This window comes from Corvus cornix, chromosome 12 (assembly GCF_000738735.6).
Source record: "Corvus cornix cornix isolate S_Up_H32 chromosome 12, ASM73873v5, whole genome shotgun sequence".
Taxonomy (NCBI): Eukaryota; Metazoa; Chordata; class Aves; order Passeriformes; family Corvidae; genus Corvus; species Corvus cornix.
Window position 1 is genome coordinate 1740406 of NC_046342.1, and position 203562 is coordinate 1943967.

The window sequence follows — 203562 nt, forward strand, 5'->3', positions numbered from 1 at the left end:
ATCTCGGGCTTTTCTGTAAACTCGAGCTTTCGGAAGCCAGCTCACACAGATCTGTTGCGGGACAGACCTTTCGGCATCTTCGATTTCTATTTGCTTACCCCTAACCCTTCCCAGCTCTTCTTTCCATTCCGAGGAGCTCCCCGTGCCTCCTTTCCCAAGCCCTGGGATCCGGGCAGGGTTCGGGCTCCCTGCTTGTGCCCAGTGCCGGGGTTTGTGCTCTCGCAGCGTGCTGATCGTGGCTGCGATTCCTGGCTCGCAGGAACTCGGGATCCAGTTACATTTGCTGGCGTCAAGCAGGCTCTGCAGACCACTGTGAAATACTGCAGCTAAAAATAAAAGAATCAAAAAGTACAAACCCGAAGAGAGCGGGATATTAAAATTCCAGGAAAGCTGTAGGAAAGGCTGGAAGAGCAGCCCCGGGGGAAAACACCAGCATTATGGGGCAGTTTAAATTAAACCTCTGGGGTTGCCTTTTTTAGCCCTGTCACCCGTGTGACCCTGCCGGGCTCAGCCTGTGGGGCCAGGTATTTGTGCCCGCACAAAGAACGCGTTGGAGCCTTTTGGGAAGCAGAACCATTCCCGGTGCCTCGGCTCTCCCCGAGAACTGCTAACCCCGGGTGCATCTGCTTCAGCAGTCCCAGCCGGGTCCCTGTGGATTTTCCGTGGATCCAGAGCTCCCCGGATGGTGCCCGTGGGCTGGCTGGGTGTGGGAACACGGTTCTGGTGAGTGCCAGGGGGGCCGGGTGGGGGCGATGGGGTTTTCACAGCTTTTGCAGCGCTTTCAATTGTCTGGAAGATTAATAATGGATCTGTGACTCCAGGCTAAAGGGTCAGGATTAAATACTTGCCGAACCTGCTTCCAAAGGTTAAATTAATTAGTCTGCAATCAGATGGAAAAGCCCCAGTGCTATTTCTAAGGGGAGGTTTATGAATTTTGTATGAACGATTTGGTGGAAATTTCCACATTTTCTAAGGAAAATTCGTAATCTAATAATCTTTGAAATTGTCGTTTTCTACTTAAATATTAAAGCAGCACAGGGATTCATGTTCACAAGGTACAAAGTTGTATTTTGAGGTGTGACTGCCCTTTCCTGGAACAGCACCGTTCCATTTCAGGCTTTCAGGCTGCGTGCCTTTGACTTGTTTGCAAAAATCCTTTCTAGATTTAATCGAAGCCTCTTTGCAGGAGACTTTATTTCTGCCTCCCTTTCTGATGCTTTGAGACGAAACCCGCGAGGAGTGTGAAAGTGAGGTTGAAAAGTAGCTGCGTGTTTGCATAACAGTGAATTATATCCGCACAGTCCCGGCGCTCCGATAGCCCATCTGCACCGGGAGCTCCCTGCATGTAGGTCAGGAGTTTCCAAACCATGGCTGAGATTAGTGTGCATTAAGGCCTGCGTTTTCCAAGTGTGCCACAGTTTAATCCTGGCCCTCATTAGCATTTGGTGAGCGCTGGGGAGTTCTGCTGCTCCACGGGAGCAGCCTGTGCTCAGCCTGGAGCAGCCTGTGCTGCTCAGGGATTGCAAAGTCCCGTCTGCAGCTCGGGCTCCTGCAGGGGATGGAGCAATGGGGCCCAGCACCTTGCCCTGTTAGGCAATTTTGAGATTTGCTTTGGTTCTTCATCTGCAGAGCAGCAGCTCACACTGTGCTTTCTGGAGGAAGCTGGAGGGGATCTCAAACTGCACAGGTGTTTTTGATGGAATCACAGAACATCCCGAGTCAGGAGGGACCCACAGGAACATCAGTCCGGCCCCTGTCCCTGCACAGACGCCCCAAATCCGCCGTGTGCATCCCTGGGGGCGCCGGGCGTGGCCATCCCCAGCACTTGGGTGTACAGTGTATGATGTGTGTCACGCTCTCGGGCAGCTTCCAAACCTGCCTTGCTGTCTTTATGAGCTTCGTGCAGCTCCAGCTGTTATTGAGGAGCTTTCCTTTCGGCTGAAGCTCTGTTTCACAGCAATCAGCTCCGTTTTTGTTAAAAGAGTTGCCTGGTGCAACCCCGGTGTCTCCACATTCATTTTCCAGCAGCAGGTGCTGGGAACAGCTTCAAGGTGTGCCCAGGGTGCAGCCAGAGCTACCAACATCCTCTGGGAATTGGGTAGAAAACCCCCATTATTAACTGAAAATCTCCAATGTTTACTGACCTCCTATTAGCCCTGTACTGATTTATTTTAGGCTCACCTCTCCTCTCCAGCAGAATTAGAATTGCCCCTCCAAAGACCTGGGCCAGACTCACCTTTACTGCTTCCTGAAGTCATTAATTAAGGTAGCAGCTAATTTTGTGTAGGATCCTTTGGGTTTTTTTGCTGTATTTTACAGAATGATTGCTGGAGCAAGTTGGATGTGTTGCATCTTGAGTGTTACTGGGGCTGGACAGCAGCCAGAACAACCAAGGAGCAAAACTTCCAGGCAGTTTTCTGTATCTGCAGTAAAAGTCAAGTCTGCAGCAAAGTTATCTGAGGAATTCAGGCTGTGAACAACAAATGGAAAGGGAATGACACAGATATAAGGAAAGAAAAAAAAAGAACCCACCAAAGTGAGGCATTTGATGATTTTGGACAGTTTCCTGCAGTTATATCACTGCATTGCTATTATTCCTCAGCAGAATCAGAGCCAACAGATTGCACTTGAGCAGCAGCCCCAGTCCCGTTCCCATTCTCTGGCAGCCTGGGGAAATCCAAGTGGGCTGAGAGAGGTGGATCAGAGGTGATTCCCCACCCTTGCCCATTCACACCATGGTCAAGGACCAGAATGTTGTGGATACTTCCCAGGATTTTAATTGCGTTGTGCCTCATCTTTGGTACAGTTTGTTGAGTATTCCATGGCTTTTGTAAAGAATGAGGGGACTGAGCTTACTGTGTTCTGAATGTCAGAGCACATTTCAAGGGGATAAAAACCCCCATTGCTCCATGAGCAGCAAGACTAAAGCAGTTTCACCACAGATTTGTGTGGTCTCGTCCCTAAAGCACCTCGGCTCCCCAGTATGATAAATAAAGATATCTGAACTGTGGTCCTCATTTCAGGGGGCAAACCCCTCTCATCGTGGGGCTAATTCAGCCTCAGGTGCATGGGCGCTGGCCAGCCTGCTGCATAAACAGGATATTTGGTGCCTGAGTTCTGTCTTTCCTTCAGCTGAGGAATGAACATGGTTCCGTTTTCTGTCTTCAGTTGCTGACTTCCAAGAAACTTTAGAAAATTAATTATTTTTGAGGCCTTGACTCATGTGTCAAATATGTATGAAATTTGGAGCAAGAGATAGACTGAACCATTACATAAGCTTCCTCTCCTTAGGAAAGCAACCTAATCAAGCTTGTTCCATAAAAACTCCCCACCCAAATGAGTGGAAATGGAGGTTTTTTACAGACACAGACCTGTGCCAAACAATAGCCATCAGAACCCCTTTGCCCAGTGTCCTTTTTCTTGGCAGAGACACCTGCTTGTGTTGGACAATGGAGCACACTTTGTCCTCAGTTTTGAAAGAGGAGTTTACAAGTTAAGTATAATGTCAAGTTATATTCCCAATCCAAATCCTTGATAAACTACCATTAATCAGGCTGGGGGAGAAGGAATAACAAAATGGGAGTGTATTAAGTTTTTTCCCCAAATGTTTTGTTGCTGTGTTTTCCCCTCTAAGCTCCAAAGCCACCCTGTGTTTCTCTCCACTGACAGGTAGCCCATGCAGCCTCAAAATCTGAAGCAAAAAGGTTGGGATGAGTGTTTTGGGCACTGCATGTTGGATTAACGTCGTTGGCTCCCTGCCCTGCATCCCCTGGTGAAGTCAGCACTCCCTCAGCTCCTGCTGAGTGTGGGCCCTGTTGTAGTTGATGTGGTCGCTGCCTCCTTCATTTCTGACATTTCACACAAAATCTGACATTTTTCCCATTTTTTTTTGCATGTTCCTCTGGTTTGGATTGTGCCACATGCTGGGGTGCTCTGTGCTCCTTCCTCTGTCTGGGAGAACATGAGAGTAGTGGTGTGCTTTTTCCCCTTAGCACATCCCTCCTGGGAATGCCCAGCGGGGTGGTGGTGCCAGAGAAAGCCCCAGAGAGGAGCAGAGCTGCCAGCAAAGCCCAAGGATGGAGCAGCATTCACTCCAAAAGGAGCTGTGGCACTGCACTGATCCTTGCACAAACCCCTTGCTCACACAGTTCTCCCCCAAAAGATGGGTTGGGCTTATTCATTTTGAATCATAGTGCCCTGAAAATTTAATGAAATACTTCTTCATTTTGATACTCAGGATGATATTAACTTTTAAAATCAGTTGAATAGCAGCAGATTCAGTTTGACACTCAGGTTTAAGACTTGCTCATTTTGATCCCACGAGGTGTCCAGAAGTCCCTGCTTGAAGAACCTCATGTCTGAGGGTCCTTTGCTTGTCCCCTCCTTTGGATATTCTCAACCAGGAGTCACTCTTTCTCCTTGCCTCAAGTATTTTGTTACCCTGGAGTGTATCAGGTAGCAGGAAGCGTATCAGGCGGTCAGGAGAGAAACCTTTTAACTTTGGAGGCTGCAGAGAAAGATTCCAGAATTCTGTCACAAGGTTTTTTTCTATTCTATCTTGTCCCCTGTTCACTTGCAGTGCAAGAAGGAAGTATAACAGTTCCATAAAGAATGTGGACTTTTATACAGAATACATCCCCCTGGTGCCCAAACGCTCTGGTATGTGAAATGACTGTTTGCTTAAGAAAAGGAAAACAAAAAATGCAAAGTTTTGGCAAGCCCTGGCTTTGCATGCCCCAAACCCCAGGTAGGCACCTGCACAAATATTGTTTGCATACAAATAAAACCGTGAACACAGAGGTAGAGAAAATAAATCTAAAAGCTGAAGCACTCTGTAGGAGCCAAGCCCCTGCTCTCCAACTCTTTCAGGGTGTAATTATTGAAATAATTACTGCAGGGACTGTATTAAAGGAAAAAAGAGAATAAACATTTTTGCTGAATGCTGGCAGGTTCACACTCTGGGGCTTCACTGGCATTTTTAACTCAGTGACTGAATTTGAAGCAGAGTATTTTTGGCTGCACTTGCAGGTTGTTTTTGCTTTTGTAAGATGTCTCCACACCCCCTCCAACCTCTCCACCCACTGTCTCCAGTGCTGCTGGAAGCACCACACACACAGAGACACCCCACAGACTGGATTATCTTTTCTTACTTTCACTTCTTAGCACGGACATGGGAATAATTTCACTGGTTTCACTTGAATTTATAATCTGCCTGCCCACCAATTCACCAATACCTAAACCATCTGGCTGAAACTTGACTTTCCTCCCATAACTTCCATACAGAAAATGATTTCAGACTTTTTGTTAGGAAATCTGTGGTGGATTTGAAATGAACTTTGTAGTTATGAGTACTAAAAAACACAGAACAGTTTTGGGTACAGAGGCTTGAATGCTGAGGCAGGGAAAGCAGTGCTGCTGTCTGGAGTAAAGGCTATCCCAGACTTTGTTATAAATCCTGGCCTTCCTGTGCATTCCAAAAGCCAAACTCCAGGTGCTTGGGATTGAATATTTTCCTGGTGTCTTGTCTACTTCCCCACATGTGCAACAAGACCGAGGCCACAATGAAAGCAGGGGCTTGATGCCAGCAGGAAGAAGAATGTTTCTCAGAGTGAGTAAAAGGAGAGGAGTTGGTGTTCTCATATTTCAGCCCTTTTTCTGGTTGCCACAGACCCACTGTCACTCCATGCTCCTCTGCATTTAATCCTGCAGCCTCCTCCCCACTTTCACACGGCTTTGGCCTTGACCAGCTGCTCATTAACAGCAGAATCTTTTCAAGCTGAGACAGTGGAGGATTCCTTGTAATGCCTTTGCCTGAGTGCAAAGTGCCCAATGCAAGAACAACCCTGATTTTGCAAAAGGGGGAAGACAAAGTGTGTCAGGCTGAATTGCTCAGCACCTGGAGCCAGTGGGGAGCAGCAGCAACTGCGATTGCTCACTGGGGCTCTTCTTGCCTTATTAAATCAAGTCAATACTTGCTCAATGATCAGAATCTCTCCCAGTTTTGGTCTTGTGCTGGAGCTCAGAGGAGGAGGCTTCACAAAGGCTTTGCTGTTCTCCTCCTAAGAGGTAACAAACGGTGTAAAGATGGAAGCAGGAGCGATGCCTCCTGCCCAGGGATGTTACTGAAACCTGGGTACATGGAAATTCATTCTTCCTTGGTGATGGCAACTCCCAAGCTGAAGTCACCTGTAGCAGATGAGGAATTCCTTGGGTGTACCAGATACCTCACTTACCTTTGGGGAGATAGCAGGAGAAATTACAGGTTAGTGAGCCAGTTCAAAAGGGAAAAAACCCAGGGCAATTAGAGAGCCCTTTATAGGCAGGAGATGAATACCTGCCAAGCTGCATTCTGGGGTGCTGGGATCAGCTCCCAGTGCCAGCAGATGACATCCAGAAGTGCAAGGCTTTGATTTTGAAATGATACACATAAATATATACACACACACACATATATTTTATCTGAGGGAAGATTGTAATCGCTGTTTAATCAAAGGTAGAGTTTCCAAGGTGCAGAAGGAACTCTGCTCTTCAGATTATAAAGTTGCATATACATTTATAAATCTTGTTTTGTTGTTTCAAAACGTGGATATGGTTTTACTTTTACTCACAGTATGTGATATATTGGTGAGTACAAAAATATAAGGTTCCTGTCCTGAGAAAGCCATTTAATGTATGATAAATTGGGGCTATTTTATTTATTTAAATTTTTTTTTTTTTGATTTATAAATTTTAGCTGTGAAAAGCATTTAAACGCCACAGTTAATTTTACACATGGGCTGGAGACAGCTCTGGTTCTTTGTGTGGAAACACAAGGTGTGCAAGAGACCCTTGGGACAGTTTTGTGTCCCTTTTGAAGGTATTCAGCTCACAGAGTAAATAAACAGTGCTTGGAACTAGGCAGGCAGATATTGAAGCCTATGTTGAGCAGCCAGAACTGGGGAATTTACCCAGTCCCTGCAGTTAATTTACACACCAGGGGATGTGCAGTCTTGCTGGCTATGTCAGCTCTTCCTCTGCCCAAATTAACTCCTTCCATCAAAGTTTTCACCCCATACTGTGAGGGGTGGGTGATGCTGTGGGAGGGTATGGGCACGTGGAAGAGGGGATTCTTGCAGTAATTTTTATTCTTGAGAAAATATCACTAGATTGCATTACAGAAGCTGATGTTCCTATGTACTGAGATTAAAAAACCCCAACAGGTTTGATAGTCATTTCTTTCTCCTAATTCAGTTGAAGGAACCTGTGTCTGAAAGGCTTCTAAAAAAGCTCAAATTCATTATATGCTACTTTTTTATTCATTTATTATTCTTGGAGTTACCCAAGATACAGTTCTCTCAGAGGAGCTCAAATCAGTCTAGAACCAGCTCAGTGCAGTTTTGCGTATGTGAGTGAATTAAGGAAAATCGTTTATTCCATCCACACAAGCCTTTCTCTGAGGACACTCTGAGGTCCCATCAGGGCACTTAAAGGTGTCCTGCTGCTGGGTTGTTTCCACAAGGCTGCTCCTTTCTCCTGGACACCAGGAGCTGCACTGAGGGATGTAGGAGTGCAGCCAAACCAGCGGCCACCTGAGCACCTGCTGGGGAAAGTGGCTGCAATGCGAAGGAAGTGTTTGCCCTGGCTGATAATAAAGCCAGGCTGATAACAGCTACCTCTGCAGATAGGCAGCTCTCAATTTCAAAATCGAGTTTAGAGTATCCTGCCTTGCCGACTCCTGCTGTGCCCACTTGCCAGGATGAAGCTGTAAGAACCAGCTCGGTGTGGAGCAGTGAAAAACAACCCCAAACCTGGCTGAATTGCCCCCAAGCCTCCCACCTCAGCCTCCCTGCCAGCTTCCTGGGGTTAATCACTCTCCCATCTTGCCAGCCAGTGCCTCCCACTGTTTGCCAGCACCTTTGTGAATCTGGTTTCTCTCACAGGCTTTGCATTTGGATTCCTTCACATGCTGCCAAAATCCCGCAGTCCTTTCCTCAAAGCCTCAAAATCCCAGAAGAATGCTTTGTTACCTTTTCCTGGTTCCTTCTTTGGCCCCATTCTCCCTACAGACACAGAGCTGAAAGAATGCAGTGGCAGCCTCAGCTCTTCCAGGAGAATCCCACCAATTGATATTGGTTCAGGAGCTGATGAAACTGTGAATGAGCAGATGCCACATCAATTCAGAATTGATTTGCTAACAAGGGCTTGGGGGAAATGTATTATTTCACCAAAGAATTTCTCGAATTCTTGAGTGCAGGCTAATGAGGAACTACTGGTACACAAAGTTTTACACATTTAGGCCTTAATCAGAAGCTTGTGCAATGTTGTTTATAGAATTGTCCAGATTCAAATACGGCTGTCACGCCACTTTTGTAAAGACTAAATAGATGCCATGGCACAGAATAAACACTGATGCCTGATCAGGATGCCTGGAAATGGAAGTGATTACTGACTAAAGTGTTTATGTGTGGACAAAGGTAGCAGAGATGAACCATGGCGTCAGCAGGACCATCATTCTTTGATACAGCTGAAATGAATCCCTGGTGTGAAATGAATCCTTCCCACTAATACTTCTTATCCAGTGCTTGCCTCTCTTCCTATTTTCCACACCCACCACACCTTTATATTATTAACTATCAATTTATATGAAAAAAGGCCCTTAATGCTATTGCTCTGTGCCCCTTTGCTTGTGATAAACTGCTCTAAGTCCCACCTTTCTGCATCCTGCACCTCCAAATGTGAGTATTTGCAGCAGAGACATTCTGTCTTCAAGAGGCAGTTTTTTATTCTCCTGGTTTCAATTACACTCTAAATACTGAGATTATAAAAAGGTATGATCTCACTGCTGAAGTGTCTCCAACCACCAGTGTACTAGAACTGTTTTTCTTATTCAACAAACAAAATGCAGCATTTCACAGCTCTTTTTAACACGGTTGTGGAACTCTTAATTCAATATTGGTAGCTTGTACACCCATATTGTGCTGGATTTTAAAAAGGCCAGAGGGGAAATGAAAATATGCTGGCCATGTTAGCAGAGGTGTGGTGGTCCCTGCTCTCTGCTCTAGAAACAAGACACAGGATGTTCAAGTCAGGAGGGAAAATTATTGAGAAGCTGGGAATTTAGGGTGCTTGTCCTGTCCGCAGGCACTTTTGTGCACGTGGTGACAAGAGAGCATCCAAGAAAAATGTATTTCCCAAATCGTAGGGCCAGTACCTGTGGCCAGAGACTGAACTATGCAGTCAATTCCATTAGCAGGAATTCCTGAACTGTTCCTACATCACCAGCATCAAACCTCTTCAGATGCTGCCCTGGGGTTACACATGGAGGGTGCAGCAACACTGTGTGGAGGCACCTCTGCTTTAGTCTTGTTACATCTAGAGGTCAGTAAAACTCACTGGGGTCATGCCAAGCAGAAAAACGTGGAGTATTAGGGAATACATGTATGTTATATACATTAAAGCTGCTTCCTAGGTTGCCATTCACAATCACTGTTGCTTTAACTCCATCTCCCTGTACGAAACCTGACAGGGCCCTTCTGTGATCACATCTTCCCTTGCAATGGAGCATAAATTGTCAGCACTCAACTGCAAAAAGACTCTTTGTGTGTCTGGTTTGGAGTAAGCACAAAGATAATACAAAACATTCAGATTCTCTTGTGTTCCCATAATTTCGCTGCTCAGAGTCCCGTAAATTATCACTTGATGGGCCTTTAAGATTCTGCTTCAGTGGAATTTATTGGGCAATATCAAAAGCAAGCAAACAAGTTAAGAATGAAACCCAGCTTCCAATCTAAGGGTAGTGTTCAATGCTGAATTGTCCACAGAAATTGTAATTGCTTTCTAGCAGGAAGCAGAAGATGTTAAATCTCTTTCAGAAGTAGAAATTAGTCCTGCACAGATCAAACTCTATTCATATGCAAAGACCACTCATCAATAAATTGCAGCTGCCTGAAAATAACTGCAAACCAGTAGAGAATGCTTATGTGGATTTGTCAAGTTAATTGCTTATGTAAAATTGCATCTGTGGGATGACACTGATGAAACTCATGATTTTCAAATATCTCCTTGGCCTGTAGAGTGATTACTCAAAACGTATTTCTTCAGAAAAGGAACTCATCAAGGATCTTTTGACAAAATGCTTTTTCATTGGGAAATGAGATTCACACCCAAAAGTTTTGCATGGAAACCAATTTATTTTGGTGCAGCTTATGTCAGGGAAGGTCTCAGAGTTCTAACACAAAGTTTCTGGTTTACATGAGGCATCCCTTCATTCCAAATTGTCACAAAGTCTAGGCCAATCACTTGGAACAAAGAAGTTCCAGGATTTTGCTCCTATTTTTGTGTATTTATACAAAGTAAACCAGTTCCATCAGGAGAGACTGAAAGACAAAAAGAAAAAGCGGAAAACCAGCCACCAGAGCTGGGTTTGGGTTATCCCACCTGGGTCTGGCAGAACCTGAGGACTTGGCACATACAAAAGAGACTTTACCCCTAATTTTTGTGGTGTTTTGTTGACAAGTTTCAAAAATGGTCTTGGCTGTATCCTCTAAAACTGCTCAGCCTCTCCCAGCACCGTCCCCTTTCATACTGGGTAGAGTCTAAAAGGCCATTTTCCTCCCTCTCTAGTTATCTTCCCCTCATGGTCTCTTGGAGACATCACTGAAAAGGAGAGATTAAACCTTTTTCTGTTGTTTTGGTGGCTAGCACTCTGCTGTGTGTAGGCCCTCGGTGACGAACAGCTGGAGAATACCTTCAGCTATAAATTTGGTGCTGGGATTACAGAACTAACCTCAAAAAGCACAGGCTGGACCCCAAAATGACCTGCGGAAGAAAACTTCTACCACAGAAAAGAAAAACACACGGAGTTGGGTGTGTATCTATTTATTTGATTATCTGGAGTCTCCTAAATTCATGGAATGCTGTTTGCCTTGGGGAGCAGGCACTTCTAAAGCTGCCTGGCAAAACAAGGCTGCCAGTGCCACCTCAGCTGCAGCTCCACTACCTTCCCTCAGCCAGTGACCCACTGGAGACATCCCTGAGCAATCCTTGTGGGATCCAGCTCTCGTTTGCTGTCCTTATTTATGAATTACATTCCTGTTCCTTGGGGAGAAGGGATAAGGACTGGCCTGGACTCTGGGATACTTTCTGCTTCTTTTTTCCTGTGAGGGCTGGATTCCTGATTCTGCTTCCCATTTAACCTCAGCTGAAAAAAAACCACATTGGGTCTTGAAGGAGAGAAAGAAGGGTCCATCTGCCTTGTGAAGTAATGACCTGGATGCTGCATCCCAGGAGATGGAGGAGCAGATGGTGAAAGGACTGGGAGTGATGAGAGAGCTGGAGCTGCTGGATTTCCGAAAGAATGGCTGGATCACAGGACAGAATCATTCTCTGCCTGGTAAAATCATGAGAAATAACCACACTGCTCTGCCAGAGTTCAAAAGGATTGGTCAGGGACCATCGTCTGTTCTTCAAGCCAGGCCACGATGGTATCACGGATGGGCCACACTCCTGAGGATCCAGGGAAGAATTTCCCTGTGCAGGATCAAACAGCAAGTTATTGATGACTGCCTTCAGGAGATGAGAGCTTAATGCAAACACAAACTTGTATGTGGCCAGAGAATTCAAGATGAATTCCATGTAACTTCTTATTTTCAACTTTCCAGTGGAAGTCTTCATTTTCAAAAATAGCTTTGGAAGGAAAACTACTTGGTATTCTTCAGATCTCCCAGAATGTTAGATGTCAGTGGTGTTTAATTGTGTTTCCCATTAAAGATCAGATGAGCCCAAGCTAAAGAAAACTTCGGACAGCTTGGAACTGAAGTGGCCATCACCTTTATTCTCTAGGAACTTGCTGCTTTGGGATGGCACTTTCAGACATTTACCATTTGGAATCAAATAGTCTCCATAAAAAAATGTCAGGGGGCAGCTGTAACTCCTGCAACATCACCTGATTTTTGTTCCTTCTTTTAAAGGCCGTGGGAAAAACAGGGCTGCTAGGCAGGGAAGGGCAAAGTTCATATCATTTTAATGCCACTCAGTCTGCTGAGCAGTGAGTAACTCTTAATTTGGGTTCTGTTTATGTTTTGGACAGCAAGAGCAGACTGTTTATGCTGCAAGCATGTTGGTGAGACTCTTCCTAGGCAGACATGTGAGATTTTACAGATATTTGGAACAAATGGTAAGTGGTAAGAATGGAAAAAGAAAATCAAACTTAAACCAGAAGCAGTTTTTCCTGAGAGGACAGACATGCAAGTAGATGCTCTTGGAGAGCCTGCCCTTCTGTGAGGAGTTTCTCTACAGGTTGCTGAGAGATTTTTCCCTCTTCATTCCCCACACCCAATGGAAAAGAAGGGAGGCAGATGCCTCAGATGAAGGAGCATGGTTTTGCAGCTGGGATGTTCTCCTACAGGGTGGAGTTTCTTGTGCAGGGACACCTCCACCTGCCTGGCCCAGGGACATCAGTGAGGTTCACTCCTGCTTAACTCCCATGGCTCACTTTGCCTCTCATCCCCCAGAAGTGGGATAACACTTCTCCAGCTGACTCATGGCTGAAGGGAGAATTTTATGTAGGAAATAGCCGTGTGCAGTAAATATCTCTGTTTTCTGTTCTATGCTCTACAATCCTTCTCCCTGATCCAGGTGGGCTTTTTGTTGTTTTCCAATGTCTCCCTCTTCATGAACACAGTTTCCAGTGTTAGTAAACATTGGAGATCTTTTCCTTGGCAATATTACAGTTATGTCCAGTGCTGGCAGGATTTGGAATGATGAATTTGTCCCTCATATAACCACTGTCAATGCCTCATAAACAGTTGTGGAAGTGTTGAAAGACCTGTTTCCACTGCAAGGATAGGAAATTGAGGCCTGGGGAGGCTGTGGACCCTTCCTGAACAAAGCATCTCCCAAATATGTTCCAGAATGTCAGAACTGCATGCTCATTGCAGTAACACCCAGGAGTCTTGTGATGTTTAGCTTATCTTTTCTTCCTCTTTTCTCACTGAGGGATGGAAGTGTAAAAAGCAAAGAGAAGGAGTGAAGATTGGAGATTTAACTCTCTCTAATGTCTCACAAAACACCTCTGGGATGGCCTTTGCAGCATGATTGATGTCCCAGAGGCTCTGAACCTCTGGGTGCTGCTTTGGGCACAGCTGGGGCATGTTCTGGTGCCCACGAGTGCGTGAGGAGCCCAGAAGGGCAGCGGGTCCGTGTGCTCAGGTGTAGAAGCTGCACTGAGTGGCTCTTCCAGAGCCCCTCACACAAAGCCCAAATCCAGGGACACGTGGAAAACTCACAGCAGAACTGGCAGCTCCACCTCAGCCTTTCTCGTTCGGTGTCACCAAGTCCTGTGAGTTCCTTGGGTCATGTGAGGATGGGAATTGGTCTTGTGAGGATTTGAGAAGTTCCAGCTCCTCTGTGGATTTCAGCCCAGGACAGGACAGGACCCCTGTGAAATGCTGGTTTCCTCCTGGCTGTACACTGCAAGCAGCAGCAGCAGCAAGGCTGGGACAGAACAGAATAACCCAGAGTGAAACGCAGGGCACTGAAAGAGCTCTTGAATTGAGAGTGGTGGTAATAATCTGAGAAACCTCCTTATCTTCTGGGAACAGAGGGAGAACAAAAACAGGACTAAACAGGATTATCTATTTTTACTTTAGTGTGGTCTCACAGTTTTGATGCTTTGGAAGCTCCAGGTGTACAGTACAATAGATATTCCCTGTTACTGCCTTGTTGTTCACACTTTTCCCCAACTGATTCCCACTATCACTAACAAAGTCATTTTGCCATTCTTGGAAATCTCTTTATTGCATTTAACTTAATCTCAGAGCCAGTAAAACATTTAAGATCTGCTAATTTCAGTTACTCCCTTGAGTGACTTGACTAAGTACTTTCTGGTAGAGCCACAATTTGAGCCCTTCACTGCTTCAAATCCAAAGCCTTTGTGGTTGTTGCTCATTACCATCTGAAATTTGCCATGATATTGTTGTATATATTTTTATTGTGCATTCTATCTTAAACCCACAATATTTCCTTGTTAACACATAGCTCTATGAAGAGAATTAATCACACTTGAATATTCAGGTATTCCAGAAAAGAAAGCTGGAGTTAATGGAGCTGGATAATGAGAGTAACTTTAACCAGCAGGAGCTGTGACAGGCTCCACAGCCAAATGGGGCTGTTGCTGAACTCCTCACTGGTGTCCTGATGTGGGAGAAATGTAGAATCAATTTATGGGCTAATTAAAATTCAAGACCAGTTCTAAAAGATGGACCTGGCAAGTTATGTGCAGCTCATGGCAGAGCCACTTTTTAAGTTTGTTTTGTCATGAAGGACATTCTAAAACTTTTTTTTGTTTCTCTTTCTGGCTGCATTCCATGCTGGAAGGAGCAATAGTTCTTCCATGTGGTTAGCAATACCCACTTGGCCAATGATCTCATGCACCAGGGCTATGGAATGATGCTCTTTGCTGCCATCAGTGATGAACACACTGCATCAACCATTAATTATCTTTAACCTGTCACAGCTCAGCACTCTGGTCTTTTCCAGTATATTCCAATGGAAGTCTCAAGAGTTATTGTATCTTTTTTCCTTTCTTCCTTAGAAATGTTTTAGGATTATGTTTTTAATAAGGGCTCTTTGAAATACTTCAGATTTTGGAGAACCTTATCCTGGAGCATGTTACTGTGGGAGTGCAGGCTGCCCAAACTGAAATGCCAGCACTGCATCTCTGATTTCCTGGGTGTCTTTATTTCCAAGGACATGTGATAGAAAAGCAAAAGCCCTTTGTATTTGAGAAGCCATGAACTGCCTTCCTGAGGGCAGAACCTCCAGGTGGGGTTGCTGGACACTCCATATCTATTCCCTCCTCCAACAGAGGGAATTAAGAGGCTTTGTGATGATGTGTTTAATCAGAAATAAAGGTGTTACCCATCGTTTCCGTGCAGTGATTTCTCTGCTCTGCCACGGGACACTGCTGGAGCACCAGGAGAGCTGAACTGCCCCTGACCTGGGCCACTGCCCTTTGTGGTGCTTTGTGCTTTTCCCAGAGTTTCGCTGAATATAAATTTTTCAGTTTAAAAAAAGCAAGGATTTCTTCCATGTTCACATTACATCACTCCATGTGACTCCTTGGGTGGCTATTTTTGTAGCCTGTGGTGATATCACTGAGTTCCTAGAATCACGATGATAAATTTTAGCACTGAACATTTATTTAGTTGAGGAACTTCTGTATTTTTTTTTTTTTTGACTGCAGAGTTCCTCATTGTACTTCTCTTTTCAGCCTGGCTTTCTGCAAACTGTCTGTTTACCACGTTGGGTGGAGTCTGCTCTACTCCCCAGAATACCTGCATGGGAAAATGTTATTTCTCTTTCCCATCCTCTTTTTTTTTCCCCCCTTAATTTTATGTATTTGTGAGAAATCTGGCATGACAATCCCATGTGTTTTAAACCTGCTTTTTAAAAACACATTGCACACTTTCATGGGGCTTTGTGTTGCCAGGCTCTGTATAAACAAAAACCCTGAGTTCAACATCTTTTTATATTCTTCATGCACCTTTATTCCAGAAATTGACACTCCAGATGTTTCTCTGGGATTCACCTCTCATTTTCAAGGATTTTCAAGTTATTTTTAGAATTTTTGTAAACACAGCACAGCTTTTTAACCCTTTAATTTAAACCATGTGGGTTTTCTGCTTTACTGTCAAAACTGTTCTAAGTGTTTTTATGTCATATTGGTATTTTTTCTGTGTTGGAGAAGCAACTCTGTGTTTATCCTACTTAATGAAACAAAGGCCAAGCATGGCAAAATGTGCTCTCCAGGATTTTGTGAGGGAACAAGAGCATCACTAAAGCTGAGCCATAATTATTCTGAAAAGCCTAGGCTGTCCTGGCTTAGCAGATCCAGATTCCAACAACTATGGAACAGATGGAGAACAGATCTGCACCTAAATCTTGTGTCCTAAATACTTTTCAAATTAGGAGATGCACAAGTAATTTATATTAATAATAGATTGCTTATTTTTCAATAATATTGATTTTATCAATCTATGCATTTTGAAGTAACAGCTGAAGGGATAAAATGCTTGCAGGTTGTTTAGCTCAAAGATGCTATTCTAGAGACTCAATGTAATCTAGAAATTTTAATTCAAAAAACCCAAAAACAACTAAAGGGATCTTACCCTCCAAATCTGAACAGGATGAACAAGGAGCAATATTAGCTGCCAAGAAGTCATTGTGTAAGTCATAGTGTAAGTTGCTTCTAAATGGCAATTTAAAAGCCCTTGGCTCTGGTATTTCAAATATAAAATCATAGCAAGCTGAACACAAATCCCAAAAGGCAACTCAGAGAAAGCATAAAAGACTTTCAAATGCCCAGCAATAGAAAATCAGCCTCCAATTCAGGAAAACCTTTCATTGATTGCTACATCACTGGAAGTCAGAGTGGGAGAAAACCCTTTTCTGTTCACACACAGCACCCTTCCTGATCACCTCTCACTGGATTTGTCGTGGTTTGATAGAGAATATCTGCAAATACCCAGCACAGTGCTGACTTTCTGAGTTTCTCTAATTCTCACTCAAATCTTTTCAGTCCCTACAAGATGACTATAGAGGCATGTGAGTGGTGCTTGTCCTATGGAAATAACTGTATTTTTTCTCTCATCCTTTTCTCTCCCAGCTGAAGACTCCTAATGCAGTTAGGTGCTTATCATGTAGGAGCTGGTTTCTATCTCTCCAAATCCCTGGTGCTCTTTTCTCTTCCTCTTAATTTTGTTACACATAAATTGCAGGGCACAAACAGACCTTCCTGCTGTGTTCAAAATGTGGTACAGCCTTAAATCCTACAATTTAAGTAAATACTCTCTTCTGTTCTGTTGTCATCTCTCCCCCATCCTAAACTCCTGATGTTGTTTCTTGTTTTAACCATTGCTGAGCACTGAGCTGGCATTTTTAGGGAGCTCTGCCCAGTAAATCCCACCTGTCTTTATCTGGTTGACAAGAGCCAAAGCAGAACCCCTGGCTGCTAACACACAATGCAGGCTGTCTTTTCCTAGACCGTTGCTTTGCATCCACTTGCATAAGGTGGAATCTACTATTTCATCATCTAATATTGCACTTTTTCAGTGGCTGCGTTTTAGCTTCAAGCATCTTGAAAATTTTGTTTATCAGCAAATTCTCTTGCCTTCCAGTTTACTCCTGCTGTTATTTTTTATGACCTTTTGAAGAAGTCACATGGGCTTTCTTCGAACAGGCTAATACCTGTGGCAGGTAAATTAATTATAATGTATATGGGATTTTGAACAATGGATTAAAAAAGAATTAACAGCTTGAGCTCTGACTGTACATCATGATACTGCTGCTCATGTGAGCGCGATAAACAGCTGAGTAAGCAGGGCTGGCCCTTGAGATCTACTTTACATATGCAAAAGCTGCTCTTTGTGGGATCAGTTTCCAGCTGCTCAGGCTGCAGTTTCCCAGCCAATAACTCGGCTCCGTGGGCTGCTGCCAGATGGGGAGATTCCAGTCCCTGCACACCTCAGCCTTCCCTGGCCGTGCTCACGGAGCGCTGCGATGGAGTTAGTCAGGAAAACATCAAATCTGACTCACGGTGCGGTGCCCTGAGCGCCGATCCAGGGTGCGAGAGGCAGAGGCTGCAGCTGGGGCTGCAAGGGGAAAAGGGGCTGTCCCTCTGGCACCCTTTGGATTTTAGCTCCTCGTCGAGTCTTGTTTTACAAAATATTAACTTATTTGAAAGACTGTCCAGGTTTCTGCTGCAGCAGAACAATCCCATTTACTCAGGATACAATTGTACTGTTAAACTGCACCTCAGCCCTAAAGCATAGCACTGCTCCTACTTTTTATTCACGGAAGGAAAGATGAGGCTCAGAGAACTTAACCAAACCCTGGTTTTCTCCATGTTGTCTTAACCAAATCCTGGTTTTCACACTGCTGCAGAGGGAAACTTGAGCCCTTGACAGAGCCATGGACTGCTTGTCTGCACTGTCAGACCTGTGAGAGCATCACTCGGGAGGAGGTTACACTCACACCGCTGCTGCTGGAAGGGAAAGCTTGTGCCTGGAAATTAAGCCAAAAATTGAAATGTTCTCTGAGGAAATACGAAGCCTGACTCAGTTAATCCGTCTGATAGCGTGAGTCTAGTAAGAATAACTCGCCAAGCTTTTTTAGCTTAATTCTGTGAGTTCTCTGAATGGAAAGGCACCCCCCTCAATCCCGAATGCTGAATACAGAATACCAAGCCCAGGGGAAGCTTAAAAATCCAGCAGTTGAGGCTGTTTGAAGGTTGATGTTGGTGGAACTGAAGGAACTGCATGGCACATCAACAGCTGCTTCCCTGGGACACACTGCCTTTCCTAATGACATTCATTAATTTGAGAATGCTAATGAAGACCAGGGCTGTTATGCCTTGTAGTAAATAGTTGTGGCAAGAACAGTATTTATAGGGCCTGCTGCTTTGAAAGTTTTCTACTGCATTCAGTCACTGTGGAAGGATAATTCTGTACTCTTGCCTTCTGTGATAAAAGTTTTCTTGGAACTGCTGTTCTTTCAGTGAGGAACGCAGTATTGAATGGAAAACTACCAATTTTCATAAGAAAATAATTGTTAATTTTAACAGCCTGCATAAAGGATTCTTTACAGTACTGTTCAACTTCAGCTACCTAGGATTTTATATCTTTGTCAAGTCTTTTACAAAATAATATTTTCAATATGTTGTTATTCTTTGAAAGCCCGCCCAGGTTTCTGCTGCAGCAGAACAATCCCATTTACTCAGGATTAGTAAATTCTACAATACCAGCTCCTTCCAAGTAGTGCTTTCAGACCAAAAACTGCAAAGTAAAGGTGATTAGGACATCTTGGCTGCTTGCCAAATTCCACAGCAGGCTTCCTTGGCAATTATCATCCCAACTGTTTCATGTGAGTTGTTCTGCAGCAGTCGCACCTTCCTCTAGGAAAAGAGATTTTACAGAAAGGGAGTCTGAGCAGTTCCTACCTCTCGCCTATTTCATTATTTATTGTTCCATATCACTACACAGCAGTGGCATATTTTGTGTAAATTCTTTCCATTACTCACAAAGCCACACAAACAGCTCGGAGCTTTCCTCAGAGAATTCTCAACTTCCTGCAAAAACAAGCAACAAAAAGCTACCAGGAAAAGTAACCAAAGACTTTTATTCACTTGAGTCTATTTCCTATCCCTAAGAGAAACTAGGATTTTCCACGTGCTTAAGTTAAATACTCAAGTGAACTACATTACATTAAACTAAATAAATCCATGCTATTTTGTTGTGTCAAATATGAGAATGGATCCTATTTCTTATCTTTACCCAAAGACTTCCTAAGGTTGCTCCAGAAATGGGAATTCCTCTTGAGTAGCTCTGTTTTATACAATCGCAATAATACACTTTACTCTGATAGACCTAAAAATCTGAATTTAGGCATTTGGTTGTAATGGAAATATCCTGAACTATCCTAGGTATAAGAAAAGCAGGAGTGACAATTTATTTCATTTTATAATATATTTAATTTATAATAATACATATACTGCATATTATAGTTAAAATATTATTAAATTTGCTTATAAAGCATGCAATTTTTATTTTGAACAAAACTATGTCTACAACCATCAATACTTCTTTAAGAATAAGTGCAGTTGACTGCTTTCAAAAGGTAAGTGAAGAGGAAGAGGGGGAAAAAAGAAGGCAAATAATTTTGCTTGCATTCTTGTCAGCCAAAAGCGTGATCCTACTTGAAAACTTGATATATCAAAATCCATTTCTTGAGGAAATAATTTATTGCTTTGTACTGAATGTTTCACCCAAATATTTAGTAAAAATAGCCAATCTTGAAGTCTGAAAGCTACAAGAAGTTAGATAATTTCCCCAGAGAGTGCTGGGGCGAAGCATCAGAAGATTGCCTGCACCAACATATCTCTGGTCACACTGTTCCTCATCCACAAGAATAAGGTTTTCACAAGAGGAGGAGAAAATCCACTGGGATTTATTCTCAAAAGACAGCCTTGAAAGAGGTGTATCTGTCAGGTGTGTCCTGGGGAGATGTCTCAGCCCTGAAGCTCCCCAGATGGCAACAACGCCTCGGAGTTTCACCCTCCTTCCCTCAGCAGAGCCTTGGCTTTCCTGCAATTCCAGAGCCACCAGAGAGCCCCCGTGCCTGTGCCACTGCAGCGACACTGCTCAGAATGAAGGTGATAGCATGGGATCTGTGTAAGAACTGAAATGGGGGGATGCTGAAGCCATCAAACCCCAAGTTGGAATTATCAGTAAATGCATTATTACACACTGGCAACAAAACATTGCTATTCCTTTCCATCCATTCAGCGTTGTATGTGATAAGAGGGAAAAAGAACCTTTTATTCTAGAAGTTAGCGTGTGAACATAGAATCAGTTATTCTAAGTTACAAATACTTACTTTATGAAAAGCAAAGGCTTCAGCTTGGCTTAGATTTTGCTTTTTTGGGTATTTTTTGGCCTCACTATCAAATTAAATGGATGTCTCAGCAATAATGTTCCAGCAGTTACTCAAGTCCTTATGTCACAGTTCCATTTATAGGGAGGGCAGAAGAAAGCCTTGCATAATTTGTTGCTAATGCAAAGCTTCTGTCTCCACCAGAAATAGGTTTGAGGGTGAGGAATGTCTGAATAAATGAATGTGAATACCTGTGAGTATTAGATGTGTATCTCCAAAGTATTAAAAGTACTCAGGTACAAGCAGACATGTCCACACTCATTTCTCTGCAGTTGCTGAGATTGAACAAATCTCCTAACGCAGCACACTGGGCTCCTGCACTGAGCTCCAGCAGGAGACTTGTATGTTTGCATTCCTTTGGCCTGATGTCTTTGCTAATTACTGCTCAAGTAATTTACTTGTTTTGCTCATAGCATTGTTTTGGGTTTTTATTATCTTGCAAAAAGAAATTAAAAAAGAAGTTCTTTCAAAAATAAGACCAAAGTGAACATCTTGTATTGGAGGCTTTAATCATAGTTCAGTAGACTTTTGTGTTGTAGCAGAAGCACGTCCTGATGTACATAATCAACCTGATTACCGCTGTCCAGTCTGAGAAATGAATGTGCAACAGCAAAAAAGGCCTCAGCAAATGAAACATCTGACAAAAACATCCCTCACCTTTATAATCAGACACCAAACGAGCCATATCCATGTGCAAGTTTTTAAAACATAGCACAGCTACACTGGTGTACCATGTTAGAGCTTCCCAGGGGGAATCTCCCGATGCCTTGTGCTGGGACAGAACAGTGCTGGCCCCTGTGAGGGATGTGTCCATCAGCCCAGAGGGAAATGTCCCCCTGTGCAGCTCAGTGGAGCTCTGCCTGCTCCGTGCTCTGGACAGGGCTGGGAGGAACCTACCCTTGTGCAGCCACCAAGCCTCATCAGCTGCATGACCAAAATCCTGCCCTGCTGGCACATTTTCCTGAGTGAGCTGCTGCTGAAGGCAGGTGCTTGCAACATGAGTTTTAATTGTCCTAGCCCTCAAAGCACAAATTGCTCTATAGGACACGGAGGACAAGAATCAAAGGCCGGCTACAGCAGGGGTGTATTGCCAAAAGTAACGCAGCCCTTTGATCACCTATCTTTGTTTATCTGAATGTTTGAGATGAACTTGAAAGACAATGGATAAATAGGCTGCAGCTGAAAGCAAGATAGCTTTTTTTTTCTTATTTTGCATTGCTTTTTTGTACCAGAATCCAGTTAATGAGAGTTGCATTTCTCTCAGCGCATGAATGCAGGCACATGGCTAAAATGGACTTTTGTCTTCTTGCTGCCTACATGAACCTTTGAGTGGTGCAGGTATTTATGACCTTATAGCCACATGCTAATTCGTGTGTGTTATCTGGGAACAGCAGAGCTGCAGAGCAGTTGGATGGATTCACTGGCTGCTTTGGGTTTCCTTGTCTCTGGAATCTGCCTTTGATAAAAGCCGAGAGTGACGGCGGCAGGGCAGCAGTGAGGGTTTCTGTGCACAACACAAACACATCACAGGGAGAGCAGAAAAAACCACTTGGGCTTTTTGATGAAGAGACAGAACAAATATGATTCGTGAAGAGATAAAGGAAGGTTTGTGTGTTTTTCAGCTACAGTCTGATACATGTGTGCACAGCCTCCTATCTTACCCTGTCACTACTCATTCCACGCTCATGATTCCTCACAGAAAAATGAAATTTTGTTGTCATCCTGTACATTATTAAAATGAACAACTGCAATTCTTCTGCTTGTAGAGAAACTAAATATTGAATGGAGTTCATTTACCATGAGAAATTGTCAATGCACAGCTTAATGCCACACTAAATAAGATGATAAATCCTTTATGTAGCTCTCTATCAGGTGTAATTGCTCTGCTGCAGAAGAGGTTTTTAGGGTATGTTCAGGCTGGGTTCTAAAAATGTTTGTCAGGAAAGAGCTATTTATGCTTTGTTATTTTTAAACTGCAGTACCTAGCTCTGAAGAGATTTTGTTGTGGTTAGACTTTTTCAGAAAGTCAAAATAAACCAAATAAACCAGTTTGGTTAGGTTTCAAAAATAGAATACATGTGTAAATCAAAGTGCTTTATTTATTGTCTCTGCAGTAGGAATGACTGTTTAAAAAGACACAAATTATAGCCTAGATTTTAAATTTTTTAAAATATTTTCCTCTTTTTGGATCTCAAAGAATGCTTATTCAGACTGACTTTTTATTCACTGTGCAGGTGGCACTCATCAGTTCAGCATCTCCACATGAAATTTATAAAACATTATTCTAAAATTATTTCCATGCTTTGATATTCTCAGTACCCAGTGCTATCCCAATTAACCTGGTGCATTTGTCTTGTGCTCTTTGAAACTTCCTATGTTCTGAAAGGAGATTTACCCAGACTCTCAATCCTTTCCAAAATTATTTGGAATTTAACTGCTATTCCTCCAACACTTTCCCAGCTATGGGGAAAAACCAGTTATGGTTATAACTGATAAAATACATCTGTACCTGTCAGCCACAGCTTCACAGAGAGCACTTTGAAGCCATGTGGCTTCGGGGATATTTTCTATTTGATTTTTCTCAGCTGGTCTGTACAAACAAATGGGGGCACCAAGGTGTGGGACAGCAGAGGACTCAGAGGACAGGGGCTGGGTCATGAGGGAAAATGGTTTGTGAGCAGGACCTGCACTTGACATCTCAGGTTTCAAAGCTCTGAGCAGCATTCTTGCATGTCACAGCTTCTTGTCACACCAGGAGAAAGTTAAATCTTGGTCATAAGTGCTGCAAATGACTATCTAAAATTCAGGAAAGCCGCTTAGCTCAGCCTGTCTGGAGAGGAGCCTGAGAGAACTGGCTGGGGGAGAGCAGTGCCTCTGAATTTTCCTAGAAGCAAATTGCATTTCACTGAAATTGGAGAGCCAGCAATGCTCTGCTGCACTGCACAGAACAAGGCCAGAGACACTGGATATCTGCAATACCATAAATGACAGCAGCAGCTAATGCAGGACTGGAAACTGCTGGAGAGTTTGTTGAAAATTCTAAGAATCTTTCATGTAAGATTATCAGTGAGGAAGGGCTAATATAACTTTATTTTTTTCAGCAGGAGGTTGCTGTTTACTGTTTATAGAGCTGCACTCAGAATAATTTAATTACTGCAAGGCGTAATGAAAAGCTGTTTCAATTTTATTCTGAAGTGTTCCCACACCAACTGGTATTGAAAAGCTACATAATTGATGTTTTCATCCAACATATTTAATCTTAATTTTATAGAAAGACACCATATAAGTATGAACACCTAATAGATATAGTAAAGAGATGGAATTAATTCTAAAAGAATATACAATAGAGGACAATAGTCCTCTATGGAATAGTGATTTTTAGATAAACGTGTTTCTTAAATGAAAGCATTAAAGCAGTGAAAAGAAAGGGAAAAAATGAAGATACTAACTTCAATTTCTATACAGAATAAAGCAGTGAACAGATGAGGCAAAACTTGTTGGCAGCATTGTGAAGGCAACCATGGCCCAGTGACTTCAGCTGGGGGTGTAAAATGTAACAGAAGAACTTTGCAGGACAGCTCTTGGTAACTTAAAGTACTCAAACTGAATTTCCCCTGGAAGTAAATAAAGTGAATTGAAGCCATCTGTGCTGTCATTCCTTCCCACTTCAGTACGTGTGAGGTGTATCAGCCTGTCCTGTGTGCATGGCTCCACCTTACACCGGCATGAAGATTCATTGGGCAAGTCCTGGGGGTTGGGGATACACAGACCTGCACAGAGCCTGGCTGGCTTCAGTGGATCTGCTTCCAGAATCCAGCCTGTCAGGGAAGTAACAAAGTCACTGCAAGCTTCATTTATCACCAATTAGATAAAAAGTGAAGCTTCTGGAAGGAGCTGACTGTTGTGTGGTACCTATGGGAAGTCAGGTGTTATTTTCATGTGGAATAGAGAGACTCCCAAGATTTGGCTGAAGAGCTGCTGGACAGGGTGAGAAAGGCAAGCACTGTAACCAGCCCAACAGCAACCACCTTTAGCTGGATATGGATAAAGTAAAAAGTTGACAATTCGTGCAGGACAAAGCAACAAAAATAATGGTTTTCACTCCAGCAAAACAAATGTACTGCACTGTTAACAGCTTCATATATAAGATGTCCTGTTGTTGTAAGGCAATTTATGCAATTTAAATTCTCAATGCATGAAAAACCCAAACTAAAAATTATATTCCACTCCCTTGAACACTTCAGTGACACGGGAAAATAATAAAGTCTTTCAGCTGGATGATAAAATATAAATAGTTTATGCATCATCATACAAATAAGGGATGCCTTATTTGGCTTCTCTTTTAGGTTGCTAATGCTTGATTTGTTCAAGGCCACTTTCTTCATGGTCTCTGTATGCTGGACTTCTTTTGTATCTAACTTGACTTAAATTTTTTCCTAAGCAGTGTTCTCTTAGTTAAAAAAAAAATTTATGCAGGAGTAAGAGAATAATTTGCAGCATAACCAAACCTTGCAGAAGGACAATGCTTTGACTGTGGCTCAGAGGGAAGCACCCTGGATAAAATGGCAAAGTTTGTCTATAGCAGTCCTTGGTTTGAGGAGGAAGGAAGTAAGATTTGATACCCAAAATTCCATAATAAAGTGAGTATATGCATTTCTTCTTTTTTCCAGCCAGCATTCCACTCCTAATTTTTGCTGCTCATTCTTCTGAGGCTTATAGGTATTAAGGGTACAATTAAGGTTATGTGGTGCCACTTCAAACATTTGATATTTTTTGGAGAATCCCCAAGTAATGACAGCCAAGTAGACTGGGAACACAGGAATATTGCAAATGGAAACACCACAAATAAGGAAAGGTTTCACTTTTCCATGCTCCTTTCCAGCAGGCAATGTGAAAACTCTTCTCAAAGATGGGGATCATCCCTCCCATTTTGGACTGGGAGGAAGCTGAGGTCCATGAGGCTGGGATGGCTTTGCCTGTGTGACAAACCCACTGGAGGAAAGGGAATTAATCCCCAGGGCTACAACCACCAGGCAGACTGGCCTCACACCTCCAAAGAATGGTTCTCATTTTCCTCCTAATCACGCCTCAGGCTGCTTTTTGTGCAGGTAGAAGACACCCCAGAGAGTGAAAATGTAAGATCTGATTATATGCCTGGACAAATGAAAGTCTAATACCTGGACATTCACACTTTAGACATCTAATCCCAAACATAAACCAGATCAACCTCGGGAAGAATGCTGGTAATTTTCAGTTTATTTTGGACAGTCTGTTCAGTTTTCATTTCCCTTCTACTTCAGTGCTGTAATGTTTCAGTTTCCTTGTTTGCTTTTCTGTTTCTTTCTTGCAATTATTGTCTTTCTTTGCATGTGCTGCATTGTTTAACTCGAAATTTGGCTTGCTTTCCTACAGATCTGTGTTTATTTGCTCCATGACTACAGCCCTGTTCTAGTCTTTTAAAAGAAGTTTAAAACTTTATGAAAGGTCTTTGTCGAAACCTCCTTTTCTTGAGGTGGTTTTTCCTGTCTTCTTTCCCTCTTTCTTTTCAAGCTCCTCATTGTACTTATATTTTATATTACAGTATTTTAAGATCCTTTTGCATATTTTGCTAGAATCTGTACTACTCGACCATATTACATGGACATGCTTAGTCTAAAACCATGTGAATATTTATTGTTCACACTGCTTTGAGTGTAGTTCTGTATTTTTTTCTCCTGGGCCGAGTTTTGCAGTCAGACATATGGATATGACTCCTGTTAAAGTTGCATAAATGAACTGGATCTGTGCATCACGGGACTTGTTCAGTTTAAATGTGACATTGAAAAGTTACTCTATAAGAATTCGAAAAGAAAGATTCAGATTTTAAATTTTGCCGTTGGTGGATACCACCTTGGTCTGGATTTGGCATTTTGGTAGGTCTGAGCCCATGGCAACGGGGAAGAGGAAAATAAGAGAATAAGATCTTTTAATAGCTGGCATCTCCATGTGGTTTGTCTCGTAAAAGAGTGCTACAAAAGCTTAAGTATTTCTTTTAGCAATGTCCTCTAAATTGAAGGCATTATTAGACTGGAATCAGTGGTCACTTTCAGAGTATGTGGGAATCATGGTATTCTAGAGACATGGAAACTTCTGTTCCAGCCTTCCAGAGCTCCTGGTTGCCATCCCCATTTCAATCCCCTATGACTTAGCAACCCCACCTCTTCCTGGAGGTCACCAGTGCCTAAGGACTCTCTGTGTTTTGGGGTTATTTTCTTATTTGGTGCTTAGGAGAGGCAAACCCAACAGTGCTGCTTTTTCCTTGTCCTTGCTATGCCTCTCTGAGGTTAACGTGACTTCAGCTGAACTCGGGTTTTGGTTTCTATCAGAACCTTCTTCCGCAGAGAAATCCAAAATAAGGCTGAGAATTTTGCTGGAGGCTCTTTTTTAGAGTAACGCTAATTTAATTAACTTACTTAATGTAACTTACGTGACTGTAAATGCAAACGTGTAATGCTCTGTAAAAACAGTCCTAGGAGAAATGTTTTCCTCTGCAATGGCTATCCCGAGAAGCTGTATTTTGGGGTGATAATTTGTTTACTATTTTGATGTGCCATTCTGTATGTTTTCAAAGCTAAAATAAGCGAGCTAACAGCGAGCAGAGCCCTTTGGTATCCCTACTTTTCCATGGACGCTGTGCTGAGTAACACAGGGATTGCTGCCTGACAGCTGGTCGCTGTCTCCTCCAGGAAAAGAGCTTGCACGCTATTTTTTTTTATTTATTTTTTTATTTCTCCCCAGATACCTTTCCCAGCAGCTCACACCCCACCCCTCAGCACGTACCGCCCCTTGGGAATTGCTGCCTGCTCCCTTCAGAGCCAGGGTTTGCTTTGCACAGGTAGGACAGGGCTTGCTTTGCCCAGGTAAGGCAGGGCTGGGCTGGCAGAGGTAGGGCAGGGTTTGCTCAGCTCAGCTCAGGGCTCAGGGGCTCTGCTCCGGCAGCGCGGCCGATGCGGGTGTCGGACCCAGCCGGTGCCGGTGCCCACACATCGGGGCTGACGCGCTGCCGATGCGCCCCGCTTAATTAATTAGCTAATTAATTATCAAACTACTGAGGGACTCAGCCGAGGCAGGGCTGGTGCGGATGCAGGGAGGCGGCCGGCTCTGGGAGCGGAGGGCGGGGGGTTGCTGTGAGGCGGTAGCGCTGCGGTTGCCTGAGGGGAGCCGGCTCTGCCGCCCCATCAGCGCCCGCTCCAGCCCCCGGCGCAGCGGCTACGCTCATCCCGCACTCCCAGGCCGGGTCGCGGGCAGGGCTGGAGGCGCAGCGCGGCGGGATCCCATTGGGATCCCATCGGGATCTCCTCCTTCCCTCCCTCCTCCCTCAGCCGAGCCCGCGGCGTCTCAGCCGCTCCCAAATGGCGGCGGGGCGGAGCGGCCGATCGGCAGCTCGGCGCTCCCCCCGCCAGGCGGGGAGGCGGGAGCGGCCGGGCAGACGGGCGCAGGGACGGCGTCGAGCGCCGAGCGGGCGATGGGCGGGGATAAATGTCTGCCTGGGCGCGGGGCCGCCATTTTCTCTGAGGCGCGGAACGAGCGGCGCCGGGCGGGACCGGGGCGCGGGGGACCCGCCAGGGGCCCGGCACACAGGTACGGGTGGCCGGGGAGTGCTGGGGGCGAGCGGGAGAATCGCTCCCCGTATTTCCGCTCTTTGCAGTGCTCCGTTCCGCGCTGGCGCCGCTCCGGGCTCGGCCCCGGGCGCGCTGACCCGGCCGCCGCCTTGGCCGTAAGGGCCGGTGGCCGCTCGGCTCCGGCAGACACTGGGGAAGGAGGAGGAGAACCGGGCGGCTTCGGGCCCGCGGAGCTTCGCGGCCGGATCGCCCGGGCCGGGCCGGGGCTCCCGCCGCGGGGACGGTGCCGGGAGGGCCGGGGCGGGGCGAGGGTGCCCGAGGGTCGGGGGGAGCGGGACTGGGTTGTGGCCGCCGCCTGTCAGCGCCAGCGCGGAGCCGCGCGGGTGGGCCCGCACCGCCCGGGGAGAGCATCCCGCAGCCCTGGAGCCGTGCCCTGTGCAGGGAGAGTGAGAGCGGGCATCCCGCACAGCTGGAACTGTGCCCTGTGCAGGGAGACTGAGAGCGGGCATCCCGCACAGCTGGAACTGTGCCCTGTGCAGGGAGAGTGAGAGCGGGCATCCCGCACAGCTGGAACTGTGCCCTGTGCAGGGAGAGTGAGAGCGGGCATCCTGCAGCCCTGGAGCCGTGTCCTGTGCAGGGAGAGTGAGAGCGGGCATCCCGCACAGCTGGAGCCGTGCACTGTCCAGGGGAGGATGAGCAGTGGGATGAGCATCCCGCACAGCTGGAACTGTGCCCTTCCCACAGCCGTGGCTGTGCTGGCCCGGTCTCCTCGGGTCCCTGCTGTGATGCTGTAGCTTTGTCACTCCTGCGCTTCCAGCGGGGCTCCCTGACCCTCCTGTTACTGTGATCCATAGTCTGCTGAACTGGGAGTAGAAAAAGCCTTTAGGTGTATCAGCACAACTGGATTCTTTCTGCTCGGGCATTCTTGGGTTTGAATTGCTTGCTTGATTATTTTTTGTAACTGAAATTCAGTTAGAATTTGATAGCAGGAGATTGTTTTGTGTCGGGATTTCTTGTAAGCTGTTCAGCCTTGCCAGGTAGCAGTGGTGTTCCTGCAGAGCCCGGGCTCCAGCCCTGTGCTCTGTCCTGCCTCTCTTTATCTCCAGCCTGACTGCACACACCAATAACCTGCCTGTCCCACTGCTGTCCCTTCTTCATCTTGCCTGTGACAGGCCAAATGACTTGTGTAGAATTGTTTTTCTTCCTAGCCTTGAAGTGACATCCATAAATGCAGGGACCTTAGCTGGCCAGTGAGACTGCAGAACCAGTTGCAGTGGGATTGCTGCAGCACAGTGTGTGTTCCAGCTGCAGCTGGAGGTTGTAGGTGTGCAAAACAGGAGGCTCTGTAGTGGTGTAAAACTCAGAATCTTTCCAAAACTGAAGCCAAGTTAAAATATCTGAAAATGTCTTTTATTTTAATGTTTCTGAAAAACCCAGCTCCAGATATTGCCTAAAGGATCACTGCATTGTGCTGAACTAGGATATCATTGGAATGGGCATGCTTATTCTTCATGACATGTCTGCAGTGTTGGTGCAGAAGGAGAGATTGAGTTGATGAATGTGAGAGTTAATTCCAGGCAATTCTCTTAAATCTCTTCTGGGGACACCCACTCAGAATGGAAGTGGCTTTAGTTTGGTTTGTCTTAATGAGAATTTTCTGCAGGCAAACCCTAAGGCTGCAATTAATCATGAAAGAGGTAGGGATCTCTGTGTATGCTCATGAAATGAATATGGTGACTGATTAATGTACTAAGCAATTTAATCTTAGATTATTAAATCAGAAGTGAAGTAGCATCATTGGGTTGGAGCATTGATGCTTTCAGAGACCTGGAATATGTTTTTCATATGGTTTGTTGCTATTCTTATTATCTTCAGGACTGAACAACTTATTGTGCAACACTGCTGATTAACCTGCTTTGAAAGAAAAGCTGGAAGTGGAAGAAAAAATGCCTGTTTTTTCTTTTTTCCAAAGAAGATCTGAACATTTTTTTTCAGTTGAATTCCTTTTCCATTTTTTATTCTTAACCAACAGTGCATTCTGTTCAAATTACATATGAAGTCACTGCTGTCTCAAGGGCCTGAACTTACTACGTCTTATTAAAATAACTCATTTTCTAAACCACAAACATGACCCACGGAAATCATTGGTCAGCACTTCTTGGTACGCTAAATCAGCAGTAATTTCTTCTGGGACATGTACTCCCCTCCTCCCCCCAGATTATTTATGTGGCTCTTTGCACTGTTGGAAAACCAGGAGTTGAGAAGAAAACCGAGTTTTCCTTGCTGGAAAACATTAAATTCAGAGCTGTTGGTTTCCAAGCTCCTGTAGGAGATGGGAACCAAAAGCTGTTAGGTTGAATTGTTTTATGTAAAGGAGCCTTCAGTCAAGATTCAGTGCAGGAGTTGAGTTGATGCACTCACTTCTGTGTTCTGGATACAGGATGTTTAAATTGTTTTTATATTGCTAATTAAGTTAGTAGAGCAAATGAACTTGCACAGTCGAATTCAGTGCAGGGTGGTATTTGGGTCTCTGCTGCACACTCTGTCCTTTTCTGTGCTGCCAGAGTCGTTCCCTTTGCCACACCTCTGTCACACCTCCAGCACCCCTCTGCTCTTGCTTTAAACACTCCCCGGTTGTTTTCCTCCTTCCCTTCCCATGTTGTCACGTTCTTGTCCTGCCTCCCTGGGCTGCCAGCTGGGCAGGAGGGAGGGATTTCCGTGGATTTAGGCTCCTTATGTGGTGATGTGCTCCTGCTGTGATGCCCTGGCTGATGGAGAGCAAGGAATTCCTTCATACTTTGCCTTCCTATTTCAATATCCTGTGGGAATGTCCTATTCTTTGTGCCTCTGCTTAACTTTAGTTGAAATGAGAGATACCCCAGAGTTCTGGAGGAGGGGCAGGGCAGTTGGCTGCCACAATCACCTAACACCAGATGCCCAGGGAATGAAGATAATGGGGTTTGTGCGGCTGCGTTTCCAAAACTTTCATGGCAATTCAGGTAGAAACGAATGATTGAAAAGGATGATTGTGTTGTAAGAAATAAGTTCCTGGATCATCTTCTAAATTAGAAGCACTGAAATCTAAAGAGTGTGTAACGAAAAACAGTATTTAGAGTTCTATTTATAATAAAGCCATCAAATTGTGTAAGTCAAAATTATCTTTATTTGGGGAAGCAACAAAAGTCATCAAAACAAGATGAAAACTTGTGATTTCCCAGATTTCAAGCATGGTGATTGAAGCATGATTTCAGTAAGTTTCACTTAAGTTTAATTTGTAAACAGATATTTACATCTACATTGTACCAGGTTTGATTGATTTTGTGTAGTTGCTTATACAAAACTCTTTGCTATTTTCTGGTATGAAATAATATCCACTGTGTATTGAATAAGGTTGTGGAAACATTTGGTCAGCTCTACAAATTAATTGAGAGAGGAGTTGATGTAGCAGTAGGGACTTGGCTAAAAAGTCTAACTTTTAAATTAACATGGTATGTTAGCAGTGACTGTGAATTAGCTCACGGCTTTTGAGACAGCATGAAGTAGATACAATTTATTCTGTATGGGTAACCCATGTTTAGTGATGTTCTTACTTTTTCTGAAAAGAAAGTCTACTTTGGCCCAAGTTCTGTGAATAATTCTCCGAGCTCTGCTGGCTCTTGCTGCGTGTGCTGTTTTTTTGTAAACAACGCTTTTGCTTTGAAAAGCAGCTGGCGCACGTTTATTCCTTTAGTGACTTGAATATTGTGTTTGTACTATAAATGTCATCTGTTTTACACAAAGTTGATTTTATTGCAGCAGTGTGTACTGACCTTTTACAGTTTAATAGAATATGGTCATCTTGTGTACTGAAATGCTGCAGTGCACATAGCTGATGAGGGTAAACAAAGTGCTGGTCTTGAGTCACTTGTAAATGAGAAAAGCGTTTTCTTGGTAGAGTTCAGAGCTAGGAGTTAGAACTGATAATTAATAAACAGTATGTTTACATAAGTATTCTTTATTCATTCAGGCTTTTAAGTGATGTAGTCCACGTGATCGAATTGTGTATTTTCCAGTGGGTTTTGCTTGCTTCTGGGAGTAAGGTTTTAACAGCAAGACTCGATTTGTGTAGAACAGCAGGGTGGCAAGTGCTGGTCGCTGCGTTTATTTGCAGTTGCAGGTGTGGCAGCTCTGCCGTTTCTGCTGTGGTGCTCCAAACGCATCCTGGATGCAGCAACGGAGCAAAGCGAGAGCACAGCTTAAATCAGAACTGTTTAACTTCGGGCAAAAGAGCTGGAAAACTGCCTTGCGAATAATCTGTGCATGTGGTGAGCGTGAAAGTGACTGTGCCGTGTTTTCTGGGCACTATCTGGAGATCTGCAATGAGACCTGTATCTCCAGCTCCTGTGACCTGAGCCCCCTTTTATGTTGCTCGCAGTTTCGTTGCTCCGTGCAGTCTCTCCCTCGCTGTGTTGTGGCTCTGCAGATGCTTCGTTGATTACGGGGTGCTGCTGTTTTCCCTCGCTGCTGTGCCAGTGCTTCCTCGCAGATTTCACTCCCGTTGCGTACCTGCCATTGGTTCGCCCCTCAGATGCTTCAGTTCTGACAAGCAGCTGACAAAAGGGCGTTAATTAATGGGGCATTCCGATGCAAAGACGTAGTATCGGTAGGAGCAGTTGAGCCATTGGTGTATTTTTAGTTCACAAGCAGAGGGAGGTTGCTTCACTAACTCGCAGCTGGGTGTGGCGTGGGGTTAACCAGATTAATTAAAGCTGGCTCAGAGGTTCAGGCTTTTAAAAATGGCTCTGAGCCCCCATTATAGTCTTCTGTTATATAAATTTTTTCACTGTAGAACAAGCTGGAGTTCTGAAAGTGAGGATTTTAGGAACACTGAGCTGAGAGATTAACAAGAGGAAGATGCAGGATGGTGCACAACTAGAAGAAAGATGTGTCTGATGCTGTTGTAGGGGAAAACATTTAAGGTATATATTGAAATACTTTAACATATGACCAGTTTTCCTTTTTCTGTAGTGTCTTTTAGTTTGCTTCCAGTGTATGTCCCTGTCAGCTGTATCAGTAATATGTTCTAGCTTTTGGATATTCCACTTTCTTGTTCTCAGGCATTTAAGAGTGTTTGCTCAAAGTCTAGTCATACTTTCAGTATTTTATGGTGGTGTTTCAGTCTATTAGCACACCACAAAAGGCACTGCTGTCTCTCTACTCACTTGCTGCCTGTGGTGGAGATGACTAAATTACCATGCTATTTTCTTTATTCAAATTTTCTTCGTGTATAAGAAACGTGTGAGATTTTACATAAGAGTTTTTTGGTGAAACTAAAGGAGCATGGTGAGGCAGGTGAAGATGCCATGTCCTCCCTTTTGTTTGCTTGGAATTGTTGCAGAAATGCAGGAACACAGAAGGAGAATCCTGCAAAGAACAGATAGAGGGGACCATTAGACTGGAAGCTTCAATGGTGGAAGTGTTGCTGGGAAGAAAAAATACTGGTTAATCGTATTTTAATTTTTTTTTTTCCAATTCCTAATTTATTGCTACCCAAAAAAAAATGCTATTTATGTTGTTTCCAAGTCATTATCGTAGAAGGTACACTATTGAAAGTTTCTCGTAAAGGGGAAAGTAAAGTGGAGTTTAATTCCACTTAATGTGGAGGTAAGAGTGCCTGTATGACCTCTCCAGCTTTCACTTGAAAAGGTGTATTTTGATACATGGTAACTTGGAGTTGTGTAAACTTGGCTGTAGAAACTTTGTTCTAAAGTTTCTCTGAAAGGTGCTCAAAAAAATGGCATGGGATGTGACTCTACCTTCACAGTCCTTTTTTTTCCAATTCCTGAAGTTCAGAATTTACCTAGCAATTGTTAATTCCAAGACTACTGTTGGGTTAATATTTTCCTTATTTTGATGATTTCTGATAGTAATTGAATTCCTTCAGATCTAATCTATTGGATAACCCCATTACAATATTTTTTCAGCTCTTTATTTGTGCATTTTCTGTTGTAATTTGATGTGTTTGGTTTTTTTTTTTTTTTGGTGAAACCTGTGTTGTAAAATTCATGTATTAAAAGTATGGCAAAAGTGTCCAAACTCTACTCTTGAATTTGCATGAGACTGATGTTTAGTTCTTAAAATAAACACACAGCACTGGGGCCACTGTGTGCAAATAACAAACATGTCTGATATTCCAGGACTTTCAGGTTTAAGGTGGGGTAAATTTGTTGATGATCAGTCAGTTTTTCTCAGATTGAAGCAGAAAAGTGTGAGAGTACCTGTGCAAGCTCAGTGACTCCCTGCTTTTCCCAAGCTTTCTTTTCCCTCCCCATCTGCCTCCAATAACTTTGGAAAGCTGTGTCCAATCAATCCCAATCTGTAGGGTGAGCAGGCAGGAACCTGTTTGTGGTGTTGAAGCTGGGAGGGTGCACGTTTCCCTGGTGCCTAATTAGAAAGCTAAGCAGTTTTGGTCACCTGGAAGTCAAGCTGCTGGCTGTGGAGCAGAGTCTCTTCTGGTAAAACAACATTTCTGGCTTTGTCTGATCACTGGGCTCACAGTTTAACTGTTCAGGTTGTGATGGTTGTTATCTTTATGTGGGGAAAAAAAACCATTTAGGGTTCAGTGCTGGGGAGGGGTTGTTCCAGGCTGGCTGGTCTGCAGAAATGGGATGAAGGGAGCTCTTTAGAGGATGGGTCGTGTGGCTGGCAGAGAATGGAGTAAACGAAGGAGCTGCCAGTGTGCTGCAGCCAGAAGGAGCAACAAAGTGTGCAAGCCTCTAATTTTATGCTGACATTTGACAAGAAATCCGCTGTATTCTGAATGACATTGTCCCTCTGTGCTGAAGGCTGTGGAGCAGCTAGAAGGCTTACACAGGCAATAACAGTGTGCTGCAGCAGGGGGTTGGGGTCAGTGATACAGTGGATTGATTTCAGCTCAGAGACTCAGAGCTTTCTCTTAGATTTCGCCAACCTTTTAAGTTGACTGTGTAACTCGCTCACTGGCAATCAAGAGGTTATAAAAAGAGAGCCAGCTGATGTTGCAATGTAAGCACTGCCCCTGTAGTGGAAAGACTGTCCTTTGGCATGTTCACTGGTGCTATTTTTACCTATTCCAGTAAGATCTGCCCTTGTGATGTTGAATTACAGGACAGTACCTGGAATAATTTTCTGTTACAGAAGTGCTGTATGCTCTGAAGAAAATTTTCAATAAAATTGGGCAGATTGACACTAAAACTGTCTTACACTGAAAAATATTTTTTGTTCTGTCAGCACAGATAATACTGTAGCTGTGACTACAAGAGATTCTCTCACTTTTGTTTGCATATTTTGTGTCTGGCAGAGGGGTTTTTTTTAATGTTGGGTACCTTTGTATATTGATTGTTTTGTCTTTCTTGGTTTCTCATGTGGACTTCAAATAGGCAATGTGAAATTTAAAGATGGGGATTAACAGTGTAGCCCAGGAATAAGTGGAGTAGGAGGTTTTGTCCTAATTTCTAAAAGGCCAGGTTGATGTTGGATAAATTTTAATTTGGTGATTCCTTCACACTATAGGAAATTAATATTTTTTCTGGGAATAAGTTATCAGCACTGCCAGTGACAAAATGCTGTATCTACCCAAATACTTGTCACTGGGGTTCAGTGGCACAAGTATCACATAGAGATGTATGGCTGCCTGAATTACAGTGCTGAAATGTCTGACATTTGTGGTTACTTCATCTCAAATACAAGGTGTATTTTCTGAAACCATCAATATCTATAGTTCAGAAGTGACTGACAACACTGAACACCCCAAACCTCAAGCTTTTGTCCTGGCTATTTGTGCATTTAGAAGTTTATTTGGGGCAGAATTTTTCCAAAGCAATGGTTTGACACCAAAGTGTGATGAGTGATTAACTTGTATGAGTTCAGCATTCCCCTTAGAGGCCCTTGCTGGCCTTGCTCCTTCTCCTACTCCTCAGTGCATCTCAGGTGGAAATCCTGCAAGCAGGCAAACTTCCACCAGGACACAGTGATTTTCTTCTCCCTTGGCTTTGCCATTGTCTTAGATGAACAATTCTGGTCAGGTTTAATTGAATCTCACATCTGCAGTAACAGCTGGGCTTTTTGGCAGCTCTTTTACTTCTTAAACCCTTGTTGTTGCCAGTTCTATTAGCAAATGTTCTTACCTTTTTTTTTTTTTGTCATGTGTCTCTTATCTGTCAAGAAAAATAAGTAATTTTTCCTGCCTTACAACTATTGCTTTGGTGGCAGATGGAAATACTGCACCTGCTTCTTCTTCAGCCCATCGCATGTATTTTATGCTGTGCTGTCTCTTCTTGATTTATGCATGAGATTTCTTTTTCTTCCTGCTGATTTTACAGTAAAAATGCTTTAGGTTTTCATTCTGTAAAGTCTCTACCCTTCCCCATCAGTTTTCCCTCCTCTTTTTCATGTAACATCATCCATCTTACTGACTCATTGTCTTCTTTTGTATTTGGTTGTAACTAAAGATCTCACCTTTTCCTCTGGTGTGAGAAAAACAGAATTCCTTCCTTCTCCCCAGTCTCCCTGCTTATCTTTTTCCATGTTTGAAGGCATATTTACACTATTTTATGTGCCACATTCCTTAATGTTTGTTGGAGACAGGTGTGCTAGGTAGTAAGCAGGGTAAGCTCACAGCTCATATTGTAAGTAGACTTTACTTTAAAAATGGCTCAAGGTGGAGGTCCCTTTCATCTGATTTCTTGTTAATCTTTGGGAGTTTGCTGTCTTGGTGAAATCATTGCAGCTTCTTTTTGTTTATTTATTTTAATTTTTTCCCTACTTGCTCTGTCCAGAAGAGAAGATACTTCTAACCAAAAGTGAGCTGGCAGTATAAGATCTCGTCTTGATTTTTTTTCTTGTATTTCTTATAAAGACATGAGGAAGCTGGGACTTCTGGTCTGGAGAAGAAAAAGCTTTTTGGGGGAGGATCCCATCAAGATTTCTTCAGCTTCCCTAGGAATTCTTCCTCTTACAGTTGGTGCTTTTATGCAAGATACAGAGAGCCTTCAGAGGCTTGGCTGCTTGTTACTGTTTTGTATGCAAGATTTGTCAACATTTGTGAGTCAGCAAGGTGTTTGGCTAAGTGAGGAACTGACGTGTGAGTAGGGAGTATTCATCTATTTAATTTCTACTTCGGTGAGTTTTTAGCAATAAAAGACTTTCATGATGTTCTGGAATAAGAATGAGATGCTGTTGTGCTGGTAGCATTTGGTTGTCCTGCAGTCTGGCCTTGCACTCTGTGTCTCATTACACTGAAATGCTGCATAAAATAATGAAAGGCTGGAAGACCCTGAAAACTCTGAAAGTAGAAGGATGATAATTTATCACTGATGTGACTCACAAAGTAATTTTGTTGTTATTTATTTGGTATGTAGTGCATGTATATGTTTGTCTGTTAAAATGTAAATAACTTCTGTTTTTGTTGTCTTCCACAGATGATGTGCTTCATCCTTTTGTCATAGGACTTCATTTGCTGAAAGGAAAGCTAAAGGTATAAATAACTTTCTTTTATCTTGCCCTTCCTCCTTATCCTGGCCCATTCTTTCTTCTGAGGTGCCTGGACCTTTCCTGGGGGAAGGGAAACTTGGCTCAGCCAAGCTCAGTGCTTGTATTCCTGCACTGCTGCTAAAATTCACTTTTTGTTTTTTGAAAAATACCACAAAATTGATATGGAACATACAGTTGTTCCAGGGCTTGCATTATCAGAAATGTGTATTTAACTTAAGCTCTTACTTCAGTCAGTCTCCTTGGGTATTTGCTTTGCAGGGGAAAAGCCCTTCCTCACCTTCCTCAGTTTAGAACTTCAGCTCTTGATGTTTGCCTGTCTTCTCCAAATGGCATTTGCCTTTCCACACAACTGCAGATCTGTTGGGAATAATCCAGACCTAATGTAAATTGTGTCTGTGACTTTATCTGAAAGCTCTATGTCTGAAACATAATGGCTGGTATGGCGCTTTGTTAAATAAATAGAAACCCACCCAAACCAGAACTGTAATTTCATGGGTGTATTTAATAAGATAATGTTAAAATGGAGCATAATTTCTTTTTGGAGGCTCTCAGGACAGTAAATGTTTGACATAGTCTTAAGTAATGTTTGTAATATGTGATCTCTAATATTTAAGTACATTCTGTTTTTATTTGCCATTTTATTCAAGTTTCTTTGCAAATACAGGTGCATACAAACCCAGAAAATAAAGTTGTTAGAGCTGTCCAGGCATTATGTTGTGGAAAGATATATCCAACTATGCCCAGGTGCATTTTGTTATAAAATACAAGGGAGAATCCTTCATTTTATCTCCTCCAGAAGCTCTCTCAAGGCCCTTTCCAAGAGTGGCTAGGTGCTTGTCCCTGTGCCCTGCCCTCTGCCCGTCTGGGTATTTCCATGTCCCAGCTCTTGGAATCACATTATTGACCTCCACGTGGCACTGCAGGCCTGGCACAGAGCCCACATTTAATTAAATCGATTTATTGGCTGAGAGCTGCCCTGAGTGAAAGCAGGGAGCACCTGGCTCTTGGACAGGCTGGGGCAGATCATCCTGTTGGGATGCACAGGTAATTCAGCATTGCCTGGTGCTTTGCAGTGCTGTTTAACAGCACCATGCAGGCTCTCTGTACAGTGTGATGTGAGCACAGCTCCCAGCAGCTTCTTTAATAATCCTCAGGCTGTTCCTTCTCTCCAAGCTGAGCTTGCTGTAGATCTGGGGTATTCTCAGTGCTGGTGTCCTCAATGCTGCTGCGTTTCCTACACGCGACCGAGGGAGGACAGAGCCAGGAATTCTTTGTGCTGAGGTTCTCAGTCACTTTTTTGTTTAATCCTTGAGAACTTGTGTGGGAAGGGCATTTGGTGGATTGCTGACATTTGAGTAACTTTTTTCATCCTTGCTGTAAAGTGGATGAGTTCCAGGCAACTGCAAACACAGTTTGGGGCTTTCAGACTGGAAACAATTGGAGAATGAGCAAGTGCAGAATGCAGATAGGCACATGGCTGGGAAGGTATGTGCACTTGATTGAGAGACTTGGGGTGAAAAAAAAGGCTTGTCCAGAGTGTTTTGACCATGTAAAGACAAAACACTTGTAGTCCCACTTCTGTCTGCAGTGCAAGCCCCATTTTAAAGAGATGTCTCTGTAAATCTCTCTTTGGAGAATTCTCCTGGGAAGAATTTAACATAATGGCACAGAAGCAAGAAGTCTGAATGACAGGACTGTCATATGATGTGATTCTGATACAATCAGCTATAAGAAAGCAGTGTTCAGTCCTTTTTGTTTCTAGTAATGAGTTTGAATTTGCTGAATTAAAAAAGGAGAACGTCTTAAATATCACTTCAGCCTTAGTAGTCTTCATAATGTTAAGAGCACGTTAGAGGAAAAAAATTACAAAATATTGTACTAAAAAAAAGTGGAAGTTTTATTCCATGGCAGAGTTCTGGTGCTTTGATAGCAAAACTTGTATAAAACATATGTGCACTTTCCTTGCTTGCTTTTTCCTTTCCTACTGTTTCAATAGTAATTTCATAAACTTCTTTGTGAATCTATATAAACTCAGCAGCTGTACTTAAATCCAATTTAAAAACATTCTGACTGCTTAGAAACACCTGCTGCATTTTTCTTTTTACTTGGGATTGGTTTTTTGCTTTGCCAAAGGGAAAGCTTTGGATTCTGGGTGTTCGGTGCTCCTGTTTCTCTAATGTAGGAATTGTGGTTTCATAGGGAAGCTTAGAGCTCCATATTTAAATTTCATAGAAATATCACGTGGAAAGAAATGGGTGACTGACATGGGAATGATCTGTTTGGATAGGACAAACCAAACAGATCTTCCTGAGAATTGGCTGGGAAAAGTATTCTGGAGCTGTTACAACCAACAGAGAGCAGGCACAGAGTGGCCAAAGGTGCAGATTGTTTTGGTGACAAATTCCTGTTAAGCAGAGCCCAAAGTACAGCCTGCTGCAGCCAGGTAGTCTGACTGGGTTTGTGCTTACTAGCCAGAGTTTCACTCTGAAAGTAGCTTTTCGCTAAAAAGGCATTAATCTTACCAATTAATAAGTCTAAAAGCAGGTTGAGGGTTGTATTGCTTATGTCCTCCTTACTGTAGGGCCTACTTGTTGGAAAACCAGTGTTATTTTTTTCCTGAAGGCTGAAGTAGTGACTAAGAACGGAATAGTTTTGATAAATTAAGAAAAAAGAGAAAATATAACTTCCAAGATCTGAACATCAGAGGCAGAAATTGTATGTGTTTCAGTACTGGTTGTTCTTTGTTCGGTTTGGTTTTTTTTTTTGTCCTGAACACTGACTTTCCTTCTGTTAATTTTTAATTTTTGTCAGTTGTGTTAGGCAGGAGTTTGCTTTTTGGCATTGATCTCTTGAAATGAAGGACACATGAAGGAAAAGCACCAACCTTGTAGATGTTAGAGGGATCTGCCTGGGTTGTTACACTGATCCTAATTCATGCCCTGCATTTATATTTCCATGGATCACAACTTTATTTATTGATATAGGAATGGGTCCCTATTTATCCTCTACTGCTCTGAAAAGCTACTTTTAAAAAATACTGGTATGGATCATAACAGAGATTTGTCTGGTTTGAATGTCCGGTTTTCCCCCAGATAATTAGTCACCCAAGCAATATTAAATCAATTGATAATTACTGTATGGGAGGAGAAAAGGCCACAGTTAAATGGATCATTGATCTTTTTGTGTCGGAGATGAAAACTTTTCTTCTAAGCAGCTTTTCAAGCTTATATTTACTGACAAAAGTTTGTATTTTGAAATAGATTCTGGACTTTGTTCTGTGCTGTTTTGCCTTTGTAGATCTACTCCATGAAACGTGACTGTGTGTGGATAAAAATGGCAGCACGTGTGTGTTGGCAGGGGGGACTGTTTCAACATATTTCTAAGGGCTTTTTGGTGTTTGTTTCAGAAAAAAGAAAGCACAAAGTACCTAAACTCTGTAGTGAGAGTTTAGCTTTGTAACATGTGAACTTGCAGCCTAATTCGGTCCCAGTTCTGGCATTTCTGAGGGAGGGAGACTGAAATTTTTAACAGTCCAGACCAGCAATTTGTCCTGGTCATGGAAAAAGTCAGAGTAACTTGCAGTACCTTTTGAATTGGAATGAATGACATGAATGTATTGATTGTGTATGAGTGACTGATCTCCAGGAATTTGTTCCTGTCAGATGTGCACATTCCAGAGCCAATCCGTGCTTTTGGTTTGATACATGTTCCAATGATTCATTAGCAGGATCTGCAATGTATGCAAAAAGCACTGATGAAAAGTGCAGTCTTGGTCACAGTGTGCAGTATTGCTGGGGACTTGCAGGCGTAAATGATGGTTTTTTTCTGCTTAGGCTGAACATTTAATGTGAAACCAATCTGTATCAGTTTCCCAGCAGTTGTGGATCTGCAAGAGGACCGATCTACTTCCATATCTTAAAATATTCTTTGAATGCTGCTCTTGCAGTTTCAGTTGTAGGAAGGCTGTTTGAAGGCATTTTCATGGAAGTGATGAGCTGCAGGAAGAAAAGATTTGAAGATGATTTTTAGAAAGATGCATGAAAATATCCAGCTGGCAGTGGATTATTTGAGCATGGCATAAACATAAATCCAGTATCTGATAATGATTATGTTTCAGAAACATGCTTGTAATTAATTTTAAGAGAGAAAAGCTAGTTTTTCTGGAATAGACAAACCTAAGAAGAATATAATTATGAAGGCATCATCGTAAAATCTTTCCTCCTTTATTTTAAATTAAATTTCTCCTTAGAACATAGTTTCAAATATCTTTTCAGTGGAGTGGATTGGTGTGGATCTTGGGGGAGCTGGAGTAAATGAGCATAGTGAGTAAAAATGCCTCTAATCAATTACTGCTTGGAGCAAAATACCCAAAGGGAATAAACAAATCAATGCCAGGGCCCAGGTTACAGGACACTGCAGGGTGGGCTGTGCTCTGCACGTGAATTACCTGCTGAGGTGGACTCAAACCTGTGTCCAGAGATGGTCTGCCTGCTTTGTTCTGCTGTTGTGCCTGTTCAGTGCTCCCTGAATGAGCTAGAAATTGTGTGTGGCTGTGCAATATTAGGTTGTGTCATTAAATGTTATGTTCTGTCAGCTCAAAGCTGGTCAGTTAGGTTCCATATTAATTCTCTTCCCTCATACCTGTGCATGCAGTGAGCTGCTGGAGTTCCAAGGGGATAGTTTTGTATGTATTAATATAAATTTTAAGCCAGCTTTCTATGCACTGGAGGGCAGAGGAAAGGTGTAAGTCATTTGAAAATCACTTCCTAGGCAGCAGCTTTTCTGGCTGTCTATTCTTCCATGATAATAATTTGGAATAAGGCTTGAGAAGTGAGCATGGCTGCCCATGCACTACCAGAATTTGAGTGTTCTCAACCAGACTGTTGCTGGCCCGAGTGAAGAGGTGTTTGTGAGGCCCTGGAACCTCTTGTCAGCCACAAAGGGTTGTCTGGGAATAGCTGCAAGAGTCAGCAGCAGGACAATTAGGGTTTCTTCAACAAGCTCCACCTTTCCAGCTGCAAGCCCTTGTACAGTGGATGCCAGAGCAGGTTTAGCAACTTTCCATCAGGGATTCCCTGTCTCTCCCCAGGAGACTGTGAATATCTGTTAAACTTCCCCTTCTTCTCCTGTGCCCCTCCACCCTCAGGCCACTTGGCAGGTTTTTGTCAGCTCCAGGCCAGGTCTGACCTCTGTTCTCATCTGTTCCCTTCAGTGCTGGCTCCTCCTTGAGTGCACAAGTAGAACCTAGAGCCCTCAGTTTAGGAAGGAAGGAGAGCTAAGGATGGCGTGTGTGTGGCACATCCACTTTCTAGGAAAAGAACTCTCGACATCTGTGAGCAAACCCAGACTGCCAGGAACTCAATCCTCAGCCAAAAAAGATGGCAAAACCCCACTGATAAAGGACAGTGGCAAGAGAGAGCAGGGTGTTGCTGGAGGGGAGGATTGTGCCAGATGTGCACAGTCTTGAGACTGTCCAGCACTTACTGAGGCAAAGATCCTGGGAGAGAAGGATGCAAATGCCTAATTAAAGATAGAACTGACATGTGGATATACAGAAGGCTGATAGCAGTTGCTGTCTATGTTTTTCTGTGTGTGCAACAACCTTAAAATACATTGCTGTGATCTTCCCTGGCAGTCTGTGCTTCAGTGTGCAGTGTTTGGGAGAGAGAATACCCTGAGAGCAGGGAAGTAACTTTTTTGGTATGAAGCTTATCTTTTGTCAAAATGCAAGTTTGAATTCTTTGTCATTTCCTGCTTTCTCTGGAGTTTTTCAGGAAATGTTGGCAGCATATCAAAATATTAAATATAAAGGCTGTAATGTTGGGCTGTTGTCAGCTTCTATCAGCAAGGACAACAAGGGGGTTTTGATGGCTGCCCTGCCATTCCTTATCTTGCCTTCTCAGCAGAGAAATCAAGTTGAGCTCCTTTTCTTGTTTTGTCTCATCTGTTACCTGGAAGGGTGAAACAAAGGAGTTTCCCATAGGGGGTAAGTTAAGGGAAGCTCTCTGGGTTTCATCTTTCCCCTCTTATCTAACATTTTATCTCAGTTTTTATTGCTGCCATCTAAGTAGTTACTCCTTCAGCTGCCATGTGCATTATATGGGTGTTGCAACTGAACATAACTTGTTTTTCACCTTCCTGATGCCTAGGAATTGTAAGATGTTGTAGGTGCCTATGTGTGGTGAACTTGGTTGTATTCCTCAATTTTATCTCCCTTCCATTTTTCACAGTATCTCAGTGTCTTCCTATTCCTTATTCCCTTTTTACATCAAATATAAAACTCTTTTAAAAATTTATATGCCATAGATTTAAAAATAAAAAAAAAATCCAAATATGGCAGTCCTGTTAGATTTTGACTGGGCATTGAGTTTTAAATCTTACTGGCATTTAAATATTTGGCACCTTTGGACAACTGGACCTGCACAGCTGATGGATTCAGGAATGACAGGGATTGGCAGGAGGGAAGGTGAGGATATGTTGTCACTGTGTACCGTGTCAGTGAAGGAGATATTTAGGAACTGGCTGAAAGCTCTCTTTGAGGCTGAGAGTTCTGCTGCTCTGGGGTTTGCATGCAGTGGTGATGACTTCACCTAAACCAAACCTTTCTCTGGAACTTTGTTACATTTCCTTTCTGGCTGCTGGTCAGAGCTGGGTTTAGGTCTGGAGCAAATTTACTTGCAAATGCAGCTATGGCTTTTCAGAGCTGTGCTGTGAAGGAAAACACTCTGAAATTCAGCTTATCCTTCTGGGCACCCCAGAATGGACACTTAACATTAGTAGAGATCTTTTTTATCCAAGAATTCCATTGTTTTAACTTTTTCAGTGAAACAAACACCGTTGGCTTTTCTCTGACATAAACATAAGGAAATGTATTGGAGGGTTCAAATAATTTACAACAAAGGAGGTGCAGGACCACACATGAAATGAGACTTGAGCAGCTGATGACAGGTGTTCAGTAATGTAGTGTTGGCTGCTCTGAATTAGGTTGTTTGATTTCAGTACAGACTTTGGTTTTGCTTAGTTTTGAATACGATGTTTGAATATAATTTGGAGTTCAAGCTGCATTGCAGTTGGGATAGCTGGGGAAAACATACAATGATACCTTTGTCCCTGCATGTGCAAAAACGTGTGCTGGTTTGGAAGTGTGCAGGGGAGGGGGTTGTTTGTGTCCTTGCACTGGAAGATGTTTTTAAAATCATAAAAGTATTTGGGTTGAAAGGGACCTCAAAGCCCATCCAGTGCCGCCCCTGCCATGGGCAGGGACACCTTGCACTACTCCATAGTTCTCCAAGCCCCAGTGTCCAGCCTGGCCTTGGACACTTCCAGGGATCCAGGGGCAGCCACAGCTTCTCTTGGTACCCTGTGCCAGGGCCTGCCCACCCTCACAGCCAAGAGTTTCTCCCCAGTATCCCATCTAAACCTAATCCTTGTCTGTTTGAAGCCATTCCCCCTTGTCCTTTTAATTGTAAATAATCCCTCTCCATTTTTCTTGTTGGCTCTTTTCAGGTGCTGGAGGGCTGCAATTAGGTCAGCCTGGAGCCTTCTCTTCTCCAGGCTGAACAATCCCAGTTCTCCCAGGCTTTATTGATGCTGAAATGTAACAGAGCATAGTGCGTGTGAGGGTTGAGAGATTTTTTTGCTGTTTTCATACTATGTAAATTGTGATAGTATTAAATAAAAACCCAAATAACCAAACCCCCAAAATCAGTGACAAAACCAGTTTCCTTAATTAATTCTTTATATTATAATTCCTGTTAAGCCTCTTTTCTTTAACAGTCTGGGCTAATGCTTGTGTGGCATATCTGGTTTATAGGACTGTTGTTCTGGCCTGCAGCTACAGATCCCTTCTCTCTGTGAGCCAGGACAGGACCCAGGGAACGACTGGAGCTGTGTCAGGGGAGATTTGGGTTGGAGAGCAGGGAAAGGTTCTTCCCCCAGAGGCTGCTGGGCACTGCCCAGGCTCCCCAGGAAATGGGCACAGCCCCGAGGCTGCCAGAGCTCCAGGAGTGTTGGGACAGCGCTGCCAGGGATGCCCAGGGTGGGGTTGTTGGGGGGGTCTGTGCAGGGCCAGGAGCTGGACTGATGGTCCTTGTGAGTCCCTTCCAGCTGAGGATATTCTGTGATTCTGTGATCTGGCTGCCTTCCTGAAGGCCCCTCAGACACTGATTATGTAGATTAACGTGGTGAAGTGCTCCTGTGACCCCGAGGTGCAGTGGGAGGAGGTACACATCTATTCCTCGTGCTCTGTTTGTGTGTAGAAAGTCAAATGCCTTCAAGAGTCAGGCTGATTGTGCAGCTGTGGCTGAGCTGTACCCTGCATGTGTAGGTTGATCACATCACGAGGCAGTGCAGCTCCAGATGCTTCCAGCAAAGGCTGAGGTTCGTTGTGTCAGGAGGAGAAAGCACCACTTCGAGTGACGGACATGGCCATCTTCCTGACTCTCTCTCCGTAGGCCGCATCAATGGAGCACATCCAGGGAGCTTGGAAGACCATCAGCAATGGGTTTGGGCTCAAGGATTCTGTCTTTGATGGCCCCAACTGTATTTCACCAACCATTGTCCAGCAGTTTGGTTACCAGCGCCGGGCGTCCGATGATGGCAAAATCTCGGATACTTCCAAAACCAGCAATACCATCCGTGTTTTCCTGCCCAACAAGCAGCGCACCGTGGTGAGTCTGTGCTGCCTTTGTCTCAGAATCCCACTGCTGCCACTGGGACGTGGATCTGGCATGAGAAATGCCCAGCTTCAGAAGGGTCTTACTGTGATCAAGTGATGGTCAGCAGTTGGTTGGTTTTAGAGGATGTATTTTAAACATGCGCTGTATCTGTATTCTGAGAAGCTGTGGATTCGCTGCCTCAGTGCTGTGAATTTTCTGATGTACATGAGCATGTTTCATATTAAAAGACAGTTGTTGGCTGACCTAAACAATGATGCCTGTATGACAGTTCTGTCACCATTTTCCTCACTTGGATGCCCACAGTGAAGTGTGGGGGTTAAAGCTGAAGTGAAACTTCTTGAGGGAACACTTCTGTTCAGCTTCTTGGAGCTCAGTGTACCTAATAATAGTCTTACCCAAAGTTCCCTGAAATCTAAATTAAGCCTTTTTCTGTACTTGAGGTAACTTTATTTGCCTGCATTTCTATTCCTTCTATGGGCTACTTGTATAAAATCCTGTTTCATAGAAATTTAGTAATTGTAAGAAATGGAGAAGTTATAAAAGGGCTTCAGAACTTCCTTTGCAGGAGTGCACAAAAGTGCACTTTGTGCAGCTTTCCTGGAGTTTCTAAGGAAAATGAAAAAATGGTCTTCCGTTCCCGGAAAAGCTTAAAGAAATTGTGCAGTCAGTGCCTAAATGTTTTGTTGCCTTTTTTTTTCCTTTGGCCACAGGTGAATGTGCGAAATGGGATGACCTTGCATGACTGTCTCATGAAGGCACTGAAAGTAAGAGGTCTGCAGCCAGAGTGCTGCGCAGTTTTTCGACTTCTTGCTGAACCAAAAGGGTAAGAGTGAAACTTCCACCCAGAGAATGTAAAGATCTTGGGTTTGGAATAGCAGCAGTCATGCTTTCTTCCCCTCTGGCTAATTTCTTTAAAAGCAGTTTGGTTGTGAACACTTCCATTATGCTTTCTTTGCCCTCTTCTAGGGTAACTCTGTCAGCTTCCTGAGTATTAACAATTTTATTTTTGTTTCAAAGCTAAATATTGAAAATACTTAAAATGGAGGGGTTCACTGAAGTGCTTGCAGCCCCTTGGTGAGGGTTGTGCTGTGCTCTAGATGAACTGATGCCTTCCTTCATATTTGAGGTGCATTTCTCTGCTGCATTTGTAGTTGGTAAATTCAGTGTTAGTGATTCTTAGCCCACTTCCCTGAACAGTTCTGTGTGCTCAGTTTTAAGGCTCTATATTCCTCTACAACTTCCCAATGTTTGGATTTCAATCTCACTTCAGATATTCCTTATATTTTTGTAGGACCGGGGATGCTGCTATTAAATACCAAATGATTGTTTTAGAAGCTGAGGGAGTGAAGGTGTCTCATGGAGTTAATGCACTTAACTTCACGCCTCCTAAGGCTTGGGTTTAAAGCTCCCTGTAGCCTCAGGCATTTGTGGGGTTACATCTTTGTGCAACTGAGGCCATTCTGGGGTCACCAGTCATGTCAGTACCCAAGCACCTGATAATGGCTTTTGTGTCACTGAGTCACTCATAATTCCTGTTACATTTATAAGGGTATTTCTGTGACTCCATTAAACCTTCTAGGTGCTCTATGTCAAATATTATGTATAAATAACATGTTAAAAAATGAGCAGAAAAACAGGTGGCTTGCAATGTGTTCCAGGTTGCTTCTGACTTTTTGAGTGAAAGACACTGAGATCTGTCTAGCTCACTGTAAGAAGTTAGCCATGCTTTTCTGGGTATTTGTTTTCAGCTTACTCAAGAAAACTCACAAAACATAATTGTTGATGAGGCCAGGCTTATCTCCAAAGTGATTTTGTTGTCCCCATTTTCTCTTTCAGAAAAAAAGTGCGTTTGGATTGGAACACAGATGCTGCCTCCCTGATTGGAGAGGAGCTGCGAGTGGACTTCCTTGATCACGTCCCCCTCACCACACACAATTTTGTAAGCTTTTCCTGCTCTGTATTCTGGTGTCAGTTGCATCCATTGAACCACATATTTGGCCAAAGAATGCTTTGGGCATTAGATAACTTCTGGCTTTCTGGACACAGGGATTTTCAGAAGTTGTGGTTGATTCCTTCACCCCCGCTCCCCACCAATTGAATTGGCTAAGTATCAGTTTGCAGTGAAATGCCAGAATTGTATTTATTACCCTGGTGATCCCCAGGTGTCAGAGACTGTCAAAGCTCACAACATGCATATTCTTCACAGGTCTGATGATTGCCATTTTCATTTTATATAAATGCCTATGTCTGTAACTGTTGTGTTAAGATAACGACATCTTTAGAGTCCAGTAAAGGGAGAAAATTTGCATTTTCAATCTCTGTCTCGTCAGTCAAAAAGGCTGGATAAGTTCAGCAGCTTTATTGGACTGGTGGTATTTGTACTGCATATTCGGGGTGCTGTTAATTCTGCAGGCCATGACATTGTTTTGTGAGTTAATGCTGCCTTGTGATTTGACAGTGTGTCCTTTGGGGAATGAAAGGTTTTAGTTTGTAGTTCCTTCTCAGAAATGGATTATTTATTCCATACAGAACAAATAAGTAGAAGGTGGTTTTGTGCTTTGTGGGTTTTTTAATTAAATTTTTTTTTAAATTCTTTTTTGTTTACAAAGAGATAATGCCCATCTCTTAACAGTTGTACCTTGCAATATGTTCTCCTTCCTGGGAAGGAACTCTGTTTCTATATTTCAGCCTTTGTATTGTTTTGTTCTAGAAATACATTGTGCCAACTGGCAAACCTAAAGGATTGTCACTGACATCCATATGAAAGGTTAGGATTGATTTACAAAACCTGAAAGTCACTTTACGTCTACATTACATTTTAAAAAAAAACTACAGAAAATGCCATCTGCAGTTGGTCACCAGAAAATGAGTATTTTTCTCCAGATCTGGAAGAAGCTGAAATTTGGAGCCTTCCTCCTCCCCAGTGTGTTCTGGAAGAAGAAACCCCTTGGTTCATTTGAATCTTTTTTCATACTTCAGAAGCTTTTAAAAAAGCAAAGTAGGCTGCCATTTTAAAAAAGTAGAAGTTCCTTAGACTGTTTTAATTACTAAGGAATTTATTTCTCATGCAAGGGATATTGGTTAATCATAAACACCAAGAGTTTTGGCTAATAAAAAAAATGAGGTGGGCCTTCTGATCTGATCCTCTTCTACCTCTTCAGTGTTACTGGAAACAAACAAAAACCCCAGCTCCTGGCTCACACAGCTCTGTCACCTTGCTGAGCAAGAACATTGCTTTTGCATTTGACAGAACACTTGTCCTTTTTCTTTTCCTTGATTGGTTTTTTTTTGTAAATAAAACCCTCAGTGTTTCTAAACTTTCCAGGTTTCCAACCAAACTGGAAATCCATGCCAGAATATTCAAGTGTGGTTTTAAACTCAGTAGCAGTCTGGGGGCTCTGATAGCATTTTAGCATGGTTGTTTATTTCTTCTGTTTGAAGATCTAGATCTCGGTTAATGAAGAGCTAATGAGCTTGGGTTAATCACTTGCTGTGTTTTCCAGGCTCGGAAGACATTTCTGAAGCTAGCCTTCTGTGACATCTGCCAGAAGTTCCTGCTCAATGGCTTTCGGTGTCAGACATGTGGCTACAAATTCCACGAGCACTGCAGCACCAAGGTGCCAACCATGTGTGTGGACTGGAGCAACATCAGGCAGCTCTTGTAAGGACTGTTCCTTTCTAATGGCAGCAGCAATTCTGCGTGGCAGTTGGTTTTGTGTCTCTTACCACAGAGATCCTTTTGGATTGTTGGGAAGTGCAGTCCCCGTGGTTGGTGTGCAGAGTTGGGTATTGATTTCATGAAACACCCAGCAATGAGTGTCTGTTTCCAGGGGAGAAGGCCATTCATGTTGACTGCATTTTGTTCTTGCTCTGAATTTTAGTATTCTGGGACAAGCAAACAAATACCTGGAATGACCAGGCAGTTGCTCTAATGCCCTCTGTTTGAACAGGGGGACAGCAATTCCTCTCACACAACACTTTTGGTAGGAATAAACCAGGCCATGATTCAGTTGGATTTTAGCTGTTGGAAGCGTTGGTGTTCACTGTTGAAAATGGTGAATGGTGAGAAAACAGATGAAGGATAATACTTTCCTAATACCAGTTACAAAAAGTTGAAAATTGTTACGTTAGAAGAAGTCCTTTTATGCAAAAGTGTTAAAGCCTGTAATTGTTTTTATGTGTCTTAGTGATTGAATTTTTTTATAACTAAACTTGGTCATGTAGTTACACTTTTTCTCCTACTAAGAGAGTGCAGGATGACTTGTGCCACTTGGTGTTACCTGGCTTTAATAGAACTTAATTGTGTCAAGTACCCTTTCAGGAAAATCCGAAGTCTGATATAAAAAGATTTTGTCTCTCAAGTTTAGAAAGAACACGTGGAACTTTTCTTTGGGAGTCTAAAGGCAGAGGTTTTAGTTGTACACAGAGGACAAACATGATGTAAAGATAGGAATGTGTTCATGAAGTTAATCATGCTGCAAAGAAACAGCCCTGTAAATTTTCAGCTTTCAAGAGCATTGTACAGGAGGTAGTGTAGCAGTTGAAACTGTAATTGTTTTTGTTGATATTTCAGATTGTTCCCAAATTCAAATATCAGTGACAGTGGTGTCCCTGCACTACCTCCCTTGACAATGAGACGGATGCGGGAGTCTGTCTCCCGGATACCTGTTAGGTAAGCTTGTATTTCCTGTCATTTCTCTTTTGGGAAATACACTTGTTTCAAAACAATCAATCCAAAGCAACAAAAGACCCCCAGCTCCTCCAAAGCAGAGCGATCTGATAGAAGGTTGGGATGAATGTGCAAGGCAGCAACACCACTTCATCACAGACAGTTCTTTCTTGTTCTTAGATCCACCAAAACATTGAGTTGAGATTTTATAGTTTAATTTTTAGCCTTAAAATCTTAAGGTAGGGTATTAAAGGCTTTTTGGAGACCTTTGTTTTCCTGCCTAAGAAAATCCAAGGCTCCCTTTTGGTATTTTTGTGAACAAATTTCATTTATCTGATCAGGTAGTGTGCATCCAAGGGTTTGTGTCTCATGGTGGATGATTCACATCCATGAACTAAAATAATGCTCTGATATTTATGATGACAGATAGGAGTTTAAAGAGAGAACAGTGGGAACTGAAAATATGTTCCTCTTAAGGAAAATTCTGAATACCTAAAGAGAACATTCCTGTAGTTTTAAGTGCTGAAATGTGTCCCTTTGCAAGGGGCCTGTCCCCTGATCCTAACGTGTGCCTGTATTCTTTTCCTTGAAATTCTAGAGGCTGAAGAGAGCAGGCCAGCTTTTGTTTTTTCTACACCCATTTGAAAAATCTGTTCAGGAATGAGGCACAGAGCACGTAGCTGACTTGTAAATGGTTCTATGTATTTATTTCTTTACTTTAATGGGAACTTCATCAGGAATTGATCTTTGCCATCTTACTCGTATTTCCAGTGTTGTTGAACGGTGACTTATTAACTTAATAGATGTTTTGAAGGGTTTTGTGAAGGCTGACCCATTTCAGTTAAGATACATATGTGTTTTGGGATCCTTATGGTCTGAGTGGCCTTAGCTGTGATTTATAACTCTTGGTTGAGCTGGATTTTAGTCTTGGCCTCCTTTTAACTGGTGTTGGGTTTCATGACTTCCTTGCTGGCTGTTCTGTGCAAACCATTGAACAGTCTTGCAAAGCTTTACAAATTCAGGGCTTAGCTCTTAAGCTGTGCATTTAACAGGCTTGAAATGAGCAGTTTGTTTAATTTCACAGTCCTGAATTCATCTTTCAGAGCTAGTATTTTGTCAGAGTATTAAACATGATTTGATGGGGATTGAGGTGAACTGTGGCAAAATTTGTAACAGCAGAAACAGACCTCAGCTAAACACACTCATGAAGTATGTGAGCTGACAAGATCTTCAAGTTTTTAAAATTTATTTCTTAAATTAAACTGGGAATGATTCAGCTGACCAAATAGTTTAGTTGATGTGTAAGTCCCAGCTTTTTCTCTGCTTGGAATTATGTGTATATTGCTTTTGGACAGGTTACATTGAACAGTGTTTTTCACTTGCTGGAGGGGAAAAAAATAACCACAACTTTCCCTTTCTCTCTCTTTCCTTCTCAGCTCCCAGCACAGGTATTCTACACCTCATGCCTTTACTTTCAACCCATCTAACCCTTCCTCTGAGGGCTCTCTGTCCCAAAGACAGCGCTCCACATCCACACCAAACGTGCACATGGTCAGCACCACAATGCCTGTAGACAGCCGGATAATCGAGGTAACGCTGCTGGGGGCAAGGAGCACAGAGTTAAACTAAAACTGCCACTGCCCATTAATAGTCACTGGATGGTTTTCCTTCTTGCCTTTCTGTCATTTGCTTACTGTTTGCTTCAGTTGGCTGAGTGGTGAAGAGTTTAGAAGACATATTTGCATAAGAAGTCAATAATTAATTCTTGCAGTCTATCAACTTTGCTGGAGTAATAGGCAAATTTTAGGGGTGTGCAAAGATGGGGTGGAGCTTAACTATTAAGCTCAGTTTCATGAAGAAATGCTTTTTAGCCATGTCTAAAAATGTTCTTTCAAATTTAAAAGTCTGGGTTTTTTTGGGGGGCTGGTGTTTATTTTAAGTCAGACTAAAGGTGCTCTTAAGTCTGGGTGTAGTTCTTGGACTTGGAATGCTCAGGTAGAAGCTTCCTGGTGATCTGTTTTGTCTTATACCTGTATGGAATTAACAGCAGTTCTGGGCCTGTGGGCTAAAGCCAGCTCTGTCTGAGACACTTTCTGCTGTTCCTTGCCTTCAAGCATCTTTTTCTTGGATTTTCCTTAGACTGGCAGTGAGAGACAGCCCTTGGAAATCAGGCCTAAAGTGTGGTTGGCTTTTTTAAATTTCGTTTTGTGATAACCTTAACAAAATGGTGTGGAGGAAGGGCTGGCAGGAGAAAGTGCAGAGCTGCAGGACTCGAGAGAGTGAGCACTGTTTGTTGCTTTTGCCTCTGGAATAGTTTAAAAACTCTTGAGGCCAAGCAAAAGCCTTTGACTGCTGGAGTTCCCCTGCATCTTCAGCTGGTGATTTATGGGCTTCTGTGAAATGTGAAGATACTCTGAAGTGAGAATTCCTCTGGACCTTGGGAACAGTACAAAAGTGCCCTGCAGCCCCAGGAAGCATTTTTGGCCAGAGGCTTTTTGTCAGCTGGGATTTATGGGGAAAGGTGTCCTCCCTTTCTCTTTGGGTTTCTTTGGCTCACAGCCCTTTTTGCTGCTTCAGAGGCCTGGCTGACCATCTTGAAATGGTCACAATGCACAATGAAAGTGCTCTAGAAAATCTGAATTACTGTCCTTGGTAGAGTGATGAGTCTTTAAGGAGCCATTGCTTGCTTTATTCTTTATGCAGAGCAGTAAAGACAGAAAAGCTTTCTATTCTGGCTCTTCACGTTATCATAAAGATAGATAGTTGTTAGGTCCTAAAGGCTTTTAGAAGGCCTCAAAGCAATGCAAAAAGAAAGTAGCAGAGACTTCCTAGTATACCAGGAGAAAAACCATCATTAAAAAGTGGTTTACCCAAGGATAGATCCTAGTGAACCTCTGGGTTTGAGCAGGAACACTTAAAAATTTTACTGCACTTAATTGTCATTTATCAAGCAAATTAGGTTACTTTTTCTTTCGTTTAGCCTAACATTTAATTAAATTTTTTTTTTTTTATACTTCCTCTGTTCTTTTCTTTTATCTCTTACTGTGTGGCCTAGAATAACAGCCTGAATGCTTCTCCCAGCTCCTGGTGCAGACGGTTTTGTTTGAGGGGAAGAGTAGGTATTTCCTTGATGCCTTTTGTTTTCTTGTGATTAACAGGATTGCTGTAACTTGTAAGCCATGGCAGTGTCCACGTGAAGTGTTTAATCTGGAGCTGATTTGATGAGAATCTTTCCAGCATGTTTATACTCAAAATATTGAGGCTGTAAATGGGAAGAGGCAAATTGATGAAGAGCTTCATGTTTAGTTTAGCTGGCTGAATTCATCCTCCTCTGGATTTGAATAGACTTGGATTAGAATGCATTAGGTCACACAGTCTTTAAAGCAAAACCTTCTCAAAACACATCCATTGTGTGGCTTTTTTCCTCTGGAAACTATTTTTATTGACTGTACCCATACAAAGCCCTGAGATTAAGAACAAGTTGTACTGTTTTTATTTCCCATCAAAGTAAAGTTGACAGACTACAGCATTGGGGATGGTGTTACTTGTGTTGTAAGAGCAGCTCTAAAGAACAGGGGATTGGTTTGTTTGCTGTTGAATTCATAAGCCAATAAGAAAATATTCACATCAGGGTTGAAGCTCAAAAATACTTTTTCAAAGTAAGAACTCCATATCATGAGTACGAGAAACATTTTAAATTCTTTAGTTGTCCTTTGCCAGCTTCCTTGAAAGCAGTTACATTCTCTGGCTGATGTACAAAACCAAGCATTTGTTACTCATTCAGGTTCTGAAAGGTTTGTTATCCTTAAAATGAACAAAAATAGTAGATTGGAGAGTTCTTCATTGACAGTTCTTGCAGATTTTAGTCCACTCAGGTGTTGAGCAGTGGCAATCTGCAAGAATGCTGTACATAGTCCAGCCTGGGTGAATGCAACTAATGAGCTAAAACAATGTATTTCATAACTGAATCTTTGCTAAGGATAATCTTAATTTGAAACTGGGTAGTGGAATGTGGGCTTGTTCTGTCCTCCTATGAAATCTGACATTTATTATTCTACTAATTAGTTAGAGAGTTTGAATTGACTTCTGTTAACTTTGACGGTGTTTAACCTCTCTGTAGTGCATGTTCTTGCTTTGTACTTACACAGTCCCTGGATATTTTCCCTTTCCTGTTTGTACTTTGGGATAATACAAGTGGCAGGTGAGAAATGCTGTGGAGTGCTGTTTGTCAGAGCTTAGTTCTCTCTTGTGCATGGCTGTAGAGTTGTGTTGTGCCCGTGGCATGAGGTGAGACTTGTGGCACTGTCCTGGTGACCTGTGGGAAAACACTGCTCAAATGCCCAATTCCCTGTGGGAGTGTGCTTGGAGAAGGAGAGGGGTTTGAGTAGAGGCACTCGATGTAGCCTTTTTGGGGGTTGAAGTAGTGTGGTAGAGTTATTTCACAATGGATATTGAGTTGGAATATTTGGGGGGTTTTTAAAAGCCCTGCTTTGAACCCAAAAGCTGTTTGGGAGTTGTCCCCTGGGGACAGAGGCTGTCCCAGGAGCTCTGTCCACACCTGGAACACGAGCATGAAGTGCAGGGGGAATGCAGACAGTATTGCTGCTGTTTCTTCTTGTTTTGTGTCCTCCTTTTTCCTCTTTCCTTTCTGGTAGCAGTACTTTTAATATGCTGTGAGTCTTTTCCCTGTTTTGTAAGAATTCACAAATTGCATGGGTTTCCTGCAGGATTGGTGTGATGAGCAAATCCCCAATCCTGGAGGTCTTGGCCAGTACTGTATTGCACTTGACCAAAACTGGCACAGCAATTTCCACACCATCCCTGCTTGTTCCTTTGTGTGCTCTCACATATTTATTAACTTTATTATCCATCTTCTCTGTTGCAGGATGCAATTCGAAGCCATGGTGAATCAGGTATGGTTTCAAAAATCAAACATATTCTAATTTGATTTGTTTGTTTTCTTGTTCATAAACTGTTTTCTTGTATTTCTATCTTAAAGCCTCACCCTCTGCTCTGTCTGGAAGTCCTAACAATATGAGCCCAACTGGCTGGTCTCAGCCTAAAACCCCAGTCCCAGCCCAAAGAGAGAGAGCCCCTGGATCTAACACACAAGAAAAAAACAAAATTGTAAGTACGGTTTAAAAAATAGTTAAACTGTGCTGGGAGGAGTGGTGTGTTGGGATAAATTTCTGCACTTCCAGGTGCAGGTAATCTTGGATTGCTCTGTACTGTGTATACATTTCAATTTTAATTAATTTGGGAATGATGGCACTACTGCCTTGGGTTATACATGCCCAGAACAAAGTGTTCTGGGTTGCAAATGAATTTCAGGCAGTGGTGTGACATTGTTTGTCAGTGCAGGTCCAAGGATTACCTTTTAAATCTTTAGAGGTTGCATCTTTTTGATTCTGTTTTAATATATTTAAAATTGGCTTTATTAGCACTGTTTGAACTGTTGCTTCCATAAAAGGTGGTTATTGATAATGCCTTCATTTTCATTGGAGAGTCAAATGGCTCAGGGATAAACAGATTTAACAAAATGCAACTTTTGCCTCAAAGGTTTGATTTTTAACTTAGGGATGGGGGGAAAGAAAGAAAGAAAGAGAGAAAAGTTAGAATAATAATTAATAATATCTTCAATGTTTTGAAGGCTTCTAAGCTTAGTGGGATTCACAATTTTTTCTCACTAAGACATTCTAGAATTTTGCTCTTATCTGTTTGGCTTCTTCCATTTAAATATGTAAAAGAGTTAGAGAGTTTTAGCATTGTACTTTTGAAGTTTCTTAAATATTTCAGATGTTTTTAAATAATTGATTGTAAAATATTTGTTCCTCTTAGGATCTAGGATTAGGGTTTAATTTTCTAGTGCAGAACTTCATGATAAGCAGTTCAAGACATCCAAGAAAATGTGGTGGTTTGTTGTTAGGGTTTTTTGCTAAAAACCCCACCACCCCTCACAAACTGAGGAAAACAGAAATCCAAACTGCAAGACAAACCCCTCAAGGTTTCAGGTCATCTTGAACTTGTATGAACGAAGTTATTTAATTTTTTGTGTGTCTGTATAATATAAGTGGTTAAACATTAAAGCCTGTGAATTGTTGTTGCAGAGGCCTCGTGGACAGAGAGACTCCAGTTATTACTGGGAAATAGAAGCCAGTGAAGTCATGCTCTCCACCAGGATAGGCTCAGGCTCTTTTGGGACAGTTTACAAGGGCAAGTGGCACGGTGAGTCTTGATCTGGTGGGACAGCAGTCCAGGGAAGATGGATTTGGTGGTGCTGGGAGCTCATCTGCCACCAAAGGCACGGGGGAGAAACAGGAGCTGCCTTACAGAGCAGCACTGAAATGAAAGCAAAGCACAGGCACCAAAACCTGAATCTCCCAGCTGTATCTCCATTTCCACTACACTGATCTCCTCATTGCTGTGTTCTACACCAGCTTGCTTTTTGAAAAGGGTTTATTTTCTATTAGCAGGGGATTTCCACAGCCTGATGTTAAATTATATTTACCTTCTTTTAATACCTTTGTGGTTTAATTAGCATGCTTCATTTCAATGTGGGAGGGAAAGGAAATCAGCATAAATTGCTTCTACTGTGGGGTTTTTTCAGTGAAAAAATGCTGAATGTGAGAGTTTGATACGTAGTTAGTGGGAATGTTTTGAAAACAGGTACCCTGCAGAGCTGCAGAATGTTTCCAAATTCATGGCTTGTGATTTTGAAAAGAAACACAGAAACCCTTTCAGGCTCTAATTTAAATAGCAGTATTGTCATTAGAAAAGGTGACAAAACAAATTTCAGAAGCTTATCTGCTGCCCTTTATTTTTAATGAGTAAATACTTGCATGTCTCAAAGCCCAAGTATTGTCAGCAGCAAGGGAAGCAGTATTGTTACACTAAAAGTAATGAACATCCTGGTTTTCATTATGGAACTGAAATGGAGCACAGAAATCAAGAGGAAAAATAACTTCAGTAATATTTCCCTGAACAAGGTAATGAAAAATAATTTCATATTAAGATGTATTTTAATAGAACATGTGCACCTCTACAAGTATCAATAATTAAATTCTTAATTAAAGCCATTTAATGAAGGAGAGGTGTTAGGTTTTCTGATGTGCTCAGCTGAAGGGCTGTACTTTCATAAATAGTTTATAAACACATCAATGTTTAAATTTGATAATAAAAACAGGTGTGTGTGTATGTCCTGCAAAGATCATTTTAGCCAGCTGTAGCCCTTAAAAAATAGAAGGGAGGTGTGTGAATAATTAATTAATGACTTCTCCGTTAGACTGAAATTCAGGTAAATTAACTGCTTGATACCACAGAAATTTGTCTGCAGGGAAATCTTGACCTTTGTACAAATTAGTAAAGGTGTGCTATGCACAAATTAGGAATTAAAACTACAATATATATTAATGTTATTTTGGAGAGGAAAAGAAAGCTGCATTTTTAGCAACTTTGGTGGTAATTGTATTTCCAGGGGATGTAGCAGTGAAGATCCTAAAGGTTGTGGACCCAACCCCAGAACAGTTCCAGGCTTTCAGAAATGAAGTGGCTGTCCTGAGGTGAGTTGGTGTTTCCCTGCTAAATCCTGGCAGTCCAGATGCTGCATCCCAGCCCTCCCTGGAGCCTTCAGGCCCAATGTTGTGTGTGTGATAGGCACAAAAAGCAGATTTCCAGAGAAGAATAAAAAGTGTGTAGTGATAATTCTGCATATTCTGTGGAGAGACTGAGTTGTAGTTCAGGTGTTTCTGTGGTATGTTAACACCCACAATTGTTCAGGTCACACTGGGCAGTAAAAGGTGAGGATCAATAAATTCTGCCCTAATTCTCACCACCAGGCAAAGTACTTGAACTGCTCCTCTTCAAATTGCAGCATCATAATTTTTTTTCCTTAAACATACACACTGATCAGTGTAACTGTTTTCTGCTTTCAAATACTGGGGTGTTTTTAGTGTCCAGTGAAGTATCTGTGATGTTACTCCTGAAAAAGAGCAAATTAGATACATAAAAACCATCTCCTCATATGATAATTCCTTTAGGGTTTATAGTTATGCTTTGGTTTTCTCTTGGGATTCAGTCTTCTACCTAAAGCTGTCACTTTTTCCCAGCTTTCAGGGTGATTTCTGTCATTCCAATAGCTTCTAATACCACTTGCAAGTGTGAATGTTGGTTATTGATATAAAACCATTTGCATTTTCAGACATCCTTTTCTTAATTGTTGATTTAAAATAACTAAAAGGAAGTGTTGTAACTAAAAAGCAAAAGCCCAGCTGATTTTATTAAAAAAAAATCTATAAAAATTTGCAACTGTGGTATATTTTTATTATTTGTAAACCCAAACTTCACTCACACATTGGCCTAGGATTCCAAAGATGAGATTCATTCAGCCAGGAGTGCATTTTGAAAAACCTTTGAAAGCATTTTCGATGCAGCCACTGATTTCTCCTCATGCTCCTCTGTTAGGAAGACCCGGCACGTGAACATCCTGCTCTTCATGGGCTACATGACCAAGGACAACCTGGCCATTGTCACCCAGTGGTGTGAGGGCAGCAGCCTCTACAAACACCTGCACGTGCAGGAGACCAAGTTCCAGATGTTCCAGCTCATCGACATCGCCCGGCAGACAGCGCAGGGCATGGAGTGAGTGGGGCTGCTCTGGCCCTGCTCTGGGGCTTCCTTCCCTCCCCAAACCCGAAACACGGAGGGCTAAAATAGCCACAGGGGTGTACCAAGGAGAGATTCTTCACTCGGCACTGTTGGGTGCAGTTGTGCTTTGATTTAGTCATTTTTTCCCATGGATTCTTGCCTTGGCTCATGTAATTTATCAGTTAGATTTTCTCTGTTTTACCTGCTTTTATAGCTTGAAGTCTTGCTGTAGTGTGCTAGATGCAATCCTGTTCTAAATACAGAATGAAGGGGTTTTCCTCCCCTGTGTTACTGTAGCACTGCAGTGTTTGACACACACTGATTTATACTCTGAGGTGGGGGGTGGCTGCTCTGTTCCACAGGACTCACACAGATGTATTTGGAAACATTTTCCAGCTGTCTGAGTTGCTCCAGGCCCCACCTCTCTGCTCTTCCAGCCCTTGTTCTGATGTTGGGAGCACAGAAAAGCAGCTGCTGCTGCCAAAGCTCGTTCATTTTGTAGATCAGCACCCAGGTTTCCAGTCAGACACCAGAAAACTGGGGACATTTAAATGAGGAGAGCTAGGAACAGTAAACTTCAGCACAGGATACAGATCTCATGGATATGAGGACAGTCCCAGTTTTCCAGGGTTAATGGAATTGATGCCACTCCTCCTTCCTGACATTTCTTTACTGCACTGAGCACAGCTACATTTCTCTGTTCCCAAAGTAGACTCATCCTAAACAGTCAGAGGTGTGTGAAGGGGTTGGGTGTGTAATAAACTGAATAAACTCTCTGTGGGGAATGAAAATGCTGTTTGTGAGCAGCCTTGCTAATGGCTCTCTTCTGCTTTTCCCTTCACAGCTATTTACATGCAAAGAACATCATCCACAGAGACATGAAATCCAATAGTATCCTTCCTGAACCTTCTTTTCTGCAGTGAGGCACTGATTTATTGCTAATATGGAACTTTCTGTGGGGGTTGCAATAGCTATTTCAAATATATTTTTATATATAACTGCTGATGAGCAATCCCCATTGATGAGCAAGAAGTTGCTGTCAGCAAGGACTTCCACAGCACATCTGTGCTTGTTTACCACACTTGGGATAAAAATGTACAACAGTTGTGCTCCAGAAGTCTCTTTCTTTACTTAAATGGGTTTATTCAATCCTCTGGTACCCAAATGCTGCACTGCTCATTGATGGGAGGTGTGTGTGCCTGTTCATCTGTGTGCACACATGGGTTTGGTTCTGTTTCTCGTGTACTTTTAATATATTTAGAACTCCTCACACGACTGGCAGAAATGAAGCCAGAAATCTTACTTTAAACTCAAGAAAAGGCAGCCTTTTACCATTATGTTTCGTGCAAAAATACTTATTTAGTGATGCATCTGGAGTGAAAATGTTGGGAGCTGATGTCTTTCACCTTTGAAATGCCTGCTTTTGGGATTGCCAGGAACATCCATGGAGCTACCAGCAGGAACTGGGGCTTCCTTCCATGAAATGTGAACAGGATGTTTGGCAAATGTCAGCATAAAAAAATACACCAAGTTCAGTAGTTCCAGAATGTCAGTGGATGCCCATTTTCAGTTAGACTGAAAAAAACCCAGTTGTAGTGTATAGGAGGCCAGGAATTTGTGATCCCTAATAATGATGATCATTTTTGTGAAATAAATTAGCTCAGCTCCTGACATAGAAATGAGAAGGAGTCAGTCATGTTTATATTTCTGAATTATCTGTTTGAACTTGCAGCATTCCTAAGTGAAATCATTCAATGATATCTTCTTAAAATAACCCCAGCAAAGAAAGTGCTGGTATCCACAACAGACAGATCCATGAAGGAGATAATTATAGTCTGCATATATTTCCAGTTACGATCATAGTTAAATCTCAGGAGATCTGCCAGAGAACTTTATGGAAATAGATTTTATTTTGATACTTATTTCTCTTTGTAATTGTTTTATTTTATTTTTCTTTTCTGAGTTGTGAACCCTCTGTGCTGTTTCCCTTTCTCAGCACCAGTTACTTAAGGAGCTGCAGGCATGGATGGTAATGAACTGTTGATTTCTGTCCTAGCTCACCATAAAGATAAATCTACAAATAATGTTGGAACATCTGCTCTGGTTTAGTGTTAAATGTTAATTTAAACACGGCTGCCATAAAAATCCCTTTTCCTTTGTTTCACATACAGCTCACAGCAGGTTTAAATAAAACCATCAGTACTTGCTCATCAGGTCAGAAAATACACTACTCTTGACCCAAGTTTTTTGCAGTTTCTTTAACAAAAATACAGATATATTTCTTCATGAAGGCCTTACAGTGAAAATAGGAGACTTTGGTCTGGCAACTGTAAAATCGAGGTGGAGTGGATCCCAGCAGGTGGAGCAGCCCACGGGCTCGATCCTGTGGATGGTGAGCAAAACATTCCCTGCTTTTAAATGTTCTCCTTGTGCATCTGTCACTCAAACACTGTTTTGGACATTCAAGTCCATTAGTCCTGTGTAGATTTTTATCCCAGCTGTAGGACAAGCTAAAATTGAAGTGCTGGAGGGCTTAATTGTGTAAAGTAGGCACCAGGCACCCAAGAATTCTGCTTTGGGGTTTGTGAGTTATTTTAAATATTTAGGTCTGCCCATATATCTGGAAATGTGTATTAAAAATATCAGGATGCTTGGCCAAGACTAGTTTGTGCTCTGTAAAATACACACATCACCTGAAGCAAAGTTCCAAAAGCAGGAATGTTTTTTTCTTTAAAAAAAATTTATAAAAAGCCAAAATTTTTAAAAGATTCCCATAAAAGGATTTAAAACTGATTTACCCAATGGTATACAATGTATTTGTATACAGGAAACAGACCTTGGGGGAGAAAAACCCTGCATATTTGCTCTTTGCAGGCATTTAAAAAAAATCCTTTATTTTAGTAATTTCTAGCCCATCTGTGCTGAGCTGCCATTACATAGAAGGGGAGGTTGTTTCTGTTTCCTTGAAAGTTCCTGTGATCCCTTACTGGGGTTGTTGTGCTGCTGTACTTCAGTGCTTTGCTCAATAATTCTGAGGGAATTCTTTAGGAGGGGAAAAAAAATCTTAGCCAATGGGAAAGTTATTTTAATGGTTTACACCTTGTTTTGTTCAATCATTCAATGTTGGTTATTTTAAGGAGCTTCATAATTTTGCAAATATGTTAAAATGTTCCTGCATTTCTTCCCTGATCCTCAGTATGTGCTGTTTTGTATTTGGCTTTCACATCTCCTGACCATGTTTTGGTATCAATTTACAAGAGATGAGAATTTTGTATTTTTCCCCTTTAACCTCGATACCAGTTTAAGAACTGATGGTGAAACTCAGGCTCAGTTCTGGGTAAGATGTAACAGGAGTCACTAAACATTGCAAATCCAAATAATATTTTTTCTAATGGCAAAATGCTTGTTCAGCTAAAGCATTGCTTTTTTGTGTGCTCTGAACTGTATTGATATTTTTAATAAGATGTGGAGTGGCCCTCCCTGAACTTCCCCAGAGCCTTAAGTAAGGCTCATCAAAGGCTTGGTATCCTTTGCTCACTGATTTCTAGGTCAGCTCACTGTCTCTGCTTCCAAAATACTTTCCCTCCTCTTGTGTTTTCTCTTCCTAAGTTCTGTTGTTGTTCATCATTTGTTTTCCCCCTGCCAGGCCCCCGAAGTGATCCGGATGCAGGACAGCAACCCCTTCAGCTTCCAGTCAGACGTCTACTCCTATGGAATAGTGTTATATGAGCTGATGACAGGAGAGCTGCCCTATTCCCACATAAACAACAGAGATCAGGTGAGAAACCCTCTTGGAACATTCCAGTTTATTTCTGGGCATGGCACATTCCCTTGGCCTCGAGAAAAGCAGGATAAATACAAATGCAGACCAGCTGAAGCGAGCGATGTTGACAACCTGCTTTGTTTTACAGTAAATCTGGAACTGAATGTTCACCTCGGTATTGACAGTGCAGGTGCTCAAAGGAAAAAACCTCCTTGTTTATAAACATTTGAAATGCCCTGTTAATTTATTCTCGGGTTAAAGCTTTTGCTGCACAGTAAAATCTTGTTTTATACATTTGCAGTTATGGGAAATTCCCATTTTAAGTATGTGTTAAATATGCTGCTGTTACATCAGGAAGATCGGATTTGGTGCTTTTTACTGGGGGGAAAAACCCAGTGACTATTGTCAAACCACTGAACACTGAATATTTGTGTTTAGTCTTTACTAAGCTGTGCTGTTACCCAGCCAGATCTGCAGGGCTCTCTTGGTGTCCTGTGGGACTGGGTTTCATCACCTTGGGAGGCACTAAAGCCCCCCAGCAGTGAGGCCCCTTGTGTAACCCGGGTTTTGTGCTGCTTTGTGTTGTTTTGCAGATCATTTTCATGGTTGGCCGGGGCTACGCTTCCCCAGACCTCAGCAAGCTGTACAAGAACTGCCCCAAAGCCATGAAGAGGCTCGTAGCAGATTGTCTGAAGAAAGTGAGGGAAGAGCGACCTCTGTTCCCACAGGTGAGTGTGGTGTTCTGCTCAGCAGTGTGAGGATTTTATCAACAGCCATTAGCACACACAAGAGTCTCCTCAGAAGTTTTGGTTACGGTCAACTGCAGCCTGTGTCCTGTTTTTGTCTCAAGTCACAAAGCAGCTCTTTGGGCAGTTTGTATTTTGGTTGAATTTGCAGTTTCTGTAAAGCTCGTGAAACACAATATGCAGCAGCTGCAGGCTGAGGCTGTGCTGGACTAACACCAGAGCAGGCTTTCAACACCTGACCTCTCTAGAGATAAGCCAGACCCCACCCTGACACAATAAAAATGAAATCTATCTCTGGATATCCATTTTATTTTAAAGTAGGGTTGAGGGAAGTGAGAGGCCACTCCTCCTTTCCTTCCCCACAGCTGTGAACAAGCAAACAAAATCCACTGGGGGATGTGAATTCATGTAGGAATTTTTGGTATTTTTACAAGGGATGCTTTCACTGTGAGGATGGTGAAGGTACTTTTTTATACTCATTAAATAGCTGGAATTAAATATCAGCAAAATTTGGAAAAATAACTTCTTGCTGTTGCAATCAAGTCTACCTATTGTTTAGAAAGTTCTTTCTAAATGTCAGGCAGAAGATGCAGTTCCTTCCCTGTTTACTGTACTGGAGGATGGTTAGATGCTTGTTAATTGATCCCAACGTCTGTGAACTGATGCAAAACAGCCTCCCACCCTCTAAAACTGCCTGAGGCCCCTCCCAGCACTGACAGTGGGTGGCAGAGTTGGATTCCTCCAGCTGGAGAGGGGTTTTCAGTGCCCCAGGGAGCATTGGAGAGGGGTTTTCAGCGCCCCAGGGAGCATTGGAGAGGGGTTTTCAGCGCCCCAGGGAGCATTGGAGAGGGGTTTTCAGCGCCCCAGGGAGCATTGGAGAGGGGTTTTCAGCGCCCCAGGGAGCATTGGAGAGGGGTTTTCAGCGCCCCAGGGAGCATTGGAGAGGGGTTTTCAGCGCCCCAGGGAGCATTAAAGTTAAGCTTAAAGTTTGCCATAATTGAACTGGGTAAGAACTGAATGAATGTTTGAGATGGGAACAGGGAGCTGCTGGTCCCACAAGCCTCTTTACTCTGCTGTTTCCCTCAGATCCTGTCGTCCATCGAGCTCCTGCAGCACTCTCTACCCAAAATCAACCGGAGCGCCTCGGAGCCGTCCCTGCACCGCGCCGCCCACACCGAGGACATCAACTCGTGCACGCTGACCTCCACCAGGCTGCCCGTGTTCTGAGCTGCTCCTGCCCTCGTGCTCCCGGCGTGGAGCAGCAGGAGGAGCACAAGTTGTGCTTCCCATGCCTCGGTGTCCAGGCTCCTCCAGCAGGATCCTCCGCGTCCCACTTGGACAAAGAAGCTGCTACGGATTCGTGCAGTTCTCAGCCTGCAGGGACACAGCTCCTCATTGCCTTTGCTACCATCTCTTGTTCTGGGAGAGGTAACAGACTACAAATCAAGAGATCTATTACTATTTTTTTAATAGATGCACTTGAGCCTTATTTTCCCCTTCCCAGAAGCGATGGCTGTTTCTTTGGCAGTGGTTCTGGCTGGGTTTGATCTGTGCTCAGTGGGGGTGGCTCTGAGGACAGGTGCTGTTCTGGTGCTCTGACTGCCCCATGCCAAGTGCCACCTCACCCTGGGGAGTTGTGCCTGGAGTGGGAAGAGGAAATAACTCTGGAAATCAGCTCCTGCCTAAGAGCTTCACCAAGCCAATGAAATAAGTTCAAATGCTAATTCAACACAAAATAGTTTTGCAATAGTTTTGCACATAGAAGAAAAACTCTTGCAAAAGGATGGAATCTGTTGTGAATTGTCCTGCTCAGAGAAGGAGGTGAGCCAGTCCTGCTTTGGTCATCTTGAGAAGCCTCCAGCTGCCTTTGGTACTATGGACCTGTTCCTGCAGCCCAGCCAGGGGTGAGTGAGGAAAGCTGGGCTGGGGGCTGGAAAAGGCTGAGGGATGTTCCCATCTCCTGCAGAGGCTGCATCCCATCGGAAGCTGTCGTCCAAGAGATGCACTAGCAAGAGGAAACTGAGCATATACAGTTTTTCTTGTTGATTTGGGTTTTAATTTTGTTTTTATTGCTCCTGAGAAAATGCATTTATTGTAAGCCAAGGTTCCTCTGATTATCTTATTTTAATAAAATAAATTAAATTTTAGGTTTAAGATTCAATGTCATCATTTTAATGTAGTCATCCACAGTTCCGAGCGGGACATCCGCATTTGGAAAACTCAGGAAATGACATTGTGAATAATTTTAAAAAAGTAACTGATAAATAATAGCAGGGCAAGTAAAAACACACTTGATAAAACCCCCCCATTTCCAGTCACATGCCAAGGCAGTTTTTCTCCTCCTGCAGTGATGTTTCAGCAGCTCTGGGCACCCACACTGATGTGCTCTCAGGCTCTTTCCCTGCACCACTTCTGCTCGGTTTTCTCTTGTTCACTGAGGTGCAAGTGACTGTGTTGTCTTGGCTGAACTCCATGGAGGACAGGAATAGGTGGTTGAATCTAAAAATGGCTTTTTTTAAATTGCAGTCTGGTGAACTGTGGTTATTGGGGCACGAATGGAAGCCCAGTCTGGGACTCTGCCTTCCTCTGAGTGCACAGCTCCTGGGGGCCCAGGGAGAGGTGACAGGGGCTGGCTGTGCCCTCTGGCACCTCCACCCCAAAGCTGCTGGGCAGAGTTGCTGCCTTTGCTGGGAATTGTGACAGTCCCTGTGTCCAGCTCTCCCTGTAATGCCCAAACAGCCACTGCAGCTTCACATTTGCAGCAACAAAACCCCACAGAGCTCTTGTGAAAGGGAGGAGAGCCAGACACAGAAAGAACCTCCAGTGTGTCCTCAGAATATTCTATAACAGAACAAAAAGGGTGGGACATGAATCCCTGGGTGATAACTGAGAATGACCATAAGCTTTCCTTCCTCAAAAGGAAATTGAGACTTCAAGGAGACTGTTCCATATAGTTCTGCATGGTTTTTAATAATAATCTTGGTATTTGGACTGCAGCTCTCTAAACATTATTTATCTCTAATTTTAACTTCATTACAATAAGCTTAAAAAGGGGAAGAAAAAAAACCCAGAACAGGTAAGCTGCTTTTACTTTAACTCTGATTTCCCAAAAGGAACCATTAACCCATGATTTTTAAACCAGATTCTGTGTCTTTTGAAAAATTTAAATATTTTTGGTTAATAGGTTTATTTTAACCAGCACTTGCTGCCCAGTTAAATGAAAGGTGCTGAGTGAAGAGCTTAGAAACTCAGACCTTGTAAGTCCCTGGGTAGCTTTGAAAAACAAGTTACCTTTTTCATTTCAGACTACTCCTTGTGGCTTCTTGGGGAGGGTGAGGGCTGAAGTATTCTGGGGTAAAAGAGTGCTTGGGTGCCCTTGAAATATCAGCTTAGTGTGTGACATGTCTCTTAGGGATAATTTGCCTTCTTCTTTGTAATTAGTGCTGACTAATTGCACTCATTGGACCTCAGAGCTTCACTGGTGCCTTCATGGGCCAGTTTAACCAAGAAGCTGGGAACTGATGTTTGTTCAGACACTGCCAAGGCCAGGCCTGACTGTGCAGTGAGCACTGCTAAAAATTAACTTTAGAGGGGAAATAATGATGGGAAAGTTTAATTTCCAGGTCAGAACAGAGGGCACAGCTGGCATGGGCAGTGCTGGGCAGAGGGGAGGAGCTCCCCCCTCACAGCTGCAGTGTCACCATCCTGACCCAGAAACGCCAGCAGCAGCTGAATGGATAATCCTGGAGTCACTGCTTTGGTGCCAGTTAAAGATGTCTGAATCCCAGATTAGGGTTCCTGCTGTTCCCCTCCCAGCAGGGACCCAGATCCTGCTGTCACCAACCCCTGTTTGCCCAGCTGGCAGCAGCTTCCTGCCCAAGTCTCTCTGAATCCATTTTGCCTCATAATCCCCCACCCCGATGGATCAAGATTGTGGCCATCACCCAGTCCTGTCACTGATCCTCAGGTGCTGATTACAGACCTTCCTGCTCTTGGCTTTTCTTTCTTACACATTTTAAAGTATTATTTTGATGCTTTTATATTGCTATAGATAATAACCAAACCAGTTACACACCTGCCTTCCATTGCACCCACACTGTTCTAAAATAAACCCCACATCTCTGTTTATATTTACAAACACTGAGCAGTGATTTACAAGGACCTGAGTCAGGCTGACAGCTCATGCTCAGGTGTGTCCAAGCTCTTCCTCAGCAGCCACTTGAGTGCACACTGAATTCTTGGTTCAACTGCAAAGTTAATACAAATGACTTGGCAGAATTAACTTCTGCTATCAGATTTTTTGCCACACAAAGAGGAATCACATTTTTAACAAAGCCAGAATTCAGTTCTGTTAACCCAGCAGAGATGTGCATTAATCCCTCAGCCCTCCTGGGCCTTCAGCACTGCTGGGGAAAAGGTGAATGGAGGCACTGAACTGCTGCAGAGCCACTGCTGGTTCTGGGACAGGACTCTGGCCAGCATCAGTGAGAACACCTCACTCGTGCTGCAGTTCCCAAGCTCCAGATTGTGCAGTAAGTTCAGTTTAGCTCTGCCTGTGCCACCAGGAATCAGTGCAGCTGCATTTGCTCTACAGCAGGTGCGCCTGGAGCCACGCCTGACTCTGAGCACTTGAATTAGTGTAAAACAGGGGTGGGAACCTGACTGGCAGCACCTGGAGAGCCAGGCCCTGTCCAGCCCCATCCCCACACCCCCTAAGGGTGCAGTAAACTCTACTCTGAACTCCAGGTACTATTTGAGGTATAATATACCAGCTCCTTTTTAAGGAGAAAACCCTACACTGACTGTTACTCCCAGTGGGTTTTGTAGTTACACATTTAGCTGATTTAGTGAAGGAAAAAAAAACCCCAAAGCACCCAAACTCTATTTAGCAACAGTTTTACCAGCTTAAGCTTTCACTGGACCTGTATTTACACTACCACTCAGCTCACAAGACAGCATATGTTAGGCCAGAGAGGGAGAAAACCCTCCTGGGATTAAGGGATTTTTTTTCCATGCAGCCAATTTATTTTTTTTTTTAAATATATTTTAGTCTTTTTTTTGTTGCCATATAAAAACTATCTGAAAACTTTACCAGGACTGCACAAGTAACCACCAGGGCACATTTGTTCTACCTGTGCTGGAGGGAGTAAAAGCTTGGCTAATAAACAGCTGCACTGCTGGGCTCCAAGGGGCTGTGGGCTCCTCACTGGGCAGCAGTGGGATCCTCCTCAGCCCCCGAGAGGTGCATGAACAGCTCCCCCAGCTCCGTGACCTCGTCGTCCGCGCCGGGCGCGCTCCGGCTCTCCCTGTCCTCGATAAAGTCCCACAGGCGCACGGAATTGAAGAACTGCAACAGAGAAGAAGCTGCCTGAGCACCACCCAGCCACGGTGCCAGCACAGTGCCGGCCTTGGCACTCCTCTTTCCTCTTAAAAGCCAGTCACAAGTTGAGATCCCAAAGCTGGGTTTGAGCTCAGGGCTGGCAGCCAGGCTCTCGTGTCCCAGAACAGTGAGGGGACACAGCTGGGGCAGAGCCACACCAGCTGCTGAGGTTTCACCCTTTTCAGCTGCCTTATTGCCAGCACAGGAGAGGAGCTTCTGGTACTGTGGGTGGAAGCTTTAAGGCCAGAATTGCTGTGAGGAAAGGTTTGCCATGGAAGTACTGGTTGGAAAAACAAAGCAATGATATTTCTCAGTTAAATGAGAGGCACCTTCTGTCCCCAAGATCAAACCTTTGCTCGAAGGGCCATTCAAAGATGGTTTTTTCACTTGTCCTGCATGGCAGGAAACGTTCCCCAGTGGCACAGGTGCCCCTGAAATGAGGTTCTGGACACTCCTTACCCGCACCGTGCCCTCGGAGCTGAGCTGCTTCCGGGGCTTCTCAGGCTCAGCCCGGGTCCCGTCAGGATAAGCGTGCAGGTAAAGACACTTCCCTCCAAAGGGACACGTTCCTTTCCCTTGCTCAAAGTACTTGCAGGGCTTTTTCCTGAGTTGGTTAGAAGAGAGAGGGTTACTGCCTTCAGCTGAAGGGCAGGAGATGCAGTTCAGTCCCCACAGCCTCAGTGATGCTCTGGTAACACAGCCAGAGCTCTGGCCTCCCATTCTCCAGCTGAGAGCAGCCAAACAGAGGGCAAAGATCATTAAAAGGGAACAAAAACACATAAAAAAGAACAGCATCATAAATCAAATAAAATGGAGCTGCCTTAAGATGTGGGAAGTGAAGGATGTTCAAAGAACATCACCATGAGCCAAGCAATTACTGTTTTCCAGCCTGTGTTGTCTCCTGCATTTCCCACCACTGAGTTTTTATGATCCAATTCCTCTCCTCATGTCCTCTGAAGGCTCTGTGCCAGTACTTTGTTAATTTAAGTTTCCCTCAGCTCTGCTGGTCACCCAAGCTGTCCTGGCTGCACAGCAGTTCCAGGGTGGGTCCTTACACAGGACCTGGGGGTGCTGGGGGCTTGTTCTGCAATGAAAAACATCTGCAGAGGAAACTACAGGCCCAGCTCTGCCTGGTTACCTTGAAAAGAGGGAGCAGGAGAGAAGTGACAGCTTCTCAGTGCTCTGGGAAGCACAGGCCTCACACAGTGCAGCCAGACTGCTACTGGACAACACAAGCCCTGCAGTCCTGGAGCACTGGCTGTTTCCAGCAGGCATTACAAAAGCCACATGAATTATTATCCCACTGTTACATTTTCCTTCCCTGTTTGCTCTCCTCAGTCACCAACAACCTTCCAGGCCATTGTGGCTGAGGGATCCACAGGAGCCACATGAAGCCAATTTTGGCAAGTGAGCTGAAATAGCTTCAACATTTCTGAGCAGGGAGGCTGAATTTCTGAACTGCAATTACACAGCCACAGAGTTGAGCAGAAGTGTGAACAGAGATGAGGAGCTCTCTCTCTGCAGAATGGTCTGTAAGTACATTAAGTTTAAAAATAAAGGCTCAGCAATTCACTGAGTCTTAGAGCAGCTAAAGAACAACGTGAGGAGTGTGGGTGGTTCCTGAACTTACCCCACTCCCTGCTTAAATGCTTCAATCAGCTCATTTTTCTTCTCTTGCTCTTCCACCCAGTACACGCTGGGGATGACAAACTCGGAGATCACCCGGCACTCGGGGCAGGACCTGGAGGAACAAGACAGAGCAGAGATGCTCTGGGACCTGCCCAGACTGGAACCCTCCACAAATCTGCCACAAGCAGTGAGGATCCTCCCCAGGGAAAGGGGATGTTTGTCACCTCAGGCAGCAGACACCTCCTCCCACGTTAGCACAGCACTTTGGTGTGCATTAGTTGGGAGTTCCAGCTGGGATAACCCAGTTCAGGGCACCCCAGGGCTTGTGTTTGTTTTTGGACTTGAGCAAAAGCAAGGGAGGTTTTCTCAGTCTGCAGGAACAAACTGTGTTCCCTGAGTGCAGCAGGAAGCCAAAAACCCAAAGTAAGGTGTCTCAGCCTTTTGAAATGCAATGAGCTGATGGCCACTTCACTGAAATGTGGAGTAAAAGTTGTGCAGAAAAGTCTGTTTTGGCAGAAGACTGAAAATACTTCAGTCTTCTTGAGAGATGCTCAAGAAAGGAAACTTCCCTAATTGGACATCTTAAATTCTCTCATCTGAAGAGAACATATTTGGAACACATTTCTTGTAGAGCTAGAAGATGAAGACACTCACTCAGACACAGATAAATGTGTGGTTAGCGGGACATTTACCTGGAGCAAGCTGTAATTTAGGGGAAAATCCTGTAATTAACATACATAGGGGAAAAAAAGGAGTTCTTGGTTTTGCACACAGGTCAATGCAAGGGGCAGAGCTTTTCAAGGTCCCAGCTGTTGCAGAGTCCACTCTGCCCACTGACCACACAATCAGACAGGGCTGAGCTGCCATGGGCCAAACTCTTCCCACAGTGGAACTGTTACCAAAGGGCACCCAGTGCATCCTGCTCTCGTGGAGGCAGCTCTCATAGCCAAGTCCTGGGCCTGGCCAGCACCTGGAGCAGGCTCTGCTGAGCTCTGTGAACATTTGCAGCTCCAGCCTCCCCTGTGAGCAGGCTGAGGCCCCTCTCAGGCCACAGCAGGTCACACAACTCACTTGATGATGGGGTTGTCGAACTGCTTGGCACATCGCCACTGGCGGATGCAGGACAGGCAGTACGTGTGGGTGCAGTTGGACAGGATCCCAAACCTCCTCTCCGAGGCTGAGGGTTTCTCATACACCACCTCCATGCAGATGCTGCACACCTTGTCCTGGCTGGCCTGGAAGGCAAAGGCCCTCTCCATGTCGTGCTCAAACGTTGCCATGCACATCTGTCACGGGAGAGAGTCACTGTGAGTGCAGCCCACCTGCCAAGCCAAAGTCCCTCTGGAAAGGATCCACTGCAGGGAAAACATGGAACACTCATCACGGGCATCATTCCTGCTTGTCACTGTCATAGCTTCATTTAAAGAACATTAAATTTAATAATATATTTCAGCCTTTCATGTTCTCTCAGCTGTCAGAAATAAAGATGCCAGGGTGCTTCATTCACCCCTTTCTGCATCTCTGTCAGGGAACAGGTATTCAATTACTTGATGCTTCAAACATCCCCAAAAAACATCTCACTGAATAGGTGCCACACTCAAGGTGTTCCTCTCATTATAATTAAGGCCACATTCATTCACCTAATTTTTACCCAGTTAAGGAATTAAGTCTCTTATTTCAGGCTTTCCTCCAGCATTTCTCATCCTAGCAGTGACAATCCACAACCCATTCACACTCCCACAGCACCGCAAGGTGAGCTGGTGACTCAGTCAGAGACCTCCAGAAGACATTCTCCTGGGAGACTTTCAGGGTGCTGTGGGAGAAGGCTGCAGGCCAATCCCTGATGAGGATGAAGTGGAAAAAACCCCAAGCTGCTACCTGCAGTATCACTGCCAATTCAGCCCCAGATGCTTGAGCAGAGCACTCTTAGCACCTTTCTCTAGACAAGCAGTGAAACAGAAGCTCTTTGGAAGAGGCTCTTCTGCCAAAAGCACTAAGACAGCCCAAACCCCGCCCCGAGCAGAGCAGATCTCCCAGGTCCCCCTTTACCATCTCGTGGGCCTTCCTCTGCTCCTGGTCGAAGGGGTGCAGCACCTGCAGGCCGCAGATCTCGCACAGCTCCCCGTGCAGGTAGAGGCAGCGCTCCCCGAAGTGGCAGGTGCCGGCGGCGGCGTAGGGACACAGCTGCTCCCCGGCCCCGGGGCAGCCCCCGGCGCCCGGCTCCCCCAGCCCGCTGCAGATGGCCTCCAGGTAGGAATGGGGCTTCCCCTCCTCGCTGTCCCCGGGCTCGCTGCAGCCCAGCACGGCCCCGGGGGCACCGGGCTGCTGCTTCTCCTCGCTGGAGCCGCACAGGTCTGGGAGGGACAAGCACAGGGCACGGCGCTCAGCCCCCACCGCCGGCTCCAGAGCTTTCCTCTCCAAATTTAAGGTTTTCTTCCCAATGGAATCCCATCTCTAAGCCCTTTCTGCTCATGAATCGCAGGGATTTTCCCAAGCTGCCTACTGCAGGTGTTTCCTGTTCACAGACAGACTCCAAGAATCACAGAATCATTAAGGCTGGAAAAGACCTCCAAGCTCATCAAGTCCAACCTGTGAGCAGCCCCCACTCTGCCATCCAGCCCAGAGCACCGAGTGCCACATCCAGGCTCTCTCTGGACGCCTCCAGGGATGGGGACTCCCTTCCAATGCCTGACCACCCTTTCCATGAAAAAATTCTTCCTGATGTCCAGCCTGAACCTCCCCCGGCTTGAGGGATCAAACAGTTCCTCTTGTCCTGTTGCTGATTGTCTGGGAGCAGAGCCTGACATTCCCCCCACTCCATCCTTCTCTCAGGGTGGACAAAACACTCCCAGCTCATCCCTCAGGGAGCAGAATGGAAGCAGTCACTTCACAGGGCCATTGAAAGCGACTGGCAGGCAGAGCACCTCCAGGAAGGAGGCTCCAGCGGCTGGGGGTTCTGGCTGGCCTCGAAACTCCGATAACCCCGGGAGACAGCACCTCCCTCCCCACAGCCCCAGGGCCGAGCAGAGCAGCCTCCCACTCACTTCTGTCCCGGAGCACCAGCGTCCTCTTCTCCCGGCGGCTGCGGGCGCTGCCGGGGCCGTGCTCGGGGGTGCCCGGGGGCTGCCCGGGGCCGCGGGGAGCGGCGGAGGCGGGGCCGCGGCTCTGCCCGGCAGCGGGAGCCTCACGTGGTCATACCTGCGGCAGGAAAACCGGGATCACGGCTGGGCACACGCCAAACCCACCCCCAACAGCCGCTGGGACCGTGGAAACAGCCCAGTAAAATGTGGAAACACTCCAGCAGCAGAGCGCGAGCAGCCGGGGAGGCAAGGGGCTGCTGCAGTGGAGCCCTGGACGTGCCCAAGTGCTACAGAATCTTCACGGGAGCAGAAATATTGCCCATCTGTTTCTGGGCCTGTACACGTGCACCAAAGTGCCCAAATTCCAGCCAAACAACTGGAGTAAAACCACACACAGCCTGCAGCCATCACTCTGAGCCCTGGGAGTAACTCAGCCCCATTCCACAGCACCAATCCCAGGTGAGCAGCTGATGGAGGCACTGATGTCCAGCCCCTGATCCCGGTCTGGCACACGGATTAGGCACGGCAGGGAACTCCAAGGTGAGCTCCAGGCTCCTCACCCAGCAGGGAATTCCTCCAGGAAGGAGCCAGGGGCTGCCCTGGGTCACATCCCTGAGGGACCACTGCACCAACATCAACCAATGCACAGGATTCCCTGGAGCATTCCTCTGGGAGTTTTAACCTGGAGAGCCCAGCGAAAGGTGTGGAACTGCTCAGCCTTCCCAGCAACCCAGGGGCACACAAGGAGGGCACTTTGCTCCGAGGCAGAGCTGGAAGTCCCCAGGTTTGTGCACTGGAACGTGCTGGAGGGTGGCTTGGAGCTGCACCAGGAGCTTCCACCCTCTCCGTGGCCATTCCACACGCACCTGCAGCTCTGACTGCAAGAACTGGATGGAAAACACACGTGAAACCCAAAGCCTGCTTTTGACAGAGCAAAATAATCCCTGAAGCTGAGCCAGAGCAAAACCTCACTACTGGATGTGACAGCTGCTTTTGGCTCTGGCAAAACTCGCATTCAATGAATTATTTCATTCTCTTTCCTCGCTCTGTGACTGGACACGGCAGGACATGAGCCCTCCTGCCCTCCCAGCGCCCAGGGAGGGAGGCTTACCTGCAGCGGGCACCGTAGGCACACTGCCCCTTCTGGTAGTACTTGCAGATGGTGGAGGATTTGCTGCTGGACAAATCATGGGAGAACAGGCACTTGCTTCCCTCGCGACACACGCCCTGCAAGTAGTACCTGCGGAGAGGGGCAGCTGGTGAGAGCAGGCGCTGCTCCAAGGAGGAATGCTTCGGGTTGGTTTGTTCCCCAGAATCACCGAGGCTGGAAAAGCCCTCCCAGACCACCGAGCCCAAGCTGTGCCCCATCCCCGCCCCCCAGCCCAGAGCGCTCCCGGCGCTCCTCGGCCCCTCCAGGGACGGGGCCTCCAACCCCCCCCGGGCAGCCCCTTCCGTTATCTGATCACCCTTCCAGCGAACAAAACTGCCCCGAGGAGACTCGGAGGAGCCTTTCCACGCTGACCTCGCTTGTTTCCCCGCGGGGCCGGGACCCCGGGCGGCTTCGGGGGGAGAGCGCGGGGCCGGGGCCGCGCCGGGCGGGGGACAAGGGTGACCCAGGCGGCATCCACGACCTCCAGCTCGGCGCGGACCGGCCCCGGGGGGAGTGCGGGGGCTGTGAAGGCGTCCGGCAGGGGCTGAGGGGGTGCGTGCGGGCCATGCGGGCCGTGCGGGGTGTGAGGGGTGCGGCCGGGCCGCGCTCACCTGCACGTCACCTGCTTGGTGCTCATCGTGCCGCCGCACCGCCGGGCCCGGCCGGCTGCTCACGCCGCGCACCGAGGTTCCGCGGCGCGCGGCGGAGGGCGGGGCGCGGCCGTGGCGCCGCCCCGAGGCCGCGGCTCTGTTTCCGCCCGGAAGCTTTGTGCCGGCGCGCCGGGGCCATGGCGCTGCTGCGCGTGCGCCACTGCCGCGCGCTCCTGTACTGCCGGCGCGCGCCGCCAGCGCGCTGCCCCGCGTGCGGCGGGGACCTGCGCGCCGCCGGGCTGGCCGCCGCGCCTGTCCGCCTGCCCTGCCCCTTCCGGCACGGCCACGGGCAGCCCCGCGCCTTCCTCATCAGGCCCACCCGCGGCACCTTCCTGCAGTAACCGCCAGGGGGCGCTGCGGGAGCGGGGAGCGAGGGAGCGGAAATAAATCGGGAATGGGAAATAATGGGGAATGGGCAATAATGGGGAATGGGAAATGGGGAATGGGAAATGGGGAATGGGAAATAATGGGGAATAAATAGGGAATGGGAAATGGGGAATGGGAGTGGAAATGGGGAATGGGAGCGGAAATAAATAGGGAATGGGAGCAGAAATGGGAAATGGGGAATAGGGAATGGGAAATAGGGAATGGGAAATGGGGAATGGCGAATGGGAGGGGAACGGGGAAATGGGAAATAGGGAGTGGGAGCGGAAATAAATAGGGAATGGGAAATAGGGAATGGGTGCGGAAATAGGGAATGGCAGGGGAAATCGGGAGGGAAGGAGAATGGGAGGGGAATAGGGAGGGGAGGGGAAATAGGGAGGGGAAATGGGGAATGGGAAGGGAAATAGGGAGGGAAATAGGGAATGGGAGGGAACTAGGGAGGGAAGGGGAATGGGAAATAGGGAAGAGGGAATGGGAGGGAAATAGGGCGGGGAGGGGAATGGGGAGGGAATGGGAATGGGAGGGGAATAGGGAGGGAAGGGGAATGGGAAGGGGAAAAAGGAGGTCACTGGGAGGGAATGGGGAAAGAAAAGGGCAGGGAAATGGAAGAAGAAAGGGAAGGGAATGGGAATGGGGAGGGCAAAGGGCAGGAGAAGGGAAGGAAAGGGAAAGAGAAGGGGAACGCAAGGGGAAGGAAAATGGAACGGGCAGGGAAGGGGGCAGGAGGGGGAAGGGGAAGACAAGGGGAAGGGGAAGGGGAAGGGACGGGGCAGGAGGGGGGATCCCGCCCGTTCTGGGAATGCAGCCCCTTTTCCAGGTGTCGGTGGAGCCGTGCGGGGCCGTTCTGTCCCTCAGCAGCCCCTCTGCTCCTCTTGCAGCGGCTACGACGGGCACTCCGACCTGCACGTCGGGATCACCAATTCCCAGGGTAACCAGCACCCTGGGGCCCCCTCCCACACCCCGGCAGGAGCCAGCTCAGCCCCGTGTCCCCTCCAGTCACCCCAGATGCCACCCGTGCTGCCCTGCAAATGCCAGCTCGGAATATCCTGGGATCGGGCACTGGGAATGATCTCACCTTGCAGCAGAGCTCCAGAGCAAATCCATTCCCCTGAAGGGACTGAACAGGCCTTGAATAGAATAAACATGTGCCTTCCAGCCCGAATGAACTGCTAGGCCTGCTTTAAAGGAATTACGGGAAGGTTTGAGTTCCACACAGTTTTTGGTAATTCTGAAAACACCCCTAATTAAAAAACATTTTTAAAAGTCCTACTGGGTTCTCCCTAGAGTAGGCCCACCCTGCAAAACATCATTTCAGATGTATATTTAATACAGTCAAATTTGAGGGTTAAAAATGAAGCCTGGTTGTCCTTAAATTGCTCTGATTATCAGAAGAGCAAAACTTTTTTCAAACCACGCTGTGAAAATGAGACCAGGTCTTTGCTGGAAGCCAGGACTGCATTTCCTACTCAGCTGATGGGAAGTGAAGTCACAAAAACACCCCAAAAAGGGCAGTGTGTGTGTGTCCCCCAGCGCCCCATTGCTGTGTTTCCAGGCGTGGTGTACAACTATGACCAGGAGGGTGTGCACAGGGCTGGCAGTGGCTGGGAGCAGTGCATCAGCATCCCCCTGGTGCAGCCGGACATGTCGGAGCTCCTGCAGCAGTGGGATGACCTCCTGGAGGAATTTTCCTTGGAAGAGGCCTGGCTCCCTCACAGGTGTGTAGATGACAGTCTGGGGTGTGTTTGGGATGAACTGGGCTGGTTCCTCTCGGACCCCACAAGGTGTGGGGGTCATTCAGAGCTTGGTGTCCTTCAGGACACACATTCCTGACAGCCCCAGGATCGCCCTCAGCCTGCCCTGGATGGACAGAGTGTTCTGAATTTTAAGTAACAGACTCATCTGCTAGGACATGAAAGCTCTAAACCAAGAGGTGGCTTTAGGGAATTTTGCATTAAGCACTCAGTTCAATGACACAGTACCTGGACGCTGCTGAGTACAAAAGTCCAGGCACAGCTCCATAATTGTTTTTCTAGGTTTCAGGAGTTCGAGTTGTATTTGCATTTGAAGGCTGAGCACAGTGATGGGATTCTTGCCCAGTTCTAATATCCAGATGATGTTTTTGTTGTCAGTGGTGAGAAATGGGAAACCAGGCTGGTTTCCAGCTCTGCTGGGGACAGAGCAGCTCTCCAGGAAAACACCAGTCCTGGGATTGTCCCTCAGTAGGAGCAGCTGTAATACAGAGCCTGCCTGGCTTTCACTGAATAAATGTAACCATAATATAAAAGAAAAAAAGAAAACATCAAATCAAAAGCCTTTTTTAGCAATTCTCTATGTGCTGACTATAAAATTTCAGGGATCATACATTACCCCCCTAAAGGAGATGGAAGAATTTAATTTAGAAAAGAATTTTTAGATGTTTACAGAGTTGGTAAAGCCAACAGGATTTGTGTTACTTTTACAGTTCCCAGTAGTACTAAAACTGACTTGACATCAAAAAATCGCTGGCAAGAGGTGGAGAGATGTGTCCATCCCTTCTCCAAGCTTTGGTTTCCATCTGCCACCCCCTGACACAGTGACCTACTTTTTCTACAACCAGACCAATGGCCACTGAACTGAAAACTGAACTCTTTTAATTAAATCTTCTGCTTATTTTTTCAATGGACAGGAACTGCACTAAACTAATCCTGTAACTCCTTTGGGTTCAGGCCAAGCCTGATTCTGATTTTCTAGATAGCTCTTCACTTACTGAAGGATAGTAGAGAACATCACAGATAGAAGGAACTGGATTTTAAATGAGCTCCCACACACCCGTGGTGGCACACAATTAACTCTGGGGCTGCAGGAAAGAGTTGGTAACAACAGGTGAAAGAGGAAAGGGTAACAAGGTAAAAGCCAAATAAGGATAAAAAAAAAGAACTAATTTTTGTCAAATCTTGCAGCCTTGAGAATAAAACTGAGAGAGTTCCCTGGCTGGGAAGTACCGCTTGTGATGAATGGAATCTATTGAACCAGTGGGATCAAGGGGAAGCTCGTGGAGAGCTTTCCTTGAGTAAGCATTCCCCCTGAGCGGTGAGGAGGGCCCTTGCTGAGCAGCTGTTTCCCCAGGTACGAGGAGCAGCAGCACAACTGCTACACCTTCGCCCTGGCCTTCGTCAACCGCGTCCGGCAGGGCCGGGGCCGGGAGCCCCTGAGCAAGGCCCAGTTCACCGAGAGGTTCCTGATCCCACACACCAGGGAGGCCTCCAGGTACCTCACCCTGCACCGGGAGCTGGCACACAGCGACTGCTACGTCGTGCCCCTGCCCGAGCAAGAGCAGGACAGCGGGGCTGGAAACGACACCTTGCTGGAGTAGGACAGCAGCCATGGGAAAGGAAGGGTTAAAGCTCCACATCTCAGGGGTTAGGGCTGAATGTTGTTAAAAAAACATCATTAACTTTATCCTGCTCCTCAGGGAAGGATCAGGAGACTGAGCTTGTGCATTTCAGTGAATGAATGTACATATGCAATGTACACAGCACAGAGAATTTCCATGGGAACTATTCCTATGCAAAAATCTTTCCTGCTTTAACACTCACTGTGTGCTCTGTTCTGCAAAGACACTTCACACCAGAAATCAGGGCTGCTGTGGAATTCAGGGCTTTACAAATGAACTGTGGGAACTTCAGCTGTAGCAAACCTCAACGGCCTTTTCCTGCTGCAATTGTTTACTGATGAGTAAAAAAAGGGAGCCTGCTGGTGTGCTGCTGAAATCCCCAATCCCTATCTGACTGCAGATTCACTGTTATTTTCCTTTCCTGTAATTACTAATAAATACAACAACAAATAAATCCAGCCTCTTTGCCAGTCAGATTTCTTTTCCATTCTGAACTGCATGGTGAAGCAAGGAAGCCAAGGCTGAATTCAGATGTGTGAATTCCAAATCCCAAGGGAAGCAACACATCTCAGCCTGACGGGGAAAGGCGCCCAACACCTGATTCGGCCACAGAGTAAATTTAAATCCTTGCACATTCTGGGAAGAGTTCCTCAATTCTAAGCTTATGATTATGAAAGTAAGTTCCAGGGTCCAGGCACCCAACTGCAACAACCGAACCTCTCCCCAAATCCAAATTTGTGCAACTTCACCAAGACTCTGCAGTCAGGTTTGTGGTGCCATAATACCAGAAATACTGTTCCTAATGACTGCAGCGTAGCCACCACTCAAACATACACCTTTTTATCTTTTATATTTTGAGTTGGGACACAGCTTTAATTTTTTCCCTTTCATCTGTTCAGTTACATTTTACAGTACAACATTCTCTCCAGTAAACATGATACAACTCATTTTAAATAGCATTTATACACACCAAGTGAATATGTTCGTAGAAAACCTTCTAAGGCAACAGTTCATCATGAGATCAGGTAAAAAACAACAAGAAGTGATTTTATAAAAGTGAGTTTTTTCTTGTGCAGTCAGTTAAAATTCATCCTGTTCACTGCGCTCACGGGAAGAAACCCAACGAGTAACGATCAGTTCCTGAAATAAAACCCAGCAATTATTATGGGAAAAAAACCCCAAAGCTACAGATAACCTGTGAGGGATAGGGATTAGGTCTGTAAAATTGATTGTATTACATGACCATTGAGAAATTTTAGTAGATGACTGCGTTTGTTCCTGAACTCTCACACATTTCTCCATTTATTTCTGAACATGAAACACATGTTCAGAAATAAACAAACATACCTCCAGAGGTATTCCTATTTCCCCAGGCAAATGCTTACATGCACAGCAACATTCAGATTAGGAGATTTTTAAGTTTTTAGAGAGCCTGCAATGCACTTTTCATGACTTGGGGCATGAAGGAATTTAATTTTATTGCAGCCATGTGTGCAAAACCCAAATCAAGCCAAAGAACAAGGAACAGTTCTCCCAAGGAGCTGCAGAAAGGCAGGAACCACTCACCTGAACCTTGATTCTCTTCATACACTCTGGGGTTGACATCTCCTCTGCAGTCATGTCAGAAGGTCTGATCAAATAGCAGAGCATGAGCTCCTGCAGGCAGCCAGGAAACACAGGAATTTCAGTGGATTATGGAAGCACCGTGAAGCTCACACAGAAAATCTCAGGGAAATTTCAGTCTCACTGCTCAAAAGAAAATCCTGGGAGGTGGAAAGGGCTTTAAAAACAGAAGTGGCAATCAGGAAACAAGTGTCCCTCAGGTGTTTTTGCTGTTTCTCACACAACTTTTAACATTCCTACAGGTGGCAGAACTTTAATAATAATGATTTAATAATAATTCTTCCAGGATTCACTTGGATATTGAAAAAGGACACTTCTCTCCCTACTCATATTGTTCAGCCTCAAACTCCCTGCGCCTTTGGAGTGAAACTGCACATTCATCACTCCAAAGCTGTTTTTACCCCAGCACTTGTACCTTAGAAGCATTTGCAGTTGTTCTGTTCAGCCCAGACAGGGACATCCAGCTGAGGGGTCTGCGAAGGGAACCTTCAAAATTATCATCCACCAACTCAGCAATGACAGAGTAACTGGAAGACACAGCAGGCAGGACAAGTCACAGAGAGGAAATTGCCATTTTCTGAAGAAAACTCAGGAACTAGAGGCTAAGAACTGGCATTAAACAATCTGCCAGCTTGCAGGTAGCAAGTTGAAATTTAGTCTTCTTCTGTAAGGAAGAGAGGAGAAATACTGAAGTTGTGGATATGCCAATGGCACCTTCCCTCCCCACCCTTCTCCTGATGTTTGTGGCATTCTCTTTGTTAATGCCGAGCTGACATTTATAACCAATTTATTATCTAGGACTTCAACCTGACTAGCCAACAAATAAAGACAATTATCATCCCTTAAAAGTTCTCCCAAATCACATCAATTACCCAGACCATATATTTTTCTAAGTCAGCATTAATAAATCCAATTATTTTCCTGAGTGCATCATCATCTACAACTTGTAATTTTTAATGCCTGTTATTTAAAATCAAAGAAATGGTGTCACTTAGTACTCTGCTAGAAGAAATCTCACATTCCTAGCTGGCAGCATATTTTGAGTGATGAATCTGTGCTTAACCAGTGAAGATTCTAAATTGGTGTGAGTGGAATTTAATTTGAAGCAAGGGAATGAGGCAGAAACATTAGTGTCAAACCTGGCGTGGTAGAAGGGGGGCCCTTTTCGATACAGCACTGAAATGAAAGAGAAACACCTCAGTTAGATCAGAGTTCCAGTGAGTTTAATACCAGGGCCCATCAATATTGTCACATTTCTGCTGCAGTAACAGGCATTACTGCACTGTTTATGTTGACATGAGCTAAATGGAGTTCTTAATTACTTTGCAAGGACTCCACTAATTATTTCTGTAATCTTAAAACCCCCGACCATTAATGACAAAAAAACAAGTCCCTTCTCCCTCTCCCTCCAAAAACCCATACAGAGAAAGAGTCTTAGCAGTAAATTCAGCACAAGTCCAGCTTCTATTGAATGGGATGAATGATGTGCATGAACTTTGATGTGAGTTGGGATCTGAATTCAAACCTGTTACTCTAGAGACTGTCACATTAGCACTGCAGAAAATGTGTTTAGAAGGCGACAGAGAAAGTTGGGAAGGGAATTTCAGTGCAATCCTGTAGGAATTATGAACCTCATGAAGCAAACCAGACCTTCCAAGCTGTCTCTTCAGCGGCTGGATATGGGATGTTCCTTTCCACTCACATCCCAACTTCACTGCTAACCCCAAACGTCCTTCACCAACTGCAAGCAGCAAAGGCTGCTCCAGTTCTGCAGCTCCTCATTGAATTCCTCTCTGGGCCTGCAGTTCTGCCTTGCCTGAAGGAGGAGTGAGCTGGAAACGATCCCATTTTTGGGGAGGTACTCACAGAGATCCGTGCCGTACTTCAGCCCCACCTTGGGCACCCAGCCCTTGCCCCTGAAGTAGTGATAGGCCATGTAGGTGGTTTTGAAGTCAGGCTTCACCTCACTGAACACTTCCCACAGCTTCACAATGCTCAGGGGCTCCTGAAAACCACACAGCAAGGTCACTGCATTGATATAAACCAGTCATGCTCTGCTACACACAGCACTGCAGCCAAACACCAAATATCACAGCAGCCAAATACCAAACTCCCCAGGCTGCTGCACACAGCATCAACTACAGGCAGTAAAACACAGAATCCCTAAAAACAAGACAGGAACCTGGTACTCCACTTTGTGGGTCTGTTAGGCAGTTCACAATCAGTCCCATAACAGCCCTGTTTAAAGGAAAGCCTGATAAATCTTAAACTAAAAGCACAGGTTTGAAGTACTGTCATTTCATGAGTAATAGTTCAACAGAATTAATGTTTCAAATTCCAAGGAATTTTGCCATTTCAGGTGGGACTATTCACCATATTATTTCTCCCACATTTCCTGCCTAAGTTACAACAAAAATACTTTCTCAACAGACAGACTGTGCTTAATTATATTTGTCTTGGTAAACTTAAAGCTTTCAGACCTGTATTTCCTAAACATAAATACCATTACTTGTAAGAAAATATTCCCAACACTCTGTTTGATATTTCCTCCTCCAGAATTAACGGCATAAATCACTGCCATATAGGTAAAGATTTCAGACCAAACCATATCCAGAGGAAGAGTATCCCCAGTAACCCAAAATTAATTCAATCTCTTACCTCACCATAATAAATACTTAAACATCCCAGGGCATACACCAAGAAAAAAGCCTGAAAAAACCAAACAGATTAAGTTTAACTCATAGCTACATTCCTCCTGTGGTTTATACACAAAGCCTTGCAAGAACAAAGGCTTAATTAATTAATTAATTTTCTACATTATCCCTGCTGAAGGCATGGTGTTAAAATTAACACATAATATATTTAGAAGCAGCACTATTGAAACAGGATTCATATAAACATTATGTTCCTGGTATTTCTATATTTAAGTCCTGCCACTGGTCTCTCTGGCAGTGGGATTATTCATCTAAAGCAAATCGGATTGGACCCTTACTATTTTTTAATCATCTCAGGTAATTATCACAGGTTATCCAAGCTAAGTTTAATGACTAAGACAATGCAAGTACTTAGGAGCCACAGGAGGACCCTGCACTCTAGAAACAGGTATTAAATGACATTGTAACATAGATCAATGTTTGCTTTTTCATATGAAAAGCAAACTAACTTGCACTGTGCTTGACACATACCTCTTCCAAGCTGAGTTGTAAGTACTCAAAAATCCTAAATGGGTTTTTTCTGCATACTAATACTTCCTTCTTGACAAGCTACAAGAAAAATTGACTGTATTACTAAAATGTTAAACTGGAAAAAATACTGAATTTGGAAAGCAGCTTTTCTAAAAGATGAGGATCCTCTTTTTCCTTACATTTCCTTGTGCACAAGTGGAGTCATCTTCAGGACAGGAGCTTCCTTCTTCCTCCTCTTGCACCAGCACATACTCCGGAGCACATTCCCTCAAGTCCATCCCCTGCCAAGCCCTCTGCTCAGGGCTCTGCTTCCCCTCGCAGCCACAGAGCACAGGAGGGTCCCTGTGGCAGGATCCTTCAGCCATTTCTCTGGAATCCCCTTGCTCCTGGTCCCTGGAGCCACTCCCAGGATCCATGGCTGCATCTCCTCCCTCCTTGGAGCCCCCGTTCTGACCCTCAGGACTTTGGGCTCCTTCACTGCCAGCAGATTGCCTGGATGGTTCTGTATTTTCTGGGTTTGGGCCCACGCTGGTGCAGCTGTCTCCAGTTTGTTCAGCCCCATCCTCTCTGGAGAAGGGCAGCCCCAGGGGTTTGGTGTAGCTGTCCAGGATTTTGGTGACGGAGCAGTCGTCAAGGCCCTGCTCCTGCAGGACACTTTTAGCCCACTGCACACGGCGCTGGTACCTGGGGAACAAAATAAATGAGGAATTCCAGGGATTACATCCTTTAATTAACACCTAAAACCCTGGAGGTTCAGCACAGTTCACAGACACACACCAGCAGTTACTGTGCACAAATGTGCACAGGTAATTACCCACACCATGCATGCACTCAGCCTTGGCTTCTATTCAGCACTAATACCTGCAAGCTTACATGAAAAACCACCCTGAATATCATCCCCTACCCTATTTCTACTTCTTCTAATGGGATTTATAAATGAAATAATGAGAAAACAGAAGCAAGTCACCCTCATTATTTATACAGCCAACAATCTGAAAGCCAGTAAGAGAAATATAAACAAGAGTAATCTGTTTCCTAAAAACACCAAGAAAAAAGCAAATTAACTTACTTTTGAGATGTAATTATGGGCATGTTTGTGTTAACACCTGTTAAATAAAGAAAAATCCTACATTGTTTCAGCAATATAAAGATGGTTTTGTGAGATTCTGATCACTGAGATGGTAATTATCCCCCTTTTTCAGTCCTCAGTGCCATTTTGGTCCCACTTTTCAAGCAGGGCGACAGCAGAACCAGAGAAGGTACAGAGGTAACAGCATGCACAAGAGAACAACTAAATACACTGTTTTCCTCCAGGCAATTATGGAGGGATGTGATAAAATGCACTGATGTCCACTGGGACTTCACTGTCATGGGAGAGAAGAGTAAGGAATGAGTCTTCCTATAAACAGGCAAGAGCAGACTGGGTGTAACTGGCTACAACCAGATTGAAAACTTTACAAATCATCCCCTTATGATTTCAGGGACATCAGAATCTGCAGATTAAACCCCAGGAAAATAGGGGAAAGAAAAGTCCCAGGATGGTCCCTTTACTTCAGACTTCCCAAGCAACAGCTCAGTGAAGATTTAGGAGAATGCACTAAGGAATTATCCACATGGATTTCATATTCTTGGATTTTCCTTGGCACAAGAGATGGGGAGAGAGATACCCTCAACCTGATCCAGCAGATTATTCTTCTGCAGGTAATTCATAAAAATACACCTTCAATGAGTGAGGAAAGGTGAGAAGAGCTACCAGAGCAGTGATGAGGTACAAACAGGCCCCATTTACCTCTCCACTTGGCCACCAGCAGAGGATCTGAAATGCTGAACACTGGCCGGCTCCTGGAAAGGATCCCTTTTCCAAAGTAGCCCTGCAAAGGACAGGAAAAACCCCTAATTATCTCATGGCACAAAAATGAACTTCTTTTCCAGTTATAAAACGTGGACTGCTGAGATCAGCTGGAACAAACAGCTGAACTCCTGCAGCATTTAAGCTCTGCCTAAAGCTTGTTTGGCTGCTCGTAACTGGTTCAGTATGAAAACACCTGATTTTACCAGGGGTTTAAATCCCATTTAGCCTGGAGAGTGTTGGGTCTTTTTCCTGAATTCTGAATATTTGTCAGCCAAAACCTCCCAGCAAATGTTTGAAAACAACACCTGAAACCAAAGAGATACCACTGCACTAGAATGCTGCTGAAATGGTGCTCAGACACAAAAAACTTAACACAGATTATTGTACACAGGAATAAATCACTCTGAAATAAAAAGAATCATACAGGCATTTATAAAACATCAATATTTCAACCTCCTGAGCTTTAAAAACACGAAAATGCTTTGAAAAGTCGCATGAAATCTTGAAATGAGACATAAACATGAAGGCTTTGCAGCTGTTTCTTAGCTCACAATATCACTTAATGCCAAAATTTACTTGCTTGGATAAGAAAGACTTTTCACATTTGATACAGAATAAACTTTTTGTATTGATTTCAGGAGAGAAGGGAAATAAGGAGAATCACAGGAGGCTGAAGGGGCAGGAAAGCATAAAGGCAGCAGATTTGAACCAGTATTATGTTTTACCTGCATTTAAAACACTACAAATATTGTGCTAACAGGGTGCAGCACCTTGTTGTAGAGCTGTTCAATATCCTCTGGGTTCCTCACAATCACATTGTTGTTAATGATCTCAGCCTGGCATACTCTGAAATCCTTCCCCCCTACATCCACAGGAAAGGGAGCCTTGTACGACTCAAAAACTCTTCTTTTCCTTCTTGGGGGGTGAAATACTGCTTCTGCCATTTCCTAATTTTTCCTCCTAAAAAATGGAAACAAAAGATTTAACACTCAGGAGTTAAGGTTCACCCATTTTTCTGTGTTTCAGCAAGACCCCCTCTGCAGTAGCAAATTCTCAATGCATCCTGCAGGGTAACAGAGGTTCAGTTCTGTAACTCTGACACCAGACAAACACAGGCACGGGTGTGCTGGAGATCTCTGATGTGGCCTCGGGCATCCCCTGCAGAGCACACAGGGATGCTCCTCAGCTAAGAGCTTATGAGGGAAACTCCAGTAAATAAAGGAACAAAGTACATTCAGGAATAAAGCAGAGGTATGAGCACAAAAGCAGACACCACACAAGTACCTAAATATGAACCGTTCTGAACAGTCTGAGCTCCCAGGAGCGTTTGGACAACGCTGCCAGGGATGCCCAGGGTGGGGTTTTTGGGGTGTCTGTGCAGGGCCAGGAGCTGGACTCGATGATCCCTGAGGATCCCTTCCAGCTCGGGAGATTCTGTGACTCTGTGAATCAGGGAATAAATTCTGCAGTTAGAGCCGTGGCCTGGCAGGCTTCTCTGCCTTAAACCGGGATCCGCTTTGCCAAGGGACGGCGGGCTAGGGATCCACACCGGGCGGGCCGCAACGTGATGGGGACCGGCAGGACCCGCACCCGGACCCCGGGGCGGTACCGGGGAGTTCCAAGGTGTCCCTGTGGGTTCGGACGGGCAGTGCCCGTTCCCGGGGTGTCCCTGTGGGTTCGGGGAGACCGAGCCGAGCCGTTCCCCGCCGCCCGCGCCGCCACGCTCACCGCCACCCTCACCCTCACCCTCACCGTCACCCTCACCCTCACCCTCACCGCCGCGCCGCCACTGCGCCTGCGCACGGAGCCCGCGCGAGGGAACGGCCCGGCCCCGAGCCCGCCCAGAGCCCCGCCTCAGCCTCTCCCCGAGCCCGCCCGAGCCCGCCCCGAGCCCGCCCAGAGCCCGCCTCAGCCTCGCCCCGAGCCCGCCCGGAGCCCGCCCCGAGCCCGCCTCAGCCTCGCCCCCGAGCCCCGCCCCGAGCCCGCCCCGAGCCCGCCCAGAGCCCGCCTCAGCCTCGCCCCGAGCCCGCCTCAGCCTCGCCCCGAGCCCGCCCAGAGCCCGCCCCGAGCCCGCCCGGAGCCCGCCCCGAGCCCGCCTCAGCCCCGCCTCGACCCCGCCCGGAGCCCCGCCCGGGGTCCCGCCTGGCTCCATCCCCGGTCCTGTTCCATCCCCGCCGTGCGGGCCCGGTCCCGCCGGCAGCGGCTCGCTCGGGCGCCCCGCCCTGGCAGAGATGGGGACGCGGTTTCCCGGCCCCGCGGTGCGGGACACGGGCCGGCCCCGGCTGCCGGCCCCGAGCGAGGGATGCTCCCGGCAGGGAAGGACAGGGAATGCGCTCCCGGCGGGGAAGGACAGGGAATGCGCTCCCGGCTCCGCTGCGGTGCTGTCCCCTGTCCCCGCCGGGGCTGCGGTGATGTCCCCCCGGGGACAAATCACCCGGCGCTGGCGGCTTTAGCGTGACCAAGTGAGAGAAGCTCTTGGAGGGAGCGATGAGCTCCACGAGGAGGGGCAGGAGACACACGGGGAGATGATTTCTCAGCGGTGTTGGGGAGGCAGGGACAATGTTCCACTCATTTGGCTCCGGAACAAACCCCGTGGCTCAGTGGCCACCCGGGACAAGGCACCGTTGTCCCACCAGGTGATGCTGATCCTGCAGCTCAGAGCCAGCTCGGGAGGACTTGCTTGTGTAACTGTAAAATAAAAGCACCTGAATAAAATACAAAGCATTTTCACTATTTAGGACCCGACAGCCTTTTTTCTACCAGCTTGAACCTTGCTCATCAAACCCGCAGTCACACCTTCACCCACAACACACCTGTTTTGAGGTTACCCTGTGAGGTGCCACTGTCACACAAAGAGGATCAAGACAATTTGGCTCCTGGGATGCAGACTCTCATCAGAGAATTCTGATTGCCAACAGAGATCAGTGAATTCCCTGATGAAAAGTTGAATAATATATCCTTCTTAGAAGGTGTTTTATCTCTCGTTCCTGTTTTTTATGGTGAGCCAAAGGGCAGGCAATAGTGGTTACAAGGCCGGACAGGAATTATTGCACAAAACATGAGGATACTAAGCTTGTGCTCTTGCAGTTATTGCCTACAGAGTTTTACTTTATACATCAGCTCAGGACTGTTAATTTGTTTTGATGTTGATTCACATAAAAAGTGTTGAAGCCAAACCACAGAGGGCCCTGATGTATTCCTGTCACCAAGGTACAGAGATGCTCTGGTAACTTCAGGTTAATTCGTAGAGCCCTGCCATTAAAATACCCAAATTAAAACATTCCAGGTAACAAAATGAAAATGACCCAGCATTAAAGATGTCACTCTGATTCAAAATTCCTTCTAAATTTGTCAAATCAGGTCTCATTTGAATGAAAGTGGGGTTTATCTCTGCTAGCAGTTTCTGTATTTTCTCCCTGTGCAGACACATTTACTATGAGACGTTCATTGCAGGGAGAAGCAGACAAAACACAAGGAGCTACAGGTCATTCACATTTCATTATCAGTGTGCAGCCTTGGGAGGGAGCCCACAGCCAATTAACTCAGTCACACTTCTATTTCTTCAACCAAGTATCTGCTCCCGTTCCTGATGATAAACCCAGATGGTGCTGCAGCCAGAACTTGCTGTCTGAAGGACAGGCTTTGGATGAGTCACGCCACATTTCTTTTATCTGTCAATTTCTTTTATCAATAATTGTACGGACACTCTCATAAATGTCTGCAAGCTCCGTTTTTATGATGAGCCAGCAGATGAGCAGGCAACACCCAAATGAGAGGCTCTGAACTGCAGCCCTCGAGGTCACAGTGGATCCCAGGGAGTCAGAAATGTCACGCTGCTGTCAGGAGCCAAGGGGAGAGGGACAAGGCTGAAATAACTCTGTCTAGAGATGGCAAAATGGGAAAAACAGATCTGCATTGTCCTGCAGGACCACTGGAATATAGGAGGAGCAAAACGTATTGCAAAATAATATTGTACCTGTGAGTGAGGACAACGCTGAGGATTGTACCGTGTCCCTCACTGGGAGTTTTCAGAGCAGGTGAAACAAACATCTTCCAGGAACAGTACAAATAAAGCTAATCCTGCCTTGAGACACACTGAAAGCACTGGACATCCCTTTCCTGGGAGTTTGCAGGATGTATTTTTCCTTCCCGGAGCGTTCCTGCTGTGTCTGCAGTGCGGCAGAGAATGCGAGCTCCCTGCTGCCCTACAGAGGCTGAGCGCCTGCAGCTGCTGCCGAGTCATCCCTCAGCTTTCCATCTCTGTGCTCCAGGCTCAGGAATGGCAGGATGGGAACAGAGCATTCCTTGTTTTCTCTGGCTGATTCACTGCTCTAGCGCAGAGTATTCAATTGCTTACTATTTATTGATACTCAGCTGATTTATTGCCTTTTTAAATTAAGGTCCAGGCCAATGTCAGCTTTCTGACAAGGCTGATATGACTCTTCCCTAAATCACCGTGGCTGTAACCCATCAGGTCTGGAAATGTGTTGCCCTAAACCCTGACACTGTTGCCTTTGCTGCCTGGTGTTCAGCTGTGCTGCCTGACTCTCAATGTCCCATTGTTTGCTCTGCCAACCCCAGAAATTCCAAGCTCTATGGATAGAAATATGGACACGTTATGGCATCCACATCAGATCCAGTGCATCCATAGGAACCCCTCTGAACTCCCAATATCTTTCCAGGGGGAAGATGCTCCTGCTCTGCGTCATCACAGGATTTCTCAGGCCCTGGTGGAGTAGAGCTGAAAACCAGTTCCAGTGGCAAGACATGATCTCCCTGGCAGGCTCATTAAACTCCTCCTGTGACCACACACGTGGTGATTTCCTTTAAAATCTGCATAACATTTACAGTCCAGTGCTCTCGGCCCGCCTGTGGTTTGTGTCCTTCCACAAGCTCTGTTACATTGCGAAGCCCATCTGGAATCATTTGGAAGAAATATTCCATTTATAAAATAGGAGCTGGTTTAATATTATATGAACTAATATTTAACGGCTGATATTAACTAGTTACTGTGCTATGAAGTTTCTACCCCAGTAAAATTGAGTTGCCATGTGGAGGAAAATACAGGGGAGTTTTGTTATCCAAGGTGGTTTTCTGAGTGTTTTGGGATTTCAGAGGCAGTTGGGAGTTAATTCTCAGTCCTGCCTCAGCCAAAACATACAGGCCAGGTACTCCTTAAATACATATTTTACTTGCTTAGGCTTATTAAAAGAAACAGAAATGTCAGCCTGTAAAACTATTTGCCCATGTAGAAAGCTACTCATAAAATCATAAAAGAATGATCTGTTCTTACAGTGTCTTTAGGTAATTTTGGAATCCGTGCCAAAAAAAGAAAAGGGTTTTGTTTAGAATCCCGTGAAATTCAAGTCATGATTTGTCATTGTAATAATTTCTGTCTGGCTTTGACAGAATGTTTCTGTAAAATTTTGCCATCCCATATTAGTTGAAATCCACAAAACCCCCATATGACCCTCTCCTTTCTGAATAAAGCCCTTTTCTTTCTCACAAGGTGATGTGGACAGTAGTGGGAGGATGGGCTGTAGTTATTTACATTAGCCAGTTCCAGTTTCCCCAGACTGACAAAAATTCCCATGGAAATTCTGGTTACATTAACTTTGACAGAGATACGGGACTGTTTTTGGAAACTAAAAAAAAAAAACAACTAGGGAATACTTTTCATTTTTATTAACATGCAGCATCTTAATTTTGTTTATTAAGGAAATAAATCAGGGTTAGTTTCTGCTCAGTTTCAGATGGTTTTCACAGGAGACAAAAAAAGAGAAGTCAAATACTGGCCAAGCATCCAGTGAGGAATCCCATAATAGCAGCAATCCTGAGGTGGATGGCAGTGAAGGGAACAGCATGAGAAAAGAGGACATTAGAGATGAGTATGTCCTGAGTACATTTACCTCAGACATGGACAGTGATTGCGTGTTCTTGGAGATTAAACACACTTGGATGTGGAATTCTTGTAGGATCCATCCCATCCCATCCTGTCAGGGCTCTCTGAGGGCATCGCAGTCACTCCTTGTCCTCAGTTTGTATTCCAGATGCATTTGAAAATGATGTGAACATTAATTTTCTCTGATCAAGTCTCTGCAAGGCCACTGCTTTCCTTCTCCCCCTGGAAACAAATGCAAAAGCTCTGAGCTTGCCATTCCAGGAGGAATTAAGGGCACTTAAACCCCCTGATTTTCACCCAGGCCTCCAGCTCCAGTCCCAGATTTATTTACCTTTTGCTGAAGAACCATTTTGTTTCTGCATGGGTCATTAGTTTTTCTGCTCCATCAGTCCCCTGGGTGAGCTGTTCAATGAGGCACAGCTTCTGTTTGGCCAAATCCTGACTCCATCACCTTCACCTGGTGTGGCTCAGCACTGGGCTGGGCACAGAACTCCAGGCTCCAGCGAGATGATCGGTAAAAGTTCCATTTGTGGTGTGTATTCCAATCGGAAAGAGCACGGCAAGAGTGTCTCCACTAGGTGTCCATGTTACAGCAATTTTCACTTAGGGCTCCCCTCACAGCCCCGTGCAAAATGCAGAACAATTGTTCTGCTCCACTGCAAGATGTAAATGTGAGATAGATTTTCATATTAGTCAAGTGTGCACCTGGGCCTGTGTCTAAAAAGGCACAAAACACTCAAAACCCACCTTTAAATTGCACATCTTAGACACTCAAACGGGGCCTGTGAGGGCTGGCAGACTTTTCAGATATTGATTATTGCCTCTCTTGCTTTTCCTAACGTTTTTCAAATTATTACGTGCTTTGTATTAACTTGTAGGAGCAAATAGAAAAAGCTTTCCAGGTTTTCAGTGGGTTTTTTAATTTTCTTTTTTGTTTGGCTTCCAGTTTTCCTCTGCACGGCCCTTTTTTGAGTTCAGATGAACGCAGAGCCCTAAAGCAGTGGCTCAGATTTTTAGAAACACCTGCCTAATTGTTAAACAACTGCTTTGCTCATTGCATTTCTCTCCAAATATTGATGCCCAATATTTACCTACTTTTCCTGGCTATCTAATGGGTGCTGGAAGGCACAGTTTGGTGCACTAAGTGAGCACATGCACCTTTTCATGCTCCCAGTTTTAAACAAACTGTAGGTAGCAGCCTTTGGGCTTCGGTGCTCATTTACTGAAGATGCTTTTCACTGCTTGTTTTTGTGATTTGCACCCCCATTCATTACTAAGAGGTCAGAGAGCTGTGATTTCATTCAGATATGAGGGAATTCCAAGGAGCTGAAATGAAGATTACTGAATTCCGTTCTAGGAATAACCCAGCAGGTTTTTCTTTCTTTCACTCTTTTTCTTCTGGTTTCCCAGGCATTTTCAGTTTGCTAAATGTAAGGATAGAATAGATTTTCGGGAATGCTCTGTGCCAGACCATTTTAAGGCAGCTTCCAGGACCACATGCAAACGAGGCTCTAGTGAGTTATCATTCCCATAGCTGTGAGTGTAACATCTAAACCCGAGTTTGACTCCAAAACTTTTACCTCATTTACAATGCTAAGGAAGCAGAATAGGTTATTTTATTATCTAACAAATTGAAAATCTGGTGTCACTTCATCTAATTTGGACTGTGCCTGATCCAGGAATGTGCTTTAAGATTTCTGCACAGAAACAATCCTACAGGATTCAGATTTTACCTGAAATGTGTCTCAGAGCTTGTCCCAAATGCTGTCTAGGTTCATGTGTCACAGCTGCCAGAAGGACAAAATAACAAGCAAATCAAGAAAATTCCCTAAATCATCACATTCTAAGAGCTGAAGTGAAACAAATATACCAACTTGTTGCCAAAGGTATATATGTTTTTAAATACAAAAAAAATCCCCAACCAACCAGACCCAGAACATCCTCTTGTGGAATATATCCCAATCTCGAGTATTTACTTTCCGTTTGTTTAATAACAGGAAAAGGCTCGTCGCTCTTTTGTTGAGTTTCACATGTCAGCATCTTAATATTCCTATGGCATTCTTGAAACTTTTACCAGGAAGAAAACAGTGCCATGGCCTATAGTAGGAAATGTTCTGTTTATTTGAAATGCCTTTATGAGCACACAGAGGCAAACAATTACTGTCATAAAGTGAGGGAGCAGCTCCTGGTGGTTTGGTGTCTCATCTGGGCTTCTTTGTGCAGTTCCTTGGCTCATTTGTCCCTGCCCTTCCTGTGTTCTGCTCCTCACCTCTCTCTGCACCTTCTGAAGCCCAGTGCAGGTTAAATCCCTTTTTCCATCTCCCCATTACCTGCTGGGCTCTGCTGCTTTTGGTGTCTCAGCCACGGGAATGTTGGGTTGAAGGTTTGTCATGCATCTGCTGCTGGATCCACACTTGATGATCCTTGTGGGCCCTTTCCAGCTCAGAATATTCTGGGATTCTGACAAGGATTGTCACAAGCCTGGAACTGAAGGGCTGATTTTTAATTACATGATCCTGGGAATGGACTCTGATAAAAAAGAATGACAAAGAGCTTTCAAAGATTGTTAAGCTTCTTACAGAAAGTTCTGAACTTATTTTGGCCTTGCCTGTTTTGTTCTGGCAAATGCAGTAACTATGGCAAGTTTGGGCCTATTCATGTTAAAAAAAGGTAATTTTATTTATGTAGGATAGACCTATAAACTGTATAAACCAGGCTGGCTCTCTTCACATAGCTCTGGTGTGCTGTGGGTTTGTTTGAACAATGACTGAGCCACAAACAGCCACTGACTGGATTCCCCAGAGGCAGAACTGTGGGCACAGGAGTGTCTCAAACCCAGGCTACAGATAAAAAAATAAAAGTAAATAACTCATAAAAGGAAGTGCAAACAGCAAGAAAATCTTGTTCCCATCTGTACAGCTCTGTAAAAGACAGGCAGGCCTTTGTGTGGGTTTTGAGGGCATCTCACATCCCTGGAGTAGCTGGGGAGGATGTGTGATCTCCACCTGATGGTTCTGCATCTTCCCTGAGCCACACAGCAAATCTCTTGCACAGACACCAAAATTTCAGAGGTGAACATCAGGCTCACAGAGCCAGGGCTTTGTTTTCACATCTGCCTCCTGATTATTGCCAGGAAAGTGAGATTCAGCACAAACCTGGGATCATTCCCTCTCCTTAAAAAATGACTGGTCCAACTGCCATGGAGTGAAAGAGCACTTTCACTCTGATCTGAGGTAGTTTACCCCGTTTACCTGGGTAGTTTATCTAGGAAACACCTTTCAGAACTCAGACAAGGGTGACCACCCATGGCTGGAATGGGCAGGTCAGGCATGGCCATTTAAAATCCTGCTCATATAGACGTGCTACACCAGCTAAAGTAGTCTTTGTAGGAAGAAATCAAGTCTATAAAATGGAATTTAAGCATTATTTAGCAGTGAAGGATGTGTAAGCAAGACATGATTTGGAAATCAGGGGGCAGAAAAGAAGGGGATGATCCAGAATTTATTATGTTAAGAATTAAAAACTTAAACCTTGATATGGTTGTGGTCACTGAGGGAAGTGGCTGTGTTTCTGTGAACATATTAATAAGACTGTATTAACAACATGAGCACATTAGAGAGGTTTGCACAGGACAGAACTGGCTGCTCTGGACTTTTCTGAGCAGTGCAACCAGTCAGCAGTGCTCCAAACCTCCCTCAGAGGATGCACTGTAGGGTGAAAATCCCTCTGCTCTCCTGGAGAATGGCATTTTCTGTGGCATCTCACTTGGAAATATGAATGCAGAAGCTGCCACACTACAGAGGCTTGGCTTTCATTAAAATGCAGCTTTTTACACCTTGGCTACGTAACTGTTGGAAGTATGAAGTAAGAAGAGAAGCTCTTTATTTTTCCTGTGATGTGCTGTGCTGTTATGGCACACCTGGAGCTCACCTCTAACTCAAGGTGTGTTTAACTCCAGTTGAGGCGCTGGGTCTTCACTGAGCTTTCCCCTTAGGATTGCTCCTGCCCAGGAGTGGCCCCAGATAAACCCCACAGATGTTTTAGCAGCCTTTCCTGGATGTTCCTGCGTTTTCAGACATGATAAAATTCCCAACAAGCTCCAATTCTTTTGCTTCTTATCTAAACCCAGAGCAGGGGAGTGTGGCCAGGCAATTTGGGTGGCTGTGTCTGGAGATGCACAGTCCCTGTGAACCCCACTGAGCAATTTAGGACAGGATTGGGTTTTGTCTCACCAGGGAAGGGGTTCATTAACAGTCAAGTAACAACTGGATATTGGCATTCAGATGTGTGGGGCAAAATGTATAATTAGATTAGCAAAACTCCACATAAACACCCCATTCCTCATATCCTTTCCCCCACAGCAGCAGGTAGGAATGACACACATCATTTACTGATCTAAAATGCTTTGGCTTTCTACATTTATCATATTTCCTGTAAGGGATTTCCAGCCTGTTGTGCCCTGGAACATTAGAGGAAAATGAAAGAAATTTGAATTAACACCTCCAACCTGCCACTGATGGAAAATTCCATCTATAGATGGATGTGTTCAATCCAGCCACACAGTCCCACAGGAGAATCACGATTCCCTGAAGTGCCTGTAGGCCTCTGGGTTATGGATTTGGGTCTTGGATTAGGAACAACACCTGTAACCAGAGAGCACCCTGGTGAATACCCCTCTGAGGAGGCTCACAGGGATGCTTTTGAAAGGGTTTAAGGTCTGGAACAGCTTACACGTGCTCAGTTTGTTTTAGATATAATTGTGTGAGTTTATTTGGGTCTTTAATATTTTTTTTCCCCTGAAAACTGCTTTTTTATCTTTCTTTTCACCTCGATTTGTGTGTGTTTTCCAACTGGTTTTCCTTACCAACATAAACATTTTATAGATATCTGCCTTTGCTAGAAATGTTTTTCTAGAACTTTTGAATTGTGGTATAAATAGCAATATATTTCTGTCTCAATAACATGATTATCCTCATTCTTAATGTTCTCCATTCACTTGGCTTACAACACTGGTGTCTTGCCTTACCCCTTTCTGGGGCAGGGGCTGTTTTCAAACGCAGCAAAGTAAAATCTTGCTCCTGCTCGAGTCCTCAGCACTGCTGCAATGCAAATATTGTGGCAGTGTGTGTGATTTTTTAAAATTACTCAGTGGAAAGTCTCACAGGTCCCGAATTAGCAGGAGTTTTGTAAAGTTCCTATTACTAATCTATGGAATTTATACCAAAGGTGTTGAAATCACTTATGCTTCTGCTGACTCACTTCCCCCAGGGAGGGCTGCTGACCTCAGAAATGCCCTCACACAAGTCCAGGGCACAGAGTTGCCATCTGTGCCATGCAGAACATCCTGAACTCTCAACTCTGCTTCATTCTAAATTTCTTTCTTACTGTGTCCTGCTGCCCTGCAAGCCCCAGTCTGTTTGAAATGCCACTTTCTTTTACAATCTGCTCTGACTCAGATGCTGAGTTGGAGTGGTATTTACAAAATATCTGTATCGCTGTGGATTTATCTTGCCAAGGAAAGTTAAATGGTTACGGATTAAAAAGATTTTATAAGCACGATATGCCACAGTAAGCATTAGTAAAAGTTGCTCTAAAACTATTTCTGTCTTTTGTTGGGGAAAAAAAAAATTATTGAGGCTTGAAGGGGAAGACAGCTTGGTAAAAGGAAGGAGACTTAACCATAGTGAGGTTTTAAAGGAACTCTGGTTTGCTGATTAAGTGCTTTTTCCAGAAATGCGACTAATGTTTCCTTCTTTTTTGATTCTTAAACCAGGCCCAAGTGCCAGCAAATTACTTTCTTTACTGTGTCTGGAGGTTTATTTTTAGTCCCAAGAAGGGTATAGACAGCAGGCTGGAAATCAAGACATTTGCAGGCCAAATAAACTTCCCCACACTTGAACTCTGGGTGTCAGCTCATTCATCTCCCCGTGGCTCAGCTCAGTTTTCTGTCAGAAGCAGCTTTGCAGTCCCATCTGCCAAGGCTCTGAAGCTCCTGACACCCGGGTCTGTTCTTATCTCTCGGAAAGCATCTCCCAGTTTTACAGCTTCAGGGTTTCACCAGGGCTGAATTTCGTAGCACGAGACTCACAGTGAGCAGGAGTTTCATTTTCTTGCCTGTAAACGTCTGACAGCAGAACTGCCTGGCACGTGGGGTTATTTATTCCCTGTGGAAGTCTGGGGGGTGGTGGGCACAGCCCCCATCCTGCCCTTTCAGAACCGAGATATCAGTGGATGTGTGACACAGGAAATGGCTTGCAAGTCTCTCACCAAAAGTTTAACACCACCAGATGACAACCTGGGAACCAGGTGGCAAAAGACAGATTTTTTTAGGTGCCTGCTGAGCTGTTGGTGCAGTTTTTCTGAGCAGGCTGCTGCCTTATTTTAAATGGAGAGATCCAAGAGATCCAGCTTTTAAATGAATTTAAATTAATTTAATGATTTTCCTTTCCTAGGGAGGGGGATTTGTGCCCACCAGTGCTGTTTGCCAAACTCCAGCTTGTGCTGAGCCACTGCTTTTCCCTCCTGTTCCCACCTTGTTGAATCAACACTCTGATGGTGACAGCAGTGCTGGGGTGGTCAGCCTGGAGTGTTTGTCACACCATTAGGGGACAGAACATCCTCTCCCGTGTCACCTGGCTCTCAGCAGTGCTGGAACACGGAGTGGGTTCATGCTCAGCCTCCCTGAGATCCACTCACGAGCTGTTTGGTTTAGATGAAGTGCAGCTCTCCTCCGAAAACGAGACAGCTCCCAGAGCTGCTGCTTCAGGAGAGTGCTGTCCTCAGCTCATCTCAGCTGAGCAGCTAAAAAAAGGGATTTCTTTTCCATTTTTGCTCATGCTGTAGAGGTAACACAATGCCAAGAGAGTGAACTGCTGGTTACAGCTCATCTCCTGGAACTATGAACAGAGCTGTTTTCTGAGCTTCTGCCAATCACACCTGCACAAAGTCATTGTGGCAGGTGGGTCACTGAGGGTTTGCTGACATGGGGCGCAGCACGGATGGATTTGAGGGCCTAATCTGACCTCTAGAACCTTTTCGTTTTGGGCACATGCAAAGAACATGGAAGACTCTGATCTCGTGCTCCAGAACCCATGCTAAACTTGCCAGGATTTGGCAACCAAAAGGTTTCTGCAGTGTCTGCAGTCAGTGTAACTTGTCATACACATAAATGTGTGATTATTGTCCTCCAACACCCATCAGAGTGATGTGTCAGTCCTTGTCAGTCACTACAGAAACCATACCAAGTAAATACCCTTGGAGTCAGGCAGAAATCTTGGGCTGTGACAGTGCTGGATCCCATCTCCGTCACCAGCAGGGCTGCCCAGTGCCAGCCTGATGGCAGAAACGTGAATTTAGGGAAAGTCTTGCAAACTCTGACCACAGCTCATTGCAAGACTGGAGCACGATTGCATCAATTCCTGCAATGGGTGTCCGAGCCCCCCAGAGAACACTGTCTGATTAAAAAATGACTCGTGGTTGCATTCCAATACTTGGAATAAATAAATCAGTGACAGACTCTTGTGCAAGGTCTATACACTTTCCTCACAGACTTTCACAAAAATGCCACATTTCTGACACCTTTCCAGCAGGCTGTTTAGAGGCACCAGGGTCTAGGCAGATAAAAATTTGAATTCTGGGTTGTGTTGCCCATTCTGACAGGCACTGGACACGGAACACCTCAGTTACTCACTCCTCTATTTGCAAAAAGGAATGAAGTCTCTCACATACCACTAATTTTGATATTAACAGAGAATAATACTGTTATTTAAGATCTATTGTTTCTTATAATTCTTTTTAAGAACCCTTTAAAAGCAGCTCATTGACAAAAATTAGTTTCAAAATGATTACGTATTCACAGCCATAGCAGCATCTATCTAAATGCAAATGTACTGCTTCATCCTAGTAAGTATCTATAATGCACGTTTAAAATCTCCATAAACCTCCCTGCTCCATGAGGAATATTCTGCTCTCATAGGTAAGCAGCAGGAATTTGAAAAAGCTCTCTAATGCACTGTGAATCAAAGTCTTCCCGTGGAAATCCACATTTCTATGGATGGCAAGTTGAAGTATCCAAATGTGCAAAAAAAAGGAAAGGGTTAGGAATCGCTGAACTGTACCAGACCCAGGTGGGTCTAATCTGCAGTGTGAGCTTTCCTCCTGCCTCAAAGGAAGATGTGAAAAGTGAATATCCACTGTTGTATTTCTGCAGAGTCTTCTGTCTTTGCTGGAATGGGAACCATGGCTGTGGGAAAAAAAGGTGTGAAATTTGAGAAATCGACCTCAAGTGCCTGGGTTTGAGCTCATTCTCACCAAGTAATAGCCAGGTTACACCACATTTCAGAGGCAAGAATCCCTCCCCTTGATGCCAGCTCTGGATGCAGCAGGACAGCAGCTCTCCTTCCAGCTGTGTCCCACAAACCGAGATGGATTTTGGAATTGTGGTCTGACCCCCCTGCAGTGCCAGCCCTGCTGCTCCTTCACACTTGTGATCTGTTCAGAGGGGTGCAGAATGACCACACACAGCACTGAAAGGCAGGCAGGCGCTCAGGTTAAGTTCTGCCTCTCATTTTTCAGATAAGAGGTTTAGAATTAGGAAAGATCTGGAGCTCCTCACTGTAATTTTGACTGCTGTAGTTTAATCTCCCCACTGGTTCTCCCACATATCAGAACCTCAAGGCAAACTCCACTGTTTAGTCTCTGCCACGTTGCTGCAATGTTAAATAATCCCAGTGCACAGAAATAACTTAAATATATGGACTTCACTACTTAAAACACAATAACAACATCTATTTGCACCCCAGGATGTCCAAATCCAGGCTGCTGTATTTGAGCAGCAGGGTTCAGGGGTGGGCTGTACTTTACATTCTCTGAGGCAGCATTTAATCACAATTAGATGCTAATTACCAGGGAAGAAAGCAGGCAGTGGACACCAGCTTATCCCATAAGAAAAACAGGAGCCTGCTGGATCTTATCCTCACACAGCCAAAACAAAAAGGAGGTGCCAGAGCAGCAGCTCCCCTCAGAGATACCCAGTGCTGATCTGAGCAGTGCCACAGGACAGATGGGCACAGTGCCAGCCTGGCTCTGCTGTGCAGTGTCCTGGTGGCACTCTCAGGAGGTGGAACTCTGTCTGGTAGTGATTTCCTACCTGTTTGCAGAATTTCCAGAGGCAGTCAGCTCATGCTGGCAGTAAATCCAGTCCTCAGGGAAGGAGGGAAGTGTCGCTGCATCAGCTGCTCTGGAAAATTGAAGCAGACACAGCCAGTGAATGTTTTAAAACACAGGAACAGTGTCAATATCATTAATTCTAGGAGAGGTTTTTTCAGACAAATGCCCAGAACCTTCATTTTATGGAACTAGTGCTGCAATGTTTACAACCATAAAAGTGGTGAAAGGGATAAAAAGGATTTTTAGCCCATACAGAACAGTTTTCTACAGCAAAATTGCTGGCTCTCTTTAGGTCTGTGCTGATCATTAATAGCAATATGTCCTCAAAATACATTTTCTGATGATCCTGAAGTGAATTCCTCCCTTCTGCTAAAATTGAGAAAATCACAGAGGACTTTGAAAGCAAACCCAATCTGAATCATCTCCTGCTCTGCCTTTATGAAATGTTTTAAGGCTTCTTTCAAGGCTCAAAAATCTGCCACTGTGTATTTCTTCGATCCGAACTGCCGAGCATAAACAGAATGATAAATCCTAGAAGAGCTCCTTGCCATAAAGGAACAATTCAGTGTTCCTCAAGCTTTCTAGAATTTGTCCCCTTCTTCCCTGCAGCAGTGCCAGCCACAATTCCAGCCTTTGGTCCCTTTACCCTTCCTGGCTCAGAAACACTGGCTTGCTCTTCACATGGATGCCAGGAAGGAGGGAATACTCTGAGTGAAGAGAAATGACTGGAGAAAAAAAGGGGAGAGAAATGTCAGGAATTCCGTGAAATTTACTGCAGGAGTGCAGGACAAACCCCCTACTCCTCTTTAGGACCGTCTCTAGTTGTGAGAAACTCTTTTGAGAGAAAGAGGCACCTCAGGAAGATTAAGTGACTTTAAGGTTTAGCCTAAAATCCAGGGTACATTTGCTTTTAAGATCCCAAGAAGCAGAACTTCATGGAAAAAATATTCTCAGATTTATGGTCTTTCAGTACTCCTTGAATTTTTAACCAAGTTTTTTTGTCTTAATTATGTTCCATTATTTCCAGTTGCATTTGCAAACCCAGCCCCTCGTGTCCTTCCCCATGGGAATGTTCCCTGACCTCTCAACATGGAACATTTGGTCATTGGGCTTCATTCCCAGGCTGGGAGAGCTGGGGGTGTTCACCTGGAGAGGAGAAGGCTCCAGGGAGAGCTCAGATCCCATTCCAATGCCGAAAGGGACTCCAGGAGAGCTGCAGAGGGACTGGGGACAAGGGCTGGAGGGACAGGACACAGGGAATGGCTTCCCAGTGCCAGAGGGCAGGGATGGATGGGAGATTGGGCAGGAATTGTTCCCTGGCAGGGTGGGCAGGCCCTGGCACAGGGTGCCCAGAGCAGCTGTGGCTGCCCCTGGATCCCTGGTAGTGCCCAAGGCTGGGCTGGACTGGGCTTGGAGCAGCCTGGGACAGTGGGAGGTGTCCTTGCCCATGGCAAGGGTGGCACTGGATGGGCTTTAAGGTCCCTCCCAACCCAAACCAGTCTGGGATTCTGTGATTCCCATCACTCTGAAGACATGGGAAGGCCACCAAGGGCAGTGTACCACAAGCAGCTCTTCCCAGTTTGGAGCTGCACCAAATCCCTGCTGTTAATGAAATTCATGAGATTTTGTCTGGTCCTGAGGTGAAACTTTCCCTGTCTTTTTCAAATAGCGCTATTGCAAGGCCTCATGTTGCATCAACATGAGGTTTCAAAATAGAGTAAAAACCAACTTGGCCTTAGATTCTTTATTTATTTGGTACTAATGTCTGAGAGAGGAGCAGCATTCCTGACAGCAAGAGGATTCCAAGCATCTGTCCTTAGCTTTCCAGTGACCCCGGGGAAGCAACCCATAATCCACATATTTCAATTGCCACAGGACTTTGTGGGCTGTGGAGGGGTGGGAATGTGGGCAAGACTATTTCTGGGTCTATAATTAATCCTATTTGTTGTACAAGTGTGATTTATGGGCCAGCCTTGGCACCGCGGGAATAAAGGAGTTGTTCCACGGAGATGTGGAGGGCTGAGATTTAAAGGAAGGAGAATTTCTCTCTTTAATAAGAGCAGTTTCTCTGTTTAATAAAGCAGGAGGATTGGAAAGGCTCTCATGAAGTACAGGAGCATCCTGCCAAGAATTATCCCTTCGTTTTCTGCAGCCTGAGGATTATTCCAAGAGCGTCCCCAGAGTTTTTTTGGCTACAGAGTTCAGGATTCACCAAGAATTTGAATTCAGGACTGAAGCAGAAGTCAAAGCTTGCTAAACAGAGGCTTGCAGGTTTTCTGACAATGGACGCCCTGCTCACCTCTGCTCCTGCCCACAAGGAAGTGTTTGCCCCCTTTGCCCAAAGCAGCACCAAAAGGAAGGAACAAACCATTCTCCATAACTTTGGCATAAGCAGATAAAGCATAACCTGGTTATTGTTTCATCTACAGCCTCTTTTGGAACTTAATCATCTTTTAAAACCGTATCAGATAATTTAACATTTTTCCTGCGTGAACCCTTCAGCTCCTTCCACGACGATTCTGCATTGACAAGGACTCCTTATTCCATTCCAGAATAAATTAGGGCACTAAAATTAGCCCACCAGGAGCATCCTTTAGCCGTAAATGTTTCTGCACATGCTGACCCACCCCTGTCCTGTGACCAGCACCAGTGGTCATCTGACAGTCCTGTCCCTGCTGCCTCCATCACTTCCTTTTTCCACACTGAGCTGCCCCCGTGCTGAGTCACCCCTGTGGTGAGAAGACACTGTATGCACCAACAGGTTTCACTTACAGAGTGCTTGTGAAAGATCAGTTTTGATGTCCAGGCTCAGTGCTTGGCGTGGGGCAGTTGCAAAAGGCGATTCCCTCCTCTGCTGAGTCAGGGCACAGCAATTTCCGTGCCTGTGCTGGCTGGAAGAGGAAGGCAACCTGAATTCTCTGTATTTAAACTGCTGGGGAAAATGTGAAGAGGTTTGTCACTCATGCCCTCAGCCATCCCCACTGATTGCCTCGGAGCTCAGGCTCTATTCCAGTCACTAATTTGGATGCAAAGCTGTCCTTAACGCAGTTGCATACAAATAGCAATCATTTGCTAAGACAAGAAATTATTCCATTCCTCCTCCTGTGAAAGCTTAAAAATTGCTCTAGAAATTAACTGGCCAATCTATAATTATCTCTAATCAGCAGCAGCTCAGCTCTGGTGTTATTTGCAGCTTCTGGTACACAAAACTTCAGGGCCCAGGTTAAGTGCAAATGGCTGTAGCTGCCATGCTGAGCTGGGAAATGCAACAGGGCTGTGCTTATCACAAAAAGATTTCAGAAACTGCATTGAGTTAAACTATAATAATTCCAGAATTTAGAAAAATAGGCTGATGCTGGCCTTGCTTCAGGAGGCAGCTGCTATTTCTGCTTCACACAAATGCTACAAAAAAAATGGAAAAATTGTATGAAAAAAATTCATACAAACGTTCCTTAAAAAAAATCCATCATATTGGACACAAACCAAGAGATTTTCCATACCAGCAAAACTATTGATTAGTGCCCAGGGGATGAAATATGGGCTGTGCACAGCACAGCCAAATTTACAGAAAACACCCTGGTTCTTACAGCAAAGGACCAGAAAATCAGTGAGCACCGTTGTTGGTAGGCTCAGCAGGGTCAGGAGGGAATGGTTACAAATGCTGGATTAACCTGGGCTCCAAAAGTGGCTTTCCAGGCTGGTGTCTGCAGAGAGGGACTTCTCAACCAGCCTTGCTGATGAATCCCATTGTTCTGTAGGTAAAAAAACTTCATTCTCCAGAGATTTGATCTCATCTGTATAAAAAGAGGAGGAAATGAATGGATTAGACATAGCCTGAGCAGGATTCCATAAATCCAGCCATTCTTCTCAAAGCCTTGGAGGAACATGGCAGAAGCAGCTGAAATTTGCTGTTGATCCCACTGATTGCATTTCTTAGAGCTACTCCTTGGGAAAGTACAATAAAAACTCTTCCTATCAAGTATCCCCAGCTCCTGGGAGGTTGTGAGGTAGAGGCAGGGTGTTAAACCTGGAGTGTTGGATATCCAGAATGCCTCTGTCAAAGGTGTGGCTGCCAGTCACAAAACCCCCCGAGAGAGTTCTGTGTACCTGCTGGGGTGGCACACGTGGAACCACACCCAGGACCAGGCTGAAAATATTCCCCATCACTCCCCTGTTGCTTTGGAAAACCTGCTGGTCACACCATGGCCCCAGAGACAAATCCTTTACCATGAGGGACCCTGTACTCTCCTACATCAGAGCACTGATTGCAGGACAGTGCCTCAGAGGCCACGTGGACGGCACAAGAAGTTAAAAATGAGTCATTTTGTTGAATTAGGAAAAACAGCAAATATTTCATGGAGTGAATGCTCCTGTTCTCATCTTCACAAGCAGAGCAGTGGCACCCAGCCATAAACTCAGTGGTACTCACTCTTCAGTGTCTGGAAAGGCTTTTCCTGTCCAGAAGCAGCCATAAAACAAAGTGACACCGAGTGATCAGCCACCAGAAATTCACAGGCTTCCTTCAAGACAGGGAAGCAGGAGGAGAAATCCAGCGATCAGAGCAGCTTAGCCCACTTAAGATGTTTAGATGTCACCCAGCTGCCTGCTGGAACAACTGAGTGAAAATGCAGAGTCAGAAGTCCAGGGAGGGAGCTGCGGAGAGCTGGTGGAAACGCAAGTCCCAGCACTTCTCTGCTCAGCATTTCTCGAGCTGTTTACCCAAATACTGCTGAGGTTTCAGCAGGATGGCAGTAATTCTTCACGGGGTGACTCTGTTTACAGAGCTGTCCTGCAGCACCTCGGGAGCAGCGATTTCCCTCCCGTTCTCCCTGACAGCTGGCACGTTGCCCCTGCTGTGGGCGAGCCCAGGCTCTCTCTGCTGTCCCCTCCTCTGGTGCCGGCACAGCTTTTCCTCCACTGCCAGCAGCCAGGCAAGGCCACTGCCCCATCAATCTTCCCTGGCTAAAGTGTGGGGGTAGGATGTGCACAAATCACCTCTCTGTACACACAGAGGGAATTCTCTGGAGCTGCTGCCCTGCGGAGTTTGTCCCCCTCTGACTTACAGGATGTGCAGAGCAGCCTCTCTCAGAACATGACTCACAGCCACTTCTGCCATCATCCGAGGATGTTCAGGCAGAACAAATAGCATGTGACCTGGGGCCAATCACAGCTGGGAATTTGGATTAAAAATAAAAGAGGAATGAGAACATTTGTCACAGAATACTCTGTCCTTCAAGGAGAAGGAAATTTTTCTAACGGGGAATAAAAACAGCATTTATTTTTATTAGAAGTGCTTCTGTTTCACTCAATTTTTTCTGACCCTAAGAGCAATTCTCCCTCATGGGTTTGGCTTAGTGAAACAACACAATGTATGTTCTTTCTCAGGCTGCAAAGAGGGAATGTTGTGCCTGGGAGAAGCTGCCTGCGCCTCGCACTTCTGAGCAGAGTGAAAAAGCAATTGGATTGAGATTCTTTATACACGTGGGACTGAGACCCTGCTGCCAAACAGGGCCAGGACAAGGAGGAAAGTTTACACTTTTTTTGGTCTGGGCTAAAGCTTGGGGAGTGTCCAAGCTGGGTTTGGTAAGGGGATTATTTCCTTGGGGTTAATTGTCAGCCTGTCAGGCAGGGATGGAACGCTCCCGTGTGGATACAAGGTCCAGGCAGGGCTTTGCTCTGAGTGCTCACCTTGTTTTCCACGGAGCTGCTGATGAATCAGGGTGTGTTTGCCACGCAGGTGACAGGACTGTGACAACCTGTTGGAAACCACCACCAGACAGAAGCTTTTTTTTGAGTTTGGGGGTTTTGTTTGAGTTTTTTATTCGCTTTTGTTTTTTGATAACGCCCATTTCTGCATTGCTTCTCTCAGAGCAGGCACAGGACCATGACCTCAGCAAACAGAGCTGCTCAGTGCCATGAACACCCTGGGAAGAACCACTCACTCCACACTGCCTGCTTGAGCAGAGCTCCTGCTGCTCAGTTAATCAGTACCTGCTTCAGGGGCTGGGGTTTGCCCCTGCTGTGGTTACACATTTACCCACCCTGGATTTCCCAGCTGCAGCAAGAACCAGCCACCAGCACAGCCCGTAAGTCACAAAGTTCCCTGGCTGATAATTTCGTCATTCCTTTATCATCTGGCAGGGAGGCACTGCTATCAATCTGGCAGGGGCTGGGGCAGTGGCACTCAGCTTACAGATTGTCACTCCACTGTTTTGTCTATATGCCCAATCCTACACAGGCAAGCCAAGGAATTTTGCAAACTCAGCTCCAGCACTTCAGGCTTTGCTAAGCTCTGTAAACACAAGCTCCCAGAGAAGAAATCCAAGCGCACGCCGTGGCAGGGAAAAATATGTTTTAAATACATTTAGTGAGAATTACTTAAACACTTCATCAATCAAGTGGCAAACAAAAAGCGAGATCTTATTTATAATCCCTCTTTGCTTTGGGTATAGTGAGAGGTTAGTGGATGGCAGGAAATTAAAATCATATTTTATTTTTCCACCTGCTTGTCTCTGTTACACTGTGGCCAACGGTGTGTTGGTCTCAGTGCATTCCAGAACAGAGCCCAGGCAGTGTGGGAGCAATAAAGAAACATCATTATATTTTCTGGGAGCAACTGCAAAACCTGAGGGGGAGGACTGGGGGCTCCCTTCAGCTGTAGGTTATTGCACGCATTTTTCAGGCAGCTGATAACAGGGAAAAGAACTATGCTGAAAAATAGATAAACACTGGTTTCCTTGGTTTACTTCAGGAACAGATTTCCAGGAGCACTGAGTCAGAAGAATGATTTCTTTCTTATAGTTCTACTTTCTTTTTTCACTTAAGTGTTGAAATCAATTATATAAATCAAAGGAAATCTGTGGCGATTACGAGGCTGAAACCCTCAGCCCCTGCTAAACTGGGCCAGTGTGTGTCTCATTTTCTGTGACTTGAAAACAGAAGTGATGGGGAAACTTGGTAAAATAAAGGATTTGAAGCAAGACTGAATTTAACATGGTGGCCACTGTAACTCCAGGTAAAATGAATTATCAAGCTGTTCTCACCTCTGAAGGACTGGAACCCAAAAAGCACTAAAGAACACTTGGGATGTCAGGGACAGATTCAAGGAAAGCAGAGGAGGGGCTGGTGAAGGGCCTGAATACCACACTTAGAACAGAGAAAGAGAAGAAAAGTTCTAGAAGGGGATCAGAGATGGTTCTAATCCATTCTCCTGTTCCAAGGCAGGAGCTGAGGGTCCCATGCTATTCCTGGTAGACTGGAAGGGAAAAGCAGAAGTTGGGGTGGAGAATCTGAAAGAGTGGCTGCAGTAGAAGAGCATTCTGTGGAGTTTGCTCTTTTCCTGGGCGTTTATTTGAGGGCAAAGGCACAAAGCTTTGTGTGCCACTGCTGGACAGTGGCAGGTGCAGCCCGTCCTGCTGCACCATCTCCTGCTTTTTATGAGCAGATCAGTGGCCTGCACGTTCCCACACAGTTAAACATAAATTCAGCCTATTTGTTGTCTCAAAGGTGGGGTTTTGTTGGCAGCTCCGGGGCTGAAAATGCTGGTACCAGGGAGGTGGAAAAAACCCAACACATTTCACCTAAATTAAGGGCACACCTGTATTAAACCCACCTGACTTGCATCTCCTGCTATCATGGGGCAGTGGGGAGGTCATTTATGCAGCCACTGCATAAATTAGCCATTAGCTTAAACTTTTGCTAATGACAACAGTCTGGACATAAATATATAGAATAAGCATTTCTCTCTTTGAAAGCAATAAACTCCAGCTCATTTCCAGGGGCCAGCAGAGTAGCAGTGGCTGCAGGAGCAGCAGCAGCTGGAGCTGTGATATCTGTTGCCCAATTCCACCTGCTAATGGCTTTCTGTATTTCCTGCTAAAGGAGAAATTCCCCACATTTGAATATTCTACCACACTTTAATGAAAATTCTGCCATGTGGACCCTTCCCCTTCTGCTCTTGGATGTACCCAGTGAAGATTTCCAGCTCAGGCACCCATGGTTTGCAAACACTGCTGTTCCTTCCAGCCCTGATTGCATGTTATCCCCATGGCAGATGCAATTGCCTAAGAGAAACAAACATTAAGAAAGCATTTAATGTATTGTTGCTTGTCCTCTGATAATAAATGCAACAGCTGGAGACAAAGAGGGGAACTGTCACGTGGAACAGCCAGTTCCAAGCACCCAGGATTCTGGGAGAGGGCCCAGTGCAATCAGAAATTGGCCCCAAGGGAAGGCTGGATCAGGCTTTTGGAAAAGCAGATTTGAACCATTTTTACTGAATATGATGATAAATATTACCATCAGATCCCACCTGTATCACAAACTCAGTCTGATCCTCTTACCTGATTTCCAGATGGGATGGATTCAAACTGAGAGTTCTAAATTCACACTTACAGACCCTGCAATTACTTTGTTTTCTGGAAAAGGGCTGGAAGCCCTTTTGCCATCTTCTTGTGAGTAAAGAGCAAGTGGAAGGCAGAGATCCCCCCTCCAAGGATCTCCCACTGGGTGGGACTGAGCCGATCTCAGCACTTTCAGCAGGGCTCTGTCCAGGTCAGAGGAAAAGCCAGTGACACAAAATCTTTGCAGCACTCAAGCACCCTGAAGGCTTGGAGACAACCTTGGCAACCCCACCCCAGTATGGGGAGAAGCAAATGCCACACATCAAGTGGAGGGGTTGTATAAGAGAGTACAATCCTCCATTTTTTTCAGGCAGACCCAAAATTTCTTGTGCCTCAGGTTTTCTTTGCCCAATGCAAGGTTATTTTACAAGTCTCGTGGATGTGAAGGGGAGAAGGGAAAGAAAGAGAGAAGAATGAATTGATGACATGAGCTTTGCTAAGTTCCATGGATAGATTGTATTATTTACTTCTAGTAGCAGATTTCTTTAAAGTTCCATACATTAAATGAGAGAAAGGAGCTTCTGGATATGACTGGGAAGAAGATATGGGGTGGCACTTGTTTGTGGAGACTGGGATTTGTCTCATTTTTATTTAGTCATCTAAAATTTCCATCCAGAGCCTGCAGAAGGAGCAGCACCTCCAGAGAACAAGGCAAACCCCAGCCTGGAACATCGATCCCTGCAGGAGATGAATGCCAAACCGAGCTCCCCTGTCCTGGAAGGAGCCTAATTGGATGCTTGGCTTTTGGACAGACTTAAATTAAGGATTAGGAAGTCAAGCCGTGACATACATGCACATTTTTGCTTTGTAAATAGTCAAAGAGTTAGAGGAGAGGATCTGGAGGGAACCTAGAAATTCTTTCAGAACCAGATGATGACAGAAATAAATAAATCTGAGACTCTTCGGTGTAACTTAAACGTCCTTTTTTTCTACGTAAACGAAGCACTGCTAATTAGCCAGGATACCTTACCAGCGTCTTGTGCCATCCTTTTCTCTGCAGTGTTTAGATCATTAGTGTCCATTAACTCTTGAAATATCAGGGAGAATGTTAAGGAAAAAAATATTACTTCTCTAAAAGGAAAAGAATGTTATGAAAACAAACTGCGGCTTTTTAGGACTTTTTGCAATTTCCTGAGGCTTTTTCTTGAGCTGGGGAACGTCAAGTCCTCCCTCTCCAGCAATTCGTGGGAACAGTGGGCTGTGCACGAGAGACTGGGTCAGTCCATGAGAGGGAGAGGCAGATTCACACAATCACTGGGTTTCAAAATGCCTCTGGAAAGAGCTGCTGCCTCCAAAGCACAGCCTGGGTGTGGGGAAGGCCCTGGCAGCCAGGGATTGGAAATGCCACCAGGAAAACCCCAGCCTGCATGTGGTACGGGCTGGTTTATCACAGGGTGGGAGGGTGGCATCCCTCACTGAGGAACAGGGTCTTGCATGGACAGAAATCCACGTCCTACGTGAGAAATCAGGCACTTTGCTTTGGGTATTTCCCAGTTCTCCTTCTCAGGCATGCCACGACATTCCAGCACAAGACCACGACGGACAGTGGTGCTGAGGGCCAGTTGTCAGCCAAGCAGATGTTCTGGCCACCAAGCAGGGCCTGCCTTTTTTAGCCACAGCAGCACAGCCCTGCTGTGCGTTGGGATCTGCTCTCTCCACACCCCCACGTCACACTGCCTCCAGCCCGTGGCTTGCGATGGCATGGGGGAGTTTTGCCTTGTATGGGGAAAACTTCACATTTCTGGTTGCTGAACCTTGTTGTGTTGGTTCAGGCACTTATCCTGATATCTCAGGATCAGCTTGAATTAAAAACTTGGCTCCAGAATGCTCAGGTCTCTGATGGGATTTAGAATTTCTAGGTGCACTGGGTATTCTGTCATTAAGCAAATGGCACCCAGAAACCCCCTCGTGCACCCCAGCTTGGATGATCTCTCAGTTTGAACAGCAAACTATTAAAAAGAAACCCTTCCAAAATAATCTTTAATCCACTTTTGCACCTGCAATAGTTTCAGCTTTCAACGCTTCCCCAGCTTGTTTACAGGAGTGTTACATGTCACAGCACATGCACTGCTTCCCCCTTACTCACAAGGTCAATTATTCTGTCAAAAAAGGAAATTAAATTAAATTAACATGGCATGATTTCAGTCTTGACAAAAAATACTTGTTATGTTATTATTGGCTGGATATCCTAAGATGGATAGTTAAACCAATTAGTGATTAATTAGCTATTTGAAGCTGGACTAACCTGTAATTCTCTTGGTCCTTTCTTAAGAAAGAAAAGAATAGGAGAAATTTTTCCTTCCTGGGTCCTCTGAGGCCTCACTTTTCCATGATCCATGAATTCTAAAAGATAATCATTTAATGGTTCAGATTGGTTTAGCTATTTCCTTAAATACTCCAGGGTAAATTTCCTTGCAGCTTGCTCACTTGAATGTATCTAACCCAGCTGAACATGTTTAACCTATTCTCTTCTTCCTCTCTGTACTCCAGCTCGTTGCTGATTTTAATTGCTTTAAGCAGCTGGTGGGAGTTAACCTTTTGCTGTGAAGACTTAAGCAAAGAAACTATTGAACAATTAATCTTTATTCTTCTGCTATTTCCTCATCTGCCCTTGGCAGTACTGGGATTTTTATCTTTTTGTTTGTTTTAATGCAGAGAATCTTTTCTCATCTCCTTTAATGCCTCTTGCAAGCTGCAGTTTTCTGCTTTAATATTGGAACACCACTGGATATTTCCCACCCTGGGCCTGCACAAACAGAAGGGAAATGTTTGATTTCAGAGCCAGGGTGGAAAAAGCTGCCCAAAAAAGTCAACTTCAGTGATGTGCCCCAGCCCAGAAACTGCGGGCATTGTGTTGCTTACAGGACATACCACCAGACAGATTAATTTTAATTTACTGATTATTAAATTATTAATTATTCTGATTATCAGCTACACTGACCTGAGGTGATTTAGGGTACCTGGATTTAGGCACCCTGGATAACACTCAGGACTTGGGAAAATAACACTCAAAACCACCAGGAGGAAAAAAAAAAGAGAGAGAAAAAAGAAAAAACCTCAGAGTTGCTCACCTCCAAGGAAACACACAACTGGGGAAATGGAATTTTAAAGGAGCAGTCCTAGGTCAGCTTTCTTGTTTGTAAATTAAAATATTTCTAGTGGTGATTTATAATGGATTTTTCCTCAGAAAAAGGAAGATTTTCCAGTGTCCTGGAGAAGATCCTGTAAGAGGGGAACTGAGGACGAGGTTTGGTGTGCAACTGGCTGATCTGAGGCTGATCCCTTGCCTGCAGCCCCACTGCTCCAGCCTCCCCCACCAGTAAAATGAGTGAGCTTGGCACTGATTGTTGCAAAGCACTTGGAGCAATTTGCTGGAAGGCCAAGCCTGGACTCCCTTTCTCCTCTGGATGGGTCATGCCCGGTGCTGTAAACGCAGGGAGCTCGGAATGGCCGGGTAGAACAACGAGTTTCCTTTGGTGAAGGAGCAGTTGGCAGGCTGAGATGGTATCTCTGCAAACCACGTTCGAAAGACACATTAAAATGCCCAGTAAAACATGTTGGGTTCTCAATCCATTGAGCAATTACTCATTTCAAATGGTAGCAGCAGCATTAAAACGCAGCTGGGGCAATTTCTAAGAAAATCAGGAGATACAATCGTATGACAACATCCTTGTGCCCTGCAGTCCTGAGGTGCAAAACGAGCTGCTGAGCTCGAGGAGGTCTTGTGTGTCTGAGCAGAGTGGCACAGGCTTTATTCTGAAAAAAAGGTTCTTTACCCTGCACCTATCCAAGTGAAATTTTGCTCCTCTGGCTGTCAGGCAGAATGTACCCACCGTGTGTGATTTTAGGCTCACCAGGCATGCCAAGAATATATTAGCTGGCTCTTGGCAGCTGGAATTGTATTTGTGTAACAACAAGCTTTAAAACCCTGTTAAGAAACATTGTCTGATCTGTAGCATGGGACTCATTTGTTTTGCTGTTGTCATTGTACCGAAAAAAAAATAAAATGTGCACAAGACGTTTCTCCAAAAATCTGTAGGGCACTTTGGAATGTCTTTAAAAGAAGTAAAAACAAATAACAAGCGACAAGCACCGTGACACATTGGGTAACAGCTCCATTTCCTCCTTCCAGAAGGCTTGTTTAGGATGCAAAGGAGAACATTTGTTGTGTCTCCTGGACACGCTGCTGTCCCTCCACTGCCTCGCTGTGTGAATTGCACAAGCATTTCAACACCAGGGCCTAACATCAGGCTCTGAAACCTGATTTGAGTGTGCAGGGTCCAGCTGCTTTTTGCTCAGCACTTCTGGATACCAGACCTTGGGATGCCAAACTAGGAGAGGTCAGAGAATTAAACCTGCAGCGTGAGGGACAAGGATTTCAAGTCCCTGCACTGCCCTCCAGATGAGCAGTGTGACTTCCTGTGTCTGCTCATTTGTGCAAAGGGCAAGAGGTCCATCAGGAAAAATAATGGCAGAGAAAGTGCCTGCAATGACCACGATACCTGCTGGAGTGAGGGACACTAAATTCCAGTACTGTGCTCCAAAATAAGAGCCTGACTGAGCCTCACAAGGGCTTTTCTTGATGCAGTCATGCAAGTTTTGAATGGTCTCATTTTCGCCCCAGCGCAGACTAAAGCCTCACTTTGTGGATTGCATTTGGATTTGCTTTTGCAGGAGGGTTCTCCTGTTTCCACACTGGGCAGGGAAAGTGCCTGAGAGAGTTCTCAGCTCCCTCCCACCCAGAGCTGCTGGGAGAACCTTTGCTCCCCCTGGAGCTGCCCAGATGCTCCTTCCTGAGGTGCGACACGGTTGCCACTGACCTCAGGATGGCTGGAGAGGGCAGGAGCAGCTGGGGCTGCACAGCTCCCCTGGCCTGGCACAATGGGTTCAGGGGAAGGAAATGCTATTCTGACTTGTATCCTCAGCCCCTTGGCTGCAAACCAAGGTGCCAGAACTCTGAGCAGGACAGGCACTCACAGCCAGCAAGGGCATGGGCCGGATGCAGGGGACAGGAACTGGGGACAATGGGAAGAATCTGGGGTGCAGCAGGAGCTGCAGGCTGGCCCCTGCCTTGCACTGGCACCGCTCCTCGTGCAGGGATGGCTTCACGGGGTGATTTGAACCAGGCAGAGCAGGCAGACACCTTGGGACATCAACATCTCCTCTCTCCCTCATTTTGATAATGCCCACAACTGAATGATAATGCTCCTGCAAGTGGATATTAGAGGATTCTGGCTGTTTGAGCCCAACCCAGGATGGCAGCGCTGGCACGGGATTCACACCGTGCTCATGACAATCCCTGCTTCATTCTATTTAATTTATTCTTCAAAATACTTTGCATTTAGTGTTCTGCAAACGTCCCTTTTGCATTTCTGGGACAGGTATCCCAGTGTTCCATTTAGGATCAAATCCTGCTCACTTTGGGCACACAAACCCCTCCCTCTGACAGTGTGGTGATGGTTGGGAGCCATGAAACTCACACATCATTCCATGGAGGCCAATCCTACACATCCTGTCTCAAAGACTTCTTACTTGAAACCTTGTCTGACTGAGAGGGAACGGAACCCAGAGCATGAACACTTGAGTGGTGTCACTTGTAACACAAATGGGATTTTTCTCTAAACATGAGCAGCTTCTCCATTCTAGGCTTGATCCCAGATTTGAGGCTGTTCCCTCGCACTGGGCAGTTTTCAGTGAAGCTCTGGGTTCATTGCATGCCAGGCTTGGTGCTAGTTAAGCACAGCTTTATTGTGTACCAAAGGAAGTGCAGAGCAAACAGAGAGGAGAGATCATATATAAAATTCATCAGTGGGTGCTTTACAGCCCGCTGCTTCCTCCCTCACAATATATCCCTGCCCACAGCAGGGGAGTTGGATCTTGGTGTTCCTTAAGGTCCCTTCCAACCCAACCCTTTCTGTGCTAATATTTGGGTTAAGTTGTATAATTTCCACTGTTAACAATTTCTTGTGGTACCACCCGGCAGGTGAACACCTCACAATCTCCTACAAAGAGCAAATTAAGAGTTATGCCTTTGGGGAACCAAAAACAGCTGACATCAGAAAATCCCCTCCTTGTGATACAGAACTTTTACTGCTGGGTGCCAAAAGTGCCCTCTTCAGCACCCCTACAAGTGCAACTCCTACAAGCCACCCTTGCAACCCCATCATGTTTTTAAAATCAATTTCTTAGCATGACTTCATCCCCTGTAATTTAATTTTGGTGTGGTGCCATTGCCTCCAAAGATGTTTTAGCAGGTTTGAATTACACTTGCGAGCAGACTCTGCCCGTTGGAATTTCATGGGAAAGGCAATGAGTCCTCGCTGTAGGGTCTACCCAGAAAAGAAGGTGAAGAACTCCCAGTTAAATTTCCATCACCTTCATACATTTTAATTTTTCTCAATAAAAACTGCAAAATAAAAAAGGCTAGTAATTTACTGAGTGCTTAATATGTTTTATTTTTAACATTTAGAGCATTTAAAATGCAAAACACCTTGGAAGTCCCATCTTCTTTAAATCTGACTTTATTATCCCTGTTTACATTTTGTTGTAAAAATCCATAGACTACAAATATCAAATATTTGTACCCCAGCTGTGCAGGCAGAGTCCAGCTGCAGAGGAACCTGCACATCACTGTGCCTTTCCTACCAGTCTAGAATTAATCACATTAATTCACATTAAAATCTGAAAACTGAAGAGAAAAAAAGTATAAAAGAAGAAATATTCAGCTGGGAAAATACTTAGCTAAAGGGCTCCTAAATATTTTGACCAAAGTTCAGCTAAGAGCAAGTTTAACATAATGTGGATTCTGACACACTGCAACAAACCTGTTCCTTTGGACCGGGCACATCTAATCTACTTCTGACTGCATGACTCTGATCATTCCTTCCCTTTCATTTATTCTGCTTCGAGGCTGAGCTGTGAGGGAATTTTGTGGGTCTGCCTTCTCTCCAAAAGGACCTCCCCGTGCAAAAGGACCCCAGGTGGAAGTTTGAACGAGAACAGCTTTGAATTTGTGTCTCTGCACAAATGTTCAGGGTTCTGCTCGTGGATCAGTGCTCGTGGTCTGGGTTCTGTGTCATGGGCAGGAAAACCAGCAACCAAAGTTCACCAAGAATAGCTGATTAGTGGAGATGTCATTGATCAGTTCCTGACAGGATCCTCTTATCACATGGAGACCCAAATCCCTGGGTTTAGATCTGGAACCCAAAGCTTCTCCTTGCTACAGGAGCCACCTCCTTTGCTCTGCTGAGATTGTTCCTTTATTACCACAGGAAGAAGATAGATCTCCCTTGCCAGCAAGCAGATGTTCACCAAGAAGGTTTTACTAACTGATCAATTGCAAAATCCCTCACTGCAATCCTTTAGAAAATCAGATGCCCTCTGTCCTTCCTCCCACTCCAGCTTAGTTGCCAAAACTTACATACAAAATTATTACTGTAATGTTTTATAGTCACTGGGAAAAAAATATCCATTTGGTCTTACAGAATGATGTGAAATGAATCCCTGGCCTCAAAAGAAGAAAAAAAATCTATTAAAAGTAGCTCTTTTTCCTCCCTCCTCCCTCTCCCAGGCCCCTTCTACTCCCCTCCCCCAACAATAAAGGATGTTTTGGAACAGCCTTTTCAGGAAACATTTCCACAGCAAAATGCAGCATCATTTATAATATTTAAAGCTACATTTTTGTTGAGATGGCTTGGCAGGCTTTGCTTGCAAATCTGGCAGGATATGGCCAGCTGAGAGTTAGCACTAACAAACTGAGGATATGCTGACACAACAGAATGCTTTAATCATCATTGCAGCAAGCAGGACAAGATCTTCTCCTGCACTGCCAGCTCTTCCCAGTGTGAGAACCAATGGTGCTGCGTATTCCTCCTTCCCTCCCCTGCCTCTGGAGAGTTCACTTTTCCCTTGCTGTCTCCACTGAACTAAAAAAACCTCGTTGGGTAACAGCATATAACATAATGAGCAATGGATATTCCTCTTGGCCAATGCTGTTATGAAAATGCTCCCCATTTCCAACACAAGAAGGAAGCTTAATAATGAAAAAGAAAGCCCTTAACCAGTGTGTGTCTCAACAGAAGGGCTATTTTCACTTGCAGCTAAAGCTCTTTTTTGGCTTTACCCTTTCCTAAAGCAGGGCTGAGAGCCATGTTCAGTTAGCAAAACCCTAATTAGAAACTCATCCCATTTGAGGGTTGGGAACTGATCTCAGCCATTTGCAAAAACCTATCGAAGCGAGTTAATGCCACATTTAAAAGAAGTCCTGAAGCATTTAACCCCCAAAATCTAAGAGTTACTGGCTTGACTAATGCTTGCCCAGAGCAAGACTTGCCCAGAGAATTCCTGCTACGATCTAGCCAAGCTACAGACTTGCAATACTTCAATATTTGTCACACCAAGCAATAAAGAGATGCAGTGGAAGAGACTGTGAACTGAACAAACCTTTCCTATTTTGGGAGCTATCAATTTATAGATGCTGTTTGCTGGCTTTGTTACACTCAAGCCTCTTGCAAACGCCCAGCCCATGAGGCTCTTACAAAGAATAAAGGTAAAACCCTGTGAGATCCTGCACACACACACATCTAACACTATCACACTGCACCCAGAGCTGCGGAATCATTTCCTCCTTTCTTCCTTTGCTGGCTCAGTCGTTGCCTGCTGAGTGTTTACCTCAAGCCAGTGAAGATGTGCTGCCGAATTTCCTATCCATACCCTGCGTACCAGAATGAAAATGCAGAAGCTCAGGAACTGTTTTTCCTACAGTCATCATTTCCAGGGCTAGGTAGTGCTGAGAAGAATGGAAGTACGTTGCTGGTATCCGTGGAGTCCGATCCACCCTTGTGCAGCTGATTTTTAACCACCAGTTCTCAGACAGGACACTTGGAATGGGATTTATGATGAGACACGTTTTTTTCCCAGTGCTTGAATGAGAACCTGAACTGTTTGACAGGTGTGTGCCTGAGCTGCTGATCCAGGAGGTGTTTGCTGGGGTTTTTGTTTTCCTCCTCCTATAAATCTCTAGCTGCAGCTTTGTATTGCTCGTGTTTACAAAGTTGATGTTACATCCATTTAAGGGATATTATCTCTTATTTAAAAGGAAAAAAGTTCCATTAAACCGTACTTGACCTCAAGACAGAGTTTACAGTTGCAAATCAAATACTAAATCCTGATCCCCCCGGGCTTATCTGTCCCCAGAGTGATTGGAACCCGTGGTGTGTGTGCTGAGGGAAGGGGCTCAGTCACACGAGGTGGGACAGCAGCTCTTGGGAAGTCCATTTCCCATTTTCCTGTGTTTTGGGGTGCTGAGGGCTGGCTGTGCTGGGGAAAGGTTCTGTTAGGGAGTGCTGAAGGGTGGTTAATCACCTGCACCAGGGAGACAAACGGGTTTTCCTCGCTGTTATGGAAACTGTGGCTAAAATGGTCTGGGCTGCCTTTGCCACAACAGAGGGGATGCTGGAAATGTTTTCCTCTCCTCTCAATTTTCAGTCCAGGCCCTCACAGCAATATTTGCTGGAGAAATGGTCACCAGTGTTCTTTGTGTGAAGAAGGTAATTTTTCCTGTTGAACAGGGACCTTTGAGCTCCTACAAGGAACGTTCTGATTCCTGACAGGGCGAGGGAAATGGGCTGGATGTGTGCAGGGACACAAAATGACTTTCTCTGGACTCAATTTACCTCCAGTTCTTCTACAGAAAAAGCAGATCAGTGTGAAATACAAGACAGAGGAACAGCCCAGAAGTTTCAAAGCCTGTGGGAATCTCCAGGATCCCACATCATCCCCGAGGATGTGATGATGTAGTGCACAGATGACTAAGGAACAGTATAACACCAGCAAAATGAAGCTCTTCAAAGGCAGCCATGTACCAGCTGACTGCTTCTATTTTTGAGTTGTTAAATGCTTTTAGTAGCACTGAAGATCAAAACCCAAATTGTTCATTTATGGCGTAGCCCATTCTACCCAAAACTCCAGAGAGTCTGAAAGTATGACAACCTACTTATGAACTCCCATTAGCAAGTTTTTGTTTTTAATAAATAAAATCCCATAGAAACAGAAAGTATTTACAATTAGATCAAAATTCTGAATATAATTCACAAGAGAAAATGCTATTTTTTGAGAAAATGTTTTCATATCCTCATAACAGTCATTTGTTCTAAATTAGTACACAGCAATTGTCCATTAAATGAACATTTTTCCCTTAAGACCTATTCTTGTAGAAAAGTATTTCAGGCAAAACTTCTTAACCATGATGTAACCGCTTAGAATCAGAAATGTCAGTGATTAGTGACTCACATAAAAAATTAACACTTTGCATGGCTTGAGGAAAACATGGTGAGTAACTATCAGTATGTGAGAGAAGACAGGGTGTAAGGAGAACAGGGTATTTTATTAGAGCAGCTGATACAGTTGAAAGAGAAGTGTAGGCTTTTGGGCATCCAGTCCCTTCATCCTCATAAAGGATAACACCCGTTCCTGCAGAACTGTTATGATTATGATTCCATTGCCACTCTCAAAATATAGGGATTTTTGGACTGAGTGGCTTAGACACTGTCACTGCTGAATTTCAAAAATATGACCCCCTGCAGGAGTGGAGTGAAGCTCTTTGGTTAATGTGCTGCTGGGTTGCACAGATTTTTTTTTGAGCACTGGACTCAATTTCCCTGTCAGAGCATCTCTGCCACTTATTTTAAAATAAATTTGAATATTACTTCTGTAAGGGCATGCCCTAGAATTCCTCTTCATTTGAAACTACTTCTGGACTCCCATTTCTAGGGAAGCCAGTGGGAAATTGGATTGTCTAAGAAATGCAGGCTCAGATTAATGGTTCTTGCTGTGTGTTGCTACTGCAGGAATTCAGTGCTGGAGCTGGGGTCCATCTCAGTGCCAGCTCATCTCTGATCCATCTGCTACAGGACGGGATGAGCTCTGTAAAATTCCCCCACCAAGGGATGGGTGGCAACATTTCAAATGAGCGGTGGAGAACAACTTAAACCAGAGAGAGAATATTTTCTTTTGCATTGTAACAGCCATAAAAGTGTGCATGTAACTGCTGCCAGTGCTGGGCTCAGCTGGAACACCCTGAAACGTGCAGCAAACGTGCAACGCCGAGCACTGACTGCAATATTGTGTTTGCTGCAGGGCCACCATTGCTGAGCTACCTGAAGTGATCTCACTGCAAGCCTGGCAGGATCAAAGCTGTTCTCTTCAGCCTCGCAGTGACTTCATCTCAGTGCAATTCCGCCTGTGGGCTTTAAACCTGGAGGCTGAATGATCCAATTTCCCAAACTTCCTGGTGGGAATAGCGCTCACGGCTGACCTTAGGCCCAGAGGTTACCCGAAACAAGTACTAGGAAACGTTTCCAGGTATAGAAGGCATGAGCTGGAAGATTAATTTTAATATTTACCTCTCTCAACTTCTTTATTGCATAATTTGCATTGACTTAAGAGTTTCAAGGTCTCACTTTAAGGCCTACATTAGGAGCAAAGCCAGTTTGTACTCCCTGAAGATCTTACTCACACCCACATCACCTCTTGGTTTGCTTAGGTATCACTCGTTTCACTAAGTTTAAGGCACATTTTTTGCTACATAAATCAAATATGAATATGGAGAGGAAACCAAAGATATTCAACTGGGGACCTCTCCTTACCTTGATATATAAGTTATGAATAGTGGCTTTTTTCCCCCAATATTCCCTCTTCTGGTCCACCAGCGTGGGTCCCCCCCTGCTTGACTTTGTCAGGGGTCACATTCACAAACTATCAAATGTGGGCAGGGGAAATGTGAATGCAAGGGCCTCTCACCTCAGTACTAAGAATACCCCAAAATGACCGTATTAGGAAATTTATCTTCTGTAAAACTTGCTCACTGTGCTGTGCTCTGCTCCCTGTGGAACTCTTAGGTGGCATTGTAGGGCATCACATGCAAGAAAACCAACAGCCCCAACAGCAGCAACATCTCCCAGTGTCCTTGGGATGAACATCAGGAGCTCAAGTTGAAATAAGGGTGCAGGGTTTCCATCACAGCTTTATCTTTACAGGAATTAATCCAAACCGTGCTTTTGTTTAGGGGTTAATTTGTCATGGCATTGCAATTTTCCATGATATTTTGACTGTTGTTCAATGGCAGTTTATCAAATAATTTGGGAACGTCTCAGGCCAAGAGGTTTGTACCAACCTGTTCCAGCTCAGCTCTGGCTGCTGTGGGGTGGGAATTGGAGGCCTTGGGGAGCAGCTGCTGCTCCACCTGTCTCAAACTTGCATGAGCAGAGGAATCAAAAAAGACTCTGTTTCCTAAGAGCGCTGAGCAGTGCATATTCCTTCCTTAATTAGCTCTTGAAATGGCATCTCATTTTTGGGTTTGCCTGCAAATGAGTGGGCTAATTTTTCCTTACACCAAGCCCCCTTTATAGAGCTCAGCCAGTGTCAAATCTCATTATGGAAGGCACGAATATTGTCAGACCTGCCACTCCTCCCTTTGGCCTTTGAAACTCCCCTGGGAAGTTACACTGATCTGCGACTGAATTTTATTTTGCTGCTGCCTTGGGAGCACAAAATAGAACGTAATACTTCAAACATTTCCCTGGAAATGTTCAAGGAGAAAGGTTTTTATTTAGTTGAAAATTTAACTGCATGCTTAACCAACTCGAGTGAAGCATCGATCATACTTGGACAAGCAATTTTAGGAAATAACATAGTTAAAAAATTAATTCTGAAAATACTGCCAACAATTTCATGATATAGATATTTTTAATATTAAAAGTAAATTGTAAATGTGTCTTTATAAACAATATGCATAAAATAGATCTACTATACTAAGCTCTCTCTTTTTAAATGCTGTTTCACAGTAATTTCTTAGGTATGCAAAGTTTTCCCTCAAAGAAATAGTGCAATCTGAAGAACATACATTATGTCAGGGGATTAAGAACTGCTCTGCTCATTAATACAAGTCCTTGTAGATCTCTTGTAGGAGCGGATGGAGGCTCATGTCTGTCTCGGTTTTCTTGATGATCTGCAGGAGCTGCACGTGCTCCGTGACGATCTGCCTGAGGTCCGTCATTTTCTGCAGCAGCTTTGCAAACAGCTGCGAGGACTCGGGGTGGTTCAGCTTCAGCTGCAGCTCCAGGGCTTGCAACAGGTTGTCCTGAATGTCTTCAATGGGCTTCACATTTAACAACCCTGGGCGGTCTGGGGAAGAAAAGAGTTGGGAGTTCATGAGCATCATCACATCGAGCTCATGTGTTCATTCCGTACACATTTCTTAGCAAATTCAGCCTTTACAGATGGCATTTCCTGGGACCTGTTCGACCACCAGGTAGTCTGTAAGATTTCACTGGGGTCTGCTCAAAGGGGTTTTAGAGTCTTGGAAGCAGTTCAAGTGGTGCTGATCCAGGTTTGTACTCTACTACAGTGGATTTTCCACAGTAAACTGGGAGTGTGTGGGGGAAAAAAAGAGTGAGATAGTCGGGGGACAAACAATCTGTATCAGGTAATTCACTTCCGGAAAATGGACAGATACTCTGATGGATTTGCATGTCCTTGTTACCACTAAAAATGTTTCCTGCTAAGGTGGATTTGAACCCATCAAAATTTAATAAAAAAGGCATAAACTCAACTTCTGCAGTCGTACTAACCTGGGAGATTTAAAAATCACAGGCTCAGGTCTTCCCCACGCCCAAGCTGCAGCTGCTATGAGGAAGTTTCAGGATAGCTTTGCATCAGCCCATGAGCCCAGGCACAGCCACTGATGGCAGTGGAGACCAGTGGCTGTGGCTTGTGCAGAAAATGCCTCTCCTGGGCTCCTGCCTCTCCTGGGCATGGAGGAGGCTGGGGGATGTTTCCAGCCACACTCAGCTCCTCGCACTGCCAGAGCCCAGCAGCAGCTTTGGCACAGCTTCTTCTTCAGCAAGAAGCAAAATCTTTCTGTTTTAGCCATTATTATCCTCATCATAATAGCTGTTCTGTTAGCTCTGTCTGTCCCCAAATACATCCTTAAGTGGCTGCAGTTATTAGCAGAATTCGTAACATTTGGTTTCTAACTTGAGGTAATAAATTATTTGATTCTCCAGCACTGAAAGTTAATGCAATGTCGAATGTCTAAGCAATGAAAGCTGCTAAACTTTGTTAAATCCTCACATATGACAGTGACCACCATGAATCTGTTACTGCTAAAATGCTTAATACTGGCTCATGCATCCCAACTATCATAATGGAAAGAGTCAACAATGTAAATAACATTTGCTGTGTAGCTATGAAATTAATTCCATTGGTTGATCAATAAAAAGCAGTGCAAGCCTTAAATCACTTCCCTAAGGCAATAATTCCATTTCAGCAAGGACAAGAGGTTGATCTCTATTAAAAACTGAAAAAATAAGCTGTTATTTCCTGTGATCTTGGTAACCTTTCTGTGCATAGAGTTCTACTAAGTCAGCTGGACTTGTGCTTCACACTGGAAAAAAGGCTGAGAGAAAACAAAGCTCTTTATAAATACATCAGGGTTTTACTTCACGGGGGAAAAAATTGCAGTGTAAACTAAAAGGCAAAGCTGGCAGGAAAACAAATGAGTACACACAAGCCATGAAAACAAAGGTCACTGATCAGGAAAGGATATTCCATTCCCCAAGAGGTGAGGTCTGGGCAGAGCTTTTCAGAGATAGGAATAATGGTAATTTTGAATATGAACCTGGATATTTGTTTGCCAATGTGCTTGTCTTGCAGAGATCACTCATTTATCCCATTCAATGGATAACCCCATAAAATCTGGTTCAGAAAGTCTGGGAGTAAATGTGACAAAAGGTTCCTTTTTATTCATTTCCTTTGGCAATATTTCTGAGCAATTTTTTTCAGCTACTTAAAGAATTTTTGATAAATGTTAGGTATTTATTTTTCGATTACCTGAATGCATTGCCTGTGCTGCAGAATCGAGCTGACATCTTTCTGACACTTCCCAAATTTCAGCCCTTCAAAGCTGCTAAAGCTTTGGGGTTGCGATAGCTTTAAATTTTCCTTGCGTGTTGCAGCTGAACTCTGAGCTAGCTGGGCATGACTCAGTGTGCAGGGATAGAAAAAGCCAGAAAGCACAAAGACGTGGCCTTGAGATTTCCTCTGAGATTCATCTCCATTTGGCCCCTGCTCCTCTGTGGTGGGAATTTTTTGGGGTGTGAGTTTTTCAGGAGTGAATCCCCATTCAAATGTTGTGCTTCAGAGTCCAGGAGGAAACTCCACTGGGTCTGGAACTTATCAGGAACCCCCTGAATTCGGATGCCCGAGGTCAACTGAAGGTCAGTGAGACTGCAGGGGCTAAAACTCTGAAACCCCTTTGAAAACCCCATTGTGATGGTTTTCTAATGACCCAATGGAACCAGAGGCAGAGAAGATGACTCTGACAAAAGCCAAAGAGATCATCAGATGTTATTTTTAAATAAGCCAATTCAAGAGGAAGGAAAATTCCCATTGAAGGCAAGAGAGATTTTTCATGAATGAGAACTTCAGGATATGGGCAGTGTTTTTTGGGTGTTGACAGTTTGCTATACTTTCTCAGTAAAAATCTTTTTGCAGAGGAAAATGCTGTTTCTGTTCCAAGAAACTTATCTAAATCAGGAAAAAAGGAAATAAGAGACAAAAGCTTAAACATCCAGCTATTATGGTACATCTCAAGCTGCTAAAAAGCTCTTAAATATACATGCTCCAGACCAATTTGGTTTTGTACCAAAAGGTGTGTTTAGTGCAGCAAGGAGCTGCAGAGGGATGTGCCTTGCAGAAAAAAGGGCAAGGGGAATGATGAACAGTGAGCCTCGAGAACCATTGCAATAGGGACCGAGAAAACACAGGAATGGGAGTGTGGAACTGCATGGGACACTGGGGGGGAAGCCTCTGGGCAGACCTAAGTGCTGCTGGAAAGCTGCCAGAGCAAACTGCAAAGGGAACTGCTGAGGGAAGTGAAGGACAAAACCAAGGAGCTGTAGCAGGGCTCTCTTAGGACACAATGAAAATGGGTGACACAGGGCCAAAGAGTTGGTATGGTAAGCTGAGAGAGAACTCAGAGGGATTTGGATGCTGCTTTTAGTCCTCCCTGATACACCAGATTGTTGTTTGAAGTGTAGCTTTTTCCTCTGCTATCTCCAGCCTGCCCTTCACCCATGAGGACTATGAGCACCATGGTTCCCTTTCGTTTATTATGGGTCTTTATTCATGTTTTCTTTATGTTTTCATTCATTATCCTATGGCTGCTTCAATTGGTTTGAAAACTCTGCAGGAAATTGTTCCAAGTCAGAAGATGTTCACAGTGACTGTGAAAGGCCAATAACCCCAGTTTTGAGTGCCAGCAGTACCACTTTGTGTAAATTGATAGTCTATACTGTCTCAGGGGAGAATATTTGTTTATTTACTTACTTATTTGGATGCCTCTTTCATGTCCCTAAAAATAATTACAATGTTTTACCTGTTCCTCACATATGAAGTTGCCACCTGCAAGACTTTACATTTTAATAGCTTTGACTAAGTGCATTTTGCATTTAAATGCACATTCTACAATCTCAGCATGAAAAAACGGGCAAAGATCTGGCTGAGTGAACACACGTGCTGCTTCTTTTTCCTCCTGCTGAGGCAGATGTGACTCAGCAGTTTGAGGTTTGTCTTCTGAGACTGTCACATATATTGTTGTCACCAGGATTTTGGTTCAATGCCTCCAGTGATGATCTGCAGTTCTTGCTCTGATTGCAAAGCATTTCTTTGTTCTAACAAAGTGCGGGATTTGTGTGGCAGTGAAATAGGAATCACTTGTTGGTAACAGTCAGCAATAAAACTTCAAATTTTGCTGACCTCAGAATGCAGCAAAATTATTGAATATGGTGTTTAAATCAGGAGCAGGGACTTGTGGCTTAAAATTTAGGGTAAAAAAACCCACAGAAAACTGAAAAAGTGACTTTAGAAACATCTTTGGGTTTAAATACCCATTTGACTGCATGTGGACTGTCAGAGTGTGGATCTTTACAGGGACACCCTGCCCCAAACACTGCTGTATCCAAATATTCCTGTATCCAAACCTTCCTGTATCCAAACACTGCAGAAGATAACACACAAAGCTTTGTGTCCATGCATGTAAACATGGTACAAAATTCCCTTTTAAGCTTTTTCTTTGTTTGACACCAACCTGCTAGAGTGAGTTTGCTCAGTTCATAAATGTGAATTGTCCCAACAAGGCTTGGGGTATTATCTGTCCTGCCCTAACAGAGCCATCCAACTTGTTCTCCTTAAACCTTCTTGTGACAGAGTTCATCTTCAGCTCAGGTGGATGTGATATTTTTAAAGATGCCTCAAGTTCTTTGTCACATGTACAGAGCACTCACTACTGACTGAGGATGTGCCTCAGTGGCACAGAGGAAGAATATCTCCTAAAAAAAGCTTTCCAAATCTCATTTAACCAAAGTGTGTCTCTTAAGGCTACCACAGCTAGAGGATGTTGCAATGAGAGGTTGGTGCTGCTGTTGATGGCAAAAAGCACTGCTGTTGTACAAACAAGGTGATATCCTATGCTCACACACGGTCTCTCCGTCTCACCAGCATTAAATTCGGAATACAAGACTTTGTTTGCCACTTATGTTGTGTTATAGCACCAACAGTAAGAGCAGCTCTTCAGAAATGAGTTCAGAGAAACATTTGGAACCTCTGAGACAGAGAGAGGCTGCACTGAGCAGCTCAGGAACAGTAAAATCAACTGTGGGAGTGGGAGTACTTTCCATCTGTTGCTATTACAGTTAATTTGTCAGCTTCTCAGGGCTGTGACTTGGGCTTTTTGCCTTTTTAGATAACGTGCAAAAGCAGCTGTTTGGTTATCAAAAGGCTGAACAGTTTTATAGGATTTGTGGCAAATTCCAAACACTTCCCAATGAAAAGCTTCCTATGTGTAGTGTTCCAGCTGGAATTATCCTTCCCTTTCCCTTCTCCTCCTCTCTGTAGAGCTGCACAAGAGCCAGCCCCTCTGGAGCCAGCAGAATTAGCATCATTTCACTAGGTAATGACAGATTCATTCCTTGGAATCCCCTGGCTGGGATCTTTTTGGGTTCCACAGACTGGTTTTCTGTTAAAGATAGTTGTACACAGGATTTCATGAAGGGACTTGAGCGTTGCAGGATTCCTGCAGCAAGTCAAGTCCTCGAGGTACTCTAGTTTTGAAATCCTGTTTTCAGTGAAATCACCCTGCTACATTCAAATAGTTCTTGCAGAAATACAGTTTTGCAAGGGTATAGCTCTTACAGAAGCATCTGAGACAGCTGAGAAATTGGACTCAGTTTTCTATCACGTAAGATATTTTAGTCCCACAGAACGCATCCAGTTCACTGGATATCATATCTGGCTGTAAATTCCATGATAAAAGCTTTCTCTAATTGGCAACAAAGCTGAATTGTTTTCAAAACATAAACTCATTTTTTTCAAGCAGCTATCATGCTTTTTTGGAAAAAAAAAAACCAGTTCTGAAAAAAGATAGCGAGATCTTTGTTATCAAGCAATTAAATGATCTTCCTAGGAAGGACTGATTTATATTTACACAGATTTCTATCTCTCCACAGATTTGCTTCAGAGTTTTGCTACACAGTTACTTGATTCAAATTCGTTAGTTCTTTACAGGTCTCTGTTTACAAATTATTCTTGAAAAAAAAGAGACATGCTGATAAATTTGCTTCAACACAGTTAATTATTATATGTGAATCACTGTCCTCCTGCAATCTAAAATGTGAGACTGGTTACATCATTCCTATTTCCTCTGGAGTAAACCAAACACTGCTGAAGACAGGGCTTTGCAGAGAGCAAGTTCCCCTTTTGCAGTTAGGAGTGAATTTTGAGAGGCCTTTTTCTCATCTGTCACATTTCATTATACTAAAAACTGCGAAATATTGGCATGTTTTGTGCAGTGCCCTGATAGGCTTGTGCCATTTCTCCTCTCCCATCAAAGCCAACCAAAAATATACCAGCAAGGTGTTTTCCTTGCCTGAATTACTGCAGAGTCCTCAGGGATCATGGTGCCCAAGGTTTGCACAAGGAAATTTCTGGGAGCAGTTCTTGTTGGAAGTGGAATTAGCGGGACAAACTACATTGTGATCCCCCATTTTTCCTGAATGAAAAACGGTGCCAGGAGGAAGTGGAGGTGATTTTAAATGCAGCTCTGCCTATCAGTGCCCTCTCAGCAGCAGGGCTGTGTTTAGAACCAGAGCATGTGGTTGTGTTTGATTGCTGAAATGGGATTTAATAACGAAATACTCGGCGTTGCTCTGTGGAGGAGCCGAATCCAGAGCATTCAGCACATTCCTGCCACGGATATGTGCAGCTCCATGTTGGGCCAAAATACACACAAATCAGGAGGGCAAGATTTTATTTGTGCAACATCACTGCCTTGGGAGTGTTGGCCAAAGTAACAGAGCTTCAACGTGCCTGGAATCTATGTCTGAAGGTGTGTAAGGGAAATAAATCCTGGTAGCTGTCACTAATTCACAAAACAGAACAGCGACATCACCTCAGGAGAAGGGAGAACACAGTGGCTGTCTGCAGAAAAGCTGAAATTCGGTGGTTTTTCAGTGGAGTGTTGGATGTGTGCAGTGTGATACCTGGGCTTTCAGATTGGCTCAAAGAGTGATGCATGAAGATAACACAAACAGAGCAGCTGAGGGAATCTGAACAGGCACACCATGCCTGGTTTTCCCAGGCATTAGGGGACCATCATTTTCCTGAGAAATGTATTTCCCCCTCCTTTTAGAAGGCAAACAAAACCTTGCACGAATGAAAGATCAATGGGAAGCACCATAACCCTGTAAGCCCAGTACCCCCTGTCCTTTGGAATTGTTCTGGAGTCAAAGCTATTTGTGTTCAATTAGCAAGCCACACAACCTAATTGCAGGTTTAAAAAAATCTCACGCAGAATTTTAGCTCCTGCCAGTGAAATTCCACCCTTCCTGTTTTCCAGGAGATAGCCCTGATTTTGTTTTCAGCCTAAATGAGCTGATGACTCAGCAGGCATTTCCAGCTCCATCACTAATAGTGGGTCATTTCCATTTTCAGTTTCTGTCTGAAACTGAATAAAGGGCAAACAACAAAAAGAAATTTGAAAATGACTAAAAAACCTCTGTGTAAATGCACTCACTCCCACCCTGCAGTGCTGAGCACTTGGCTGTTTGCACAGGAGATAAAAGTGTCAATTCTGTCCTATAAAATCTCACATAAATAAGAGAGCACTTACCTCCACTTAGGATAATGACAGCTATAAATATTGCCAGGTCACTGTCATCTAATTCCAGTGCATTGAACTTCACAGCAAACTCAAACTTGGGCTCCATAAAGTCACAAAAAGGTTTTCTCAGGCTCTTCAGGAACTCCCGTGTCATGAATCCTTGTCCATCAGATATAAGAACCCCATCTTTATTCATCAGAGAAGCCAGCAGAGTATATATGATCTCATGGACCCCGTATTTCAGGAGAGTTACTTGGTCGTTCAGGTCAAGATTGACGAAGCCCGGAATGTTCTTGGCGAATTCCGTGATCTCCTGCACGGCCTCCACGGAGCGGAACTGGCAGCGCTGGAAGATGCGGATGGCCACCTCCTTGTTCTCCTCCTGCAGGGGGGACACGTGCTTGCACTTGATCTGGTCTTCTCCCATCATTAAAGAGTTCATGTCATAAATAACGAAGGGCTAAAAACAAAAGGAAAAGTCCGTTTACTCCCAAATGTCCTTTCCAAGAGCGTTCGACTCCTGAGAAACCCAAACGGGGGTGGAACTCACCAGCAACCCCTCAAACATCTCTGAGGAACCTATCAAGGGTTCCCAAGATAGTTAAATTGTCCTAAACCTATAAAAACAAATATCCTCACAATGTTAAAATGATTTACAGAAAGGCTGAGTAAGGGGGGGGAAGGAACACTATTTTAAAGTATCCAGGAGTTATGCCTTTTCCTTTGCTTGTTCGCTGTTTGTTTCACAAAACATTCTGTAATTCCAGAATTCAAAGTTTGGAATGTTTAACAAAAGGTTAAAATGATACTTATTTTAACTGAATTATAATGGCTTCTATAAGAGAGTATCTAATGAGTGTACAGGAACATTCTTTTTTTGTAGAAAGACAGAGAGTATTCACATTTTGATTCCTTTATTTACTTTCATGCTCTATCCTAGGAAACACTGCAAGTAATACCAACTTTATGGCATTGAATATCTGATAAACATAACCTTTTGCTGTTAACTCCTTTAAAAACAACAAAGTTAGGATCTATTTAAACCCGCTCAACTTGTCTTTGGGAAAGAAAAAACAAATACCATGATACAAACCACAATTCAGAACACAAGAATGAGTTTGACTGTGAAATAAACTCAACTGGAATAAATCAATTTTGAAAGCAGCTTAGAAAAAGTAGTGCCAGAATACTTCCATTAGGATCTGGAAACAATCTGTTCCAGAATACGCAAAAGAAGCTCCTGGGTTTAAAGAAGTGGTTATGTGAGGATTTCTCCAATTTATTTGAAGAATCTTTCCCTCAGAGGATTAATGATTAAATAGTTCACTGCTGCACTGAGCAAATACCCACTGATATGAATAGGTTTGTTAACAGACTTGATTAATTAATTAAAATACAAGGGATTATAGTCCAACAATTGGACTATAGAAATAATTTTTAAAATATAAGGTCATTTATGATTGCAACTTCTAATGCCTTATAGGGGTGCTCAATCTCATGGTTTTATATTCACTACATGTTGCAGAACAGGTTCAAAAATAACCCAAGCCCTCCTAGCCATAGTCAGTAGTCCTTTCCCACAGAATCAGCTTCTGGGAACTCCTAAAATTCTATTCCTATTTGATTAAAATAGTTTTGAAATCTAATCAGTGCTAAATTATGGAATTAAACTGGAAGTGGCTACTGGTGGTGCCTTCTGAAGGCGGCAATGCCCACAGAGGCTCATCCCCATCCTCCTCCCATCCCAGAGTTCTGCACATGGACACTGGGAAGTGTTTGGTCACCCCACAGAGGCCAAACCCAGCTCACAGCTGGGAAGGGGGCAGGGAATGGCAGCTTTGTCCTTAACTGCTGGGAAAACAGAGAGCTCAAGGAATGGTGTGCACTGAGAAAAGGCAGGAAGAGAAGGAATTTCTCAAGAGGTAATGACATTTTGGCAGCAGCGAAACCATTAAATATGTGTCTGCACACATGGATATGCACACAGGTGGACCAGTGGAGCAACAAGACTGCAGAAGATGCTTTTAAAATGCGTATTTTGGTTCTATTAGGTAATTTCTTTCTGTTCTTTCTACTGGGAGCACCAAGTACAACAAAAAGTCGTTATTATGTCCATGCCCATGTGCTTTAGAAAGCCTATATTACACCACTGGCCTGCTGATGATAGATGGAAGTCAAGGAAGAGTTCTAAACAGCTGAAGATTTTTTTAATATAAAGATTCAGATGAACTTGTGAGTGGAATCTCATGTCAAATGAGCTCTGTGTATATCCCAGGAGATGATGAGTTACTCATTCTAGTTTTGATACACTCATTTGCATATCCAAACGTTTTAAATTAATTCAGATGATACAGCAACTAAAAAACAACAGAAGTTTAAACTCTGCCCATAGTAAACAGTTTGATGCTCCAGAGCACCAAATCTATTGATAAAAACATGGAAGTTGTAACCATTGAATACTGTCACTCTTTCAGTGGTATTTTCAAAAAAGACTTGGAAGTTGGCAGCACTGAAAAGCTGGATTCTGTCTACTGGTTTATTGCTGTTTCTAATGTGCCAAAGTTTAAAAACCTCCAAGAAAAAAGGAGAATGTAATTGATGTAATTACACATTTACTGGGCGAGAATTGCAGTGGTGGAACTTTCAGACATGACCAGGTTGCACATCAGTTTCTGCAGAATAAATAAACTTTGCTGATTCAAATTTTATATATTCCATGCTGAAAAGTTACCCACATTGTCAGTGCCCACCACATCTAAAGTTTTTATGTAAAGGATACAACCAATTGCTGCACAACACTGAAATTATTATTTTAATTGCCTTTAAGGAAAGGAAGAAATACCTTTCTGGAGCCTGAAATACCTCCATGTTCTTTGCTGTCTTTGAAATTATTAAGGAAAATGAAATACAGTCTCCGTTGTAATCCTGACAGTAAAATTTCTGCCAATGATTCTAGAAAATAACATCAAACTAAGAGTTGTAGGTTTTGGCAAACTATTTTGTTCTTTAGGTATTAAAATACTGTCCAAATTTAAAACCTACCGAAATGGTCAGACATTATTTATCCTCCTCTCACTGATACAGAAGATTGTGATGCATTGCAGGCGAAGTTTGCAAGGCAACCCACAAACACACTTATCACCATTCCTTACTTCTTCCTGTCCATCCTCCTAAAATTCCAACTGCACCAACACAGTGCACTGATCTGACCTGAGATAACCCAGTTAAAAGCAGGAAGTCATCAGAGCATCATAAGAACGAGCATCACAGTTCAGCCTGGTGGCTGTGCTGGGGCTGGAATCGTTTGCCACTTAGGAAAAGGAATATTCCTTAGGAAAAGGAATATTCCTTAGGGAACAGCCAGTGCTGGTAACACACTGTGGTAGGGATGCTGGAATAGGACAGCAGGCAATTCCAGACAGCTAGAAAGACACCTTAAACAGATAGTGTGGGAGATAACCTCTGGGCAAGGAGAAGGAAAACGGGAAGAGAGGATCAGAGAATACAAAAAGGTTAAGATGACCTTCAAATTCTTGTACCGGTTTCAAGTATTTTATTAGGTGAACTTGGAGTTTTTTCAAATAATGTTTACTTATTCTATCTAAAAACATTTCCTGTGTTTCAAACACAGCTTGAAATATGTAACTGCCAACAGCAAAGTGGGGGTTTTTTTTAGGTTTGGTGGTTTGTAGTTTTTTTTTTTCCAAGAGCTGCGTTGTCAACTTGGTAAATCATTTACACAGAAGAAAGGAAGAAACAAAGAGAAGAGGGAACTGACTGATTTGTCTGTCGTCTTTCCTGTCAGGATGGCCCTTGCCTTGGCTTTGGTCAGAGGGAAGGACTTGATGTAGGAGTCGTACAAGTGCTTGGCCAGCGCCCGCAGGTCGGCGGATTCGGGGTTTAACTGGTCGATGTCGCTGGAGATCTCTGCCAGGAGCTTCTCCTTCTCCGCCTGCGGCATCCGCCCAAACCTGATGGCTGAGGAACAGCACAAGGGTTACACCTCAAAAAGCACATTTGAACAGGTTTTCTGCCACCTTTCTGCACCTGCAGTTGCACCTCACAAAGCACATTTGAGTCTTCTGTCGCCTTTTGGTGTGGGCTGCTGAAGCTTGTGTTAAAACAGGGTTAGGCAAGCAAGGAAAGAGGGGTTTCTCTGGTAATTCAGGCAAAACAGCTGAAGATCTTTAAAGAAATGTAAACAAACAAATCTCAAAGAGGAAATCATCTCTGTGCCCAAACAATACCATTAAAATACCCTGCTTAGAAATGCAAACCTGCTGTCAGCTGTTGGTGAAACCCCCTGGTTCCACCTCCAATCTACATAAAATGTAAAGAATATTTAAGATATTAAAGTTCTGTTGGCTGAGGGTAGGAACCACCATTGAGCCTTGTATTGTTTTGGGCAAATCACCATGTGGATCTCGGATTCTTCATTTGTTTGGAAACAAAACCCTCACATGCCTTGCAGGAATAAATTCCTGAACGGCTCAGCAGAATTTAGCACAGCAAGTGCTGGAAAATGTTACCATAAGAATTAAGGAATGGGGAAGAAGGTTGTACAAGGAATAAAAAGCTGGAAAAGGCTGAGTTCCTCATGGTAGCTCTATGTATTTGAAGACCAGGAAATGGTTCTACCTCATCATTGGAGCTCAAAATTGCACAATACCAAATCTCCTCTGAACCTCCTGCTTTTCTGTCCATGTACTTCCCATCCAAGACACTGTTTATTCATATGGGGACTGACTGGATAATGAGCCATCAAAATCAAGACTGATTTATCACATGATATTTCAATAAACAGAATTTATTTTGCTTTATGGAAACAAAACAGAACAAAAGAGCATCAAAACAAAAAACGGAAGGAAGAAATCAAGGTTTGCATTTTGGCCCTAGGGGCAAATAAAAATATCATGAATATTTTTTCAGTGATTAGTGTATTCCTTGGATAAAGGAAAAGTGCTGCTAAGATCATATAGAGATGATTTTACTGGGATGTGTGTTGATGGGCAAACAGGACACTTTTTTCCAAGAATAAATAATTATGCCAGAACACATCCCCCCCTCCCCATTTTTAATATACTATTATATTTATCCATCAGTTGTCTTATTTCATGGCTGCAGAAACAAAGTTGTATATTTTAATGACTGAACTCCATTTCTCTTTCAGCAAACTCAGTCTCTGAGTGACACATGATGAATATTTCACATTTGTTTGGGTGCTCTTTAAATTAAATTATACTGAACACCAGCAGGAAATGATTCTGTTGTGGGCCTGTTCCTGAGAGCTGAGGTTTGCAAAAGCAGGCTCAGAATCTGGAATCCCACTGGCAGAGGACTCCATTCCACCAAAAGAAAAGGTGATCAGCACTCAAATGCTGCATTTCAAATATAACATCTCATTATAAAGTATATTTTAAATACAACAATTCGTTAACAACAAGGAGAGTTGTGAATCAAGCATTCCTATCTTACAATTTCATAGACATAGGATTTATTTGTTCAGGTTTAGAACAGATTTTGTAAATGGGATATTAGTTCCAGCAGATTCTGTTCAATGCTTATTAGCATTGCAGGCAAAATTGGGGGCAAAATCAATTTTGTGGGTCGAGCCTAGTAGTTTCCTTTTGGAAAAACCATTGTCACTGTCATTTTCAGGGGACTGAGACAAAAATCAGGGAGGTCAGGCAGTGGGAGGTTTCTGTGAGGAATTGGGCAAGTGGGATTTTGGATGAGAGGAGAAGAAGGGGCTGGTGATGACACTTAGAAAGGTTAGGCTGGGAAAAGGAGAGCCTGGGAAGGGGATCAGTAGGGGTGGGAAGGGCAGGGAAAAGGGTGGTGGAAGAGCTCTGGAAACCTGGCTGGCTGCTGGTGCTGAGAAGGTGGAAGGGGTTCAGGTGGAAGCTTCTTCCCCAGTAATCCCAGACTCTGCAAGTTTGGGCAGCAGCCTGCAGCTGGAATGTGGGATCTCTCCCTTTCCTTCGGCAGTTCTTCCTTTCCCTTGCCTTTGCAGGATTCTCCAAATGTCAGGAGCAGAAAGCCAACAGTGAATGCAGTCAGTCACTACATGCTGCATCCTATCCTTTGGCTTCCTGTGGAAAAACTACAATATTTATCCTCACCCCAGATTTTACTGCTTGGAGAAGTTAAATATAAAAAAGATGATTGTTTATAGACTGTCCTGTAGGACACCACTCTTCTGATGGTCAGGATAATTTCTGAGCATGAAGGAGACCCCAAACAGCCCATAAATACAGTTTCTTACATTAGAAAACACAGGGTAAAGCTGGGGTGGATACCTGTCTGACTTTACCGGAGCCACATGCCCAGATTGAGCAATCCCCTGCTCCTGGCACTGATGATAAAGACGTATTGCCATGTGTTCCCTTCTTTCCATTACAGTAGCTGGGGTAATACAAGCAGGACTTTTAGCAGGAGAGAACAAAATAAATGACATTTTCAAACCAAAAGAACCAGGCTTCTCCTCAGTGGCGCTTCAGAACCCAATCTGCACAACTCAGGGTTAAACCCAGAGCAGCACTGTGGCTAGGGAAGGAAAGGAAAACAATATTCCAAGCATGAGAACACCACTGTCTTTTTTAACCTTTAGCCAAGTGGTATGTAGCATTTATACGTGAAAAAATGTGGCTGTAGCTGCTGAGTGTCTCCTTGCAGTCCCCCTTTTGTCCTGATCATTTTGCAATAATACATCTACACAAGGCCAGGCACAGACTGGAACCCTCAGGCACAAATAACCCACATTCTGCTTCAAAGCATTTAACATTCAGATAATTTCCCTGCCCGAGTGGCTGAAGTGTAATCTGTAGATGTAACATAAAAATGTGTCTCAGTGTCATTGAGCACATCCAGTGTTGCATTTCTTTATGCTTCTGGGCCCTCAAAGGTGAAATTCAGCTCTTTTTAAAAATCTGTTTATAAATGATGAAGGAATGAGGGTGTTTTGTGCAATGCAATGTAACCAGAGCGGGCAAAAAGAAAAAGGCAGTGTAGAAGGCAATACTTGAATAGAAACACTGACTTCTTGTTGGGAGAACTCCTGGTTGGAGCAAAGGAAAATGTTCCTTGGAGCCCTGGGGCAAATGGCTTTGCCCTTTTCCTGCCTGCCCCTGACTCCCATAACCTTGTTGGTGCCACAGCTTCTGCCTGAGCAGTGGCTGAAGAGGGACAAACGGCAGGTGAAATGATAATTTTAAAGCTGTTCTATATGTTATAGGCCAGAGAGAATGGTCTGGGCCATCTCCTTCCTGATGGAGCTGCCCATGGATCCCACTGACACAACTGGGAGCTGTGTTGCCAGGCCAGGGGAGACTCTGGCACACACCCTGAAAATAATAATAATAAACCCTCCTGGATTACTATAAAAATACCCACAGTAGCATTTCAAAATTAGACTTATTTTTAAGTGTTACTGTTGCATCCCAGGAATTTGAAAACCATATTTTCTATTAGCAAAACATTTCCCATACCAATTTACATTCAGGGCATGTGTTAACTTTGCAAACCACAGTCCAGCTTTCCTCTTGGGGACAGCACACTCATTTTTTATACTGAAAATAATGAAAGTTCTAAAAAAACCACAGAGAAATTATTTTCCCAGTCATGTTTGCAATTCTTTACCCTTAGAATTACATAAGTCTCTATGTTATGACATTTAATTCCTGTTTTTACTCAGCTTTGCCAAAGCAAGGCAACAAAGAATCTTCATTATGTCTTTCTGTCCAAACATTCGTAAGTATTTCCACATGAATTGCTCTGTTAATTTTAAAGTTCAGAGGGACTTTCTTCTGAATGCTATGCGAGAGAGCAGCACTGTGATATTCTTCCTGCCATTACTTATGGTAAAGAAGGCAACCCCAGATGTGGGTGTTCTAGGAAGGAGGAGGATAGAGATTTTTAGAAGTGTACAATTTGGGCCAATTAATTTCAAACACGTTGTGTTTTAGTGTGAGAAGTGCTAACTCAGTCATACTAACAGTCCTTGGTAAGTGACCTATGCAGCAAATTCAAGTTGCTGTTATTCACAAAGCTTCAGCACATTCTCTAACCCAGCCTTCATAATTATGTTTTTGGCTTTCAGGAAAGGCATCTTGAGCTCCAGCAGGCAAAAAAAAAGGGTCTGGTCAGAAAATAAGATGATGAAGTGAAAAATAGCAATTACAGAGGGAATATTATTCAGGAGGAGCTACCAACGAGCAGGAATGACAGAGATTAAACCGACTCACGTGTTACATTTTGTATTACAGCCAGCAAATCTCCACCTCTCTGGTTTTCATGTTACAGCAATCTCCAGTCACAGAGAGGCTCCTAAAGTCAGGGCAATCTCTCTGACGTGGATTTCTAAACTGCCTGCTGTAAAGAAACTGAAGACTGTGGGCATTTGAGCACATTCAGTGACTGTGTTGCTGTTCCACGTTCTTTTTCAGCTGAACCATTACTGATTTCAACTCTACGTGCACTTACCATTATGTGACATTCCAACAGCGAGGCACTTCTGGAACCTGCAGTACTGACATTTATTCCTGCTTTTCTTGTGGATCCGGCAGTTTAGATCACATCTGTCATAAATTAGCTTTAACCTGATTGTTCTTCGAAAAAAGCCCTGGAGAAAACAGAAAAATATGGAAAAGGATGCAAGAAACTGGCAGTGCCATCCTGGCCCTGCTCCACCCATCCAGGGCACCTCTCTGTGCCCACCCTGACCCGGATCAGAGGGATTCCCAAAGGAAGCAAAGCTCCTGGGACCACCCTCTCTGCTCCTGTTCTGCTCTTATCAATTGTTTCCAACTCCCTTTGATAAAGGGGTAAAATTCTCAAAAAGCTGGAGAAGCTTTAGGGAATCAGTGGGGTTTAAAGGATATTTGGGATGTAAGGTGAGTGCACAACTCCAAAGGAAGCGAAACTCCGTTTGTGCCATTGCTCATGGGACAATTATTATGAACCAAACACGACATTTTCAAAATTTAAAGTTCACTATCAACGTAGAAAATTTGTTGTTAACCATGACAAACCAAAAATTCTGCCAACAGCAGTTCCAACTCTAGTAAATGAAAAAGGCTGTAGGTTATTTCTCTTTTTACAGTTTAAAGATGCTTTTTCGGGTCAGTCATAATCAATTATTAAAGCTTGTATGGAGTTATCACCATTTTTTCCTTGTAAAAATGATTTTTTTCCTCACAGGGAATAATAACAGGAAAAGCATAATGCCAACTTTTATTTACATAAGTAACTGTAATTTGAGGAATCTACTTCATACTTATTGCTTTATGTGTGTTCCTAATTCACTGCTGGGTTAAGCTCTGGATTGGTTCTTTCCTTTAAGTTATTTTCCTCAAGATATTGCAAATGGAGAAGATGGGAATTTCACATTAAACTCTAATGATTTTCTTTGAACTCAATGAATTATTAATAATTTAATTCTCTGACATTTCTTCTCTCATTCTTGAGGACTGCAATGTTTACACCACTCATTTGTCCTTTAACATGTTATGAGCACTAAATATCACTGAGATTAAAAAGTCAGGGAAGCTTTAAAGCAGAAATCCACATTCTTAATACCATTAGACTTCTCTGTAGTCACCCAAAATGTATAAATTGGGTAAAGAAACTCGAATCAAGCAGAATAACAGAGCCTGAGTTTTAAATTGCTCAGAGCCTTGGAGCTGGGCATGAGTTTGCTCTTGCTGCGTTCTAAGAATTCAGATTTTTCTACACATGACCTCCAAGACAGCAGGAACGAAATATGCTTGCATGATTGAAAGAAGGAGAAAAAATGCACAAAAAATTGGGAGTAGATCAATAACACCAACAAGAAAAAAGCAAGCTACACTTTAAAAAACTCCCGCTTATTAAGTCATAAATTACACGCGGGAAAAATTTACGCAAAGACCTGAAACTTTTATTGTTTTGTTTTGGGTTTTTTTTCCCAAAAAAAAGCACAAAGGGGGGATTTTTTACCAAGTGATTATTTAGATGAAAACAGCATCTTACCTTGCAGCCCTCACAGGCATGCACCCCGTAGTGGAAGCCAGAGGCCTTGTCCCCGCACACGCGGCACTCGATGGCCATCAGCGAGCTGGACGACTCCTCGTGAGGTTTGTTGTACAACTGAACCTTCTCTGAGAAATAGGGAGGGGAAGGAGGCTCCATTTTGATGGCACCTGTGCACAGAGAAGAGTTCAATGATGAACTTCAAGGAAATACATGGAGGAAGCAGCAAGGAACGATCACAAGGCATCCCAGTCAAGTTGGGATGGGATTCCCAGGTCTGCTCCACGGCAAAGCCAGCAGCAGACAAAGGCTGCAAAGGGATGGGAGCTGGAAGCTGCACTTCACTGGCTGGAAAAGCTGGAAGGGGCAGATTCTGATGGAGAAATTGTATTACAGATCCAGCTTTCAGCTCTGTAGTGTGGAATGGTTTGAAGATGGATATTAAAAATTAATGTATGGAGAACTCAGGCTTTACTCTATCTTTAAAGTGCTGAAAAACTCCTACATGGAGATGGGCTGGAGTGACTAATCTGGCTTAAAAAATATTCAAGTGTCTAATAGAGCTATATATGGAATAATATATTATTCAATTATATATATATATATGTGATAAAATAATATTGGATATTTCAAGAAACTCAGCTCTCTCCTGGGGACAACTGTTCAACCTGGGATGAAGATTAGAGATAAATTTGCTCTTCTGAAAGTTTCTAATTAAGAGAGCAATTTCTAATACTGAATGAGCTCAAACAAGTAAATATGATGTCTTTGAATCAATCATCACTGGCCATAGAAGAAGCTGAAATTTGATAGTTACATTACATCAGGAATGATGAAACAGACGGAGTATTAAAAAAGGTATTTTTATTTTTCCGGATTGGCTACACTATACAAACTAGAAAGATTTATTCCTAAATAAACTGGGAAGAAATTATCTAAGTAAAGATGAGGAGGATTTATGCCATCTAAACTCTACTGCACTCTTTAAAACTACTTGGCATTAAAATGTTATGAATATTTCTAATTAAACAAAAGAAAAATAAATTACTAGCTGGAAAAAATGTCCATTCCTTTATTACAGTAGTAATGCAGAGATACACGGCACCTGCTTCACTGTACAACCAAAATTTAACGCCACAGTTTTCCCAGCAAGAATTCCCTGAAAGAACTCCTGTACAGATTACTACAAATAAAAGTGATGTCAGATCTAAGCAGAAGTGGATCCTTAAAAGAGTTCCAGGCACAGCAACCTCACATTCCTACTCTGAGCAGGAATGCAGTAACAATTTATTTAGGAATAGGTCACTTCCTTTCTTAAAAGGAGGATTTAGTGTAATTTTTTCAGTGTAAGGGGTGAAAGAGCAGCATGTTTCATAGCAAGTAAATAATCCAGGAGCAGTGATAGGAGTTGTAACAATGCTGTGACTCAGGGGCAGCCAATATTTCTACACCATCGGCTTCTTAGGCTGTTTGGAATTTAAAGGCTGCACATATTAATAATTAATATGCTCTGTATGCTGGGCATTCCTGAACATCCAGGGGATTTATTCTGCATGGTGTGCACTGAGCTTCAAAGGACAAGCTGCTCACAAGGTACAGGAATAGGAGACAATGGAGGGCTCCATGTGCCTAATAAAGTGTAATTCTGGGTACTTTATGATGCCTTTCCTAAACCCCAGCTGCTGCTCTGGAAGGGGGAAGGTCTGCTATGGGTATTCTCTCTTTTCTGCCTGCCCTGCAAGGACATCTCTGCCGACACAGGAGATCTGAATTCCTCTAAATCCATTTGCTGCTAGCACATGTGCCAGGGGATGGAGGAAGCGTGGACACGAAGGAGATGCTTCAAAAAAAGGAAAAGCTTACTTTGGCAGTCCTGGAGCTTGATATCATATTTATAATCCAGGCCTGACTGATCACTTCTGGCAAGAGGAAGGTCTTCATAGTGCGGTGAGGAAATGCTCGAGAAGTCAACAGTGGTGAAGGGCTTGATGTCAAAGGAATGTGTGTGATCATCCATGGCTGACAGATCCACGGGGCTAATTCCAAAATTCATGGGCCAAAACGGCATTTCTGTGTCAACCATTGTAATCCCTGCAAACAACAACAAGAAAGAGACATTTCAAAAGGAGTTTTTATCTCCAGTGTGCTCAGGCTCAAGCTGAGGTCCGAGTGTGCCACGGCCAGAGGGCTGAGAGGCAAACTTTAACTGCATCTCTTCATAGCATGCATATGAATAAAATTAGAGGTCTTCCAGAAATAATTCTCAGTTTTGTGAATTCTAATCATCATTCTTCCCAAGTGCCTGAAAATCTCAAGGATTTTTATATTAAGGAAAAACCCCAAAGTAGCTGGTATTAAATAGTGGTGGTTTTCCTCCAAATAACCAGAAATATTTGAAATCTTTGCTCATTCGAGTTTGCCAAAAGTTTAACCCCAGTCTTAAACCCAAGGATCAAGGAAATGTAAATTATGACTCTTCAAATTCCATATATATTGATGCAAATCTTGAAAGTAGTAAACAAACAGGAAACTTAAATCTGCAAAAATCTTCTGCAAATTGAGTGAATTTAGATTGAGAGATGAAATGCTTTTCCAAGTCCTCTTCTGACCAATAGCTGAACCAAAATCCTTAATTTAGACATATTTCAACTATGAAAAAGTTTGTAAGTTACAGCAAGTGCAAAGACTGTTTTATAAGCAGGGTCTGTGTTTAATTTTCCACTATTTATAAAAAGAACATTCTAACCTAAAAATAGAAGAGATGTTTCAAAACTAAAATAGCTTGGTCACTTTGGCTGTTTAATGTGGACTTTAGACCCAATCAAGTAAGTGGCCTTTAACCTCTAGATAACAGAAACTTTGATTTGATCTGCTTTGAATCAAAACTACTCTGTCACACTGCCAGACGTGCTGTTGAAAAAGGAAGATATTGGAACAGAGGTGCTCCAGAATTTGGAGCTCATCCCATGTTTTGACAGGTAAGTGAAGCTGTGCCTGCGCTTCCCTTCAGCTCTGCTCAAGTGCCAGTGGCTAGAAATGGTTGCACTCTGCTTTCCCTCAGGAATGTCACCATCATTCTTCCCCTTTTTAGGACTCCCAGAACAACCCTTCAGTTCTTCTGCCTTGAATGTTGACAACAAAGATGGCAAGGGATCTTTTTAATTCTTAAATTTGAGATGAGAGATTCTCACTGCAGTGGGAACAAAGTGGTGCTGCTGCATCCCAGCCACCCCCCTGTCCCACTGGATGGGGTATTAAGGATGTTACCCTGTCATCGTCTACATGGAAACACCAGGATTCCTAATTGCCACAAGTGACAGTTCTCTGGGGAAAACACATGACAGCTTGTCAGAGTACCTTGGTGTTGTGTGCTGTCTTCCAAATGGTCAAGTTTCAAGTCCAGTGCTCAAATCATGAGCACTGCCCAGGCTCCCCAGGGAATGGTCCCGGCCCCGACGCTGCCAGAGCTCCAGGAGCCTTTGGACAGCGCTGCCAGGGATGCCCAGGGTGGGGCTGCTGGGGTGTCTGTGCAGGGCCAGGGGCTGGACTCTGACGCTTGAAGGTCCCTTCCAGCTCAGGAGATTCTCTGATTCTATGAATTTTTCTGTGAGCACGAATTGCAAACCCCTGGCATCAACACTGGGAGCTGTCTCCCCAAAACAGATTTCCAAACGAAGCAATAAACCACAACAGGCTCCTTCTGAAGAGCCCATTGCTGGTAATGACCACACACATCTTTAAACTAATAAAAAATCAAGAGACATCTAACATTTAATTGGTTTATATCCCCTTAGGCAAGTGCCATCAAGGGTTCTACTGGAGCTCTGCCTAAAGGGTGAGGAGGAAGGATGGCCACAGGCACATTCCCAGTCACAGCCCAGGTTCATCCCAGGGATTCCCAGGACTCACACACTCAGGGGCACCCACGAGGTTGCTGTGTGGACAAGGAATAACTGCAGGAAACCAAATCATCACAGGGCAGGAGGACCTACCCCCAGAGCTGCCCTTGCACAGACACCTCCCTGCTCTGGAGAAGCACCCAGAGAGGCTTCAGTACCTGCTTAAAGGCAAGGACAAGCTCGGGTCACTCACTGAGTAGAGATGAACTCAGTCACCTGCCGCTGATCTCACTGGAAAATTAACAGTTTTCTTGCATCCTCCATCAAACCTCTGAAAAATATTCTCACAATCTCAAGGCCTTATCACTCACTTTGTCCTTTCAAGTTCAAAGGCTTCAGTTTGCAAACCCGTGAGCTGAACAGCAAGTTACAGCTGAGCTGGATTTCACTTCACACTCAGTCCATGGCTGGGATGTTCTGGAGAAGTCGATGATGTAGAACATGAGTGATTCTGTGAAACTCTTGTGTTGTTACAGGCCAGTGTGTCTGCATGAACTTCCCTATGTAGATATCTTACAGCTTGGAAAGCCTCAGATAAGCAGGTGAGTCCAGAGGTCTGGCTCGGCATGCACAAGCTCCAAAATCTAGGAGGCTGTAGTAATTCCTTATCAGAAATCTTGTTTCCCAGTCAGCACAGCCAAATCACTTCAGCAAAGTCTACCAAAAAAAGCTGCAGTGGTTTCATGGTAAAAGTATTTCTAGCCTAGAACTGTGATGGTTTAGATTTTTATTATGTTTTAGAAGAAACAAAAGAAAATTAAGTAATTAAAGAGTAACCTGCTGTTTAAAGCATCACTGAATAGAAGGGATCTGGTTTCACACATGCTGCTTCTTCCCTGCTAATTGTTTTCTTCTGCATGTCTATCCGAATCACACACATGCTCTATGTGCTGAGAGCAGAGGAAATACAAATGCCAAGATTACACTGAAGAGAAAACCAGGGAATTGTGGCTGCACCTATCAGCTACTGCAGGTCACATAGCAATTCTGCTTTATCCTGCTCGTATTTCTGCCGTGAGGCAATAAAAGCTGGAGCCAGCAGCCATTTACAAATCTTTAGTCAAAAGCCTATCAACTCCACCCCTTCCAGAGGTTAACATCCCATGACTCGTTAGATCCCAGAGTAATATTGTTCATAACCACTTCTGAATGATGAGAATGTCCAGGTTTGCTCAGGTTCTGGGTATAAAACACAAAGCATTTCATTACAGTTTTAAAGTTCCAATTGTGACTTAAGCAAATTATGGATATCTTGTTCAATTTAACAAAATTTTCCAATGAATTTCAATTTTCAGATGAGTTCATATTACAAATACTAAAATGAAGGAAACATTTTCCATGCTAGTTTTACTCTTGCACTATTCAAAACCAAAATGTGAAGACTGTTCCTATGTTTAATGGTTATTTTACAAATACTTCTATTTTGCACGTAGCTTCACTTGATTTTTGCTGTGTACTTTGTCTGTTTTTCTCCCCAGGAAAGAGGAATGACAACATTTCCCTCTGGAAAAAAAAAACCCCAAAAACCAAACCCAACTAATTGTAGTCTTCTCATGTCTTTAAAAGTACCAAAAAACAGCAACCAGGATTAAAAAAATCCAATAGACAAGTCCAAGGAACAGATTAAAGACTGCTTCCATAACACTCACAGATGCTTTTGTGGCACCCAGGTAGCAGATCTGTAAGTTTTTATCTGATCTGGAAGATTTTCCTGTGCAAAAATGGTTCTCAGCCAGCAAGAGGCTGTGCAGAACAGCAGCAGAGATGCTATTCACAGAGTCAGATGGAGGAGCTCTGACATTTCATCCTCCAAAAGAGCAGGAGTGAAGGAGATAATGCTGCTGAGATAACATTTAATACTGAGATATGGAGCTGGCTGTTCCAAGTGCCTTCTCTCTGTTTAATCTCCTGCAGAACTGCTCAGGGTTATGTGCAAGGGACCAAAGGCACTGAACTCTTCTGGCACAGCCACCCTTGGGTGTTGTGCTGCTGATAGGCAGGAATCTCATCTCATTCATCACTTCATCCCCTAACTGATCTGCTTTCCAGTTCCTCAGACAGATATTCCCTGCGCTTTTCCTACTAGGAAAACATAAAATATAACATAGGAGATTACCAAGGTATGGAAAACATCCTGGATCACGAGCTGCTCTTTACCATAAACACTACCTGTGCTCAGGTAACCTGAAGGGCCTGTTGTGCTGCATTCTAGACACGCTCTTTCCAGACAAAACTACCAAAATATGACCCTGCAGGTATTTAATGAAGCAAGCAGAACATCCCAGCCTCGCAGGAGTTACAGAAAATCAGAAGGAAAAAACAAATAGATAAAGCCTCTCAGCTTTGAAACATTATTAAAATCAAGGCAGGTATAATGACATGACACGAACAGGTATAAATATAGATACACGATCTAAATAATGCTGTGGTTTTTTCTTAATGAAAACAAATTCCATGGAATAGTTTGGATTTCCTCTCATGTATAAATGTGCTGGAGTTTGTCAAGTAAACTCATATGCAATTCCTGCAGAACTTAGTGTGACCTTTGCCAATTAATTTCATTAAGGCAGCTCAGGCCCTCTGTGAAATAACATCCTAGGTAAGTTGGTTAAGATCACACAGTCATTCTCAGCTTTTAGGAAGAATTTAGAGATAGTGAGGGGGCAGCTTGATATCCCCATATTCAATTTATTTATCTATTTGGAAGAACAACAAAACATTTTATGTGTGCCTTGCAAAAACACATCTCCCCTAAGTGATGGCAGCACATCCACTGAGTTAGAGACCTTCCCTGATCTTTTAGAGGAGAAGGCTGCAGAAGGACTACAAAGAGAGCAGCCAGTGTTGTGATAACCCACTTGCATTCCCCTTCCAATAACTCAGTTCTCTCATTGCCTCTGACACAGAAATTCTGTGTAGCAATGGTCAGGCAGCTCAAGCCAGCATTTTACCAGTGCTGCTCTCAGGTCCCAGACGTGAGGCACAGGGGCTGGGGATCCACTGCCTTCAGAGAGGGACTGGCTGATGGCCCTGGAAGGTGGAGCTGGGCTTCAGTTCTAGTGAGACTGGGAAAAATGGCATCACCTTGTCCTGTTCACTGAAATTCAGGTTATTGAGAGAAAATCACATCTTACTGCATTTGCTTTTTCCTGGCCAAAAAAAAAAAAAAAAAAGCAGGTTTTTGTCTCACTTCTCTGTTTGTCCAGTGAAAGAAAGTTATCTTCATCCTCTCCATTCTCTGTGTTATCAATAAAACATCTCTCCTCTCCAGCAGGTGTGGGATTACTCCACAGATTTTTAGTATTCCTGGTTATGCCAGAGTACCTTGGAACTCTAAGCTTTAAATCTTTAGGAGATACCTTCCTCAATAATGAAAATTACATATTTTTCACTAATAGCAACTGTCATTATAATGGACTTTATCCAACAGACAACACTTGCATAACAAAGAGATGATTTTCTTTTGGATAAACCAAACGATGTGAATTTTTTTGTATCTCAAACAATGACTCAAAGCTGTTGCCCACTGCTGTTTCACACCTTCCCGGCCGGCAGATTCCTGATATTCCCCCCGTTTCCCGGCACAGGACCCGAACCTCTCTGTGTCCTGTTGCTGCAGAGTCAGCAGAGGGAGCACAACATAACTAAAAAAAACCCTCTTTCCAAGAACTCTGCTGGCACAGCCAGTGATGCTCCTAAACAAACAAACAAGAAAAAAAAAGGACAGACAAAGAGCCTGGGTGGCTGATGCCCCCAATTCCGTGTTTGACAAAATCAGTACTCTGCCAACTGCAGCAGGAAAAGCAAAGTAACAGCAAAAAACCCTATAGAGCCTTGCTTTAGAAGTTCCATGACAGAACTTCTATTGTTTAGAAGGAGAGATATAAAGATTTCTTTTTCTTTTTATCCTTGCACACACTCAAAACATTGTTAGGATTCAGGGCAGAAAATGTTTCAGTGATGTGCTGATGAACAAACACACTGAACAACAATATCGGTAGGATGAAAACAGTTATCCAAAGCAGGCATTTCCCAAACAAGTGACACATTAGAAACCCCTACGGATGCGGGAAAAGGGTCCAGCCAATGGATAGAGTAAGTATTGATAAATTTTTGTTGTGAATTCGAAGTGTTTTTGAAGCCTCAGTGTTGCCTTTCAGCACTTCTGGGACTGTGTTGGGGATGGACAAGAGCACCTCTGCAGCCAGCCTGGAGCCAGGCACTCTCCTGGGGGCACCACTGCCTCACCAGACCTGGTCATTTTCTTTTCAAGCATGAATTTATCAAAAACATTTACTGGAATGAAAATTGACCTCACTACAGAGCAGAAGAACGAAATTTTAATGGATTTGTTTCAATTAAAGAACTCGAAACTAAAGTTCCCTGCATGTTAATCTAGCTGTGAGAACAAAAGAAGTACCCAGTATCTCCAGGAAATGTTGAGTGTCAAAATCAGCTCCACAATAAAGTGACTTAGTGAAAACATGAGTTCACAAGCAACTGATAATGGCAACTTTTAACACAGATGACTTTAAAAGCACTGCTGACTCCAAGCACATCAAGGCAAGAGATTACATTTTCTATTCTTTTCCTCAGGTCCAGCTCTGAGGCCATCTGAAAATGGCCCAAAAATTACCATGTCCACCTGACAACACCAAAAAGATGCCAGGTAGAGAAGGCACTTTGGAAAGGATGGAGTAAAGGCTCTGTATAATACGAGTGGAGTGGCTCTGGCCCAAACGGATTTGTCAGCCTTTGAGCAGAGAGAGGGGCTTGTCCCAGCAGGGCAGCCAGGGCACACCTCAAGGGTTAATCACTGAGTAGGAGGGGTAGGAGCTTAGGAAAGGCTCCTCTTCCACCCACTCTCCCAACCTGCAGAACCAGCACAGGGCCCAAATTCTGAGAGCAAAAGGAAAAGCAGCGACCTGGGGCCGAGTGGAATGTTCAAGGTGTGACAGCAAACCCAGAAACACCCTCAAACACTGCTGGGAGATGCCCATTTCTGTCTCATCTCCCAGTCTGACCAGGGCTGAAGGCTGGTTGGCCCAGAAATCCCAGTGCAAGGGCCATTTGCAAGAGCCCAGTGACAGCCACAGCCTTCAAAAAGCCAAATGAAAGGTAAAGGGGGAGGCAACCCATTCATCCTCTCAGCAAGGCTGCACAGTAAAACACCAGGAGAAACTGTATAAATCCAAACACTTGGAAAGACCAAAAAAAAGCAACTCATAAATCAGTAGGAAATGTATTTTATTCCTATAGCTGAATTATAACTACAAGCTGTGCTCACTAAAAGCACAGTCCATAAAATTTACCACAATGTTTAAGAGGTAGTTGTTAATAGAAACAAGGAAGGAAAGCCCATTCAGGGAATAATAGAGCTGTTTAGTGTTAAATATATTTTCTATTCGATGGAATTCACACAAAATGGCCTGGGTTATTTAGAACAGCAACGTTTTATACCCTTGCAGCAACATAAACCCTTGTAAATATAATTGCAAATGAGAAACAAGTTCAAAAATGCCACAGGCTACTCAGATACGCTACAAATTCTACCATCCTATTTTAATTTGTTAATGTAGGCTCTGTTGCATTCTGATACTGGATAGAAATCCATGAAACTTCAGGGTACAAAGGAAACTGATTGCAAGGCTGTGCTCAAGTAGCTTAAATAGAAATTGAGAACATTGGACGATGGGAAATGTCTATATAAGAAATATTGATTTATAATCCGAAAAACTCACGGGTGGGTAGGTCAGATTTAAAAGGAACAGCACTTCAAAATCATGGAGAGCTTAACTACAAATTTCTGGAAGTGACAGTGTTGGGCTCCTGGTGGTAAAAGTCTGCCTACAAAAGAAATAGAAGTGTTGTGCTGCAGTCACAGCAGTGGCAGAACACTGAGCTGAGGAGATCCCTTCTGCTCTGTTAAATCAGATTCAGAGTTTGTGGGAAATGATCCTCAAACTGCTTTTAGAAACCCCTGAGCAGAAAAACTGCACTTTCCTAGTTGCAGTCATGCTTTGTGAGGCACCATGTACTGAAACTAAAAGTAACCCTGATGAAAGACTTCTCTTCCAATGCCTTTTGTTCGAAAATGTCTTAAAAATCCCTCCCACTCTTCAAAATAGAAATGATTGTTATTTCGTTTCTTTGAACAGAAAAAAAAAAAATACACCTCCAGAAGCATGAAAATCTGAAAAATAAGGTATCATCTGGTTGGTAATATAAAATCAGAATACACCTCTGTAGGATTCTAATGGGCAAAGACCATAAATTGGCATTTACAATGTGCCTCCTTGCCTCAGTGGAACTGAGCTGTGGCTCCTGTTGGTTTTGAGGGATTTGAGGAAAGCAGAAACAAACAGCACATCCCTGACTTGTGCTGGCAGTATTGTAAAACTATCTCATTATATAAAATGTAGGCGTTGCTCTCTATGAATCATTGTGATTTAAAATAAGATCCTGATAGACAGGCAATGAATCACATCGGATTTTGTAATCAGCAAGGGCTGACTTCTTGGGAGAGCCCTTTGCCCCCTTTGGCAAACAGTGGAGGGGAAGGTCTGCTCCAGCCATGGAGGTGCCTCCCGAGGCTGAAGGAAGTCATTGATTCTAAAATATCCCCAAAAACGCTGTGTGGGACACAAGATAGCAGAGCTTTGTCAACTGGAACAACACCACACAATTCAGTTGATAAGAGTGTTCACATTCTCAGGCCTGTGCTTGGCTCCAAGTCTCAACATACTTTAATAATTGGCATGTATTTATACTGGGCAGGCTTTGTATTGCTGGGTCTAGTGAAAGTTTTACCAACTACAAGACATCCATATAATTCCAAAATACCGTGTTTGCCATTAAAAGTATTTTAAGGGCAAATGAGCCATTCAGAAGTTTCATCTGCACGACTTGTGACTGTTCTTTCAGATGTCAAACCTACTTTGAAGTCAACAGAAAGTTTTCCAGCTTCGACAGAAATGCAGTGGTTGGGTCAAAGTTAAGCCAAACACTCATTTTGAACATTACATCCCTGCTAATGGCATTGAAACACCTTCCTCAAGTTAAGCACTTTTAAAACTCAGTTTTTGGCGAAGAAAGGGCTACTTTAGCTAAGATATATTATTAAATTACATCTCACACACATCTATGCACACAGATAATGTACGTCATGATACAGACCCGTAAGAAACTGGGGTCTCATAAAATGCCCTATTTCCTGTGTAAAATGACTGTTTCAGGGACAATGCTGTGCCAGAGTTAATAAAATAAACTCCCAGCACCACAAAGCCCCAGTGGCACTGTCAGCCAGGAGCCTGCTGATGTTTCAGTAGGTAACAGCTCTGTCTGAAGCCTTCAAGCACGGCACAAAAACATTTAGTGAGTTTATCCCATGCTCACACATGGTGTGTTACATGAAAATTTGCCAGTTCCTCTGTGTCTCCCTAAGCCTGTGTGAGATTATCCAGGATTTCAGGTAGTGTGGCAGAGCACACAGCAAACATGTGTAAGCACCACAGCTATTTACAGGACAATCTCCTGCTCCACTGCTTATCTGGTTTCATTAGGTCATTATCACCATGTCTCTTAATGCTGTTGAATATATTAATAATAGACTCCATTCTTTGGAAATGGTGCTTAGCCAGTAATTAACAGCTGAGGTATCAATTTAGTACGAAATTTTAAACAGTTGTACTCCATTATGGAATTCAAAGTCTGTCTTTGCTTTTGAAATGTTAAAAACTTTAGTAGTAAATGTTAGATGGTATGTGCACGATACCCAGTTAATCTTCTTCTTCTAAAACACTGTAGGTGCAATAAATTCGATACCAACCCTGAAGAATTTTTGTAATAATAATAATAACCACATGGAGTTTTCTCAATCCACTTCGTAGTAGTAGGGAATTTAGGGATGCACAGTACTGTTGGGAAGAAGCCTGGGATTTTTTTCTCTCCTCAGACTCTGTCATGTCAGTGCTTTTCAATGTTCACAAGACAGTAAACTTCAGTATTGTTTCCAAGAGATGAGATAATAAGGCACACAACTGGACTAGGGTAAAATACACTCATTAATATCTTAAATGCAGTTCCCTGCCATGGCAGAATACTGAATACTCCCACAGGAAGAGGAGGAGGAGGAAAATATGCCATATGAATTTAAACTCATTCCTTGAATTAAATCCCACTTTTAAAGTTTTTCCTGGCAGTCAAACACACTGCAAATAATCCATAAAAATGCTTTCTCCTATTGGGATGAGTCGTTTCCACCACGAAGCTGTCATCTTCCAAACACTAAAAATGTAAAACAAGGCTGGATGGAGGGCCCACATGATTTGACCGAGTCCTGGTTTTTGGCAAAATATTTTAATCTGTTGGACAACCACCAAGTTGTAAAAGTTAAAAAGCACCATGTTGCAAAACTCATTCATTAACGTAGACGTGCTGAGCATTATTTCTGCATTAAATACAGAGCTCTCAGTGGAACAGCAAGCACCCCTTCCTGTATAGAAACAGATATAATTTCTGATACGTGCCACTATAAGATAATGCTCTTTGTGCCTGGACAGCCATTGTGATGGCAAGATAATTCAAGCACACCAAAGCCTGAGAAAGCAGATAAACAGCACCAAAGAGGGCTGAACATTCACCACTCTCCTCTTTCAGCTGCCCCCCAAATTAATCAGATTTTGTGGGGAATGCAGTTATTTACACACAGTTATTGAAGGGTGCTTTCATTAGGGGCTGAAACTCTTCTAGCAGACCTTCCTCAGCCTGGAGGGGAACCAGGAGTGACATCCCAACATAATTCTGACAAGACAAACACCAGGCAAAGTAAAGCGGACCCCCAAAAGTGATTATCTCCAGCAGCAGGTTTTCTACCCTACACTAAGAGTACCCACCTAAGAAATGTAGTAATAAAGACACATGAACTTTTGTACACCTATCATCTGTTGCACAAATGTATCTCTTTCATCTTTTAAATAAGCAAAAAAAAAAAAAAAAAAAAAAAAAAATTAACCTTCTCAACTGTATGAACTGCAAAGCATCCAACCTGCTCAGCCACTTTTCAGCAAGAGAGCAATCCCTTGTCACCTGACTCCTGTACTTTTGACCCTCCAAAAAATTCCCAGCTGAAGCATGTTGACATGTTTTTACATGTGATTCAATAATGATTGCTCTCAATAGTGTTGGATACTTATCACACCTTTAGATCAATGTTCTTGTCCTCTCATGTGCTCCATCTTTCTAAATATTAATTTTTCCGTGGAGCTTTCAAACCACCCTGTCAAGGTGACTTCAGGCTGGGAGCGTGGGCTCAGGGCACGGGGAGGGTGAGCTGTTGTAACTGCAATTGCAACACTCTGAGAAAGTATTTAATGAACACCAGGAAATTAACGTGGAGCTGTGCTCCGAATTTAAGTTACCTTGAACAGTTTCATTTTGAGTCTCCTGTTGGACTACAAGCTTCGAGAGAATCTTCCCCATTCTTGTCTTTTTGGGGTCAGCATAAAGTACAACATTAAGTAACATTGTGCTTGGTGTTTTATTCCAGAAAAAAAAAATAGGTGGGAAGTTTCTGAAGGAAATTTAGCACTGAAAATTGTTTTTATAAATATTAATTTGAAAGCCTGTGTTTGACTAAAGAATAGCAAACTGGGAGAAAGAATACTAAAGCATCCACTATAAAAATTCAGCACTAAGTTAGCACCAATGTACCTCCTTTTGTGTTATTGTATGTCCTACTTGCAGCAAAAAATCGAGGAATTTCATTAGGATTTTTCTGGTTTACATACCTAAAAAAGCTTTGTGCAAACTGGTACTTAAAACTATAGTAACTACTGAGCAGAGGAAAAAAAAAACAAACCCAAACAGCCTCAGATCCAGCACCCAGGGTCTGAGTTACTGTGAAATAATGATACCAGAAAGCCCCAGAACAGAACTGCTTTATCTGGAGCTCTAAACTAAATGAAATGGGTTAATATTTTAAGTTTATGGGCCAACAGCTTCCCTACCAAACTCTAAGTAGTCCTGGATGTCACTTTATACATTGGGCAAATCAAACTCTTTTCAGTTATGTCATTTTCCTTCTGCCATCTGACACTGATAACTCAACTCCCCCTACCACTCTAAAGAAAGTACCACAATCCACGACTCAGATAAGGGATATCAGCACAACTTCAGGTGATAACTAAAGAAGGGGACTCACTCAGCTGTTACACAAAGTCATTGAATGCTCCTGCCACCCACCCCTCACAGTTTGCTGAGAAAAGGCCCCCCCATCACAGCACAGAATTTGATGGAAATATTTAATTCTTTTCCAAATGTACTTTTCAAGGGGGAAAAAAAAAACCCCCAATATACCATTCCCTTAAGAACACAGAAGTAACTTACTGAAAACACAATGGGTAAGTGCTGTCTGAACCTGAACTAAAAGATGAATATTCCCCCTGCAGCCCTTCTATAACAATAAAAAAGACAAAATATTTGTGGGGAAAGAACACGATTTCATCTTTTATTTAATTTCAAAATCATTAATGCACTTCAAAAAGAACTTAAATATAACCTGCATAATGATACATTAATGTGAAATTCTACGAAGTCCTGACTTTGTTACAGTTTCAAAAACCTACTGTATTTTCTAATAAGGTATCTGGCATGGTTTGGATTTTTTAATGTGTCTGAAAACTAAAAGGTAGAAATTTCTTTGATCTCATTTTCTGTTGGGTAATTCTTTCTCTGTGTTACGAATAGCCTAAGAATATCACTGATATGACCTGGTCCTACTTTTGTCAACCTGCCTATTTCGAAATCAATTTTTTTCCAACTCCCCCACTGAAATTGCCTTGCTTTGCTCACGAAGGAACAAACATTTTTACCTGCCAAGGTGTGGAAAACGATTCCACACTTGTGAGCTGCCTGTCACTCCTGTGAGTGTCCCTCATCCCCAAAGCAGGCTCTGTTTGTATTCCAACAAACTCCTGTGTCTGCCAATAAACAGCACTCCATGGCTTTGCCACCGTTCTTTGCCTCTGAGGCAAACCAAACCTTTCAAAGACGTGTGTGTGTTTTGTTCTTCTGTTTGTAATATTGGTGGTCTCCAACCCAGAGTGCCAGCACGGGGCAAGTGCCAGCCCTGGCACACGCCGTGACACTCACAGGGCCCGTGGCCCTGCCCCAATCACTCTGCTGGAGGAAGATGGAAACTGGCCCTGCTATTTTTGACAAGAAATGTTCAAGAGTTAAAGTGACATCATTGGAGGACACAAGCGGAAAGCGGAGGATCCACAGCTAAGAACGGTTTAGGAGAAAGCTATTTATGTATAATTTCACAATTCTGCTATTTTTAACGGCTCACCCTAACCAGTCATTTTTGTAGATTTGTTTCCAGCTTGAAGGAATCTACCAACGCTTGACTGAATGATTAAAACCCTGCACTTTGCATTTTGCACAGAAATATTGTGGAGAGAGTGGAGTGTCTATCAGAAAATCCCAATGTGCCCCAGCCACCTCTGCTCCTATGGATTTGGAATCCTCTGAAACTCTGTGTATGAGATGACAACTGTCCCTAGAGATCCCAGTTCGTGGAAACTCACCTGCTTTCATTAAAAAGCTGAACTGCCATCCCATTCCTGTCTTTGACAGCATTTGCTGCTTTCACTTGAGGAGAAAAGTGTATAATCAAGTTCTAACAGTGTTTCAAAAAGATTAATAATTATAAGGTTATGCAACATTAACAATAGTGGTACCAGCAAAGCAGCTGTGTTAAATTTTAACAGCATTAAAAAGAGGGGAAGAAAGAGATTTTGAGAAAATTTCAGTTCCCTTCTCTGTCATGTGTTCTTGTCATCGTCTTGGTTTTTGCTATATTTAAAATGCTGTAGGAATTTCTTCTGCAAGTAATCTAAGAGGGCAGCTAACAGCAAATCTTTCAGTTTCATGTTGTGATAAATGTAAGGATGCACCAGAATTCAAGCCAAAAATGTAAATACTAACATTGATAACATTGACAGCTAATTTCTTGCCTTTTTTTTTTTTTTAACAACATTTATGGAATAAGTTATTATACTGAAAAACATATTAATCAACTTCCTGAGAAGTGCTATTTTGAATAATTATGTGTAACTATATTTCTTTAATCTAAACACATGTGCCATTCTCACACACAAACCACAAATCACATGCTGCAATTTTGCCCAGAGACTCTGGGATACTTGATAACTGGATTGGTTTTATTTTTAAATCAGCAATTTATCTTCAGTTGGGCCAGAATACCAACAGTTCAGCTTGCAATAAATGGTTACTGTCATACCCTGCTTTTCTTTTAAGGAGATTCCTTTTCTAGCCAAGCAAGTTTGGTGTGAGGAACTAAAAGTCTTTGCTGTGACTTCTTGTAACCCCTCAAGCAGGCGTGTGAACAGCTAAACATGTGGCTCTGATGTGGACTGAGGGTAAGCTTTTGGCACTTTTTACTCTTCTCAGTTTTCTTTCATTGCTCAAAAAATACCAATAGCTGCAAATTTCTGTTGGCTGATGGTTGATCTCTTTAAAGATCCAGCTGTATTTGAAAAGAACCATGTTAAAGTACTACTGAGAGTATCACCAAAAAGTAAATTCTGAAGGGACATCTGGATTCCATCCAGTGCAGAGCAGTGTAACAGAACACTGAATATCAGGGTGAGACACTCCTGAAGCAAAACTGCCCCTGAAGCCTTTGGGATCACCTCTAATCCCCAAGATCAGAAGGGGTCTCCAGCAGCTGAGTGCTTCCCACACCTACCCCTTCCTGTCCTCTGTGTAACAAAGGTGTGAGCAGCTGGTTTAAACCTCATCCCTACGCTCTGCACAAACTAAGGGATTATTCTGCAGCAGCTTAGGTGACCCTTCACCAACAATGATGTGCTTGGTGTAGAGGGACATGACTAGGATGGAAATAAGCACAACTATGATCTAATTCCATTCCACCCACCCAGACTGGCAGGGCTGGTGAATTTAGAGCCTGGTTTTGGTCTCTCACCTTCACTTTCTCCGACCAATACAGCATCACAAAATAGGCTAAACATTAGACTATTTGTAAAGCAGGCTCTGGTTTTTGCTGGGCTCCAAGAAGTCAGTGTTAACCTCATGGCACACCTTCCCAACACAAGGGATGGGCTGCCCAAACCTCTGTGGCATGGTGTGTAAAACGAATACAATTAGACAATCATCTAATTTGATTTCCGAACTGTTTCAGGCAGAATCTTGTACTGGACTTGGTTAATTTTGGAACTATGGATTATTTCTTACAGCTCTGCATATATATGGCCACTGAACCAGACAAGATAATTTGGAGACAAATATGAGCTCCTTTGAAATTGGCTGTAAATCTCCATCAGTTCACTTAATTTACCTTTCACAGGACAGCAATGGCAGCATCTGTTTTTAACAGGAATGCTGGACCTCCTGGTCAATATCTGACCACACCAAACCCAAAATCTCCACCAACACAGACATACAGACCATGCAGGCACCAAACTGAACCTCCTCCTTCCTCAGACAATCTGGGGGAATCACTGCTCCATAATCTGAGATTGGGGGAAAAGTGCAAACTATTGATCCTGAGACCACAACAGCACATCAAGTGGGCAGTAAAAAGCTTCCTCCCAAGATCTACATCTCAATGAAAGCAGAGAGAGTTGCCAATTCCATTCTGTGTGTCAGCTCCCCTGGATTATCAATGGGCCATATGCTGTGAATCACATGGCTCAGCCGGATCCTGCATCTTGCCAGTTGTATCTTGCTTTTACTATTAGTTCTGGGATGTTAAAACCACTATTGTAAGCAGTTCAAAAATACATGTCGGAAAATTGTTAATGCCCTAGTCATACAATGTCATTTTGAAGCTCCCTGGGAATTTAGATTTGCACAGCTTATTAGGATATGACCTTTCCCTTGATTTTTTTATTTTAAGATCAAGTTAAGATGAAATTTCCCCAGAGGGAGTTGCTGTGTTTCCTTCACAGATAAGGCAAAGAGCAATGGCAGCTCCACACAGAGACAACTTTCATACGTTTCTGCAGCACGGACATCCAGAGCATTCCTTGAGGCTGAGAGGGAATTAACAAAAAACCCCCCCAGCAACACAACAAAGGTATTTCCCTGAATCTTTCACCTTTTTTTTTTCCCCCCAGTGTCATCTGTGAGGAGTTTTAGGGCCTGTGGACTCTTGCATTCAGAGCACCAGGGCACGAGATAACGGCTTGTCTCTGGAATACATTCCTACTCCTTTGTGGAATATCTACCTCTCCAGCACTCCTTTTTCCTCTTCACAATATAGATTTTTGTCTCAGAAATTCATGCACTTCACTTGGATTTCATGGACCTGATCTAAAAGCAGGAGGTTGAAAAATTAATTCTCAAAATTAGTGCTATGGGCTGATTACAAGCTACCAGGCACAGTGGTTAAATACTTATATATAATAAACACTTTTAATAGTTTAAGACAGGGGAACTCCAACACTTCTTAGTCTGTTTTGCCTCTTTGTCAATGAAACCAACAAAGAGAATTAGTTAAAAAATTAGAAATTGAATGATGTTGCTTATATTTTAAAATTTTCAAATGGTCAAGATGGTAAGAACCAAAAACTGTTAATAAGTTTTTATTTAGGAGAGAATAATATTCTCACTAAAAGTGAAATCAGTTGGTCAATAAAGAGATGACCAAAAAGAATTACGTATTTTGCTTTTTGGCCATTCAGGGTGAAAGTTTTATGCATTAAACCTTTGCTATGCAAACAACATTTTTTCTCAGCTACAGATACCAAAAGAAGAAAAGGAAGTGATGATGAAATAAAGCAAATTACTTTTTGTGTAAGTTTTCATATAAATAGTCTGGCTTAGTAGTTGGGGTGGGCACTGTGCACAGAACATTCATACAAGCCTGCCACAGTAAAGAGGGTGTTTGGAGGTCATGGCAATGACACAGCCAACAAAACCATACGAAGATTCAAAGGAACTTAAATCAGCCCCGCCGACTTTACAAGTTTCCTCGTCTGCAGCTCTCCAGGAGCGACGCCCAGCCTGCTGGAACTCCACCAGCACACAGAACGAGTCCTTTGCACTTCCCTGCATCAGCTGTGAGCAGGGGGATCTCCCCACGAGTGAAATTTGCATTTCCAGCAGCAGCCCTTCCTCCTTCCGTGGCTGACAAGAGATACGGGTTTGCTGCTCCCACAGCAGGTAGCAGACAGCCTTCACACGGTGTCAGGCTCTAGGCAGGAGCTGATGTGCAATTGATCCCGGCCTAATCTGTCTCTCCTGGGCAAGTACAAAGTCATTATCTGCATCACCAGTCCAAGACCTCTATGACACTTAGGTATCCAACAAGAGAGTAAATAAATCCCCAGCGATAGCATTCGCTGCCTATCGCTGGGAGCAGCCTGGTGTCACACGGGCTGAACTTTCCTGCAAATAAATCCACCACGACTCTAGAAAATGGAAAGAATACAGAAGGAAAAAATGGCCAGCTGAGCACTCTGAACTTACAGGAAGGGATCTGGTGGATAATATAATTTCTAGTACAGCAGGGTATCAGCAGTGTTTGAAGAGTGATTCAACAGACATTGAGTATCTTTTTTACTGTGGTGACATAGAGCCAGTGCAGATGCATAGTGTAAGCACTAAAAGTTTATTTACAGAGGGCAGGACTGAACATTTCATGTGAACACATTCAGGCCATGATAAAGAGCTTTGTCTCCCATTAGTAATTTAAAGAATTGTGATTTGGTACTCCCAACACACCTATAATTGAATTCCTCAGTCATAAAATCACTGGTGCCAAACAAGTCCTGGTATCTTTTATCAAGCCTCTTTTTTCTTGTCATTTGTTAACACAATTCTTATGGAGCTTTTCTTCTTTTTATAGATACATTTGCTTTAGTTATAAATTAACCCTGGAATTTACTCTCCCAGAGGCCACAAACTGCTTTTTTATTATTGTCTTGGAAAAGTTTCAGGCTCTATGAATTGATGATTTGAAACAATTTTTGAGTAACAGCTCAGATGCAGAGGAAGGAAATTCAAGAGATTGACAAAGCAGTTGAGACTAAACTGGAAATGTTTAGATGCCTTTCTGGGCCTTCTGCTCTGGAAGCCCCGATTAATTTATCAAAAGGGAACGTGCTTCCCTGTGGGATTCCTGGTGCTTCCAGTTCCCTGTAGTAAGATACTCACATACAGCCTCATTCTGAAATGAGGAACTTCCTAAGAAGTCCCATATTTCAGTGGCTCCAGAAGCTGGCCAGCACATCCCAAAGGTATGCGGAATACTCCAAATTTCGGAACGTGTTATAAACCACCAATATTTGTTTAACAGATTGATTCAAATATTGCCCATTAAAAAATAATTTTTCAGTTGATAATGTGATTGTAAAAAACAAAGCTTATAATATCTTCACTGGTTCCTATCGTGTCTTTGTTGGGCTGTTTCTCTTCATCCCAAGGGCTTTGGAAAGCCTTGGCTGTTTTCAGCCAGAACTGACTCCAAATGTAGAGGAGTTTGAACACAAAGGGCTGAAATCATTGCTGCTGCCACCACTGAAAGAGCAACAGTTTGTGCTCAACTTGTAAAAAAAAAAATATATCAAAAAATCCAAATGGAGAATTCCAAAAAGACATATCCATAGGAAATTAAGGGAATCGGTTCTACTGTTCAAAGAACTATTTGTGTAAGAACAGAATGACACTTTTTAACAGCCACAACAATTCCCACATTATTTCCTTTATTTGTCTGTGTTAGTCTTACTACAAACCACTTAAATTGGAAAATTTAGATTTGATAGTAACACACCAGATATCCATTTTTATGGCTTAATTCCCATTTTAGCGAAGGTTTTCCAAGGTGGAGAAAATTTGAAAAATATGCCTTAAAGGTTCAGAAAACAGGAAAAGATCTTGGAGAACTTTGCATTTCTGGATTACTCTTCCAGTTTAGAATGGCTGTGGTTGTGCTGCTGCCTCACCACACGTAACAAGGTGATGACTTCACAGGATCCCAGGATGGTTTGGGTTGGAGGGGACCTCAAAAATCATCCAGTCCCACCCCAGCCATGGGCAGGGACACCTTCCACTGTCCCAGGTGGATCCAATTCTCATCCAGCCTGGCCTTGGACACTGCCAGGGATCCAGGGGCAGCCACAGCTGCTCTGGGCACCCTGTGCCAGGGTCTCCCCACCCTCATAATTATGAATTTCTCTCTAATACCCAATCTAAACACACCCTCTTTCAGTTTAGCCAGATTGAGGTGGTTAAAAATGACATAGTTTTGTTTTTAAGAAATTCCTTTAAAAATTACTCTTTAATTAAGAATAGCAAAAGGGCTTGAGGAGCCCTGGGGTATTTTTCCCATATAAATAAATGCTTTCCCCATCTCTAGTTTCCCATATTCAAGGCAATGCCCTTACAAAGGTAAACAGAGCTTCCTCCTCTCTATGCTGTTTCTGAGATTGCCAGTCAATTATGTGAAGTTAAAATATTAAAATTTTCATCTGAAATTGTGCTTTGAGTCTCTGAATTGCCATATTTTTATTAGTCAGTGTCTCATTCTTTTGAAAAATCTTGTAACTTAATGTGTATTTCTTCGTGAATGCTTCACCTGTTTGACTACCTGTAAAAGGTTCTTGATGCATTTTTTTAAGTCTCAAAAAACCATGATAATTTCTGCTCTTTAATTGAATCAATGATCACACAGATGAAAGGAATTAACAGCTAAAATATTTAACAACTTTTATGACAGAAATGAAGTTGAGAATGGTGGCTACACTGTCAAGTATTTTAGCTCTCAAATTTTCAGGCGTTAAACTACACAGTCATCTTTTGGATTTTACACCTCTGTGCTGTCTAATTACAGCAAAGATTAAAAATTCCCTTATTGTTTTTGTTGACACAATTTGGGGCAAATCAGTCAGTGTGGCTTGGCCCTGCTGTCCCGAAGGATCAGAACCCTGAATTATACCCAGGTCTAACCCCCTTCTCTCACACCTTGTGCACACATTTCATAACTTTGTTTGCCCTCTGCGCTTTCACTCGAGCCAGGAGGAGTTTTCAGAGCAAGCAAGTTGTAATGTATTCTTTACAGGTGAGCTACAATGTTAGCTGTCTCTAGTTCTTGGAACAGACAGTAGGACAATAAAAAGTCAAATTATTTTTCAGGGCATTGACTGTATCCTATACAAGTATTGTACTAACATCTGTTCAGGACAGATGGATAAATAGAGAAGGAGTTTTGCCATCACGCCACAAAGCTCCCATAACAGGGTTAGAAAAAATTAAGAGTATTTATAAAGATTTTGGGCTTTGCTTAATGTGTTCTTTTATTTATTTACACGGCAGCCAAATGAACAGACAACACGGGCTAAAACGACCTACAGAGATCATTTTTTTCATGAAATTCTGATCTCTACTTTACCAAATACACAATTTCTTCCTGTGTGCCACAAGCTTTCTTAGAAAAATCTCCACATTTGAATTCACTAATCTAAACCCTAGCCCTAACCTTAATCTTTTAGAGCTGAAAAGCTACGAGTGGAACATTAGGCACAGATCAGCTTGCTCTGAGGGCAGCAAGAAACTTAAAAAGAAATGATAACAGATCTGAGGGGAGTTTCAGCTGATTCCATTTCAGCTCTACCAATAAACCGAGGAGCCCCAGGACTCTCACTCTGGCCATGCTTGTCCTGCTCTCATTATCAAACTCAGTTGTCCAAACTAGGTGGCAATTTGTGAATGGTCTCTTGCAAATGGTCCAAAGTATTTCAGGAAAGTGATTGAATGGCTCTTAATTGGCTGAGCTAAAACTGGAGCAGGGACAATTCTAAGAATCTACCCATTGAACCTTCCACTTCCTGCACCTGTGCCCAAGTTACAGCACTCTGATTTACCAGTATGGTTCAAGCCCTTGCGTTCAACGAGACTGCTCTGAGACTGGGGAATGTCGCTGCTTTGGGGTTCTGGTTTGGTTTTCCTCAGATCCACTCAGTTATTTAACTGTGAACCAGCTTTTCTTCCTGCCTGTGGCCCCAGTTGCTGCCTGCCAGCTGGGAATACCTGTAGTGGGTTCTCACAACTCTGGAGGAGTTCAGCACCACTGTGAACGTGAACAAGACTCTCCTAAATCTCACCACAGATGCTTTTCTCTCATACACCCTTTTACTGAGCACTAATAAAGGCACTGACCTCTTTTTCCCAAATTTGCAGTTCGTTTCAGTGAAATATCTGTGCAGAAAACCCTGCAGAGATGGAAAACTCTAAGTTCCATTCTTGATAATGATCAAATTCCTGTAGTTGCCATCTAACAGAGGCATTTAGCCATCGATCTTCGTGTCTCATAAAAACACAGGAAACATTTTGCTGCTTCAAGGCTCCACAATATAAGAATGGCAATACTACAGCAAACAGGAAAGCAGTTATATGTATTAATAATTATTAATATTTATAATTATTAATATTTCTCTCACTCCTCTGAGAATAGGGAAGAACACACTGGCACCTCAAAATCACCCCCAGCTTTTAGGATAATCCACATTCCCTATTCTTCAGATTTGCTGCTCAGCACTGAAGGAAATAACAGACCCTGCTCTGAATAATGGCTTTTAGAAGATGCAGGGAGGAAAATCCTATGGGCTCTGTCAGTAACTTTTCCCAAAGCAACACTCCTCTCTGCAGTAGATTTCCCAATTTTTTTCCCTGATTTAATTTCAGGAATTCTTACTCAGAGGATGTTTTCTTCGAGGAGCTATACAACAGTTTAAATGACACCCTGGAATCAGACAACAGTGCTATTTAGTATTTAGCCTGCATTGTCTTTATTTCATTTCCATATTCATAACTCAGTGAGTGCTCTATCACTCCTACTGTTTTGGACTCCAGAGAATTCCCTTCTTCCACAGAGTAACTGCCAGGTATAATTACTACATTCATTAGCCTTTCCTGGAATAATTGTCAGGGAAGTGGCAACCATGCCTGCATCAATTTCTTCTTCCTCCTGGCTTTTATCTGCTTTCCTTCCAGGACAATTAGAGGTTCTCTCTATTTTCTCTTCCCTTATTCACCTCAACCGTTTTCCTCCCTTTATTCCTCCCAACAGAATTTTGGGGAGGGAAGGGAGAGATGGTCTCACTGTTTTCACATCTAGCAATTCGTTGTGGTTTTGTTTTTTTAATTTCAATCCAGTCACTGTAACATGCAGTGGAGATTCCCAGAACAGCTGTTTCACCAGTGCCAACAAAAGAGCTGCCCTCGTGTCTAAGGGTCAAGCTGGAGGAGAAATTCAAAATTGCCACATGCTTTCTAACATTGTGCTGTGCCTTCCTGTTCTTGGAGAGGGGAGGAGACCGGAATCTGCTGCCCAGCCTGCGTCAGAGGACGTAGGCACACTCCAGGACAGCAAATTTAGTGTATGGACGAGGTATTGTTATTCTAAACTTACCTCAGGCTGCAGCAATATTCACTGCCTGTTCTGCTGTCCTCAGTGACAGGAAAGCTGTCACTTGTTGTTAGCATATCAGACAGTTCCTGTTCTCAGAGGAGTCATAAGTAAGGCTAGATTTAAAAAACAGAGCGAACTTGGGCAGAAAAAGAACAATGAGTAGGGATGCCAAAATACAGTGAAAGACCACGTTATGGCATTGTCAGCATATCTTAAACCAAGAAAAGCTGAAAATCTCATAAGAGACCAGAGAGAAGAATTCAAAATCAAGGAGGTTCCAACAATAAACTTTAAGCTTTGAGAAGGAAATTCAAACATCTGTATTTTTTTAAAGAATTCCCCCGTTTTTTAATACTTTCATTGGCAAAAATAAAAAGGGCTAAATAAATAAAGAAATCCAGCAGTCGTAGCTAATCTTCCCCCTGCCTTCCTTTGACATTTCCTTTAATTAATTAATTAATTAATTTCCTTTCCTGATATTCACTGTGGACAGCTTCTTCCCTTTTTCCCAGCTCCCTTCTCTGCTGAGCCTCCGAAGTCCCACACTGGCCTTAGATCCCTGCCCTAATCCACCACTGCAATTAATCTAATCACACTGCACACCAGTAGCCTCCATTAAGATTAAAGATAATCTTGCTATTTCACAAGATTGAAAAAGCTGGAGCCAACCTTAACATTGCACATTACTCCACCTATTCTGCATAAATTCCGTGTTACGAGTATTGTAAACCAGGAGGGCACTGGTAATGTCGTTACCTTTTAAAACCAGAATTGAGACAATACCCAGCAGTTTTTGGGGTTTTCATCTGATCTCTCACCTACTCGAAACTGGCACCCTGATGACCCAAAAAAAGAATGGAAAGAAGTGCACATGACTTCCACATCCTCAGTGTTACATCACGAAGGATGAACCAGCAGATTGTGTACAGCTCACAGCGCTGCTGTGCTGTGTGCAACTCTTTTCTTGCATAAAAAAATGCCCTTCTCAACAAAACTGTGACTCATTAAAAAACTGACAGACACCAATGAAAACAGTGATAGACACAGACTCATTTCATAATGGGTCCTGCTGTGGGGACTCTGACATTCACCTGCTACGTGGTTTTTATTAAAAATTAAGGTATGTTTGTGGGGCAAGCCAGATCTTTAATACTCCTAAATTTTGGATTACAATTTTCATTGCCAAAATTTTTTCAAGAAGACGCCCACAAGAAAATATCTTTGCTGTAGGGAAAATGGGTTCTTGATACCGAAGGGTTTCCCAGTACTTCCAGCACTGTCAAGAATTCCTGCCTACGCCAACTGTGCTGTAACCACTATTTCTTAATAAATCAGTAATCCTGATCTAAGAAAATAATTCCTCAAATGTCATTACCTGTGTCAGAAGGCAGCTTGCATAACCTGATGTGTTATCCCAGCTAAAAACCTGGGTGCAACGATTTCAAGTGTGTGTTTTATCCCAGGGGTTGGATTCCTGCAAAAAGCCCGACACTAAAGCAGATCTTGGGAACATAACAAATATCCTGGTGAAACTGGCCACATGAGGCAGGCCCAGGGAACAAATTTTGGGCAGTGCCCAAAGGAAACTGGGCAAGGAACCCTCTTGGGTCTCCTGTGCATCATGGCCTAATGTTCTTCCCTGCATCACAAAAACAATTCACCAGTTTGAGACAACTGGTGGGCTCACAGCACAATGAATGCTCCAAGAAGCTGGCAAAGCAGGGGTGGAATTTGCTTCCAGTGGCATTTCTTAAATGTAAACAGCATAATAATAATAATAATAATAATAATAATAATAATAATAATAATGATAATACCACCCCCCCTCCCCAATAAGCAAGCTAGGAACTACTAATTAAGCTTCCATCAGACTTTTGGAGATTATATTGCATTGCCTTAATAATGAAAAATACATGGAAACCATTGGTAAAAATCCTGAGCCTCCGAATGGAATTTTTGAATATTTGCGTTTTTCCCATTTTAAATTCAAGACCTGAAACTTTTGTAGCACCAATTTGGAAACTTGTTCAGTAGTCAAATTAACAACTCATATTTAGATGAGATCTGTACTAAAGAATCCACTCCAGGCCAATTCAGCAATTCTGGCAATAGCTGCAGTGTAAATGTGAAAAAAAACCCCAACCCAAATCCAGGAAAAGAAACCTTTTAAATGGTGCTTGTTTCATTCAGAGAACTGATTTAATGTGAAACCCTTTTGCTCTAAATAAGGCTTAAAGTTTCATCTTGTTTATCATCTCAAACCATCTTCAGCAACAGCTGGAAATTCTGAAAGTGAAAGCACATTTGCAGAACTTTTGTTTCCACATTCCGTAATCCTGTTCTAGGCAAAACCCAAAAAGTCTGCACCTCTGTATGGGTACCCTCAATGTGCACCCATTTGTCAAACCCTATTTATGTTGGCAATACTGCGGGATATTTAAAAGAAATAAAACACTACCCTGTTTTTCTTAGCATTTCTAATCATTTCAAGCCTCAAATAACATTAACATGCCTTGATGGACAAACAAGGCACCTCAGATACGCAGTTCAAGTGCAAATGTTGGCATCTGGGAGGGACAAAGGGAAGAAAAGCAGTAAAACCCGTGCAGAACTTTAGTGTCTCCATGAAATAAATCCATCTCCTGTCATGGGTTAACTTTAGGGGGATTGGAGGAGTAGCTGCATCATTAAGTCAGTGCAAGAGCTTTGTTTTAGACACATTGCATGCTAGAAAACAAATAAATATTACATTTTTCCTCATTCTGAAGGCAATGAGACCCTGAGCTGCAGCCTCTTCAAACTTTCTCCCAATTTCATTACATATGGTCCTGAATAAGTTTAGAGAATGGAGAATACAGATAAATTCTGAGTAAATAAAGCAACCTCATGTACTTCTGTACTTGCTTATCTATAGATTTCTCTGGGTGTAACTGAAAATAAAATTTGGGTTTCTTGTTTTTTACATTCATAGGTAGGATTAAAAATCAATTTAGCAATGTACCACATAATAACATGTTTCTATGCAGCTCAAAAGCTGAGATTCAGCATAAAATATTGTAGCTGAAATACCACTGTAGGGAACAGCAACTCCAAGGAAAACACATGCAAGATGAAAGGATAAACTCTCAGTTTTATTTACTGTAGACATAAAAAGTCAGGACCTAAACCTATCATGAGGAAATATGTACATTATGAAAGGCAGTAAATAGAAGTGGCTGCATTTTTCCACAAGCCCCCATATTAGATAGCACCACAAAGCACCAGGTCCAGGTAGTAAAACCTGTTTTTCTGACCACCCCTACTAGAAGATCTTGGTGTGAGTGTTAAAGCCTGTAATTAACATTTTTCTTTTCATAGTTCCTTTTTTTGGCGGAACAATGTGAGTCTTTTGGTGAGCCTGACTTCTCTCTCAAAGCACCATGGCTGAGCACTTGGTTCACAGCAATATTAAAATATTCCCCTAGCACAGGCAGTGAAAATGTTCATCAGTCTATTTGTATACAGATGGCAACCTGAGTTCAAAGCCTCTCAAACTTCAAAATTGCTCCTACCCAGCCACAAATAGTAACAGCAGTTACACAACCTCTCTGTTCAATAAATCCAAACAAACACACAAGTACTATGGACTTCTCGTGCAATATTATAACATAAAAATCCCACTTTATGCAACGCAGTGTAATCACGTATCGTGTAAAAAGTTTTAAGACGAGATCATAATTCTGGGCAGGACTCCTTTGTGCAAATGTGAAATTCTCTGCGAAGTAAATGCTTAAACTCAGTGGAAAAACACAAGATGCAATAAGAAAACTTCCCCTGCTCTGCCTTATCCCAGGTAAATATTCCATACAGCTGAAAGTGTTGGGATGCAAATCACGCATTTAGAATTTTATGCACCCAGGTAAGTTAGAGGGATTGGAGCTGGAGGTCTATAAAAAAGTGTAGGATTCTGGCAAAAGGGAATCTAAAACATGTCACAATCTGATCTGTGATAAAGAGGAAAGACATCAGTCCCCACAGAGCTCATGAAATTCCAACAACCCCTAAAGCAGCACGAAGTCGACTATTTTATAATGGCATAATAATAGCTGTTAGAAGACCAAAAGTAGAACTCATGCCTAATTTGAAGTGTAGAATAAACTAATACCAACTGCAGTGTCTGTAGCAGAATGTTGGCCTTTCATTTGGAGTTGAAATACGTTAAGAAATTGATGGCACACAAATTCCAGTAAAAAAGGCAGATAAATAAACTCCTCCTGTTACACTGGCATTTCTTACAGGTTTTGAAGAAAAACATGTAGGACTTTAGCTATAATATGTACTCATGGCTATTTAATTTCAGACATTTAGTCTCACTGAACAAACAGCAATTCCTTTAGAGCTGGACCCTCAATTTTGAGTGTACTAAACCCACAGACACGCAGTAATTCAGCAGTAATTGCATGGAAGCAAACTGGATAGAGGACTAAACTTTTATCACTGCAAACCTGATCCTACTGAAACCACTGACCTCAAGGAAGCGGGGATTTCTATTTTTTTTTTTTTAGATTCTATGCATCTTCCACCCACCCAAGAAGTTTCTTTGCTGGACTGGAGGGTTCTGTACATTTTCTGTTGGGATATTGCCCAATATTTATTATCCTGTGCTATCAGAAATTACACACAGCCTTTCAGCACTGCTGAGATAAGTAGGAAGCCATTCCTAACATAGGGTTAATCCCTTCCCTACACACACACATCCCCTACAAGCACGTCCATAACCCCACACGTGTGCTCACCCCAGCAGCCATGCAGGGCACTCATGCTGGACATACATCCCCAGAGCTCCGGCAGCTTTGTGTTTTGTAAATTGCTAATTATCAACCAGCAGAGTAGACTTTGGGATTCAGAGACTTGCATTCATAGACTTTGTCCTGAATGTGCAGACTGCATGGCATGGAGGAGATCTGCTTAGTCATGAGGAAAGGGGGTGGCTTATGCAAGTCCACAGAGCATCTCCTGCTAGTCCATTCCAGAAATTCACAGCCCGGCTTTGGAGGTGGTTCCTTATCCTCCCCTGTCTAAGGGGGATAGTTTTCCTAGTTCCAGGGAAAGCTTGATAAACTGCCAAGTAAAGAGAAGAGGATACTGCTTAGAAGCTGAGGTGGTTTTTGCTGTATATTTGGGGATTTATTACACATATCCCTAACGTTTTCTGTCACAATGCTGATTAGAATCTGTTACTGTTTTAAGCACTATTTACTCTCTATAAATGGAAATACTGAAATTTCAAATTTCATATTTTGCATCAATCTCCCTCCTACACTGTGTCTCCATTGCAAATGTGGAACTCTGCATTCTCATGTCATAGATCACATAGTATTGAGGACAGGGGCAATTATTTCATTTGAGTAAGAAGATGGCCCCAATCTGGACTAGGCTGCTAGGTACTACTGCAACACAGGTAATTAAAAATATCTATATAGTTCATGTATCATGAATTTTAATTGGAGAATGATGTCATTGTTTAGTTCAGTTCTATAGAGTGGTTTATGAGAGGGCAAACAGGCCAAATAATATAATGGAAGGTGTGGGTGGAGTGGGAGAAAAATGTGAACATCATCAAATTGACTTCAGTTCTGCGAAAGTTTCCAGATAGGAAGACTGCAGAATAGGCCTTGCTTTAATTTTCTTTCCCCCCCTCTCTAAGTTGAAAGAGCAAAACTCTACGACAGATTTATTATAATTTGCCCTGCAGTGTGAGAAGGGCTGAAAACTTTGTAGCGGGAGGAAGAGGAAAGCCCATGTTGCAGCAGAAGAGCTGATGCTGAAGCAGAAATGTAGTGTTTCCTATGGTTGCCACATTTATTTTCTCCTTCCTATTTCCTTCTACCTGTGAGACCTGGGAGTATCCCAAGCCCCACTCACCACAGGAGTGAGTACCAGGGTGATAATTTGCTTAGCACCAGCATTTTCTACATTGTCCCTGGCACGTGAAAACAGCAAAAAGAGGGACTACCCCCCATTTAAAACAAAGCACAACTGAAAAAACTCCCTGGGCTCTTCCCTTTGTAGAAAATAAAAAGTGGAGGGGGGAACAGACAAAAGAAATATAAGAGATTTATCATTTAATGTAGGCATCAATTTACATTTCGTATTCCCAAGAATCCGAAGACAAATCTTACGGCTCTTTCATTTTTCTTTCTGCCTTGGAAAAGTCTCCACAGGGAAAAAGACAGGGACAAGGAGGAGATTTTTTTTCCCCAAGTACTCTGTAAATGAAGTCCTTAAGAAGTGACCTGTTAATAGGAACCCCCAAGTTCTGTCTGCAGCATGAGGAGTAGGACTTAAGTACAACAATGTTCTCTGGCTTTGGATTATTTCTAACTCTTTCTCTTGTTAGCTCACAAAAAGTTAACTCACACACAAAGAAGATTTGGCATAAAGCACCTGAAAAACAGATCCCTGCTGTTGAAAAATGACACATCATTATGGAAATACAGTGTGAAATAATTAGCACTTATCATCTAATATCATGCTGGATTTAATAAACCTATTAGTGATTAAAAAATTAAACTAGTAGCAATAACTAATGAAAAGTATTGTATCCATGACTTCAAAAGAACCTGGCATGGAGAATTTATAATTGTAGGACGATTCCTCTTGAGTAACTGCACTGGAAACTTTTACTGCGTGACAGAGGAGGACATGGGAATAATCCTCGTGAAAAAACTTGTAAAAGAAACTCGGATTCTGAATATCAAATACGCACAATTAGTGATTCACAATTAGGCTACTAAAAAGGGCTAGTAAAGGCATTCAACTCCACTCTGAGCAGATTACATGGAAAAAAAAAAAAGCCTGAAGAGGGCCTCACCAAACAAGGTGAAAAAGTATTAAGTTTATTTTTCATTATTTAGTCCAGCTTTGTACAAGACAGAGTTTTTGTTCTACTTTTAGACTTTCTCTTGATTTTACAATAAAATTATTGTTTTCAAAATTCATTTTATTAGCCATTACTCTAAGTAGGAAATTATACTGACAGTAGTTGAAGCTGTGCCTAAATTTATTTTATTGACTTAGAAATGGACTTGTGGTTATTTAAAAAAGTCCACAGAAGAGTCAGATTTAGAAGCACTGTTGATAAGGGGTGTCTTTATCAGTCCCATAAGGAAGGTTAAAAGGCAAAGCTTCAACATTCTTCAATTAAATTCTGATATTTCACCGCCTTCATTTCAGAATTCACTATATGAAATACAAATTTATATCAGGAAAGAAATTATTATTTGTATATTTCATACTGTAATGGAAGTTTCACTGAATGCTGATGTTTCATACATTGTATTATCTAGGAATTTGGCATTGAGGCATTTCTAAGAAACCCAGACCATCTTAGGGCTGTTTATAAGTATAGAATTTCTGAACCACTACTAGTTAGTGAGATATTTTGCAAAATTGATGCCTAAGAACATTCAAATTCAAAAGCTGTCCGTGTAAAAATACCTTTATATTATATTTCCGATTGGTTATCATTCAAAGTCAGTGCCAACTATTTTTTCAACTCTCTCTCCCCTTGACAAGCCCATGCTTATATTGTGCCACATGCCTTAACACACTGCTAGGAGTGATTTCTTGTAATCTCATAATTAAATCTCTAAGCAATTTTTGCAGCAATTTTTTTTTTTTTGTGACAGCCAAAGAGAATAATGATGTCAAACACATCACTTTATGCACCAAATTCTGATATTAGTGAGAGCACACCATACGAAACTTCTTTTCAAAGGGGAGCACTGAGTATCATATGTCACAGTCGCTTGGTGTACGCTGGGAATTTTTAGTTAACTAGTAACAAATCATAGTAACCTTTTAAAAGGTAAATTACTTATTAAATTATGGACTAATTGCTACCAGAAAATAGATATTTTAAAGTGGAGCATTGTAATCAGGTTCTACAGCGAAAGCTTGTTCAGAGATGGGGCAGCAAGTCACAAACACAAGGCTAACCCAAACCCCTGCTTATTTCAGGGAGAATTATAATTGATCCATCTCATTTAAAGGAACCTAGACTCCACAGGACATCAAGAAATTGATAATTCCCTGAGCTTTTAATCACAAGAAATACCAGCCTTACATCACTGATATTAATAAATGCATCCCTGTTAAGTCAGCATAGTATTGTCGTGTGTACACAGTGCCACAAAGTTACAACACCACAGGAACTTGCACTCTCTAGCTGCAGAATACCCTGGGGAGAAATGACACCAGGAAGATTACAAAACGCTCCTGCGAACCTGAGGCATGCCATCAAGACACAATATATTTCAACATAGCATCTCAGTTGTTGCAGGCTCTGAAAGGCTCCCCGGCTTTCTGCGATGGGGAAATTGAACAACAACAACAAAAAAAGCAGCTGTTCATTCATTACGAGAGGAGCCAGGTGAGCCCAGCACTGCCCTGGCGGTGCTTTCCCCCAGGGCGGCAGGAACGGACGCCCCGCGGTCTGCCCCGTGCAGCGGATCCGTCCGTCCGTCCGTCCGTCCATCCATCCATCGTGCCCATCACCCGCCACCTCCGCAGGGCGGGACATCGCCCCTTCAGCCCCCGAGCATCCTCCGCTGCACGGCTGCGGCCGGACCGGACCCACGGCCATGCAGCACCATGGACACAGCGCCCGGGCTGCCCCGGCCGGAGCGCCGGCACCGCACCTGGAGCGCGGCCGGGCTGCCCCGGGCACCGCATCCCGCCCGCACCGCCCGCCACCGCCCGCGGCTCCGCTGCCGCCGGGGCCGCGCCGAGCGCTCCGCTCTGCCCGTCCGCAGCAGCGCCGGCCCCCGGCCCGCTCCGCGGAGCCCGCCGTCCCGCCCGGCACCCCGAGCATCCCGGCGGGCCGGGGCTCCGCGCCCTGCCCGCCCCGAGCCCCGGCAGCCCCGGCAGCCCCGGCAGCCCCGTCCCGCCCGCCGTGCCGTCACAGCCCCGCTGCCCCCGCGCCCCGCCGCCCCTCACCTCGGGGGACGGTCCCCGCAGCCCGCACTGACCTGGCGCTGTCAAGTCTCAGCGGGAGAAACTGTTCCCTTCTAGTGGGATAAACTCCCCCGCTCGGCCCGTCCTCCCGGGCAGGGCCCGCCTCCCCCCGGCACCGCCTCCCGCCGGCCCACGGCGGGCGCTGGCAGCGCCGCGGGCTCGGGGGCGCGGGGATGGAGCGGGGATGGGCGCGGGGATGGGGATACGGATGGGGATGGGGATGGGGACGGGGGGCGGCCGCGGGGCAGCGCAGCCGCAGGGATGGCGAAGAAGAGCGGGACGGGAGAAGCAGCGGGGCAGTGAGGAGGAGGACGACGAGGAGGAGGAGGAGGAGGTGCTGCGGCTCCTTCCTCCCTCTGCCCTTCGGGCCGTCCCTCCAGCCCGGCCGGTTCCCCCGTGCCCGCGGAGCGGAATCACCCGCGTGTACCTGAGGGCAGAGCGCCGGCCACGCAGCGCAGCTGGAATTTGATCTCTGCTCCCTGTAATCTCCCGTAACTGAAAATTCACTTTTTCCGGCTGCCGACTGCTTTCTCTTTTGCATTCCCATTCTCCAGCCAGCTCCGCTCTGCGCTGGGTAGTTTGCCTGGGTCACCTCACGTCAGGCTGTGTCCTGCTATGACAGGAGTAAAGGCTTTTCTGAAAAGGTTCTTAGCAGTAACAGAGGTAAAGCAAATTCTTTTTCACTTTTTTTTTTTTCTCCGTGAGATTATCTCTGGGCGCTCCCCCCCACCCTCCCAGGAATGCAGAGACGAGCGGTATAGGCTGTGTTCGGTACCTCTCCAGAGGCAGCAAGCCCCAACAAGCCTGTCACCTCCTCTATCTCAGCCTCTGAGGCTTTGAAAAAGAAGTTAGATGTGGAAAAAAAGGCATAAGATCAACAGGCTTTAGAGAGTCATCTTGGAGCTCGGGGTGCCCCGGGATACAACAGTTTATCTCAAAAAACTCCAGATCTCTTGGACATCACTGGAAGGCTGAGAGGATCCCAAATTTACCTCGTTATGGTTCTTAGTCATCAAGCATTTTGAAAGAGAGCCCACATTTGCTTTATTATTTGTATACTGAAGGCAATTTATAGATTAGGGTTGAACACGTCAAAATACCTGGACTACCTACAGATACTAACTTTGCCTACAGCCTTTTGTTTATGAGAACAATCTCTCTGTCTGCAGAGGCTTGAAGCCTTGTGTTAATTTTTATGAGAATTATCTGTCTATTTGTATAGGCTTGAGGTGTTACCTCTGCCTTGACAGATCAAGGAATCTTTTTCAATTCCTGCTTTTTTCCTTTTATCTGAATTTTTTAGCCCTGGAAATGTGGAAATACTTTTTTTTTAAGTGGTTATTTTTTGTTGTTTTGGTTGGGTATTTTAAAAATTATTTTAACATGCTGCAGTAATGACCTATTCCAGTAATACCCTGGCTCGGAATTAGAAGCCAGGTCCTGAAAACAAGTAAAACAAACCCTCAGAATTACCATGGATGAACAAAGAGGCAAATGTGGGTAAAATAATCTTGACAATAAGAGGTTTTAAATACCTCGGTTATTAATATTTCTACCACTTTACAGCAATAGCTGAGGTAGAGTTTCAATAGAAAGTTAAAAGGAGAAGGATCTAAGCTGGATGCTCCACAGAGTTCTGATTTAGCTCTGGTGAGAGCAGAGCTGCTGCTCTCTCTGTGAGCTGCTGGAGAATTACCCATTTAGTTTAAGTGTCTGAATAACAGAGGACCCCTCCCAAAAATCGAGGTGTTAACGTGCAGGTTTTTTCAAACTCCGTGTAACTGGAAGCACTCAAAAAATTTGGCAGGTATTGATAACATCCAGTTGTGACTATGCTTTGAGCCCAGGCTTTTAGTAAGTTCGGAAGTGAGGCAGAAATACAAAGCAGAGTTTGGATTTTAATTAAATTGCACGAGTGAGACAGGCATATCTAACTCAGTCCAGAGAAATCAGCCAGACACAGCTTTCACAGAAATATTGCAAAGCCAGTATCAGTCTCTTTCTGTTCTAAGTATCGTATTTAGCAAGTTCATCTTTTGAACAGAGCTCATAAAACATTAAGTGAAAACAGAGTGATAACTTATGTACAAATTACTCGGGTTTTGTAAATATGCATTTTAGCAGATTGAGACAGGAAGGGAAAAAATTACTTAGCTGATTTCCTGCTTAACATGGATTTTTAGGTAGGATTTGGTATCTCATTAAATGTTTCTTTCAGACGGACAGCTAATCTTAATTTGAAGAATCAAGAGGTGAAGAACCCATAAATTTTCTCTGGTAATTAAGAGTATGCCTTATTTATGATTTGAATTCATTTGTTTTTCCTTAACAGAGTGGTTTTTTTCCAGAGAAAGCCAATCATTTCTGTATTGGTAAAGAAATAAAAGAGGCTGCAAATGTATTATCTATTCTGTAATCAAGTTGCTTTATACAGTAATGAAATGGTCATAATAAAGACATTATCAGTTTCTCGTAAGTTTTTGTTTGCATTGTTTGACTGTGCAGTTTTTGATGATCCAGACTTTCTCCCCTGCTTATCTGAGAGAATTCCTGAGTTTGGCTGGGACCTCTAGGAGTTATGAAACAAGAATGAAATGTCAGGCTCAGGCCTTCCTGAACCATGGGCACTTCTTCCCTAAGTTCAAAGAGAAGCAGAGAAGAGTCTCTCAGCATCAGTTCTAGTTTTAAAATTAGAAGATAATTTGCCTTCACACAAGATCAATTATACTTTGTTTTTCTTACTGGGTATAAAAGCACTAGTTAATTCTTTTCATGTGAAAGAATTGCATTTTATATTAATTTTAATCGGTCAGTTTTTCGTGGCGAGTCTTTTTGAAGCATTCATTGCATCCGAAAAAAAAAATATTATTTCTGCTTGCACTTATTACAGACTGACTGTACATTATGGGTTTCAATTACTCAGAAAATATGAGGCAGATTAAATTCAATCATATGGCAAAAATAGTTCTCACTGAGATAAGAAGCTGAAATGAGTACTTTGTGGAATCTCGAGATGGATAAGGGTGTTAGCAGTGACGAAAGAACCTCTGTTAAACGGTTTCATTTCTCTTTTCCATCTTGATGGATGAATTTCTGTGCAACAATTCCTGGTAAGGAATTCCAGGTAGGTGTTTATGGTTAGAGCAACGAATATATTGGAGACGATGCTGTGACTTTTACAATTGGCTTGAACAGGGTAGCAACCTTACAAGGATTTATACCCCTTCCCATCTCTGCAAAGACACAAAGTTCCACCTTTTACTTACTTTTTATGTTTCCCCTGTGTCTGTGCTCTCAGCCTCTGGGTGCATTACCCGAGTTTAAAATCACCCCTCACGGTGCATCCCATCCCGGTGCTGTGGGATAGAATGAAGAAGTAGCCAAACTTTTAACATCTAGAGGGCAATCTCCTACTCTGACAATGCAGCCAGAAATCTGACAGCCTGAGCAGCAAGTTCTGGTTGTGCAAATTGCATTGGTTTAAAGGAATGGAGTTTAAATGAGCTGAAAATGTACTGTATTGCTGCTTTTTTTTTTAAAGTTACCCTGTGTTCTTTCTCTTGGGTAATGTAATATTTTAATTCATATATCTGGTGTCCTTTTATTGATAAAAAGCATATCTTACTTGCCTTAGCATATCTCATTCTGCCTTTATTGGCAGTTTTTGGTCTGGGAAGGCATGTTTTTAAAAAGTAAGTCATAATATCGCACCACACTCCTATCTCCAGCTCGCACATTCTGTATGGACACACTCTTTACTTGAAGGGAATTAGAAGTTTCAGCTGCTATCAGTAGCATTTTACACAGATATATGGCCAAACCTAAACTGCATTCCTTTAAGTGCTGGTAGAGGACTATCCCTGGGTGAATTTCTCCTCGGATCCAGCAGGAGGGATAGAACCAGGCACGAGGCAGATTTTTCACAGATAACTGCAGGGCGGGTCAAAACAAGAACCCCTTAAAAATGAGCCTCCTTTGCCTGAACTTTGAGGCTTGGATAAAAAGAGAACAAAATCCGAATCACGCCTGCTTTAAATTCACTAAAGCCAAGATCACACCAGCCTGCCCACCTCTAATTAGAATGGTTTTGTCCCTGACCTTTAGTCTCCCCCCAACTCTTAGCTTCTCTGATTTCATCTTGAAGGGATTAACTTCCTCTCTAGGACTGTCTGGCTCTTCTGTAATTGGATCTGATAGCCATGTTCCAGTCCCATTCTGATCAAATGGGCCCAGTTGCACATCACACACAGTTAGCAGGCAAAAGAACATATAGGAATAAAGAGCTCAAGCATAGACTGCTGTCTGTCAGATGTGTTAATCCATCCGAAATTTATTTCTGAAGGAATCCTTTTAAAGCAACCAAAAGGTCGTTTTGAGCCTCATTTAAAACCAGTTTATCCTAATTTCTTGGGTGATTGAGCTAAGACAGATTTATGAACGTAACTTACTCAACTTCAGAAATCCAGATTTCTACAATTATATGTGCTTAGACATCTGAAATTAGGAGCTGATGCAACCAAGGCTCAGAGTTGTGCTAATCTGAGATGGGAAGGAGGTGGCTGGGCTTGTGGTTAAAGCATGGGACTGAGCTGCTGAGAGGTCTCGCTTCTATTCCTGGTTGTGTCACTGACTTCCTGTGGGTCACTAAAGTCACTGAGCTCCGTCTCAGTTTGCTCCTATATAAAATAGAAATAATATTACATTGCTAGAGCACTGCGAGACAAAGTCATTACTGTCTATACAGTTATTTTGTGCTCATAAAAGGGCTTTGTGTATACTTGTATCAGCAGATCACATCTATATTCCTAAAGTAACTCCTTTAGGATAATTTGCTGTCTTACACAGCAATTCTACGATTCCAGTAAAGACTAAAAACTCAAAAATGCAAATTTTAACTTAAAATACCTAGAGAGCTTTGCCTCCAGATTCCAATTAAACATTTGCTCATGAAGAGAATTGTTTTTTCTTTGTAAGAGTATGAGAAAGGTACTCACTCCCTCATGATTGTGAAAAAATAATGAATCCCCCCCCCCCCCCATTGTTTCTTTTGGAGGAGTGCTTGAAGATCTCTTGGTACTTCCATTTCCTATAACCTTTGTCCCGCTTTATAGTTTTTATACATTGTTGTGATGGAGTTAATTTGAAACACTATTTTTAAAATCCCTGCTTTTTACATATTTTCCCCAAATCTCCAGGGTGCTCAGAGAGACGTAGGAAATGCTGCTGGTCAATTAAATGATGATGATGCTGTAGAACAACAGTTCACACACTGCAGCTCCTAAATCCCAGTGAAAGTCCTGGAATGGGGAGCATCTCCTTGTCTTAAGGGTCAGTTCTCAGCATTCCTGCCATGGATCTCACATTCACATCACCACAACTTTTATTTCTACTGCAAAGAGGTTTTAAACCAAGGAGATCAGGGTCTCTTTCAAATGTCTGGCAAATCAGGTTTATATTCTTGAATGCTTAAACACATTTTAAACTTTTTGGAATTATTTAGGATGGATATAGGTAATAAAGACTGAAAGAGAATTAGATGACATTCAGATTATCCTATAGATTTAATTATGTTTGCTGAAATACCTTCATTAGTCTTCACAGCAAATAGGTTGCATGGCTTTGGATAACGAGACCAAAGACTGAATAAAGCAGTTTCTTGATTGTCTTTGTAATTAATATACATTATTATACATTATTAATATACATTAATATACATTATTTTAACACTAAACATCCTAAAATGCTGTTAGTTCTGAAAGAATCACCAGGAGTGGCAAAACAATAAAATGGGAGCATCCTTTTCTTGCATCTCACAAACTGTGCTGCAGAGGCTTCTTTTTCCAAGGAAGTTGTGACCACTGAGATATGACCCAACAAAATACACACTAAACTCTGCCTCTGACTTGTACCCAGGCAGGAGTGTGAGGCAGAACACAGTGAAAAATCACCCCAATATTTGTCCTGTTGGGGCATCCTATTTTCTGGTGGTGTTTAGTGTAAATGCACACAGACACTGAACCCAAAGGCCTCAGGTGAGAGTTTCTGAGTGTAATAAATATCTGCTTACTCTGTGATTAAACCTTCATCATAAAAATGTGCTGCCAGCGTGCAGGGAACTCTGCTGGGCAGAGAAACAGTGACTTTAATCCTTACTTGAGTTTTGTGTTGCAGGAGTACAAGAAAATAAAATCCGGGCAGGCAAAGCAGCTTGAAATAAGTGTTACATTAAAGGCATCATGCTGCAGTCATGCAAATTGTTCACTTGGTTTGTCTGCCCCTCTTCTGAACTGACTCTTGTTAGTCTTTCAAATAAGTCATTATTTTCATTTAAGATCTGAAGACTCCTAAAAAATAAAGTTAATAACTGGTTGCTAGTCTGTGCTGAGCATTAGAGGATGCCAGGTAACTTTAGCAGTGAATCAGGGGCTATTTTGGGAGAAAAATATTACAATAATTTTCAGGAAATAACCTTTTTGTTCCAAAACAGCTGTCATTGAACACTATTATATCTACAACAATTAAAATTATCTTTGGTAACTTTTAGTATTTGGCACTGCTCCATTATTGTTCAGTTAAATATTTTTCAAGTGTGTTAGGACTTCTGCCCACTGTGTGCCTGAAACCCCTCATCATCACTGGAGAAGCTCTTGGGTTTGTCATGTTGTGCTCTCTCAGCACATGTGACACCTTCTGTGGAGGTTTTTGCCATTCTATAGCAACAGCCCTTCTGCTGACTCACTGTGGGCTCTATAGAATTTGCCTTTTCATGTGAAGTGTTGGATGCTAAAAGACAATTTTAAAAAATAACAACAAAAAAGAGTGCTAGCTAACATATAAAGTGAATTAGGAAACGTGTGCAAACATCCTGGTGAATTTAAATAGCTGGTTGGATCAGAAATGGAGGAAAAATAACACCGGGTCAGGAACAACACCCAAAGCAGCCAGAAACCTTGTATTTCTAATTTAGGATATAAATACTCCCTGCTAAAAATTTCTTTGTTACAAGATGAAATTGATTTTAAAAAGGCAGGTTTAGAGTAGGGGGTGGTGTTGGTTGATGGCTTTAATATGTCTCAAATGCTAATTAAAAATATTTCCACATTGCTGGGGTTCTTTATTCCCTCAGATTGTAACTGGCTGATAGTGCAACCTACATTCTTTGTGTTTTTCAGAATAAAATCTGCATTATTTGTATTGTAATAGCACTTGTGATTGCCATCTGTGGCTCTGAGTCCTCAGTATTAGCAGAGCAGAGCTGAAAAAGCTCTTCAAAAAGTCTATTATACAGATGTAAGGTATGGTAATGATTTATTAATAGCTCATTTGCATACTATGGAATGTTTACTTGTATTTGCATAAGTTAATATAGAGGCATCCCTTCAGTGGGACGTGGGGCAGATGTCATCAAACTCATTTTTTCTCCCGAAGTTTTTGCTCTGTGAACTTCATTAACAGTATTTTCTTGCCCTGCTGTTGTGTGAGGAAAATAATGCAATTCTGGGAATGTACAGAGGACGTGGTGCTGATTTCTGGTATTTGAGTTTTATATAAAGCAGTAAATAATAAAATGTAGCAGTTCAGTACACCGTGGACTAGAGCCTGGCAGCTCACTGTTGTTCCAGTGAACTAAAATAAATTTAATATAAACTCTCCTACTTTTATTTGAAAATTTCAGACATTTGGGCCTGGTCACCCTTGCTGTGTTTGTCAGTCTCCATGGGCCTTTCATGGTTCTGTGCACAGTTCTTTGCTCCAGCAGCTGAACCTGAAGCCAAACCCATGGAACCAAAGTACAAAAATAGGGGTAGAACGGTGGGACAGAAAATCTGATTCAATTGGGAAGTTCTAATTGTATATTAGAATTTATTTTGCATTTTATTTATTCCTCCTCAAATGTGCTTAGCAACAAACTATCCACATATAAAGACCTATTTGTGTTGTGTGCAGTCTGGCCCTTTGCTGAATTTTTTTTCTCTAAATAGACTTTATAGGTAATTCTGCTTCTATCATAAATCACTGAAAAGCTGGATTTTCCAAGGATAAAATAGAGATAGCAAAGTGTACCAGAAATTGAGATCATCTTTTCATAATCCCTCTCCTCGGAGTGTAACAGTTCCAGTTAGGTTGCAGTTGAAGTCACTTTTTTGGTAGCAGCTGGTTTTCCCTAGTTTGTGGTTTTTTTCAGTAATAATTTACACCTGCTTCCAGTGAGCACAGAGTGAGCAAAACATCACCTGAAATATGAGTGGAAAAAAATGTACAGCTAGTTTTCCAGACAGACCACAAAATTTCAACTCACTGGGGGGGTAGTTCTTACTTTCAATCCTAGAAATAGATGGGTTACTACTGAGAGAGAGGGAAGTTGCAACATGAAAGATTTTGGGGGGAAAATGGCTTTTTTGTAGACTGGGACTTGCTCTTCAAGGACTTTGCTCTTCAAGAATTCACAGTGGTGTATATTTAAGGGAAAGCATAACAATAAATGCCCAAGAAGTGAAAAGCAGGATTTCAGATTTAATATTCCATACAGTAATGCAGAGGAGGAGTATCACAGGATTTTAACTTCCATTATGATTAGGAGAAAAAAAAGATAAAATTGCCTTTGTCTCTAGATACACATCCAGAAGATTACTAGAAACTAGGAAAAAAGTTATTAGTTTTAAGAATTCAGCCTATTCCTTGGAAGTGAGTTATTAAACCTGCTAATCTTAGCTCAGAAGAAAGAAAAAACTTAGGGTAACTTCTCTCACCGATGGCAGCAGACTCCTTCCATTCTGTATTTTCTGGTTCCAGTTTCCTGTTTACTCATCATACAGCTCCAGGCTGGCTTTGTCTGGAGTTTTATTAATAACTGTACCTTTTTAAATTTATCTGATTTCTTTTTAGTTGGAAATCTCAGCTCCATTGATATTTTACCTCAGCTTTTTTTTATTTTGTAATATTTCTACTTTTTCACTTGTGTGATGTGATCTCTTATGGTCCAATCCATTTCCCAGCTCAGGTTTTTAAATGCTCTCAAACTTTAAATTAATGTTGGTATTTTTGAGAAACAAGTCTTATAAAAATATGTGCATTTTTTTCCCAAAACTGACAGCAGTATAACTTATTTCCCAGAGACATTAATTTGGTTCTCCAATACTCTGAAACCACTTAAACTGAGAAAATAAATCATTATTTCTAGTAGCCAGGTGAGACAGGAATGTGCCCAGCCCGCTCTGAGATCTTTGGGCATGGCAGCAAATCCACTCGTTAAATTCACCTCTTTCTGATTGCATTATCTTTCCATCTTTTAAAAATTATTGTCTAAATACTTTATATTTGTGTTTCTCGAAGATCTGGTCAAGTTATATGTAAGACTGTATTTGAGAATTCCCTCACATGTCTAAACCCCATTTTATAGATATTTCTTCTTCTTGAGTGTTGGCTTCCAGCTGCACTTTTCCTTCCCACTTTCCCACAGCTCTGCTTTTCCACCAGTTATCTGTTACCCTTAAGCTTCAATAATAACCATTGAGCTGGTGCTGAAGCTCTTCTGAGTGACCATTTAAATAAATTATAAAACTTCCCCAGCACTCATTTCAAATTCAAATGTGTGACTCAGTTAAGGTAGAGAGCTGCCCTGCACCTGAGCCAGTCCTAAAATCCCTTTTAAGTGAGACAGGACTACAGTTGTTTTAGGATCTTTGATTTGCTTAACAATCTCCTTTTAACTGTTGGGTTTCGGCTGGAGGAGCATCAGCAGGCTGCCCACGCCCCCAAGATTTAAAAAATCCTCTTTTTACTCTTTGTTTCTCTCAGAAAGGCCACACCAAGAGCTCGAGTGGGCCTATCCCACTGGCAGAAATGCTGCTAGAAGGGATTACAGACCAACACAAACCAGTTGGAAGAAATACTTCCTTAATCTAGAAATTTTTGCTTATTATCTAGGGCACAACAATAACAACAAAAATTCCAAACAGCAAACCAAAAGTAAAAAACCAGCCAGAATGATGATCAAAAAGTCTTTCTGAAATCTTTAGATTGATTCACATAATAAGAAAAGCCAAAATTAGTTGAAGAAGGGTTGACTTCTGCATTCTACTTGTAATTAAACATAGATCTCCTCTTAAGTTTGAAATCACCCTTAGTAAAGCCTGGACTTTCTGAGTGCTAGAGACACCCATGTGTGTGCTGCAGTTTTCCTGAGCTGAGGGAAATCAACCTTCCTGAGGTCTGGAACTTTATTCCCTGCCCCTCCTGTGGCACATGTGCCCCAAAATTCCATTTCTCCTGCTAAGCAACTGGCCAATCTAACAGTGGGAAATGAATCAGAGGAACAATTCCCCCAAAAAATGAGGATAGCTGCAGTTTGGTTATCACCTTCTGACCAGCTGTGTTTCAGAAGAGCCGGGCTGCAGGTGAGGAAAGCTGTGTTTTGCAGAGGACCTTCCCAAGACACATTTCTAGATTTATTTCCTAATAAACCTACTGCATCTAGGGCCATTCACATCAGGCCTTTTGCAAAAGAGTTTTCTCAGTTATAGAATATCCAGTTTGTTTTTTAATACTTTTTTTAAAGCTTTTTTGTTGGTGTTGTTTATCTTGTGGTGCCAAAATTTTTAAGTCTTCTTTGAGCTTTCTAAAAAGAACGGCACTTCTTTCATGGGTGATGTTACCTCTCCTGTGATTGGAAAAGCTGGCATTAGTGAGACATGTTGAGGAGAAACACAGAGCTGAATTACCCTTTACATGCTCCCTTAGGTGAATGGCTCCCATTGGTGCTTTATGGGCAGAAATGTTAAACATTAAAAATCTGCTCAATTGTGTACAAGATCCTTGGAGTAGATAAATGACCCTGTAATAACTTCAGCTCCTACAGCAGATGTTAATTAGGCTGTGGGTAATTTTTTAAAGCATTGCCATAGTGAAAGTTTCCAGAATGTTCTCTGCTCAAAGCAGAATTTGGGCGATTCCTTTTACCAAGTGGCTTTAGTTATTGCTGGAATATCAGTGAATAAAGACATTTCCATAAATTATTGATTTTTATCGTTGTTTTTGAACCAGCAAGGTGATTTGACCTGTTTAGCGTCTTCCTTAAAGGACAGAGCTGAAGGATAGAGCTGCACTTTGAACGCTACAAAAGCTTTCTGTCAGCAAAGTTCTTGCGTATTTTCTGTCCATTTCAAAAATATCTTTGTAGTATTAGTTTACTGTCACTACCATGGAGAAACTGATACTCCTGTGTGTCAATGGCTGCAGGAATCAAGGCTTCAACTCATGTCTGACAGCAAGATGAGCAGAATTTAGGCTCTCACTCCTTTTCTCACAACTGTGGGCAGGCTCTGAGGGGGTTCTTTGCCCCAGCTCTCTGTTTTGGTGAGTGGTCTGCAGCCCATCATGGAAAAGAGACATTCCTGAACTGAAAATAACAAATAAAAATGTTGTTTTCTGCAACTTTGGTTCCCACATCTGAAAAGCTCTTTCAGAGTCCTATGCAACTAAAGCTGCCTGGATGAGATCTGGTGGGCAGACAGAAATATCCATTCCTGCTGAAACCCAAAACCCTTCTTTTGTACAGAAAAAAAATGCCTTCAAAAAGGGGAACAGTGAGAGACAGCTTTTTCTTGGACTTCCAAGCACGTGATTCCTTCCTGCAGGTGAGGAAGGTGCTGGAAAGTGACAAACTCATGAGGTGAGAGAAGCAGCTTCAATAAAGGCATTAAGTTCTAAAGATGCTCTGTACACCCTTTGCTCGAGGGTTAATTTGTGCCTGAAAATGACCCTCAGCCTGTCCCCCTTCTGGGCATCTTTTCCCTGACTCTCCTCCAGTTCCCAGACACCAAGGAGCGCTGTTATCAGTTCTCCTGCATGACTGTGCCAATAATTTCTGCTTGGCTGCTTTGCTTGTGGCTCCTGATGAAGTGTTAGAACTGAGAAAAGGTCCTGGCGTCTTTCTGCACAGAACCTTTGCATTATCAGGAAGGTTTTGATTGATGCAGGGTTCTGTTTTGGCTGTGTGTGCCAGAATGGCCTTGCAGACATGGCAGGCAGCTTCTTTAGGTCTGGTTTCAACACCATTGAAAAATCCAACCAACAGTGATATGAGAAGTGATGAAATGTCAGTAAAAACAGGTGATGTTTTCTGAATTAGCAATTTCAGTGGGCTTCTGCGTTGCAAAGGCCACTGGAGGACTATTGGTACCACCTAAGGGTAAGGAATAGTGTGTGAGAAGCTGGACTGGAAGAATTTAAAAGCAATCTACAGCTTTGTTATGAGCTGTAGACACCAGGGACTTGGACTGACCCAGAGAAAGGTCAAATGATTGGGATCAAATGAGATCAAACCTTTTCTGTCTTTAACATCCCCAATATCTATCTCCATGTGCCTGAATGTTGAAGCTTGGTAGTACCAAGCAATTATTTGCCTTCATCTGGAGTTGCTTGGATACATTCTTCCCTCTATGCTCAATAATTTCATGATTAGTAAAATCCATGTAATCTTTCCCTAAACATTAAATTTATCACCTGATGTTTCTTTCCCCTGCACATTTCCTTCATTCCTTCCAGAATCTACAAGAAAGAACTTTACTACCTCCATAGTAAATTTAACATAGAACACTTAACTCCATAGCTGTTCACAGTATTTTATTCCCTCTTCAATACTACTTCTGCATTAGAATTCAATTCCATGAAACTCTGTATTTAATCTTATCTTCCTAAACATTCAGATTCACCACCTTCTGCTTCTTGTCTGCTTTTCTATAAATGTGAACTGTTTGGCCTGTCTGACATCACGCACTCTGCCAAACAGCAGAGAAACTAATTGGAATTCTCTGAGCATTTCAGCTTCAATCTGTGGGCCAAATTCTCGGTTGTCATCAGCTCCACTGCCGTAATCATGGGGCTCCACAACAGTTCATGGAAATTTGCTGACACAAATGGAGCCTGCAGCCCACTATCTGGAATTGAGATCCATTCTTTCCTTGCCTGATGGGAAGGAAATTTTTTGTACATCCTGATGCTGTTTTGCGCAGCCTGGCTTCTCAGTAACCGCCACCTTTGTCCCCCTCATTACAGAATGTGCTATATCCAGCAGCTGGGGTGAACTGTTGTACCATCCAGCACTGAATGGGGCAGCGGTCACATCCACTCTTGGCAAATGCTTCCAGCCTTGGATCCTGTTCCTCGCATCCTGATGCTGAAAGTTCTGTTTACTACAGTTTTCACAATAGCCTTTGAGAACGAGGACTCCCAGAACACAATAGTGAACCTCCCCAGGAGTTGCCAAGAGGGGAAAAAAATCCACTTCCTTCTCTGGCAGTGGTGGGATGTAGGTAAGGCTGCACAGCAGCCCTGGCCAGCAAGAGGGGCACAGCAACACTTTTTGGCTCCCATGAAGTTTCATTTGAGAAAATGCCTTTTTCTTGGACAAGGGGAGTCTAGAATGACTTTTCTTGTTCAAGGAGATTATATAAAGAGAGGGAAGAAGGATGGAATGCAAACATTTAAGGAGAAAGGAAACTATGGACATCTCAATTCTCAGCCTGCCCTAGACCCCAGGTAGCAAGAAGTGCCATTTAAAATAGAGAGTGCCTATGGAAAACATGAGGACATCCTGCTAACAGGCAGAGTATCACAACTGCTTATTAAATATCAATAACAGATATTCTAACATGAGGAATAGACTGTGAATACCCATGAGATGTTTCTGGAAGTGTGAAACAGAAAATCATCCAGGAGGTACAGGACTGCTACTCTGCTCTGGTTCCCAAGAATACTTTTCTTGTCTGGGAGAAGGACACAGGGGTTGAGGTGAGAAGCAAGGATGATATCCATGGTACTTTTTCTTCCTCTTCCCTGGAGAGTGGGGAAAGAATGGCACAGCTGCCACTGAGGCTGGGCCTGGAGCCCACCCAGAACTCCTCTGAGAAGCAACAGGACAGAGATAAAGGTGCCAAAGGACTTGGTTTGCACTGTAAGGGAGAGTGTAGCAGGAAAGGGCTGGAAGGATAAAATCTAAACGAGGATACTTCATTGGGAATGGGAAACAGAGGAGCCAAACATATAAGAAGGAAATAGAAAGAGAAAACAGATGAATAGGGGAACTTCAGCTTCTGGATTGTCATTAGGGTTTCCCTATATCTGGCACAGATTTTAGCAGGATGATTTTGAGTTGGTTTTGAGTTAACAAAATGAGAGCTGTTCTCTCACAGCTGAGTGTGTAGCCTGAGTGTGGCTGCTGTGCAGGCATGAGGCCTTTTCCATTTTTTTTTCAATTATAGTGTTAGTTTTGTTCATCTTCATCAGCATTTACAACAGAATTAGTCAGACTTGCTCTCAGTTCAAAAGACATGTTTTTTAAATTAAGCTTCAGTTGAAGAACACATGGATGTAAATAACAGGAAAATGTGTTCCGTGAAACTTTGACAAGTTCAGTAAAGCCCCAAACTTAAAAATTCTGGAGGTCCAGTGACACCCCCTGTATAACCTCATTTTTTTCCTCATCTCAGTTGCCCTGCGCAGGACTGCTTGAAATTCCCAGTGCCTTTGGAATAGCAGAGGGCTTGTGCCTTCCACACCTCGGAATCCTTCTACAATCTCACCTTCTTTGTGCAGAACTCCCAATTTGGGTGTTCCAGCAGCCACACCGGGGGAGCTGGGAAGGGTGGCAGCACCAGCAGAGCCCAGGTGAGGGGCACGGGGTCAGCCTGGGGCAGGTGTGCCCTGCTGGGGCACGGGGGGGACTTTTCCATGTAGGACTGGCCAGATGCAGGATTGCTCTGGGGAAGGGGAGGATGAGAGAACGAGCGTGGGCGGAACACAGGAACTCTCTCTGGTTGGCTGGGGCTGTGCTCGGAGTAGAAATATGCTGACTTTTGTATGTATGTGATAAATGTGTTTTAAGAATAGCAGTGATTTCTTAATCCAGTTTTGCAAGTACAAACAATTACAATGCCTTGTAAAAGAGCTGCTTGGATTCCATAGTCCCAATGTAACAAAGATCAAACTGCCGAGCTGATCGCTTTAACTCCTGTTTGAGGGAGGAGGGCAAGGAATGCCAGAGCTCGAAATCAACTGTTTACATCTTGATTTTTTATAGGAAATTTTGGGGGAAAATACCAGAAATGGATCCTACTATTTCATTCTTTTAAGCACTGGTGGCTTTGAACACGGTTGCTGTTTTGGGCTGCAAATTCCGTGTGAGTTTTCTGACACCCCAGTGTGTACTGAAATACAGAAGACAGGCATTTCAGCTCTTCAGGACAGAGAAAACTGATTTTCTCTCCACACTTTTTCTACATTAGTGATGGGATTGGCTGGATTATGCTCTTTTTAAGACACGTGGAAGATAAAAATATTTTATTGCGATGCGTATGCAGCTAGAGTTCTGTTTCAGAAAGGAAAGGAAAACATATGATGACATTTAAGCTCTATATGCCCAGAAGATCCCAAATCTGGCTCTCCAGTTAAAACACCAAATGTGCATTACTGAGGTACTCCCTGTTTAATCCAGTCCGCGATGAGCAGTGCTGCAGTGCCATTTGAGAACACACAGCAAATAAATCAGCGCAATGTGTCAGTGTTGGCAGGAGTATCTGTGTGTGTGTATAAGATAATCCCAGGCCTGCTCTGCCATATGTGGGCTGAGTTGTCTTGCATCCCAAGGGTGAGTTATTCCCTTAACACGAGGCTCAGTGCTGAAGGTGTTTATCCTTCTAAAGCAGGGATTACAGAATCTATGCACAAAACTGCAGGGGGGAAAAGTGAGAAAAATGGGGTTTGTTTCTTTCAGCTGGGATGCTCCAAAATTCTGAGTTTAACTGCAGTTGTAACTTTCCAAGATCTGCTTCAGAGCCCATGGGTGGAAAAAACCCCAATCCCTGCTTCTCTTTTTCTGCTCCCTCGTTTCCCTTCCATCTCCCTGTTGTGAACAGGGGGAATTGGCACTGAGGTGCACTTGGGTCAGGGCCGGAGGAACAGCCCCAAAAATCTCCTTCCTGCAGCTGCAATAAAGAAAGTGAAATGTGGTGTGTGTCTGTACTCAGCCAAAGAACTGAACGTGGAATTTTTAATTGGATGGGTACATATTTTTTTTAAATTTAGAGTTCTACCTAAGGTTTTCCCTTTACAGGAGGCTTTTAAAATAATGCAATCATTTTCAAAGGAATTTGTTATCAGAGGTAAGACACGGTGCATGATTTGGCAATATTTTTGTAGGTCACTCAGTTATTTGTAGCCCGCTCTCTCTCTGTTACTTATTATTTCCTCTTTTTTGCAAACCCTTTTCATATGATTTCTTATTGTGTGCATACGGAAGTTTCCAAGCTACGGCTGCCCAATCTGAGTCTAACAAAAGAGGAAAAATGAGGAAATGATTAATTGTGTTTGAATTTGATCATTCGTTCAGTTTTTATAGCGCTGGGGCTCTTAAGTGAGTTTGGAACAAGCACCAACAGGAGTTTGTTGCTGTGTGACATTGGGATAACCCGAGATGTTCCCGTGGCTCTGGGCAGTGGGATTGGAGGGACGCGGGGGCGGGATGGGGGTTGGATGTGGGGTGGGATGCAGTGATGGACGCGGGGCTGGATGGGGGTGGGATGAGGAGCGGGATGCGGGGCGGGATGAGGTGTGGGATGCAGGGTGGGATGTGAGGCTGGTTGCGGGGGGGATGAGGAGCTGGATACAGAGAGGTGCGGGATGCAGGGACTCCCCGGTGGCTTCCAGGACCAGAATGGCAGCACTCCGTGGGGCGGGATGCGGTTCGGGATGCGGGATGTGGGATGCAGGATGTGGGATACCATTCAGGATGCAGTTCGGGATGCAGGCTGCAGTTCGGGGTGTGGGTCAGGATGAGGGATGCGGATTGCAGTTCGGGATGCAGGGCGGGATGCAGGATGCGCGATGCAGGATGGGATGCGGTTCAGGATGCGGGATGCGGTTTGGGCTGCAGGTCGGGCTGCGGGCTGCGGGATGGGATGCGGGGATGCAGGGTGCGGGATGTGGGATGCGGGCTGCGGTTTGGGATGCGGGATGCGGGATGCGGGGTGCGGTTCGGGATGCGGGGTGCGGTTTGGATGCGGTTTGGGATGCGGTGCGGGATGCGGGGTGCGGTTCGGGATGCGGTGCGGGATGCGGGGTGCGGTTCGGGATGCGGGGTGCGGGATGTGGGATGCGGGGTGTGGTGCGGGATTCGGGATGCGGTTCGGGATGCGGTTCGGGATGTGGGATGCGGTTGGGGATGCGGTTTGGGATGCGGGGTGTGGTTCGGGATGCGGGATGCGGGATGCGGGATGCGGTTGGGGATGCGGTTCGGGATGCGGGGTGCGGGCTGTGGGATGCGGTTCGGGATGCGGGGTGCGGGGTGCGGGGTGCGGGGTGCGGGATGCGGGATGCGGGGTGCGGTTCGGGGTGCGGGATGCGGGATGCGGGATGCGGGGTGCGGGATGCGGGGTGCGGGATGCGGGATGCGGGATGCGGGATGCGGGATGCGGGATGCGGTGCGGGATGCGGGATGCGGGATGCGGGATGCGGGATGCGGGGTGCGGGGTGCGGGATGCGGGATGCGGTTCGGGATGCGGGCTGTGGGATGCGGGATGCGGGATGCGGGGTGCGGGATGCGGGATGCGGGATGCGGTTCGGGCTATGGGATGCGGTTCGGGATGCGGGGTGCGGGATGCGGGGTGCGGGATGCGGGGTGCGGGGTGCGGGATGCGGGATGCGGGATGCGGTTCGGGATGCGGGATGCGGGATGCGGGATGCGGGATGCGGGATGCGGGGTGCGGGATGCGGTTCGGGATGCGGGGTGCGGGGTGCGGGATGCGGGGTGCGGGATGCGGTTCGGGATGCGGGATGCGGGGTGCGGGATGCGGTTCGGGGACTCCGCGGTGCCGCCCGGCCCGGCCCCGGCAGCGCTGCGCGGGGCGGGCGCCATCGCCGCCTGCTGGGCACGGCCGGAGCGCACCCGGGCCGCGCACCCAGCCCGAGCCGCGCGCGTCCCTCCGGAGCCGCCGGGGACAAATCCCCCGCTCCCGAAGCGATGGGCGGCCTCGCTTCTCAGCATTGAAACCGCGCTTAGGAAATAAATTGAACAGCGGAGACTGCCGCGGTATTAACTCAGAGGAAGCTGTGTTTTAAAACTAAAGGAGAACTGAAAGCTGCCTTGTCGAGATTTGTTCCAGGTATCCACAGTGTTGATCTTTTAAGAAGCACCTATTTCACTTTTTCTGTAATATTTTACACTTTGGCATAATAACAGCCAGATGCTCTAGCAGATAACACAGGTTGAAATCCAAAACCTGGGTGGAAAACTCTTACGAATACTTACAAATGAATTAGGGTTAGTGAGTAGCCATCTCAAAATCAATAAAATCGATCTCCCCGGCGCTTGCATCACACAGGTTGTAACAGATGTTTGCCTGACGTTGGCGGGGCTGGGTGTGGTGGCAGTTGTTGGGCTGGTGTGAGGCCTGGGAGTTTGGTGATTAATGCGAGTGCAAGGAACCTGTAACACGTGAAGGATGCATTCCCAACAGCCCGGCCAGCAGTGGAACGGCTGCAACAGCTGGGGAGTGGAAAATCATTAATTCTACACAAGCAGCACTGCTTCCAGGATCTCTGGGCATTGCAGGAGGGATCAGGCAGCAGACCAGTTAATTAATATATCCTACTAATTTCCCTTCTCTTTGCTTTTTTTTTTGTAATATCATGATTTGGTGTTTTTACAGAAATTTACACTGTGAGTTTCCCTTTCCAAATCTGTGGTAATTATATGAGTACCAGGAAGCCAGCAGCCAAAGGAGAGTTCCAGAGTATCTCAGGTGAGAAGACAGCAGTAGGCTTGGAAAATGCATCCTGACCAAGTCTGCTTTGGGCCTTTTCTGCTGAAGGGAGGTTTTGGCACACATTTGCTGTACGCTGTTACAAAAGCTGATGTGCTGGAGTAAGAAATAACACAGGCCACGGAGTGCAATGACAGATGAATTAATTGCAAATATTGTGTGCCCTGGGAGGCAAGGGGCTGATGGGAACTGTCCTTTCTCTTGGTGATCAAAAAGTAAGTTTTGGAGTGAGAGGCACAGAACTGGTGAACATACATGCATAAGGCTGAAAAATATTTCATTGCTCAGGCAGCACCTCATACTGATTTTTATTCATTTTTTAACCTATTTTAGGAAAATCCTCTTCCTCTCCAGGAGCAGGAGGAACTTGCTCAGACCTGGGGCCCTGTGCTGTTCTCTTGGCTGGATGATGCCACAGAGGGACCCAGTGGGATTGTCCCCACACCCCAGGGCTCACCTGCTGCACTCCAGGGCTTGTCTGGGAAGGGTCCCAGAGCTTCTCGATCTCTGCTGACGTTTGGTCCCCGAGGTTTGTGTCTTTCACAACAGAACAAATACAGGAGAGCTCTGGTTTGCTGCTCACATCAGTGCCACTCTTCCTGCACAGCAGCAGAGCTGCTCAGAGCTGGCATCACCTGCTTTTCAGGAGGTTTTGGCAAAACAATTAGAGAAGAGAGCTGATCACAAAGGAGGCTTCTGTCTTTTGGGTCCTCTTTGGTCCTGAAATTCTCACTGGATCTTGAAAATTACAGAAAGCAGTATTTGCCTTTGAGAAATGGGTATTCCCTGCATTGTGAATATACCTTGGGAAATATTAATGCACAGAGTAACCCACACTTGCACTTGTTTAAAATGGAAATAATCCCTGTGCTGGACAGCAATCCAATTTGCAACATTAGGGCCTTTTGTGGCTCCAATCCTCCTTACAGCACACAGAGGATTTTTAGCCTTCTTTGATATTAGAGGGCAATTGGGTCGTGAATGGGCTCCTTTTGGTTTGGGTTTTATGAACAGAAAATGTTTGCCTTAGCAGCAGATTGGGCGCCAGTATCTCACAGAGTAACCCAGTCTACTCAAAGCCCACTCCACTCCAAAAAAGTCACCAACTCCTCCAAAATGGACATAAATTAGTTTAATTATTGCAAAACCACTTTCAGCACTGTTGCAGCCAGATCAGCTAAACAAGCAGGGAATCACTTGGCCCTTTGCAAGCGTGTCAGAAGCTCAGTGAAAACGGAGGTTTTGATCAGTTGTGCTGTTAAATCACTTTGGATGCTGATTCAAAAGGGCAGGGTGCTGAAAACCACAGCTGGCATGAAGATATTTTCTAGATTAGGTGATGGATTGTATTTTCGAGCTGTGTTGTGCAAACTGGGCACAAAAGTTGCTCTTGACTTTCTCAGCATTTCATCGCCTTTTCCAGACTTATGGATCTCGATGCAAAGGAAATGGGCAGACTTCAGAAATGATTTTGAAGTCCCACCTAAACATCATGAATACAACCTATAAAATGCAATTCCTGTTTCAGGAGAAGGAGGGAGCTTTTTGGGGCACTGTATGAACAGTGACAATGATTGATTGGTTTAAATGAATGGCTTTTTTCTTGTCCATGTCAATTTTATTCCCATGTGTTTGTAACCGTTCAGGATTTTCCAGAGTCCTGCTCTAAGAACGAGGCTAACTGGAAATGTAACTTCTCGATTTTTCCACTTCTTGGAGGCCACTGTTTAAACATCACACAGCCCAAAGGAAATGTCTGCTGTGTCACAGTCAGATGACGAAATTCAAGTCTTGTGATAGCTCGTTGAAGTGTGCACAGACTGCTATTGCTTCCTGTCAGTGCTCACAGAAGTGATTGAAATATTGGAAAGCAGGGACTCAGTGGAAAGTAAGGCTCAGTTTTAATCAGAGGGGGCTGTAGATTTGAGAGCTGAGGTGCCAGCCTGAGCTGATGCTCAGAGGTGAGGCAGAAATGTGGGTAAAGGCCAGGTTCAGGTATGAACTGCCTGAAGTTTGGTCTTAACTCCTGTGCTCAGTGGCAGGCCAGGAACAGGTATAAATTTTCCTGAATCTACTATTTCTAATGCAAACTGACCAATTTTGTGAAGATCAAACCCAAACATCCACACTTTTTCAAAAGTCTTTCTTGTGAGGAAAGGAACAGCAGCAATCATTTTCCACTGCTTCCACAACTAAAATCCCATTTCAGAAGAAATTTTGGCAGCCCAGCCACAGTAACTTTAACTTGGGCTGGCTTAACGTGATGGGTGCAAACTCTTTGCTTAGAGGGAAGAAGAGAAAACCCCCCAGACCTGTCCTGCTGGGCCCACCCAATGGTCAATGTAATTTAGTATTCCCTCTCTAATAGCAATAGGAGAGGATAATTTAAAAAAAAAGACATTTTAGTATTTTAATTAACTATTTTACATAGTTAATTTTGTTAATCATGGTGCTTTGGTGTAGTACCCAAAACACAGACTCCCGATTAATGAGAATTTTCTGAGGTGTTCTACTTTTCTCTTTGGACTCCTAGAGAATGGACAAAATTCTGGTTTGAGAATGCCAAAATCACAGGGGAAAAAAAGAAGAAAAAGAAAAATGGACTAATGAATCACTAGAATTACCAGGAATGTTTGCTCTCCCAATTCCATTTTGGTTCCAAAGTGGTTTCCTGCGCTGTGCTGCACTGACTTGCAGCGGTGAGCCCGTAACTCACCGGGGAACAGCTGCTGAGCCCTGCACACCAATTTCCTGCTGCTGCTGCTCAGCGAACACCTGGATTGGGATGGCAGCAGGGACTTGGAGGGGAATAAAGGCTGGAGAGCTGCTCCGGAGAGCCGAAACATCCCCGGGCTGCCCGTTTCGGGGCGTTTCAGGAGAAATTGTCGGTGAAGGTTTTCCATCTCCCAAGCGGAAAGCAGATGGAAACAAATTCCTCTGGATTGCTGAGTCACCCCGGCGCTGGAGCCAGGAGCTGATGCAATCCTGCCCTTATCACCGGAAGATCTCCGGGTAATCACAGCCACACCTCTTGTTTCAATAGCTCCGTGAAGGGCTCTCCATTCCCCAGACCTAACCCAGCGTGCACTAAACACATTTTGGTTCCCTAATCCCAATCGCGAAGAATAAAGGTTTAAAAACTTGAAAGGCTGAAGGGGCAGGTGCCTGAGGAAATATCAGTATTTTGCCATGGATCTATGCACAGAAATCCAGAGCAAAAGCACTTCCAAGTATGGAAAACCATTCCAATATTTGGATGTGTGTGTAGTTCTTGACACTGCAAACAGCACAAAATGATCTGGTTTTTAATTGTAGCAGAAATTATTTAAGCTTCAACTGAGTGTAAACCAAAAAATTCTCCATTTTCAGTCACCTCTCTAATTTGGTCCACAGCATCAGATTGTATCATTTTAATCAAGTCATTTCTGTGTGTGACTGAGTTCACAATGTTTTGTTACCAGTGGAACCAGGACCAGCAATGCTGCTTCATTTACTTTGTGATCAGCTTGATCAAGGACAGAAGAAACTGTCCTGAGAATGTTAAGCCTGACCTGGCAAGAATTGTGATAAAAATTATTCTAATTTCTGCATAAAAAAAAAAACAACAAAAAAACCAAAAACCACCAAAAAAAAAAAAAACCCAACAAAAAAACCTCAGTGCCAGCAAAATGTTAAGCTGGCTTTTAAATTGGCTATAACATTAATGTAAATGAAAAATGACATTTTCGAGAGAGTTGAGGGAAATGGGAGATCAGTGTATTGCTTGTTTTACTTTAGAAGCTCTCTAGTTTAAAAAATAATTGATATTCCTTCTTCCACACCCTTCTGCCATAATTATGTAAAGAATCTGGATTATGCTTCCGACTCGATTTAACTGTTTTATAATAAGTCACAAGCATACCTTGCCTACTTGATGATATTCCTTTAAGGTTGTGCCAGTCTTTCCATTATTAAATCATGTTTAGTGTTATGTACTGGTGGCTTAAAAAAAAACTCATTTCAAGCTTGAACTTGCTTCGCATTCTCAGTTAGCCATTTGTGTGAGGGAGCACAAACCCATCACTGTTTAGCAACTTAACACACAAATTTTCAGCTTAATGGAAATGTTGGCCTTTTTTCAATGTTCATTAATGAGGTCTTTAGCGTGTTAATTGGGAGAATAAGCTTAAAAATAAGGAAGAGTTGTATTTTGTGAATATAATCTGTGTGCTGCTCCCATCCTAAATCTGAACCACCCACAGAAAATCTGATTTTGGTTTTCAATCCACAAGTTTTAAACGGGGAAATTCAGATACAAATACAGGTACAGGAGCCCCAGTTATCCCCTGTCCTTCCATGGACTTGTTGCTTTATGTGAACCTCAGGATTAAATGAGAACTGAAGACATTTGTGTGTCTTTTGTATTGTTTTTAGATGCAGATTTTCCACACACATCACCCGTGTCCCACCCTCATCCCGCAGGAACACACAGAGATTTTGCAATCAGCATCACTCACCAGTCTATAGGAATGTTTTTTTTTGAAAAAAAGCTTTGTGTTTTTAAAGAGTGGAATTCATGTTCCAGGAGAGTTAAAAATGAAACACTTAAGTCCTTTATGTGTCACTGGATAGAGTTCAGTGCCCTTGCTGCCAAGTTTTTCGCATGATGTGCTGAAGGTCAGAAAGAAATGTTGATTTGAAAGATCTCCACCTCAAGAGGATGCAGCAAAATACCTCTGAAAGAAGAGCAAAAATCCCCTTCCTGGCTTTGGCCTGAGGAACAAGAGTCCAAGTGACTTCAGCCATTCCCAGGGTGCTGCTGCTGGCTCTACCAACACCCATTTTTGTGTCTTCAGTCTAAAACCTGACCTGCTCTCTAGTCCTTGGACATAATCATCTGTTATTCCCATTTGTCAGAACTGAATTCAGGTTGAATTCAGCTTTCATTCAGTCAGCTTTTGTTACCTGCTATTTGTAAAGAGGACTGAGGCCAATTAAGCCTCCAGTTTGTTGGGTTTTCTTTTCGCTTTAGTTTTTTGTTTGTTTGTTTGTTTGTCTGTTTTGGTTAAGGTGTTTTTTGGCTGGGGGGAAGCTTTTTTTTGGGGGTTGATTTTTTTTTTTTTTTGCTTTGTTTGGTTTTGGGGTTTTTTGTTTGGGTTTTTTTAACCCAATTTTAGGTTTTGCTGTAGTCAGAGAGAGGTAGGCTATGAAATGCATCCTAAAACCTCCTTGGTAGGGACATTTACTGTACCTCTGTGCTGTGAACACCCCTCCCATCCATCCATCCAAGCTCTCAGCCCAGCTGCATCCTGTGCTAACATTTAACGCTCTGTGGGATTGCCAAGTGGTCTCTTCTCCAAAGACTTCCTAGGCTGAGCTCTGCTATCTCCCAGATCAGGGAGACGCATTCTGATGTGGCTGGAGACTCTAGACAGTTAAATTCACAGAAATCCACTGAAGGCACTTTGCTTTTCAGAAGTTGCTGAGGGCAAAATTTGGCTTTTTGCAGTTTGAGGGTGGGCTGTTTAAGCTGAGCAAGTTTCAGCTTGTTCCATTGTAATTTAACAATATATTTTCCCCTTGCTCGCTGTGTTCCTCCCAAGAGATGCTTGCACCTCCTTGATGCATGAAAGGATGCCTGTATTTAATGAACATATTAAATAATTCTGTGCATTCTCACATAATTTTACATTTAAAAGTCCCGTTTGAGGGGTGTGTGTGTATATAATTTGGTGAGATGCATGTATAGAAATAAACCAGTCTTTGCTCTTCCCTTTTGTACCTCCTCAAGACATGTAATCTACAAAGCAGGAGAATTGCATGATGAAGTGTGCCAGAGTGGAATGCATAATTATTCCAGAGGAGGGTAAGTCAGTTCAGAACTTGTACTGACATTCTTAAGGGCAGCAGGAGTCTTCTTGCCATGGAATTACATCAGCTCCCCGTGGCCCAGAGTCAATGCACACACTTTCCCTTTCTAGTAAAAAAGGTGTGAAAAATGCTAATGTCTTCAGAAATGTACCCTAGAACAAAGCTGAGGAAAGGAATATTTAATGTAGTGTGGTGCTCACCTGGAAGTGAACGTCAGTGGAAGGGCAGAAGAGATTGAGACACTGCGCTTTTGAAACAACCATTTCAGCTTTTTTAACAGATTAAGTCATGACTTGCAAACAGACAAAAACCATCTAAATAAGAAAAAGAATGCTTCCTTGATCCTAGTTCAGAGACATTCCCACAGCAGGTGGGGCAGAGGCCTTTAAATTACAGGTCTCCTCCATACACCCAAATTTGTTACAGCTCCAGCAGGTGATGAGCAAACCCCTTTCCACGCTGGATGCAGACAGCAACTCCCACTTTCAGGGGTGTTAAAAGATGAGTGTGTGGCTGGGGTTGTGTGGTAACAATAACAGAGGTGGAATCCATTTGGTGTGGAAACACCCCCCAGCTCCCCAGGAGCTGTGAGGTGAAGCCTCCAGCCCTCACTGCCAGCTAATTTATTGAAATTGTCACCAGGACAAACACAGCGGCAGCGGCTCAGCACAGCTCCAAATTACCATCATTTCTAGGCAGCAATTAGCCCTGGTTCAGCTGGTGGGTAGGGAGTGACTAATTTCCATTTCCCCACGAGGAGAGGGGAGGAAAGGAACATTTCCTTTCTCTCGAGCTAAAAATCTGGCCCTTGGAGCTGTTTGGTGGATCTATTGTGTGAGGCAAATCTCCCGTGGACTGGGAGCTGATGTGTCACCCTGGCAGCACCGTTTGTTTGCACACTGAATTCCAGTGGCAGTGTTTTTGTGGCACATCCTGTTTCTTCCTGCATGAGGCTGCTGGAGTTTGTGACTGAGGGTAAAAAATAATTGTACATGGGGAAAACCTGCCTCAAGATTCCCCAGGCTCGTGGCGCGTGGGGTGTAAAGGAAGGAAAATGGGAAAAAAAGCAGAGGCTGCAGGAGGTGGGCTTGAAGCAGCTCAGAGTCTGAAGTGTTCAGTGATGATAGAGGCAGGATGGAAATCTCCTGTTTCCAGGGCCCATCTGCAGGATTTACATTATCCCCACTTGCAGAGATCTGTACAGCAGATCTGCAGCTGCCCCGGCAGAGGTGTTGGCTCACGGCTGCTGCACTCAGAGTGAGGATGCTTTGCCCCCTCTGCTTTCTTTGTGAGTTAAAACTACTCCTGATTTCAGGGGAGGAGGCATTTTAGGAGAAAGGCTGTGAGATGCTCACATTTTATTACAGCAGGTGTGAATTCAATAAATGTCTCCTTCTCTCACGCTTCGATTACCTGAAAAAGTTTTGCCCAATATCTCCAGTCCCCACAAAAGGAGACTTCAACGGCAGAATTTATGTGAAATACCTGAGGGCCAGGGGAAAAGAAGCATCAGCATCTTGCTTTTCTTTAAAACAGAACTGCTAACCCACATGAATTCTTTGGGGGATCACCTTGGCTGTTGTGAGTGACAGGAAAATGAAACCCCCTGTTTAGGCGCTGCTGCAGCCTCCAAAGGGCGCAGGGCACACTAATGAAGCACAGCTCTTGTTAGTTTTAATCAGCACTACCCCGAGTTTCTTCAGCACTACAGACATTCTGTGAGTGATGGAGCAGATCCAGCTGGGTAATTTTAAGTCCTTACCTCTGAAAAGTGCCCGTCACTCAAACACTTGTAACAGACTTCTGAGAGGTAGCTCCCAAAATAAAACAGAGTTAAATAGCAGCCCACATGCACCACTTGTTTCTTTTCTTTCTCATCTGGAGAGACAACAGTTCTTTTGCAGTGCCAGTGGAGGTGCTTTATAAATCTGCATGATTTTTTTACCAAAGATTCATTCCTAGTGAAAAAAGCAAGAGAAGAACATGAGCAGCTTTATTTTTTTACTATTTACTGTGGCTGTCTGCATGGTGTTGGGAAGTACAGGTCAGTGCAGGGCAATAACAACAACCCCAAATCTTGCCTTTCAGATAAAAAAATTATTCCTCAGAGCTTATAAAGCCTTGAAGGAGAATTTGGTTCATTGGGGGGTTTCTTTTACCCTCTTCCCATCACTCTTATAGGACAAAGTCTGAGCCCTAAAGCCAGGGACCTTCTCCATCACACATAGCCTGTCTTGGGAAACCCAGGTGCCAGATAATGTGATGTGGATCAGTCTTTAAACTCCACATCCACCCTTGGAAGTGCTGAGCAATGCCACTGCTAAAAGAAGTTAAAACTTCAAGCCCAGTAAAAACCACGAAGTCTGTTCATTTTATTTTGTTTCGCTTAAATCGATCCTCTTTCTAATTTTTTGTGTTGTAATTTGTGGTTAAAAACCCCCAAACTTGTCTCTCCTGGGCTATCTTAATGTGAGATGGGAGGGATGTTGTTTCTGTTGTTCTTCTTGGCTTATTTTAAATCTAGAGAAGTGACTTGATACTTTAAATATTATTTAAATTCTTTCTCTTTTTAAAAAAAGTTTAATTTTATTATCTTTCTTAATCTTGAGTTAATTTTTGAGCTGCAATAATTTAACTACAGAGGAGTAAATCAATGCTTCATGGAACTTGATGTAAAGTATCATCTTGAGGTGGAATGTTCTTCCTTGAAAAAGAGGAGGAATTAGAGAAAATGACGGGATTTTGCAAATTTGGCTGCTTATTTGCATAACTGAATATGCATTTGGAAAACTAATCGCTAATTTTAGGTACCTATTTTGAATCTTTTGAGATGAGATTTTAAAAAGCATCTTAAAAATTTTTGCTTGTTTAGAGGTGCATGTCTAAGAAAAAGCATTTCCACGTTGGAGACAGGTATTGTCATTCAGAAGAGAAACTCATTTGTGGTGACACGTGTGACAGTTTAGATGATGTCTCTTAAATTGCTCTGAATCCAAAATCACTTCTAGCTACTTTTGGTATGGAAAAATAAACTCTGCTAGGGATCAAAATTTGCAAGTGGCTCGTTGTTTGCAGCACTGTCTTGCTGAACAGCTTTGCTTTGCCAGGGAAGTGGAAAGGCAGAGCACAGTTAAGTTGCTTCTTATTCCATGCTGGAATAGTGACCAGGTCCTGAGGGAACGGCTGGAGCTGTGTCAGGGGAGATTTGGGTTGGAGAGCAGGGAAAGGTTCTTCCCCCAGAGGCTGCTGGGCACTGCCCAGGCTCCCCAGGGAATGGGCACGGCCCCGAGGCTGCCAGAGCTCCAGGAGCGTTTGGGCAGCGCTGCCAGGGATGCCCAGGGTGGGATTGTTGGGGTGTCTGTGCAGGGCCAGGAGCTGAAGTGGGTGATCCTTGGGGGTCCCTTCTCACTCAGAATATTCTGGGATTCTGTGTCACAAAGGATGAGATGGCTGAGTGCCCAGACAGAAAAGGAAACTCGGTCCCAACCACTGGCCCCTTTTTGCATGCCCTGTCCATCCTGCCCACAGATCCCATCTCAGCCCTGTGGATCCTGGTTACTGACACATCCAGCCCCCTGCATCCCTTCTGTGGATGGACAACAGGAAATTTATTTGCAGTATTCAGCCAAAGAGTGGCAAGAGCCCTGTCAGTGCCCAGACAACTGCAGGGCCTTTCCCAATTTCGTAAATAGGAGCTTCCCTGTACGTGATCCGTTCATTGAGCCAGCGCTGGCTCGGAGAAGGGGCTTTGTTTTTGTGAGGTAGGAAGTATGCAAAGCACACACAATGTTTACAAAGTACCTTAGTGCTATTTTGACTAATTTTTACCGGAGAGTCAGTGGTTGTTTCAAAGCTGGATTAGTCACCTCGACCATAATTACAATCTCTTGAAATCTGCTTCAGAATTTTGAACTGGCTTCAGGCCTAATGGTCAGAAAACGGCTCCATCTCAATCTCAAGACTAAACTTGATTAGTAGCTCTTGTAGCTTTTATGATTTCCTGATTTTTAAGTGGAAGATGAATAAAGATGCAGTGCTGTGCACAGAAACCTGTGGCACCAGGAGGTGCCTCTGCATGGAAAGGTGCCAGTGAAGAACAGCCCTTGTCCTCGCAGGCTGGGGCTCACAGCGATGAGCCACCACAAACACCCATATTCCCACTGGAATTCCCTCCACAGCATCCCATGGGATAACTGGGTGCTCAGGCCTTGCGCGCGAAGTCGAACCGCGGCCCTTCTGAGGAGCGAGACAAAACGGACATTCAAAGCTCGAACAGACCTCCATAAAACCTTTTTTTTTTTTTTTCCCCTGATTCTATTTCGGAGGTGTGTTACAGATTGCTCAGAGATGCCTTAGCCAAGAGGCAGAGCCCGGGGAGGGGAGCGTGCAGCAGCTTGTGTGTGACACTCCTTGGCACGCTCGCGGGGCCGGGCAGCGCTGGCACTGCGGGGAGGCAGCGTGTTCTGCACACTGTGTGGGAGGAAACACCAGGCAGCTCGGATTGCATCATCTCCCTGGCTTTTTTTCTCCCCTTTCTTTCTTTTTTGTCTTCCAGATGGTAAAACAAAGGCTGTAGTGAAACCCGTTTTCTCCCAGGAAGGGGTGGGAGGGAATTTTATATGAGCAAGAAACTTTGCCTCGAGTCGAAATCTGGGGCCTGGACTAATGAAGTACCTGTAATTCATATTGTACTAAATATTGCTGAAACCAGGCATGCACTAATCATGAACCGTGCCAAACTATGCATAATTACTATGCTTTCTCTGTAGCAGTAATTAATTTGCGTTAGCAACTTTGATTAATCTTTCTAATCTAAAAGCAAAGTGCTTCTCAGACATGAAAGGCCCTCCAAGTGCTCAAGGTTGTTGTTGCAGCCTCGTGGAGGTTGTTTCAATCCAGTGGGGGGGCAGGAAGGGGACAAAGCTTAAAAAAAATCGAAGTCTAGTTGATATTCATGAACTAATAATTAATAAAAAGAGTTATAGCATTATGTTTTTCCAGAGAATTCATCAGCTAAGCTACAGGCTTCTGTCCACAGTGCATTCATCCTGAAAGAAAAGAGAGTTGTCAGTCAGAGATCTTCTCCAAGGGTTGCTGCAGAGATGGGGGGCTGAGATCCCACCTCACAGAGGGCGGTGATTCAACGTTTCCATCGCTGCAGCGCAAACTCACCCAGAAATTCATTGTGGTCTTTACCTAAGGCCTTGTTCTGGGCAGGGTCTTTCAGCTCTGGTCCCAGGCCAGTCCTTGTGGTCAGTCCCACAAGGGCCAGTTGTGCTTCCTGGGGGCCCTGGAGCTGCCCACTTTCCAACAAAAACGTGTCCTGAGGTCACTGGCTGAGGCTGCTGACAAGCAGAGCCATCAGGTGCTCCTGTGCGAGCTCAGTTCTGACACCTCTGCACATTAAAGTTTCCACACTTCACTGCCAACCTCCCGGGCTCTGCACCCAGAGGAACCCAAGAC

The 203562-nt window shown here is 43.7% G+C and overlaps 6 protein-coding genes and 2 long non-coding RNA genes across 20 annotated transcripts; 3 read left to right on the plus strand and 5 right to left on the minus strand.

Moving 5' to 3' along the window:
* The first annotated feature begins 480 nt into the window (after positions 1–480).
* RAF1 (Raf-1 proto-oncogene, serine/threonine kinase) lies at positions 481–66233 on the plus strand. Of its 8 annotated transcripts, none has more exons than XM_010409732.4 (20): positions 481–723; positions 37508–37563; positions 46034–46249; positions 46969–47081; positions 48095–48197; positions 49762–49919; positions 50832–50930; positions 52364–52517; positions 53983–54042; positions 55123–55128; positions 55813–55840; positions 55927–56054; positions 57035–57152; positions 58402–58486; positions 59388–59564; positions 60415–60461; positions 61844–61962; positions 63217–63348; positions 63927–64061; positions 65166–66233. In XM_010409732.4, exons 3-20 carry the CDS (start codon positions 46043–46045, stop codon positions 65304–65306), a joined length of 2010 nt encoding a protein of 669 aa, XP_010408034.1. In that variant the 5' UTR covers positions 481–723; positions 37508–37563; positions 46034–46042; the 3' UTR covers positions 65307–66233. The 8 variants fall into 8 exon arrangements, with proteins under 8 accessions (XP_010408034.1, XP_010408033.1, XP_039415057.1 ...); XM_010409731.4 differs by lacking the exon at positions 481–723 and adding an exon at positions 27320–27343; XM_039559123.1 differs by lacking the exon at positions 481–723 and adding an exon at positions 27971–28089.
* MKRN2 (makorin ring finger protein 2) lies at positions 66229–76027 on the minus strand. The gene is given in 9 exon segments (XM_039559128.1): positions 66229–69426; positions 69919–70063; positions 71090–71200; positions 72160–72374; positions 73138–73442; positions 74133–74195; positions 74198–74286; positions 75280–75408; positions 75930–76027. Coding segments are annotated over 9 exon segments (1227 nt in total). The 5' UTR covers positions 75956–76027; the 3' UTR covers positions 66229–69282.
* A 63-nt stretch (positions 76028–76090) lies between these two features.
* On the plus strand, positions 76091–80183 carry MKRN2OS (MKRN2 opposite strand). The gene is made up of 4 exons (XM_039559129.1): positions 76091–76305; positions 77231–77280; positions 77905–78067; positions 79458–80183. The coding sequence occupies exons 1-4, from the start codon at positions 76106–76108 to the stop codon at positions 79702–79704; spliced, it is 660 nt and encodes a 219-aa protein (XP_039415063.1). The 5' UTR covers positions 76091–76105; the 3' UTR covers positions 79705–80183.
* A 373-nt stretch (positions 80184–80556) lies between these two features.
* On the minus strand, positions 80557–88105 carry TSEN2 (tRNA splicing endonuclease subunit 2). 3 transcript variants are annotated; one of them, XM_010409733.3, is made up of 12 exons: positions 87670–88104; positions 87156–87345; positions 86323–86404; positions 85603–85639; positions 84713–85217; positions 84534–84611; positions 84007–84057; positions 83215–83353; positions 82488–82524; positions 81764–81875; positions 81292–81381; positions 80557–80865 (listed from the first exon to the last, which is right to left on the minus strand). In XM_010409733.3, the coding sequence occupies exons 2-12, from the start codon at positions 87327–87329 to the stop codon at positions 80806–80808; spliced, it is 1365 nt and encodes a 454-aa protein (XP_010408035.1). In that variant the 5' UTR covers positions 87330–87345; positions 87670–88104; the 3' UTR covers positions 80557–80805. The 3 variants fall into 3 exon arrangements, with proteins under 3 accessions (XP_010408035.1, XP_019147624.1, XP_010408037.1); XM_019292079.2 differs by lacking the exon at positions 84534–84611 and having other exon boundaries at positions 87670–88105; XM_010409735.3 differs by lacking the exon at positions 87670–88104 and having other exon boundaries at positions 87111–87248.
* Positions 88106–94256: 6151 nt separating this feature from the next.
* Positions 94257–106266, minus strand: LOC109145991. Its single transcript, XR_002047741.3, has 5 exons — positions 105885–106266; positions 105127–105249; positions 104228–104346; positions 101436–101525; positions 94257–100529 (listed from the first exon to the last, which is right to left on the minus strand). It is a non-coding gene; the product is annotated as an uncharacterized LOC109145991 (long non-coding RNA).
* Positions 106267–119926: 13660 nt separating this feature from the next.
* On the minus strand, positions 119927–173938 carry PPARG (peroxisome proliferator activated receptor gamma). Of its 4 annotated transcripts, none has more exons than XM_019292078.3 (7): positions 169210–169503; positions 141944–142171; positions 140081–140250; positions 138554–138692; positions 133851–134050; positions 130082–130532; positions 119927–123039 (listed from the first exon to the last, which is right to left on the minus strand). In XM_019292078.3, the coding sequence occupies exons 1-7, from the start codon at positions 169328–169330 to the stop codon at positions 122792–122794; spliced, it is 1557 nt and encodes a 518-aa protein (XP_019147623.1). In that variant the 5' UTR covers positions 169331–169503; the 3' UTR covers positions 119927–122791. The 4 variants fall into 4 exon arrangements, with proteins under 4 accessions (XP_019147623.1, XP_010408038.1, XP_039415146.1 ...); XM_010409736.4 differs by lacking the exon at positions 169210–169503 and adding an exon at positions 173859–173938 and having other exon boundaries at positions 122442–123039; XM_039559212.1 differs by lacking the exon at positions 169210–169503 and adding an exon at positions 173446–173551 and having other exon boundaries at positions 122442–123039.
* Positions 173939–190331: 16393 nt separating this feature from the next.
* LOC120410670 (vegetative cell wall protein gp1-like) lies at positions 190332–191342 on the minus strand. Its single transcript, XM_039559149.1, has 2 exons — positions 191103–191342; positions 190332–191051 (listed from the first exon to the last, which is right to left on the minus strand). The coding sequence occupies exons 1-2, from the start codon at positions 191340–191342 to the stop codon at positions 190332–190334; spliced, it is 960 nt and encodes a 319-aa protein (XP_039415083.1).
* Positions 191343–191406: 64 nt separating this feature from the next.
* On the plus strand, positions 191407–192899 carry LOC109145992. The gene is made up of 3 exons (XR_002047742.3): positions 191407–191589; positions 192136–192228; positions 192583–192899. It is a non-coding gene; the product is annotated as an uncharacterized LOC109145992 (long non-coding RNA).
* The last annotated feature ends 10663 nt before the right edge of the window (positions 192900–203562 follow it).

What these genes read in the sequence shown, in the direction of transcription:
- MKRN2OS (XM_039559129.1), top strand. Translation starts at nt 76,106, where the DNA reads ATGGCGCTGCTGCGCGTGCGCCACTGCCGCGCGCTCCTGTACTGCCGG. An exon ending in ACCCGCGGCACCTTCCTGCA is followed by an intron (nt 76,306 to 77,230) that starts GTAACCGCCAGG and finishes CTCCTCTTGCAG; the next exon opens with CGGCTACGACGGGCACTCCG. An exon ending in CGGGATCACCAATTCCCAGG is followed by an intron (nt 77,281 to 77,904) that starts GTAACCAGCACC and finishes CTGTGTTTCCAG; the next exon opens with GCGTGGTGTACAACTATGAC.
- LOC120410670 (XM_039559149.1), bottom strand. Translation starts at nt 191,342, where the DNA reads ATGGCGCCCGCCCCGCGCAGCGCTGCCGGGGCCGGGCCGGGCGGCACC. An exon ending in CATCCCGCACCCCGCACCCC is followed by an intron (nt 191,052 to 191,102) that starts GCATCCCGCACC and finishes CGCATCCCATAG; the next exon opens with CCCGAACCGCATCCCGCATC.
- TSEN2 (XM_010409733.3), bottom strand. Translation starts at nt 87,329, where the DNA reads ATGGCAGAAGCAGTATTTCACCCCCCAAGAAGGAAAAGAAGAGTTTTT. An exon ending in GCTGGTGGCCAAGTGGAGAG is followed by an intron (nt 85,640 to 86,322) that starts GTAAATGGGGCC and finishes TTTATTTAACAG; the next exon opens with GTGTTAACACAAACATGCCC. An exon ending in CCCATAATTACATCTCAAAA is followed by an intron (nt 85,218 to 85,602) that starts GTAAGTTAATTT and finishes TTTGTTCCCCAG; the next exon opens with GTACCAGCGCCGTGTGCAGT.
- RAF1 (XM_010409732.4), top strand. Translation starts at nt 46,043, where the DNA reads ATGGAGCACATCCAGGGAGCTTGGAAGACCATCAGCAATGGGTTTGGG. An exon ending in CTTCTTGCTGAACCAAAAGG is followed by an intron (nt 47,082 to 48,094) that starts GTAAGAGTGAAA and finishes TTTCTCTTTCAG; the next exon opens with AAAAAAAGTGCGTTTGGATT. An exon ending in CAGACAGCGCAGGGCATGGA is followed by an intron (nt 59,565 to 60,414) that starts GTGAGTGGGGCT and finishes TTCCCTTCACAG; the next exon opens with CTATTTACATGCAAAGAACA.
- PPARG (XM_019292078.3), bottom strand. Translation starts at nt 169,330, where the DNA reads ATGCAAGTCTCTGAATCCCAAAGTCTACTCTGCTGGTTGATAATTAGC. An exon ending in GAAAGACGACAGACAAATCA is followed by an intron (nt 130,533 to 133,850) that starts GTCAGTTCCCTC and finishes TTTTGTTTTTAG; the next exon opens with CCCTTCGTTATTTATGACAT. An exon ending in TGTCATTATCCTAAGTGGAG is followed by an intron (nt 123,040 to 130,081) that starts GTAAGTGCTCTC and finishes TTTCTTCCCCAG; the next exon opens with ACCGCCCAGGGTTGTTAAAT.